The sequence below is a fragment of the Lutra lutra genome, chromosome 4 (genome assembly GCF_902655055.1).
Source record: "Lutra lutra chromosome 4, mLutLut1.2, whole genome shotgun sequence".
NCBI classification, from domain to species: Eukaryota; Metazoa; Chordata; class Mammalia; order Carnivora; family Mustelidae; genus Lutra; species Lutra lutra.
In genome coordinates, this window is record NC_062281.1 from 17553865 (window position 1) to 17841374 (window position 287510).

At 48.6% G+C, this 287510-nt stretch overlaps 2 protein-coding genes, 1 long non-coding RNA gene and 1 pseudogene across 5 annotated transcripts; 2 read left to right on the forward strand and 2 right to left on the reverse strand.

The window, feature by feature from the left end:
- The first annotated feature begins 16082 nt into the window (after positions 1–16082).
- On the forward strand, positions 16083–45072 carry DERL1 (derlin 1). Its single transcript, XM_047724064.1, has 8 exons — positions 16083–16464; positions 28316–28427; positions 34470–34534; positions 35755–35781; positions 36349–36444; positions 37486–37538; positions 39543–39653; positions 42824–45072. Exons 1-8 carry the CDS (start codon positions 16312–16314, stop codon positions 42963–42965), a joined length of 759 nt encoding a protein of 252 aa, XP_047580020.1. The 5' UTR covers positions 16083–16311; the 3' UTR covers positions 42966–45072.
- On the reverse strand, positions 23217–23779 carry LOC125097881 (rRNA-processing protein FCF1 homolog; annotated as a pseudogene).
- A 28091-nt stretch (positions 45073–73163) lies between the features above and the next one.
- On the reverse strand, positions 73164–229693 carry ZHX2 (zinc fingers and homeoboxes 2). 3 transcript variants are annotated; one of them, XR_007126452.1, is made up of 5 exons: positions 229158–229693; positions 158300–158370; positions 86463–89231; positions 84969–85455; positions 77649–84398 (listed from the first exon to the last, which is right to left on the reverse strand). XR_007126452.1 is itself a non-coding variant. In XM_047724210.1 (4 exons), the coding sequence occupies exon 3, from the start codon at positions 88995–88997 to the stop codon at positions 86466–86468; it is 2532 nt and encodes an 843-aa protein (XP_047580166.1). In that variant the 5' UTR covers positions 88998–89231; positions 158300–158370; positions 229158–229690; the 3' UTR covers positions 73164–74450; positions 86463–86465. The 3 variants fall into 3 exon arrangements, 2 of the variants coding, with proteins under 2 accessions (XP_047580166.1, XP_047580167.1); XM_047724210.1 differs by lacking the exons at positions 77649–84398; positions 84969–85455 and adding an exon at positions 73164–74450 and having other exon boundaries at positions 229158–229690; XM_047724211.1 differs by having other exon boundaries at positions 77648–85455.
- A 37268-nt stretch (positions 229694–266961) lies between these two features.
- Positions 266962–272632, forward strand: LOC125098495 (uncharacterized). The gene is made up of 2 exons (XR_007126847.1): positions 266962–267099; positions 272142–272632. It is a non-coding gene; the product is annotated as an uncharacterized LOC125098495 (long non-coding RNA).
- The last annotated feature ends 14878 nt before the right edge of the window (positions 272633–287510 follow it).

Sequence of the window (287510 nt, forward strand, 5' to 3'; positions counted from 1 at the left end):
TTGAGAGTTCTTTACATATTCTGGATCTAAGCCCTTAATCATATATGCTCTTTGCATATATTTTCTTCCCTTTTGTGTCTTGTTTTTTCATTTCTTTAACAGTATCTTTCAATGAGTAGATCTATTAATGTTGATGAAGATCAACCCAACAGTGTTTTCTTTTGTAAATTGTGTATTTGGCGTCATATCTAAGAAATCTTTACCTAATCCAAGGTCACAAAGATTTCCTCCTGGTTTCTTCTTTATATATATTTCAAATACATCCTCAGAGTGGACGGAAAATTATGTGTATCCAAGGAATTTTAGGGAGTTGTTTTGCAAAGTCCTTTCTCCTTGCCCTCTTGCTTATCCCACTTCTACCACGGCAGAATGACTTCTTTTTTGCGATGATAATCTATCATCCGGAGAGAGAAGCACTTCCACTTTGCCAACTTTGCTAGAGGGCATTTAGTGGACTTTTGTATTGCTTAACATCTGAAAACCCTTTCTGTTTGGGAAAAAAAATCCCAAGATATTTAGAAGGTAAAGGGCAGCTATCCCCTGGCACCCAGTTCTCCAACACCCCCAAACCTACGCCAGTCAAGGAGCGAGCAAGCCAATCAGACCAGTATGGTAACCAAAGACAACTGAAAATACAATTCAAATATTTCCTGCAATCTCTCAAAGAGCACCAAGTAGAAAGCAATTAATAGCCTTTAGCAGATTTCTTCAAATACCCTTTCTCCCCTCATTCAGTTCAGTTAGACGAAGTTATGCCATAATCACTAACGACTCCAAAACTCGGTGGCTTAAAACAACTCAACAGCATGTGTCGCTCCTATTAGTCTCTAGGGAAACAGGGTTGACAGAGTAGCCAACATTTCAAAAGTTTTGGGTTGCTGTCCAGGGGGAAGAGAGTTCTAAAGGGTCTCATACCAGCAATTAAATGCTCTAGAGCCCAGAAATGTCACTATAACTTTTATTCCCAATTCACCACCAGAACCATGGCTCCATCCAAACAGAAAGGGCCAGGAAGCGCAGTCCTACTGAGTCAGTTACCAGCAGCTGCAATATTGTTCTGAAAACGCAGCCACCAAAACTGTGCCATTCAACCATGAACATTTATTGCTCACGCATTCGGGATCCCCCCGCTGTTACTGCAGCATAAGGGAGACCATCCTGTCTAATAGAGTAATTTTGTTCCCATTTTACAAATGAGGAAACAAGTGTTGGCATCCTTGTTTACTTGTCTAAGGTCATGAAACTATCGAGGCCAGAGTCAAATGTTGGGGCTCAGTCAGAACAGAATGTCATTCTTGATCTCAAGGTTGTGAGTTCTAGCCTCAGACTGGGTGTAGAGATTACTAAAAATTAAATAAATAAATAACAATACAAAATAAAATAAAACAAATGTAGACCTCTCTGGCTCCGTTATCTCACTTTGCTGTTCCTGCACCAGATTGGTGTGGTTCTGAATTCTTCCAGAAGACCTATCTCCTGGACCAGAAAATAATTTATTGCGAACGTGGGTTAAAAATCTCTGGGAACTTTTGTAACAAGATTCTGTTTTATCTCCTTGGAAAAAGGGTTTATTTGCATTTGCACATTAAAAGGAGTGTTGGTAAACAAAGATGTTGAGAGCACTTAAAAAAAAAATAAAGCACTGAGTCAAGTGGGGCTGGGGGAGGGTATGGTTAAACAGTAGACAGGGATAATTTTGCCTGTCTAGCACTGTCCCTACCCTGGCCCCCTATCTCCTCAACACTTCCCTGCCCCTGCACTGTTGCACACACTTCTGGGAAATGCTTCTAGCCCACATCTCACTGGTCAAATGATTGGCTCAGGGGTGGGGTCTGACTTGGTTGAGCCAATCAGAGATTTTTGGTAATTTTTTTAAAAAAGATTTTATTTATTTATTTGACACACACAGAGAAATCACAAGTAGGCAGAGAGGCAGGCAGAGAGGCGGTGGAGGGGGAAGCAGGCTCTCCACAGAGCAGAGAGTCTGATGTGGGACTCCATCCCAGGACCCTGAGATCATGACCTGAGCCAAAGACAGAGGCTTAACCCACTGAGCCACCCAGGTGCCCCTCTTTTGGGATTTTTGAAGTTGAGACTGAGTGCTCCCAAGTCTCTGGTAGCAAAGACTGGGAGTTTTGGGAGGAGGAAAAAAAAAAAAAAGGAGAGATAGTAAAAGAACATTTTATTCCTGTAGCATTTATGTCTCTTGCTCCCAGAAGCTTTCCTGGACTCCTGTCCTTCCTATACTCTGGTTATTTGAGCTAAAACATTGCTTTCTATTTCTAAAATAGATGTAATTGGAAGGAAAAAAGAATCAGAGAAGGCTTCAAGAGGGTGATACAGGAGCTGAGTCTGGAAAGATGAATAGAGGTTTAGAGGCAGAGACGTTAGGGAGGGAAACAGCATCTGCAGAAAGACAGGGGCACTTATGAAACAACGTGGACCCTTCTAGAAACTAAAAATGCTGGATGCCTGGGTGGCTCAGTTGGTTAAGCGGCTGCCTTCAGCTCGGGTCATGATCCCAGAGTCCTGGGATTGAGTCCGGCATCCGGCTCCTTGCTCAGCAGGGAGCCTGCTTCTCCCTCTGCCTCTGCCTGCCACTCTATCTGCCTGTGCTCACTCTCTCTCTCTCTCTCTCTCTCTCTCTGACAAATAAATAAAAATAAAATCTTAAAAAAAAAAAGAAAGAAACTAAAAATGCTTAGCGTAATTAAAGCACAGGACTCACAAGGAGATATTATGCAGGTAAAGTGTTCAGCACCTAGAAAACCCTCAATAATAATAACAACAGCAAGTACTATTATTATGTGGATGAATGGTGAAGAGCGAGACACATGTCAAAGTCAGAATATAAGAGACCCAGACTGCCATTCTAAGGAGTTTGGATCTTATTCTAAAAAAGGTTCTAGGGACACTTGTGGTTTCTAGACACATCCCTCTGACCGCAGGAGAAAGATTACTTAAAAGAGTTCGAGGCTTGAGGCAGAAGGAGGGTGGGAGCTGTTGTTTCACTTGAGACAGTCACCATAAAAGGAATCCAAACAGGCAAGAGTTGTGATGACAAGGGTGCATTGATGTATCCTGCAGGAAAGCTGACATTGCAAAGGAAAGAATTGTGTGTCATCAGTGAGACAGAAATGGGTGTTAGGCTGCTAACTGATGCAAACCCAGGCCATGTTTTCCATTTCCTAGATGGCTCAGCTGTTCAGCGTGGTAGGGAAGGGGGCAGATAAGGCATGGGCCATTACAGGTGAACTGTGACACAGCGCCCCTCCCCCACTCTTTCAACACGACTCAGAAGAGAAAAAGAAAATCAAAGAGACATGCTCCAAGTTACTTAAATAACTATTCATGTCTAGGTGTTCTCATAAAACATACATGAAAGCAACCGAGGGCAGTGTTTCCTGTGTCATCAAAAGGATGTGGCGACCACAGCTGGAATGGCACAGTATCAAAGTGGCGGGGGAAATGTGATGTTGATTTTGACAGGCGACAAGATCCTCCCCACATGCAATGATCATGCCCACTGCTGACATAGACTGCGGTTTCTAAAAGGCCTCGGGCAGGCTGAAGGAAGGAGGAGACCAGAGAGTGAAGCTCCCTATTCCACTGCAGAATGGGCCGTGGCTGCAACTTTCCAATCTTTACAGCCATTTCACATGGGCGGGAGAAGAGGAGGGTGTGGAATTCTTGACCCGGATCATGTCCACAACTGTACTAAGAAAGACAGCCGGTGGCCACCCTCTGTCTTAGTCCCAACCGCATCCTATCCCCTCTTACGGATGGGGCGTAATTTTATCATCCCTCTATTGTTGGCAGTTGGGTTTTTAAAAATTATATGCAGACTTTATGCCAGAGACATTAATGTCTAAGTGTGGTAGGGTAGGCACCAGTCAAAGGCAGCATGGGAAGGTTCTATTGGAAGCTTAAACCTTTACATTGTGCTCTGCCGGTGGTAGCCTATCCCCAAGGTCTCCCTGAGCGGAGGATCGCAGGGTCAGAGTGTGGGGAGTACGTCCCACAGAGCTGAATAACTAATCTTGATTCACAAGCTCCTAATGACATTTGCGGGCTCAGAGGACAGGCTATCAATCACATGTGACAGGATGCCAGTAAACTGTGAGTAAAATACCTCGAATTGTGTAAGGGAGGGTAGGCGAACTAGACAAAGTGTTTATTGTGCATTAAAGGATTCGAGGACAGTATGGCCTTCTTCCTCCAGTGCACACTCTGGGCCTTGTGTGACAGCCCAGTGAGGGTGACCCACAAGAAATCTGTGCCTAACAGACCAGGCTCTCCAGTCTCTTCTGATTTTTATGTGGCCTTACTCAAGAGTAAAAACCATCTTTCCCAAGCAATTATTTAAAGATTTTATTTATGTATTTGAGAGAAAGAGAGAGTGCGTGCATGAGCGGGGCTGGGGGTGAGGAGAGGGGCAGAGGGAGGGGGAGAAGCAGACGCCCACTGAGCAGGGAGCCCCACTCAGGGCTCAATCCCAGGACCCTGGGATCACAACCAGAACCAAAGGCATATGCTTAACCAACTGAGCCACCCAGGCGCCTCCCCAAGTAATTTTTCTAAAAGAATTTTTTTAGAGCAGTTTTAAGTTTACAGAGACATTAAGAGAAAGGTAAACAGATTTTCCCATATATCTCCTGCCTCTACCAGAGAGGGATACCTCTGTTCTAGCTGATGAACCTACATGGACACATCATTATTTCCCAGAGCCTCTGGGGTATATGTTTCTCTCCTGGTGTTGTACATTCTATGGACGTGGACATTATAATATCATAGAGTATTTTCATTGCCCTAAAAATCCTCTGTTCTGCACTTACTCGTCCCTCCCTTCTCCCTTTTACCCAAGTACTTCTGTTGTCATTATATTGATGGCTTTGAAAAATACTGCAAGCAACTCTCTGCACGAGGAAAGGGAAAGGTAAGATAGGATATGCACGATGGGACTGCCTCTTTCACTCCTAGAACTAAAAGGGTGTTGCTCTGCCCGTAGTGGCCTAACCTATCTGGAGTCAGAGAATGATGAGGCTATGTCCCATGGGACTGAATAATCTGAATTTTGCATAAAATTAAAATCTCTAACTCATGCGCACCGTGAACACAGAGTCTTAATTTTGCATAGTCCGACCTGTTCTCCGTGTAAGTATGTTGCCTAAGTCCATTGGCTCCAACGTTTCCCAGTACACTAACCTTGGGCATAGCATTTAACTTCTCTGTGATTTCGTCATCTGTAAAATCGGAATTATGATAGGAGCAAGCCCATAGAATTGAGTAGAGTTTAGGACAGTGTTGGCACGTGGAAGTACTCAATGAATGCTAGCTGCTATCATGACTGTTATTATTTTTTATATCTTCCCTTATGAGACCACCCAGAATGTTACAGACTTTGCTGGTTATTATCCACAGACAAGAAATGGGCAACCACATTATGCTTTTCTGACAGTGTAGCACACAGCAATCATTTGGAGGGCTCCATGACCATTACTTAGCACTACAGATATACACGAAACAGTAATCCAATAAAAATTTGCGCACCCAGGATGTCTCTGGTGCTGCCTTCATCTGTATTCTCAAAGCATATTCTGCTAAGCTATGACGGGAATTCATCATCTGCGTGATGATCTCATTTATTCCCTCTCAACACACCACAAACTCCTAAATATTGCATTATTGCTATTTAAGCCTTTCTAAGGAAAGTACCAGTGATGTGCTGATAAATGGAACAACTGACCCTCTGGACAAAAAAAAAAAAAGCCCTGGTTTGTAGCATGTAAATATTCCTACAATTCAAGACCAGTTTCAAGCTAGCAATGGGATGTCATCGGAAAGAGGTCAGCAAGAGTACACTGTTACATAGTATGTTCCCTCTATCCCTCTACAGATACTATGGACACAAATAACCTCAAGACCATTGATAATTGTAAAACGTGGTACAATACTTAAGAAATGATTTTTTTTTTCAAGTCATCCAACGTTTCAGTTGTCGGTGACTGTGTAACAAATTGCCTCAGAATTTATTGGCTTAAAACAAAAATGATTTTGTAAATTCCACTCTTCTGTGAGTTGACCGTGCTCAGCTCAACAGTCCTGCAGCTCCAAGGGTTATAGCCTGGGTCACTAATGGAGCTCATCTGGCGCTTACATATCCAAGATGGCTTCTCGTCTACCAGTGTCTCTGCCCATGGGGCCTCTCCTCATTTGGCAGCCTAGTTGGAGTTTCTTTATGTGGCACTGGGCTCTAAGACAGGAACGCTCCAGTAGGACAGGCCTGCGTGAAGAAGTGTTGACCAAGCCTCTGCTGGCTTCCTCAGGCCTGCTGATGCCCCATTGGCTAAAGCAAGTCACGTGGGTCAGTCAAGACTCAATGTAGAAGGGAACTACACACCTGCATGATCCCAAGAGATGTGTTTTGTTGGAGATTCCTGATGTGATGGTTGACCACAGATGACATCAGGAAATCCCAGAGGCACATTCAGTGGGAGTACATATGGGAATACATCCTCCTTTGAAGGGGTATGGGAGGGTTGTCCTACTGTGCGTGTGTGTGTGTGTGCGTGCGTGCACACACATGCACGCACACGTGAGCGCATCTTGGGGAGGTAAGGGATGTTGCAAATGAAGGAGGAAGAGTGGACAAGCATTGTATGCAACTCAGTGATTCTTAACCAAGAGTTAAGCCCCCAGACCCCAGAGGATATTGGGCCATGTCTGCAGACATTTTTGATTGTCATAACGGAGAAGACGGGTACTACTGCCTCATGGTGCCAAAGATGCTGCTAATCACCCTACCATTCACAGGGAAGCCCCTCACCAACAAAGAACTGTTTGACCAGAGGTGTCAACAGTGCTGGGGCTGTGAGACCCCGCGTGGAACTCAACACATACACAAATCTGGCTGCTTAGTGTGCACGCTTTCTTGCCAACACATTTTTTTCCTACTGCCTTTGACAGCATGTACAAGATATAAAACGCTTTCGGAGCTCTCTAAATGCATGTCCAGTCTACTTGGACGGGCTTCAGACAAACGTGACAGATGTAGCTTTTTCGGTTCCAGTGCCTTGCCAGTCAAGCATATCCATGTTTGCACATTACATCTGCGGCATCAGCAACAACGTCCCGTGACTAAAGGAGTTTGCACAGCCAACTTCCACGAAACACCTTGAATTGCTTTTCCTCCAAGTCTTCTGGCTCACAGGTGCTCTTAACATCTCTCTTTGCTTTTGCCAGGTAAGCTATTCTGTTCCACTCCTCATGGTACTAAGACGACAGCTGCCCTCTCCCTGCAAAGGAGATCGTCATTCACTAGTTCGATAAATATCAGTGGCACTCCTGTGAGGGCAAGGGCTGTTCTGGGCGCTGGGGAAAGGCTGTGAATGAGACAAAAATGGCCCTTAGCTGGGACTTACATTCTGGTTGAGAAGACAGACAACGATTGAGAAAATAAATTATATCATGTCAGGCAATGAAAAGTGAATAATTTTTTAAAGATTTTATTTATTTGTTAGAGAGAGAGAGAGAGACAGAGACAACATGAGGGGGGAGGGGCAGAGGGAGAAACAGACTCCCCGCTAAGCAGGGAGTCCAACGCGGGTGCCGGGACTTGATCCCAGGCTCAATCCCAGGACTCTCAGCCGAGAGTCCCCCATGCACCCCAAAGTGAAGACACATTTAAGCAGGGTAAAGGGCTGAGCAGGAGGGGCAGGATGACACCTGGGTTGAGGTGTGCAAGGAAGTCACTGCTGGCCGGTATTGTCTGAGCATATAACTAAGCGCCGTGCAGGAAGGAGACACAAAGGCAGGTTTTCGACAGCGCACTCTCTGCTCTGTGGAAGACATGTATATCGGCTTCCCAGGGCTGCTGTAACCTAGGGCTGGCTTAAAACAGTGAAGTTTATTCTCTGGAGCTAGAAGTCCGGAAGCAAAGCATTGGCAGTGTTGGTTCCTTCTGGAGGCTCTGAGGGACAGTCTGGTCCATGCTTCTCTCCTAGGTCCCGGTCCTGGTGGGCAATTCTGGGCTTACACACGTGCCACTCCAATCTCTGCCCTTGTCTTCCCATAGCCTTCTCCCACTACATTTTCTCTTTTTGTAAGTATAGCAAGTCATTGCTAATCCAGTGGACAGACTCACCCTCATCTAGTATGATCTCATTTAAATGTGGTTACACCTGCAAATACTATTTTCAGATAACATCACATTCACAGGTACCAGGGTTTAGGATTTTAATATATCTATTTGGGGAACATATTTCAGCTTCTAACATGATTGTTTGGGGTTATCATAATGACTAAGGGTGCAACAGGAGTTTAGGAAAGGGGTCAGGGAGGCTAGGCAGACATCCTACAGTGTACAAAATGGTCCTGCATCCTTTTGAACGTTTCCAACGTATTCCTGTAAGTGAAAATCCTGTTAGTAATATATGAACCAGAACCTGATTCTGTTTTACATGGAAACATAAAGAATATTTACAGGGACTTAATATGCTCTAAATTCTCCCGGAATGCAGCTACTGGATTCACTGAGACGATTGTATTTGTTCTTTTTTGTTTGGTTTCGTTTTTTAAATTTTAATGTATTTGACATGTACCATTGTTTAAATTTATGGTGTATATATTTACTGTTTCCAATGTGTATGTGTGTACAATTTCCTCTGTCTTCCATAAAAAATGGCATATTATATATAAACTATTTGCAGTTTATGTTTTTTTTCACTTACTAAGTTATCCTGAAAATCACTCTGTATGTATTCATAGAGATCTTCCTTATTCTTTCAAATCATTCTGATGTGGGAATGTACAAAAGTCTGCAACCTATCCCCTATGTATGGGCACTTGGGTCCTTTCCAATATGTTGCAATTATAAAAACACAATAAATAACCTGGTATCTGACCTTTGTACAGTTTGTTTGTTTATTTGTTTGTTTTTTGGTACTCTTCCAGCTTTATATTCAGGGTAAGTTACTAAAATTGCCATTGTTTTAAAGGGTAAATGTATATGTGTTTCTATTCTTGAGTGATTATACTATTTTTTTTTTTTTTTTTGCCAACCTGGTAGGTGAAAAATAGCATCTCAGTATGGTTTAAAGTTGCATTTCTCTTATTATGAGAAAAGTTGAATATCTTTTAAAATGCTTCAGGGTAATCTATTTTCTGGTTAATTATCTGTGCATTTTGTCTAATTTTCTATTGGGTTTTGGTCTTTTTTCCTCTCATTTTTTAATAAGATTTTTTTTTAACATAATCTCTACATCCAGCATGGGGCTCGACCTCACAACCCCGAGATCAAGTGTCTCATACCTTACAGACTGAGCCAGTGAGGTACTCCTCCCTCAATTTTTTTTAACAAGTTCTTCATATATTTGGAGATAGTAGTCTCTTACCTGTAATAAATCTTGAAACTATTTTCTCCCACTTTGTCATTTACCTTTTGACTTGATGACTTTCTTGTCATGCAAATAAATTTTATTTTTACATAGCTCAATCTGGTCAGACTGCTGTTTTATTACATATGAATTTTGATGTCTTTTCTTTATTCAGAACTTTCCCAACAGTTGTCATCTTTTATGCATAATCATGTAACCAGTGCCATGCTGTGGTGATGTTTGAGTTACAAATACAACATGTGGGTATCTGTCTGCGTTTGTAGCCTTTTAGTCACATTACTCAGTCTAACTGCAAGACGAGACTATTGCATTACATCTGCTAATGTAGTTGTGCCTGGGAATTAATATATTGGAATGCATATTATAGTATAAATTATTTTCCTTTTTATCATTTATGACAATTAAGCATTAGAGTTATTCTATTGGAACTATAATTCATGACTGATGGTTTTCATTTTGGGAGCTAATATTTGTTTTAAAAGAGGGCATTTGGTCTGATAGAGTTCAGCACCACTCCTCTAGGGGAAGCATGTTTCCAGCTACGGGTCCAGCAAACATGTGTGCTGTCTTGGCTTTTCCAGGGCAGGGAACTCAAATGAGGCTGAAACCGCTGTGACAAGGGGAGATGTGGGAGGAATGAGTCACAGAAGTAACCAGGGTTCAGATCATCTAGGACCTTGAAGGTCATGGGAATAGCTTTTCATCACACTTAGAATAAAATTCAGCGGAGCTTTGAGCAGGGGAGTGGCAGGAGCTGATTTAGGCTCCTGTGTGAGAACGCAGAGGGCACCCTGGGGGGCCGGGGCATCCATCAGGAGTCCTCGAGGAAGCCCAGGTGCTAAGGGATAGGAGGTTGGGATGGAGGATAGCCCAGGGGAGATGTTGCAAAGCAGTTGGTTTGGGGATACATTTTGAAGCTGGAGAGGCCTGGATTCACTCATGAAATTTATTTAGTCTTTTTTTTTTTAAGATTTTTATTTATTTATTTTTTATTTTTAAAAGATTTTTATTTATTTATTTGACAGACAGAGATTACAAGTAGGCAGAGCGTCAGGCAGAGAGAGAGAGGAGGAAGCAGGCTCCCTGTTGAGCAGAGAGCCCGATGCAGAGCTCGATCCCAGGACACTGAGATCATGACCTGAGCTAAAGGCAGAGGCTTAACCCACCCACTTAAGCCACTCAGGTGCCCCAGATTTATTCAGTCCTGCGTGAAGAGTTATACAAGTCAGTTTTTCCACTTCAAGGAGCTTATACTCTAGAGGATGAGACCCTTACCCTACACACACACAAGCAATTATAAAACAATATGCTGAGGGCAATGATGGTGATTTGTGTGGTGTTCTAGGATATGGAGGAAGTGGGGAAGCACTAACATAGGCAGGGGGACGTTGACGGGAAGTGGGGGAGGGGGCTAGGGACAATTTCTAAAATGAATAATTGATCCCTTCAGCAAGTATTTCTTGAGCACCTACTAGGTACTAGGCACAGTTATAGGCACGGGAGATACAGAAGCGAACAAAACAAACATCTTGTCCCCGTGGAACTCACAGCTAGAAGTCACAAACTGAGATCTTCTTTTTTGGTGGAAGCAACCAATACTTGTTAGTGCGTATGGAACATAATTTATTGATGTTGTAAAACTATATATAGTCATAAGATTCTGGAAGGCCATTCCCTCGAGGCATTTGAAATGTTTTCAGATGGAAAGAAAAGGGAAGAGGAGGGAGGGTTTTGGCTGGAGTGGAAGGGAGGGCCAGTAGGGCTGGACTGACTTTTCAAAACAGACCCTAAATTCAGAACCTGCCCTTGCTGGTACCCTCATCTTGAACTTCTAGCCTTCAGAATTGTGAGGAAAAAATTTCTGTTGTTTGTAACCACCCAGACTAGAGCACTCTGTTGGCTGGCTGAATTAAAGAGTACAACCTCAGGCTCTGCGTAGACCTGGTTTTAAGTCTTACGTTTGCACTTGCTAGCAAGTGGCAAGTTACTTCACTTTTCTGAGGCTGTTTCTTCAATTACAAATAAGAATAAAAGTACCTCGAAGGGTTGAAATTTTCTTTCTTTCTTTCTTTTTTAAAAGATTTTATTTATTTATTTTAGAGAGAGAGACAGTGAGAGCGGGAAGGGCAGAAGGAGAGAAAGAGTATCTCAAGCTGACTCCATGCTGAGCGCAGAGCCTGACATGGGGCTCCATCCCAGGACCCTGAGATCTTGATCTGACTGAGCTGAAGCCAAGAGTCAGATGATTAACTGACTGTGCCACCCAGGCCCCCTAGGGTGAGATGTTCTTGTGAAGACTTATTAAGCCCATACCCATAAAGTGTCAAATTATTAATACTCAACACATATTATTAGTAAAAAGAAAAAGAAGCTAGCTATTAGTATACAAAACATACACATGAAGATGTTCAAGCTGTATTTAATATTGCAAAACAGGCATCGGAAATAGGACAACGGTCCAAGGATCATGCTACACCACTAGCAGAGTATTATTTAGTCACTACAATGATAATTATGAATATGAAAGGGATTATTTTTTCCCAAATACTTCCCAAATACTTCCTGCATAAACTCTGGTCCAGCCAGCCTGGTTTACTCGCCCACAAAACATTAAGTGCCTCCCAATTGCTGGCCCTCTGTGTTAGTTACTAGAGTAAAACTAGTATGTGTGAGATGTTTTGGAGTTTATAAAGAACTTTGACATTTGTCAGTGACATTGTCACTGAAGTCTAGCAGAGCGGTTCAAAGATGGACTCAGGTCAGACAGACCTGCATTGGAATCACCAGGCATAGTTATGAGACCTTCGATGAGTTAGATGAGGCCTCAGTTTCCGTAACAGTAATAATTCTGTACCTGCCTATGGGGTTAGTGTACCCATTAAGGGAGACAGTGCTTGGAAACCTCAAGCCTGGAGTTTGGTAAACAGCAGCCTCTCAATTCAAACAGACAAACAACAAACAACTTTGATGTAGTGGCAGATAATACTATTAAATTATTAGGGACTTGCCCATGGTCCCGTAGGATCAGTGAAGGTCATACAGTCAGCAAAGGACAGAGGCAGGACTGGAATCCAGATTCATTCTTTTATGGTTGTAGAAGCTGACTTTATTTAGTACATAAGCACATACATACATGCGCCCACCAGCACATCAAAATAACACATGTGAAATGCTTTATATGGTGCTTAGTAACTGCCTTGCCCCCCAGCCCGGTGTGCCAAAATCTCTAAAGCTTCCCAGACTTATGACTAAAAATATAGGACCGGTTCTGCCAGACATGACAGATAAATGATTATTCTTGCCAGAGCTTCACCTGTAAGATGGGGCTAATGAAATTGCCTACTAGTTCACGTAAGGATTAATTACATCTTTGCAACATGCTTTGAATTTCTCAAAGATGCCACGTAGGTGGCAGGCATCCTTTAGGATGGTGTTCTTGTGTGACTGTTGTGACAGCCCCTGTCTGTCAGCATCACTCAGTGCCAAGCTTCAGAGCTAGGCAATATTGTGCTCGTAATTGTTGGTCTCCCCCCCCCGAGCTTTTTAAAGTCCTTTTTTAAGAGAAACAATTGGAAATACACTTCAACACAGTAGGAAAGACAGAGTTATGGTCATCTTTTCTACCTCTCAATCTTTCTTAAGTTTTTGACATTGAACCTGTTCCTTTCTGAACAAACCTTTCTACATATTTTGAAAATTAATTTTAAAATACATAGTACATATAGTTGGGACATTGAAAAGGTATAAAAGGGGGCGCCTGGGTGGTTCAATGGGTTAAAGTCTCTGCCTTCAGCTCAGGTCATGATCCTGGGGTCCTGAGATGGAGCCCCGCATCAGGCTCTCTGCTCAGCAGGGAGCCTGCTTCCCCCTCTCTCTCTGCCTGCCTCTCTGCCTACTTGTGATCTCTGTCAAATAAATAAATAAAATCTTAAAAAAAAAGGTATAAAAGAATATGCAGTAAAATGTCTCTTTCCTACTCTTGTCTCCCAGCCTTTGAGTTTCCCTTCCCAGAGGTAACTGCTGTTCCAAGCAAATACCATGTGTGTATTTGTGTGTGTGCTTTCTGTACAACACAACCATGTCATGGCATAGTGTGTACATTGTACTGTAACTCGTATGTCCTTATTGCTATATTATTAGAGATCATTCCATTTTGGGGTGTAGAAGTTATTGTTTTCCAGTAAAGGTTGATAGTATTTGATCATATGGATAAACCATAGTTTAATCAGTTTCTTATTGATGGATAATCAGATATTTCCAATCTCTTGTGCACTTAAGAAAACAAAAAGTTGGGAGTCTATCTAAAGCTTAAATTCCTAGAAATGTGTTTCAATATTGCTAAAGTGCTTTCCAGAGAGGCTATACCAATGTATATTCTCATCAATAATTCATATGAGCACCTATTTCCCCCACGCTTCCACAATGTTTCCTAGAACTTACCTAATCATTACCTGCATGTTTTTAAATGATGACTTGTGTTAATGACAGTAACATAGGGACTTCCTTACAAGTTAAGCAATTAAAGTCTAGAGCAAGCTGTTTAGGAACATTGGGGAAGTCCTCTATTTAAGATAGCTAAGAATAAACCACCTTTTTATTGCCCAGAATAGTTTATCACAATATATAGAGATTTTACAGAGAGAAACAGAAAAATCCTGAATGTCCATCTAGTCTGGTGGTTCTCAAAGAATGGTCTGCAGATAACTTGGATCAGAATCACATGGTGGGAGAGGATAGGGTTTTGAAAATGCAGATTTCTATTTCTAAAAGTGATACGCTTTCATTGTAAAACATTTCGAAAAGAGAATAGTAATAATGTTGATGTTCCTTTAAGGCCTAGACATGAATGTATCTCATTTGAATCTTAACAACAATCCTATGAATGCAGTACTATTGTTCTCCCTTCTTCCATTTTACAGATGAGGAAACTAAGGCAGAGCGAGATTGTAATTTTTACAATTTCATCAGAGAAACCTTCCTTAGCTTTTCACAAAAGCTAGATAACCCATTTTCTCTTATTGTACCTTGGATACAATGGGTAGTGGGGAGGTGCAGAGAATGAATCTCAGGCAGTATCTTCAAATATTATGTTATTTATACAATGCTCTGGTTTTATTGTATACCAAAATTATGTTCTAAGGTTGTACTAATTTATATTTCTACCAGCTTTGTATAAATGAAGAGTTTTCTCATATATTCACTATGCTTGATATCCATTAGGTCCCCAAATGTTACAGGTTTTTATCAGACTGTGGAATATTTAGTGCCCTTTTATTGTGTAAAAACTTGTTTTTTGCTAATGGACATCAGGGATGTTGTGCTAAGAAATGTTTTCTAAAATAATATATTGTTCAAAAACTAACGATGTACTGTATGGGACTAACATAATAAAAAAAATAAAATAATCCATTGTTGAATACTTTGCTGTTTGAAATTTTATTGGTATAGGTGGAAAATTCCATTCTCTCCTGAGAGATCTAAACTATATGGGTCATTCTAACATATGATTTTCAATCTAGGTGCAAATCTTTCCATAAGGACCTTTCAGACCCAATAGTCCACATTTATCCTAAATTTGAGATTTCAAAGGAAAGAGGACCTCCGCTCTGCTTCTCAGCTCAGGTCTAGGCTTGATGTTAACACTTTTACACACAGCACTGCTTTGCTTTGAACCCATCAAAACACTGTTTCATTTAAATTTTACCAAAATTTTACTTCACCCACTCTTTTGATTGATGAGATGGTCCAGGTTCCTCTAGAGTGCAGTGTCCCCTTCTGCAGCAAATAAAGCTAATTCTGGACTACAGGTGTGTCCCTAGTGGTTTTTATTGGATGGCTTAGTCAATTGTGTGTGTGTGTGTGTGTGTGTGTGTGTGTGTGTGTAATCAAACTTAAACTGCAGGACCTACATCTGAAAACAACAGGAAAAGTTCTATCTTCCTATCTTTTTACAGATTCTTTAAGAATAGGACGGATTCTCATCTACTTGTAATTTAAAATCCTACTTGATAGTTAAGATCATTTCTACTTTCAGTCCCTCCAACATTCCAAGCTGGTTGGAGCGGCTGTTTTCTCGGCGTGGAAAACTCCTCAGTTCTTTGCCTGGGGCGGTAGTGGGGTAGCGGGGGTGGTTCAGCTCAAAGTCACCTCACCGAAGAAGTTCTCCCTGATCATTCTCATCTAAAGTAGCTATCTTTTCCACACTCCCCTGCTCCCACCCAGCCACTCCTATTTTATTATATTCTTTACTTTTTTCACTCGCTGAAATTACCGTATTCACTAATTTAGCAGTTGTCTATCCTCATTAGAATGTAAGCTCCAGGAGAGAAGGTACCGCGACAGCTGTGATAGTCGCAGGATCCCCGGTGCCTAGAACCCACCTCACACTTGCTAAGCCCCGCACAGACATCTGTGGAATGCAAGAACAAACGAGGAAGTGTGTGATTTTCCTCCTTCCTTTTTAAACAGCGCCCGAGAAGACCCACCTGGATTACAAACCCGGCTTGAACTAAATAGCAGGCGTTCAGCTTCGCCATTGGTTGGAGTATTTGCCGTTGCCCCTGGCAACCACTGTTTCCCACCAGTCGTGTCTTCGCCTCTTATGGCCCCGCCCCTATGGCCCCGCCCCCGGACCGCCGAGCTTTTCCGCCCAGTGGCAAAAATCCGTGCTTGCCCTTTAAGCGGCGGGACTTCTGGTCAACGTCTTCCGTGGCCGCCGGAAGGGGAAGTTTGCCTTCGAACGCTCCCTCGCTCGTCCGAATTCGGTGGCGCCACGTCCGCCCATCTCCGCCTTCTTATCCGCGGCTTGGGCGGCTTCCGCCTCGACACCTTCCACTCGCGGAGCGGGCCGGGTCCTGAGGGGCCAGGGACGGGGAGTGGGACGGCTGTGCCTGTTCTGGCCACTTAAAAGGCGAAGATGTCGGACATCGGGGACTGGTTCAGGAGCATCCCGGCCATCACGCGCTACTGGTTCGCCGCCACTGTCGCGGTGCCCTTGGTTGGCAAACTCGGTCTCATCAGCCCGGCCTACTTCTTCCTCTGGCCCGAAGCCTTCCTCTATCGCTTCCAGGTACTGACCAGCGACGAGGAGAGTGGAGACTTCAGGTCCCAGGAGGCCTGTCGGCTGCGGAGCGTACACCGGCATGTTGCGGGCGCGCGGTGCCTGGTGGGATTTGTAGTGCGACCGCTCCAGCGGTTTAGGGCGGGTCCTGTGGTCGGGGGGCGGGGTGAAGGCGAGTGGGTCCGGAGCTCTCTGGCCAGGATGGCTGGAGCAGTGGGTTTGGCCTGGTAAAAAGGGACTGATTTAGCTCCTCTAAGATTATGCTCCCCGCCCTCTGCATTCAGAGAAGGAGGCAGTGGGAAGGTAATTCTCTGATAGTTGTTAATCTTTTGGGCGCCGGTGATTAGCAGCTTGGGTCCACCCGGAGCAGGTGCCCTCTGACCTTGCTCTGCCACCCACGTGGGTGCCATGTGGTTGTCAACTTACTCAATATCCAGTTCTTCTTGTATTAATGGAGCTTCCCCTCCCCCCCCTTTGTGAGAGTAGTTTGAAATCAGATGCAAGAGTTGTTTGCATTTCATCCAGTCCGTACCTGGTATCTGGCATGTAATAGAATGTATGAAGGACTAAGTAAAGAGTAAATTGGTCCAGAAATAGAAGGCCTAGTTATTTGTTTAAGTATGAAGGAAACTGTCCAGAGTATTTCTGGCAAGAGAGTATTAGTTTCCCAGACATGATCTTTATTCACTGGAGTCTGTGATTTAGATCATTAATCAGTGGCAGGTCAGATACTAACATCTGACATTATTTTGAGCACATTAATTGACATGTGGATAACACTGTCTTGTCTTCCCTCTCTTGACTGCTGTTTCTTACTCTCTTTTCCGGGTTCCTCATCTTCCTGACCTTTAACTGTCGTGATGTGCCCCAGGGATCAGTTATAGGAACTTTTTTCTATACTCTCCCCAGCTGTAGGTGATCTCATTTAGCTCCATGGCGTTAAATACATTCTATACACTGAAGACTCACAAATACAAATATACATAATTTCAGTCCAGATCTGTCTCCTGATTTCCAGCTGTCAGTTTGGAATTTATCTCTCTGATGACTAATAGGCATCTCAAATTTAAAATGTCCCAAACTGGATACCCTTTGTCCTTTGCTCTAGAAGTATATAGCAGTTCCATTATTACAGGAGCTCAAACTAGTAGTCATAGAATCATCTTTGGCTTTTCTTCCACATCCCACAATTTGCCAGCTAATTGTTTGCTCAATTTTACATGTATATCCAGGTCCCTTTTCATTCTCCATTACAAGCCATTATCATTTCAGCCCAGTTCTTTTCTTTTCTCTAGACAGCTGGAGTGATCCTTTTAAAATATAAACCAAGTCCATCAGTCCTCTGCCCTGAACCTTCCAATGTCTTCTCAACTCAGATGTGTAAAATGCAAGTCTTTTCAGTGGCCTACAGGACCCTCTACTTCTGCTCTGACTTTGTCTCCTGCCACTCTCCACCTTCCTTACACATTAGGCTCCACAGTGGAATTCTTGTTCCTTCAGCAGCCAACTCTCTCCTCAGGTCCTTAGCGCATGTTGTTTCTCTGAGGAAGATAACCATGATTACTTCCTTGCCTTCAAGTCTCTTCCCCAGTGCCGCCTTATTGCCAAGACTTTATGGACTGCCCTACATAAAATAGTACCCCTCCTTCACGCCATCTCCCTTATCCTTAATTTTACTTGCTACGTATCACCTGTTGGCATCTGTTAGTCAGCTTCCCTTCAGAAAATAAGGCTCCATGAGAACCAGACCCCTGACTTGTTTACTGCTATCTTTGTTAAACAGAATAGTGCCTGGCACATAGCATGTGCTTTCATGTTGGTTGAATGCGTGGAAATAATTGTCACTTACTAGCGTTGGGCACTGGAGCCACAATAGTGAATAGGACAGAAAGTCCCAGCTCCCATGAAGAAAGAGAGGCGTGTGATAGAGAGTGACTTAACATCTGATGGAATGTTCCAGAAAGGCTTCAGAGATGATATCTGAACTGAAATCTGAATGCCAAGGAGCCAGCTTTGGGAGGATCTGGCTCTGGGGACAACTGTCTAAGAAGAAGAAATAGTAAGTGGAAGGCTGAGAGGCAGGGCCTAGAAACAGAAGGAAGAGTGGTTAGCTTAGTCCAGAGTCAGCTGTAGGGATGAGGATTGGTAGGTGAGGACAGAAGTAATGAGGGATCAGTACGATAAAGCACAGATGGAAGGGTAGCCTGGACCTGGATTGCTCAAGGCTTTGTGGCTTGGACTTTATTTTGAAATAAATAGGACTAATAAATAAATAAACCAGGAAGGCTTTGAAGCATTTTGTTTTTATTTTATTTTATTTTTTTAAAGATTTTATTTATTTCTTTGATAGAGATCACAAGTAGGCAGAGAGGCAGGGAGAGAGAGAGAGAGGAGGAAGCAGGCCCACCGCCGAGCAGAGAGCCCGATGTGGGGCTCGATCCCAGGATCCCGGGATCATGCCCTGAGCTGAAGGCAGAGGCTTTAACCTACTGAGCCACCCAGGCGCCCCACTTTGGAGCATTTTGAACAGAAGACTGACAACATTGCTTTGACTGCTCTGTGGGATGGACTTGATACGGGGAGAGACAGGAATCAAGTTAGAAGGCGAGAGAGATGATGCTTTGGGCCAGGGTGGCCGCGAAGATAGAAGTGGATGGATTTGGGAGTTGAGGGGCCCAAGGTTGCTGCTGAATGGATGTGAAGGGGGAAAGGCTAAAGGCAGCAGCACTCAGAGATGTCACTGTTTCCACACGGGATGGTGGAGCCCTTTACCAAGATGGGAAATGTTTAGGAAGGCGTAGGTTTGGGCGCGGGGGGTGGTGGATAAAGAGTTGTGTCTTGACCACCTTAAGTCTAGAGATGCTTCTTAGGCATCCAGATGCAGAAGTTAAGTAAGCAGTTGGATGTTAGAAAATGATTTGGGCCCGCAGTCAGAATTGCACACTGTTTTCTATTTTTTTGCTTTGGTAATTATTTGTGACCTAGTGAATGTCATGTGCTTTGTGCCTGGCGAGTGGCATGTTGGGTCATGTGTGTACAGGAGGAGCAGTGGTTGTAAATCCTTTTGTGAGAAGGATGTGGTCAGAACGGGCTCTTTGGCCCTCCTTGCAGAGTGTCGCTCACTTGTGCGGTCAGACAAGGGAAGTAGGAAAGCCTTTCTAAGAGACCAGGTAAATACTGACAGCGGTGACTTGATGATCAGAATCATCACTAGTCCCAGCTCCCATGCTTTTCCCATCTCCCGTACGTTGTCTCGTCCGGGCTCATCCCGAGACTAGGGAGAAGCTGCTGAGATCAGGGACAGCGCACTGATTGTCCACCTGTGCAAAGGCCCGTGTCTGTATCTTCTTTCTGCTCCTCTGGCTCCTACCCATCCTGGACAGATGTCGCTTTCAGACCCACCTGGAGGAACTCGTTTGCAGACGAAGCCTTTGAAGGAAGAACTGCGTCTCGGAGGCAGATGTGTGACAAACAGCGCGTGTTGTGCTTTCTGTTAGAGGCTCATCTTTTCCTTAGAAGCTGAGTCTTGAACAGCTTAAAAAAAAAAAAACCTGATTCAGAATTGTGGGTTCACGTTGGAAGGGATGAAAGTCACTTCTTCTCATCTGTAGGTCTCGTCTGAGTAGCCTATTGGTTTGGAACTGCAAAATTTCAAGTGTTCTTTTCTTAGTTTGGGTCGGAGTGTTAAGACTCACTACACTGTTGTCCCAAATTCCTAGTCCCTCACATTTCACAGTCATCCATCAAATAATTCATAATGATGAAATGTCTTTGTATGGGTCCTTGATTAACTAGGAGAGCTGGTAATTTCTTGCAGCCCTGGAGGTGTCTGAGATCGTCTCCTGGGGCTGCTGGTTGCTTTGGACGGAATCAGCTCGCCCCCTTCCGTGTGTGTTGCGTTTCCGTGTTTGCCCATTCAGCTCCCACAGGCATCCTGAGACAAGTGTCACTGCACTTGGTAGACAGCTGCGGATACGGTTTCCACTTCAGTGAGTCAAAGATAGTTCTGAGCTGTCTCGTCTAACTCCTTCGCATAGTATCTACCAAAATACACAGTTCAGTGTTTAGCAAACATTCTTGAGGGTGATTTCTTCCAAGTCAGTTATCTGCTTTCCCTTAAAATAGAATGAACATGGGATTTCAAGTAGTTGAGTCATGGTTCCCCAGGCCTGGCTCAGACCCTTACTGGTTCTCTGCCCTTAGGCAAGTTACTTATCCTTTCCGAGGCTCAATTTTGTTATCTGAAAGTGGGGATAGTTTAATACCATATGGACTCTGATCTAACTCCATTGATTATAAGGTGCTTCATCAACTAAGTACAACTTTTTGGGAGGGATGGGAGACTAGAAATTCCATATATATATATATATATATATATAGCCACATCCTAGTTTTAGAAACATAAAAACAAGTATCCTCAAATTGAGGAGGTATGTTCTCTGTTTCATGCCTCTGTTACGTAAATTCATATAGAAAAATGCAAAGTCCCCATAAATAGTCTGGTAAATAATCTATTAAAAAATAGTGCCCATTTTTATTTACTAGCCGATAATAATTCCTGCCATCACTACCTTTTCTCTGTGGGCAGGAAGATTTTAATTTTAACTTGTAACTAAACTTGAAATATAACTGCTGGATTATTATCCCATATTTTGCCCCCTTAAAAGCATCCTGACTTTAGATGAGAAGAGATGAACTCTCAGTTGCGATGATTTGTTTTTAGGAATCGTAAGAGGTGGCACCAGCCAGATCTCTGATTTGGGTCTTGTGCTTATATTTGCCAAGCTTTTGCTTATGTTAACACCTTTAACCCTGATGACAGCAACCCTAGCAGATTAGTAATATTCATATATATATATATGATATATGATATATATTCATTCTTATGTCTATATCTATATATATCATACCACATCATCTTTATCCATGTGTTGATGGACTTCTGGGCTCTTTCCAGTTTAGCTATTGTGAACATTGCTGCTATAAATGTTGGGGTGCAGGTACGCCTTCAGATCACTACATTTGTGCCTTTGGGATAAATACCTTAAGGGGGGCATGGGGTATAATGAGCCCTGGGTATTATATAAGACTGATGAATCACTGAACTCTACCTCTGAAACTGATAATACACTATATGTTAATTAATTGAATTAAATAATAAAGTTGGGGTGCCTGGGTGGCTCAGTGGGCTAAGCCTCTGCTTTCGGCTCAGGTCCTGGGATCGAGCCCTGCATTGGGCTCTCTGCTCAGCAGGGAGCCTGCTTCCCCCTCTCTCTTTCTGCCTGCCTCTCTGCCTACTTGTGATCTCTCTCTGTCAAATAAATAAATAAAATATTTTTTAAAAAAGAAAATATATTAAATAATAAAGTTTAAAAAAAAAAAGAGCATATTGGGGAAGAGAGACCTATTATGCACATAACCAGAAGGGAGATGAACTTGGTCTATGGACTGAGCATAGAAGTAGCCTCAAGGTTTGGATTAGAGCTTCAGTGGCTAGGGTTTTGGTATGTACAGCTTTAAAAGCTTTCCTTAACAGTCCTGTCCACTTCAGGCAGTTGTGCTGTGGTCTGTAGATAAGGTTGCCCATTAGATTATAGCTTTAACTTTTTATGGAATTACTAGTATACTGGTAGTAAAGTATATGTATTATATATTTATAGCTTGTCGAATTTTTAAAAACTGAATGCCTGTATATGACCAGTACCCAGATCAAGAAGGAAAACATTTCCAACACCCTCCACACTATCCTACAGCTCCCTTCTGATAACTGTCCATTCCAACGGTAACTACTATCACAGATTATTTTTGCCATTTTTTTTTTTTTACCTTACATAAATGAATCCTACAGTATATACTCTTCTGTGTCTGGTCTCTTTTTGACAGTGCGTAGGAGTCACCCATTTTGTTGCATGTGATTATAGATAGATTACCATAGATGACCATCTCTTTACCCATTCTACTGGTAATGGGCATTTTGGATAGTTTCCAGTTCGGGCCATAAAGAATAGTGTTGTCAACATTCCAGTACATGTCTTGGTGAACACAGGTATGCGTTTCTGTTGAGTACATACCTACGAGTAGAATGAATGGCTTCTTCTTCTTTTTTTAGTGCAATAATCACTGACATTTACTGAAAAATACTTAAATTGTGTCATGGACTATTTGATTTCATCCCCTCTTATCAGGCTTGTTTTGACGATTAGACAACACATTTTTAAAGAGGGAACAAGGAAGGCACCAAATGGTTATGTTCTGTGCCCAGCTCATGCAGATAGTAACTGGTGGAATCAGGATTCTGACCCCACTAAAGATTATTCCACACTGTTTGGCCTTCCAGTAAAATTTCTTTTCCCCACAGATTTGAAATACTACCTTGATAATATACCAACTTGCCATAAGTATATCGGTCTGTTTATGGACTTTCTATTCTATTTCAGTGATCTATTTGTCTATTCTTATACTACCTTGTGATCATTTAAAATATCTAATCTGATCCTGTTATGCTCCTTAACTAAAATTTTAACAAGCTCCTGTTGACCTTACAATGAAATCCAAACTCTTTAGCATATCCTATAAGGACCCCGCCCAGCCACCTCCCTCCTACCTCTGGAGCCTCAGATGTGGGTACAGATCTCTTTCCCCTATGTTCTAGTTAGAAAAACCTTCTGGTAGATGTCTGTGCAGGCCAAGCAGTCATTCCATGTAACATCTGTGTCTCCGTGCTTTTGTTCATATGCTTCCTGTGCCTCGTTTTCTCTACTTCATATACTAGGCAAGCACCCATGCTTTGAAATGTACATGGTGGGAACTCCAGGGATCTTCCCAATCCTTTGTTAAGGTCCCAGTGAACTGTGGCCACAGTGTAACACTTGTGCTGAGTTACTCTCTGTGCTCAAGCAGTCATCTGCATAGGTTCCTTTGTGTGCGCGCATGGTAGTGGTTCAAATCTTGGATCCTAGGCAATCCTTAGAGCCCCTCGGTACTTTTGTCCCAGTTTCTCAGTTGCAGCCATGACACACTCAGTTATACAAAGGGGATACACTTGGTGCACAGACAGTTCATCATTGACTGTACCCAGTTAAGTTTGGCCTGAATGGAAAAGTTGATAAGCTGGGGTGTGGTAAGGTGGGCGCAGCCGGGGTGTGGTAAGGTGGGTCCAGCTGTGTGTTATATCGGAAGAATAAGCAGGAAGGATGTTGGGGACTTCTCTTTCCTTGAGTGCACTGGGATCTTTCTTTTTAGGTTTTAGTTTAGCCTTCTCCTTAAGCTTCTGATCTCAGAGACTAAGCATTCGCTTCATGGTTGTATACTTCCTTTTTTTTTTTTTCTTTCTTTCTTTATTTGACAGAGAGAGAGATCACAAGTAGGCCGAGAGGCAGGCAGAGAGAGAGGCAGGCAGAGAGAGAGGAAGGGAAGCAGGCTCCCTGCTGAGCAGAGAGCCTGATGCGGGGCTCGATCCTAGGACCCCAAGATCATGACCTGAGCCGAAGGCAGAGGCTTAACCCACTGAGCCACCCAGGTGCCCCCTGTATACTTCCTTTTGCTTTTTTTTGCTTCCGAATGTTCACGCCCCACTCTTGTTTCTCGAATGGATGGCTTCTAATAGCTCTTTCAAAGTCCACAATTGAACCTGAGTGCCTTTCATTTGTTTTTCTTGCCTACCTAGGTTGTCCCAAAAAAAAAAAAAAGCCCACACTTAGCTAACATCAGCATTTGGCAATGAGGTACTCCCCCTCTTTCTTGTTGGTGGGTGACCTATGTAGAATTTCTTAACTCCAAGTCAACCGGTCCATACTGTTTCGGGAAAAATCTTTGTTTTGGGTACTTAAAAAACCCACTTTAGACTCTGGATAGCATCTGTAATGATTTCAGTAGCAGGTTGTTCGGGAGATTTTTAGTTCAAGGACAGCTGCCACCCACTCTCTCAACAGGAGGTTTGGGACCAGTAACTAAAGAGCACTGCCTTCTCCCTTTCATAAACCCTTATAAGCCAGTGAAGATGTGGACTTCTTGCTTTGAAGTGAGGAGCTCTGGCAAATCACCTCAACTCTCATGAGGGCCCAGCTTTCATTATAAAAAAGCTGGGATGAGGACGGGCTGCTGGGGGGTGAAAAGGAGCTGCTCCCCTCCTCTTTTCTGCCCGCAGACCCCGCCCTCTTGGTGCTGCACCTGCTCCCCATTATGGGATCCGTGAAGGCTTTCCAGGGTTGAGAAATGGGCCGCCAACCTCTCCCAGCCCTGAAAACAAAAGCCATTTTCTTATCCTAACTATTTACATATCAGAGCAAAGGAGGGGATTTAGCTGGGACGTCAGTGGGGATTTCAGAAGTATATTGTGGTTTTCTGAAGAGATAAGCTTTCTCCTGGTGTTTTTAAATTATAATTTTAAAGTAATACAAAAATAATATTAAGTCTCTTAGATCAATGAAAGCCAAGTATAACTCAAGGGTAAGCTTAATGAACGGGGAAAAGGAGTGAGATATTTTGACAGACACTGATTTCCAAAGCACAGGTGCACACAGTGGCTAAAAATAGTGTCATGTCGTCAGTGTTAGTGAAAGATGTAGTCGGAAAAAAACAGGGTTTCTTTTCCAAAATGAGGCCCTGAGTAACTTACGGGAATATGGAGGTAGCTTAAAATGGGAATTTGTAAAAACCATGTCAGTGTGTGTCTCTTAGAGATTTGTAATAATCATACACCCACACATACCTTTTTTTTTTTTTTTTTTTTTTTTAGACAAAGGACCTTTTAATCCACTTTCTTAATTCCTGCCTTTTACAAAATCTGGAAATAAGGAAGGTGGAGTCAGGGCAGACGTCACTGGGTAGATGAAGACACCAACGCAAAGGTCTAGACTTTTCCATGGCCCCAGGGCTATTTAAGGGCTAAGGCCAGGGCTTGCTTGCTTCTGGTCTTCAGTCCCATGCTCTTCATAAGCAGGGAGAATCAGGCTTATACAAGCACAGTAGTATTTAAAACGTTTCCTAATTATAATTATACCTCGTAATAATGATATCACTTGTGAGAGACATTGTAAAAAAATCAGGGTTTTGTGTCACAAACTTTGGAGTCAAGCTGTCTGGGATAAAATTCTAGCTCCGTCACTTACTAGCTATTAATTAACCTTTTCTCATTCTGTTGTTCAACTATAAAATCTATCTCCTGAGTCATTGTATATAAATGACGCGAGGACCACACTTTTATTTTATTATTATTATTTTTTTAACCACTAATCAAAGTAGGGCGAGTATTAGTAGATCATTCCCCTTTTACAGATGCCCACTGAGGCAAGTCCTAGCATCGCAAGCTGCAACTTTGCAGCTAGGCCTTCTCAAATCACTTCCGGTGTTCTTTCTCTTAAACTATGATAAGTTGTGAATGAATCAAAATGAGTCTTGACCTATTTTGCTTTGCTGGTTTAATACAGGCTTCTTGGAAAGTAGCTCTTTCGGGTATTCCAGAAAGCGTGTTTTCTTCCAGGTGGAATTGAACTTGTGAGCGTTACATTCTTGCACTTGGAGAGTGTAACTGGGCAGCTTGGTGTCTGGCCAGCCCCGCAGCTAATGTCCTCTGTCCCAGCCACACCCAAATTGCCAGCAGTACCTGTTTGTTGTGCTCTCGCAGGTCTTTCGGACTTTGTTTTTCCGAGACCAATTTTTCCCTCCGTTGGGATCAGCCTTTTGCTTCTTTGGATAACCCACTACTTGAGAACTCCTTGATGCAGGGGTCATGTCTTTCATGCTTACGTATAGCGAGGCCAAAGCCAGCATGATGCTGGTATTTCTATGGTCTGGGAAAGTCGTCTTCTTCAGTCACTGTTACTCAACATTGTTCTGCGGGTACTAGCCAGTGAATTAGACAACAATAGAATAAGATGCAAAATTTTATTCACAGATGGAGTTGTATATTTAGTCCAAGAGGCTCAGTTTTCCAATATTACAAGCAGTAAGGTAACTTGGCTAATATTACAAGCAATAAGGTAATTCAGCTTTGGTGGTTGGGTCTATCCAAAACTTACAAAAGCTGAGAAAGACTTCTTCCTGGTTGGGAGTTGTATCACACTGGTATCACAAAGATGCCGGTTCTAGTTCTTTTTCTTTTCTTTCTTTCCTTTTTTAAAAAAAAAGATTTTATTTATTTATTTGACAGAGAGATCACAAATAAGCAGAGAGGCGGTTCGGGTGGGGGGGGGGAGCAGGCTCCCTGCTGAGCAGAGAGCCCAGATGTGGGGCTCGATCCCAGGACCCTGAGATCATGACCTGAGCTGAAGGCAGAGGCTTAACCCACTGAGCCCCCCAGGCGCCCCCTGGTTCTAGTTCTTTTAGGAAAATAAAATTTTGAGACCAGCCAAGAAAATTAAGACACACGTGGAAGAAAAATGGGAGAGGGATTATTTAATCATGTAACTTTACCAGATTGTAACATACCATAAGACTAGAAATTGAAATATGTTGATATTGGTATAGGAATTAAATTCCAAACAGGATAGCACTTTAATATAATTAGAGACTTTAATACAAAAGGAAATAAATATATGCTGAAAGTAGCTTTTCAGGTCAATGGAGAAAGTACGGGTTACTCTGTAAATGGGATTGGGAGAGCTGAGTGACCATCTAGAAAAAGAAGTCGGATCACTGTGTCACAGTGAAACTGTGACACCAATATATTCTTAGAGTGGAGAAGTAGCTTGTGAGCAGGATGTGTGAGGGATGCATTTGCCTACATTAAATGAACTTCTGCATGTCAAAATACGACAAGAATACCATCAAGGCATAGACTTAATGACAGACAGAAAATATTTGCAACAGCGAGAAAGGGGAATTTCCAGAACATACAAAGAAATGCAAATCTAGCAGAAAAATGAAGAAAGGAAATGCTAAAGATTTTTAAAAAATAATTGGTAAATACAGAATACCCTAATGGTGAGGGTGTGGAGGGAAGACAGGCATTAATCTACATTGTAGGAGAAAACGTAAGTTAGTTAAATATTTTTATAGGCATTTGGCAGTGTCTAGCAAAATTAAATGCAAATGTCTGTGAATTTAGCAGATTAACTCACAGGATTTTATCCATGGACGTGTATAAAAAAGATAATCAAGAATAGGCATTGTGGCATTGTAACAGTGTAAATGAATTTTGAACATTCACATAAAAGGAATATTTTATATAAAGGCAGCAAAAATATTTCCTCAAGGGAATGAAACAGGGTATAGAGCTGTGCGATGCAAGAGAGGAAGAAAAGGGAGGAACTGTAGTAACATTATTTGTTGAAAGAAATACGAGAAACCGATTGTTGTTGCTAAAGGGAATTGGGAGATGCGGGTTAGGAGGGAGGCTCACTTCTTACTGTAGACCCTTCTGTATTTTTTTTTGGCTGGGGGTGGGGGGAGGGAAACTTAGTATCATGAAGTCATATATCCATATTGCCTAAATAGCACAAGGATTTGAATACAAACATTTCTATTTTACTTCTGCCTTTTGAGTATGACAATTTTGGGCAAGGTTTATTATCCCACGATATTCTTTTTCCTGCATAGAGATTATTATTGTCCTGTTGGAAATTGTCTTTACAGTTTAATTTTGACAGGCTTAACTGAATGCCTTATCCCAGTAAAGACTGACCATGTACTTCTATAGTATTGATTTTTTTCAACCTGGCTAGAATTATTTTTTCCAAATTGATACGATTGAAGCTGATGAGAGCCCTTCTTCAGTTTTCTTGAATTATATTGGTGGTGACCCTTTGGTAACCACCATCCCAGAGGAGAATGTTTTGCAAGGGTGCATTTTGTTTAGTTAAAAAAAAAAATTAACCAGGCTTACAGAAACTAACTGCTGTGTCTGTTTTAATCTGGACAGGTTTGGAGGCCAATCACTGCCACCTTTTATTTCCCTGTGGGCCCAGGAACTGGATTTCTTTATTTGGTCAATTTATATTTCTTATATCAGTATTCGACACGACTTGAAACAGGTATGTTATCCATAGTCGTTTTAAGATTTGTTTCTAATTTACCAGTTCGTATTTTCGTATAGGAAGAATTTTGAGGGCAGTTGGCCTTTGAGGAAATGGCGTAAAGATGGGAAATGCTCAGTAAGTCGTACCGATGCTGGGACTGTCCTAGGTGCTTAGATGACTTGATTTTTAATCCTCACAACATCATCATGAGGCATAAGTAACAGTGTCACCATTTTATCATGAAAAAGTAGAAGACCGGAGCCTTTACACATCTTGTCCACGCCTTGTCCCTAGTGGCTGAGTTGTGTGCCTCTCACTTAAATTTGACATCTCCTTTCTGTCATGTGTCATGTGGTCAAATGCACAGTTGGGCTGAAGTATATACATCTCCCAGATCGGGGCTGAAAAGTACTCCTTCATGCTATGAAAGCCTTGTTCTCTGTGATCAAATCACTCACCTGTAAAATTTATAGCGGGGATTTACTAATCCAGTAGTTTATCAGATATGAGTACCCATATGATGTTATGGGTAAGCTTTTTTACAAAAATCTTTTCCTGAAAGTTTCTTTGTGAATTGTTCCTTATTTCCTTTGTACAATACCTTGTGTGCTGCTCTGAGTTGCTTATGCTGAGAAGGAATAAATTGATACTGCTCTGTCGAAACACGAACATAATTTCATTAAGCCTAAATGATTTTGAAAAGGTTGGCTGACTCCAGAGGCTTTATAAACCTGCTAGCGGTTAGCTCAGGATAGAGAATTCCGAACCACCCTTAAATCGAAGTCAGTTTGAGAGTTGTGAATTAATCTCATAACTGCAGGGAAGTAGAAGGATGGGCATTTGGTGTCCAACATGATTTTTCCTTAAATTGGCATTTGTATGAGGTGTTTTTAAAAGGAAATCATGATGTCAGTACAGAGTGTCTGGTCATGGGCTGTTACTGCTGGAAGGGACCTTGCCCATCCCCTCATTCAGGGAAGGGTAGTGTCTGGGCTCAGCCAAAACGGACAGGTGGGATTCTCACCACCACATCATGGTTGGTCCTTAAAGCCCCCAGAATATGTGATTTTTATTCTCCCCTGTCCCAGTCGGGCCTGGTACTGATGGCTGACTTGCTTCGCATTCTACTCCTTGATAGGATTTCATTGAGGATGGGGCTGTTGGAGTAATTTTGTTTTTACATTAGTAGTAAACCCTAAGTGTGGTGACCCATGACCTGTTTTTAAATATTTGGTTATGGAACAGTTTCAAACATTCACAAATGTAGTGAGAAAGGTTGATGAACCTTTGTTTTACTTTTTATTTAGGTAAAATTCACATAACAAGAAAATGACAGTTGTGACCACTTTAAAGTGTACAGTTCTGTGGTCTTTTTTTGTTTTGTTTTGTTTTAAAGATTTTATTTATTTGAGAGAGAGAGTGAGCGTGAGCAGGGGGAGAGGCAAAGGGAGAGGGAGAAGCAGGTTCCCCGCTGAGCAGGGAGCCGATGTGGAGCTCAATCCCAGGACTCTGAGATCATAACCTGAGTCACAGGCAGACAGCTAACCTCTGAGCCACCCAGGAGTCCCGGTCCCTTCATCTTTAGTCTGTTTGCAGTGTTATGCAACCGCCACTACTGTCTAATTCAAGATGTCCTCATCAACCCCCCAAAACCCAAAGCAGTTACTCTGCATCCCCCATCCCCCTTTCTCCAAGCACTTGCCAAGCTCTGAGCTACTTTCTGTGCATATGGATTTGACTATTTGAGACATTTTAAGAGTCCTTCTGTGGCTGACTTCTCTCACTTAGTAGAATGTTTCCAAGGTTTATTCACATCGTAGTGTGTGTCTACATGTATATGTGAGCCCCTTTTAACTATTGCTCACCTTTTTTTTTTTTTAAGTATTTAAGTCATCTCTACACCCAACATGGGGCTCGAACTCATGACTTGGAGATCAAGAGTCACGCGCTCCCCGAACTCAGGCAGCCAGGTGCCCCTAACTCCTGCTGACTTTTATTTATTTATTTTTTTTTTTATTTTTTATTTTTTTTTATTTATTTGACAGAGAGAGATCACAAGTAGATGGAGAGGCAGGCAGAGAGAGAGAGAGGGAAGCAGGATCTCTGCCGAGCAGAGAACCCGATGCGGGACTCGATCCCAGGACCCTGAGATCCTGACCTGAGCCGAAGGCAGCGGCTTAACCCACTGAGCCACCCAGGCGCCCTCCTGCTGACTTTTAACAGTGGTCTCATCACTGGTCTTATTCGATCTCTGTTCGTATCTGTCTCCCTACCCCTGATTATTTGAAACAAATGCCAGACATGATATTGTTTCATCAGTAAATATTCTAATATTCACCTCTAAAACGTAAGGACTTAAAAAAATAATCATAGGGGCGCCTGGGTGGCTCAGTGGGTTAAGCCGCTGCCTTCGGCTCGGGTCATGATCTCAGGGTCCTGGGATCAAGCCCCGCATCGGGCTCTCTGCTCAGCGGGGAGCCTGCTTCCTCCTCTCTCTCTGCCTGACTCTCTGCCTGCTTGTGATCTCTCTCTGTCAAATAAATAAATAAAATCTTTAAAAAAAAATAATCATAACACTATTATAAAACGTAAGTTACAATAATTCTGTGACCACATTTTATTTGTACATTGTTTTCTCTTGGTTACTTGACGTCCTGGAACCCATTTACTTTTCCCTTCTATCTAGTCAGGTCATATAACGAATTTGTAATACCTGAATAACACTTTTTAAGATCCGTCTGCAGGATTATTAGCCCATAGATCCCTTTTGTCTGCTTGAATTCTTACACGTTTACCCCGCTTCCCTACTCTCCAGTCACAGAGCAGAGAGGCATTTTTTAAAGTTTTATTGACCTGTAATTCAAGTACTATCCAGTTCCACCCGTTTAAAGCGTACAATTTGGTGAGTGTTCACAGAGTTGTGCAGTCATTACTACAGTTAGTTTTAGAATATTTTATCACCACAGAAAGAAACCCTATACCCATCAACAGCCACTCTCCATTTCTGTCCAACCTCATCTTCCCCTTAAGCTTTTAGGCAGCCACTAATCTCCTCTCACCTTTTTGGATTTGCCTCTTTTGGACATTTCTTACAGACGGAATCATGCACCATGTGACCATCTTCTTTTGCTTAGCTTGGGGTTGTCAGGGTCCTTCCATGTACCACGTATCAGCACGTCTCTCCTTTTTGTTACCAAATAAGACTCCATTGTACGGAATTATCACGTTTTGTTTCTCCATCCATCAGCTGATGGATGTTTGACTTGTTTTCATTTTTCACTGTTATGAATAAGGCTGCTATGAACGTTTGTGTCAAGAGGAACTTTTGAGACCTGTCCTTTTTTTTTTTTTTTAAGATTTTTTTTATTTATTTGACAGAGAGAGAGAGAGATCACAAGTAGGCAGAGAGGCAGGCAGAGAGAGATTGGAGGAAGCGGGCTCTCTGTGGGGCTCGATCCCAGGACCCTGGGATCATGACCTGAGCCGAAGGCAGATGCTTTAACCCACTGAGCCACCCAGACACCCCGAGACCTGTCCTTTTAAAATAAGATTTCACAGACAAGAAAACAATGATCTGGAGAGGTGGTGACATGCCCTGCAGGTCACCAAGCTGTTCGAGGTAACACAGCTAGGACCGGAGCCCGGGTTCGCTGATCCCCGGTCTTCTCTGGGCCATACGGCCTCGTGTTCACATCCTGACAGAATGCTTGCTGCCCGCACGTTTTTCTGCCTGGCTCACTGAAGTCCACAGGAGCGCCGCCTTATGTACGAGGTTTCTGAATTGAACTGGAAGACTGCAGTTGGAGGCCAGTTGGTTTGTCAATTTCCAGTTGCAAACTCGTCAGATAATATAGTACTGTAGTGTGGTGATTGCGCTAGGTCAGGAATTCAGTCCAGAGAATCCTCAGAAATCATAAAGCCAGGGAGGTGCCTGCCTGGTCTAGGGTCAGAGCATGTGACACTTGACCTCCAGGTTGTGAGTTTAAGCCCCACCTTGGTCAGGGAGCCTGCTTAAAAAAACGTAATGAAACAAAAAACAGAAATCACTAAGCTAAAACCAAATCAGAAGAAGCACGACTATTACTGAAATTCAGAGGTTTGTTTTGAATTTCAGCTCCGATTCATCTATAGGGATCCCCTACCAGTAAGAGTCCTCAACACTGGGGCTGCAGTTTGCCTTTGAGACACCAGGGGAGAAATTTGGGAAAGTAGGAGAGACTTCTGGGGTGCCTGGGTGGCTCAGTGGGTTAAGCCTCTGCCTTCGGCTCAGGTCATGATAGCAGGGTCCTGGGATCGAGCCCCGCATCAGGCTCTCTGCTCAGCGGGGAGCCTGCTTCCTCTTCTCTCTCTGCCTGCCTCTCCGCCTACTTGTGCTCTCTGTCTGTCAAATAAATAAATAAAATCTTAAAAAAAAAAAGAGACTTCTGCTAGAAACTTGTTGTATTATATTCATTGAAAAACACCTTTTTTTTGGTTTTATTTATTTATTTGACAGCGCAAGAGAGCACAGGTGGGGAAAGGTAGAGGGAGAGTGAGAAGCAGGTTCCCTGCTGAGCAGGGAGCACGATGTGGGGCTCGATCCCAGGACCCAGAGATCATGACCCGAGCCAAAGGCAGATACCCAACCACTGAAACAACAAGGCACCCCATTTTTAATTTTTTAAAAAGATTTTAAAATTTATTTGAGAGAGAGAGAGAAAGAGCACGAGCAGGGAGAGGGTGTAGGGGAGGGGTAAAGGGAGGGGGAGAAGCAGACTCCCCACTGAGCTGGGAGCCACCCTCGATCCCGGGACCCTGGGATCATGACCTGAGCCGAAGGCAGATGCTTAACCGACTGAGCCACCCAGGCGTCCCTCTTGTTATCTCTTAGATATTCCCCCTGCCTTTCTAATACTTGTTAGAGTTTCTTTTTAATTGACTATGTATCGTGCTGTTACGATGGGGTGTCCAGAGGCGGAAGGTAGCTGCTTGAGCTCATGTGACCTTACAGTCATTTGTTTTCTATCTCTGCCTCTTTTCTGGCCTTTCAACTGAAGGCATGAGGAATCACCCTGAGAAGGGAGAGCCGGACCAGTGTTGATTATCCTGTCCAGGGCTGAGACAGAGTCTGGTGTATGGTGTAATACCAAGGGCACTAGACTAGTAATTAGAGTTTACCCCGCTTCTACCAAGCCCTGCCACTCTGGTCGTTTAACTTTCTACCCTCATCTGTGGAAAGGGGGCCTTGCCTTTCTACCTCTCAGATGTAGCGTGAAGGTGCAGAGTCAGAGGCTCTGGGAAGGGTTGTGGCCGCACTCTTCCTCTTCTCCAGCATCGTTTTCCCTTGCTAGAATATAAGCTGGGAGGAGGGGATTGAATCTTCTCAGAAAGCCCAGGGTCAGACTCAGTGGTAGTGCGTGTGTGCACATGCGTGTGTGCGCACGTGTCTAATAACAACACAGCAGTTAAGAAGCTCCCGGCAGAGTCCTGCTGGAGGAGTCACAGGGGTAGGCAAGGCAGCTGTGGTTCCTTTCGCATCAGAGCTTATGGTCCAGTGGAGGGGGAAGGGATTACCCAGGTGACCACAGATGTGTCTCCGGGAAGCAGAGGCTGGCGGGTTGTGAGGTCTTCGAGGGGTGGATCTCAGACACCCGTAGCACTGACTCTCCTCCCCATGGGTCTTTCAGCCCGTGGTGGTTGGGGAAGTGTGTTCCTTATTAGAATTCACTTAGGAGAACACAGATTAGCCTTGCTCACTTGACTGGAGTTTAGGGCTTTATTGAGGACATGGTTTTATTTATTTTTAAAGATTTTATTTTTAACTAATCTCTACACCCAACGTGGGGCTCAAACCCACAACCCTGAGATCAAGAGTCGCATGCTCTACCGACTGAGCCAGCAAGGTGCCCCAAGGGCATGGTTTTAGATGTTTTAAAAGATTTTCTTCTGCTTGAGAGGAGGAATTTAAAAATATTCTCATGTTGGCTTTCTCTATAACTTTCTGAAGTATTTCTTTACAGAGGAGTTGCTTTGTTCTGAAATTCTGAACCATGACATTTGGCTTATTTTTGTTTCTAGGAGCTTTTGATGGGAGGCCGGCAGACTATTTATTCATGCTCCTCTTTAACTGGATTTGCATCGTGGTATCCTTTAGTCTGTTATTTGGGGCCAGAAATAAACCATTATTTTCAGGTTTGGGGAAGTAGAACGGTATTCCACACAACAGTTCAAATTATAGTATTTGCATCTGTTTGCTACAGTGAATAATTACAAATAATTAAAGTTTTTTTTTTTAAGATTTTATTTATTATTTGACAGAGAGAACAAGTAGGCAGAGTGGCAGGTGGAGGGAGAGGGAGAAGCAGGGTCTCCGCTGAGCAGGGAGCCCAAAGCAGGACTCGATCCCAGGACCTTGGGATCATGACCTGAGCCGAAGGCAGCCGCTTGAACCAACTGAGCCACCCAGGCGCCTCAGTTAAAGTTTGATTTTAAAGGCTGTCGTACGTCACAGGGCCCTCAAGTGACGGTGTTCCCTTGCCATTGCCAAGTTTTCCACATTTGGTTGAATTTTATTGCTGTCCCTCCTCTTGTTCCCAGTTCTCTGTGTCTCATGTGTGACAGCTTGTTGACTGCAGCACAAAGAGATCCCGTGCCATGAGACAGCTTTTGGAATCTGTGCTCCATCTCAGAAAATAAATTGACAACCAGCATCCCTTTCTGACTTCACTGCTGTCCTTGTCCTCGGGACCTACACAGTAATTCGGTCCCTCTGGAAGGGCCCAGCGTGGCTCTCTGTGTCACAGCCCCCGCTGCCAGCAGCCTTCCAGCTGCGGACCTGTGCTGATGGCGAGGGCCGCAGAGGGGGTGCGATGGCTCAGTCTGTGCCCAGCTGGTGAGCTTAACATTGCTCTGGGGCTTAGCAGCCATTGAAACTTGGCCCCAAGCCAGGACATGTGGCACTTTGGATGCCCTTTCCCCTCCTTTAAGGGAAGAAAAAAAAAATTGTTCTGGATCTCCACCATGCTATGGAGCCCTGGATGTGAGTAGAACCCTGGTTAGTTTCAGGCCACAGGTATCTCCATCTTCCAGTTGAAGACAGATGCTAAGACGCTGGGCAAGGCAGAGAGGACACAAGGGGCCAACTGAGTCCTACGCCAGTGCAGCTCACGTCTCTAATTTCCTTGTCGTCCTATACTACAACAGAATATTCATGATGGAGATTGTTAGATACGTTTGTGTTCTGGGATGTTTTAAACAACCCGAACTCTAGAAAAGGGTTTTCTTTCTGAACACAGGAATGAAATGAACTGATGCTAGGTGCACAATGCTTTGTTTGTTCTGATCTTTAACCTTATAAACCAAGATTACTGGCTTAGCAATGGATATGCAGGTAAGTGTCCCTAGAAACTGTTTCCCTTTTATATGTTTCAGATTTACAATTAATGGCCTTTGAGAGAAGCTTAAATTGCATTTACCCTGTGGTTAATTATGTGGCATTTTGAAATTATAGAATTACAACTTTTATTTTGAAAGTTTTATATGAATTATCTAAACTGTTAGTTTCCTGGCTCATTTCTGGCTTCTTCGTTATGTTTGGGCATCAAGAGTGATGATTCTATAGTATTTTCTATGCATTATGTGGATATGTATTTTTTTAATTGCAAATATACAGTAAAGTTTTCTGCCTACTTTTTTTCAAATAATCAAGCTTGACCCTGATATTTCTGAATACATCTAAAATAATTGTATTTTAATTCTCGGATTTTATAGCATGTGTTGTATAATTGATTAACTGAGAGGATCAGTTTGTAATTCTGATGACTGAATTTCTTTTTGGCTTTTGTAAAGCCACAGGAGAATTTGTTTGTAGGGGAGAGGTTAAAAAAAAAGTAGATTCACTCTGAGCCTGTTGGAGTGCTTCTGGAGCCATGTCTTTACATGTTGACTTCTTTTGCAGTTGCTGATGATTCCTCTGATCATGTCAGTCCTTTATGTCTGGGCCCAGCTGAACAGAGACATGATTGTCTCATTTTGGTTTGGAACACGATTTAAGGTACTTTCACGTAGTTGGAAAAATTTCCTTTTTCATTTGTCCTTGCAAAAAAATCCCTCTTCGGCTCAGAGATGCACTTTCTGACTCGTCCAGAAGAGGTCACTGCAGAGCAGTGTACCGTAGGCAGCCCCCCTCTCCCCGGCTCAAGTCCCTTGCCTGTCTTTAGCCAACCTGGGATCCTTTGCTGGCTCTTCTCACTCCCTCTGTGCTTCAGGCCTCTCAGGCATGTGACCCTGAGTGATCTCATGTCTGTGTGTGTGATAGAGAGGGGGAAGGAAAGATACTCGTGGGGAGCAGCCTCTTAAAATCTGTTCTTATCATTCCCTGTTAACGTATTGTACACTTTAGCTAAAACAGATTGTTTTTGTCCCCAGACAATTCCCTTTGTCCCCAGACAATTCCCTTAGTGCCTTCTCTCAGTTTTCCACCAGTACCATCTTTTTAAATTTTCTTCCTCTTGTAAAGCCTACCTGTTCTTCATTTGAGTTGGGACTGAACATACTTCCTGGTCTCCTGCCTGGAATTAGTCTTGCCTTTGGGCCCTACGACCCGTTATATTTCTCTTAGAGTACTTAACCACATTCTGCCTTCAAATTCTTTCTATACAACCCTTTCTTCACTAGCTTGTGAAGTTCCTTGCAGCTCCCTTAGCTCTTGGTATGATGTGTTGAATCAGAGGCTCGAATGTTGAATCCCACTGGAGAGCTTTCTCATCGGGGGCGGGGGGGGGCTGTTAGTTCAAGCTGGCTCCCCATGGAGCGCGTGCAACTCAATCCCATGACCCTGAGATCATGACCTGAGCCAGAACCAAAGAATTGGGACACTTAACCGACTGAGCCACCCAGGCACCCCTGAATGAGTATAACATTAGATAGGAAGTTTTAAGTATAGTCATGCTAGATTGGTCTGAGAAATTTTTGCAGTGACTTTCCAAAAGATTTATATAAAGCTCTTGTCGGTGTATCTTTACCCATTCCAGCCGCCTAGCAGCCGTGTCCTTTTTAGTGTGGTTGTTCATGTTGGTGTGTATTTGTCTCCTAGGCCTGTTATTTACCTTGGGTTATCCTCGGATTCAACTATATCATCGGAGGCTCGTAAGTGATATTAGATTTATTTGATTGGAAGCAAATCCTTCGAAGACTTCCATTGTTCTTTAGCTAATCTTCATAAAATTTTAAAGTTTTATGAAGTTCAACATTGATGCGTCGGAACCTTATACTTAGGAAATACGATTGACTCTTGAATGATGGGGATTAGAGGTATCAAGCTCTTGCGTAGTTGGAAATTTGTGTATATTCTTTAACGCTCCCCAAACTGAACTGCTAACAGTCCCCTGTTGACCAGAGCATTACTGATAGCAGAAGCAGTCAGTTCAGACAAATGTTGTGTTGTATTTCGTGTATCATATACTGCGTTTTTATAATAAGGTGAGAGAAAAGAAAATATTATTAAGAAAACCTGAAGAAAAGAAAGTACATTTATGTAACTATACTATATTTATCAAAAAGCCCCACCTATAAGTGGACCCACATAGTTCAGCTCTGTGTTCAAGGGTCAACTGTAATTTCATTTTGACGTAATCGATTAAATTGCAGGGCTTTAAGCACATTTAGCATTGAGTGGTTGTTATTTTGTTAGCTCATCGTTAGGCACAGTGTACTTCTGGGTATGTGTTTTTGAATAAATATTTCTGGATTCATTGTCCGGATTGAGCAGACAAGGAACTAATTTAATTTGTGTCTACGCTTGACTCCTCTAAGAACTATGTGTAAAATTACCAAATTTTTTTATTCCTGAGGCATTTCCAGGATGCCTTGAAGACTGCTCACCAGTCATCAAAATGCAGATTCTCAGATGGGAAGTAGTTTTGTAAGTGGTTTGATAGTACAGAAGTTTTAGCCAAATAGGCTCAGATTTCTAGCCTGGAATTGGAGCTGAGAGGAGAAGCTTTATTGCATCCAGTCAGAAATTTAAAAGGAAGATATCAAGATGCAACTATTCTGTGAACTCCCACTTCTTATGCTACCAAATATTTTAAATGTTTTTTTTTTTTTAAGATTTTATTTATTTACTTGACACAGAGAGATCACAAGTAGACAGAGAGGCAGGCAGAGAGAGAGAGAGAGAGAGAGAGGGAAGCAGGCTCCCTGCCGAGCAGAGAGCCTGATGCGGGACTTGATCCCAGGACCCTGAGATCATGACCTGAGCTGAAGGCAGCGGCTTAACCCACTGAGCCACCCAGGCACCCCTATTTTAAATGTTTTAACAGATTTTAATAGTACCAGTTCTTACTATGTCTGACATATCTGCTCTCTGTGGTCCTAACGTCATCTTCCGCGTAGTGATAGAAATGAGTGACTTGAGCAAACAGACTCTGTTTAGAGCAGAGCAAGTTCTGAGCCTGGTACAGCCGCCCTCCCGCCCAGAAGGGCAGAGTCTGGGAGTAGTTGCCAATGTTGATTTGTCCCTGACAGGACTCCTATGGCAGGAGAAGACACAGAAGGATATGTGATAGTAGGAGTGGATCTATAAAACCTTGAAGTGGCCTGTATGTAAGCCCTGGGAAAACCTGAAGGTCAATGTTTATTTTAGAAGTACAAGGTGAAGGTCAGCTATGCTCAGTGATCTTCGTGATGTCTTACACTCAAGGATGCCGGAGGCAAGGGAGAAGTGCTGTGGCTCCAGGAATGGGGGAAACAGGCATTCCTTGCCTCCCCCTCACCCCCGTTCCCATGCTTCTCTCTTGTCAGCCTTCCGATTTGCCCCGAGGTTTGCAAATACAGTATTTACGACTGAAGCAGTCAGAAGCTTGCTTTGCAGCTTCCAATTCTGGAAGCAGGAAGTAGCAAAAACAATATTTTGAGGATGAGATGGGGCTTGAAAGAGCTGTCAGAGGGCAGCTGGACCCCCGCAGGACCGATTTCCCTTCCCCTCAGAATGCCTTTGCCACGCAGACTACAAAAGGGCTCATTGTGGAGCTGTCACAGGCACCAGGGCCCAGCAGCGGCTGCTCTCTTCCCTGGGCTACTGCTTACAACTGGCTACATCTCACTTGACCACTTGCATGTCTTGAAACTAATTTGACTCTTTGTTTGCAGGGTAATCAATGAGCTCATTGGAAATCTTGTTGGACATCTTTATTTCTTCCTAATGTTCAGATACCCTATGGACTTGGGAGGAAGAAATTTTCTCTCCACACCTCAGTTTTTGTAAGTGCTTTTTTTCTTCCTCACCAAACAACCATTTTACTGCCCTTGTCTTACCAGGCGTCCTCAGAGCTCCATGAGGGGCTGCATTTACCTCTCTGGCGGGTGGAGAAACTGGAGCCAACAGACTGGCCCTGGTCACACAGTCACAGGAAGCTAGGGATCAAAGTCACAGCTCCGTCTTCTCTGTGGAGCCCTTTCAGCTGGGGGCTGCTGCTGACTCAAACGTTGGGCGTCACCGGGAACATCGTAGCTCGGCCGGGCAGATGGGGCACTGTGCGAAGCTCCAGTGTGGGCCGCCGTGCACCAGCGTTGGTTTTACACGAGATCGGCCAGAGAAGAGGCAAAGGGGTTCAGTTAACTCATTGGTTAGCAGTTTCAAACCTTTTCTATGAGCTATTAATAGAACAGAAAATATCCGGAACTTTTCACAGTGAAAGTGAGAAACTCGAGGTTCATATAGTCCAAGCACCCAGGAAGTGCATGCTGGTTCTTTCTCTGCTTCTAGGGTTCACTCAAGTGAGGAGGCTGAGGGCACTGCTTTGGTTCTGAGGCAGATTTGGGTTGAAGTCCCCTTCCCCTTGTCTACCAGTTTTGATCATCAGGGGGAGTGACTTAATAAAACCTCCAAGCTGCACCTCGAAAATCTGTAAATCAAGGGGCGCCCTGTCTCCCACGACTGTAGGTGGTAAGGTCCGCTGTTGGCCACGCGGTGGTGGTAAATACGGTAATAAATATGGTAAATATGGCAGTAAATCCTAACGTTGGGGCTGGGGTGGGATTTTATGAGCCAGAAGAGATGCCGACACACTGAAGCGTGGAAGTTGCTGGCGTTGAAGTTGCTGGCCGTTCTGTCACGGAAGCAAAAGGCATTTGAACAAGGGACCAGTGAAATCATCATCCGAGTGTCACACCCTGCCTGACGATTGCTCCTGATCCCCGGTTGGGGACAGGCAGTCCTGGCTTCCCCTGAAAAGCTTCTAAAAAACAACCCCTGCACATCTTGCTCCTTTTAATATTTGCAGTTCGTCTCTCTTCCGAGGGGTCAATGAGAGCAGGGAAACTTGAGGAGGTTCCCCCCACCCCCCACCCCATTTGTCAGTCGGGGGTAAGTTTTTGAAAGCCGTCTGTGAAATATACAAACAGAGAAGTACACTGTTGTTGTATCATTATTATTTTTTTAAGTGCATAGGAAGAAACTTGTTTGTCTTCTGAGCCTTGAGTTGCCTTCAGGCGAAAAAAACAAATGACCAATCTGCTTTCTAATTATCAAAGGACACGATAACAGCAGGTTTGGATTTTTGATCTACGTTTATCAAGTCAGATGGCAGATGCATCAATTAAAAAAAAAAAAAAACTTGGTCATTTGGTGGCTAGCCAACAGTTTTTACTTTAAATGGCCATATTTCTGACTTACCGGCTTGGAGATATTTCTCGATTGCAGACAACAAAGTGTATGAGATTCTAGTGGCAAAATCAAGGGCACACTGGAGCCTGCCTTGCATTTGAGCGTTTTCTGTTGGCGGAAAAGCCCTTCTGTTAAATTTTGCATAAAGATCAGATGACAAAATGTAGCTCCTTGCAAAAGCAGTAACTGCTTTGAAATTACCATAAATTTTTGTTGATTATGTATAATTGGGTGTCTTTTTGTAGTAATTACTTGCATTTAATTTCACTATCCATTTAAGCAGTGGAGATGGCTTCCATATTGTCTTAGAGTATGAAGCAAAGCAAGACAGCCCTTTTAACTGTTTTATTTTATTATACACTTTGGAGGAATATTATTGTACTGGAACATCAGGGATATTGAGAAATGGACTGTGATTTACAGACAAAGCTGTGTTTGTTTAAAAGGGAAGATAGAGGAGTTCTAGAACCCTAAGATCACTGTTCTGCGTTCCATTTAGAAAAGTAGATCCTCTCCCCAGGCAGTTGTTTTTCTGTTTGAAAGGGCTTCATTGTCTGGTTTTGGCGGGAACACGAAGGCAGCAGGGATGATGTAAACAAATGAGGACTCCAGTCACGGGCAGCTGTCCCGTGAATGGTGCCTCGCTTGTCCCCTCGGCTGCGGCGCGCAGCCCGTAGTGCAGGAAGCAGTGCAGGGACCCGCTCCGGAGCCAGGCTGCCTGGGCTGGGATCCTGACCATCACTCTGGCCGTGGTTTTCTCCTTTCTAAAATGGGATGCTAAGAATAGTGCCCGCCCCGTAGGGTTGCGGGGAAGAGGAGGTGAGTGTCTGCCCAGGCAGCACCTGGTGTAAGCGAGACGCCGTCTGAGGCTCGGCGGGCTCTTCGCCGCGGCCAAGGTGGCTCTCACGGGCTTGCTCTTGGTGCCGTCAGGGCTTTGAGCGGGGGTATCTGGTGACGGTCTCTGCCTTCAAGCACGATTGTAAACGTGAGGAGCTAAGTGGAATAGTTTTTTTTTGTTTGTTTTTTGTTTAAAGATGGTGTTTTTTTGTTGTTGTTTTGTTTTAAAGATTTTTTTTATTTGACAGAGACCGTGAGAAAGAGGAAATACAAGCGGGGGAGTGGGAGAGGGGAAAGCAGGTCTCCCGCTGGGCAGAAAGCCCGATGTGGGGCTCCATCCCAGGACCCCGGGATCATGACCGGAGTCACTAAGTGGAATAGGTTTAAACACATTCTCAGTTTACTGAGGATCAAGGGAGGGCAAGACGCTGAAGAACACAGACGAGGGTGTAAGCTTTCTTAGCTGTTCTGGGATTCTTCGTTTATTAATCGGCCAGGGGGAAAGCGGGTGCCCTTCCCGGGCTTCAGCTTTCGCACCATCTCGGCTGCCGGAGGACGTTGGGCATTCCCGTGGAAAACACAGCCCAGACCCCAAGACAAAGCGGCAGCTCCAGTCCCCTTGACGGACGCCGCGGGGCCCAGGGGCGGCGTGGAGAAGCCGTTTGGGCGTCAACATGCCGGCTGCGGACTTGGCTTTCACACATGAATTTGTTGTGTGTGCTTTGATCCCGTTGGATCCGCACTTAGATCCCTCAACATGCTATATACAGGGGGTTCTTTCTGGTTGTTGGGCTTTGGAGGTAATAGTTTTGTTTCCATACTGTTCATGGGGACAGCAAGAAAGGAGGCCATGCGGAGGGTCCAGAGCGCTCTGTGAAGTGATTGTGTTGTCTTTTCTCCCTTTGTTTTCCCCCTCCCCCGACCCCAGGTACCGCTGGCTGCCCAGCAGGAGAGGAGGGGTGTCAGGATTCGGCGTGCCCCCCGCTAGCATGAGGCGAGCTGCAGACCAGAACGGCGGTGGAGGCGGGAGACACAACTGGGGACAGGGCTTTCGACTTGGGGACCAGTGAAGGAGTGGCCTCGGGCCAGCCCACCAGCCACTCATGCAGATGAAGTTTCCTCCCAGTGCTGGGTGTGCTTAACAACCGAGTTCTAGCAAACGCTGTTGGACCCGACCCACACTGAATGTAGTCTTTCAGTACAAGACACAATTTTTTAAATCCTGAAGAAAAATATAAGTGTTCCTCAAGTTTCGTGATTCTCATTCAAGTCCTTACTGCTACGAAGAACAAATATCAACTGTGCAAATTTCAGAACTGACTATATTTTTTTGGTGTCTTCTCTTCCTTTTCCGTCTGAATAATGGGTTTTGGCAGGTCCCGGTCTGTTGACACCAAGCTGGGCATGTTGGGTTGGGTCACCAAACCCTTGACAAAGGGCCTTTTACCTCTTTCTTGCACACGCCTCCCTCCTTCCTCTCCCAGCCCCCGCATTTGCAGCTAGAGGAGGTTGCCCATAAAATGGTTCTGCCAGTGACAAGCTCTCTTATTTATTGACTTCTGCCAAGGCTTGGTCCCAAAGAACTTGTCCACCACGTCCCGCCCCCACCCTTTGGTGGGAGAACTCTTAACAATAGGGGAGAAGACTGCACCAGCCGATGGAGAGCTTCGTCAGCTTTTGGAATTGCTGTGACCTGGTGTCAGGTACAACCATTTGCCACCTCTGCAGATGCTTCTTATATAAAAAAAAAAGCACCACTGTGTCAGCGAGGGCCACAGACCGGTGTCCGTGAGGCATGAGGTGGTTGCTAGGCAATTTTTTCCTTAAGTGAAGTGATGAAAACTACAGTGGAGTTGCAGGGGGGGCCAGCTGCGAACTGTGGTGGGCATAATCCCTTTGCATCTCGTGTAGGACATACTGGTTTTGTGTGGACCCACAGTAGTTTGGGTTGTGTTCTTCTAGAAAGTTCCAAATCACATTTGCCACAGGGAGTTGCTCTCTTTGAGAGACACCTGGGCATTGATCACATTTCATTTTCATTTTCCTTCTAGATATATGTTCATTCAATAGTGTGGAGAGGGGAACCCTATACCCTATTTAAATTTTCTTCCCCCCCCCTTTTAATGGCCACATGCTTTGATTAGTCGTGAGGAAGGTGCAGAGATCATATCCTAAGAGCCAATACAGGCACATCTAGGTGGATCCCATAACTTGGGGTTGTAATGGCTTTCGAATCATTTGTTTGACGTTCTTTATTTTGAGCCACGAATGTATGTCAGGAATGTACATCAGACCAGCGTCAAAACCCACAACTTCTTTTTCATAGGTGGGCTGCTTCCATCAGAGCTAGGCTTATCCCCCAATAAAGTTTTTTGAAGGCTTTGGTGTTTCAGTTTCTTATTTTACGTTTTCAGACTGAAAGCAGCCTGCCAGGAGCAGTGTTGAGTGGGTGCCGTACTTGGAGTCTGCTAGAAAGGCTTTGAACATTTTGACTGGTTTCTTCTCAGGAAACTCTGTGCTCTAACAGTATGCCCCTACTTTGCCCCCCAACCCCCAAGTGGTAGTGAAGTGTGTTCTACCAGGAACTGGGGATTTGAAAACAGCTTGTTTTTAATAAAAGTTTGTGTGTACCTCTCCATATTTAATTTATATGATCAAATAGGAGGCAGAGAGAATCTGAACCGTTAACTGTCGTATGTTTTTGTTGTTTACCTGTGGCCACAATAAAATTTACTTGTAAACTTTTAGAAGCCATTTTTCCTACGATGTCGCATGTGCTCTCATTGTACAGGGGCAGAAACTGACTATGTGTAAGAAGGTTCTCGTGGTAAGTGAGCTCGTCGCTCTTGTATGCCCTTAATGCCTCACCCAGCCTCCCAGCAGTAGTTTTGGTAAAGGTTACAAGTATTCTGTAGAGTACCTCTGTTCAAGGCCAAATGTTTATTAAATTCTTCTTCTCAAACACATTTAGGGAGCTGATAATTTTGTCTGGATGACCTGTCTTTTCGAAATAATTTTAGCTAAGTGAGTTATTTGAGATCTGATTTGGGGAGGCAAGACATGCCAGTAGATTCTCTTGCTGAGTGAAATAAAGATCCCTATTTTGTATAAAGAACTTCCCCTTTTGTAACTAAGCCTTTTTCTTGGTAAAATTGTAAATTAAAATGTACAACACGACGGTTGCCTGCCTTCAGTTTCCGTGTACCTACTGTGCTACCTCTTTTGGATTACTACGTAACTTTTGGAACCAGCCCCCTCTCGGGCATTTAGGAGCATCCCAGGTTTCTCGCTGCCCAGTGACGCAGTGTATTTTAGTACCTACTTCCGTTCACATGTTGGGAAACAGCTGTAGGATTCATTCCTGGAAGCAGAATCTCTGGGTTTCGATTTTAATAACCATTGAGTTAGGAATCCTATCCAGTTCTAGCGTGCTTTATGGCCTTTCTGTAGCCCATGGGTCTGACTCCTGGAACTCTATGGAATGTGTTTAATCCCTTGCCTTAGAAGAATCTAGACGCTGGAAGGCAGATGCCATGACCTCAGTTGAGCCTTTTTTTCTCGACAATGAACCATCCACATTTGTATGCCAGGCCTTGGGCCCTTTCATTCATCACAAGGTGGGGTGACGAGAAGGAGCGGCGCTGCACCCCTCTCCTGGTATTGGAGACATTCCAGAAAGGAAGGAATGATCCTGTTCATTTCAGGGGACAGCATATCGCCAGTATCATGTGTTCTAAGCTGCCTTTGCGTAACACTGACCGAATAGGCCATGTTGGTTGCCAGCCGCTCCATTCGTGGCAGCTGTTTCTTTTTTTTTTTTTTTTTAAAGATTTTTTATTGATTTATTTGACAGAGATCACAAGTAGGCAGAGAGGCAGGCAGAGAGAGAGAGGAGAAAGCAGGCTCCTCGCTGAGCAGAGAGCCCGATGCGGGGCTCGATCCCAGGACCCTGAGATCATGTCCTGAGCCGAAGGCAGAGGCTTTAACCCACTGAGCCACCCAGGCGCCCCTCGTGGCAGCTGTTTCTGAGGTCCTTTCTCCCTTAAAATTCTCAGCATTAACTTAATAGCAAAGGTTCACCTGGGGAAAAATCCAGTCCTCTCTGTTTGGACTTTACACTGTTAGTATCTCAGAAGGCGGGGCAGAGAAGACATGTGCTTCCTGCCAGTTGACTTGTTTGCTTTTCAGAGTGGCTGTGGCAGTTGTCACCGGGATTAGGGGAATCATGATTAGGGAATCATGATCTGCAGGGCCTTATGCATACGGTGAAAGCCCAGAATGGTTTTCCATGTGCTCGCCTTTCCCTCCCAACTCTGGTAGGTAGAATCCTGATTTCAGTAGCATACCTGGGTACTGAATGCGCCAGGTACTTTCCGCATCATGGAACGTCGGCCTCAGATCTATGCTTCCCAGGCTACCTGTCCCAGAAAGTCACTTGGGATTTTTTTTTTAAGGGTGCACATTTCTCGCATCGCTCTCATTCTGCATGTTTTGAAAGTTTGCGAGGATTCTGCTATCCAGCTGGGTTTGGGGACTGACTTGTGACCCTCATAGGTAGGGAGTGTTCTCCCCATTTTCCAGGTGAGGAGACTTCAGACTCGGAGTGGTTAAGGCACTGAAAGTCAAGCAGCTACACGGTGCCGAAGACCAGACACGAACCCAGCTCTGAGTTAAGACCTCCACGGCTGCTCTGCTTTTGTGGAGGCCAAAGGTCAGCATCTGGCATGAAATGACAACAGAAGGTGATTTTCTCGCCGGGCCAAAGGCAGGGCAGAAAGTTCGGAAACTTTAGCTGAAGGCATAAATGAGCTTTCTGTCATCCCTGGGTAATTGCCTTGTGCTTTGCAAAGGGAAAAAAAATTAAGAATATACAAATTTCAAATATAAAAATATTTTTTATGTAAATATATTTATACAAATTATATCTATGATAAAAACTCTTTGTTGAGTAGTGCTTGGGCAGATGCGATTAGGACCAGCTCTCTGTCTTCAGGGTGTGTGGTCTCTGCTGGCTGGGGTGATGGCTTGGGTAGGAATTTGGCCCGTTCAGAGAGAGAGCTGATGGTCCGGTCTCTTAGGAGTCTTAGGGGACTTGTTCATACAGCGGGAATCCTAGTTCCCTGGAAGAGGATATCAGAAGAGGCTGGAGATCCTGGGAAGACTGGATTCAAAGTTCAGATACTTTTAAAAAGTAGCTGAACAGGGACACCTGGGTGGCTCAGTTGTTAAGTGCCTGCCTTCAGCTTAGGTCATGATCCCAGGGTCCTGCTCTGTGGGAAGCCTGCTTCTCCCTCTCCCACTCCCCCTGCTTGTGTTCCCTCTCTCTCTCCCACTCCCTGCTTGTGTTCCCTCTCTCACTGTGTGTCTCTCTGTGAAATAAATAAAATTTAAAACACAATTTAAAAAAGAGTCGAACAACTTCTGTCTACAGTGGGTAACTATCAGCCAAGGAGTGTGACACTTGCGATTGTGGCAAAAGGAGACTCGGTGTAGACTGAAGGCAGGAGAGAACACGGGAAGATTAATCGAAGGTATAAATTTAGCTTTGTCTCCCCTGTGGAATTCCCCTGTGGCCTGTGCAAATGCATATGCACTTAGAAAGGAGGAGAGACCCCTGTCATGTCACCAGGGCCAGAAAGACCCACAGGGAGTGTGGGATTGAATTCAGGTGCAGGGTTTAAGGATCCCTTGGGAAATGTTTATGAAGCTCAAGTTGTCACTGGAAGCCTTCATCTGACCTTGATGGATTTGATCCTTCTCTCGTCTCTCTCACCGTGTTGGCCTTTCTCTGAGGGCTGGCACTGGTACTGTGAGTGTCCTTGTTAACTAAGGCAGTCACCGTTAGCTTAAGGGAGACTTTTTTTTAAAGATTTGTATTTATTTATTTGACAGAGAGGCAACACAAGCAGGCGGAGCGGGAGAGGGAGAGGGAGAAGCAGGCTTCCTGCTGAGCGGGGAGCCGGATGTGGACTCCATCCCAGGACCCCTTGATCATAACCTGAGCTGAAGGCAGATACTTAACGACAGAGCCACCTAGGCACCCCTAAGGGAGACTTCAGATTTTGATCAAAGCTGTCGTGATGGGGCGCCTGGGTGGCTCAGTGGGTTAAATCTTCTGCCTTCAGCCCAGGTCATGATCTCAGGGTCCTGGGATCGAGCCCCGCATCGAGCTCTCTGCTCGGCAGGGAGCCTGCTTCCCTTCCTCTCTCTCTGCCTGCCTCTCTGCCTACTTGTGATCTCTCTGTTTGTCAAATAAATAAATAAAATCTTAAAAAACAAAAAACAACCAACTGTCGGGATGCGGGAGTCACAAACCCGGCTTTAAGGATGTAAGATACAGCTGTCACCATGGCACGCCTTCAACACCTGCGTGTGCCCAGACCTCTCAGTGGATAGGAGGGATTGGGAATTTCCTCATCACTTCCATCAGGGTTCTCTAGTGACAGCTACCCCAAAACGACTCTGGTTAACTTTAGCGAAAGAGAATTGGAAGGATATATGGTAGCTGACAGATCCCAAGGGGCTGCCGAACCACCTGGCGTGGAAAGGATACCGGGGATGCAGGGAGCAGAAACTGATTTGAACTGCACCTGCCGGGCTAAATCAGCTCTATGATTCATGCTTGCAATCCTCCTTTTAGGGTTCAGTCCCCAAGTCTTATTGGCCTACCTTTGACCTTGTGACTCTCCCGTGATGGGAACTGAGGGAAAAACATTTGACTGACAGTCCCATTTAGACTCTCTGCAGCGGGGTAAGACCCTGCAGGTACTTACATTCAAAGCAAGTCAAAGTGCTCCTGCTTCATGAGAAAGGAAGCAGATGCTGGGTGCCTAAGAAGTCCCAGTTGGCCCCCTAGTACCTGTAAACCATGTGTGGCCTTCTGGAAGAGTCTCTGGCTTTGCCTTCATTCCAACCCATGAACAAGTCTCTATTTCCCCCATCTCCTCCCTCAAGTTCATCTCCAGAGCATTACCAAGCAGTGTGGATTTTGCTGAAGATTTGGGGGGTTGGGGAGAAGGTGAAGAGGGCTGGCATTGAACGTCACAGGGAGTGAGTTCTCATCTCCCATACCTAGCATGAAGGTTGGCATGCACGGCCTCCTTGAGATAAATATTTGTTGAAGGAATGGATCCATTTCATAACCCAAATTCTCTGGAGCTGTCCACTGGCTTCCGGCCTTCTCTCCATCCTTTCCCCATGTGGGTGTTTCAGTCCCCTTTGTCTTGGTCAACTTAGCTCTGACTCCAAAACTCTACACTCAGCAAAATAAAAGCTTTGCAGTTAATCAGCCCTACCCATCTTGAAAAGGCTTATTAAAGTTATTCACCAGATACAAAGCAAGACTCTGATCAGGGAACCAGGGGAGTTCTGTGGCTAAAAAAATTAAGACAATTTTGGGCACCAGTTTGGCTCATTCGGAAGAGCCTATGACTTTTGATCTCAGGACTGTGAGTTTGAACCCTACGTAGGGTATAAAGATGATTTAAATCAAGAAATAAACTTTAAAAAATTAAGGTGATTTCAGGGGCACCTGGGTGGCTCAGTGGGTTAACCCTCTGCCTTTGGCTCGGGTCATGATCTCAGGGTCCTGGGATCGAGCCCCACATCCGGCTCTCTGCTCAGCGGGGGAGCCTGCTTCCTCCTCTCTCTCTGCCTGCCTCTCTGCCTACTTGTGATCTCTCTCTGTCAAATAAATAAATAAAAATCTTTAAAAAAAATTAAGGTGATTTCATTATGTTTATTATTTCAAATTATTTCAAACATTATTTTGAATGTTTGATTATTACATACTCCTCAAAATTCTGATAATGCCCTCTGCAGTGTTCCATGGGGGCCCCCAACAGATGCGTCCACGTACTAGTTCCCAGAACCTATGAATATGACCTTCTCTGGAGAAAGGATCTTCACAAATGTGATTAAGGATCTTGAGACGAGGAGATCGTCCTGGATTATTTGGGTGGGCTCTGAATCCAATGACAAGTGTCCTATAGGAGGCACACAGGGGAGAGGCACCTGGGTGGCTCAGTCTATAAGCTTCCGACTCTTGATTTCAGCTCAGGTCATGATCTCAGGGTTGTGCGTTCAAGGCCCGTATGGGGCTCTGTTCTGGGCATGGAGCCTGCTTGAGACTCTCTCTCTCCCTCTCTCTGTCTTTGCTGGAAACTCTCAGCTCTCTCGCGGGCCTAGAAGGGGTATTGGAGACCATCTTTCCTCTCTTCGGGTGAGACGATTGAACTCTGCCCAAGACAGAAAGAAAGGTTGAGCACCACTGTCCCATCAGCTGAGATCTCCTGGATGCCCCTCTTCTTTGCTTCCAGAAGGCCTTTAATTTAGAAACTGACCATTAGACTTTTCTTTGCATTCCAGCCTCTCTCAGTCTGCATCAGCTAGAGACCCCCATCACTGGCAGACAGTTCAGAAATGGAACTTTTGAATCTAATCTAAATTGTTTAGCTGCTGGGCACCTGGGTGGCTCAGTGGGTTAAAGCCTCTGCCTTCGGCTCAGGCTGTGATCCCAGGGTGTTGGGATCGAGCCCCACATCGGGGCTCTCTGCTCAGCAGGGAGCCTGCTTCCTCCTCTCTCTCTGCCTGCCTCTCCGCCTACTTCTGATCTCTGTCTTCCAAATAAATAAATAAATAAAATCTTTAAAAAAAACAAATTGTTTAGCTGCTGATGTCACAACTTACCCCTTGTTTCAGACCCTTTTTGCCTCCCCCCCCTTTTATTCCTGCAAATCCTTTGAAATTTCCCCAACTTCTGATGTTCAAAACGATTTTTCAAAATGATCATTTTTTGGATCATTGCTACAGAGAATGGCTACTTTCCTAGTCTTTGTTGGATTTTAGAGGACCAATAAATCACTCTCTCCCTTTCCTCAGTTTGGAGCCAAGTGAGAGATACAGTTATTAGTTAGAGATAAAAATGTTAGCTTCATTCTTGAGAAAAATGGGTTGGGAGATATGTTATAAGGGTGTTGTCACATAGGTGTCCTAAAACGGAACCCCAGAATTTGAAAGATTGACCTCCCTGGTCACGGGCACGGCAAAGCAGGAACAGGAGTGTCTGCTCCTATAAGATTACCGTGGGGAAGAACCCAGAAGGTGGCTTTCCAGAGGCCTAATGAGCTTCACAAACTGAACAAGCTCAGTTCCTTCCTTGACTCACCAATCCCAAGAGTCTTCCCTTTGGGAAAAAAATTAGAGTTTCCAGTTTACTTTTCCTTCCTGGGAAATTCCTTGTCTGTGGCAATGCAAGGAGTGAGAAACCAGTATTTCTTTCCAATAATGTTCACTTCCACTCCCTTTTATAAGACAGAGAAGGTTCCACTTGGAGAGCCAGGACCCAAGGGGCTTCTTTTGAAAGGCACAGTGTATGTGAGTCAGTCAGGTTAGACTAATAGCGTAACAAGCAGTCACCAATTCTGCACATCACAACAGATCTATTTCTTTCTCTTTTTTTGGAAGATTTTATTTATTTATTTATTTATTTATTTATTTATTTATTTATTAGAGAGAGAGATAGCATAAACAGGGGGAGTGGAAAAGGGAGAAGCAGGCGCCCTGCTGAGCAGGGAGCCCGACATGGGGCTGGATCCCAGGACCCCAGGATCATGATCAGGGCCAAAGGCTGATGCTTAACCCACTGAGCCGCCCAGGTGTCCCCAGAGATCTATTTCTTGTGCAAATCACAGTCCAGTGTGGGTAGGCAGGTGGGATAGTGGGGCCAAGGAAGGGGACGGGAGAAGGAGGAGGGGGTTCTGCTCCTTGTCATCCAAGGACTCAGTATCCTTTCAATTAGTGCAAAGATTTTAAACACCTTGAGAAAGAGACAGCAAGTAGAGCATCACGGAGGAGATTTTAGGTGCCCGGCGGAAAGGGGCATACATAATTTCCGCCCACCTGCTGTTGGCCAGCACTCCATCACGTGCTCCCAACTACCCACAAGGGAAGCTCAGAAACCTAAGTCTTCCTGATGGCGTATGTGGAACATCCATGACACTGGAAGGACACAAACATAGTCTCAGGACAGCATCACATTCACACAAGCACGGCCCCGCCAACCAACACAATTTTATGGGGATTTAGATCTTTACTAAGAAGCCCAAAGAACAGATTGGCTACAATGCTGCTGTTTTTGTTTTGTTTTATTTTCTAAATAAATATTGTTGGGATGCCTGGGTGACTCAGTTGGTTAAGCATCTGACTCTTGATCTCAGCTCAGGTCTTGATCTCAGTGTCTTGAGTTCAAGACGCGCGTTGGCCTCCATGCTGGGCATGGAGCTCACTAACTAAGTAACTAACTGCGAATATATTGTATACCGTACAGGTACGAAAGTTCACACACCCTAAGTGTACAGCTTGAGTTTTTACAAGTGGAACACACCTAGGTCACCGGCGCCCTGATCAGAATATGACATCTCCATCACCCTGAAGCCTTCTTGAACCCCCTGCCAGTCACCAAGCGCCCAAGGTGAGCCATCATCTTGACTTGTCACCACGTAAGTTAGTTTTTGCCTCGAATATTCTCTAAATGGAAGCACACCCTGCCTCTTGTCTTGGGTCCAGCTGCTTTTACTTCATGGGATGCTTGTGAAAGTCGTTCCTGTTGTGTGTGATCGTGTTGCTCTCACTCTCGTGGCTGAAGATCATTCCACAGTATGAACGCACCATGATGTACTCGACTGAGCTGTTGCTGCTGGGCAGCAGGCTAGTTTCAGGCTAGAAGGAGGAGTGCAGCTGGGAACACTCTCGGGCACATCTCCTGGGGGACAGACTGACACATGTACCTGTTGGGTAAGGCAGTACTTGACCTAAGTTCCCACAAGGGAGAACTGCCAAGTCTCAGAGTGCGTGTACATCCAGCGGTAGTAGAAACTAGGAGTTTTCTAAAGTGACTGTCCCACTCTACACTCTCCCGAGGGTGGCAGCCCTCGGTTGGCCGCCTTACCCCAGCACCTCTTAAAATCCTCATTCTGCTTTCTTCCATTTTGTGTCTCACACCTGAGGGTGTGCACGGCCCCCCGAGGCCTCACCTCTGTGAAAAGTCCCCAAAGGGAAATTTTTGAATCTCAGCGTTTCCCCTTGGCTCTCTTTCTCTTCCCTCGCCTCCAGTGTGGTTGCTCTGAGCCCTTTCTTGGGATTCTGCATCCCTAAAATGTGGGTGCAAGCCCAGTGGGAAGTGAACCCAGGACAGGAGTGGGGGCGATGGGGGGAGGGGTTGGGGGGCAGAGCTGAATACCCGGAGATAGACTTTCCTTTAGAGAGAGTGGGTTGATAGTGGGTTGGAGCTGGGACCGCTCACTCATTAGGGATGTCTGTATCTGTCACACAGAGAAAGGGAATTAAAGACAAGCCTTAAAATCATTTAGATGAACTACCTGGGGGCCTGTGGGGTCTGATTAATATTCACAACCTCGTGGCATGATCGGAGGGGTGAGTGGGGCACTGAAGTGGAGAAGTGGCTCGCCTCTATGCCCCCTGCCAGCCCCTTACTGAAAGAAGGGTGGCGGGGTGAGGTGGGGCACAGGGTGCCAGGGATGGCTGCAGAGGCACCTGGACACCAAGAGTCACCCCCTGTGCTGGGGCCTCGCGTCACTCTTGCCCAAAGGTCACTGGTCACAGCTCTATGTTGTCGTCCCCCCACCCTGAGGTCGCCCTGATTAATGCGCACCCCGGGGGGGCCCTGGGGCAGGAGCCGGAGTTGAACATCCCCCACTCTCTTGAGAAATGCATAATCATTAATCAACATTACTGGGCCCCACTCAGACTAAGTGGCCTCTTGTGATTAGGAATGGGCCCTTGAAAAATAAAAATGCAGTCTTTTAGCATTTTGAGTGTGTGCATTTGACAATGGCTTTCTTGATAGCAGTGTGGGGTTGGGAGGGAGCTTGCTGTGCAGGGCCTGTGGGGTATATGTATGTGTGTTGGGGGGTACAGGCCTGGCTTCAGGGTCTGAGGAGCAAAGGCAATTAGAGAAGTTATGGGTTTGGCTTTAGTGATGGGAGATTGTCCATTTTGTGGGGTTTGTGGGGTTAATTCCAACGGGGCACCTTTCCCTGGGCAGGAGCTGGAATTCAGGAGTGATGAGGGCAGTGGGGGGCTCTCTTCCCTCTGGGATGTCTGAGTCACAATTCATGACACACCCGAATGCCCCAGCTAGAGGGAAATAATCCGGCTCCCATCTTGGAAGGCTGTTGTGAAAGTTAACTCAGGTAGTATGTGTAAATCATTTGGCTCTCCTCAGAAACGTTAGTTTCCCTTCCCTGCCCAACCATGAACTAATTTCATCCTCACAATTGCCCTCTGATGGTTTTACTGTCCCCATGCGGCAAATGAGTCCACCCGGGCTCAGAGGAAACGGATGAGTCCCCTTACCCCGGGGGGTGGGTGTGGGGGAGGCAGCTACACCTTCTGAGATGTGCAACACAGACGGTGGGGGTTGGGGGGGTCTGACGGACGTGGGCAAAGCGGACGCTGCCCTTTACCGGCCCTGTGACCGCGAGCCACGTTTAGGACCTCACACAAACCTCTGAGCTCTACTTCCCTCAACTCTGTGAAGAAAAGAGTGAGGCCCACCTCCCAAGATTATGGCGACCCCTCAGGAGCCGCTGTTGGGGAAGCAACTGGCACAGAGACTCTCCACAGCGGTGATCGTTGGCCTGCCTGCTTCCCCTTTCCTTCAGATCGGTCATCAGTTTAACCCTCACAACAGTCTGATGAGGTTGGGGTTATGGTTGTGGATAAAGGAACTGAGGCCCAGAGGTGGTGATCCTGTCTGTCTGCCATGTCACACTCCTGCGAAACAGTGATAGTGTCCCTTAGCACCAGCCTTTGGGGGGGGGATTTTTTTTTTTTTAAGATTTTATTTATTTATTTGACAGAGAGAGATCACAAATAGACAGAGGGGCCGGCAGAGAGAGAGGAGGAAGCAGGCTCCCTGCCGAGCAGAGAGCCCGATTGTGGGGCTCGATCCCAGGACCCTGAGATCATGACCTGAGCCGAAGGCAGAGGCTTAACCCACTGAGCCACCCAGGCACCCCTGGGGGGGGAATTTTTTTAGTCACATTTTTTTTCCTCTATCAAAATCTGAGCCGGCCCCAGTCCTGCTCCCCTCCTCTGACCGCCCAGCATGGCCACGCACAGGAACGCCACGTGTGAGAAGGCTGACAGCACCGTCATTGATCAGAAGCCTAACCTAGAAGCATCCCAATGTCCATCAGCAGCAGAATGGGCACACTGGGGCTTGCTTCCCTGCCGCGGAGTACTATACAGCCAGGAACACAAACAGAACACAGCCATAGAGAGCAACAGAAGGGAATCTCAGGAACGGTGTTGCACAAAAGAAGCCAGATGCAGGATGATATCTGCTTTGTGCTCCCAAGTATTTAAAATTCAAGAAGAGGCACCATGGAACGGTGCTGTTAGAAGTTAGGGTAATGATTATATTTAGAGAGGGGACACTTTCTGGGGGGCGTGGGCCCTGGGGATGCATGGGGGTCCTGGTAATATCCTATTTATTGATATGGGGGATGTTTCCCTTTATAAAAATGTCATAGCTTCATATTTACCGTCTGCATACTTTTAACCTTTTTTTTTTTTTTTTTGCAAGATTTTATTTATTTATTTCAGAGAGAGAGGAGAGAGCGTGCAAGCATGAGCAGGGGAGGGGCGGGGCAGAGGGAGAAGCAGTTTCCCCACTGAGCAGGGAGCCAGGCACCGGCTTCGATCCCAGGACCCGGGATCATGACCTGAGCGGAAGGCCGATGCCCAACCCACTGAGCCACCCAGGTGTCCCATTTGTATACTTTTTGTAAGGACATGATACTTTAGCTTTAATGTTTATATCAAAAGATTGCTGGGTGCATCAGAGAATCTTGGGAAGGCTGGGGACTCCTGGTGTGAGTAACACCCCCTCCCCACCCCGCACTGACATTCATGAGTGGATCTGGTGAGAGTGGCCTCCAGCGAGCACTAGAGCAAACAGCCCAGCCACCGGGGCCCCTGCCGCGCGGGGAATTGGGTCTGCCAGTGGGAATACAGCTCCTGAGCGAACCCCTTCCCTGACCAACCCGGCCTCACACAGATGCTGCAAAGGCCTTCTATGCTCACGTGCCTCGCTTCTGTTCCAGAAGCTCCTGCTGGCGGATTTGACTTGTGGAGCAGATGCCCCACTCTCCACTGCAGGAGAGGCTGGCTAGGTGAGAGCTTAGCTTCTGTTTGGAGGTAGGATGCAGGGAGACTGCTAACAGGTGCAGGTCAGGAAGCGCAGCCCTGTCCCCTGTGCTTAGAGACCTCACAAGGACCTTCTGGGGCCATCGCCTTGTCCAGAGGCCCTGACGGTGTGCGGATGTGGTCTGCCGGTGTTGGCGTCATACCTGCCCTCTGATCTGTTCCCCTCACTGCCAGCACAGGGCAACAACATAGTCCAGACTATCTTATCCCTGAGAGATTAGTACCTACCCCTGGGGGAGGGCTGGGGAAGCTCTTTGTAGAAAGGAGGGAGTGGTTTTTCGTGCAAAGGGAGCTCTCTCCACACCGAGCTCCCCCGGCCCCAGCCAAAGGACCCTTCAGCTGGGGAGTGACCTTGGCCTTCGAATCCTGCTAACTGGAATCAGTCCCTCAGTGGCTCCCACGAGAGAAGAGACACTCCGCTCGTGTATTCCCTTGGCCTGGCCCAGTCACAGGCCCAGCGCCGTGCTGGGGGCTGGGGCTACAAGGATGGGGAGGACTCGGTCGGTCTCTGTCCCGAAGGAGCCCTGGTGGGAGACACGGGCACACAGTGTGGCAACTACAGCTCTCCAGGACCTGGGGGTGGGATCGTGGGAAACTTCTAGAAGCAGGGATTTCTCAGCTGTGACCTGACAGAGGAACAGGGGGCTAACTAGATAAGGGAGTGGGGGTGGAGCCAGAGTGTCAGGTTGGGGGGACGGCGTTTGCTCAGGTCTGGATGCAAGAGAAATGGGGAGCTGGAGGCGAGGGTAGGCAAAGGGTGGGAGTGGGGAGCAAAGTGCGGGAAGGTGAGTGAGGCCAGGCATGTCTTGCTAAGAGCACTGGACTCGCTGGGCACATTGTCTGCCCCGGGAGAGACACAGCTGGCCCTGGGCCCAGCTGCAGGCTGATTCATAAGCTCCCAGAGCCTGGAGTGGCTGTGTCACCTGTTCCGAAATCCGAGGCGAGTCAGGCTCTGGGGTGGACGCTCTCTATGGCTTTGTCCAGTGTTACCCTGAGCTGAGAAGAGAGGCTGTTCCTGGTGACCCTGGGGACTCTGACCCTGACCCTCCACCCCGCAGCTAGCAGGACAGATCAGGCCTGGAAACTGCCCCCTGCTAGGACCTTGTCCACCCTCTTCCCGCCTTTTGCCCGCTCCTGGTCAGACGCTGACGCCCTCTCTTGGTGACGCCCGGTGAGAGCGACTACTGTGATTTCCACCTGCCTTCCAGACAGGTGACTTTCGTAAGGAGACCAGATAGGCTCACATGGATGTTTCCGTGGGACAACCGAAGGTTGTTTTCTCATCTGAGAGTGAAAAACCGGTCAGCTCTGCAAGGAGAGGCGGATGGCAGTTAAGTAGAGCTGAGAACGAGAAGAGAGGAAAAACCTAGGCCTGTATCAGATTGATTCTGCTAAACCCCGTCTCCTTCCATCTCCTGTTTGTGGGTAACTCTTACGGGGCTCAGATCTCAGCTCAGGTAGCAGCTGTTCTAGGAAGGCAACCACGCCCCTGTTTTGAATCCATGCCCCCACTCTGTTTTTCCAGTTCTCTCTGTGGATATGACTAATTGGGGCTGTTACGGACTTGTCTGCCTCCTGCGTTAGACCGAGCTCATTTCGTTTAACAAGAGCAAATTGGGCACTACGTGGGTGCTGGACTACATAATAGGTCCTGGGTGGTCAAGGGTGAACTGGTCAAGGTCTTGGAGGAACCTGTGATCAACGGAGGGTAAGGAAGGTGGGGCCCACTCGTAACAGGGCCAATATGTGTCAGTTTTGTTTCCCTAGCCATTAAAGGACGGGACACAAAGTAAGCACTCCGGAAGTGAATGTTGTATGAGTGGTGTTGACATTGTGGATGGATTTTTCGAATTTGGAGGAAGATTTGTCCCCCATTATTCCTTGAGCTCTGAAGACTGCTCATACTCCCTGCTTGCTCGAGCCGGTCAAAGGTGAGATGGCTCTGGTTCCTCATAGCTTCTATTGGGCACAATATACAAGGGATAATTAACCACTTATGGCACAGCAACTTTACGAACAAGTGCATCGATAGCTTACCAAAGACAACTCTGATGCTTGACCGCAGTAAGAATGTGTATTGTTTGAAAAAATAAAAACAAAAACTGGTTCTGGAGTCATACCATTTCACTTCTGGTCCTGGGTATGGAACTAGCTAGCAGATGATCTTTGGCAAATTACTCATGTTGGGCTGCTCTTTCCCCATCTTTGAAATAAGGGTTGGGGGTGCTGGGTTCGATGAATTCCAACACCGTGCATTTTGATGTCTCTGAACCGATGGCCTGGAGTCCTGGAATCCTGGCCAGAATCCACTTGAGTCCTTTGAACTTTTGCCTTCCTCAGGCTGGACTTTGTCAGGTGACCAGGCTATTCCATGCCCTTGCAAGCCTACTGCTTTCTGCTGGGTGTGCTGCTGAAGGCAGGCAGCCTCCCGGATGCCATGACGTTTGAAATAGAAACGTGCATCTGAGTGGGTCTGCATCCCCCAGAGTCCCTCGCCACTGGCTTCTGCTTGGTCTTGGCCCTGGTAGACAACGGCAGGAGACTGGAGGAGTGGAGGAGAGGCGATGCCACCTTTCCTCGAACCACCCAGTGCTATACCAGCCCCCAAACTCCATTATGCAGCCTTTACACCCAAAGTACAAGATTTGAATCCCCTGGTTTGAAAGTCTGGGTCCCTCCTTCCCAGTTGTGCTCACCATGTGACATTTCTGTCTCCTTCCCTGTCTCCAGGCAGAGTGGCTTCTAAATCCCTTTGTTCCTCCTCTTTGTCCTTTCTGGCGTCTTGGGACAGGACATGAGTCTATCTAGGTCCTAACTTTTATGTCTAGAAAATGTCAATGTGCCCACGTGGACAGTTAAATCATCCGTGTTGGCGATAATCGGTGTGAGTCGTTCGTTTAAGCCGGCTCTCACGCTCGGGCTGCAGTCGGCTCACAGAGGCGGGAAACAGCCTTCTATGGAGCTTAGAAGGGGTGAGGAAAAGACAACTGACAGCCTAATGCCCCTCTCTCTGACTCAGGGCTTGAATCCTTGAGATCTGGCCTTGACCTTGCCAACCCAAAGCCTCTCCCACCCCATTTATCTAAGGAAATAATCAGAGAAATGGGAGCAGCATGAACAAAGACCATAGTGGCGAAAACAACTGCAAACAACCTGCGTGTCCATGGGCAAGAAATTGATTGAGTCGATCCTAGTCTGACATGGGAAATGGATCATTTAAGAATCCACTAAATCTTAAGCTGCATTTGTTGACGTGGAAAAAGTGTCCAGAGCAAGTTGTGAAATGAGTGGAGCAGATTATGAAACAAGGTACATGGAGGGACGCCATCTTTATAGAAAATAATCTTATTGTTTTGCTGTCTATCTCTGTCGCCAACCCGGTTATCCTACAGTCTCTAGATTTCAGGCCCATTGACTCTGGGGACTGCTTCCAAACACATCCGGCAAAGCCCCTTTTCCCAGTCCTCTGGGGGACTTCCAAGCCCACCCTCAAGACCGGTCCAAATGCAACTCCTCCTCTCTTCCCATGCCTTGCCCTGGACTGCCTTGCTCACCACCATTCCAGCTCACGTGCATTGGGATGAAGTCACTCGTCTTCCCCACGAGTGAGGCCATGGTTGGATTCAGTTTGGGGACTCCAGAGCTCAGCCCCTACTACACGCTCTGTACATGGTTCTTGAATCTATGGCTGACATCTCTGACATGTCACATGGCAGAGGCCACAACATCTTACGTCTCATTCCCGCCAGAATCCCGGAGGATTCAAGAATCAAGTTGTGGACACACTTGCACAAACACGATGAAACAGTGTATCAACTTGAAAGACAAAGAAAGGCGGAGAAACTGTTTCAGATCGAAAGAGAACAAAAAAGCATGCCGAGTAACTGCAGAATGTGATTCAGGATTGGATTCTGGAAACAAAAAAATTGGTATAAAGGGCAAGATTAGCCAATTCGCAGATTTGGAGTATGAGTTGTATCTAAGGAGTTAGTATTTTAGCAAGGATAATTTCCTGAATTTGGTAAATGCACTGTGGTTATACTGGAAGACTGTTCTATTGGAATTCTGTATCACAAAAATGTCAAAGGTGCAGAAAAATGGAGAAAATGGTATAATAACCCTCTGTATACTCATTATCTAGAGTTAATAATTGTTGATTTGCCATCTTTTGTTTTCTGAAGTATTTTAGATATTTACAAGTGAATTATATATAGCTCATACCATTTTTCCTATTCATTGCACATCTCTAAACAATAAGGACATTTTCTTATGTGACTCCAACACCAGTCACATACCTAACAAAGAACGATAATTTCCTAGTATCATCTAATAACATCCATATTCACATTCCCCCATTTGCCTCTAAATATCTCCTAGAGTTTGTTCAAACCAGGATCCAATCAAGACCATGGATCTGTCATAACTGGTCGCTGTACAAGAAAAGCCTTAAATGTATGTCCTAGATGCTTATTTTCTTTATCTTATTCAATTTCCTCCCTCCTTCCCTCCCTCCCTCCTTCTCTCCCTCCCTTCCTTTCTTCCTTTCTTCCTCCACAATATTGATCAAGAGCCTTATGATGTGTTAGGCACTGGGGATGTAAAGATGAGTAAGATAAGATCCTTGCTTTAGGGATCTCGCACAGTCTCATGAAGGAGGAAGAGTCACGCGGACTGATCATTACAGAACAGTGTGCGAGAGCCCCGCCAGAGAGAGATGCTGGGTATTCCATGGTTCTTTGCGACGTGTATCAAATGATGAGAAGGAAGAGAAAGAAAAACTGGTTTAGGAGGTAGCTGGAATAAGTAATTAAATGGAGCCATTTCATAGGTCATGATGTGGATTTCAAATTCCCTTCATCTCCTGGTCCTTCATTCTTATGAGTAAACAGGAGTTGATCAGTAACTGCATTTGATACCCAGTTGTTTCAAGTCTGGTTTTATTTCTCTTCGCAGCTCCTTGAAAGGCTCTACTCAACCCTTGTCTCCATTCCCAGTCAGCCTGCCGTGACCACAAACACAAAAGCCAGACTCCCAAGAGGGCATACCATCCACTCCCCTGGTCTGGGAGCCAACGGAAGATTCCTCAGGGTCTGTAACCCTTGGGGCATTGACCCTACCAATCAGCCTGTGTGCTCTTTCCACTTCTGGAATGGGTCATGAGCCAAGACAACCAGTTGAGGAAGCTCTAGAGCCTTTTGGTTAAAAGCATGGGCTTTGGCCTCAGAGACCCTGGGTTCAAGTCCTGCCTCTGGTACTTGTTAAGTTCTGTGGCCTTGGCCACATCTCTACATGCAATCTTGAAGAAATCTCTCTGGAGTCTAAACTTTCTGGAGTCTGGTGGGGGAAATGATGCCATTTGCACATCCCCTGGAAGGTCCTTCTTCCCGGGGTCCTAGCCATTTTCCTGCCATGGGCTCATGGTCCACCCCGCCAAGGAGTCAGAAGCACCACGGACAACTTCCGGGGCACACAGGGCTTTAATGATCCCTTAAGGAGGAATTCCTCCTGCTGAGGTCAGCTCAGTCCTCAGCCTCACCAGGTGGCTGGTGCCTGGGGTTTATTCACCTCTGCGGGGCAGAGATGGCATCCGGGCACAGATGAGGGTAGCTGCCTTCCCAGAGCAGCCGAACAAAGGCTCCCTGTTTCTCCAACAGCGCCATTGTGAATGCTGCTTGGCTGGAGGAGAGATGCGGAGTGATGGGTTCTGGATTCGGAGGAATATCGCGGCGCAGCCTGCTTTTCAACTTTCCATGCTGCCCTTTGCTGCTCTTGAATGAAACACTGTTTATGGACACATAGGTTTCTTCAAAGTTCCCTAGGGGAGCGTGCTGATGGTCTTCGCTCCAACACTGCAGAACTCTTGTCCTCAAGTTTCTTGAGCTCCTTGCTGTCCTGAAAAATCTCCCCAAAGCCTTTAGTTGAGGGTAGGGATTTGGGAGCTGGAATCTGGAGACTTTTAAGAGGCGTGGCGGCCCAGGCTCCTATCATCCTAGAATCTGAGGGTTGGAATGCACGGTTAGTTAATGGTCCTCTGGTCTAAACCTCCTCATTTTTCAAATAGGGAAACTGATGCTTAAAGAGAGACCATGACCTTCTTGGGGTCAGACACCCATTAGCGGTAAAGCAGGGGCTAGGATTAAGGTGACTTGCCATGGACAGTCATGTCCGAGTGTCCTCTGCTGCTTGCCCATGTTCCCGCTCTTCCAGGACACAGACTTCTTACCAGACAGCACGAGCAAGTGTAAGACAAGCAGGAGCCATGGAAATGGGTAGTGAGTTTCATCCTATTAATAGCAGGACATGCTTTCAGTCTGTTTCCTTGTTTCATTTTGCATCCACTGCAATGACTTCCTGGAATCCTATTCCAGCTGTGACCCACATGGTCCAGGCCTAGAACCGCTCATAGAAGTACAGTCCAAAGAAGCCAAAATCTGACAAAAACATAGTTAGCTTTTTCCTGCTCATCTTTCTGAAAGACCACAAAGCAGGCTTCCAGGTATCTAACCCACTGGCATCATGCTTTCTATGCTGGTTAGCCTCTTGGCTGGTTTTCTCTTGTCCTCCAATCTGAAGATGTTCACTAACCAAACTTCGAAGAATTCTTATCTTTTCTACCAGCCCTGGTGACTTCCACTTCCCAAAATTTCTCTCCTTTCTCTCTCCATTCTTGGAGAATCTTTTTTTAAAAAAAGATTTTATTTATTTCTTTGACAGACAGAGATCACAAGTAGGCAGAGAGGCAGGCAGAGAGAGAGAGGGGGAAGCAGGCTCCCCGCTGAGCAGAGAGCCCGATGCAGGGCTCCATCCCAGGACCCTGGGATCATGACCTGAGCCGAAGGCAGAGGCTTTAACCCACTGAGCCAGGCACCTTGTTACACAGGGTGATTTAACCTCCTGGCTTCAGTCCTTCTACTCCTCTTTTGACACTTCTGCTGTCATCCTTTTTTGCTCATTCCAGACCCTGCACCAAAAAAGTCTACAAATTGGTCTCCCTAGGAGATAGGGGAAAAGGAGAATTAGGTTGTGAACTAGAGGTTCCCTTGGGCTGCTTGGGTGAAGGGAAGAAGTTTGTGGACATTCATCTCTTTGATCCCATCATGGATGTTTCCCTGCAAATTTTTATTTTCAAATATGCCATCCCTAGTCTAACTAAACTTGTGATATTGCTGGTATAGATTTATTCCAACAACACACGATTGAATGCATGCTTGCTTTGTCCCTGCGGGGCTGGACTCTGTCTGCAAGGAGACCACAGATTTATGTGGCAGACAAACACAGGGATAGTTATAATACCATGTGTCTAGAATTATACTAGAGACATGCAAAAGGGGTTTTAGGAGCACAGAGGAAGAAGCAAGTGACTTGGCTGGAAGGGGTCAAGAGAGAGGGTTCTTGGAGGACCTGATATTCATCTGGGACTTCCATGAGTCAGGGGAGTTTGCCAGGTAAAGTAGGAAGAAAAGGGAAGTTCTGGCACCAAGAACAGTAGGTGCACATGCTGGAGGCAAGAGAGAACCTGGATGGGGTGGGGGACACTAAGTGGTCAGGATGGGCTTGAACAGTGTGTGTGTGTGTGTGTGTGTGTGTGTGTGTGTATGTGTGAGAGAGAGAGAGATGGAGTGACAGAAGGACAGAGGGAGGGAGGGAGAAGTGGGATGGGGGAGGGAATACAGTAGACATGAGGATGGGAGGCACAGGCAGGGGCTGGAGCCAAGAAGAACTTGTCTGTAGAGCCCTGGAGCTTGGGCTTTGTTCTGTAGGCAGTGGGAGCCACTGACCGGCAGACAGATCAGACCTAGGTTGTAGGAAAGGTTACTGTAGCCGCAGTCCACAGAGCCAATGGGGTCAGCAGGTGAGACTGGGGAAGGGGGACAAGTTAGGAGGTTGTGCAGGGCAACGGGGAGGGTCTGGGGATGACAGTAGCCATGGGGGTGGTAGACGGGTCACTGGAGAGATATTGGGGGGTGGGAAGGAAGAAAAAACTTGCTGTTTGGTTAAAGCTCAAGGAGGAATGACAGTTGAAAACTGTCCCCCCGGATTTCTGACTTGGGCGGTTGGATGCTGCTGCCGCCGTTCAAGACAGGAAACACAGGGACGTGTTATGGGGCAAAACACGTGTGTGTTCCTTAAATTCCTGTAACTCACAATCTAACTTCATCTGTTTGGTTTCTGTTTTCTTTTTTCTTTCTTTGTTTAAAGATTTTTTTTAAAAAAAATTATTTTAAGAGGGAGAGAGAGAGAGAATGAGTGGGGGGGAGGGGCGGAGAGGGAGGAAAAGAGAGACTCGCAACCAGACTCCCTGCTGAGTGGGGAGCCTGATTCCGGGCTCCATGATTTCATTCTCTAGAGTTAACAGTCTGTTTCTTGGGTTCTCTCTCTTTTTTCCTTTGCTCATACATTTTGTTCCTTAAATTCCACATAAGAATGAAATCACAGGGGCGCCTGGGTGGCTCAGTGGGTTAAGCCGCTGCCTTCGGCTCGGGTCATGATCTCAGGGTCCTGGGATCGAGTCCCGCCTCGGGCTCTCTGCTCAGCAAGAAGCCTGCTTCCCTCTCTCTCTCTCTGCCTTCCTCTCCGTCTACTTGTGATCTCTCTCTGTCAAATAAATAAATAAAATCTTTAAAAAAAAAAAAGAATGAAATCACATAGTATCTGTCTTTCTCTGACTGACTTATTTCACTTAGCATGGTAACTGTCTGGCTACATCCCAATCCTTTGTTTACATTCCTACTCCCACCCCTTTCTGTCTCTATAGATTTGCTTACTTGGGACATCTCATATAAGTGGAGCCAGAGCCAAAACATTTTGAAATATAACCTAACCCGCCCCTGCATTTCTAGTTATCACTTCTCCAGAGGTGCGCTGGGCAGTGGGGTAACAGCATCTGTTTTAGTCAAAACCCTTTCATTTCCAAATGACAGTAACACAACTCCAACTAACTTAAGCAAGAGGGGGATCTTTGGGCTCACATAACTGGGAAAGACCAGTGAACCCTTAGCTGGATCCGAACCCTCCAATGACCTCAGATTTCTTCTTCCCCCTGCCCAGCTTAAACTTTCCTAAACCTCAACGAGATGTTGATTGGTCGGGCTGAGTCTTGTGTGTACCCCTTGGACCACTCCCTGCGGTCAGAGATGGGTGCTGTGATTGGCTAGGCCTGAGTCACATAAGTCCCTGTGGCCAGAGGGTCCGACTCTGTGCTGGTGCCACACCCACAGCCTGCAGCTGGCCCAGGGAAGGAGCAGGTGCCTGGCGGGCTCCCCCAGCGAGAAGGGTTGTGAGTGTTGCGGGAAAGGGACTGTGCAAGGGATGCTGCCAGGTAAAGGCCACCGATGCTCAGTGCACCTGCTGACCAAGAGGAGGCTGAACAGCCAAGCAGTACGTGGGCAGAACTAGATAGATCCTGCTGATGGCGCGTGCTGCTGGAGTTCAGAAGAGCAGAGCTCCCTGAGAGCCAGTGGCATAGGCGTCCTTAAACCCCACTTCCTGTCACTCAAGATTTACCTTCATGTGGTCCAGTAGGACTTCAGCATGGCTTGGAAGAATAGGGGGTTAGGCAAGAAATGGGGTGGGGGATTCTGAGAGGGGAAAGTGCATGGACAGAGGGAGTGTTGACCAGTCAGCAAGCAGACCAGTGTGGCCCCAGGAAGAGCCTGGGGAGGGAATTAGGGGGTAAAGTTGGAAGTACAGACCGGATCCCAAGTTTTGTGACCCAAATTCAGCAATGGGAAGCAAGTCTGAGGTAGAAGGCTTCCAACACACTTTGTTTCACTTTACATCTGTTTTATATCACATTTTATTTGTTCTGGGAAATCCCAAACTACTTTTTGATTTCCCAGCATATGAGCAAACAACATAATCTTGGGCTGTTTGTCAGGTTCTTTCCAAGTAGATAGTCACTTCTGTTTTCTCATGATGGGGTCTGAATGGAATTGGTTGTTCAACACTGATGGTTTCTTCTTTCGTTGCACATCATGGGCTGTTAGCTGGATTCCTTGTACTTAATACCCTGACATTGTATACACTCCTTCATTTCTGCTTCTTGTGCCTTCCTCTCATTTATCTATCTGGTGAACTCCTACCAGTTCCTCAAAATACAGATCAGGGTTCCTTGAAGAGGAAACAGACTAAGCCTACCTTGTCTCTCACATGGCAATTAACACAGGTATAAATAAATACATGTGTGAGTAAAGGGGCTCACATCTATCTAGCATAAATATGGCACAGAGATTTTGTGTCCGTCATGAGTGTATTTGCTTGCAAGTATCAGACAAATCCAATGAGTGGTGGGTTAAACAGATAGAGATTGACTTTCCTCACATATCAAGGTGCTTGGAAATGGAAGCTTCAACCTACCTGTTGGTGGGAATGTAAATTGGTACAGCTACTATGGAAAACAGTACGGGGTTTTATAAAAGGAGAAAAAATAGAATTACTCTATGAGCCAGCAATTCCACTTTGGGGCATTTTTCCAAAGAAAATAAAAACACTAATTTGAAAAGATACTCGTATCCCTATGTTCACTGCAGCATTATTTACTATAGCCAAGATATGGAAGCAGCCCTTGTCCATGGATAGATGAATTGGTAAAAAAAAAAGATGTGGTATATACATACATAATGGAATATTACTCAGCCATAAAAAAGAATGGAATCTTGCCATTTGTGAAAACATGGATAGAGCTGGAGAGTATTTTGGTAAGTGAAATAAGTCAGACAGAGAAAGACAAATACCATATGATTTCACTTACATGTGAAATCTCAAAAACAAAACAAATGAACAAACAAAGCAAAACAGAAATAGACTCACTGATACAGAGAACTGGTGATTGCCGGGGGCGGGGGGGTTGGAGACAGAAGTGAAACAGGTAAAGGGGATTAAAGAATCAAATCTACAGTTATAAAATACATGAGTCCTGAGGATGTAATGTACACATAGGGAATATAATCAACAACATTATATATAATAACTTTGTATGGGGACAGAGGGCATCCAGACCTGGCATGCAGATCATTTTGTAATGTAAAAAATATCAAATCATCATCTTGTACACCTGAAACTAATAGGCTGTTGTATGTCGATTACAACCCAATTAAAAAAGAGAAGTTTGAAACTTTCTTTTTTTTTTTTTAAAGATTTTATTTATTTATTTATTTGACAGACAGAGATCACAAGTAGACAGAGAGGCAGGCAGAGAGAGAGAGGAGGAAGCAAGGTCCCTGCAGAGCAGAGAGCCCAATGTGGGGCTCGATCCCAGGACTCTGAGATCATGACCCGAGCTGAAGGCAGAGGCTTTAACCCACTGAGCCACCCAGGTGCCCCAAAAAAGAGAAGTTTGAAACTTTCATCAGTGGCACTGGTTTGGGGGCTCAACGAAGCCATCAGAAACTTGGCCTCAAGATCACTGAAACATATGCAGTTACCATCTGTGTATGTCTCATTAGCCATTCCTAGCTGCAAGGGAAACTGAGTTTCTCACCCAGCGTTGGGGTGTGTTAGTGCCCGGGACGTATCTTGGTTCTGTTAGCGAGGAAGAACGAGGGGATCGATAGTCGCTAGGCAACCAATGCATCCTTTACATATTTCATCTCATGTTTCAAGGTTAACAGATTCGAGGTGGAGTTCTGTGTTCAATATTGTGAAAGTTTGTTGGAGCCCAGCAGGCAAAGGCACTCTGATTATTAATGTCTGTCATAGGTGTGGAGTGGGGCACACGGCACGCTTGGTGTATGTTTGCCATCTTTGGTCCAGCCAATAGATTGATCTGTGTGTGGGGCCCTCCGTTTCCTCCCTCTGTCCTTACCCCACCTGCTCTGTGTGCTGGGAGCCAAACTCTGATGGGCTGGGTCATAGATCCCCTTGCTCTTGGACTTCTGAGTGAGTTTGGCCTTTGGAAGTCAGTGGCAGGAGGGCGCAGGATGGGAGGAGAAAGATGTCAGGGTATTTATTCCCCCAACTCCACCCCTGCTGGGTCACCATGGCTATTGAATGCCACATCTCCTTTCAGTAGCCGCCTCTGTCCGTCTCTCTGCTGTGGATTCCAACAGCTGCGCTATCCCTTACCCCTTCAGGCCAAGCCCCCTACATCTTCGCTGGTTGGTTTCCCCAAGCCCTGCCACACCTTTGTAAACAATAAACTCTAAACACGTAATTTTATTTATTTATTTATTTAGAGAGACAGGGGCAGAGGGAAAGAGAGACTCTGAAGCAGGCTCCGTGCCCACTGTGGAGCCTGTCGCAGGGCTGGATCCCATGACCCTGAGATCATGACCCGAACTGAAATAAAGAGTTGGATCCTTGACCGAATGAGCCACCAGGCGCCCCTGAGCAATAAAATTCTAATAAACTCTGCCTGAATCACTCCGTTTCAGTGTTCCATCTCTTTCCTGTGAGGATCCTGCAAGGATCAGTCTGTCACGCACTGGGGGCTTGTACTGGGTGAAGGTGTTGGAGTTACTGATGGGCGCCTTTGCCTTCCCCTTCCTCAAAGTCAAGGGCAGTGTGCCTCCCACACTCCGCAGGATACCTGACTGGCCACATGCTCTCGGATGCACAAAAGTCTTCTTTTATTGATTCTTATTGATCAGCCCCTCAGGGACAACCATGGTGTCTCTGCTGTGGTTCATCAGCACATCCAGCTGCGAGGCACACCAGCCCGGAGCTTTCAGGAGTCAGTAGGAGGGAGCTGACGGGCTGTTCTCTCCAGGCTGTGCTGTGGCAGGCCAGCAAGAGCTATCATTTCCGAGAGCCGCTGGTTGGAAGTGGCTGCTCACCAGGCAGCTCAGGGCAAGGGTGCCCACACTGGGTGTACCACGCGCCCTCTGCCTTGCTCCTGCCTCTGCTTCCCAGCTCCCCAAGGCCTTGGAGTCTGCATTCAGAGAACAGAATCTGTGGTGTGCTTTAGGGTTGGGTTTCTCCCCCTCCCCGCGCCCCACCCCCAAGCCGGTGTGCCATGGGACGTGGGGCAGAGCCCTTCGACGCCTTCAAAGCAGGGTTTGTTAGACTTGAACGAAGACGTGAATCACCTGATCATCAGCTACAGGTTCTGATTCAGCAGGCCTGGGAGGGAATCAGAGATTCTGCATTTCTAACAAGCACCCTGGTGGGGCTGGGGGTGGGGGCAGGGGCTGGGGCCGCTGATCTAGGGAGTGCACTTGAGTAGCAAGGACTCTGAGGTGAGCCATCCATTCCAGGAGCCACCAGCCAATGGGGCGGCTGTGTCCCTTTAGTGTCCTTCCTCCGATTTTTATCTCATAATCTCATCAGCCCATCAGAACTGAGTTTCTAGTAACAGGTTCTTGGCTTAAATCAAAAAGAGAAGTCTGGGGGCACCTGGGTGGCTCAGTGGGTTAAAGCCTCTGCCTTCCGCTCAGGTCATGGTCCCGGTGTCCTGAGATCGAGCCCCACGTCGGGCTCTGTGCTCTGCAGGGAGCCTGCTTCCACCTCTCTCTCTCTCTGTCTGCCTCTCTGCCTACTTGTGATCTCTGTCTGTCAAATAAATAAATAAAATCTTTTTTTTTTTAAAGATTTTATTTATTTATTTGACAGAGAGATCACAAGCAGGCAGAGAGGCAGAGAGAGAGAGAGGAGGAAGCAGGCTCCCTGCTGAGCAGAGAGCCCGATGCAGGGCTCGATCCCAGGACTCTGAGATCATGACCTGAGCCGAAGGCAGCAGCTTAACCCACTGAGCCACCCAGGCGCCCCTAAAATCTTAAAAAAAAAAAAAAAAAGAGAAGTCTGTTAGTGTTTATGAAACGGGAAAGAGAGGATGCTGGCCTGGGGAATGGCGGGGTCCAGGGACCCAAATGATGTTGCCTCTGTCATTGTCACCACCAGCCACCTCTTTTTCTCATCGCTCTTCTGCTCCTTTATTTTTTTGGTCTCTTCCTCTCTACCTACCAGCTTCCTGTCTCTAGCAGGGGCTTTGGCTACAGGTGGCAACAGGCTAATCACACACTGTCATCTAAATGGGAAAAGGGAGCTCTCTCCCCCAGCCCAGAGCACTCCCGCTCGGCACTGCACCCGGCGCTGGAGTGTCCTATGGGGGGCAGGTCACGGCCCTGGGCAGTGCCCCAGAATCAGATGAGTGGAGGGGGAGCCGAGTGGGAACCCCTGGGGAGAGACTGTAGTGCAAAGACAGGGCAGACAGAAGCAGCAGCCGGTCAGACCCCGCTGCTGCTCTCTTCCACCTGTGAGAGGTCCTGTCCAGTTCTTCCAACTTACGAACCTGCGTGTTGGATTTGGGGGATATTTTTGGGAGGGGGTGTAGGGAGAGTTTGGGCATCAAAGGGAGGAAGGAGAGTATTGGCTACACATGGCAAAGTCTCCAAAGCCAGAAGCACAGGTGTCTGAAATATCTTCTCCTAGACCCGGATCCAGCTTCTTCCTGTCTGCCTTTCTCACGCACGCATCCCATCTGGACATGGAAAGACAGAGCCATCACATGGCCTGGCCTGATGTCATTCCCCAGTCATGGCAGTAAGAGGGGGACGATTTGCATAGCGCCTGTGTGCTGGGCCTCCTGAATACTTGAGCTCAGTTAATCCTCACAAAGGCCCCGTGGTAAAGATCTGCCCCTCCAGGTCTCCAATGAGGAAGCAGGGCTGCGAAAAAGGCTAAGTAAACCCCACAGGACCACCTAGCTCGCAAGCCAGAGAGCTGGGATTTGAACTTAGGTCTGACTGCAGAGCTAGAACTCCTCATCCGCCTGTCTCTCCATTCGCCCATCTGTCCATCCATTCGCCATCCATCCATCCCACAGACATCTAGGGAGCATCTCCTCTGTGTCTGGCACTGTGCTTGGGCCGGAGGACAGGGGAGAGGGGACAAGATAGACACAATGCTTGTCCTCGTGGAGCTTGCAATGCAGGGGGATGCAGAAGGCAATAAACGGGCATATGATGACACGTTGTGAAAAGCAAGATGGAGGAAAATGAAGCAGGATTGGGGGATGGCACAGCGGATTGGCAGCGCTGGGGGAGGCAAGTACAGCACCTGGGATGAGACATTTAAGGAGATGCCCTCTCTTGGGGTCCTGCACGTCCAAGTTCGGCGCTGGCATGGCCTTGGTTCCTTACATTTTGCACCCATAGGGGCTTGCTTACCCCAGTCCCATCCTGTCCCGCAGGCAGGGAGTCCTGGAGGGCAGGTGACATTGGTCCAAGACATTAGCAGGCAGGTCTCTCCAAGGCAACAGGAGTCCACAGATAAGAGCCACTGCAGGACTGCATGGTTTTTCAGCCAAAGGTCAAAACTCTATGATATTCAACATTGAGCGCATCTTCTGGAAAAGGCCAACTTATCCGGAGTCCCTGATTTTTCAGTGTTTCTTGTGTGGGAGGAAGTGGGGGGACTACCTGAAGAATATGCTTATACATGCTTTATACACATGCTTAGTTTAGATAAGGTGGCCAAAAGTCTATTAGTCCCTGGGATATTGAACTTCGAGACCAGAGATTCCCAAAGTGGGTTCCCTGGGCCAACAGTGTCAGCCTTTCCTGGAAACTTGTTAGCAATGCAGACTCTAGGCTCTTGCTCTAGACCTACTGATTCACAAATTTTAAGCAGCCCTTCCAGGTGATTCTGGGGCCTGCCCACGTTTGAAAACTACTGGGTAGATGAGTGTCACCACTGAACAGTGACGGACTCTTTATTTTTTAGTTTTTTTAGTCTAAGGTATTTTTTGTTTAAATTCAATTAATTAACATGTAGTATATTATTAGTTTCAGAGGTAGAGGTCAGAGATTCATCAGTCTTATATAACACCCAGTGCTCATTACGTCATGTGCCCTCCTTCATGCCCATCACCCAGTTACCCCATCCCCCCACCCGTCTCCCCTCCAGCAACCCTCAGTTTGTTTCCTATACTTAAGAGTCTCTTATGGCTTGTCTCTCTCTCTCTCTCTGACTCCATCTTGTTTTATCTTTCCCTCCTTTCCCCTATGAGCCTCTGTTTTGTTTCTTAAATTCCACATTGTCAGTAAGATCATATGATAATTGTCTTTCTCTGATTGACTTATTTTGCTTAACATGATACCCTCTAGTTTCATCCATATTGTTGCAAATGGCAAGATTTCATTTTTTTTTTGATGGCTGAGTAATATTCCATTGTATATATAAACCACATCTTCTTTATCCATTCATCTGTTGATGGACATGTGGGCTCTTTCCATAGTTCGGCTATTGTGGACATTGCTGCTTTAAACATTTGGGTACACGTGCCCCTTTGGATCACTACATTTGTATCTTTTTTTTTTTTTTAAGATTTTATCTATTTACTTGACAGAGAGATCACAAGTAGGCAGAGAGGCAGGCAGAGAGAGAGGAGGAAGCAGGCTCCCTCCTGAGCAGAGAGCCCGATGCGGGGCTCGATCCCAGGACTCCGAGATCATGATCCGAGCCGAAGGCAGCGGCTTAACCCACTGAGCCACCCAGGCACCCCAGGCGCCCCTACATTTGTATCTTTAGGGTAAATGCCCAGTAGTGCAATTGCTGGGTCATAGGGTAGCTCTATTTTTAGTTTCTTAAAGAACCTCCATACTGTTTTCCAGAGTGGCCGCACCAGCTTGCATTCCCACCAACAGGGTTAAGAGGGTTCCCTTTTCCCCACATAGTGAGGGACTCTTTAAACCTTACCTGGGCAGAGACACAAAAGCCAGCCTTCTCTGAGAAATGGCAGTGTCCTCATCACCAGTCCTCGGCAGTCCAGGGAGGGTAGTGACTTACCTTGGGACACCTGAGTGTGTGCAGGGATGCGGCACGTGGCCTGTGGGTCTCACTCCTACTTGGCCATAGTTTATGAATCTATTTGTGAAGGAGGAGGGAGGGCCTCCTTCCTTCTCTGTGTCGAAGAGCTAGGACAGACTTCCACATCAACATTTACGCCCTGTGTTGAAAGTCCCATTAGTGCTGTTGGACCTTCCCAAGACAGAAAATGAGAAATGTCATAGGAGCTCTGAGATTGGTGCGGGGGGAGTTGGAACCCTCGTGCCATGCCCTGGGAGCCAGACGGCAATGAAGAGCGAGGAGCAGAGGAAAAGGTTATAAAAATGTTTAGTCTTTGCTTTATTGAGTTACAACAAATGAGCAACAAATTAGAAAAAATGGTTTTTTTTTTTTTTTTTCCAAACTCCCTAGCATTTTATTTGTGCAGGGTACCCAAATGGGGGGCTGGGGGGAGGGGTGGGTTGCAAATACAACTCATATTGCGACATTTACACCAGATATCTCTCTTGGTTTTTCCTCTTTAGAAGTTAGGACTAACTGGAAAGAAAAAAAAAAGTGCACTCCAGAATCTAAAATTGGCCCAAAAACAAACACACAAACAAACAAACAAAAACTAGTTCATGGTGAGGCTTCAAGCTGAAATCTTGTCAAAAACCACACTGAGAAAAGCCAGTCAGGAACAGAAACCAAAAACTGAAGCGGTTCATCTTTGTACCATCTAGATAGGAAGACTTCTTTTTGTTTTAATTTCATGGAAGTAACGATAATGCTAAAAATGGGGGAGCCCTTTCTGCTGGTATCTGAAAAGAGGCCACCTGCCCCTGGGGTCTCTGGTGCTGGCTCGGCCCACGGTCAGCCGAAGAGGCCAGGCGGTTGAGAAACCAGATCTACCTGCTGGCAGTTCGGAAAGCCTTGTGCGTGGCTAAACAGGGACCCCGGGGGTGGCTGGGGGGAGAACTGGAAATGGGTCTGATCCAGAAGCTCCATCATCTGTAAACCCTCTCCAAGTGGAGACAGATGCCCCAATCCAAGCCCTTCCCACAGAGAAATTGCGCAAATTTCAAACTACTTAAAAAAAAAAAAAATGAACTCTCCCTACCTAAAGTCCAGTAGATATAACGGCACTAATGCTAACATCCCCCCACTGCCCAAAATTAATAAAATAAAGATTAAAAAAAAAGAAAAGGAAAAAAGAGAAAAGCACATGTGATCAGCCCTCCCACCTGGGGAAAAAAAAACCTTACAATGGTAGTGCTGGAAAAGGATGCTGCCCTTGATTAAAAAGGTAACAAAATTCCCACATTGTACAAATTGGTTCCAGTATAGCAAGAGGTGGGGGCCAGGGCAGAGGAGCAAACTATTTACAGGGACCCATTGAAAACGCAGTAGTAGGACTTTGGCACTATGAACAATTCCCACCGGTCCTCCGGGCGGCGTGAGTGAGGGCTGGGGTTCTTGTTCCCTGCAGCCACGTGCCCGCTAAGTGGTTCCACTTGGAGTCTCTGGCCAGGGTGGCCCATGGCCGGGGAGGGAGGTTCTCTTCTTTCGTCAAAGACAGAACGCCCCCTTTATCAGCAATGCAGTTCCGACAGATGTCCCTAGGAAGATGACACAAAACCAGAAACAAGATGTCAGGAGATGCTCATTCCCCCGGAGGGGGGTGGGTTTGGGGGAGAGGAGGCAGGGGTCACTCTTCCTGGGGAAGGCCCCTTCCAAAGCCATCCTGGGGCTTGGAGGAGAGATAAGTGCTCAGGTTTGGGGCCAGGTTTTTTTTTTGTTGTTGTTGTTTTAACGATTTTATTTATTTATTGGAGAGACAGAGAGAGCATGAGCAGGGAGGAGGGGCAGAGAGAGAGGAGGAAGCAGGCTCCATGCTGAGCAGGGAGCCCAATGTGGGGCTCGATCCCAGGACCCGGAGATCATGACCTGAGCGGAAGGCAGATGCTCAACCCACGGAGCCACCCAGGCGCCCTGGGGCTAGCTGTTAAAAAGGAGTGTGTGTTTCTGAGCCCAGTCTGACATCACAGGAAGTGCCTCCAGAATCAGGCCTTTGAAAACAGGAGGGTTTTCTGGGCAAGTGGAGGTGGTGGCCTGCGATTGTTTACTTCATTTCAAGGCCCTTTCCTTATTCCTGGAGAGGCGGCCAGACACAGTGGTTCCTAAGAGGTCCTGGAGTCCGGCAAACTGGATTTGGGTGCTAACTATTCTGGTTACTGATGGTGGGGCCATACACATGTGACCTAACCTCTCTAGGACTTAGTTTTTGCTTCTGTAAAACGGTTACTAATAGGGGTTGCAGAGATGATTAAGGAAGTTGACATTTGCCCCAGAATTTGGAAGAGTGTCCAGTATGCGGTTACGTAGTAAATAAGATGCTTAGGAAGTGTACTATATAGTATCATATACCTTTGTTGTTGTTGTTAGGTGCAGCCTTTTCCAAGCACAGTAGGATCATAACAAGGTGAGACATTTTAGGTGTATTATTAATTTGGCGTTCATATCAACCCAATCGTGTGACCATTAGTCCCACTTTATGGCTGAGCACAGGGAGGCTAACCTCTTTGCCCAAGACTAGACAGCTAGGACATGGCCCAGTCAGGATTCCAACCCAGGCCATCTCCAGAGTCTATGCTCATAACAAACAGTATCTAATAAGAGTCCATATGGAGAAACGCTTAATTCTTATATTCTTTGAAGTGATGAGAACAGTGCAAGGACCGTCCGATGAGCTGAACTGTGTCTCCCCAACAAGCTCTGTGGATGTCCCAATCCTCGGGATCTCAGAATGTCACCCGATGTGGATCTTCCGTTACAGAGGTAAGTAATCAAATGAACATGAGGTCATGGGGGGGGGCCCCTAATCACTCCAGTGCGACTGGTGATGCCATCAACAGGCAAGCTGGACGCAGACTCACACAGGGAGAGCGCCACGTGAAGACAAAGGCAGAGACCATGGTGATGCAGCCACAAGCCCACGGGTGCCACGGACGGCCAGCTCCCCACCAGACGCTAGGAGAGAGGCGTGGAACAGACTCTCCCCTCACAGCTCCCAGAAAGAAACCAACCCCGCCAACACCATACTTCCAGCCTCCAAAACTGAGAGAGAACACATCTCCGTTGTGTTCCACCCGCTGGAAGGTGGCCCTAGGACGTGAAGACAGACCACCATTACTACCCTATGGGCTCCTGCGGGGAGGAACCCCAGGGGAGCACGCGGGGCTGTCAAGGGGACAGCTACTATCCTGTGACAGGCTGGAAGCTTATCGAATCTGCAGGTTCCTGAAGCCACTGGCTTGTCCTCTGCCTCCCTCCTCGTCAGGTCACTCCTCTGGCTGAGAAAGGGGTAGGGAGGGCCCTGAGGAAGGCTCTGGCACAGGGGCCCGGGGGCACGCGGACTGCACTTCTCAGCCAGAGGCCCCAGCAGGTCATCTATCTTGTCATTCATTCCCAATGTCTGGAGGTCAAACGTACCCACATTTCCCAGGAACTCATGACAAGGACAACGAATGCTGACATTAAGAAGCCAACTTGTGAAAGAAAGGTCTGTGGATAAAACCGGAGTCCGGGGGTGTCCTTGGGATCTGGTACTGCCTGAGACTGGTCCAGCACAAGAGCCGCAGGGCTCCTTACACTGGTGCGGCCAACATCGCTCTGTTTGCCAGAAGAAGAGGGAAGCTTCGGGAGGAAGGGTGAGCTCCCCAAGTCAACATGATTTCTCAGCAGCACTGTCAAAACCAGGAATGACCCTGCTTGTGACAGCACGGACAGTAACTGGGATTTCTCTCATGCATACTCCGGGCCAGGCCAGATGCTAGGTGCTGATGCGAACGCCCCTCGTCCGCTCCTTCCAGAAGGCTGGGAGGTAGGTGACTGTGGCGCACACCATGCTGGGGGGAAACGGGGGCTCGGGGCAATTAAATGATGTCAGGCAAGTAGTTAGTGGTGCAGCCTGAGCGCCTTCAAGGCCAGTCCAATGGGAACTGCTCTTCCCACACTGGACCTGGGTAAACACTCCGTGTCCTACGTGTGCGTCTCCCCCTGCATAGAGCTGCCTGCGGACAGGGGTGAGCACGTCTGCTTCAAAGGCAGGGGCTGGCGGTTCTGGTCGCCCAGAGATGACTGCGTGCCTATTGCTGATCCCACGGAGAGCCAAAGGCATCCCTGGGTGGGCACACGGACCGCAGCAGTCCTCCTGCTGTGCTCCCCAAAGAACTGGGTTTTCCCCGGCAACCAGGGTCTCTCAGCAGCCTTGCAAAGAGGGCTCCTCTGGTTGGAGGTCCGCCCGAGCAGGGCTCAAGACTCCGGGAAGGAGGCCCAAGGCGGGGAGACAGCTACTGCTCTTCCCTCTCCCAGCTGGGCCGACCGTGGGTACCGGCTGTGGTGGGTCCAAGCGGGAAGAGTGGAGTAGTGGGGATCCCGGGTGTATCCCCGTGCCACTTCCTAGCTGTGTACCTGTGTCTGCCGCTTAACCTCCCGGAGACTCGCTTCCACACTTCACACCGGTGGGCCGCCACGGGGGTTACAGGTGAGGCCAGCCAAGCAAGCAGGTGCTCCCGAAATACCGCTTCAGCTTTTCCTCGAGGAAGGCCAGGTGTGTAAAATCGAGGCTTTAGGGGTCTGTGAGCTCACTCACTGGTGTGTGTGTGCGTGCATGTGTGTGCACGTGTGTGTGAGTAGACCTATTTTTTTCCTCAAAAATGGAACGGAGGGGCGCCTGGGTGGCTCAGTTGGTTAAGCGACTGCCTTCAGCTCAGGTCATGATCCTGGAGTCCTGGGATCGAGTCCCACATCAGGCTCCCAGCTCCACGGGGAGTCTGCTTCTCCCTCTGACCTTCTCCTCGCTCATGCTCTCTCTCACTGTCTCTCTCTCTCTCAAATAAATAAATAAAAATTAAAAAAAAAATGGAACGGAACCACATCTCTCCAAAGGCCCAAAGTCTCACATTTTTAGATACACCTCAGCATAAAGGTGCTTCTTCATCTGGCAATGTGTTCGGGTTCCCTGTGTCGGGTCCTGTGGACACGAACACACAATCCTCCAACCAGACGTATTAAGGAAGAAAAAACTACTGAACAAAATCCTTAAAACCTCCCCAAAACAGACTGCAAGGGCAAGAGGGTGACCCGGAGAAAAGGAGACAGAGCTGCTTCTGCAGAGACCGCGGATGTCTTTGGTTGGCTCTGGGCCCTCGGAGGCACCCTGAGAGCCGCTGGACTTCAGCTCTCCTTGACCTCTCCTAGGGTGCACAGCCGCGGGCAGGATTGTGGGAGCCGGCGGGGCTCTCAGAGAGAGGCTGGGAAGCCGCTGGAAACAGAAGGCAGGGCATGATCCCCAGGAGGGACAGAGCAATGGCCCCAGCGCCTTCCCTATAGGCAGCCTTGGCCAGCCACAGGTTGCTTCCCTGGAAAGCCTTGCTCCCTGGTGCCCTCCGGTCTCCTTGTGAGACTCTCCCGCACCTGGGCATCCCAGTACAACCGAGTCACACTGTCTTCACACTGCCTGGCTAACTGTCCATCCTGTGAGGACATGGGTGGGGCCAAGAGCGTTCACTGCAAGACCCCTGCCCCACACCCCAACCCCCCTGCCCTGGGTCTGGCCCCCAAAAGTATACTCCGAAGTTCATTAGTGAATGAAAAATGGGAAAAAGCACAGTGCTTTGGGAGGCATGGCTGGTTACCCAAGACTGGTGACAGAGCTCCCTTCTGGGTTTCTATTTTCCAGTAGTACAGTGACTTTGAGGATGTGGCCTCTTGCTAATCCCCTGGGCTTCGAGCTGCAATCTTACCACTGGTCCCTGGTCGGGGACACTCCCCCTGCAGAGAACCAGGGACCCAATGGATTACTTGATCCTAGAGCATTGGATCTCGGCTATGGGAGGAAACAGCAAGGTCGTCGGGCCCTTCGCTTATGGCCACTATTCAAACATCTCTACCAAACATCTCTACCAACATCTCTCCCTGAACCCTGCCCAGGACAGGGAACCCTCTGCCTCCCTTTCTATCTTGGGGACAGCTTGGAAGGTTAAAAAGTACTATCTAATTCTTTAGCAAAATCTGCTTCTTTATTACTTTACCCACTGGGGAAACATGAAAAAATTAGAATTCTTTTCCCATGTGATACCTTTCTGTTTCTGTGTCTCTTTAATTTTCCCTGTAGGGATTTCCCTAAGCCCTGTGGACTCAGGAGAGTGTAACACGGTACTCCGTGAGAAAAACAAGCACTGTGATAGTGATTTATTATCTTAATAATACTTGAGGCAAACTTTCTTTTCTTGTGAGGGGGCATGGTCTGATTTTAATTAGAATTGGGAAAAGGAAAACACGGTGGCAGGGAGAGTGATTAAGCAATTTCCCTGGGGGACCAGGAAGACTCCATCCCATCCTAAATCATTCCCATGCCAGGCCTCGGTCAACTCAGGCACATCTGGCCAAGACACATCTGGCCAGTGCTCTTTTTCCTGCAGCAGTTTGGGGAGCCTCTGGGCTTGGGGGAATTGCTGAGACTTAAAAGCCTGGTACATCTCCCCCAGCCTGCTTGCAAGGAGGCTGGGTGGAGGAATCAGAGGGGTCACTGGTTCTTTCTGCCCTTTTTCCAACTGAGGATATTATCCAGAGGAGTCCAAAGTATTTGAGCAAACAGAGTTGTATTTTAAATTCAGAAGGCACAGCCCTCATGTTTACGCATGTGGATTTGGGTCTGAATGCCAGCTCCCCCACTTTCCAGCTCAACGATCTTGGATGAGTTACCTTTCTGTGCCTCATTCTCCTCCACCATAAAATTTAAAAAAATGTTGACTTCAGAGCGTTGTCAACACATGCAAAGTGCCCGGCACAGTAAGGGCTCAGCTCCCACCCCGACCCCCACCCCTCTGAGATGCAATTAACACCTAAAGGCTTGAGCTTGTACAAGTGGGGCCTCAACTGAAAAGTCAACTTGGAAAGGCAGGAAGCAGTCGGCCAAGGTCTTCTCCATAGAGAAAGGACTCAATGCAGAGTGGGCAGCTGAGCATTGCTGATACTAATGCATGCCGCCCCCCCCACCCACTGCATTTAGAGAATTTCACTTGTATTATTTAATTTATTCCTGACAACAAGAGACAACTCTGTTAGTCCCATGGATTGAATTATGTCCCCTCCCCCACCATTCATCTGCAGAAGCCCAATCCCCAGTATGACTGTACCAGGAGATGGACCTTCAAGGAGGTGATTATGGTTCAATGAGGTCATAGGGGTGGGGCCCTAGTGTCCCTGTAAGAAGAGACCAGGAGTGCGCATGCGCAGAGGAAAGACCAGGAGAGCACACAGAGACAAGGTGGCCATCTGCCAACCCTGCTGGCACCTGGATCTTGACCCTCCAGCCTCCGGAATGGTGAGGAAATAAATCTATGTTGTTTAAGCACTCAGTCTGTTCTGTTCTGGCAGCCCTCATTGACTAATATCATAAGTGTTAAGGTTACAAAAACTTACTAATAAGACAGAATAAAGTAATGCGCATGTGGATGCTCTAGAATTTTCCACCATCCGTCCTCCATTTACCACGAGGGTAGGAAGGTCTGAACACCCAGCTCTCTCCAACATGACTTTCCTTTCACTCCTTCCTGGAGCATCTCAGGGTGTCTCAACCTTTCTCTACAGGATCCTACACACAGAACCATGCAGAGTCTTCTTTATGGGTGAGGTAGAAGAATATCAAGAGAAATTTGGATTATACGTGAGTCCACGTAGCACTCTGGCTTTTCACCTCTGCATGTCTATAGAGTGTGAACTCAGGCAAATCACAGCCACAATGGCCACCTTTTAGGTCCCTGATGTCTTAAGTTCCCTCTGGCCTCAGGGGCTTTGAGTACGCTCTACCTTCTGCTTGAATGTGGTCCCCTCCTCACTGCTCAGCCAACTCGTACTTGACTTTTCAGATTTCAAGTCATTTATTATCTCTCAAGAAAACTCCCCCAACCCCTGAAATCAAGTCAAATTCTCCTATTCCATATTCTCACAGACCAGGGACCTTTCCTTCAAAAAACTTGTCAGCATGGCAGTCCTTCCTTTTTGTTTGCTTAAAGCTTCATTCCTCACGAGACTGTGGGCTCCATGAGGACAGGGACACGCTGGGCACAGCAGCCCCCCTAACCCCCAGAACCTGGCATGCCACAGGCATTCCCCAGATACCTGATGCACGAAGGCGCCACATCACTTACGACAGGCGGCTCTGGCACGGTGACTTCCTTTCCTTAGGACCCACATCCTTCCTCTGACAGATGAGGGAACTCAGACGTCATGGTTCCTAAGTTGCTACAAGCTTCCCAAAGCACAGTGAGAGCTCCTGTTGTGAGAAGCTCCAGAATCAGGTAAACGGAAGTGTTGCATTTAACTTTATTAGTTTAGGGGCCGCCAGGCTAACTCGTAGTCCCCGAGAAGCATCGCCCAGTGACAGGTTCTCCAGCAGACCTTTTCCTTCAGCTGCTCGCACACATGGAGAGCAGGCTGTCCCCGGCTCCACTCCTCTGCCTGTTGTCCGCCAAGGATGCCACTGAGTGACAGAAGATGAGGAGGAGGAGCCAAGGCCTGAAACGTCGGATTCCAGACAACTGAGAGCCAACTACGTTTGCTAACTCTCAGGGTGGTTCAGTACATTGCTGTTGTGTATTTGCTTCCTATTAGGCACTGGGGATTCAGAGATGAATGGGATATGGTCCCTGTGTTCAAGGGTCTGGTGGAGGAGAGATCCGGAAACAGATAATTACATTTTCATCCACCCACCCATCTATCCATCCATCCATCCGCTCATTCAAATATCTGTATTTGGACAGCTAATCTGAACAGATCGCGGGGGGCACACATATCCCAGATCCTAAATGGTAGCCAGGATGCAACACTGGGTAGCCTTGAATTTTTGAAGCAAGCTGAACTATGGAAAATATTTTTCTGGCATTTCACAAAATTTATCTCTTCTCCAAAGCCATCCCTAATCGTGAGTTGGAAATTGTCAGAAACTGGGAGGGAGCAGAATTAGCAAATGAATACTTGTGTATTCGTTTTTTGTGTATTGTATTAAGAAGCGGCCAAGCCCTGTTGGTCCAGGCTGAGCTGTAGTGGTGCTGTCCCTGTGCCTGGGTCAGGCACTGACCCAACAGACGAGAGGTGGCCTCTAGCCTCCGCCAGCCCTGAGCTGTGGAACACAGGGCAAATCTCTCCGAGCCTCAGTTTTGCCCTCTGCAAAATGGGAAGAAAGCCACACTTATCTCACAGGGATGAAATGAAGTTTCAGCGAGTTACTGGATGTGTGCAGAAGAATCCCAAGCACATGGCACAGGCCAGTAAATAGAAACTCTCAGTAGTAGGAGTTCTGGGATATTCCATCTGGCCAAACATCGAGGCATATGTCTGGCCATGTGGGGCTCAAGTATTCTGACTCATTTTTCGGAAAGGAGGAAATTTACTGTTCAGCCTCTCACCGGGACAGGTCTCTTAATAGATGGCTTTGATAACTGGACCCGGAGGCTGAATCAAGACAACACAGTTCAAGGTCTGGAAAGGCCTCCTTACCTTTCTGTCCAACCTCACGGCCGAGGGAGCCTGGCCGAGTTGAACACTGACGTAAGCCTTCTGAAGCTTCAGTGAGGGGATGCTTAGCTCGCACCAAGGGGGAAACCCTGGCATCTGCTCTCAGCTGCCCACCCAAGTTCATCCTCCCTCTCTCGTATATACATCCCCTAACACCTTCTCCGAAGCCAAAACGGTGCATTATTTTCAGGATTATTATACGTGCGACAACTGAACTCAACAGCAGCTTCCTAAATAAATACGTGTTTAAATAAAGGCATCGCTGAATATTTATGAATTTCAAGAGACCCATGTGTTCAGTTCATAAAAGCTGTGAAGTAATTTGGAGGGATTTCTTCCAAGTTGAAAGGTTCCTTTAAGGGGTGCCTGTGTCCAGGATGCCAGCCCTAGGGCGGACCGCAGCCTGTCTCTCCATAGAGTGGCACCTTGGAAATACCAGGAAGCCAGTTAGGGACGTTGGATGTCACCAGGTGTTGAGCAGCTCTTAGCATCTTGCTTAGGAACATTTCTCAGCTCGTGCTTGTGGTGTTTACCATAAAGAAACATAAAAGGGGGCTTCTGGGTGTTCCCGGGTTTTGGAGGGGGAGAGAGGGGAAGAAAACAGCTAGTTCCTTCATCTCTGATTTAGCTAATGTTTAATGGCCCATTCTAGACACCCTAGGTATCCCCTACCTCCCAACACCGCCACGGGGGTGGTGGGTGGTCAGCCAGAAATGGGGAATTTCTGTCCAAAACAGAGAGGCAGAGACGGCGGTAGGAGCCAGGGCTCCGGGATGGAACTGAGGTGCTGGCTCAGAGAATACAGTAAGCTCCTTGGTTTCCGAGCCTCCGTTTTTGGGTTTGTAAAAAATTACAGGGGGGTGCCTGGGTGGCTCAGTAGGCTGAACATCCATCCGACTCTTGATTTGGGCTTGGGTCATGAGCTCAGGGTCAGGGGATCAAGCCCCGAGCTGGGCTCTGTGCTCAGCAGGGAGTTTGCTGAAGATTTTTTTTTTTCTCTCTATCTCCCACTGCCCCTCTCCCTGCTTTCTCTGTTTCTCTCTAAAGTGGGTAAATAAACCTTAAAAAAAAAAAAATCTGGCGTCACTAGGACCACTGAGTGAGACCATCTGTGGTCAGAGTACCTAGCTCTCTGCCTTGGATCCTCAGGAGGCCTTGTACCCCCTTCCGTCCTCCTGCCCTTCCCTCCAAAGCTGCTCTCTATGGTTTTAGCCTTGTGTCCCCCCTTCGTGTTTCTCTCGGGTCTCAGGTCAGGGGCAGGCACAGTGGCAGCCAACACAGGTGGGCATTTTTGGCTGTTGGCGGTGGTACTGCCTGGGGGAGAAGGGATGGGGACAGGTGGCCTCAGGGGGCTCCGGGAGCTGCCATCCCCAGACAACCGCCACTCGGGGATGGGGATCTGGAAGTGCCCTCCAAACTCACTCTGGGATACAGGGACACTCAGCATTCCTCTATTCAAACTCGGTCCAGAAGAGCTTTGCCTGCTGGGGAAAACCATCGTCTTTTCTTCCAGTTGTCCTTTCTCATTGTCTGCTGAACCCCCAATTCGGCTTTCTGGCTATGCCCAAACTTGGTTCCTCAGCTGTACCATTCCTTCTTTTGTCTCTGGAACTTTGCCTTGTCTACTCCTTCCACATGAACCTCTCTTCCTTGCTGGTGCACGGGCTAACTCCTTCCCCTCAGCTAGCCCCTGAGGCAGATGTCCCTTCCTCCAGGAAGCCTGCCCTGACCTCAGCCCGAGTTAGTCTCCTGGTCACACCATGGATCACCCTGGCTAGTAAAGGAAAGAGCAGTTTCCTCTCTCCTTGGCCTGACTGAGCTCCATGTGTGTGAGGACCCTCATCTGTCTTCTTCATCCCGTCGTCTTGGTGCTTAGCACAGAGCGCGGCACACAGTAGGTGTGCAGAATTGATTTGCTGAACTGAACTGACTGTCGTCCACTCCATGGCAGGAGGAAAAAGCAATCACGTAGACTCTGTCAGGCACTGGAAAAGGTCAAGAAGACAAGGCAAGCTAGGAGTTTTCAGGCAGATTTGGATTGGACCAAAAAAAAAAAAAAAAACAAAAACGCTCCCTCATTTCAACAAGGCAGATACAGGCTGGGCTGGTACGGTCTCTTAAGAAGGCAGGAAAATAGCCAGAGAGAGGAACCAAGACAGCCAGATGGTGGCGGGCCTAGGGTGCTATTTGTGGCCTCCGTAGTCTTCAGCTCCCTCTGATCACTAGCCCCTCCCTCAATGCTGCATTGTCACCTGTAACCCATTACTGCCCCCTCCTGAAAAGCTGGGGTAGCGGGGAAGGAAGACTTGATGGCATCTGCACCTGGCTGTTCCTTAAATCATTTTAACTAGCTGGCTAGTGAAATTTTCATGGAACTTGCTAAAAACAAGGTTTCCAGAAGACTTTATTTTGTGGCCAGGCACCTTATCCTACTACAAAATAAATGAACCAACGAGTGGCTCACCAGCCAAAGTTGTCCGGACTCATTACTAAAGAGGTATGGGAACTTCCAGGACTCCTTTTGGGACCTTATCAATCATTCTGGAGGTTCTTACCTTTATTTTATTACTTGAAAAGATGACATGGGGGTGTCCCCTTCTGTTGTCTTTTAAGTGACCCCTGGAGAAGCCCATGCGGGCAGATGGTAAATCGCGCGTCTTCCTCCTGGTTCCACGCTGCCCTTGGAACATTTCGGCTTTGGCCGAGGTGATCTTTGCCTCCCGCGCCCCTCGCCCTGCTGCCCCCTCTATTCTGAACCCACCACGGAGCTGGCAGTCGGGCCTTTAGGCCTTGATGTGTACAGACCTCTCCCGAAAGCACAAACATCGGGGCTTGGGTGCCGTGTCCCATCATGTGGATGACACGGCCATTAGTAACCATGACAACCTCCCTTCCCAGGCTTTTGTGGCTCCTCGGGCCTCATTTGCATCCGTCTCTTCCAGATCTGAAGGGGTTCCAGGGACCCAATCAGCGCGATTAGAAGCTGGGTGACTTGGTGACATCCATGCCTTCCTTTAGCCAGGCCAAGGCAAAGACCCAGACCTGTCAGGTTAAAAGAAACAACCCCAGATCTCTAGCCAGTAGACTTGGTTAACTATTCTAAAAAAAATCCAAAAAGGAAAGAAAATGAAGAAAAAAAAAGACGGAAAGAAAAAGGAAAAACATCCTTTGTTTCTTAGAGCAGCGAACACGAAGAAAGAGAAGGATGTATCCCCGCGACGATTGCATCTAGACTTTAGAATGGACAGGCCCCAGAGGGGGGTGTCCATAACAGGCCACAGGCAATGGCGCTGTCACCCATCAGCCTTGCAAATGAGGACAGAGAATCTGCCAGCGCTGAGTGAGACAGGGAAACTGAAGGAGTCCACAGAAGTCCGCTTTTTGCTGCCTTTCCTGTTTCCATCCTCGAGAGGACCTGCACCCCCGCCCTACACACGCCTTCATGTGTGTCCTCCTTGAGAGGGGCAAGGAATTAATGATTTCTCTGGAGGCTTCCGGCACAATAGGTAACATCCCAGGAATGACCGGGCAAGGCTGGCATGTTTCTAAGCCTATTGCAAACGACTGGCCCCAGACATGGTGACGCCAAGACCCTCTGGGATCCAGGGAATGAGTAACTTAGGAGGACGACTGGACCCTGTCCTTGTTCCTACCAGTTCACGGATGACTAGAACAAAGTCGTCAAGGAAAACCCCAGATCCCAAGCAAAGATGGGACCCATGGTCCTTTCCTTTCCGAGTCTCCCAGACCCTCTGGCTGTATCTGCTCTCTCTCTATACCTTCAGTAAACTCTGCTCTCGCTTCCTGCTGGCTCACATCTGATTTCCATCCAATGTGAAGCCAAGGACCCTCTTGGCTGGTCCTGCCCGACCCACTCTGGGTCCTCCGACCCGGCCTGATGGCATCACTATTTTCTTTCCTTTTAAAAATAAGACCCCATCATCTGTGTCAACATCTCCGTCCCCTACAGCCTATACTGACCCCGGCAATGAAAAGGAAGAAAACTAGCGCCCTCCCCTCATTCCCAGACGGGGAGCAGGTGGAGTTACCTGTTAGGCCTGGCCGGCCTCTGCCGGGATGCTGTCGGAGTCCGAGCCGGCCAGTTCGGCGGCGCCTTCGGCTGCGGTCTGACTCCAGCTGTCGGACCTGTCTGAGACGGCGTCCTCCTCTCCGACCGTGACCTCCACCCAATCCACAACGCCCGACTCCTCGTTCTCGTCGCTGCCCGGGCCGTCCCGGCTGCTGCCCTCCGACCTGTCCGAGGTGCCTTCCGAAGGCTTGGCCGGCGCACCGTCTTTTGCCTGCTCATTGCTCACTTTCCCCCTGGGTACTAACTTCTCCAAGTCCTCGTCGCAGAGCTTTTTGGGGTCCTTGTAGTGGGGCTGACCCACCTCGCTCCCATTCTTTGGGCTCTCGGCGACGACGGCTCTCGCGGTTTTCCTCGGCGCTGCGTCGTGGCCGTGGCCGTGGCCGTGGCCGGCCTCGCCGGCTAGGTGCTGGGACTGCTCCACCCACTTCAAGGTCCCGGTTTTTAGCAAGCATCTGTTCTCCTTGAACCAACGCACGATTTCAGTCCGGACCAGGCCGGTCTTGGCCGCTAACTGGTCGTACTCCTGGGGGGTGGGCCACTGGGTTCTGGCGAACGTGCTTCGCAGGAGATGGACCTGTTCTTGACTCTTTGTAATTGCTGGTGAGGGGCTGGGCAGGGAACCGGCTAACTGGGCTCCGGAGAGCTGGTCAAGCCGAGACAGAGCACCGTTGGGGGCCCCCACGTCTTGGCCTTTTTTGCCGGCCCCCATGGAATCCAAGACAGCTTGCTCCATGCTGTCCCGAAGCTTCCGTCTCTCCGAGAACCAGGATTCTATCTCCCTCCTGCTGAGTTTCGTGTCCACCCTTAGCCTGTCCAGTTCCGCTTGGGTCGGGAAGGAGCTTTTCAAAAAGCTGTCTTCCAGGATCTTAACTTGACCCTGGGTTTTTTCTTTGAATTTCTGTGGGGTGAAGTCTGGGTACGCATGGTACGTGCGGCCGTGTCGGGAGGCCGCGAGGGCCAGCTGGTCTTTGGCAAGGGATTCGCTGGTGATGTGCACGATGCCTCTTTGACACCGGTACCGGTGGTCGCTGAACCACTTCTTGATCTCGCTCCTGGCCAGGCCGGTCACCTCGATGAGCCGATAGACCTCTGCGTCGTCGGGGAACTGGCTCTGGAGAAAGCTGGCCTTGAGATGCGCGATCTGCTCCTTTGTCTTCTTGCGGTCGCTGGCCGGGGTCAGGGAAGGGGGGTTGGCTACCTTGGGTGGGGGCTCTGGCACCTGAGCGACGTGTGGACGCTTGGGCTCGGAGGCAGCCTGGGGAGTCACCAAAGGTCTCTTCTGGCCGTGGTTGGTCACTCCGGCCACGGCAAGTGTGATGGGGGAGCAAGAGACGGTCGTCGACCCGCTTGTCACCTGAGTCAGCACCAGGCTGGTCTGGCCGAGAATCTGGCATGGCAGTGCTGTCTGGAGGATGGGCTGTGACATCTTGGTGGGCGCCAACTGGGCTGGCAGCACGGTGATCGTCGGGGGTACCGACTGGATGGTGCCATTAAACATCTTTTTCCGGGCCTCCTCCACCTCCTCCGGGGACCAGCTGATGCCATGCTTTAAGCGCTGGGTGGCGAACCAGATTCTGATGTGCTCCTCCGGGTGCTTGGAGGCAGCGGTCAGCCAGGACAGTTCAGCCTGAGTTGGGTATGGGAACTTGTTGAAGGAGTTGATCATGGTGGCATTCGTGTCCAGGGCGGAGTTGTATTTGGTAGTATTCAGCGGGACGGGGACCTTGGGGACAAGGTTGATATTTGGTGGGAGCTGGACAGAAGGCATGACGTGCCCTAGCGTGTCCTGGAGGAGCTCCACGCCTCCGAGTCTCGAGAGGATCTCAGCCGCGTCAGTCACCAGGCGGGCCGTCCCCTCCACGTGGTTTTCGGGGGTGGCCTCCTCGGGCTTCTTGGGCACCTTCCTGGCATCAGCTTTTGGTTTCCCTGGCTTCATGATGGGCGTCTTACTCACGGAGATGCCGGGATCACCGTCGCTGCTGGCGGGGCCGGCGGCGGCGATGGACACGACATGGTTGGTGGCTTCGATGGACTGCTCCAGGACAGTCTGATTATTGCGCTTGATCAACTTCAGCTTGAAGTTGGTCTCCCCGGGATGGAACTTGGAGTTGTGGTCAGACAAGGAGTCGTACTTTTTGGTTGTGAAGTTACATTCGGCACACACGTAGAGGGGGTTGAGGATCACGTTGGGGTGCTGCATGTCGACGTGCTCCGTGAACTCGTTCAGGTTTTGCGTGGAGTAGGGGCAGTACTTGCATTCGTAACCACCTTGGAGTTTTTTGGATTGGTTTTCCCCTGTAGATTTCACTTCGATCACTTCATTTTCTTTGGAAGAGTTTTCGGGTTCCACTGTCCAACTGTCCTTGGCTGCTTCAGGCTGTGGCGTGCTGATTCCTTTCTCTTTGGCCCTGTCTCCCTCCTCGGGCACATCCTGTTCTACTACTTGTGGGGTCCGAACCATGCACGGCGTGGTGGATTTTCGCTTGCTCGCCATGCTGCCTGTCTGTGTGCGATAGTTTAATCTGGGGGCGGGGCAGGGGTGGGCAGGTAGGAAAGGGGCAGTGAGATTTTTGGAACAAGTAAGATAAAAGGCTTTGGGCTTGTAGTCCCCCTCCAATGGCTTTGGCTTTCCTTGAATGCTGAAGTCTAATGTTTGAGTGTTGAGAATGATCTCAGCCCAGAAAATTGTCACTGCTCCAATGGCTACACACAAGAGGCAGCATCATATCTGTGGGACAAGAACAAAGACAGGGTCAGTGTTTTTCCACAAGGCGGAAGAAACTAGCATTTCTTTTTAAGCCACCCCAACTGGCACCCAAAAGGAAACACCTAGGTAAGGACAGACGGTCAGAGCGGGGCCCATGAAAATGAAAGGTCATCTTCTTCTCTTCCTCTCTTTGGAAACGGCCGTGGGAACTGGCCCAGAGCAAGCAAAGGAGGGTGCAGGTCACTCGTTCGTGTTTAGCGGCAAACAGAGAAAAGCAACAAAGGCACTGAGTGGTGGGCGGGCTGGTGGAAGGGATGTTGAAGAAGAGATGTCACTGGGCCCTCTAGCTACTTTAATTGATGCTACATCAGAAGCAAGACCTGGGGCCGGCAAGCGGTGTTTCACGGGCATTAGAAAATGGGTATCCATGTTTGTTTCTTATTGTAAGAGTAAAATCACCAGGAGAGAAAATCCAGAAAATGCTTTGAAGTGTAAAGAAGAAAAAAAATTACCCCAAATATTGTAGTGCCTTCCTTTCACTCATTGAAAGGTTCCTCGTTTCTACAAATATTGAGCAAAATAATGATTAAAAAAATGGCTGCGTGGTATTTTCTTGTAGGGACAGACCACACATGAGGTATTTAGCCTTCCAACTTTTGCTGGATATTTATTTCCAATTTTTGGCCCTTCTCAACAAAATTATGGTCAATACCCTGAGTCCTTATTTCTGACAACTACCTTGGATGAATGCTTAGATACAGAAGCACTGGGTCAAAGAGTATATACATTTGAAGTTCTCTTGACTCACTTGGCCAGCTTTTGCATTAGCCAGACCTTCCCCAAGCAGTGAGCGAGAACGCTCGATTTACCGCTCTACTTACAGAAATACTACCATGAAAAAGCCTTGCCAATTAGGTAGGGTTAAACTGTCTTCATATGCCTTTGTGCTTTCCTTGATTGCTAATCAGGTTGAATTGTTTCCAGAGATTTTACTAGCCACGTGTGTTCTTTCTTTTTGAATTGCTTATTTATGCCATTTTTATCTTGTGATGCTCAGTGGTTTTATTATTAATGTAGGAGTTCTCTCCAGATTAAGAATATCAGTACGTTATTATATTTGTTGCAAAATTTTTCTAGTCTATCATTTATCTTTTACTCTTGTAGATGGTGTTTTTCTTGTTTTACATATAAAAATGTTAAGTTTTAGAGGCAGCACATTTACCAACCTTTTTCTTTTGTGGCTCCTTTCATTGTGATTTTATATGTAGAAAGTGATTTCCAGTTACAAGAAATAAACTGCTGGTTACCAGAGAGGGGAGGGTTCGGGGACAGGGCACATGAAATAGGTAAAGGGTAATGGTTAAGAGGTACAAATTTTCACTTATAGAAAAGTAAGTCCTGGGGATGTAAAGTGTAGCATAGGGAATATAGTCAATGATACTATAATAACTTTGTACGGTGACAGAAGGTGACTAGACTTATCGTGGGGACTACTTCCTAATGACAAGAAAACATGGAATCGCTACAAGGTGCACCTGAAACTAACAGGATATTATATGTCAATCATATTTCAACAGAAAAAATAAATAAAAATCACTTGCACATTTAAAAAAAAGGAAAGTGATTGTCTTCTTTGATAACTGGACATATTACTCTATGTTTTCTTAGAGTGTTTTAGCTTTATTTGTTACATCTGGAATTGAGCTGATCTTGGGTTAAGCTGTAAGATACATACATACATCTAACCATTTTTCTTGAAAGTTACCAATTATCTCATAGCACATATTGTGTTATCTCTTCTAGATATGGAATCATCTTTGTCATACATTAAATTTTTATATATACTAGGGCGTTTCTGAGTCATCTATTCTGTGCCTCTTATCTAGGTACTGGGACCCGTACTTATGTCTCACTTAATTTTTTTTTTTTAATAGAGTATGTTTTATGCAGTCACTGTCACAAACAGTATGGAGGCTCCTGAGAAAATAAATACAACTACCACGTGACATCAACCCCCTCCCCCTAAAAGAGTATGTTTTAATATCTGGTAGAGTGAATTCCTCCTTATCACTCTTCTTTTGCAAAACATTTCTGGGTTATTTTGATCATTTATTCACCTCAATCAATTCTCATAAATCAGAATCATCTGCAAAATAAAAATCCTATTAGAATTTTGATTGGAATTGCATTAAACAAATATTAATTGGGGAGTACAGGAACAATTTGCTTAATAGGAGTAGGATATATTAACAGAAGGCAAGCTGGGGAACGAGCCATGTTGAGCGTCTAAATGCATGGGTTGATATGGAGGGGCCCTTTCATTGTGAGGTTAAAGGAGAAGGGAGGTGGGTTTTGAAACACGTATGGCTGACATCCAGGAGGAAGGGGAATGGGAGAGATGGCATACCACCTCTCGGCCCTCCCAGTGGCTTGGGTTTGGGAGTCCCAGTGAAGAGAATGTTCAAGGGTGAAAGTGAAGACCTATTTTTATTTATTTATTTATTTGACAGACAAAGAGAGATCACAAGTAGACAGAGAGGCAGGCAGAGAGAGGGGGAAGCAGGCTCCCCGCTGAGGAGAGAGCCCGATGCGGGGCTCGATCCCAGGACCCTGAGATCACGACCCGAGCCGAAGGCAGAGGCCTAACCCACTGAGCCTCCCAGGCGCCCCGTGAAGACTTATTTTTATGAGCAACTCTGCGGGACTCTACCCATACCCATCTGCTGAGGGGCTCAGGTGCAAAGCTGAGCAGGACCCAGGGAGGGCCATTTCCCCTTGTGAACCCAGGACGCAGCCATCCTAAGGAGGAGCCCTGGAATTTCCATGCTGGGCAATGTCCGCAGTAGCGAGTGACGATCCCTTACGGCCCTGGTGAGGAGAGGACATGGGCACAGCCGAGCAGAGGGGACTGTGTCTTCTTGCTGAGTGCACCCAAATCGCCCTTGTCAGCCTCCCCGTTCGTGCTGATCAGACCCTCATTTCCCCTTCAGCCATACACTGACTCCTCCAGGGTTTCTCATCTCTGTCAGTGGTTCCACCACCGCTCATTCTGGCCCCAAACCTCCTTGTGTCGTCCCAGTGAATCTATCAGCAATCCTGCCGATGCGATCTTCAAAATAAATCTAATATCAGACCGCTTGGCACCGCTTCCCCTTCTCCCTGCCTTGTCTCAGCTACCATCCTCTCCTGCCTGGAAGCCTGCAGCAGCCTCCCGTGGGTCTCCTGCTTCCCACCTCTCCAGAGCAGAGGGATGTTTTAAGATAAGAATCAGTTCACGCTGCCTGTCTGCATGAAGCCCTTTCTCCGGGACCCTTATAACAGCCCTCAAACCCTCAAATGTTCCGGCCTGGGTTCCTGCTCCCTCTCGGGTATCACACTCCGGCTGCTGGAGCAGGGGCACCCCTTCCATCTCGGGGCCTCTGCTGGACCGTCCCACCCCAGAACTCCTCAGTGATCACATTCCCTGCCAGAGGGGCCTTTCCTGACCGCCACCCCACCGAAACAAATGCCTCCCCACATCACTCTATTTCCTTACCCTACTTCGCTTTCTTCGTAGCACTTTTCAATATTTAAGATTTACTCCTACATTTTTGGGGTGAGAGGAGGGGGGCAGTATTTACCTGCTTACTTATTTCTTCCTCTAGAACTGTGCTTTCCATCCACCAGCCACTAGCCACATGCGGTTCTTTGAATTTAAATGAATGAAAATAAAATTAAAAGCCAGTTCCTCAGTCACGCTGGCCACATTTCAAGTCCTCAGCAGCCCTGTGTGGCCCGTGGCTATTGCATTAAACAGTGCAGGCTATTTCTATCCTTGAGGTACCTTCTACTAGACGGTGCTATTTTACTGTATTTTATTTTTTAAAGATTTTATTTATTTGTCAGAGAGAGAGAGAGAGAGCAGCAGGCAGAGGGAGAAGCAGGCTCCCCGCTGAGCAGGGAGCCTGATGTGGGACTTGATCCCAGGACCCCAGGATCACGACCGGAGCCCAAGGCAGACGCTTAACTGACTGAGCCACCCAGGTGCCCTAGAAGGTGTTATTTTAGAATATAAACTCCATAAATGCAGAAACTTTTCACTGTGGTTTCCCCAGAGCCCAGAACCATACCTGGCCCATAGTACGCTTTCTATAAATGCTGGCTGAAGTTTAAGTTACTTGCAGGACGGCTGCCTCGTGGGAACTGTGGCTGATGCGGGGCAAGGAGGCACAGCACAGTCTCAGTACTATGTATGCACACGTGTGTGCACCCTTGCACCTGCGTGTGCATGTACTGGGGCTCACATGAATGAAGGAACTCTGTAAGGGGAAGAGGGTCCTAACGTTCCACAGAGGGTCCTGTTGACACAGCAGAAGGTGGCTAAATTCGCACACACTGGCCAAGAGATTTGGGCATTTGAAATACAATTTTTTAAAAAAGATTTTATTTATTTATTTGAGAGACAGAGAGAGAGAGAGAGAACTAGAGGGAGCAGACTCCCCACTGAGCAGGGAGCCTGGTGCTGGGCTCAATCCCAGGACCCCGGGATCATGACCTGGGCCGAAGGCAGAGGCTTCACCATCTGGGCCACCTAGGTGCCCCTTTCCTCACCTCTTTAAAAGCCCTATCTGCAAATCCAGTCCCACTCTCAGGGGTAGTTCTGTAACACACAAATTTGGCAGAGCGGCAGGAGGGTGGGGGGGGAGACACGACTCAGTCCTTAAGAGCCAGGCAGGGCAGTGCCAACCAAATTCCCCCCACGGTACGAAAGTGATCTGTTCATGTAGTCCGCCAATATTGAGCATGATGAGTGCAGACGCACTCAGACACGGGGGTCTCCGCTCTGGCGGAGCTCACGGTCACGGGCACAGACGGGCAGAAGCCCGACCGCTGATAAGCACCACGGAGAAAAGTTAAGCAGTGGCGAGATGCAGAGTGGGGTGGCCTGGGACCCTAAGCAGGGAGCTAACGGAACACAGAGCATGCGGTGCCTCATTCCGTAGGACAGGGTGGGAGGAAGGCAAAAGGCTTCCCAGAGGAAGTTTTCTTCTAGAAATAAGATGACCATGGCTCTGATGCATTGAAATGCTCCCACTTCGTGGATGAGTCCTCACAACAGGTCTGCGAGGCAGGTGTTATGAGCCTCCATTGACAGAGGAATGCACCCAGGCTGGGGAGGCGAGGTGCCTTGCCCGAGCTTACATGGCAAGTTCTTGGCAGAGCTGGGACTTGAACAAAGTCAGTCCAAGCTGAACCCGTGCTCCTGGCACACGATGCAGCCTCCGCTGGTTAAGCAGGGCCCCACGAGTCGGATCCTGGCGTAGAGAGAAAGGGGAGGGGGACCCCAATCAGAGGAACAGACTCCTGGACGGAGGAGACAGCAGGAGCAAGGATGAGTCTGGGGAATGATGGACTGAGGTCAAAGGGCAAAGTGAGGGTGGAAGCTGGGAAGAGGCTGGCGAGTCAGCTTGGGCCTTGACTGTGGAGGGCCTTGAATGTCATGGCAAGGTGCTGCTGTTTCATTCTGTCGGCAACAGAGTCATGGGAGCAGCAGGTCTTGGAGATACGTCTGTGGGGTGGTGGGGCGGGGGTGGCAGGAAGAGAAGGCACATCAGGGAAGGTAGGAACCCCCGAACCGAGCAGATGAACAATAATCTGAACGAATCCCAAATTAAACAGTGAGGGCACAGGCTGCTGGAGAGACTCCTCTCTCTGCCGTGACATTTGTACGCTAAGCACATGGTGAGGGCTCTTTGCTTTGCATCTGGAACTTTCTCCCATTCAGTCTGGACCTCCTTCCCCAAGGCTGGATGATTCGAGTCTGAATGTGGTAAAACCAATTCTCCCTCAATCGCTTTCCCAGTACCAACGCCAGCTAACATTCACGCAAGTCCTAGTATATGTCAAGCCTTAAGTGCTTCACTTTTCAGAGACCCTCTGCAGACTCGGAAGCTCAGAGAGGTTAAGGAGCTTGGCCAAAGTCACGTAGCCCAGAGCAGCCGAGCTGGGAAACAGCTGTACGGGGATCTTTTTAAAAATTCACTGAGTCCGGGGTGGGACCAAGATTCTGCCAGCCCCCAGAGGAGGATGGCCCGCAGAGGTGAGCCAGGCGTGGAGCAGGAAGGTTCTGGAAGCTTCCCTGAGGATGCACTTCCCCACTGGCATCCCTCCTCACCCCTCCTTCCCAGACTCAGGGTGGTAGCATTTCCTGGCCTCTCCCTACAGGTGGCCTGTGGCCCTCAAGGGAAGGAAAAGTGGGTCAGACTGTCAGACTAGCCCCTGGAGACTCAGTCACAAGGCGACTGACACACAGCCTGGCTGTCAGATTCGAGAAACGTCCAGGTTCCTGACTCCCCCAGGAAGGCATGCGGGTGGGGGGAGGTGAAGAGTCAGACTTAAGAGACCCTGGTGGTTGGGGGTTTCTGCCCAAGGGGGAGCAGAGGTCAGAGCCAGCCAGGGAGCCCACGCCCCTTGGGCCTCCCAGGCAGGCGTCGCACCTACCCGGGGAGCACGTGGGCCGCTCTCAAGAAATCGGACCTCGGGGCATCAGGGGTGGGGGGATCGCTGCTTCTCATTTCAGGGCTTTCCACTGCGTCTGTCAGAGGAAATAACAGGGCTGTCTCTGGGCTTTCAAAGGAAGCATCTTGTCAAGACATCAAAGCCAAAAAAGATGCTTTTAGCTTTGCTGGGTCTTCTGACAGAGCTCTTAACGGATTCTGCCTCAGTTCATAAGGGTAGACCTTGAGTGTGTGTGTGTGTGTGTGTGTGTGTGTGTGTGCGTGCGCGCACGCGCCTGTGTGCGTGTAAGTGTGTGATTGTTCCTTTATGGTCTGAAGTTACAACATCCCCCTAGACCACTGCAGCCTCAGAAGAAGGAATCCAGAAGGGTAGGTGCCCTGTGGCGGTGATGGGGGAGGGGGGGGGCGTTGTGGAAAGAAAGGAACCCGATGCAGGGGTCTTGGGCTTTGCTCTGGCTGCCCAGCGCGCCCCCCACCTGTCTCCATCCTTGCTCCATTTCCTCACCTGTTAAATGGGAATCACTTTTGAAATGTCACTCGTGACCCCGAGTTAGTTCCTGAGTTTTACTGATTTCTCCCCAGCCTACTTAAATCCAAACTTGAATTTTGTGGGGGGGGGGGTGGGTCTACAATGTGGCTCCCTACCCATCAGATACCACCTGGGCTGCTTTGCAGAAATCCCTTTCCTGAGCCCCCCACTGTGCAGACTTATTAAACCCAAATCTCCAGAAGCAGGCATAGGAATCTTTACTTGGCTGACATGCCACCAGGTGCAGTGGCCTGGGCAGGCACGTCACCTCGCCTCTCCTAACTCAGACATGGGTGGGCGGAGGTGAGCTCTACGGCATGAAGACTGAGACGTTTTTCTAGGTTGGGCTGGAGTAGAAGGGCTTGGCCCCCAAGTGCAATGACAATTCAAAGGACAATGCAGAAGTGAGGGAAGAACTGTATTAAAACAGCGACGCCCAAAGAGAAGGAAACAGAACGCTGGGTGCTTGGTAACAGAGCGTAAGACCGCTTTAGACACAACAGTCCACAGCAGCACAGCTGGTGGCTGGGGGTGGGGAAGGTTTTTTTTTTTTTTTTTTAAAGATTCATTTATCTTATTTTAGAAAGGGAGAGAGGGAGAGAGAGGAAGAGGGACAGTAAGGGGAGGTGCAGAGGGAGACAATCTCAAGCAGACCTCCCTCCCTCTGAGCGCAGAGCCCAAAGCAGGGCTCGATCTCACCACCCTGAGATCATGACCTGAGCTGAAATCGAGAATCGGACACTCAATGGATGGAGCCACCCAGGGGCCCCGGAGGTGAACTTTATGATGCTTTTTCTTGGGGCGGTGGCTCAATTGTTAAGCATCTGCCTTCAGCTGAGGTCTGATCCCAGGGTCCTGGGATCGAGCCCCACATGGGGCTCCCTGCTTGGCGGGAAGCCTGCTTCTCCCTCTCCCACTCCTCTTGCTTGGGTTCCCTCTCTTGCTGTGTCTCTCTCTGTCAAATAAATAAATAAAATCTTAAAAAAAAAAAGATGCTATTTCTTGTGTTTTTATGGCTCAGGTGCTCAGCTGGACTTTTTTTTTTTTTTTTTTTTTTTTTTTTAAAGAAAAGGAGTTTGCTGGTCTGGTTAAGCGCAGGCAGGATGGTGTAACCACATGGCGGTTCCATGCATAATCTCCGTGATCCCCGTGACACCAGCACCTGGCCATGATCGTCATTTCACAGATGAGGAAACAGGCCCGGAGAGGTAACGGGCTTGCTGTCGAGGGGGGTGCCCAGAGAGCTCTGGCTTGACACCCACAGCCTGGTCCCCGGGATGCACAGCTGCTCACTGTGAACCACTCCATTTCCTGACACTGAGCCCATAAATTAGATTTCTCACCAATTCTGAGTGGCTTTCTCCCTCTGGGAGTGTTCAAAGGGGGAAGATTTTAATTGAATTGAAATGTCTTTTTCCACTTGTTACTTTGAGATGCTCTCTTATTCGGTAGGAAAAAGCTTGCATGGCGTCCTCTACCCAAACCAGTTTCAGGGGATGAAGTGAACTTTGCAGCCACCTCACGGAGCCCCCCTCATTAGCGTCACTGTGCATTTAGGCAACACAGGGCTCTGAAAGGGGGTTGGTCTCCTGCTAGCAGTGGGGGAGGAGTGGTGACCGGAGGCAGGGCAGTCAAGGCAGGGGGACAAAGAAAGCCAGCAACGCCTGGCCTATGTGAGCCCAGAGCCCAGAAGGTACTCGTTTACTCCGAAACAACAGATTCCACGGAGGACCTGGCCTCCCGTGGTCTTTCTCCCTCTCAGCACTTGTCACTAGTGCCTGCTTGAATCGTGGAAAGGGACACAGGCCGGAGCCCGCTCTCCTCTAGTTTCAACGCAGGTTCTGCCACTCACTGATGGAGGTGTCCCTCCTTCTCTGGCCACAGCCAGAATGCCCACCTCACAGGCCCCAAACCCACAGGCAGCCCGGAGTACTCCAAATGCGGTGCACTCATTCACCAGGCCAGCCTCAGTTTCCACATCTATGAAATGGGGGGCTTCTCCACCTGCGGGATCAGGCTGAAGGAGAACCTTTAATGCCGGCCTGTTCTGGTTCTTCAAACAGGCGATCTGAGTTAGTGAGCTGACGTTAGTGCTCACTAAGTGAGGTTAAGCGGTACGGTTACCGTTTGTTCTGCACCCCGACTCCCCCTCCCCCCTCTCCAGTCTACCCTGTGACACCTGACCTCATTCCCCCCATCCCCTCCTCGGCTGCCAACCCCTGGGGAGGGTGCCGTGCATTCACGCTAGCTCAGCTCATCGGAGTCGTGTGGCTCAGAGATCTTCTTACTCATGTTTTGTTCATGCCCCTAGAAATTTCTATGGCAACTGTGCCAATATTTTTAATTTTCCTAACTTTGCCTGTCTATTTTAGATTTGCCTTCTATCTTATGAGACGATTAAGTCACAAGACAATGGGCACCTTCTTCCCCATCTCCACATGTATCCCTCTTCTCTCCACCTCAGGGGAGGTAGCAGGTGTCCCCACTACAAGGCTAACCCCTCCACTGGCCTGCTGCTCCTCGGGGACTCTAGCCGAGCCCTCGTCGGAAGTCTCAGCTCCTCTCCTTTCCCCGAAGCCCCTTCCCTCTGGGTTCAGACACCTCGGGTTCCCATTTCCCTAAAAAAGTAAACAAAGCAAAACAAAAGTGAAAAGCAACACCCAGTTTCCCAAAGCTGTTTCATTCTGCCCTGGTTGACACATTTTTTTTTTTTTTTAAGATTTTATTTACTTACTTGTCTGAGAAAGAGAGAGGGAGAGAGAGAGAGAAGTGTGTGTGCGCCCAAGCGCGAGAAGGGAGAGGGAGAGAATCTTGGGCTGACTCCACGCTGAATGTGAGCCTGATGCAGGGTGTGGAGCCCAACGTGGGCGTGGAGCCCAACATGGGGCTCGATCTCATGATCCTGAGATTGTGACCTGAGCCAGAATCAAGAGTCAGATGCTCAACCAACTGAGCCCCCCAGGCACCCCCGCACATTACCGTACCAACACTTGTTCTCCATGGCAGAGGTTAGGAGCTCCCGCCCCGCCCCGAGTGAGGGGACTTGCTTTCCACATCTGCTCCTGCCCTTTGTCCCTGGGGGAGCCTGGACAAGTTACGTCAACTTACTGAAGCCTCAGCCTTTCTTACTGGCTCCCCTCCTCCAGGACCGCCCTGTTTACCCCTCATCTCGGTGTGCTCTGCCCTTCCCCACTCTGCTGATGCTTTTCTCTCCAACTGCCAAATCTGTTCCCCCTCCCTGACTGCGTGGGGTAAACCACCTTCCCCCAGTTCCTCTACCCCAAAGCTCTACACTCATCCTTGCAGAGAGCTAGCCACCAAACAGCCTTTCCGGCCCCGGCCCCCTTTGCAGAGCCCCAGCCCTCCCACTCAGACTATGGGTTGTGTGCGCAAAGGCTGGAGGGGCCGTTCTCCACTGAAACTTGATTAAAAAAACAAAACAACCCAACAAGGTCAAGATGGTTCACAAAACCCAAGGAAAATAACACATAAATGAAAAAATCAGATGGGGGCACCTGGGTGGCTCAGTCAGTTCAAGTGTCTGACTTGTGATTTTAGCTCAGCTCATGAAATCAGGGTCAGGGTCATGAGACGGAGCCCCAGGTAGGGCTCTCCACTCAGCGAGGAGTCTGCTTCTTTCCCTCTGCCCCTCCCCCTGCTCTCTCTCTCTCTCTCCAAAATTAATAAATAAACCTTAAACAAAACAAAACAACCCGATGATCCTGTCCTGCTCAGTTGGAAAAGAGACTCTACTCAGTTGCCCCACCTGGAAGGTATCTGATGGGGAAATTCGGCAGAGGCTGGGATGGATGGCCTTTGAGGGTCTTCCAAATGTGTATTCTGGGCATCTATGCCCATCGCTGGGAGTCTCACAGGCGCCCCAAATGTAACACTTCTAGAACCTCGTGGATCCCTTGCCTCATACCCCATCTTTCCGTAAATCTCCTCACTCCAAATAAAAGTCCCATCATCTTCTCTGTCATTGAGACTGGAAACCCGGATTCCCTCACCCCACAGCTTACTCAGCATCCCCCCTCTTCCTGACTGCTTTTCCCATGCCTCCCAAACCCCCACTCCTCGTGCTAGGTCAAGTCCCCCCATGCCCTTCCCCAGCAGCCGCAGCCACAGCCACTCCCTGTGTCTCGGCCTGGCCTTTGGGCTTCGCCTGCCTGTGGCTGGCCCCCCGACCCCGGCCAAAGGGCTTCCCCCCCTCCTCTGGCAATGGCAGGTCAGCTCTGGGCAGAGAAATGCCCCTGCCCATGCCGGGCCCACACGGGACCTCCGGCGGTGGGCGCAGGACTTGGGTCTGAGCACTCCAGCAATGATGAGTGACTCCAGAATGGGCTCGGGACCCCCGCCAAGTGGCCAGAACCAGTGTGGTTCCCTCGGCTGGTTCTTTTGGAACCCCTGGGGGGACACGCACTCCTTTCTGGTGGAGTTGCCGAACCGACTGGATGGTAGCGCAGGGTTGCTGGTGGCCTTCTTGCCACACGTGGGGGGCCCTGCCCGAGAGCTGAGCAGCACGCTGGCCTGAGAGATGCAGACAGCGAGCCCGCTGAATGCTGCTCTGCCCGAATCCAGCACACTGATGTCACTTTGATGGGGTTTTCTGTCACCTGTAATTGCAAACATCTCGACAGACACAGTTTCAGGCCAACCTCCTCACCGCCAGCATCCCTTTCTAAAACAGCAATTCTCAGCCTTTTCCTGCCACGACAGACGTGCCAGGTGACATGCCCATTTGCAACATTGTCTCATTCTGGTTGTGACAGCCCTAATTCCACAGCATCCCCTCTCCTCAAGAAAGAATCTCCAGGTGGGAGCGGGAGGGACCCGTTAGAGGGTTAGCCTTGCGTCCTTGCTCATCCAGAGAAGTCAGTCATTGACAAACATTAATGCTGTATTTCTAGAAACACACTACTTGCACTACACACCTCACAACACAAGCCATGACTAAACGCCACGTGTCTACACGTGAATCTGACCTTGTCTCGAGCGCCTCCCGAGAAGCAGTGGGAGCTGGTTGCGAGGGGTGCTTTCCACCAACCCCCTGGGTCCATCTGGACACCCCATTCCCATCCTCCAACATTCCTGGTGTTTTAAAAGGGAAACAGAGCACAGGGCCTATTTTTAAGAAATGGAAACACGGGCCTTGGAAAGGAGATCACAACTCCTACATTCGTTTGTGTGTTCGTTCATTCCCTCCTGCCTGCTATATGCCAGACGCTGCCGGACATACTTAGGAAGTGAGACAGAAGATTCCTGCTCTCAAGGTGTCTCTGATCGAGATTGGAGGGGGAGATGGAAATAAATGGCAAACAGCTCATTGATAGTGCTGAGTGCTCTGCAGAGATTTTTTTTTTAAAGATTTTATTTATTTGACACACAGAGAGAGATCACAAGTAGGTAGAGAGGCAGGCAGAGAGCGAGAGAGAAGCAGGCTCCCCGCTGAGTGGAAAGACTGATGTGGGGCTCGATCCCAGGACCCTGAGATCATGTCCTGAGCCGAAGGCAGAGGCTTAACCCACTGAGCCACCCAGGCGCCCCTGCAGAGAGTTTTGAAAAATGGCTTGATGGTGACTGAACAACCCCATCTGTGAGAGGATCTGGGGCTGCCTCTTCGAGGACCTGAATCTGGGGCCTCCACCAAGAATGAGCCTCCTTGACACGCTCGTGCAAATCAGCGACCACAGAGGGGCAGACTCTCTGACCACATTCAGAGGTCAGACATTCTGTGTTCATTCACAGGGGACATTCTGTGTTTGCTGCAAAGGGATTTTCAAGCGATTCACTTATTATTTAAAAATTCTGTCCTTTGCAATGATGTTCTTTAGGAAAGGCTTTCAAAAGGGTCATTGAGAAGCACAACTTTTCACTCACCCGCATGAAAACAAAAACCTTCGATGGTTTTAAAATGGAAGAAAGTTCTTCTTTCCCTCACTTAGGACAACTAAGGAATAGTTGGACATGAGGGAAGTTGAGAGCTCCACACAGCTCTCAAAAAATTTTGGAGGAGGGGGGTGTCATCGGGGAGTCTAGATGAAAGATAAGAAAAAAGCTTAATCTCTAGTATAGTTTTTATAAAGTGGATTAAAAACAGAAATTTTAACATACATTTTTTTTAAATAGTTAAAATGAAGCTTTGTCTTGATGGTTTACAAATAAAGATTTTGTGCCCAAATACCATTCTGCTTTTTTTTTTTTTTTTGGAGAGAGAGAGAGAACGAGCAAGCAAGCAGTGGTGGGGAGGGGCAAAGGGAGGGAGAGAATCTTAAATAGGCTCCATGCTGAGCATGGAGACCGACGTGGGGCTTGATCTCACCACCCTGTGATCATGACCTGGGCTGAAATCAAGAGTTGGATGCTTAACCGACTGAGCCACCCAGGGGCCCCTCCCCCCATACTCTGCTTTTAATGGAAGAACCCAAAGGCTAAAGACCAGAATCAAGAAGGTCTACAGGGCATCAAAGCTGAAAGGTTCTCAGAAGTGACAAGCTTGTCCATTAGGTAAGACAAACCATGAGATGTGTGTTGGGGGCGGGCAGGACAGAATGCAAGCATGGAGAGAGGATGCAGAATCTTGTCCTTCACCATCATTATAAGACTTCAAGTGGCCTCTCTCCCAGAGCAGGTGGGTGAAGTGTCTCTCAAAGGCCATCGTGTTGGGGCGATGGGTTCTGCTGGGCGGCTGTGTGTCCTCAGTGTCACAGTAGGTCAAGGACGTTTTAGCTGAGAAGCCAATAAAGCAGAGTGAGTCAGTCCACTGGCTTTGGAATTAGAACAGACTGGTTTGAAGTGAGGCCCCGCCCAACTCTTACCAGTTGTTTGACACTGGCAAGATATTTTGCAAGACCTGGTTTCTTTATCTATAAATCTAGAGCTAATGCCTGCCTGGTAGGGTTGTTAGGTTGCTGTAAACAGTGTAATGCTTAAAAGACCCCATCGTGACACCAGGTCCCCATAAACACTCAATAAATGGTAGCAGTGTTGATGATGAGGTGATGTATTATAAACTGGAAATTATCACGGTAGCAAGAATATGTCAAAGGCCAAGTGGATGTGATCCCCTGGCGGGGCTCACGGAAGCTCCAATGCAAGCCAGGACGATTGGGAAATCTATCACACTGTAACTCTCTTATTCCATCTCTTTCTCTGAGCAAGACTCTCATAAAACAAAAAACAAAAACCAAAAGGCAACAAGATTAAGACACATGTTGAAACAAAGTTAATTCCCCACGCTATCATCCTTTCCAAGGCAAAGTGTCCTTTTTTCTGGGTAGAGAGAATCCTAACAGCCGCCACCACATATCGGCACACACCCCCACACACCGGCAAACATGGCAAAGCAGGGCTGGGAGCAGAGGGACGGGTTTCTGAAAGCAGAAAAAAAAAATCTCGCTGAGAAAGAAAGAAACAGGAATCAATTTTGGTTTTACGTGTCACATACATAAATAAATAAGGTGCTATCAAATGTTTAAGACGGGCTTGCTCTGATTTACAATCCATCAAATGCAGCTATCAAAACATTTAGAGAGGCCGTGAGACCACAGGGATTCATCATATCGACAATTCCTGGTGTAACCTTTTCATTTCCCTCCTTGTGGCGGAGGCACGAACACTCCATCTTCCCGGAGCCCGGAGAGGAGGGGGATTTCTCTGTTCCCTGGGGCATGGATCAGGGCAAGACGGGGGCTTTTCAGGAGTTGCTCAGATGCTCCCATCAGATCCCTCTCCCCATCCTGTTCCCCACTCCTGTCTCCAGCCCCTCCGCTCATCCTCTGCACCCCCAAATCCACAGCTTTCTCTTGAACCTCTTTCATCTCTTCCTCCAAGAGACTCCCCTTCATCTCAAAGCCTGGGAAAAAGGCTGAAGGTTTATTCTTCCTCTCTGATAGAACGTTCTCCACAAAGCCATTCATCCAAGCCAGTCTCATTCCGGACAAAAATCACATGGGTTTACATTGCCTCCAGGGGCAATGGGTCTGCGTCTCTTTGTACAGCATGTAGGAGGCGGGATTACGGCCCCCAAAGAGATCCAGGTCCCAATCCCGGGACCTGTGAATGGGACCCAATATGGCAAAAGGGATTTGGATGAGGGGATTTGGAGAAAGACCCTGGGATGGAGAGATGGTTCTGGCTTATCCAGGTGGGCCTTAACAGAATCAGAAGGATCTTTATAAGCAGAGGTGGGGGGCGGGTTGTGACTACAGATGGGGAGAAGGTGATCGAGGGTGCAAATGGAGAGGGGCAGACATGCTTTGGAGGCGGACAGAGGAACCACAGGCCAAGGAATGCAGATGGCCACTGGATGCAGGGGAAGGAAGGGAAGGGGATCCTCCTCCAGAGCCCCCAGGGGAAACCGGCCCTGCCCACATCGTGGCTCCAGGAATCTGATATTTGACTTCTGACCTCCAGGACTGTATGGCCATTTGTGTTGTCTTGAGTTGCTCAGTCTGCTACCGCAGCCACAGGACATTAGCACGGGGCAAGGTGACCCAGGGATGCAACCCGTGACCTTCCTCTCACCCCACACCACCGGTCAGGGGAGCTTCTCCCTGCTCCCAGGCGGAAGCCAGAGGCTCCAGTCTGCCGGGCCAGGAGAAGCTGGGCTGCCATCCCTTGGGAATGAGCAATGAGCCAGGACCCCCGCTCTGCTGGGCTCTGACTTGCAAGGCCGGCACTGGCTGCCTTCGGTGGCCGGAAGACTGCCACAGCCGGGAGAATGCCCTCTGCCTTGCATTCCGAGACAACAGCCTACAGAGGGACACATGTGAGCACGCACGGACATGCACCAGCTTGGCCTGCCCACAGCACCTCCCCAAGCAGGTTCCCGCTTCGCCTGCCTCTCTCGTTTCCCACCATCACCCCCCCAGAGCCCCCGGAATCTCTCGTGGGGTCCCTGCAATCACCTGCCCACTCCCGCCTCCCGCCTGGTCTTCAGCTTCCCATTCTTGGCCCCTCCTCCAGTCCTTTATCTTCCAGAAAGATCTTTTACAACTATAAATCACATTAGTTTAAATGTCCTGAGGCTCAGACTACACCCCAGAGGGTTTACCTCGGAATCCTGGGGTGGGGACCAGGCGTCAGCATGTTCTGAAGTGCCCAGCAATGACAACAGAACCTCCCGAAGACACCCAGGTCACAGCGAGCCACGACCGGGTGCACCCCTGTCCTTAGAACACCTGCTCTGGGAGGTGAAGATTTGCCTTGAGCCTTGTCAGAGTGGAAGTGTCTTTGAGGCAACCTGATGCACATTTTGCTTCTCGTTTCCCAGTGCTGTGGGGAGGATCAGATGAGCTGATGGGGACAAGGTGCCTGCCTGCCTTCGCCCCTTCCCTGCCCTTCCTTTTCATCTCTCCCCTTTCCTTTCTTCCTGCTTTTAAAGCTCATCCAAGGGATGAATGTCCTGGAGTAAGTCACTGAATGGTGGCAGGCTCCTCTCCCGGCCCAGGGCCCTCGGCGCGAACTCCAGCCTCTCCCACCCAGCTAGCAGCTATAGGTCCTGCACAGATCCCCAGGGATCTGCACCCAGGGGTGCAGGCACGGGACCCTTGCATGGCTGTACTCCATCATCGCTGAACGGCACTGGTCAGGCAAGGCCAAACCCAATGCTGCTGGGCAGTTACAGAGCACAGATTACAAACCTAAACCTGGTCTTGTCCAGCCCTGCTCATTCTATGAGTGAGCACACTGAGCCGGAGAGACGTGTCATGGTCTACGCCAAGGACCCCATGGCCTCTGGCTGCCCTGGATCCGAAACAGCCCTCTCTAACCGGGGAGGGTTCCTGTGATATCCCCACGGACCAGCTCTGGGCTGAAGGGCGAAGGTTCCCGTTGACCCTGCTGATGGGTTGTCTTCTTGGAGGAGAGACCAAGGCTGGAGGCTACAGGTGTGAGGACCACCCTCTCCGGCTCCCTCTTCCAACACACGCACCGGCCACATTCCCAGTCTCCCCACTGTCCACATATCTGAGAAGCAGAGGGAAAGGAGGAAGGGAAGGTCCCTTTGGGGACCACTTTTATCTTGGGGCAAAAGTCTTACCAAGTCAGTCTAGTATGGGAGGACTCTAGAAAAGTATTTTTTCTAGAAAAGTTTTTTTTTTAAAACAATTTCAACTCAGGAAAGAATGGGTAAAGTTTGCCCACTCTTCCAGAATTCCTCTTTCACATGTTCTAAGCAATTTTGCAAGCTGCCACTCTTTGGGGAAAATCACTGGTGTGCTTGCTTCTACCTGCCCGCAGCCCTCCGCACCCCGTCCACGCCGATACTGGTAACGGTGACCATACCATAGCGGAAAGCACCCCTCAGGTCTTGACTGCGCATCACAGCGCACAGAGCTCGATTACGCACATCGTCCCGTAGGAGCTCCTACCCCCGAGGAGGCAGAGCAGGAAACGCCATAGCCTCGGCTATCCCACAAGGCCATTGAGGCCGAGAACAGGTTCTCCTCGGTGAGCTGGAACCTTCCTCTCACCAGAGCTCTGCTGCTGTGCGAACGGGGGACATGGCGCCGAGTCAGCCCGCTGAACCAAAGTAAGAACCCAAGCTTGAGTCTTCCTTTGCCTTTGTGGTTTCCCTTTCTGGTGGAAAGCAAGATTGGTTCATTATAACCAACCCCGTGGCACCCACAGCTCCCTAAATAGATCGCTCCTGGCCACTGCTTACTGGATAGATCGATGTGGGAAATGGGTACAGAAGTGTGTTATGGGATTTCAGGACAGGAGACAAAAAATATTAGTGGATTTCTCTTCAGGCGGGGGAGGCCTGTCACTGTGATTGCTTTGTCCTTTTCCAGAGGACTTTCTGGCGGCCGGTCTTAATGTGTCAATGCGCTCTGATCCCAGGTACGGGAGCTTGGTCGAAATCTAAAGAAATAGATACTGAGGATATGAAGGTGCAAAATCCCATGAATAAGAAATGGGGTTCCTTCCTGGCTGACTGAATGGGTCACAATGGGGAGGCATCACGCTCTCTGCAGACACAGAGTCACTCCGGACACCCGCTCCTGTGCCATTTTTCATACGTGTGCCCAGGGTATGGTCCATTAGCTCCCGAGTGTGTCTCTCCCTCACTCTGAATCGAAGCTCTACCATTTGTTTCGAACATTCTAGATGGTTCCACATTAAAGCTATCATCACATCTTGTCTGGGTTACTGACACGGAATGACTTTCCTTCCTTCCACGGGTTAGGCCTTGCCGCCCGCTGCCAGGTAAACCTCCCTCCATCTCTGACTTCACTCCAACTCCTCTTTTAGTAATGGCCCACTGTGGCTCCCGATTATCCACTGAATCCCATTTGATGGGCTTTTGGGGTCTCCCACGACATGACTCCAAGGCTCTTGCTAAACTCTCCTTCCGGAACCTTCTTCTGCCCTAGCAGGCTCGTTGCACCCAGCCCCTGCCAAATATTTTTTAATGACTTGTCAGCCAGCCACTAGTGCAGGCACTAGGGAATGACCGAACCGTCCAGCGTCTCCCGAGAAGCCAATAGGCTCAAAAGCAAGGCTGTCTGGCTCTTAACAACTTAATAGTTTGACGTTCCTTTATTCACCTGACATGTACTTGGGCACCCACTAAGGGCCGCGTTCTACCCTTGGGGCTGGAAATCGGGGAGGGGGGGCAAGGTAAGCTCACAGCTGTCCTCTGGAGTTTAGATCTACTAGAGGAGAAAGGAAATTATAGAAGCAGCGATGATACAAGGGTAGCAGGTATAATTTTAGGGGCAGTACGGGGTGGCTGGGGTGAGAGGAGAGCAAGCTGGGAGAGTTGAGGAGGGAACAGCCTCACGGGACTCTGTCCCCAGGATAATGGAAAGCCACTGAATGGGGTGGGGAAGGGGTGTGTGCTGGGAAGTGACATGCATCTTAGGGGGCACCAAGGGCAATCCCCCTACGCCTGGCTCTTCCACCACCGCATTCAGCTCTCCTGCCGCACCCCCATGAGTCCGACTCTAACGCAATGTGATTCTGATCGGCCGGTGCCCTGGGTTTCTGCTATTCCCCTGTTCACACTGTGTCACTATGTCACTGTGTCCCAGGCACTACACTAGGTGGCGAGCCCACAGAGGCAAACAAAAGTAACATGAGCCCGAGAGGCAGGCTGAAGAAGGGCCCTCCCAGAGATATCCAGGTCCTAATCCCTGGGCCTGTGAAGGTTACCTTCCATGGCAGAAAGGACTGTTCGGATGTGATCCAGTGAAGGACCCTGAGAAGGGGCAGTAATCCTGGATTATCCGGATAGGCCCTAAATGCAGTCGTAAGGGTCTTGGTGAGGGAGGGGGAGGGAGATGTGAGCCAGCAGAGAGGACGGCCTCCTGACAGCGGCAGAGGGAAGCAGGCTCAGAGAGAAGAGGCCGGCTTTGAAAGCAGAGGACGGGGCCAGAGCCAAGGAAGGCAAGGAACATGGCTCCAGATGCTGGAGAAGAGAGGAAACGGCGGGGCATGGAATTCTCTGGTCTTCCCGGGTTCCCCACGGCCGTGAAGCATCTGTCTTGACAGAAACTTGCTCGCAGCAGCCACAGGAAACTAACACAATTCCTGTCTTCGCGGAGCTTACCGTCTCATACAAGACATAGCATTTAATGAAGAAATCCTACCAATGAATAGCTAACGACACACTGACGGCAGCTGGACGGCCTGACCCTGTACAGCAAGAGAATTCTCCGGGGCAGGGACTGTCAACGTTGGCACCGGCTGGGGAGCTCTTAAATACCCCAACCTCAGGCCACACTCCTGCCCATTGGGCCAGATTCCCTGCAGGTGGGATCCATCCAGGCATTGATATTTTTAAAAGCACCCCCCCCCCCCGAGAACACCAAAGGACAGCCCAGTCTGAGAAGCAGTGGCCTCAGGCCAGCCACTTCCTGGGAGAGCGGAGTTGGGGAGCATGGGTGTTGCTTCTACGGGGGGCTCTCCAAGATGGGGGTTCTCCCCACTCCGTTGCCCTGTTAGGTGTGGTCATATTCTGGGCTGTTCTCCCCCTTGAGCAGGCATCAGAAAGCCCTGTCTTTTCTATTTGCATTCTCCCTCCATCCCACATCTGTTCCCCCCACCCCCCCAAGCCTTCCTCCTGTGTCACCTGCGCTGTTGCGAGGGCCTCCAATTATCTTCCAGGCTCTGCCACTGGGCTTTCCCAGGGCCTTATCCCAACGGCTGCCCCTGTGATCTGCCTCAAAAACAGATCAAGGCACACCTTCCTCTAAACCTCTCTCACTCCCTACTGCTCCCCAAATAGTGTCTGAATCCCTCAGCATCGCCTTCAAAGCTCGGCTGCCATTGCCTGGGTCTCTGACCCACCCCAGCGTGCTCTCACCATTTTAGGACCTGCCCTGCCCTCACCCACCTCCAGGCCTTGCCCACACTGTTCTGTCTGGAACGGCCCGCTCTCCCAAATCCTTCTATTGAAGGCCAGCCTAGCCTGCCTTCAAAGTCTAGCTCAAACACCTCCTCCCAGAAGAATCTCTCCAGCTTCCCTCTGTCAGATTGTTTGCTCCCTCCCCTATTCTCAGATAATACAATTTGAACTTTCTACAGGGATCTCTCAGTTATCTGTCTAGGTATCTCTTTTTCCTGGTGGGTCTAGAGCTCATTTTGGGCAAGGACCTGGTCCTCTTCTTCCCTGTTTCTTCCACAGCTCTGAGCAGAGGGGCCCACTCAGTTGGGGCTCAGTGGCCATTTTCTGAACATCGATCACACACCATTACTTCATCCTCTGTCCTGCACGTTTCCTTGACGCCTGACTCAACTTGTGGAAGACAGGCCCACCAAGAACCTCCCTTGGCAATTATCTGATTTCAAGGGGGACAGCGAATTAGCACTCCGTGCTGCAACCATCCACGGACCCCGTTCTATCCAAATCAGTTTAATTCCCTCCAAAGCCCCAAATTTCAAATGCCGAGAGGTCAAGCTGAGATGGCTTCTGTGAGCTTTTCAGTGGGACTGCCCCCATTTTCCTCAATAGCAGAATAGCAGGTTGCTGACACCACTTCAAAGGAGAGCGAGAGACCTATTAATAATACTCCGGTATTGTCGGTAGCAGAAGTAACTGCAGCAAGAACTCAGAGACCCTTGACGACCTGGCCACTCAGGACCGGGACCCAGGGGGTAGGGGCATTCCCAGACCTTCTGGTCTCTCTGGGCCGCTGGCTGTTCGACCATCGGCTGACTGGTTCATGTATTCCCTCCTTCATCCCTCCCCGCTTTGCAACCTCCCTCCCTCTTTCCCTTTCATAAAGTTGATATTGAGGCCCCAATATATGCCAGCACTGTCGTGGGAAGCTGCGAACCCTGCCCTCTAGAGCTTCTATTTTGGGGGCCTGGGTTATAACCCCTCGAGACAGAGAGATTAGGCGTGGGACAGCAACAGGGTCAGGATTTGATCCTAGCGTGTCTCTGCTCACCACCTGTTAAGGGTTGAATTCTGTTTCTGCTAAAAATATGTTGAGGTCCTAACTCCCAGTACATCTCAGGATGTGAATGCATTTGGAAATAGGATCTTTACAGAAGTAATCGAGCGAAAATTAGGTCATTAGGGTGGGCCCTTCTTCACTGTGACCGGTGTCCCTATAAAAAAGGGGAGCTCTGGATGCAGGGACAGACTCGCTCAAGGGAAGACAATGGGAAGAGACATGGGGGAAAGACGGCCACCGACAAGCCAAAGAACGCCTGAGGGTACCAGAAGCCAGGAGGAAGGTCTGGGAACAGAGCTTTCCCTAAGTACCTTCTAGATGGAGCCTGGCCTTACCAATACCCTGATTCAGACTTCCGGCCTTCAGAACTGGGAGATGGTGAGTTTCTGTTGTTTTAAGCCACCTAGTTTGTAGTTCTCTGTTAGCGGCAGCCCTAAGAAACTAAATACGCCCCCCAAAGCAGGGATCTTTTCTTTCTGGGCAACCACGGCCCAGGGAACCAGCTGGTGAAGCCTGGCCTGGCTGCTTCTGCCAATGTTGAGAATCCGGACCCACCTTTCGTTAGGAAAGAGCACAGGGACTTGAAATGGAAGTGCCTCACTTCAAGCAAATCTGATGTGTGGTTTCTTTGGGCATTTACACTCAAGAGAGATGGAGGGCTGGTTGTGCTCCTGCTAGCTGTCTGTCAGAGAGCATTCCCAGGGGACGTGCACAATTCAGGGCCATTCCGAAAGTCTGCTGTGCACAGCAGCAGCCCTTTAAGGAACCAGCCCTTTAAGGAACACAGCCCTTTAAGGAACCAGCTACCCCGAAGAGTGTGCTCTTAGAACCCTGCCTTCGCCGGCGAGCAGGAATGTTGGTTCTGCTCTTTGGTTCCTCTCAGGCCCCACCAACAGCTTCCCAGACCTTCCTTCTAGGGCAAGCACGCAGACAGGTGCGGTGACTTTGGCGGATTAAAGAGGGTCGCCGATTCTCTGACATTTCTCCATTGGGGGGTCATGAACCCCCATTCCTGCACCCTTGAATTGGGGCTGCCCTGTGACTGCTTTGACCAATAGAATGTGGGAGAAATGACTCCATGACAGTTCTGGACCAAGGCCTTTAAGAGGACACACAGTTTCTGCTTCCTTCCTCTGGGAGCTCTGGGCCCGCATGTGAGCAAGCTGACCGTCCCAAGGCTGCCATGCTGTGAGGAAGCCCAAGCTAACCACACAGAGAGAGAGAGAGAGAGAGATGCTCAACCAGTCCCCAGCTGTTCTAGCCCCATCATATCAAGTGACCCCACTGAGGCCCCCAGACATCACAGAGTACCAATGAGCCCCAGCTAGTACTCTCTGTGGGACTTCACACGCACAGAATTGTGAGACGTACTAGATTCCTGTTTGACATTCCTAAGTTTTGGTGTAGTTTTTAGGCAGCAATCGTAAGAACAGAGGCAGACCCAAGACATCAATCAAGAGTGTGTGAAGAGGTTCTACAGCCCGACTTTGAGCCGGACAGGTGGTTTTAAGAAGGCATGAATGAACGACACGGAGGAAGGCCCGAAGTTGCATGGGGTTCTACTCCTGACGGGCCACCAGCCTGGCTCTGTTGTGGGATGACAGACCCCAGCTGAACCGCCCCCTGCAGCAGCGACAGACCCCAGGGCAGAGAGACTAGAAGGCAGGAGAATCGGTATTACACAGCACCCATGGGCTGGGGGTTGGGGGCTCTGGGTTGCCCACTGTGCGAGGTGTGTCCTGTGCTCTGCTCAGCTTCACGAGCCCTTGGGTGTAGATGTTTTATGAACACAGAAACTGCAGCTCATGGACCAGAGCTAGTCTATGGCAGAGCTGGGGTGCATGCTCAGGCTCCAAGGCTTGGCTTTTGGAAGGAACCCACGGGGGTCCGAGTTGGAATGATCTGGCACGTAGAGTGGGGGTGGAGAGAGGGAACAGGAGGAAGGCCTTCGAAAGAAATCAACGAAACTGAGTCCAGTTACTTCAAGCTACCCCTTGAACGGCTACTGCATCATCCATTTGGCCAACACGGAAGGTTCCAGACACCAACCTAGAAATCTCCAACAGTCTCTCAGAGTTCCGTGGGATGATGGCGTGAAAATGCTTTGCAGTCTTCCGCGGGCCTGAGAGACTGACGCTGTGTAAGCCCTCACATCTGCTGATTTTGTAAGTGGATATATTTAGTGGTGGAATACTTTTTCTTCCAGTTTCGTAACACTTAAAAAAAAAAATCCTGCTTGTCCTATTTTTTTTTCTTTTTCCCTTTTCTTCCTCTTTCTTCCTTCCTTCCTTCTTTTTCTTTTCTTTTCTTTTTTTTTCATGAACTCGAAGTGATATCGCCATTCTTTCCATAGCAACACACTAGGATACTGACTCTGCTTTGCTGGGAGAAGTCTGAGCAGGATCCAGGAGGAGGGAGAAGAGGCCGAGTGGGGTGGCAAAGAAATTGCTATAACATCAACGCCCAGAGGGCAGGCAGCCATTTTGGTAACTAAGAGTTGCAAGTGTCATCCCTGGGCTGTGTGCTGGGGGGTGGGGCAGGGCGGGGATGTCTCAGCACCTGGGTTGGGGGGCAGGTTCTAGAAGCCCCTGTGTGCTCTTTCCCAAGAGATCCTGACTCTGACAGTTGTACTCCCTTTCTTCAATTCTCTCTCCATCTTCTGATGACAGTGAGGAGGCAGCTTCAACTAGGTGACAACATATTTTCAATACTTTTCAGTAACAGCAACTTACCTCTCCTTTTTGTTTTTTAAAAAAATTTTTTAAAGATTTTATTTATTTATTTGTCAGAGAGAGAGAGCACAAACAGGCAGAGTTGCAGGCAGAGAGAGAAGCAGGCTCCCTGCTGAGCAAGGAGCCCAATGCAGGACTCAATCCCAGGACCCTGGAATCATGACCTGAGCCAAAGGCTGTGGCTTCATCGACTGAGCCACCCAGGCATCCCTGTTTTTTAAAAATTTTTTATTTAAGTTCAATGTCATTAACATAGGGCGTATTGTGAGTTTCAGGGTGGAATCGAGCGAGTCACCAGTTTACGTGCAACACCCCATGCTCAGTCCATCAGCTCATCGCTCTTTTTTCCAGAAGGTGGACCTGGGACCATTGGGGAGGGGAATGGGGGATGGGAGCACAGGAAAACCAGACCCAGTGCTTAGTCCTGGAGTCCCCACGTTCCTATACACCACCGCCTTTCCTCCTCCCAATGGGCCTGTGGGGTGAACCGCCTTCTTGCCATTTCCTTGAGGGAACTCTGGATCCGAAACTCAGAATCCGGAAGGAGCCACATCTCAGCGAGTGCTATCGAAGCACAGAGCTGCATGCCAAGGTCGGTGCCGGAGACTGTGCTTTGGTACGGCCCCGTGTGCCTCTATGGAGCTGGGCCACCTTGGCCTGGAGGCAGACGGGCCAGCACCTCCCGTCAAGGGCAACAGGCATGCAGCCGATCCCAGCTGCCCTTGCTCTTTCCAAAGTGACCTTCTACCTCTCATTTCTATTCTCCGGGAGGCTGCTGCAGTGCCCCAGAGAGCAGTAGGCTGCAGAGTGGCAGGCAGTCATTAAGAAATAATACTTTTGAAGAATATAAATGACACGGGAACATCCTCATATGATGTTAAGTGAAACACGGAGCTACAACACACTGGGCGGTCTCACTGATGTGACATCTAGAAAAGCAAAGCTACGGAGACGAAACAAGTGGACCAGGTGCACCGAGGAATGGCTGGGGTGACAGTGTCGTTCTATAGCTCGATCTGGGTGATGGTTATTCAACTACGTGCCTTTATCAAAACTCAAAGATGTGACATTAAGAAGGGGGAATTTCGGGGCGCCTGGGTGGCTCAGTGGGTTAAAGCCGCTGCCTTCGGCTCAGGTCATGATCCCAGGGTCCTGGGATCGAGCCCCACATCGGGCTCTCTGCTCAGCAGGGAACCTGCTTCCCTTCCTCTCTCTCTGCCTGCCTCTCTGCCTACTTGTGATCTCTGTCTGTCAAATAAATAAATAAAATCTTTAAAAAAAAAAAAAAGAAGGGGGAATTTCACGGGATGCAACTGGCACTTTACTTTTTAAAAGGGCCCACAAAATGCAGCTATACACAGATACACATAATCCTAATTTTTTTGCAAAAAATGCGCAAACATGGTAAAAAAAACATGCAGATGATGTTAACATTGGCTCTTTATGGCATCAGGATTATTATGATGTTTAAATTTCTGCTTTATGTATTTGCAACAATTTCCAAAATACCGTGGATTATTACCTTTAGAAGCAGAAAAGTGGTTTGGTTTTGTTTTAGGAGAGAAAACACGGCTGAAACAGTTCTGGAGTCAAGCTCCGTGTCCTGGAAGCTGTGTGACTTCCAGTAGGCCACAAGCCTCTGACTTCAGTCTTCTCATCTGTAAAATGCGAGACTACCGTTCACCTCTGAGAGTTGTCATTATGATTAAGTGAGAGAATGGATGGAGAAGTACTTTATACATTTGGAAGTTGTAGCTCAGCTAGTTCCTGCCACCCTCTAATCTTTGAGAATTTCTTTCATTTCTTAATCTAGTGGTTTTCAAGCATGGCGTCATTCCACGTTGGTGTTAGTAACTGCTTGAAGCTAGCACTGTATTAAAAAAAAAAAAAAAAAAAGGAGGGGTGCCTGGGTGGCTCAGCCGGTTAAGCATCCAACTCTTGGTTTCTGTTGGGGTTGTGATCTTGGGGTGCTGGGATCGAGCCCCGCATTGGGCTCTGAGCTCAGCATTGAATCTGTTTGTCCCCCTCTCTCCCCTTCTGCTCCTCTCTCCACCCCTGCACATGCACGTGTGCACACATACTCACTCTCTCTCAAATAAATAAAATCTTAAAAAAAAAAGGAGTACCAAGAACGTAGTGAATACTCAATAAATACATGTGGAATGAATAAATGTCACGCTATGCCCCTGGTTGTGCCAGAAAGAACAAAGAAGTGCTCCCAGCCTCCCTGGTACACAGCCATCAAGCCCATCTTCCAACGGCTGCTCATGTTCCAAGGGTGGATTATGAAACCCACACGTTGCTCCATCTAATGGCACAGTTGAAGACACTCATGATGGTGCTAGATGCAAACCGGTAAGGAGAAAAAGAACAGGAAGAGGAGGAGATGAGCCTACAGGGCCCTGAGCTGGGGGGGAAGGGGAGGAGGCTTTCCCAGCCAGGTGGGGTGACAGCTGCGTCCCGAAGGACAGGAAGGCGTAGATGTGACAAAATGAGCAGATGTTCCAGATGAGAGAATAGTTTGGGCCAGGGGGTGGCAAACTATGGCTCACCTTCTGTTTTTGTGAATAAAGTTTTATTGGTACAAGACAGACATGCCTGTGTCTGCATTCACACGTCACTGCAGAGCTGAGCAGTTGTGAAAGAGAGCTTCTGGCTCCCAAAGCCTAAAATATTCCCTCTCTGGTCCTCTGCAGAGGGGCGGGCTGACCCCTGGTCAGGGCCAAGACTCAGAGATCTGACAGACTGCTGTGGTGTCTGCCGAGGACCAGGTGAGAAGGGGCCTGGGTGTAACACAGGAAGCAGGATGGAGGCAAGGAAAAGACAGGCTGGGTAAGGGGCTCAGAAGTTCGTGTTTAAAAAGTATTGCTGGATTTGCTGGGGAAGCAGAGATCCTGGGGTCTGGACAACTGACACGAATCCTGCTGGGCCCTTCCCCTAGGACTGCGAGAGAGTCATTGGGTCCCCGGTGGTGACTCTGACCCCCTGGGCAGGGCTGCCAGAGCCGCCTCTGTTCCATGGAGCCGCCTCCGTCCAAACCGTGGGACAGGAAGGCCTGGGGAGGGGGCTGTGAAGGCCGGACCCCTCCCCCACAGCACCCACCCACAGCTGATGCCCTCAGTGAAGCTTGGGGAGGAGGGATCTTCTACAAGAACAACGCGGCTGGTTTGGGAATCAAAGACATTAGGCACCAGCTCTATTCTCTCCACTCTCATTCATTTCAAACTCCTTGAATGAGCTTACTCCTGCAGTCTCCAGTTCAGCTTCCTGCTCTGGAATTTAGCTTGCATCCCCTTTCACCTCAAAATAAAGGATTTCTTCAGGGCTGCACCCAGGCGTTGTGCTAGGTCCTACTTTTGTTCTCAGCACCTACTGCAGCGCCTGGCCCGCCTCGGGGCCTAATAAAAACGATGGCGGGATGACCGAAATGACAAAGGTAGGAAGGATGCAGTTTTTGTTTGGGGAACTGTTGTTAATTTTTGCACCTGAGTCTTCTCATCTGTAAGGGTACCTTCCTCATATGGTTGTAAGGGTTAAATGAATTTAATGAGAGGCACTCAGAACGGTGACTGAGTCAAGGTAAGAGCTCAGGAGACAGTAGTCATTAGTTGTATTATACAGTCTGGATGAGCCCAGATAAGAGTAGTGGTTCCACAAGGCAGAATCTGTACTGTGATTGATTAGTGATGTCTGCTCCGGGCCTAATGGTTCCACAAGGCAGAATCTGTGCTGTGATTGATTAGTGGTGTCTGCTCCGGGCCTAATGGTTCCACAAAGCAGAAACTGTACTGTGATTGATTAGTGATGTCTGCTCCAGGCCTAATGATTCCACAAGGCAGAATCTATACTGTGATTGATTAGTGATGTCTGCTCTGAACCTAATGGTTCCACAAGGCAGAAACTGTACTGTGATTGATTAGTGATGTCTGCTCCGGACCAGGAAAGTGAGATGGTGGTACCTACACTTCCTCAGCCTATGTTGGTTGTTTTAGGATTCAAACATGTCAGGGCATATTTGGAATTCTGGCAGGACAGGCCCGCCAATAATTTTTTGAATCCTAAGGCCTGAGGGTTATTTGGGAAATAATGTGTCTTTAGGGAGTACATGTGTCCTGTCTCAGGAACACTGCCTTAGTCATCAGAAGGACATGTAGTTCTGACTGTGGCCCGTGCCTGATCTTCATCAGATCATCCTTTGGCCCAAATCCCAAGAATCCATGTCTGATTCCAAGAGGAGGGAATAAGTAAGAACGGACAGAACTGTTTCAATAAAAGTCTCTGTGTGAGGCAGCACTGCCAGGGTGCCATCATGGATGTGACACGTGGCTTGTGTGGGGGCAGGATTCTCCTGGTCCCAGCACAGCCCACTGTGGGCTTCGGTACAGGGAGGGTGGGGGACACTATGGTAATTTGGGTGTGCTGTCAGATGCTGTGTGGCCTCCCGGGGCGAGGACAGGAAGTAGTTTCACAGTGGCCTCTTAGAGTGAAGAACCCTGTGCCATTCCTTGCAAACTCCCAGAAACAGTTAGGGGGCTGGAGATGATGAGGGCCTGGGGGTCCCATAGTGGCACATGGGGGGACAAAGCCTTATGCACAGTGACCCAAATGTGAGCTCAGGCGAGGAGCCCTGAGAAACACAGGTCATAGTTCTAATACCGCATGGGCCCCAAGTGCACAGAGGAAGTTGTTGCCAATGTCTGGTGTTGGGGGGCAGAGGTGCCGGGAAGCTTCACGGAGACAACAGTCGAGCCAGGTGAAGTTGAGGATGGGGCTCTGTGCACCCCAGATGGGCGAAGATGCCTGAGCAAAAGTGCAGAGACAGGAAAGGGAAAGGTGGCTCAGCGAAGGGCCTGTGTGTCTGGTGGGCAGAGGTCTGGGGACAAGCAGTGGGAGAGAGATCTAGAAGGGGAGGAGGGGTGGGAAAGGCACTCTGGAAGGAGCATGACTGTTAGGAGCGAGGCCTCTGCTTTATTCCCGGTCACATCCCCAGTTCCTCGGACAGCGGCCAGCACAGAGGGCAGGCTCCCTAAGAGACGCTTAAATGACAGGATGGATAGACGGAAGGAAGGCATCAGGATTTAGGACAGAATGGAAGCTCGCCTTTCTTTCATTGAGAGCAATATGGGAAGGAAAGCCCGTTTGGGCTTCTAAAGCAGGGGGACCCTGCAAAAGCAAGACGATGAGGAGATAGAGCCGCGGAGGAAGGGTGCGTGCGCGTGTCCGTGCAGACATAAAGCAAAAGCGCAAGAGATGCGCTGTGTTCTCGGCTCCGAGCCTTAAAAAAGTACCTCGAGGTTTGAAAGAAAAGAAAAAGGAAAAGAAAGGCACCGGAGCCGCTGTGCACTGGATTGAAGTGGAAGGCACAAAGCAAAGGGGATGATTAGAGCGTTCCCAGGATGCAATGCAACTTCCTCCCAGCGCCAAGGGGGAAGGACCCCTCTTAACCTGGTCCTCGGCGCTCCCTTCCCAGCCTCCACGGCTCAAAGGGACGCGGCTGGAAGATGCACAGGCCAGGTCGCCCTGCCCAGCGGGGACGCAGGCACCAATGAGCCTCCTCTCCTTGTTCTCGCCTCGATGCTTGTCTTTGGAGCCTTGCTGAGAAGGAGGAAAAACGGGGCCAAAGCTGAGATGAAAGTGCCTGTAATCTCATAAAAGAGCCAGGCGGATGCTCTAAAAGGCACAGAGGAGCCAACACCTGCCATTTGCACTTCAAGGCAGGCGGTTTGAAACCCACCAAGGCAAGGGGCCTGTCTGCCCTTCCCTGCTTGGGGACCTGCGCTTGGGGACCCGAGTCCGCTGGTCATTACATCCCCTGGGGGCTGCAGGAGGACAAGAAGGTGAATCACCAAAGCCCCCTGTGCCCGAAACCTGCGTTTAGAACAGCTGGAGACCTGAAGAGCGGTCACCCCCTCTCTTTGCCTGACACTGAATTCATCCATCCCTTTCCCTGGGGAGCAGTACCACCGCCACAAACAACCCGCGTTCCCACTGCTGTCACAAAACGAGACTCCTCCTGAATGGAGAAAAGAAGGAGCCTGCTTGCGAGGACACACGAACGTTTTTTGTTTGTTTTCCTGCTTTTATTCGTTCTCCTGAGAAACTCTGCAAGTCTGCTAGAACCCAAGGCCCAGGCAGGGTCCTAGTAATGACCCATAACTGGGAGAGCAAATGTTTTCTTGCAGCATAAAGCCAAGAAAGTGAAAGCAGAAAGACAGAGGCGATTTTCCAACTGAAATTCCCAAATGATCAGTGTAGGCCCTCTTACAAAAATTTCTTACAGTTTATTTCCTATTTTCCACAAACGATCTAGGAGGCGCACTTCGAGAAATCTCCAAGTTTGAAAAGAACGTGCTATCCTTTGGGATTACAAAACACCAAGATGGTGAGAGACCAGGGGAAGCAGAGTTAAGAGAAGAAAAGAGCGGCAGGGTCGGCTCAGAGCCTTCATCCGCCGCAATCTCGGGCTGGCGGGTGCTTGCTTGCTGGTCTGCGGGAACTCTGGCAAGGCCTCCTCGTGGAGGGAGCCATTGCAGGGGAGCCTGCCTGCTTCTCTGGGTCCTGTTCCTAACAGGTGTCATAGCATTATCCATCAGGCCTGGAGACAGGGCAGGTGGGCGCTCAGGGACTCGGATGCAGCCTGCCGGGACTTTAAGATGCTAACGGCTGTTCTCAGAAGGGAGAAGGGGAGCACAGAGAGGGCCTGCTCAGAAGAGGCCCAGATTTGGCTGCAAAGAACCCAACGTGACAGACCCAGCCGAAAGTTAAGTTCAGGGACGGCAAAGAAGAAAGGCAAGATGCTCCCCTTTGGGAATCATGGTCCAAGATTCACTGCAGCCAGAATAATCTTCGAGAGAGAGAGACGAGCCCCTGCCAAGCAGTTTCTCTGGGAATAACTGAATTACAGGCTTTGAACATCACAAAAAATCCAAGAGAGAGCTGAAAGAACTCAGATAACAAAGCAATAGGGAAAAAACGACTTCTCCAGGAGCTGACTTAAGGCTCTGAATTAACCTGTAAGACTTCTTAGTGAGCAGAGGTCCACAGTTTTAAGAAAGGAAATCAGCTGCGAGTTTTAATTAGTCGGGGTTTTGATAAGTGGCGAATCTTGGAGGCAATAAAATGCCAAAGGATGGGTCTAAAAGGGCCGGTCTCGGGAACCAGGGATGGGAGGGAGCGTTTCGCTCTGGCAGCAGCAAAATAATGAGCTTGAAACTGGGCCAGGCTGAACCAAGGTCTACAGGCGGAGCTGGGAAATAACCAGGGGGCCCCTCGTGCCTGTCACTTGAAGGCAGATGCCACCTGCTCTCGCTGCTGTGCCCTCTGCCCCATTCTCTCCCCTCTGTGCCATTTCGTGGTTATGGTGACCCTGGCTTGTGGGACTCAAGTTCCTTTAGCGCTCTTCTGTTCCTTCTGGCTTAGTTCACTCTGCCATCTTGGCCCAGGCAGCCTGGCAGAGAACCGGCTGCCAGGTTCAGGCAGCAGAATGAAAGCAGCAGCTCCTCAGTGCTGTTCTCTGGCTTTGCCTGCTTCCTTCCATGGGCACCACAGACTGTGCTAGGTGCTTGGACTATGAGTGAGCTAGCTATTCTCCCTGGGTTCAAGGAGGCAGATAAGAACACAGGCAGAAATGAAATAACAGATTGAGTTCTGTGAATTAATGGAACATAAGGTACCACAGACAATCAGAGAAGAGAGTGTGTGGGGTCTGTGGGTGGAGATCAGGAAAGGCTTGACTTAGGAGGCACATGAGCTCCTAAAGGCCATAGTTATAGGATGGATTCATCCACAGACTTGGTAGCTTGCTGGGCTCTAGGCACACAGCCCTCCTTTCTATCAACAACTGCTGGTGACACAGTCCTTCTTTGACAGTCCTTCTTTGATGGGCAAGCTGGTGATTGGCTGAGGGAAAAACCATAGGTGACTTGAACCACACGTTCTGTGGTCATTGAGCGAGTCCGATGCAGAAGAAGGTCCACTTCAAGCACCATTGCTGATCCCACCCAAACCTCTCAATTAGCCCCCGAATCCCCTGAATTCAGGGTTGCTCGGGACAGAGTGCTTCATCCTTCGCTCTCTGCCTGTTCCTGTCTTGAGGGAAGGATGAAGAGGAACATGGTTGCTGGAGAACTTCCTGGATGGTCCGGCTCCGGGGAGCTCAGAGGGAGTTTCAGACCGGCCAACAAGTCTACCAGGCTCTGCTACGGCTGTGGTCCATGACGATGAATTCTTTCCCTCAAAACATGAGACAGGAGGTTCAGGAAGGCACGGTCTTCTGGGGCACGGAAGCTGCTGAGGCGTGCAGTGACTAGGCTTTAGAGAAAGGAAGAACAGGTTTTAAATCCGGATTCCTGCCGTGCGAACCCTTGTACATGAATGTTCATAGCAGCACTATTCTTAATAGTCAAAAAGTGGAAACATCCATCAGCTGAGCTCGGATAAACAAAATATGGTCTATCCAGGCACTGCAGTCTTACTTGGCAAAAAAAAAAAAAAAAAAAGGCGGGGGGCTGACATGCTACAACTCGTACGTGCCTTGAAAGCATCACAGTAAGTGAGATAAACCAGCCACAAAAGACCACATGTTATAGGATTCCATCTGTATGAAATGTCCACAAGCAGCCAATCTGTAGAGAACAGAGAATAGATGAGTGGTTGCCCGGGGCTGGGGGAGAACGAGGGCTCGGGGCTGGATGGCACTGGAAAGTGACTGCAGACAGACACGTGGTTTCTCCTTTTTTGAGGTGATGGAAAGTAGTTTCAACTTGTAGTGATGGTTTCATGACTACAAATACACTAAAAACCATGGATGGTCCACTTCGGGGAGTGCATTGCACAGAATGTGAATTACACCTCAGTAAAACTGTCCAAAAAACATCCGGGTTCCCACTCCTTCTTGGTTCCTGCTGTGCCGTAAGGTTCACAAAGGCAACGACCCCTTTGCTCTGCCCGCCTCGGTCTTTGGAGGACCTGGTGCCCAGCAGGTGTTTTCGTATTTGCTAATGAATAAACACGTGGCTCTCTGAGCCTCCGTGGCTGCGTCTGCAAAATGGAGATAAAAACGCCTTCTGCAAGGGGCTCTTCGGGAGACAAGGCGTTTGAAGCCCTTGGCAGCCCCAGGCGCACAGCACGGGGAACAGAAGGGTCCTCCTTGGATCTGTGGCTCCACGAGGGGGATCCCTGTCCCTGGGAGGGCTGTTTGCTAGCCATCCACCACACCTCCCTTCGCATGTCCCTTCCAGGGCCCGGCGACCATGCGGTCACACAGGCCAGCTCGCCCGATGCCAGGAGGCGAGAGGCTTCTCTTAAAGGACACGTTCGTGGGCTGACCGGTGCCCAGGGCCCGGACCAGCAGGGGGCCGGTGGACACGTCAGACCATATTTTCTGTTTCTGTCTGGAGATGTGCCTGACAGCCTGTCCCAGACTGTGTCTGTCACTGCCGGTCAGAGCTGTCTGAGGCCATGCTGAGTGCTAGTGGCACACACTGAAAAGGCACAGTATTTTCAAAACAGCGAGCTATGTAAAGATCAAGGTTATGACCCCCGGAAGCCTGGCCACCATCCTTATGAAGCCATCATGAAAAACGTGAAAAGGAACCTCTAGGCCACCAAAGAGTTAGAACTCTGAGCCTGTGTCAGCCGGGAGTCCTGGTGGACAGTTCCTTACAGGGCACTTGGTCTCCTCCTGGAGAAGGCCGTCCTGTGGGAAGAGCGGGTGGAAAGGGGAAGAAGGAGGGAGCACGTGTGTCTGAGCGTGTGGGGGTGACAGCAGAGGATGGAAGAGGGTCGAGGACATGGAGAGGCTGACCTGTGGGCCCCCTCCAGCTCTGCCCAACCACACCTCTACTCTATGGCTCACCTTGGTGGTAGCCTCTTTTGTCTTCTGGGCATCCCACAGAGAGGGGACAATTCAAAGTTAGCAGTTGACAGCCGACTGTAACAGGTCAACCCACTGGTTTTCAGACCTCTTTGGCTGAGATCCACAGTAAGAAACAGATTTTATGGGGCGCCTAGGTGGCTCAGTAGGTTAAGCAGATGCCTTAGCCTCAGGTCCTGATCCCAGGTCCTGGGATCAAGCCCCACATCGGGCTCTCTGCTCGGCAGGGAACTTCCTCTCCCTCTGCCTGCTGTTCTGCCTACGGGTGCTCTCTTTCTCTCTCTCAAATAAATAAATAAAATCTTAAAAGACAGAGAAATAGATTTTATGTGGTCATCCTGTGTGTGTGTAGACCTACGTACAAAAACAAAGCAAACAGGGGCACCTGGGTGGCTCAGTGGGTTAAGCCACTGCCTTCTGCTCAGGTCATGACCTCAGGGTCCTGGGATCGAGCCCTGAATAGGGCTCTCTGCTCAGCAGGGAGCCTTCTTCCCTCTCCCTCTCTCTGCCTGCCTCTCTGCCTACTTGTGATCTCTGTCAAATAAATAAATAAAATCTTTAAAAAAACCAACCAACCAAACAAACAAAAAACAGTGAACAGAATGCTACCCTCACCATGGAGGGCATATTCTAATATCTTCTTTTGTTTTCTATTCACTTCGGAAAAAACTTCCTGCCGTGACCTGCTAACAGGGACACACAACCCCCACAGTGGACAGGGCTCACAAGGGGGCCCCCGCACGTGGGCTTTTAGGCTCTGTAGTCATTGTCCCGAAGTTCTTAATCATTTTATCTTCAGACCCGTGTGGCATAAGGGAAGCCCCGGGATGGGGGCTGCCGCCGCCCCATCCCCAGCCCCCAGCCATGCTCCGAGGGTCTGCCCCTCTCTCACGAGTCCCCCGGTGCCTGAGGGAGTGTGACATTAAGTGGGGAATAAAAAACACCAGGACAGGGGCGCCTGGGTGGCTCAGTGGGTTAAGCCGCTGCCTTCGGCTCAGGTCATGATCCCAGGTCCTGGGTTCAAGCCCCGCATCGGGCTTTCTGCTCAGCGGGGAGCCTGCTTCCTCCTCTCTCTCTGCCTGCTTGTGATTTCTCTCTGTCAAATAAATAAATAAATAATCTAAAAAAAAAAACCAAAAAACAAAAAAAAAAAACACCAGGACACCCTGAGAGACTGCAGATGAGGGGAAAAGCTTTCCCCTGGTGTTTCGAACAAGGGCCCTGTGTTTTCATTTCACTTTGGGCCCCACAAATTGTGTAGCCCGCTCTCGCTACCAGACGGATTTTACAACTCCCGCATGAATTGTGACGGGCAGCTTGAAAAACCCTGCTCTGGACGGCCGAGAGCTGCGGCTGACCAAAGACAGGCTCCCGGCAGGCACACTCGAGGTGAAACCCCAGTTGTGCCACGAACGGGCAGGCTGGGTGACTTCGGGCAGGTCCCTTAACTCCGAACTTCTGTGACGTCATCCGCAAAACCAGCATAAAGAGAGGACCTGCCTTCAGAATTGGGGCAGGGACCAAGTTAAGGCGACTACAGGAAAGTGCCCTGAGTTCAAGAAAGAAACTAGTTATATTATGCTGATTAGGTCCCACGGGTCTTGGACCCTGGCTCTGATTTTTCCCAGTTTGATTTACAGCTCTGAGGAGGGGTGGGTTTTGAGGAGCAAGTCGGAGTTTACTAGGTGACCAAGAAAGGGAAGGAGGCTGTCTGGGCAGGCAGGCTGCAGAACAGAAGCTCAGAGCTGTGGTAGGTTTAGGGGAAATGAGAGCCGATTCTTTCTGTGTGCATCTGTGGGGCACGAGGGCACAGGGTGAGTGGCTGGCGGGCAGCGTGGCTGAGGTTGGAGGCAGGACAGGCCTGATCATGGGGAGGAGAGGCCCCAGGCAACCAGGACTCTCCCAGTAGCCAATGAAGGCAGAAAGGTTTTAGGCAGGTGAAAAGCGTGATCAGACCTGTGCTTTCCGAGGTCAGCCTGGCTGCAAGGAGAAGGGGACAGGGTAAACAGGCGAAGGCTCTGCAAGAGACCAGGTGTGAGACAGGAAGCCCTGAATGAGAGACTGACGGCGGGGGACTGGAAAGCTGATGGAGGAGGATCACCCAGGAGGCTGGAGCAGAGCAGGCAGGCACCTCCCAGGCTTCTGGCGAGTGAGTGGAATCAGGAAGCAGAACTGGTCTGAGGGAAGGAGGAGGAGGACTGTGGGGCCCTGCCCCTTGAGGCAAGTGAATCAGAATGATGTGTGTTTCGTCTATTTTTAGAAACCTCCAGGGATGCAAGGTCTATAAATTAACCTTAAAGTGCAAGGAGTATTCATTTGTCCTATTTTTCACCGTATCTCCCTCCTTTTGGCGACGAAGCCCAAATCAGATAAACTTTATTTGTCACAATGCAGGTGAGTTCTAACCCCCACAGATTTCTGGAACCACGTGGAAGAAATCTTAAATTACAGAACAAGTTAGAACTAAGCGACATCTATGGAAGGGAGGAAATCACAGGAAAATTGAAAAAGTGATTAATCCGCTAACACTCCCCACCCCCTCTCCGGAGCCGGCCAGGTCCCCAGCTGCCAGCGGAGCTCAGGTCGGCCCAGGGAGTGCATTCAGATCAGACCAGGAGCCAAACATCTCCTTTTGAAAACGATGCCAAGAACTGATATCTTCTCTGAAAGATGAAAGCTCTCCCTCTGTCTTCTCACTGTGCGGTGATTACCCCAGTTATAGCCCTCCATTGGCAAGCGTCTTTGAATACCGCCCCCCCCAATTAATTTTGAAATCAGTCTCTGATACTCAAATGCTGGGTGGGCATGGGAACCAGGCACTTCTCACTTTAAGGTCAGATTAAAGAGAAGATGGTGATAACAGGGCTTAGGACTGTCACCCCCATGTCACCCATGTAGAACCTGCTGCCTCTGTGAACTGAATTATGGGGTCACGGGGCAAGTATGGAGGCAGATCTTCTGCCTTTTACCAGCGCCCCCCCCCCCCCCCACCATACTGTCACTTAAGGCGAACTCCTTATATGTATATTTGGGAAACGCAGCAGGAGGCATTACAATCCATTTGGTTTGGATTTAAAAAAACCAAAACCCTCCCACGCCCCTGTAGTGTTTGTCACCTGCCTTTTACAACAATCTATTCCAGGGCCTGGGGAGCAGGTATAAATAAAGACCCAACATTGCTACGCTCCTGAGAGCTTACGATCCAGACACTTTACACACCTGTGACCTCATGTCATCTTCACCGCACCCTTACGAGATGTGTGTCATTAGCCATTCTATACATGGGCAAACATTCTCTGACCGGACTCCTGGCCCTGGGCATCCCAAATGGGATGGGACAGGACTCGTTTCATGCTGGCTGGGCTCTTTCCAGGTAGCTTGTCCAGTCACTTTCTTCCAACACTCCTGGGAGATTTCCCAATTTGAGGAAACTTGAGGCTCAGAGGGGTTTGGGCAAGTTGACCAACCACTGGGATGAAGTGGGCTTTCATGCCCTTTGTCCCCTGTAAGTTGAAACCATTTTTAGATTTTGCATTACCCAAGCAGCACAGGATTCCTATGAAAATCTTTTCCACTCCCCATTAGTAACTGCTTTTAACAGTTTAGTGTACATCCTTTTCCTGTGCGCAAACCCACCCACGTGCAAATGGGATTGCACTAGATGCATTATTCAGTAACTTGTGTTTTCAACCAACCATGTATCTCGGTTGTCATTCCCCATCCACACATAAGGAGTCATCCGTATTCTCCTGGGCAGATTTCATTGTCTAAATGTAGCATCAACCCCATTGATGGACTCTTGGTTGTCTTCGATTTCTCATTAATTACCAAACGTAACTGTAAATGTAACAGATACTTGAGGATATAAGCTCCCAATAAACATCAGCTAACTTTTCGCCTTCTTAGATTGCTTTATTTAACTGATGGCCTCCATTCAATTCCTATTGCAAGGGCACATTTCAAAGAGCTGGAGTTAACTATATTTGTCTCCTGATCATTATGGAAACTGGTTATTTTCACGGCCCAGGTGTCACCGTTACCTAATCCAACATGGAAATTGGATTTAGATAGAAAAGTTTTGAACTGATACTACTTTTCCAAATTTTCTCACCTGTTCTCTAATTGCAGCTCAGTTTTTTTGCAGGAAATGGCATGGTGGTCTAACGTAAGGATGGTTGTGTTGTAGGTTTCTAAGAGAAACTGTAACACCAGCCTACCATGAAGAAGGGGAAAAGCTGGACAGCCTTACATTTGTGTCCTAGCTCAAGTCAATTTATTCTACTGGTTCAAAAGAGCAAGAACCTGTGTATATCAGCTGCAGATTATGTCTCCTCGTCATGTCCCCAGACCACTTCTCTGCCCTGGGCAGAAATCAAGTCATCCTCTCTTCCTTCAAAGATCCTTAAGACTTAAGACTATCTTCCTTTTTCAATACCTTCACTGCTTTGCTTTTATGGTCCTTTTCCTTCAAGATAGGCAGCAAAGTAGAAAACAGGTTTGTGCTCCTTCCTCCTTCCCAGTGTTCCAAGATTCCTTCTTCCATCATTTTCCCCATGTCTCGAGAACTTCCCTTTAGCCAATTTTTGTGGGTATGTCTGCTGATAAGAGGTTCCTTTACTTTTCTTTTATAGGAGAATGTCTTGATTTCCCTTTTATTCCGGAAGGATATGTTTTTACTGGATATAGGATTCTGGGTTGACAGTTATTTCAAAAACACTGTGACACTTCCTTTTGGTCTCCATGGCTTCTGATAAGAAATCCGCCATTCTCTCTCTCTCTCTTTTTTTTTTTAAGATTTTATTTATTTATTTGACAGACAGAGATCACAAGTAGGCAGAGAGGCAGGCCCACTGAGCCACCCAGGTGCCCTGAAATCTGTCATTCTTATTGATTCTGCCTGTAAGTAAGGTGTCATTTCTCTCTCAATGATTTCAAGAATTTCTGTCTTCAGTTTTTAGATGTTTGAGTTTGAGGTGTCTTGGAGTTGGGTTTACCTGGTTTGGGATTTACCAGGTAAACCCAACTCCTGGTTGGGAGTTTTGGGTTTACTTCTTTGGGTTTACCTGGTTTGGGATTCACTTAGTTTCTTGAATGTCTGTTCCCAAATTTGGGAGTTTCCAGCCATGACTTATTTGAATAGTTTTTGAGTCCCCTTGTCTTCCTCTTCTCTCCAGAACTCTGAAGACATGAGTATTGAATCTTTTGTTAGCGTCTCATAGACCTCTGGGACTCTGTTCCCCTTTTTTCCAAGTCTATTTTCTCTTTACTCTTGAGACTGGGTAAGTTCTACTGTTTTATCATCGAGTTCACAGATTATTTCCTCTGTCCCCTCCATTCTATTGGGGTCATCCAGTGAATTTTTAGTTTTAGTTATTGTATTTTTTAGTTCTAAAATTTCCATGTGGTTCTTTTTTCCCTCTTCTATTTCTCTGAGACTTTTTTCTTCATTTGTTTCAAGTGTGTTCATAATTGTTTACTGAAGCACTTTTGTAATGGCTGCTTTAAAATCCTTGTCAGATAATTCTAACCTCCGTGTCATCTTGGTGTTGTTGGCATCTGTGGATTGTCCTTCATTTTTTCAGTTTGAGGTCTTCTTGGTTCTTGGTAAGAGTGATTTTTAAACTGGGTAATAGGAGAGTTTGGAACTTTCTTAAATGGGTTTTAGCTGGCTTTCCCGGATACTGCTCTGACAGGGGAAGGGGGCGGTACCATCTCATTACTGCCGGCTGGGAGTCCAAGTTCTTCACTGGCCTTCACTTGGTGCTCAAGTGGGGAGCTTCCTCGTTACTGGGCAGTAATGGAAGTTCCAGGTCCCCACAGGCTTCCGTTAATTCCTCCTGAGGTGGGAAGGGTTAGGAGTACCTCCTTACTGCCTCTGTGTGGCCTGCACTGACACCAGGGTGGGTGTCATGACCCCTGGGTGGTGGTGGAAAGTGTCCTCTCCCTACCCTGCCTTCTCTGACACCACCCTGGTGGGGGCGGGGGCAAGGGCAAGGTTGGGGCCCCTTGCTACCAAGGGAGGGTAGAAGTTTAGGTTCCCCACTTACTCTTTGCTGCTGGGAGTTAGGGCTGGGCCACAGTTTTTCTGGGATGTCTGGCTGGGGTAATATGGTCATTATTCCCCGCGACTTTCCTTCTGAATCTGAAGCCCATCCCAGGACATGGATAATTAGGGCAGGTGTGGGACTTCATGTCATCAGTTGGATTTTAATTTCATTAAAGACCCAGGTCATGCTTGATATTTCTCTGTCCTGTGGCACAATTAACACCTGGCAAATACTTTTTTGGAGAGAGAGACTAAAGGCTCTTGCCTGTCAGTGTGAATCTGTTGGCAGAATTCTGCATCAGGGAGATAAGACAGATTAAGCATGGGGTGCCTGGGTGGCTCCGTCAGTGAAGCCTCTGCCTTTGGCTCAAGTCATGATCCCGGAGTCCTGGGATCGAGTCCCACATAGGGCCCTCTGCTCAGCAGGGAGTCTGCTTCTCCCTTTACCCCTCACCCTGCTCTTGTGCTCTCTCTCTCTCTCTCTCTCAAGTAAATACATAAAATCTTTACAAAAAAGATTAGTTATGGGCAAAATTATCTTAAACACAGGTAAGAAAGGTAAGAAAGAAGCAGAATAGGCAGTTTGGAGTGTCTGTACTAATCATCAAAGTTATTAATACATCTAAATCAAGAATATGCTTAGAAGAATGCTGAGAGAAGCAGTGGCCCAGCCCTGGGGGAAGCCCACAGAGCCGCTGTGGTGCAGAGGCCTGGTCTGGGGCTCTGTACGTGTGAATTCCGGAACCACTTCCCTTGAGGTGACTCTGTGCTCATCCAGGTGGCCTTTGGAACCCAGCTCCCTCTCGCCATTTCTGGACAGTGTCAGGGAACTGAAGCAATTGTCTGGGCCCTTGGCTATCTCATTTTTCACTCGAAATAAGTGGTCTCTGATCTCTTAGGAGTTTGGTAAAAATCCATTTATAATAGCAATAATTACAACAACAACAATAACAACACAAAATAACAAATTATTCACTGCTTACTGTGTGCCAAGCTGGCCTGGACATTTCACGGACCAGCTCATGTCATCTTTCCCATCATCCTGTGAGGCAGGTGTGTGATCATCCCATTTTATCGACGGAGGACTTGAGGCTCAAAGAGACTGAACTTGGCTAAGCTCAGAAGAGCTAGGATTTGAACTCAAGTCTCCCAACTCCAAGATCTGCCCTTCGCCACTGGGCTTTCTAACACAGCCCTTTCTAAGCACCTTGCGATACGAACTCATATACCCCCAGTTCTACCCGCCGGTTATATTTCTACCACCCATTTGCAACTGAGGAAACAGAGATACAGAGAGGTTATGGATCTTGCTGGAAGTCACACAGCTGGTGTAAGTGGAGTGGGATTTGAAGTCAGGCCATATGGCTAAGGACATTATGTCATGCTGCCTCAGTGGGACGCTTGCTTGACTCTGTCTAAGGGACCTAAGCCCCTTAAGGGAAAGGACCTGACCGTCTTCATTTTTGTATCCTCACTAGCTTCTGTAGTGTCCAGCACAAAGAAAGGCTGTGACACCTGTCGGTTCAGTCGACTTCCCCCTGAAGGGCAGTCTAGTAGCTGACCCGTCCCAGCTACACTCTGATTCCGTGAAGTTCCTTGAATTTATAGCCGATCTAAAGTAGGTTTACGCCAGGCTGCAAGCTACTCATTCTGCTTCATGGACTCCATAAAACATTCTTTTTTCACATACCACGGGCCTGAAGGCTCCTGAAAAAAGAGCAGAATACAAATTCCAGGGCCCGAGAGCTATGAATAATTTCTCTGGGAGCCTATTTTTCACATGCAGGGACCTGAGTTTTCAAGTAAATCAGTCCTCGTCATGGGAAGCCAGCAAAACCCTTTTCACCATCCTCTTCTGAGTCCAGTTGTGACTGGAAAGACTCATCAGGGGAGAATAAAGTTTCTGAAGGGGCCTGGTGGTTCTCAGTGGTGGCTGGTTTTGTCCCCAGAGGGGACATTTGCCAACGTCTGAAGACATTTTTGGTCATTACAACCATGGGGGTGTGGGCGGCGACATTAGTATTCAGTGGGTAGAGGCCGGGGACAGTGCTGGACATCCTACTATGGAAGGATAATCCATCACAACAAAGAACCAGCCAGCCCCAAACCGTCCCCAGTGCTGAGGGTGCGAAATCCAGACTAGCCAAGCAGCCCCCAAATCTGCATGTCCCAGTGGTTTCAAAGTGGAAGCATCGCTCAACAATTAAATTAGGCCTTAGAAGGTTTTATTCCCAGAGGGCAGGCGTGGCTCACGGGGTGGGGGCGGGGGGAGTGAACATTCTGTGGACCCATCTTTGTTTGGAAGCGTGTTCTGAGGCAATGCTTTGGGAAGTCACACCTCCAACCCACCTCGGAAGCTAATTAAAATGCAAATCCCAGGGCCTCACCTCTACTCCACTGAGCAAAGCTCTCTTGGTGAGACTATGAGGGATCCCCCACTGTGACTCAGACGCCCACTAACATTTTTCTTCCATTCTTCCAGGAGTACAAGGGGTAAACAGACCATAGGCACGGGAGTTTTTTAAAAAGTTAACTGAGGGGCTCCGGGGTGGTTCAGTCTTTGAGTGTCTGCCTTTCGCTCAGGTCATGATCCCAGGGTCCCTGCTCTGTGAGAAGCCTGCTTCCCCCTCTCCCACTCCCCCTGCTTGTCCTGCTTCCCCCTCTCCCACTCCCCCTGCTTGTCCTGCTTCCCCCTCTCCCACTCCCCCTGCTTGTCCTGCTTTCCCCTCTCCCACTCCCCCTGCTTGTGTTCCCCCTCTTGCTGTCTCTCTGTCAAATAAATAAATAAAATATTAAAAAAAAAAGTTAACTGAAAATGCTCACATTCTAGCCTCGTTCCTCCAACGTTTGTCATTTGTACCACATGTTGTGAAGTATGCCCTAGACAAATATTACCCGTGCTGTTCTTCTTCTTCTTATTTTTTTGGTAAATTCTAGCATCATTCTAAGCAATAATCCCATGGAAGTACAGGTTTGATCAGCTAGTTACATTTTTTCCTTAATACTCCTGAGAATACATGCATAACTATGAAAAGAAATAATATTTGTCCATGCCACTTAAAATAGGCACGCAATCCATGTAGGAAACGGGCCATTTTATGGCAAAGCAATTACAGTTGGCTAGAATACTAAGAATAGTACCTGTGTGGTCTGTTGAGCAGACATTTGAAATCTCAGAGCCACCTTTTCAGGGCTGCACAACAAATCCTGCGGCTTCCTGGAGGAGGAAGAGTAGAGTGGGCAAGGGCTCCCGCCTGACTAGGACGCTGTGACGTCACGGGCAGTGGCCAACTGCCATTTTGGAGCCTTTGAAAACAACCACGTGAAAGCCCGCACGAGGACAAAATGGAGGACCAGCACAATTTGAATGTCACTGAGCCTCAGAAATTGGCACTCACATGTGAGGAGAAATCATTCCAACCATAAACTGGCCTCCATGAGATCATCCTGCTCCCAGAGGGCACCCTCCCCCCCCCGCCCCCACCCCCGCCCCCCTTAGGTGAGGCAGGGGCAGAGGGAGAATGCAGGATACTTTGAAGGCTGCAAAACACTTCATGTCCCCGCTGAAGATTGGAACAAACATCTGTAGTTTGTTTTTCCATTCACATTCTTTTCCAGAAAGCCTAAAACTTGACAGAATGTTAGTTTTAACTGGGTCCTGCGAGCAGCCTGCCCGCCTCACTACGAGTGCAGTGACTGAAGCAGCGGCTCGGAATTCCGAGTGTGACTGTCCTAGCTAACACCACTTTATTTTTGTCTTTTCCCTCCCATTGCATTAAGCCGCCTGCATAATTTCCACCTCAGGTGAAATCGCTCTGTATTAGTTGTTTCCTACTTGAAATACATTGATTTTCCATGTAAGTCAGGAGACTGGGAAGTGGGGTGGGAGGTGTGATGTGGAATTGGGTTAAGGGGAGGCTAAGGCATAGCATTTTCAGAGGCAGGTAAGACAAAGGCAATAACACCCTTCCCCGCCCCAACCTCTCCCCCACCACGATGGCATTTGTCCTTACGGTCAGCATCTCAAACTCAAGCGGCTGTTCCTGAAGGATGCCATAAATGGACACCCTGTTTCTGCAGCCTTGTATGGCTACTTACTTAAGCAGTTTCTCTCTTGGTGTAGTTGTCAACCATCCCTGTGTGGATCCAACTGGAAAGACGACACCAAAAATGAGCTTTGACTACAAGGAAGCATTTACTGAACACCTACTATGAGCCAAGCAGGTTCCACGTGGTGAGGCCAAAATTCCTGCTGCCATCACACAGGAATGGGGAAGAAAAAGTGAGAATGTCGGGAAGAAGAAATGCTCTCGGTGCTGCGGGCGGGGGTCTCTGTGGGACTCTAGCTCTGGAAACCGAGGGGAATTCAAGATGTACCCTACCTTCAGGAGACTTGGAATTCCACGGATGGAAGGATGAGGACCCAGACTCAGTGCCTAGGACCCAGCAGGGGTTCAGTCCAGGTGTGCTGAATGGAGGGATGTTCCATGGCTATTAACTGAACCCCTAAGCCTGGACACCCAGGACTCTGCAAAATTGTGAGGAGATCTAGTGAGTGAGTATCAGACAAGTCGGGGTGAAACAAGGCTGCGACTGGAAGAACAAGGTCAGGAGCAGGTTCTGCTGAGCTGGGGCGGGAGCCCATGGGTGTCGCAGCTCGGGGCCAGCCTGCCTGGGCACCCATCCGGTCCCCACGGCCACTTTCTAGCTGAGTGACTTAGCGAGTGATTTAGCTTCCCCGTGCCTCAGTTTCCGTATCTCTGAAACAATCACGATGATGGTGTCTACCTCACGGGATCCTTGGGAAGCTTGAAGAAGTTAAGATAGGTAAACGCTTCCCTCGAGGCTTGGCATACAGACAGTGCTAAATAAGTATTAGCCGCTAGTATTTTTCTGTGGGCAGGACATAATGGGCCGGCATGGTCCTCACTGGACTGGAAGGAAAATCCTACGATGTAAAGCTTGTGAGGTAGGCAGGCAAGGAGGAAAGAAACCCAGAAGCAGGTCGACTGGGCTGAGTTCTGCTTCTGACACTGGGGATTCACGCTTGCCCACCTCATTCTTTCTCAAAACTGAGTCGACTATGGATCTGTTCATCCGTTTTTAGGTCCTTTTCTGAAAGGGAACAGTTTATAACATCGCCATGATGAGTGGCCATAATTTTCCGTTGATGGTTAACACTATCTCCTTGGCCCCCTATCACCTTTCTCTGAGGCTCTCCTGTTTTCTCATCCCTAATGTCTCCCCAGTGGTTCACCAGGACAATAAGAGTTCTGGAATAAAGAAGACCTTGCTGGGGCACCTGGGTGGCTCAGTGGTTTAAAGCCTCTGCCTTCAGCTCTGGTCATGATCTCGGGGTCCTGGGATCGAGCCCCGCATTGGGTTCTCTGCTCGGTGGGGAGTCTGCTTCCCCCTCTCTCTCTGCCTGCCTCTCTGCCTACTTGTGATCTCTGTCAAATAAATAAATAAAATCTTTAAAAAAAAAAAAAAAGAAGAAGAAGACCTTGCTCCCTAACCCCACAGTTGGGTCCCCTTGGGCCAGTCACTTGACCTCTCTGAGTTTCAGTTTTCTCATGGATAAGGTGGGTTTCTGGGTAAACACTAGAGCTGATGTGTACCAAGCGCTTAGGAAAGGTCTGTCCCATCCATGGAGATGCTAAATGAATGGTGGCTTATGGGCACAGCGTGGACACACCAGCAAGTATTGCTTTGCTGATTTCCCTTTGAAGGTCCTGAAATGTGCCATTCACTTCACGAGGACGGAGAGCCATGATGTCTCCTCATGAATTGGGGTTTCCAGGTTGCGCAAGACCGCTGGAGGCCTCCCATAAACCAAACTGTGGCCTTCCAGTGATCTGGGCCACCGCACCTGGCAAGAAGAACAAAGCTGTCCTTTACACACAGACAGGGACTTGTCCCTGTGTCTAGATGGCTCAATTCGCTTGGCCCACACTAACGGCTGTTTGGTTATACCGAGCTGACGTGATTTTGAGAGACGAGGCTTTACCACCGAGTCAGTTCGGGGGGGGAAAAAACAGTCTCTGAGCTCTTTGTCAGAAAATCACGAAAACCGCTCCGCGTGTGAGGTAACATCCTGGGATGAAAACCTGGTCTCCAGTTTTCCTGTTCCTCTAACAATCTACTTTGCTAAATGGAAATGAAATTGCTCCATTAAATTTCTGAACACCACATTAAAGAAACAAAACAGACCAAAACAAAACAAAACAAAACGAAAAAACCCCTCCCAGTCTGAAGGGGAGGACTCTAAAACCGAAGAGAGGGCCAAATGTTTTCCAGAAACAATTAGATTTTATTTTCGGACTGAGAAATGGAATCATCAGAGATGTCCTGGAATCGTGGGGTTTGGCTGAACTCTAAGAACGGAGCCGTGGGGCAGAAATCACGGAGTCAGAGTGGCTCCTGCTGTCGGAACACGATCATGTAATTTGTAACAACTCTGAGGTAGGTGCTATCATCATTCCCATTTCATAGGTGACAAAACTGAGGCACAATGAGTTTAATGACTTGCTGAAGGTCAGATAACCAGTAAATGGGGAGCTGGAATTTCAACCACGGTCATAACTCTTAGGCTGTACCACCTCTCACGATCTAGAAGAAACTCGGTGCCCTGTGCCAGGAGCAGATGAACAGGTTCCCAAGACACCCAAGGCCCACCACAGTGCCGAGAAACAACTCCGGGTTGAGGACATCACCGCATTTGAAGGACATTCTCATATCTTGGGCGTTTGGGAGTTTATCATAACCTGAAGTGCGGTACGTATCCCCATTTCACAGGTATGAACACTGAGGCTCAGAGAGCTTAAACAACTTCTCTGAGGTCATACACGTTATTTCCTAATTCCCAGGCACTGTTCTCTCCCTGAGACCATGTAATCAAGACTAAGCAAACAAGGTTGAGGGTGTGTGTGGGCGGGGGTGGGGGGGTGGGAAGATTGGGACACTGACAAGGCTCTGGTACCTAGCACTGTGCTCAGTCCCAGGAATGCAGCAAAGGCAGCAGAGCAGGGACTCCCCTCAGAGCTGGACAAGTGGCCGTGTGACCCTGGCCAAGTGACCATGCCTTTGAGCTTCCGTGTTTTGTTCTATAAAATGGTGTAAGAGCAGTTACTAGAACCCAGGTTCCTTGTGAGCAGGGACTGTGCTTGGGCTGAGCCCCAGCATGTTACATAATATTTGGCATGTAGTAGACGCTCGATAAAATGTTTTTACAGAGCGAATAAACATATGAATCAAAAAAAAAATCACTTCAGTGTTTCTGCAGAAATTAAAGGACATAGTGCATGCACAGTGCATAAAACGGAACTGCTGAAAAGGCCAATTACCTTATATTCCCTATCTCCCAAGAATCCTAGGAAACAGATTGGTCTCTGCCCATTTTATGCAAAAGGAAAACCAGAGAAGTGGGCAGGAATAAAAGAATTCTTAGAGGAAAGCTCATCACTTCTAATAAAAAAAAAAAAATGTGCCTTAAAAAATAAAGTCACAGTGAGGAGCTGTAGGAAGGTTCTAGAGTCAGTCCAGGGAGAAGAGAAGGGCTGTGGGTCCAGAGTGGCAGGTCAGACTGCCTCCCTCCTTAGCCCTCTGCCTCCAAGGGGCATCCGTGGACCTGGCAGGATAGAGTCCCCAGCTCTGCCTTTGCCATCGGCCCCTCCTGTCTGCAGAGAGCTCCGGCCCAGACCCAGACACCGAGTGCCCAGCTGTGCTCTTCTTGGCAATAAGAGTAATTCTAATGAACTACGAGCTGATGAATCCCTGATTGCAGGAGAGAAACAAAATTAAGACTGCGCTGATTGAAACTCTTAATAAAGCCCATTCTTTGGGAAGGGTCTGGCTTGGCAGGTGGGAAGACCAGGGATTTTTCCAGGATCCAGTGGGGGATTTTTTTTAAAAGATGGTACTAGATCCTGGTAAGAACAACAAAGAAACAGAACGAACACGCAAACAAAAATGCTCAGGGTGAGCACGTACAGATTTGCTTCTGAATTCCAACTGTAAAAGGGCTTATAGAAATTGATTGCTTGCTAAAACTTGAGCTGCGCGAAGCCAATTATGCTGGAAATAATCCCAGCGGCCACACCCTCTTCCCGGGCTGGGCAGCAGCCTCTCCCGCAGTGCCTCTGAAGAGAAGCCAGGTCCCCTGCAGCAGGCGTCACCCCCTTGCTGTCCCTTCCTCGGAAACTGAATTTCTCCACCTAATTTAATTGCAAAAGCCCTTGCCAATGCTCACACCTCCTCTATGATGCGATTACTATTGGCTCGTCAATTTGCCACCACCTGTGTGCCCCCTTTCAGGAAGGGAGGGCGAGGGAGACAAATGCCAATGTTAATTGCAGTTTCATACAGTTCAATGGTGATGACCCTGTGGAGAGGGATGGGGGTGGGGATCGATTCTGGTGATTGAAAAACAGTATGAGAATTATGAGGCCATCCTGAAATCTCCTGGAATGCGCAGGAAAATGGCTCTCTGAATATTTGGCCCGTGGTCAGTGGAGACTGTTAGTCATTCAGTGTCATGCCGTTCAGACATTTCTTGAGGTCACGTTGTACCAGGCGCCGTACAGACAGGGCAGAAGGCAGAGAAGGCCAGGACAAAATCCAGGGCCTCGAGTGGGCTTCTCCATCAGTGGTGGAGGATGGGGTTCTAGATACTAAGATGGATAAAAAGGAGACAAGACCAAAGTAGGAGAGAGAGTAGTGCCTCCTTTCCTTCAATGTATGACATCACCTTATAAAGACGTGAAAATGCCAGATGGGGCGGCAGGATCTTTGCTTCACCATTTGGTCCAGAGTGGCCTGACCAGAAGCCCTCAGGAAACGGGGTGGTGCAGGACAATCCATTCTAGCACCTTCTGAAGGAGACAAGAGGCTGTTTCTGGACTCTGAACGCAGCAGGCACTATCTGCGGGACTAGAGGTGGCCCTTTGGGATTCTGAGTTGCTTGTCCCCATTTCAGGATGGGATGGCTGCTGCCTGGTCCTCACATTCCCTTTTGAGAAGAGAACACCCCTGGGGAAGGGGGCGGGGCTCCTGCTGCTGGATGGAGCTTTTTGTACAACCTCGGGCAAGAGAAGCTCTCCAGGACCACCCAGGGCAGGAGGCTGGCTTCAGATGCAGCTCTCAGGCTGGCCAGGGCCCAAGGAAACACTGGTGAGCCTGGGTCACTGCCACGCCCCCTCCCATGATGAGCGCTGGTGGTCAGGCAGGGTAGAGGGTGGTAACACCCACAGGAAGAGACCCAGACACAAGGCAGGGGAAGGGGAGAAAATTCATTGTGTGGATGTATATTCCCACTTCTTGATGTTTTTCCTTCTCCTTTCCTTTTATCCATTCACACTCACCAATTACCCCATCCCTCACCCTTCTCTGTTGTGTGTGCATGAGCACACACACACACACTCCCATGTGTGTGCACATGAGCCTATTAATGAGATCTGCTTCAAATCCTGCCTCTGATGCTCTGTGACCCTGCGCCTGTGACTTAACTTCTCTGAGTCTCCATTTCCCTATCTATACAATGAAGATGATGATAACAGGACATTCCTTCCAGGTTAATGATGGGGACTAAATGTATAAGGCTCATCATCTTATCTGCTTGGACCTAAGTAATATTCTCTAAATGGGAGCCAGTCTTTCTACTCTGTTCTTCCATTATGTCCTCACCAATAGTGATGACAGGGACGACTTTTTATTATGTGTTTGTCTCTTTGGAAGCACTCAGTATTAGCTATTATGATAATTACAATAATTTTGTTAATTCTGTTATATTGCTTAACATCCTAAAAATTAATAGACTGATTTTTGGAGCAGTTTGAGGTTCATGGAAAAAATGTGCAGAAACTCCAGAGTTCCCATAGCATTCCTCTCCCCACTTCCATTTCTCCTCTTATCACTGTCTTGCACCGGTGAGGGACATTTGTTACCACTGATGAAACTATACTGAAACAACCAAATTGATGATTAACCAAAGTTTGTAGTTTACCTAAGGGTTCGCTCTGTCGTGTTGTACATTTAATGGGGTTTGACAAATGTGTGACATGTGCCCTCCCACTCCAGTACCCCACAGAAGATTTTCCCTGCCATAAAATTTCCTGTCTCCCCCCCCACGGACATCCCTCTCTCCCTCTCTGCTCATCTCTGGAAACCCCTCATCTTTTTACCGTCTCTCTCATTTCGTCTTTGCTAGAATGTGATCGAGCTGGAATCACACAGTATGCAGCCATTTCAATTGGCGTCTTTCACTTACCAATTTGCATTTAAGCCTCCTGCAAATCTTTTCTTGGCCTATTGGCTCATTTCTTTTTCTTTTTTAAAAAAATTATTAATTGATTTGAGAGAGAGAGAGAGCATGCATGTACGGGACGAGGGGCAGAGAGAGAGAGAGAGAATACACAAGCAGACTGTCAGCTGAGCAGGGGACCCATGTGGGGCTCCATCCCAGGACCCGGAGATCATGACCTGAGCTGAAACCAGGAGCCGGCAGCCCAAGTGACTGAACGTCCCAGCTCATTTCTTTTTATGACTGAATAACACGCCATTGCGTGGATACACCGTAGTTTGCCTACCCATTCACCTTTCACCTACCCATTCAACCTTTCACCATTCACTTCGGTTGTTTCCAATTTGGGGGGTGTACTGTTTAACTTTTAACAGCAGGTTTGTGCACTATAATTGAATTTTTCTTGAATCGGCAACCTTTCGGAAATGCTGAGCTAAATATATGTGTACTCAACTCTCCATTGTGTCTTAAATACACAGAGCAAGAAATTCCTAGATCTGGTGTGGTTACCAGCAGAGCCCACCAGGCCACACGGTCAAATGTTCGGACTATAGGATTTTGCAACAGGCCTGAAAAGGCCTTCTCCACAACTGCTGGGTGTTTCAGGATATACTCAGGGTTTCTCAGCCTTTGCACACGTGACATTGGGCGGCTAACATTTGTTGAGGGGGACTGTCGTGGGCATCGTACGACAAGGAGCAGCGCGCTAAAATCCTCGACTGCTGGAGGGCAGCAGCGATTCTGCCTCCAACTGTGATGAACCAAAAATGCCCCCAGACCTGGCCAAACGTCCGCCCGGGGGACAACACGCGCGCTGGCTCCTCCCACTGCTGCAACCACCGTTCGTATAGGAGAACTTCCAAAACCACCGAGCCTCCGATGAAAGCCCCACCCCCAGGGGCGGGGCCGGCCTTTACTGGGCAGCAGGCGGTGCCCTGGCCTCCCGAGGCTCCCTGCATTTCAGGCGTCTGGGTGTGTTTGCTTTGATCTCAGGCCAAGCGCTGCCACTATGCCCACTGGCTTCTGGATGTTCCTCCGAGACAACGAATTCAACATCTTGATGATTTAAGCTGTCAACCGACTGGCCAAATGCCACACTGACGGGCCTCGGGCCTGTCTCCGAACTACGATCCGGTGACTTTCTCACGAGGCAGGAAGGGTCTCCCTAGAGGAGTCACGACGGGCAACGGCCTGCTCCTCTGCTCCCCCCAGTTTCTCCATCAGCGAGTCTAGCGGCTCCCCCTCCAGAATACTGCCCGAAACCGCCGGCTCCCCGCGGCTTCTCTTGTCCATCCCTGGTCGCGGCTGTCCTCGCGCTCCTGCTCTGATGATCCATTTTCTGGACGGCTTCAGGGCAATCATGAACCGACTGTAACTCCCACCCCACCCACCCCCCGCTCCGGCTCCAGGGGCTTCCTGTTTTGGTTTGGGGTTCTGCCCCTCTGTCTACCGTCCCTAACTCCACCCCAAAGAGTGTCCTTAAGTGGAAACCTGAAGAACCAGGATCAGGCAAGAGCAGGTACTGGGCCCCGCGCAGGTGTCTCCCTACACGTGCTGAATCGGCTTGGCCCCCAGGCCCTGGGAGCCCGCAGCTCGCTCCTGATGCCACCTCTCTTCTCATGGGAGGGCTGGCTGCAGCGTGGCCAGCGTCATACCCTCCACGTGGGGGCTGCAGTGGATTCCAGGCCTTGGTCCCATCAGATCAGCCCTTCTAAGGACTCTCGCTTCTCCGGTGGCTGTCCCAGGGGCCAGCTCCACCCCCTGAGCAAGAAGGAGAGTCAGAACTGACAGGGACCTGGGAGGAGTGAGACAGGAGGTGAGGAGGAGCTCTCACCCGGATGGGCTTTTCTGAGACACAACCCTGTTGGGTCTGCCTTAATGTCTGTCTTGAAAATGCAAGTCTGTTCCAACAGGACTGCTGTGTTAGAGTGGAATATGGCATGGGTTTCTCATGTGCTCATGGCCAAGTCCATCCACCAGAAACGGCAGGTGGACAGACTCTATCCAACTGGACTGGACCACACAGAAATACACACACCGCACAGATGCACACACCTCCAGTGTGCGCCGGCTATCTCGGTTCACCTTGTGTGTTATGAGCCACAGCTGTCCACAGCTGGTGTTCTAGCTTTCTTAGGGTTCCACCTTCCCTCCACCACCTCACACTAACCCACAAGCTGCCACCTTCTGCTACCTGGCTCCTTAAACACACAGGTCTTGTCGCAAAGGAAAATGCCTAAACCACATGTAATGTGTAAAACTGTGCTAACTGCTTTTTTTTTTTTTTTCCAGAGAGAAAGTGAGACCATACAGGGGAGTGGGGGGGAGAGGGGAGGAGGTAGGGAAAAGCAGAGAGAGAATCTTAAGCAGGCTCCAAGCCCAGCACAGAACCTGAGGTGGGGCTTGATCTCACGATCCTGAGTTCATGACCTGAGCCAAAATCAAGAGTCGGACTTAAGCGCTTAACCTGCTCAGCGATCCGGCATTGTCTTCTCTTTCTTACTTCCCTTTCCCCTTGTTTTCACTGCTGCCTGGGACTGCACATCTGTCCCAGTCCCCTCATCAAGCATTTAGCAGCCTTGTCGCAGCCTCTGTTCTCTCGGGAACCCGTGTTAGGATACAACATTGCACATGGAGGGAGCGGCAAGTACAAAAGGTAGAAACAGGCTTGGTGTCCCCGAGGACAGGAAGAAAGCCCGCATGACTGATGCTCAGTGGAGGAGAGGGTATAGGCTGGATGGGCGGAGAAGGCAGGATCTTTTAATTAGGGTTCGGGCAGTCAGGGGACGGAGCATGGACATCGGCTGAATTGCAGTGAGAAGCTATTCGCTGCTTACGATCCTTGGGAGTGGCGTGATTTGCTTTGTATATTAAAAAGGTAATTCTAGCTGAGGTATGAAGGATGGATTGCAAGCAGCAGGGCTAGCCAGACCTGAGCGGGGAACCCCTCAGGTCCAGGTGAGACATGGGGTCTGGACCGGGCAGGCTGAAGGAGGCCTCAGAGGTCGCAGGCATCACAGTTGCCCCTGGTGGGCTTGGGAGGAAAAGGAGAAATTCCAGGGGACCCAAGGTCCGGTTTTGTGCATTTCATTATTTTGCAATTTGGGGCAGGTCACTATTCTTTATCTAAAGGAAGAAAAAAACTTTTTTTAATTAATGAAGGTTCTTGAGGGTGGAGCCAAGTTGCAAAAGTGCAAAGCTCATCTGCTGGCTTTGGAATGAAAAATAAAATGAGGAGTGTGTGGGTGCGGGTGTTTGACAAATGATGCAAGGAAAGGCGGTGGCTCCCATTCATCCCTTTCAGGGAACAATAACCACAACATGATAAGCTGTGGAGCAAAGCTCGTCTCTGTGTGAAACGTGGCCAAAGAAAGGAAAGATTAATCACACAGGGAAGGCTGATATCTCAGGGGCAGATTAAGACAACAAGCTAGCAATTTTGAGTCTGATTAGAAATAGCTAAAATCAGAACTTCCAGTTAAGGACTATACTTTTGAGGGGGGCACGGGAGTAGGAAGGGAGATTGATTTAAGTTAATTAAACCTAGTGCTTAATTAAGTGTGCTCAGAAACACACTGTATCCTTTTTGCACAGCTAATGCAAACCTGGGTTCACAGCTCCATGAAATTTGCCGGTGACAGGGAGGTTCCATTAGTGACACGGGTGTGGGTCTAGATCTGGGGGTCAGAGAAGGTGGGCTCTCCTCTCCGTGGGGCCTCTCATCAGCAGGGAGACCTTGGCACGTCACCTGTCCTCATGGACTCCTTGGTATCTTCGTCCCCCGAGATCTCTTCGCGATTCCACTCTCATCCCCAATAAGGATTCTGTCCACAAATTACACTTGCCAAGCCCTACTTTGTTTCCATTTGCGATTCATCAAAACGGCTCGGAGTAATGGCAACAGGTAGCATCTACCCTATGCTTCGTCTGTTCCTTCCAGAGACCGCTGGAAACCCGTGACAGGCATGAACTACTCGATTCTCTTACCATTTATTTTTCTTTTTATTTATTTATAATTTATTTATTTATTTTTAAAAGATTTTATTTTATTTATTTGACAGACAGAGATCACAAGTAGGCAGAGAGGCAGGCAGAGAGAGAGGAAGAGAAGCAGGCTCCCCACCGGGCAGGGAGCCCGATATGGGGCTCCATCCCAGGACCCTAGAGTCATGACCTGAGCCAAAGGCAGAGGCTTTAACCCACTGAGCCACCCAGGTGCCCCCTCTTACCATTTCTAAGAGGTAAACACTATTCACCCCACTTGCTGGAGGGGCAAACAGAGGCACAGAGAAATAAAGTAACCTCCCCAAGATCACACAGATAGTAAATGATAAAACAGAAATCTGGACCCAAGGTTCTGACTGAACACAGAGGAATGGTTTTAGTTTGTGTTGGCCTTGACCTCTTTTGCCTCCCCTAAAGGCTGGCAGCCAAACGTCACTGCTCCAGCCTTGGTTTGTTTTTTTAACTATAAAGCAGATACTCATCCCTGCTCCAACCTCCCTCCAGGAGTTAAAAGGCGCTGATGTCAAGATGCTTAGAAAGCTTTACTGAGACCTGGTGTGTGAGGAGGAGGATGGAGGAGCTCCCGTGAGCAACAATGCTAACTGGTGGTGAAAACGCATCCGAACCAGAGGAATTTGGTCATCTAGGTCGTTCAGGGTTCATCAAGTGGGAGGACTTACAGAGATGACGTCACTGCCTTCCGAGTCATCGGGCTCAGGGGACTCAAGCTTTGGTAGGATTTTTCTCCCTGTTGTTTTCGGGGGTGTGAACCCAGGGGTTCTCGAACATGGAGCTCCTATTGTCCAAAGGGACCCGATGCCTGGCCAGCATCTGTTTTCCTTGCTCGTTAGAGTGGGGGCAGGGTTTTACCTTTGCTTTTCTGGGGCACGTTCTCTCCACTGTGCTTCTCCATCTCAAGCTTCCAGAGGGACAATGGTGGCTTGTATTATCAGTGTCCTTGCTGAATCTTCATGTGGGAAGCAGAAACTCCCGGGCTCTGGGGGTGGGCAGCTTGTGTCCAAGCCCCAGCTCTGCCGTGGGGGGACTTCTGGCAGGGCACTCTGTCACTGAACCTTAGCTTCCCAGTGATAAAAATGGGGTAAGAATGGTACTTCTCTCAGAGTGGTTTTGAGGATTAAGGGAGAGCGCTAGGAGCACTTCCAACTCAAGAATCTTAGTCATTCATTGTAAACTCATTTCCCTCTCGTGACAGCCCAATCAGGGAGGTAAGATTCCTCCCCAGAGGCCCTGGGAGTCAGGGAAGTGACATATCCAAGGCCACATGTCTACAAGAGGCAGAGCCAGGATCTGAACGCCATCCCTATGGCTGAGTTGGAGATCAGTGGTGGGAGAGAGGGAGAGAGGGAGAGAGGGAGAGAGGGAGAGAGCTGCATTCCACACCTGGCTTTGCCACTCTCAGAAAATCACTTCAGCTCCCTGGGCCTCAGTTTCCTCATTTGGGAAGTGGGAATAATGCTAGTCCTTACTGTTATGAGAAGTATCAAGTATGACATAAACTCAAGGTATTGGGCTATTATTTTTTAAAAAATCATGTGGAATAAAAAATAAGTCCTTAGATAGATCTTCGTTTCATTTGACCTGTATTTCTAGACAAACTGCCTTTAGGGCAAACCTTGGGTACCAAGTTCTGCCAGGAGGCACACGGCTAACCTTGAGCTCCCAGAGGCGTACTGTCCCTGCTCCGTGGAGAAGCAGCTTAGGACAAGCTGTGTATCCTAACCAAGTGCTGCTGGGAGTATGCCAGGTCCCCCTTTCCTCTCTAGTGATGGGTCCTACTGGTCACTGCATGCACCATGGGTCAGGGATCAGGTGTCATGTTGAAGACAAAGATGCTGACTTAAATGCCATGCATCAAGGACTCCCTTTGTGGTCAAGGTGACCTTGTAGCTCCTAGACCAGAAGAAATGATAGGACTATCCCAAGTTTATCTTTGAGGATTCCCCCTCCCAGATGGCTTGATACTTTCCTCTGGTGGATTTTGGGAAATATGTTATTGGTTGCAATAACATTCCTGATTCTGGATCCCCTCCCTGTATCCACCTGTACACTTGGACCCGTAACCTTGCTAAGGCCTCCCACTGTGACACTGGCCATGTGACTTGCGTTGGCCTACTGGATGTCTGCTAGCAGATAAGATGCAAGACAAGGCTTGCAGAAGCACTGGCCCCTTCCAGCTTCTGCCCTTGCTCCTCGGCCACCACTATGAGAACATGCCTGAGCAAGAGGCAGGGCTAACCACGTGTGGCGCCTGCTCGACTCACCCCTGTCGCCCCAGCTGAGGTCATCTTAGATCAGCCAATCCCAAAGATCTGGGTAAACACAGCCAGGATCAGCAGAGCCACTTAACCTTTAGCTAAGGTATCCGACTGCTGGGTTCATGAGTGAACCCAACCCACAAAGGCTAACACCTGTAGATTACAAGCTAACTAAACGCTTGTCATTCAGTAGTGAGGCTGGTGGCTGGCTGTTATGAAGGGCTCTCATGGCGATAAGTAATGGATACACACACATCCATATGTGCATATTAAAAAGTACAGTATGCTCTGGGTTTGGTTAGAATTTGCTACACAATCTAAACTATCCTTTCTCTGTTGTTGGAGATACTGGCGCAAAATGTTTCCATTTTCCATACACACACCCGCTTAATGTCGACACTGTTGCATCATGCCAATGAAATCCCGATACAACATGGAAAATTCGAAAGGCTTTTCTCTCCCCCTTATGTCTCACCCTTCCTCTTCCAATCCACTTTTTTAAAATAAAATTCTAAAGTATATTTTAAATAGATAGGTCCTATTTATGAGAAGCACCCATTCCAGGTCAAGAATCTGCCTTTTGGCGAATCCCCCAGACTGTGGTTTTCCTCCAAATGCAGCTGCTCTAAGCCTCCCAGAGTCCTCCTCCTTAGAATTGTTCCTCTGCCTTCACATCCTGTCCTTTAACTGTGAAGAGGCAGGAGCCTTCAAGGCACCTCCTGCCGCCATCCCCAGAAGACCCTCCCAGGGGCTGCCAGCGGGATGCCTGTGCCCCCGCCCCCAGTGCCACTCCCACCTTTTGCCAGGTGACAATCACAGACCAACTACACCCCCCCTCCCTTCTCCCTAGCAGCCTCACAACTTCAGGCAAGCTCCCCAACCCCTGTGAGCCCCAGCCTCCCCGTCTGCACAGCAGCGAAGGTAAGGAGAGGCCCTAGCTCACGGGACTGCCATGAGGATTAAATGAGATAGTACAGTGCCAGCACACGCGGCATTGTGCGAGGCACGGTAAGCCCTTGATAGATGTGAGCTATTATTATAATTGTATGCATGGTGCCATGGGAACCTGAAATCCTGGCGAGCAGTTACTTAATACTTACCATGTGCCTACTGTTTTGAGTATTTTAAGAACTGTTTTCGTGCTTTTTATACGTTTATTTCATTTTTTAAACCTCATGACAACAGTTTGTCGTATAGGTAGTGTTATCTCCAGTTTCTGGATGAAAAAAAAAAAAAAAAAAAACAGAGGCACCGAGAAGTTAAGTAACCTCCCTAAGAGCACACCGCCAACAGATTGCCCTGACAGCCCTCTCCATTCTCCCTACTTTATTATAGTTCTTCGCCCATCCTTCCCACTGGGGGTCCGGGATGTGTAATTAATTTGTGCCTTCTCAGTGCTTAGCACATGTCAGACCACCGTATTAGGGGAGGCTGCCACAGAACATTCTGTGTCCCCCCAGTCTTTTCTCTTTCGGCATCGGTCCCCTTGAGGGCAGAGGACTGGGTCTCCTGATCCCTGCACCTGCTCCTTCCTGAATCGGCCGGGTGGGACCAGATGGTGCCTTGGAGAGGAAACGAGCTCCTTCTCACAGTGGCACACACATGCTCCGGGCTCTCCACACGCCGTCTCACAATCCAGCTGGATTCAAGACACAGGAAGCAAACAAGGCTTTCAGCAGCCTCGGGCGAGCAGGGGTGAAATTAGTAGATTGGTGTACAAAGAAGCGTTTAATAATGCTACCACGCTACCCGTCCTCACGGAGCCGTTGTGACATTCTGCATTAAAGAAGGGAACGACTCTCGGTTCCTGCACCGAACGGGGCCCCGGCATCACGCGGGCTCACAGCCCCCAGAACACTTGTATTTTCTGGCGACGGACGGCGCGCATAGAGGGATCAGGGGAAAGCGACGGCCTCAGACAGAAATGTCCTCGTAGACCCCTCGAAGCCCTTTGTAATGCGGTTGCTCTTCTGCTTGCCTGTCGGGAGTATCAAATTTTTTGTTAACTATTAAGGAGCTGTTTGTTGAACTAATGTCGCCATGGCAACTGGGTGGGGGAGGGGTGCTGTCATAGGCTGGTGCTGCCCAAATTATAGCATATTAATCAAGTGTGTGATGCAATTTCATGAGTTTCCCTGTGTGCCTCCCCATCACGATGAACGTAGAGGACCCGGGGACTTGGGGTTTGCCCCCGTTGTCACTGTTAAAGGCATGTTCCCTCACCAGTCCCTGGTGCTGTACTGTTTGCTGCATGGATGGATGGACGGATGGATGGACAGAAGGATGGATGGATGGATGAAAGCCGGAACCAAAATTTTCCACATACTCATTAGAGCTGTTTCTGCCCACTCTCCCATTTTACAGTGAGGAGGACTTTTGCCAGAGAGAGTTAGGGAAAGTCAGAGAGGTCAACGGGGGCAGGCACGGTCAACAGTTTCCTTGCCTGAAAGGAGGACCGATGGCAACAACAAAGAGGCAGTGCACAGGCTCAGACCGCCTGGGTTCAAATCCCAGCTCCACCTCCTCCCCCGGTGCCGCTCATGAGGGAGTGGCCGCTCTCCCAAGCTGCCTGTTTCCTCAGGTGTCAGAGGAGTCATGACCATGCGTGCTCAGAGGGCTGGTGACGGGGATTATAGTCCAGATTCCACGGCACTTGGCCAGAGTACGTGCCCGATCACACACTGACCGTCACCCCTGCCCTGCCACCACCGGGAGGAAAAGCCCCAAGAGAGGCCCCGTGGTGCTTTCATGGTCTAAAGGTCTAACTGGGCCCTGACCATCCAGGGCAGGATCCAAACCCAGGTCTGGTCAACTCTGCTGCCATGCCATGTTCCTTCCAAGGTCGGCAAACATTTTCTGGAAAGGGCCAGATAGTCAATATTTTAGGCTTGGTGGGTCACATGCAGTCTCTGTTGCATATATATATATATATATATATATATATATATATATATATATAAAATCCTTTAAAAATATAAAACCATTCTTAGCACACAGGCTGCTCAGAGATAGGCATAGTTGGCTGATCCTTGCCATGCTGTCTTAGGAGGAAACAGGAAAAAGAGGAAAGCAAAGTGAAAGGCGACGCATGCATGGCTTCTTCTCCCACTAAGAGCGGGTTGAAGCTACACACAAAAAAGAAAAACTTGGGCCTAGGAATTTGTTTGACTTTAAAAAACAAAATAAAACCAGCCCCGGTGATTCCTTGCAGTCCTCACTGCTCATTCTAGAGTTTACGAAGGGAGGCACAGAAAAGTAGAGTGACTCGGCCAAGGTCACGCTGCTAGTAAAGGACAGAGCCGGCACATAAACCCAGAGGTCTGGCGCCAGACCACCTTCCCACCACCCCAGCCATCCACCTCCACTACGTTGAAAACAATCTCTGTGCTCTATCATTTTGAGACTCCGGACTTCCTCCACCAGCTGACCTGGGAAGGAGCCAGACTCTGGGGTGTGGTTGGTCTGTGATCCTGTCCCGGCTCTACTGTTACTGAGTCTGTGACCTTGGAAATGATGAACCTTTTGGTCTTCAGGCATATTTGGTAAAGTGGGGGATATTTGCTGTACCCTCCCTCTTATGAGGGAGGTTATGAGGTTAGCAAATGGCCTTGGACATGCCCAGTGCTGGGCAGATGTCACAACAGTTATGACAATGATGGTGGCAGGAGAGAAAAACAGCCCCCAGAGAGGCTCAAGCCCTAATCCTCAGAATCTGTGAATGTATTACTTTAAATGGCAAAGAGGAATTAAGGTTGACAATCAGCTGACTTTAAAATAAAGAGTACATGGATTATCTGGGTAGGCACAATGCATTGCAAGAGTCGTTAGAGGCTGAAAAGATGGGCAGAAGAATCAGTTTCAGAGTGATGCAGTAGGAGGGAAACTCGACTGGCCATAGCTGGCTTTAAAGATGGAAGAGGCCATGAACTAAGGAATTAGGGAAGCTTCGAGAAGCTGGAAAAGGCAAGCCATGGAATTCACCCCCAGAGCCTCCAGAAAGGCATGCATCTTGCTGACACCCTGATTTTAGCTCAGTGAGACCTCTTTCAGACTTCTGACCTCTAGGACTGTAAGCTTGTGTGGTTTCAGGCACAAAGTATTTGTTATCACAGCAAAAAGAAAGAGGGAACTGACACACCATTTGTGACAGAAAGGAGAAGCCTCCTGTGTGTGCTCACCAGCGCTGCTCAACCAGCCACCCTGGGCTTCCGCTTGGTGGGACACGTGACCCGAACCTCTCCATTCCAGGACACTTGCTGGGATGACCGTCAAAGCCAAGCCCTCTTCCCATGGGGGTTGGCGAGAGAAGCTGCTGGATCTTTGGGGGGAAACTTGGCTGAGCAAAGCCCGCACAGAAGACATTGGAGTCTCGGGATAGGGAGAAGCAAAGCCTGCTGACATGGTTTAGGTCCTGCTGGGCTCAAAGCCAGGCCAGCTCAGACTTTTCAATTACATGAACTGCTTTTTTGTTTTGGACTTCCGTCAGCTTGAATTAGATCTCCAGCTTGTAACTAAAAGTCTGACTAATATCATCAAATACCCACTTAAGTACTGTTACCTACTAGTTTCAACTGTTATCATTTCCTTGGCCAGCGATGTCTGGGCTCTGAAAGACCACAGAACTGGGTTGAGGGCAGGGCTGTAGGGTGGGGTGTCAGACAGACACAGGGGAAGGCGGGACGCCATCTCTCCTGGAGCAGGAGCAAGAGGAGCTGGAGGAAGGAGCAAAGAGCCCCTCACACACTCCCGAATGGGAGCGTGATGTGAACTCACACCCGGACCTGTGGAGAAGCACAACCCCCGATGGGGTCTTCACGTCTAGTCCAGCAGGGCTGAGCACATTTCAGATCGGTGGCACCTGGGACAGGACAGTGGTAGCTTGGTTTCCCAGATGAGTACTTTTTTTTTTTTTTTTTTCTGGTCTTGCCTCTTAAATGCCGATAGCATCCCCGGGTTCTGTTTTCTGCTCTGAGCTGTCCCTGAGAGAGAATGCAATCACCCCGTGGCCTTGCCTTGCCCCTCCGTCAGCTGTCTGTCCATCTTCGCACCTCCCCAGTCGGCTGGAGGGATGTGGTACATGCCCTTTGGTGATGGTGACAGTTGCCCATGCTGATTTTTTACAGGACAGCGAGGACGGGGTGGGGTGTATGCCACCATTGGGGAGGGTGACACAGTTTGAGAAGAACCCAGATGATGGTTCTCTCTTCCTCCCCCAGGACTACCCCCATCAGGGCGACAACCACAGACCTAGATATGGATGACTCCTGAATTAGTCCATCCTGTCCTGAAATGGCCTATGCCCGTGTTGGACATTTCCAGCAGGATGGTGACGCAAATGCTGACACCGAAACTAACAGCAAGACCGCTGCTAATGGGACGCAAGCATCCTCCTATTGAGCACTTGCTCCGTGCCAGCCATAGCTCCTGATGCTCCTGCACTGACTTGTACAGCCTCTCAGGCAGCTAAGAACTGCGTAATCCCCATTACACAGATGAAGACACTGAGGCTCTGGATAAGGAAATGACCCCTCCAGGGTCACACCGCTAGTTAGTGGCTGAGTCAGGATTTGGATTCCTGCTGTTGGGACTCCCTGAGACCAGCCGCTTCACCATCGCTCTCCACTGCCTCCCAGTCTCTGGGCATCCCACAAGTGCGTCAAATACTTGTGTACCACCTGGCACGTTCTCCCTCTGTTCGCTCCCCAGCTCAGCAGGATCACTCCCAGGTTTCTAAGCCAGGCGCTGAGGGCTCCCTCTTGACTCCCCTGTCCTCACTTTCTGTGTTCCAGGCCAGTCGATGCTTTCTCTGAATGGGTACCCTGGGGCAACTCCCATCGCTCTACCCCTGCTGTGACTGCCTGCCCCCCACTCAGGGCCACGCCTTCTCTCCAGGGCCAGCTCTCTGCAGCTGCCTTCTGACCGCGTCCATCTGTCTGTGTGTCCATCCTGCCTTTGCTCTGTTCTACCTCAGCCCACCCTCTGTGCTATGACCACATCACGTTTCTAAACCGGAGACCGCATCACATCACCTGCCTGGTTTCAAACTTCCGAAAGCTGCTTGCTGCTTCCTACAGACAGTCCAGTCCTGAGCATGGTGTCTGAGATCTCTGGGCTTTGACTCATCTGACCCGGCCCATCTCAACTGCCATGGGCTCCCCCATCAGGCTCTACCTGCTCCAGCCAACACCGGACTAATGGCACCCTCCAAATGTCCCAGACTTCCTCTCCCTCTGTGCCTCTGGGCACGCTTCCCCAATTTCCCAATCCGCAGAAATCCGTCCCGTCCCTCAGGCTCTAGTCCGGAGCCTCCCAGAGAAACCCTGGGCAGAATGAAGGATTTTGTTTCTGTGGGTGGGAAGCTCACAGACTTCATGTCAATCCAGGCATCACAGGACACACTGATTTCTGCACTGATTTACTGACTGATTTTGATTTACTGACTCTGTGCCTGTCCCCGCTGCAAGCACATTCCACAAACTCAGTCGTCACAACTACCCCATAGTTGGGGCCATAAGGTCCATGGGAATCCAGAGGGGGGGGACAAGAGCCTCAGAGGAAGCTGCTGGACGTGCTCAGGGGACACCCCAGCCTGCCCGGGGCCTCCAGGTGCCAGGTCCTCAGAGGAGCCTATGCTGGCCATGCCCTCTAACCTCAAGACCCCGCTCCTCTCCCCACCGAGCCCCCACAGCACTCTAGGCCCTATCCTCAGGAGCAATGAGATGAGGCTGGACAAGGACAAGGAGAGGGAACCCTGGCAGTGTTATGACACAGGGAGTGGAGGCTCAGGAGGAAGAAGGAGAGGGAGAGTGAGGGACCCACTCATCTTTCGCGGGCCAGGCCTTCTCCTGGGGTGGGGCAAAGGAGGCTCCTCGGGCAGGGAAGCATGGCATGGGCTGCAGAACCATTCCGTTCCAGGCCTCAGGAGAGAGGACAACAGAGAAGCATGAGGTTGTCCAGGCCAGGGCCAGAGAGGATGGGGCAGACACTCCAGGAGGCCAGGAGGAAGGGTGTGCGTGCACTGCTCTGTTGCCCCCTTAGAACCTCTCCTCTCAGCCAACAAGCCAGGAGTCCTACAAACTCTCCTGGGCTTCCCAGGCCTGCCACCCCCACCATTGGCTTCTGTGACCAAGGGTCTTGTTCCTCCAGCCATGTGGGTTCCTCTCCCTGCCTCAGAGATTTAATTGGTCTTGATTTTTCTTAAGTGAGAACTTCATCTTTCTCCTGAAGATTGTCAGGGGCTAAGGCCAAAATGGGAGTTCCATTTCAAATTTCTTACCCGTTTTTAACAATAGACACCCTCCTTTGGCATGCCTACACTCCAATCACTTCGTACCTACCTGACATTTGGCCACCTTCGCTGTCCCGACTCTCCCTATACTGGGTGTGGCGTTTGGATTTTGACACTTGCTGAGTCTAAGGGAAGTTGTGGACATGGTCTGCTCACTGTGTGGCTCAGCATCCTCCGGACAGATGCGCAACGAAAGCCTTCACACACGTGCCCGTCAGGACCCCGGGAACATCTGCTACTCCACCCAGAGGACCAAGGGTAACTCAAGTTTAAGGTTTAAGGGGACCTTTCCCATTGAAAAATCATTGAGAATAAGAAGGAAGAGCCTCTGAGAAAAGCTAACAGGAGTCATTCGAAAAGTATGGTGCTATTTTAAAAAAATCTATCTGTAACAGCATTTTCTCGAACATATTGTAAGAAGAGAGCTATGCTTTCAGGGGGACTATAGATAGGAGGTGGTACGGGGGAGAAGGAATAGCAGTGTTTTGACCATCTTTTTGGGAGCGAGATCGCCTGCGAGGTCTCTTCCGCCTTTTATCTCACTTACTCTCCCGGATGGTCCTGTGGGGTGTATTATTTCCCCATTTTACAGATCAGGAAACTCAGGGAAAATCTAGTTCTGGACTGTTTTGTCTCATCTTGTGCATATAATTCTGCAAAAACAGCTTATTCCCAGCAAGTGCAGCCAAGTCTAATTCAAATTCTCTGGCAATTTGAAATAGAAGCCAAGCTGCCCATTGAATGATTTTCTACCTCAAAAACATCCCGCTTTCATTAGCGTTTCGGTCGTACCCATCGTCAGCGCCCAGAGTACGTGTCCTAGAACGGGTCAGGCACACTCAGTCGTGTGGTCAGACTTGCTAAGCATGGATCACTGTGGTCCCCTGCACTGGGGCCAGTTACCTAGTTGTTAGCTCATTTGATTCCATTCACTGAAAGGGAACAGTGCCCCTGTATCCAGGAGCCGCCCGACGATGAAGACTTCTCACTTACTTGGGTTGGCTCTAATGTGGTCCAGGTTAATGAAGCTGTGCCTAGGCTTTGCCTCTCTGATGCAAAACAAGGCTGCTGACTGGAAAGTCCAAAGTATAGGGGTAGTGAGTGACTGGTTTTAGAAATTGCTTTATGCAGGGATGCCAAGAACTAGCCCGGATGCCACAAGTCCTCTCTCCCATCACGGCTGCCTCAGCAGACATCACTAATCCATTGTGGCACACCATTTCCTGGATATTCCCCAGACTCCTTCACAACACCCTGCCCCTGCAGACATGAGCAATTGATCAGAGTCCAAAAGATGAAATCTATTTACCATCCCTGCCCTAGCCCAGTATCTCATCTAAACAGAGGCGGCACAGAAGCTGAGAGAAGCTGCAGACATGACAGAGCCAGGGACTGGGGCTTCTTTCCTCTGAATGCTTCCCCTTTGAAGCTGCCCAGGAAGGTCCTTCATCCCTGGTCCCTTCCCACTAAAGGTACCAGTGAAGTGGGGGTCACTTGCCAAAATGTCAGACATTTTTTAAGAGCCCGCAGGCACTGGGGGCAGTGCCTGGGCCCTAGATGGCTTTGGCTCACACTACAGTCCTACAATCCAGCTAGGGTCACAGCATGATGGGCAGGGACAAAAGGCAGGCCCGTGGATGAGCTCATTCTATAGTCCAGCTCTACTGCTAATGCCTGATAAATGTCTCAGGAAAATGCAATTTATTTTTGTTTTTAAAGAAAAAGAAACAGCAAAGAGTTTACTGAAAGGGAAAGTACATACTCAAGAAGGGAGTGCGAGCCGGCTCTGAGAGGGAGCCGTCCCAGGAGGCTTGGGTCTCACCTACTTGTAGTGAGGTTAAAGCGAGGGATTGAACTTTCACGAGAGGGATGGGGGGTTCCCCCAGGAGTGTGGAGCTCTGGGGAACCTTGCCCGCCCTTACTTTAGGTCACTTGACGCATGCGTCCTAGCAGCTCCTGAGCTTTGTGCTCTCTAGCGCCCCTGGTGGAGGGGTCATCCTCGGTCACTAAGACACGCACATGCTTGGGTCTCCATAAAAGGTGCCTGGCGTTTTTATTCTTGTTAGGTCCCTGACTGCCGCTTCTCTGTTGCTTACTGCCTGCCATCCTGTTTTAATTCCTGTTCCCTGATCCCTATGCTACCCCACCTGTAACACCATCACCCTGCCTCTCCACACACTTCTCTCCTTTGGGTCCTGGGCTCCCCACACCTGTGTGACGCACACCTGTGCAGCGGGCACTCCTTGACCCATGTTGGAGACGCGGGCCTCGCTCGGCTTGTTGGCACTTGGCCCACACCCGAACAGCCTGGAGCGCACCCTGGGAGACGGTACCCCGGCCCCAGAGCCCAGATAGGGTTTCAGAGGTGGCCACTTGAATGGGTTGGCAGTATGCCCCCATTTAGCCTGCCTGCCTAGTGTTATCTCCCGCTTTTCCAGCAGTCCAAGCTGCGCAGGTGTCTCTTAGTGGTGTGTACCCATACCATCCTCCAGGGGCCCCCTCTGGCAATGCCATCTAGATCCTTCTAGGTCTGCCTGCAGGGCAAATACGGGCACTTGTGGAGTGTGAGGATTGGACTTCCGCAGATGCTAGCTATACCCAGTTCAGGCAAGTGCAATTTTTATCTGAACCCGGCTACGAGTCCCAGTGTGGTGTGTGGCGCCTTTTATAAACTGAAGCATTGTTCTGAGAATCCGTCTCCCAGCTGAAGAGGCCTCACTCAGGAGGGGATGGGGGAGGGGCACTGGCTGTGAGGCTCAAGTTCATGCCACCCAAACTCAGCTCTTAAATGATTTTCCATCTGTATCAACAGAATCTTTCTTCTGTATGGTGCTTTTCAAGTTGTTAAGATCATCTGCAAAAGGAGGAGGCTCGCCCTGGTTTTCAGTTCACTGGGGGACACGGAGGTCCTGAGAAGTCAGACCACTTTCCAGGAGGGCCCCCAGCAAGTAATAAATGGCTGAGCAGCCCTTGCCTTCCGCTGGGTGCCAGGATTACAACGGCGCATCAGAGAGAGCGCTGGGACAAATGGAGCCGTCTTCTCATAGCATCTCCATTTTACAGAGTGGGCTCAGGGGTGCAATCGCTTCCCTGTCCCCACAAACCCCAGTTAAGCCCGGGCTCCTGACTCCCAGCCCAGAGCTCTGTCTTCTGCCTTACGCTGTCCCAACACTGAACCTTCATCCAGGGTCATGTCCCTCATGTAGAAGACTAGGGCTCCTGTTTATTGGGCACTTACTATGTACTGGCCCAGGGCCAAGCCGCTGGATAGGAGTTGATTCACGGACTCCTCCCAGCCACCCTCTGTGGTAGGTGTTATCACAATCCTGCTATCAGCCGAGAAGACTGAAGTATATAAGATCATCGCCCCCGACCCCACAGCTAGTGGAAGAGGCAGGATTTGAACCTGGGGCGATGGACTACAGGGGCCCTGCTCCTCTTAACTAGCCATCAACTCCCATGGCGCCTCCCCATCACTTTCCTTTCTGGTCATTTGACGATCACTTACTGAGCACCTACTATGTGCCAAGGGCTATGAATCAAAGACACAGCCCCTGCCTTCAAAGCCCCACTCCTGCTTAAAGCTTTGCCAAGAAAGCATCCAGGCATGGCTCACATGTGTTGTTCAGCCCTCCCCTCCCATCCGTTGTCTCCCACCCACTCCCCGCCAGCCCTCCACAGCGGTCAGGACTCAGCTGAATAGAGTCTACACACAATGACTGTCAAATGTCAAACTCAATTCTCATCCGTGTTGTCAGTTTCTTAAAGAAAACCTGTCTCCAGCCTCCCACGGCACCCTGTCCTCAGGGGTCCTTGATAAAAATTCACAGCTGCTGCTGACTGAGGCCCAGGGCAAGAAGACCCAGTCACAAAGCACAAAGGAAGCCTGGGGGCTCATTCCTCAGACCATCCCGTTCATAGTGTGTGTCCCTCCAGCCCAAATTCCGCACCTGGGTCTGGGGAGGGATTCTTCTCACGCTAGCTTGAGTCTGTGCTACTGGTCTTGCCAAAGAGCCCCGGCGCCCTTCGGAAGCCACCCTCACTGTCCTCCCACAGCCTAGGCTACTAGGGGAATCCTGCCACAGCGGCCCCCATGGCTTTTTCTTCTGGTCTGTGTGGCCTGGATCAAAGCTCTCGATGGGAGGACTAGCTGGTTAATCTTTTGGTGGTCTTCTTGGCAGGGGACAGGGCTCCCCAGAGCCTCTAATCAAAATGGCCACCGTGCTTGGAGAGTTGCCCATCCCATCATGCACGTGAGGCGCCGTCATATGTGTGGCTGTCTGAAGGTAGCTCGGGTACAGCAGGGGCCAACAGACAACAGGTCTTAGGAAGACGCGACGGTCATCTCATCCAGTAACTTCCAAACAGTTTTACAGCAGAACCCCACCAAACAGGCAGTGCTGAGAGAGTGTGCGCTCACAAGCCCCCCACCCCTCACCCTACTACCCCTGGGCGTTCCAGGGCATCCCGGGAATAGAGTCTGTAAGACACTGCCCCAGTCCAGACTGCTCCTTTCTTCAACATCGATGCTTCTGCAACCCACACTTGCATTCTCCCAGTGACAGGGAACTCACTACTTCCAGCTGATGCCTATTTCAACTCGGAGTACCTCTTTTGTTAGGAATTCGTCCTTAGGCTGGGCCAAAGCTGCCCATTCTTCAGCGACAGCCCTGCAAATGCGCAAAGGTGGCTTTCTCACCTCTCATTGGTCAGGTCTCCTCAGGGCCGGGGGTGACAAACCTGTGAATCAGGTTATTCCCTCTCTGTTCTAAGATTATCTCCCTAGCCCTGGTTAGAGGTTCCCTGGACACAGTTCCAAGCCCAGGCCCTCTGGATGGCCCATCTGAGCTGCTGTCATGTGAGCAGAGAACGGAAACCCAGGCACCTACAACCTCGGTTTGCTTCTAGGGAGGGACTGGCAGGGCCCCAGTGAATTCCAAGGGACTCACACCTGGGTTCTCTGCACTGTGCCATTTCTAGGTCCATCTAGAGGGAAGCAAGAGTCTGAGCTGCGAAAGCCAGCTGCCCCCACCCCAGACAGGCTCCAGGTCTGGCTGCCCCACGCCCTGTCCTCATTCCCTTTCCCTTCTTGAAATCCAGGGGAGGCCCAGACTCTGGCCAACACGTGGTGACTCACCAGTCCCGGATTGCTTACATCCTGGGAATCTCGGTACATGTTGACTCCAAGAGCTGTCGGTGTGTCAAGACCTACAAAGAAGAGAAACTCAATATTAAAAGCAGGGCAGAGCCACTGGGTATCCAACTGTCTTTCCAGGCAGCCCTGAGGCCCCAGGAGACTGGGACAGAGAGCCCGGATGGGAAAGGAGAGGAAAGGAAAGGAAATGGGAAGGACTGGGAAGGACGAAGCTGCTCATTAAACCAACCTCAAAACCTCTGGGCTTTGTGGTGATGCTGAGAAGGGTGGGGGGAGGGGAAAGACCCTCACCCTGGGTGAGTCAGCAACTCGCTGAGAAGCAGGTCTTTCAGGAGAGGGAAACCAAAAGCACGATCAGATGGGGCGGGGTGGGGAGTGTCTCCCGCACCTCACTCCGGCTCTCCTTGAGTCTCTGGGGTCTGTCCTAGCAGCAGCTGGCCGTGTGTGGTTCCATTTTGATGAAGGTGAGGAGAAAAGCCCGGTGCGCAGGCCTCAAGTCCAAAAGATACTGCAGTCCTTAAAACAAAAGCCCCAAATGCGTATTTATATCCTGGGAGACTCCTGCCAAGCGAACCCTGTGTGTGCTTTGAAAATTCCTCAGGAGAGCTGTAGCCGGAGGAATAAGGCGTGTGCCCGGCTCGGAGGCTGCGTTCCCAGCATGGCAAGTTGAGGCCTGAGCTCTAGAGGTTTCTGCAGCCGGCAGAGGCCCACCTGCAGCGCACGTGTGCGCGTGGGGCAGCGTGCTGATGAGCGTGGAGGCCGTGCTCCTCGCTCCCCACACCCAGCCTGCCTCCCAAGCAAAACCTGTTTTTTCTTGTTTCCCTAAGAATTCTGCGGTGAGCAGAGGGTTCTCTGCTCATCTATGCCTGTTTGCAAGGAAAAACCGATTGACCGGCGGTGGGGGGCTGGGGAGGAGAATCTTCACGACAATACGTCCTGTGGTCGTGTAACCACGCACCGGGCACTGTATTCACCTGCTCTGTTGTTCTTCTAAGGGACGCTCGCCCGGGAGCTTGCTGGAAGAACAGTGTCTCAGGCCCCACCCAACCCTACAGAGTCGGAACCTGCCTCTGCCACAAGCTTCTCGGGTGACTCCTGGGCACACTAAGGTCTGCAGAGTTCTCCTTGGCAATCTTGGGAGGGATAGTAATATTCATCCCTAACCACGGAAGGAAGGCAGGCAGGCAGGCAGGCAGGCAGGCATAGCCCATTCTCCAGGTGAGGGGAAACAGGTTCAAGAAGCTACGATGTGGCTATCATGGTCTTACGGCCAGTAAGTGGCAGAGCTGATCCAAGCCCATGTTTGTGCGATTCCCAAGCAAGCCAGTGTTCCCACGCCATGGTGTGATCTTGGAGGAGTGCGGAATGAGGGCATCGAAGGGATGGGTTTGGTGGGAGGGCTGAGGGAAGAGCAGTCGGCCAGGGGTGGGTAGAGGACCTCAGGCTCCACAGCAGGAGGGTCCCCGGTATCCCAGAGAGCGCTCAGGGAGGGAGGCATTGCACACAGCGGACTGATTCCTCTCCTCCCCACTTTCGTGAGGGCTCGCAAAAATTTTCCAATTAAAGGTTCTGGGCTTCCTTCCTGCAGAAGAATTCAAGCTTCTACATTAATCCCAGTGGTTGATTAATGCGGATTCCAGGGCCAGCTCTCTGGCCCCCTGTACTTAGAACTACCCATCCAGCGGAAGAGGTCCCCAGGGACCATCGAACCTTAGTATCCCAGGCACGGACGTGCAGGGAGGCCAATACTCTGTAAAGCCCTTTAGAGTTTAGAAAGAGCTTTTCATCCATTAGCTAATAGCTCCTTTAAAGAACTTGGGGAGTGTCACCAGTGCTATTTTGCAGGTGAGGAAAATGAGGCATGGAGAGGTTAAGTGATTTTCCCGAGGTCACAGAGCTTCGGGGTAGCTTGGGGTTGAGGTCCTCTGATAGCTCAGCTGCTCTTGCGGGGGGACAGCGATGACGTCACAGGCTTATGAGGCTCTCTGCTCACTGAATGCGTTTACGGAAGAGACTCATGGGTCAAGAGGAAAATGGTTCACAGCCCACACAGGGGATGTGACGGTTACCTTTCTCCATGGAAACTGGCCAGCTGGGGTGCCTGGTTTATCGGTTACTCACATATTACACGATAGATCGTTCCTTCCACTGCCTTGGCTTCCCTAAGGCAGATGAGCTCACATAAGGTAGATGGGGGGATGACGTCAGTCAAATCTGGAGGTCACAGTGGGTCATGGGCGAAATGTTCCCAGCCCATTCATGTTTTGCTCCACGTGAGGGCAGCTGGATGCAGAGCACCTGGACACAGCTGGGTGCAGCAGATGCCCACCTGTGCCGCTCTCCTCTCGGTTCAGCGTGGCCATGGGCTCTATCTTAGCAACGCCTATTGCTCAGCTCTCGAGGGTCATTGTGCAAGGGCCATGGGCTAGCCCACCCATCTCTGCTACCCTGCGGCAAAGGCTGCAGCTGCCCTTCTACCCGGAACTTCTGGGAAAGGCATCCGTCCCCTTCTGCCTTCCCAGCCTCGACCAGTCCCCAGCCCCTTCCATCAAGTCCTCCTCTTCCTTTGTAAAATACAGCCTGCAGCGATTCAGGCCCTAGATTACTGATTTTTTTTTTAAATTCAAAACTCAGCATGCCTGTTGAACCGCACTTGTATCATCACAAGGAGTGTGCTTTAGTACAGACTTGTGTAGATTGTGAGCGCTCTGATGTCCCCCCATGGTCCCCCAGAGCGCTGCGATTTTTGAATGTTTTAGAAAGCAAAGTTTTATAGGAATGCGTGTATTATTTTATAGCAGAAATTCCTTCATAAGGTCGGTTGCATTCTAGGTACTGATATCTACTTATTAAATATTGAGTGTGTTCATCCTAAATCCTGAATATATTAGACATTTGATTAACAGTCATTTATTGAGTACTCGTATATACCTGATTGTGTGCTAAGCACCGGAGAGACATAAATAAGTAAGACCCAGTCCTCACCTTTCAGAAATTCCCAGTATCAAAAAAAGAGGGAGATAAATTCTTGTCTGAGTTTGAGAAAGGACAGTGTGTGCAGAGGTGGTACGGGGGCTGAGAGTGGGGGTGCAGCTCATGGATGCCTCTTTGTCTCAGGATAGAAACCACACTCCTTACCCCAGGGCTTCCCAAGCCCTGCAGGGTCCAGCCCTTGCTCGTCTCGCCCTGCCTCACCTTGCCCCTCTGTGTTCTGGGCTCCCTGCCTGACCCCTAACCCCCATGCCTGGGGCAGCCCCACGGCTCTCCTTAATTCCTTTCCTTCAATGCTCTATCCTCCCCCTTCCCCTAATTAGCCCTAACCCACCCTGTAGGATCGAGGGAGGCAACACATGTAACATGCTTAGAAACCTGTGAGCAGGTACATTGACTAATACTATTACTAATGATATTTATTATTATCCTTCAGCCGGTGGGCTGCTGCTTCTTGAGCAGACAGAAGTAGAGTACTTTGCTTGGGGTTGCACAGGGAATTATTCTCAGAGCTGGGGGGAGTCTCAGTGAGTCGGTCCTGTTTTCCCTGTTTATCCTTGCACCCAACCGCTGAACCATCACCCACAAGACGCCGGATCCTAACCAGCATGGGGGAGAGTACCGGCCTTGGAGACGGGATGTCTGAGTCTGAGTCGCACACCCTTGTTCAGTGCCTGCACGCCTTATTACTCCTCTCCTCGGGACCTCGGCTGCCTTACCAGCCAAGTGGGGCTCTCACACTACCTCCTCCTTGGGCCTCGTGGGGGATCCAGTGCCCTGGTGCACATGGAAAATAGCAGCTTTCGTGGGGAGCACTGTAAATGGATTAAAGGACGTTTCGATGTCCTTCAAGCTTGAAATGTGCACACGTTTCCAGTCTCCCCGCTCCAGACTCCTTTCACCAGAAAGTGTCTGTCATATGGAGCAAAATCCCAATAAGGAAAAATCTGCCCGTAGGATTTCCCCTACAGCACCCCCCCTTCCTGTTGTGGCCTACTTTAAGCCTATTGGTTGCTAGACACCTGAAGGGGGGGAAAAGGAAAAGCTACTTGAACAGTTTGTAGGAGAAAAACACCCCCCCCACCGCCACGGTCACTCCCACTATCACAATTTATTCCATTCCATTTCTTCATTCAGCAAACATTTAGCAGATGAGTAAGAAACTCCAGGCCTGGTAAACAGGCCATTATGTCCTGTGGTGATGGCCTCATATTGAGGAAAGGGCAAGGAACCGTGGAATACAGGGGAGGGGGTGAGGGGTTCTGGCCAGGGCTAGTCCAGACTGGACACGAGATTAAGGTCAAGCACAAAAAAGGTGGGAAGCTACAGCCACTTCTGTGTAGCCGTCATCCTGCAAGCGGGAGGTGTGGTCTTAAGTTGCCTGTCTTTGCTCCAGATAACGCTTCACCCTGCTCACCAACGACAGCCTTTAATTCCAAAGAGCATCACTAGCGAGTGACTAACACAATGTCCACCACTTCCTGAGCGCTTGTACCGTGCCAGGCACTGAGCCGAGTCCCCCACACGCCTTCTCTCTCTCCCACGGCAAATCTGAGGAGCACATGTCCACGCCCCCATTATACAGATGGAAACCGGAATCTTTCAGTGATCAAATATACTGCCCCAAGTCACAGGAGTCAACTTCCAGCACTGGGGTTCGAACTCTGGACTCACCAGATATAGTCTTTCCAGTTCCCCCCTCCCACCCCTTAACAGGCTCTTAAACTTTGGCTCCATGGCTGGAATTGCTGGCAAACTGGGCAGTCTCTCCTCCAAGCCCAACCTACTCTTCTACTAAGATCCCCTCAAGAGCACAGAGGATGCTGAGTTCACAACCTCCCCAAGGCGTGCGGGCATGGCTTGACGCCTCAAACAAGCTGAATTCTACTCTAGAATTGATCTGTTACTCATTTCCAAATATTTCCTCTTCAAACCTGTTCAGTGTAATAGACATTCAGGGAAGAGGTGCCCGGTCCTGGGCTGGGCAGGGTCTGTTTTGCTCACCACTGTCTGGGGAGATAAGGTGAGCCTTTGCAGCCGGGTTGGAGCTGGAGACTTCGACGATATTACTGTGCCAGTCGTGGCACATGGCCATGGTGGCAAGCTCACCAGGACGGGCCCCCGGGAATATGGCAGGGGGCGCGGATCTGAAAGGCAAAGAAAAAGCTGGGTGGGGGGGTCCCTGCTGGATACAGATACCGGAAGCTAGCTGGAGTGGCCGTAGCCAAGCAGGCCAAAGAAAGAGCAAGCGCCAGATCTTTCAGGGACCTGCAGGCATTTTAAGACATCGGGTCCTTCTACCCGTGAGTGATGGGAACTCGCCAAAGAGCTGGGAGCTCCGTGTCTGCAGGACCTGGCAAATGGCAGCCCTCAAAAGTCATTGTTGAGTGGTCAGTGGAGTCCTGCTGACACCCCCCCACCCCATCCTCCAGCAGTCTGAGAGGCATCCCTGGGACCCTGCCATATTTACAAAGGCCAACCACAGGGCAATCTGATTTGTGTAGGGCACAATTGTCCCCGGGGCACCTGGCCTGAGCCTCCTTCTGTCAGACCTCAGGGGAACCCTGGCTCGGGTGGCTGCTGGCAGATGTTGGGGACGACTACACCTTTGATTACAGCTCACGTTTCAGAGGGAAAAACACAGCTCCCTGGAGATTGGGAGTCTATGAAAATGAGCCCTTGCAAAAGAGAGGAAAGTGAGCTGGAAAAACAAGCCCTCTGGGCGGGCGGTGGTTTCTTTATTTAAAATAAACAACAACAGCAAAGAGGATCAGCCTGAATGAGAAGCAGGTTCTGGATAATCCCTAAGGGGCGGGACTTAACAGCAAGTGGCAGAAGGTGGTTGAAGAGACTGGTCTGCAGGAAGGCTGTACAGGGTAACGATCGGCAGACATGGTCTCCCAGAACGGGGAGGGGATGTCTGCCTCCCCATCGTCCTGCCCCAGTGGGAAACACAGCTCCTGCGGACATTAAATTTAACCCTCATAGGGAGACTGGTAGACCCGGTTTAGATAATGCTTTCTACCATTTACGAGTCTTGTGTCCACAGACAAAATACTTTACGTCCTCTGAGCCTTAGTTTTGTCATCCATAAAATGGATACGATGGGGATTAGATGATATTATGAATGTAGGAGCTGGGGCTTGAACGCGTGTGTCTGAATACAGTTCTTCCATTTTCCCCCACACTGCCTCCTGACCTTTAAAGACAGCTTTCTTCCTCTCCTGCCTTGATTATTATTATGCACATACATGCAGTTAATAAACGCTGGTTCTGCTCCCCTTTTTTCCCCCCACCATGTTTAGCACAAATCTGGGTATTCAGGAGGTGCTTAATAAAGCCATGCAAATTAGACCCTCGTCTGTGCAACACAGTGGCTGAGAATATACAAGGAAAAGGCAGCGAGCTGTGTTTTATTTCTCCACTGCATCCTGTTTGGAGCCCTTTATTAAATTCTTAAGTATGACTTGCCTTCAGGGTCAAAATAAAATTTCCACAGATTTCCACTTTGCACTCATAAATGATTCTCACTAAACACTTTTTCGTTTTAAATTTTTTTATGTGTGTGAGAGAGCATAAATGTACTGACTCATAGCTGGAAAAACTCCCTAACACATTCCAAATTTGTCGAGTCACATGAATTGAATAAAAGCGCTTCACGTATGCTAGTCCTAGGCTGGCGAGTCGTCCCGCCGGCTCTGGGGCCCACCCGCCCCCCACCCCCCGCTCCTACTCCAGGGACCTGGGGGTACTTCTACAGTGGGCATCAATTATCCAAAGCAGGTTCAAAGGATACAAGGATTAAAAAGGATTTAGCACCTAACTCAAGCCAGACACAAATTCTGCAAGGCAGTGTCACATAGATCCCAAAACATCAAATAAAAATTTGCATATAGGATCCCTGAAATTTAACAACTTCGTTTATTGACTCAACTCTATCGAGCCCTTTCCATGCAGGACTAGTTTAATCTTCACGGTCACCCTGGTGGGTGGGGTGATTACAACAAGCCTCCTTTTACAAGAGAGGAAACTGAGGTACAGAAGCGTGAGTAACTTGCTCAAGGTCTCGCAGCGTGCAGATGGCAGAGCTAAGATTCAACCTGATCTCGCTCTAGAGCAGATGCTCTGACACGCCCAGCCATTCATTCTGAAGGGAAAGAACCCTTCTGCAATGAAGAAAGAAAGCTCCATTTATTCCACAATTGTCTACCCAACACTTAGAATACAAACACTGCACCAGATGTCGAAGGGAGGCTGTTGGTAGGCAATTTGGTTACTGATTTCACTGAGTTTGGAATTGCACAGAGGAGCTATGATGTATGCACAAATAATTACGACAGAAGTAAGTGAGAATGCCAACAGCGGGGTTGTAAAGTGGTGTGGGTGGCAAAGCCTTGGTAAGGTGGTAACTCTGGCTGGAGTGATCCGGAAAGGCTTCCTGGGGGAGGTGTTATTTGGCTGGATTGAAGGATGTGAAGATGTGTGGGATTCAGGTGGGAGGTGGCCGGACAAGGTCCCGCCCACTTACTACCAGCGAGTACACACAGGTGGCTGGATGGCCCTGGGAGATCCCATCCTGGTTCTGATTTGGGACCTACCACCCCAGGGTGGGAACATCTTTCTTGGGGTGGCTGCACCTCCCTCTGGCAGGCTGGAAGCACAGGCAGAAAGAACAGAGGGAAAGAGGCCACCAGGACGAGAAGACTGGGAAGAGAAGGCGGGACATTGGAGACAGGGTGGAGGGGTGCAGATCTGGCCAGAGCAGGAGCTCCAGACCCACCTGCGACAGGGCTGGCTCTGAGGGACCCCCTGGCTCTCGGGCTTCAGTTTCTTTTATCTACAGGGAGGGAAATGAAGAAGTGCCGGAATATTCCAGCTGGGCGGAACCTTGGAGAGCTCCCAATTTATCCCATTACTTTGCAGGCAAGAGAACTGAGGGCCAGAGACGCTGTGTTTGGAGAAGTCCCTGGATTTGAATCCAGGTTGGTGGGATGAGGACTCAGGGAGCCCCTCTCCTAGCACAGCTGCTCTTCCTGCACCCACACGCAGGGGATGCTGTGGGAGGGGAGACGGAGACCCCCCAAATGGGCCTCAGCTAGTCCACTGGCCTCGGGCTCTGACTCCCCTGGGGTGGGGGGCCCTGGAAGGCTCAGCCCTACACCCCGTGAGGCACAGCTCCAGGCCTCCAGCCTGGGCCCAGCCCCCCCAACACATCCTCCTCTCTCAGCCGTGTCTGGCACCCATCCTCGGAGCGCCCCTCCCCCGACACTCAGGAAGTTTCCAGGAAACCATGACCAGTTCTCCCCGGCCATGGTTTTCTCTGACAAGATGTGCATCTGGTTGTGACTCACAAAGCTGGATTTCCGCCCAGGGCCTCACATCTTGAGTGGGGAGCTCATTCTCTCGAGCTGACAGCCTGCCCAGCCGGCTGTGACAATGGAGGCCGCGGCTGCCCTTGTCAGCCCTCACGGAGGTCATCCACATGGCGCCTTGGGCATTTCTCTCAGACCTGGGTCTGGTCTGAGTGGTCTTCGAGGGCCCCTCGGATGTCAGGCTCTTCAACCAAAGCCCCCCTCCCCGGGAATGCGGGCCTCCCAACCTCCCCACACAACCTCCTCTGCCGCCCTCCTCCCTGCACCAGCGGGCCCTCCTGACCACACCAACCTTCGCTGAGCTTCCCTCCTCGGAAGGCCGGGCGGGGCGGGCACGGCACCCCGCAGGGCTGGGCAGAGGCTCTGCGTCCCCACAGGGGAGGTGGACCCTGGGGGTGTGGCCACACGCCAGAGTAAGCACAGCCATCAGGCGAGTGTTACCAGCTTGCGCCGTCACCGAGAGAGCCCACCTGCAGGCCTTTGTGCTTGTTTTTCCCGCCACTGCACCTCTGACCTGAGGCTCTGGGTGGCCCTGGGCTTCTTGACAAAGTTGCCCCCCCAGAGAAGGCTTCCTTCCCTGCTGCCGTTCTTCTGCTGCCTGTTTTATTTCCTTATAGCCCATGCCCCTCCGCAAGTGATCATAACCTGTGTGTCATCTGATCCCAGATTCACTGGTTCACTACCTGGCTCTTCCAGGAAGCACGAGGACAAGGGCTCTGCTCACCCTGCCGTGCACCCAGTGGAACGCCCGGAACACAGTACGTGCTCAGTTAACAGTCAGGCATGGCGGACAGGTACTAATCTCAGTTCATCCTCAAACACACACTTCGTGGTTATGTCCCCCTTTTACAGTCTGGAACTTGAGAACCTGGGTAGGCTGTCCGAAGCCACTTGGAGTGCCCGAGTGAGGTTTCAAGCTTGAACTTCTCTCTCTGATAAGAAAGCCCATGCTTTTAACCACTGGACTCTGCTGCTTGCCTTCAGGGTTTCCAGAATCCCATAGCGAGGACACAGGAAATACTTGTGGGTCAAATGATCTGGAATGCTCTGTGTTAGGGACTGAATGTTTAACCCCCTCTCCCCCCCCACATTCATATATCGAACGCCTAACCCCAGTGTGACTGTCTCTGGAGACGGGAGCTCTATAATGGAGGTGAAATGAGGTCATCACGATGGGGCCCCGACCCCATGGAATTCGCGGCCTTGCAGGAAGAGACACCAGAGAGGTTGCCGTCTCTGTCCACGTGCGTGTCTGAGGACAGGCCATGTGAGGACATGGCAGGATGCGGCTATCTGCAGGTGAAGAAGGGAGTCCTCCCAGACACAGAATTGTCTGGAACCTTGATCTTGGACTTCCAGCCTCCAGGACTGCGAGAAGAAAAGGTTTCTGTTGTCTAAGCTACCCGGTCTGGGTCACGGCAGCCTGAGAAGGTAAATTCTTCCTTCCTAACTTCCCTCCCTCCCTCATTTAAGCACTGACAATGTAGTAAAGCACAAGAATCCTGAGGGGCTCCCAAGAGTCTCCTACTGGTGACTTGGGATTCGGTTCACATAGCCACAGAGTTGTTTTGTTGGGCTGGAATGGTGTTTTAAAAAACCATGAGGAATCAGGGGCACCTGGGTGGCTCAGTCATTAAGCATCTGCCCTCGGCTCAGATCGGCTCAGGTCATGATCCCAGGGTCATGGGTTCGAGCCCCACTTGTGTTCCCCACTCAGCGGGAAGCCTGTTTCTCCCTCTCCTGTTTCCCCTGCTTGTGCTCGCTCTCTTGCTGTCTCTCTCTCTCTGTCAAATAAATGAATAAAATCTGAAACAAACAAACAGTGAGGAATCAGAATGCCCTTTGGCAAGGTACACATTCTCCACCTCTTCCATAAAAGCCACACTGTTCCCTGCTGTCCTATGTCCCTCGGATCCCTCCACAGGCTGCCTTAGGTGCCGGTGACACCCCACGAGCTGTGCCATAATGGGGAGAGGTGCAGGGTGCCCTGGATGGAGTGGTGCTTGGGTGGGGAGAGGGGTGCTGAAGACGGTGGGTCTGCACGGAGGAGGCTGTGCGAAGATGGCGGCTGTGGCCTGCTCGCTGAGGGATGGGCGGGAGGGTGTGTGAATTCCAGGGAAGGGAGCAGAGGGGAGAGGTCCAGGGGAAGGGCATGGCCTGAGCAGAGAGCAGCAGGTGGTGGAGAGTGGCTGCCAATGAAGTTAGCGGAGCTGCTGTGTGGGCCAGAGGGGCAGAGGTAGGAGTGCTGGGGCGGGGCAGGGGGGGTCTACACATCACACCAAGGAGACTGGACGTTGCCCCATCCAGGAATCATGACCAGGAGTCCTCCCAAGGCTTCCGCCAGGGTGGGGACCTCAGACACCCTCTGCTAACCCGTACAGATGCTGGGTTTACCACTTCCTTGCTCCGCGATGATGTGTCAGCTTGGGGGCTGTGTGGCCTCAGGCACCTCATCTGTAAAATGGGCACCATAATGCTCTACATCTCAAGGAGATATTGTGGGGAGTAGGGGAAACAAAATAGGCACACCCCCAGCACAGTTCCTGACCCACTGAGGGCACCGATGGAAGATGACTATTTTTGTCATGGGTATTAATTCCTAACCTAGTAGTGGCAGCAGTGTGGGAGGCAGCTGGGAACAATCAAAGGTATTTACTAAGATGATTACAGTAAAGTAGGAAAAACCCCGAGGAAGGACCCAGGAAACACTTGTAGGAGGCAGGAGGAGGGAAATGGGACCTCGAGATCAGCTTTCTCAACCTCTGTTCCTCATCTGTAAAATGGGACTCTCCCTCCCTGTCCACACAGGGTTTCTGTGTGAATAAAACAAGAAAAGAGATGCGAGGCTGCTTTGAAGTTAACACCAGGCGACCATAAGGGTTTCATTTTCCTTTTCCCATACAGAGGGTAAAGACGTCAGGGGAGGGGGGAGGGGCAGGTGGCGGCAGGGATATGCAACTGCGGGCTCTTATTTCTGCGAACTGTCAAGGCCAGAAAAGGAGCAGAGGCCAGGACCACAAGGTGCAAGCACGGAGCCTGCATGTTGGAGCCGGCCCTGTGAGCTTCTTGGCTCAGCCTTGCCTCGTGCCCATTCACCAAGCCTTTTCCACGCACATCAATGACTCTAAACTACTCCCAGAGTCTCAGCCTCAAAAACATAGATTTTTCAAGCTGGAAAGAGGACTGAATGTGCTCCAAACAATTTACAGCTGAAGCTGTGTCACGGAAGAGAGCTGCTTAAGTCTCATCCTCAGGAGAGAGACAACCTGAGTTCACATCCAGGCTCTGCCTTTTATTAGCTGTGTGACTTTGGCCAAGTTATTGGACATCTCTATGCCTCTGTGGCTAGGATTAACTGGGGTTCTTAAGAGTGCTTACTCCCAAGAGTAGTTTGAGCAATTAAGTGAGTTAGTAGGTATAAAGCTTGGCATGTGCCTAGCACCTAGGAGGAGAGTCCTATTTTTAACTGAGCCATGGAGTTGGAAATGTGCTGTTTGCACGGCCCCTCACCAAAATATTTGATTCTAATCAATACACCATGTTTACTGAAGGCAGTAAAACCGACTGACCTGTTTTGGAATAAAGGACACATTCACGTGTGCCCCGTTTCTGGAACATTCCAGGCCGCCCAAATCTGACAGTAGTGGAACAGAGCAACGGTACTGCACAGACACCCTTCTTACCACCTCACATTCTGTCATCCAGGGAGGCAGCACAAATGGTTCTCAAAGTTTGAGAAATTAAACAAGAAGGCGACCCAAAGCAATCTGGAGCCATCTGCTCAGTGAGGGCTCGGCTGTGGTCATTCTGGTACTTGCAACATAGCACACGTCAGCTCCTGAAGGTCCCTCCCCTAGTCTGGCATTTCTGCCTCATGGCAGATTGATGCAGAAAGTGGGTTCTGGAGTAAGACTAGTCAGCTCCGATCCTGCCGCCAACCCCCACCAGTTGGGTTGCTGGGGGACACTGATTTACTCCCTCTGCCCCTCCGACAAGTAAGGGTATAACCACACTGCTGTCCCGGTTGTTGGGAGATACGAGGTCATGCACGCAAAGGCAGAGCCCAGCCCATAATAATCCCCATCACCCGGGAAACGTTGATCATGCCCCTAACAGGAGCGGAGGCCGGGAATCGGCAGGGACCCCGCTACCTCCTTTGCGGAGCTGCATGTAAGGGGGGAAAGTAGGCAATTCAACAAGCAGATAAGCGGACAATGCCGAGTGTACCGTGTGCTTTGAAGACAAGCGGGGGTCAGGGATGGGGATGTACAGCAGTGCCAGCTGGGCTCTGACCCTTCGGGCATCAGCGAAGACCCTTTGAGGGAGTGTCTTTTAAGCAGAAGCTCAAGGAACCCAGGGAGAAAACCCCAGACAGCTGGGAAAGAGTGTTCTAGACTGAGCAAGCAGCAAGAGCAAACGCAAGGGCGTGTGTGTGTGTGTGTGTGTGTGTGTGTGTGTGTGTGTGTTGTGTTTCAGGCTGAGCCAGAAGGCCAGGTGGCAGAGGCCACGCGGTCACGTGGGGCCTTGCGGGTGGCTGCAAGGACTCTGGTTTCTACTCTGAATGGGACAGGGGAACGAGCGGAGGACTGGGGACAGGCGACTGGCAGAATCTGGCCTGTGGTTGTAAAAAGCGGCTGTGGGGAGAGTCAACAGGCGTGGGGTGTGTGCAGGAAGTGGCAGAAGGGCAGTGGTCCTGAGACGACACAGGGAGGACAGCCAACAGGATGGCAGTGGTCCACTAGAGAGGTGATGGGGGCTTGAACCGGGGGACGGTGGTGGAGGTGGCCAGAAGCAGCACCACCCAAACGGCTGTCCCGCGCCGTTCACGCTCACCGCAACAGGAAGGGCGCCCCTGAAGGCCACGGTGGCTCAGCGAGGATGACGACAGGAGCAAACTGGGAGTGTCTGTGCGTGCTGGGCCCCGCCTGAAGGAAGTCATTCACGGTGGGTTGAATCGTGCCCCTCCAAACAATACATCCGTGTCCTCGTGCCCAGAATCTGTGAATGTGGCCTTATTTGGAAAGAGTCTTTGCAGCCGTCATTAAGGGTCTCAGAATGAGATTATCCTGGATAATCCCCAGACAGGCCCTAATCCACTGACAAGCATCTTCACGAGACACCCAGAAGAGAGACACATAGAAGAGAAGATGATGGAGAGACGGAGCCAGGGCTTGGAGTGATGCAGCCACAAGGAATGCCAGTGGCCTCTAGAAGCTGGAGGAAGCAAGGAAAAAATTTCTCCTAGAGCCTCCAGAGGGAGCATGGCCTTGCTGACATTGGCTTCATGAACTCCGGGACTGTGAGAGGTGAAGTTCCTGTTTGTGAAACCGCCAAATTTGTGGTCATTTGTTACAGCAACTACAGGAAACTAATACACCAAGGAAAACCAGGCACAGAGAGGCCAAGTAACTTGCCCAGAGTCACACAGCGAGTGAGCAGCAGAGCTGGAAATGTCGGCTCCAGAGCTACTCACTCGGTAGGTAGGTACGGTTAACCCCTGTGTCTCTAGGGAGCAAGTGGAACTCAGAGCCACAAGGACAAGCCGAGGAGTGGAGCTGCGGAAAGGCGGCACCGGGTTCCCTGGGGGCCCCCTAGCAGGGAGGCCAGATGCCTTTCCCATTCATGATCCCCACCTCTGCATTTCGAAAACCTCAGAAAGGCCCCATCCAGCTACTCCACGACTTCCTGGCAGCCACCACTCATACCAGGGGCTTTGCTGGGAATTCTGTCCAAGCTGGTGATTTCAGTTCACAGCTGCTGGGGGCCCCCTGGGAGCGGCCACGATGGGACCCTGGTGGGGCAGCTGCCTCAGTAAACACGCTTCCGTGGTGCCTCAGGATTCCGAACCATCGCTCGGGAACTGTGGCCATTCTGGGCTTCTCAACGGCCTCCTCTCTCCGTGATACTGGAAATTGCTTGGCTCCAGCCCCACCCCGGCTGCGAGGACAAGGATGGAGAGAGGAGAGGGCTAGGGGCAGGGTGCACAGCCAGCTGATGTCGGTCTCTGAAGAAACAGAGATTGTCCATTTCCTCTCCCTCTGATGCCCGGGAAAATGTTTTACTGAACAAAAAACAAATATCGGGGATCCAGGGAAAACATCCTCCCCAGCCTCCACCACCCCCCTCACCTTGCCTTGTCAAATTTTCATCATTTTAACAGAGATCAGGCAGTGGGGCCTGCGAACAGAGTCCACATCTCTTCCCACACAAAACCGTGTTGTTAGGACACTTAATGAGGAGAGGTCAGTTAATTTTGGGGGTGGGGTGGGAATCGGGGCAGGGGGAGGTGTTCTCTTTATGAAGAATAAAATAATTAAATTCAGGTCAGTGGAGGGAGTCACTGGGTTGAAACAAATTTGGGGGCTAGGGAAAGACAGCAAAAGGCAAAGGCATGAGCGTTATGTCTGCTGCAAAGCAGGACTGTCTATTTTGGGGGGACTGGTTGTGCAGCCCTCACCCCTGCACGGAAGGCACACATGTACACAAATATAATGACACACAGTTTGGCTGGGAGATAATGAGCTTTTACCCAAGGGTTCACTCACTTCTTCATTCCTCTTTGCGGACAAATTTTAACCACACTTGCTGAACTGACTCAGCCCAAAGTGAACCTTTGTTTCAACAAGGTCCCCGTGGCAAACCTTTTTATATTTAGCTCAGTGATGTGACCCTTGCTTGAGCCACATTTGGAAGCCCTTTTCTGGAGCTGTCTTCACGGGCAGGTTATTAGGCAAAAAGGAAACCGGGCACATTATTAGATCATTGGCCCTTATTCTCAACACCCGTTTCCCCCCGCCCCACCCCACCCCGCCCCCACCCTGTAACTGCGTTTCTGGGGGAAGTCATGTTTCTGGTTCCAGAGATGGGACAGGTGGAACCACCTTCAAAGGACACTGCTTGGCCAACAAGCAGTGGGGGGGAACTTCGGGAGGCCTGGGAATCTGAGCCATGGCACCCCTTTTGGAACAAGCTTCCCCAAGGGGCCAACTTGGATGAGCACAGCACCCAGTTGCAAAGCTGGGTTCTAGGGATGATTATGGTGATTATTTTTTAGAAATCAGTTACAGGATGTCATGGCACCTACTCTGGGCCTGGCACGGGGCCAGGAACACGGAGCAAGGAGAGTCACAAGGTACAAGACAAAGCCTCTGTGTCCATCTACCCAACAGGGGGAGCCAAAACATACAGGTGACGAGTCACCTGGGGTGAGGAGGTCATGTGCCTCTGCATGGTGCCCATGACGGCTTCCTTGCAGAAGCGCACTGGAGAAGAGTGCCAGGCAGGTGGGGGGTGGGGCTTGAGCTATACTTCAGAGAATGGGGAGGAGTGAAGGATGATGGGCAGAGGGGAGGGCTCCGGGGGCAAAGGTAGTGGGAAGAGGACAGGATCTGAGCTGTCCAGGGGGGTGTGCTCCCCACCTCAGATAGAAGGCGGACTTGCAAGGGAGGGCTGTGGCAACTGCTGGCTGATGGGAAAGAATTTCATGGGGACCCAGTCCTGGCACCAGCCCCTCAATCCAACCGAGTATCACTTTGGAACACAGATTCCTTTAGAGAGTGGCATCCGGCGTACACACGAGGGAGCCCGCTCTGCTACTGAGTGTATATGTCACAACCTCACAGTGCCTCAGTCTCTCCATCTAGAAACTAATCATAAAAACAACAGCTCATGTTCATGCATCAGGCCCTGTTCTGAATGCCTCAACTCCATTTTTAAAAAAAAGATTTTATTTATTTATTTGAGAGAGAGAGAATGAGCAAGGACAACGGCAGAGGAAGATTGAGAGGGAGAAGCAGGCTTCCCACTGAGCAGGGAGTCTGACGCAGGGCTCGATCCTAGGACCTCAAGATCGTGACCTGAGCCGAAGGTAGACGCTTAACCGACTGAGCCACCAGGCATTCCTGCCTTAACTCTTAACTTACTACTACTACTATTACTACAATTGTCCATGCTTTTGGGTACCGCATTCCCCGGCCTCTCACACAGAGCTGAACACACCACGTGTCTTACCTCAGAGATTTTCTCAAGACTAACATAAAATAGCAAGGTCTTTTAATTAAATGGATGGCTACAAAAGATTGTTATCGTTGTTGATGTTATTATAATTTTACCAGGTTTCCTCTATTCAATGAGCCACCACAGGGTAAAGGTTATTTAAGGCCTGAGTGCAACATTAAAAGAAAAATAAAAAAAAGAATCACTTTCAAATGTTAGCTGAGGAAAGATCCCATGGAGATTGGCAAAAGAAAAAGTTACCGAAAGCCTGAAACATTAGAAGGTAGGACATTGGGGTTTTTTGTTTGTTTCTTGTATCAGGCCCAATGTTCTGAGAAGGGGTCATGAATGGTTCCCTGGTTCCCTGGCGGCAGAAGGAACACAGAGCCTTGCCAGGGGCAGCATTCTTTACAGACAGGCTGCTGGGGATGGGCCCGAGCTCACCCTGCTCACTGAAAGCATTTATTCAACACCCAGGAGCAAGTGAATACGACCGACCAGCTCTTTGCCATCAGAGGACCGAGTGTTTGGGGAAATAGATCCTCCTTCCCAAAATAAATGCAAATGGATCTCTGGGCTCCCTGCCCCCTCCAGCTCCGAAACCTGTTCCCGTGGATGTCCCATCATCAACCGCCCGCCAACCCACCAGGGAGTTGGGCGCCATCTTTGGTTCTCCCCTCCCACCAGCGTCCTCACCTAGTCTACTGTCAGCATGGCTGGTGACCTCCATGTCTCCAACCTATCCCCTTCTCTTTCTCTCTGTGAACACCTCCTCTCTCACCTGACTTTCCACAGCCACCTTCCGAGTGACCGTCCTCTTTCCACACTTCCTCTTTCTCCCCACACCGAGAGATCTAGAAGGGTACAGATTGCAACGCTCTCCGGCTTCCACCTTTGAAGGACTTCCTCTGAACTCAGGACAGTCCACATTCCTTTACCAGGTCCCACAAGGCCCAGGGGGATGTGGCTGCTGTCTGTCTGTCTGTCATTCTCACACGGTGGCTCTCCTCCTGAGACCCCATTTCCTTGCCTGCGGAATGGGCGATGGACGTGACACTGACCTTCCAGGCTGGCTGGGAGTCCACCAGGCGTCAGGATTATAAAAACGTGTTTTGTAAACTAGAAAGTAGAGCATCACGGAACCTCTCTCCCACTGACAGTTGGGCTTTTGTGTTTTTACTCCTGTTTTCATGGTTTCCAGTTCCATTGTATCAGTATCTTTTCATTGTTTGGAATTTTATATCCTTTTCGGGCAGAGGGGAATTTATGCACATAAGGCAGTACTGAAAGCTACCACGAGAGCATCTCAGTGTTCAAAGATAACAGCTCGGCTACGGAGTGCTTAACACTTGGATGATATTTGTTCTTCCCTGGGTGGAAAATTAGACTTTTAACTATGCAGCCAGATTGCTGGAGGCCTAGTGAGATCTCATTGAAATGATAAACCAGTCAATTCCCTTATGAAAATGATACAGCCATCACATGACCTTCAATGTCCCTCTAACATGTTTCACAGTGGCTGATAACGTTTACCGAGCTGTTACTTGGTGTCCATTCCCGGATGAAGCCCTTTCCATGCTTCTTCGTTGCAAAGGTAAAGCTTCATGTCTATGTTACGGGCTCTTATTATCATCCAGATGGGGAAGCCTGACGCTCAGGCAGGGTAAGTAACTTGCCCAAGGTCACACTGATGAGTGAGAAACAGAGTTCTGATCCTCTGGCTGTTTTTTTTTTCTTTGGTTTTTTTTTTTTTTTTTTTTTTTTTGGAGGGGGGAGAGTGTGCGAGCGGTGGGGGGAAGGGCAGAGGGAGAGAGAATTTCAAGCAGACTCCGAGCCAAGCATGGAGCCCAACACAGGGCTCCATCCCACGACTGCTAGCTCATGACCTGAGCCCAAATCCAAAGCCTGTTGCTCAACCAACTTGCTCATCCAGGTGCTCCCCTCTGGCTGTTTCAATAGCCTGTGGTCTTTGGTTCCACTCTCTGTGTGTTTGGGGGTGACAGGACCAAGAGTGTGTATATTTGTGGGAGGGGAACAGGGATAATAGGGGACTGGGGCTTTGGGCAAGTTCAAGGCCACAAGCCCACAGACACAAAGGAGTTTGGGCAGAAGTTCTCCTTAACTTGAAGCGTCACTCCTTCGTGTCTTATGAAATAATTTGCCAAGTTAGATAATGTTAGGTTTCCCCAGGATCCGTGAAAAAGAGTGTCATTCTCTCCTGTGAAGAGCATCATTGCCTTTTTGCTAGACATGTCTGTGTGAGAGAGAGACAGACAGAAACGAGAGAGACGCTCACACACACAAAGAAAACCAGACTAGTCCGTCACCAAGCCTTGTCTCGAAAGCTCATGAAGGTGCTCTGGCCAGAGGCTCCTAGTGTCCTCCTCCCGCTTCTCTTCTTACTTCACTCACCAGCAGCAAAGCAGCCATACAAAAGGAGACAGCAAGCACGGCCAGCGCCTGCTTCCCCTCCCAGGCCTTCTCTTCCACCCAGAAAGTGCTCTACAACCTCTGGGCCTTGTGTGCTCGTTGGTAAAGTAAAACATCTAGATTTCTAGAATCCCTTCCAGCTCCCAAATGGGAGGGATGCTCTTACATCCTCCAACTCTTTTCTTTCACCCGACTGGGCAGGTCACACCGGCCGCGTGGAGCTTGGAGAAGGTGGCGTGGTTCCGCGGCAGATCTGGGACTAGAGCTGTTACTTTCAATGCCAAGTCCACTGTCAGCTGACTGCACCAACCTGGCTTCAAGGGTGCCTGTCTATCCTCCTAAAACAGAAAGGATAACTGAATGACTCCGTGGCGTCGGATCTCTGGCCCACCCTGAGGGGTCAGCGTCTGAGAGCTGTTCCTTCTTTCCTGCCCTCCTTCCTTTCTTTTCTTCACAGAGAGAAGAGCACAGGTAGGAGAAGTAGGAGATATTGTGGGAAAGGCATTAATGGCTTGGGTAACTTCCTGAGATCCCTGCCAGATATAAAAATAACTTCGGGGGCGGGGGCGGGGGCGGGGAGGGGAATCCAACAAACCACACACACAAGCATGAACTCTGTGTGTGTGTGTGTGTGTGTGTGTGTTTGTGTGGTGTCTTGATAACTGGTGAGAACAGAGACCTAAGTCTGGAAAAAGCCCTATGGTCACTGTATTTCCTCTCTAATTACTCCATCTTGTATTTCTTCCCAAATCGGGGAGCTTTCTATTAAACAGTGGACAAACTGTCACACATTAGGGGGAAAGAAAGTCCCAGACGCACCAGAGTTTAAGTCATGACACAACTTTGTCCATTGTATCTGATGAACGTTTCCTGGGATCCCGCACCAACTGTTCTTTTCCAAGACCCTTACAGGCAAACAGAACACCGGCCAGATGAGAAACCAGGCAGAGAACCCCACCAGGTTGGGGTTCGTCCAAGATCCCAGAGCAGACCCCCATTTTTAACCCAGGGAGCCCCAAGAGCTACTGATGCAACATTCCCCGGGGACACAAGGGGTCCTCTAGAAGTGGGCTTCATGATGAGAGGAGGGGCAGCTGTGCTGTCCCGCGGTGTGGGCCCTAGGCCAGCAGCAGAAGTAATGAAAGGCTCCTCCAGCCAGAAGTACCACCCCCAGCCTGCCTGGTGAACCTCCCTGAACCTGGCTCGAGATGCCCATAATAGAATCACTCAAGGCTGAGCCAGTACAGAGAGGCCCCATGGGGTAAGGAAAGCAGCTGGAACGTTGCTCTAGAAAGCCCTGATTGCATTGGTGGTACGTGCAGTCTTAGAGGAGCCATCTAATGGATCTTCGAATCCTGAATCCACAAATCCTATACGATAACGAGAAACCGAGTGTAGACATCTAGCAGCGGGCCGGGCCGATAGCGTTCATCAGAGCAAACTGCGGCTGTTACTATAATTATCTAAATCATTCTGAAGGTCTCTGTTAAAAAAAAAAAAAAAAAGTCCGGATCTCAGGAACAAACGAGGGCAGTGGTTCTCAAAGTGTGGCCCGCATCACCTGGGAATTTATTCAAAAATGCAAATTGGTGGGTCCAACTTGTCAACTACTAAATCAGAAATTCTGGGGGTGGGGCTCAGTCATTGTATGACTGCCCCCTCCCCCCAGCTGAAGGTTGAGGACCACGGAGCTTGGGCACAAATTGCGAAGTCTGGCTGGTGATCAGAATTTCCTGGGGTTGGTTAGGGGAGAAATGCAGGTTCCCAGGCCCATGTTCCAGGGATCATCAGTTTCTGGGATGGAGCCCGGTGTTCAGCATTTTAACATGCTCCCCGGGGTAATTCCACTGAGCTGGGAGTTAGGGACAGGAAAGCACAGGGGCTGGAGGAAACTCCAGATTGGGGGTGGGCAGGGGAGGGGCTGGGGACGGGGACAGAAGAAAGTGCTGAACACCAAGGTTCTGATCCCAGCTCTACACATTTCTGAGATGGGATCTCCTGCCATCTCCTCACTTTCCAGCCAGGGATACTGAGTCTCAAAGAGAAGTAACTATTCTAAATCCTTGCAACTCATACTTGACAGAGCAGAGACCCACGCCAGGAGCCTCCTCTCGGAAGCCAGTGTCCTGTCTCCCGAGCCCCAGGACTCATGCTCCTGGGGTCCCTCCCAGGGAGTGTCTCCCTCTCAGTCAAGCACTGAATCCCGGCCCCTTTCCCGAGTGTTGGCCGGAAGGGTGCGCTTCACAGCGGAGTTGGAATCAGACCTCAAATCTGAGCCCAAATTTAGGCTCAATCACTAAGTAGCTGGGCCACCAAGTCACCCTCCCAAGGCCTCAGTTTCCACATCTCTGAAATGGGAGAAGCTCTGACCTCGCCAAGTTACTGAGCAAGTTAAATAAAACCATACACCTGAAGGTGCGTTCCAAGCAGTCAGTGGCCCCCACAAACACAGAGGCTAAGAAGACAGAGACTCACTGTGATTTCTTGCCTAGAAGGGCTTACAGTCTAGCAAACATGCTCAGAGCGACCAGACCACACTGATGTGCAGAGCTCCGTGCTAAGTGCCAGGTGACACCTTAGTGTCTTTGCTCAGACCCTTCCTCCGCCTGGAATGCTCTTCCCCAAACCCATATGGACACACATGCCGCTGGGATTCGGTTCACAGTCTGTGCCTGACCTTCCCCACCGGTGAGCCCGGGGAAAGGCAGAAGTGACGCTCACGCTCGTTCAGTTCTGTGGCCCCAGGATGTCTGATATCTCAGAAAGCAGCTGATTCAGGTAAGGAGGCTTCCTCATGCCTGTTGTCCACCCACTGCCTGGGGTTCTCAGGCTCCTGCGGAGCGCGGTCAGGGGAAGGCAGGAAGGGTGGAGAGTGGGACAGGAACCTTCGGCCCCCTACCCCGTGGCGGCTTCTAAAGCCACTAAAAGAAAGGAAGCAGAAGGCCAGCAGCAAATGCTCAGGGACCCAAGCAAGGGTTTCTGGGGACCTGGTTCTTTCGTTCTCTGGTTTCTCCCTATTTTCCCAGTCTGGAGGATGACAGCAGCCCTGCAGAGGGAACAGGGCACTGTGGAGTGAAAAGCTCTAGATTTAGCACTTTTCTTCTGCCCCAGTGAGCTGTGTGACCTTGTGTAAGTCACATATGTCATCCCGGCCTTGCTTTGCTGCCTTTGAAATGGGAACTGGGTGAACAAGGAGCTACTGGGTTGTTTTCCCCTGAAGGATACAGCAAACAATACAGCCAGTGGGGTAACGGCCACTAGTCTGGTGAAGCAAAATGGGTTCAAAGCTGGCACAGTGTCCGAACGGTGGTCCTCCCACGGAATACTGACAATAACAATGACACAAGAGACTCATCTTTATGAAGTCTGTGCTGGCGGCCAGGCACCGGACTGGCACTTTTCAATCATTCATTACATTGTTCAGTCCTCACAAAGGCCCTTTCACACAGATCCTTAGTCCTATTTTATAGGTGGGAAAATTGATGCTCGGGGAAGTTAAAGCTGGGATCCTGGACTGGTGAGAGAGGGAGGCAGGCTCTGAACCTAGGCTGTCGGGAGTCCAGAGCCTACCTTCATTCCCGCCATACCCCACTGACCCCGGACACCTGTTTCCACAGTTAGGAGAGACTGAAAGAGCTAGGAGGGCCATCAAAATGACCCATCGTTTTGATGATCACTGTTGGAGCATGCACGAATGCAGTCTCTTTAGGATTCCCGGTACAGGAAACACATCTCAGGGGCTGGCTTGCAACAGAGAGGCAGATGAGGTGCCCTGGAGGCAGCCCAGGCCTCAGAGCAGGACGGCCTGACTGCAGTCCCGGGCTCGGCGCCCTGGCCTCCTCAGCTGGGGTCAGCAGGCTGCTCTGCAGCCCACCTCTGCATCTGTCAGGCATGCTGGAACATTCCTGCCTGCTCCACCTCACAGGTCTGGCCCAGATCAGCAGAATCCCATCAATGTCTAACTTCTGCATAGGCCACATTTTTAAAAGATTCTGTCTCTCCTACATTAATTAGTTTCTCCATGAACAAAATAACAAAGCACTTGTATAACTGCTGGGATTTCTGACCAAACAAAGTGACCATTGTTATTCAATTCTAGCCCAGAGGAAAAAAAAAATAATACCTCCCCTGCACGCACGTGTGTGCGCGCGCGCACACACACGCACATACACACACGCACTCGCGAGCACACACACACATACACACACGGGCCCCATGATATTTTTAGGCAGCCAGTGCCACCGTATCCTGGGTACCGTACAATTTCCACTGGTTTCTGGAAATAGTGACTCTCATTACATGAACTTTTCAGAAAACACTGGCCTAAACAATTTCTGAGGTCTTTTTCAACCCCAAGTTTGTCGGTTCTACCGAATCGATTCTGTCTGTAGGTGTGCTTTGCTAAGAAGTGTGCATGTGTCACCACCGTCCTTATTTTGCTGGGCCCATGCTGGATGTGCAGAAGAGGGGGAGGACCCCTCGGAGCCTGAGGGAGGTCAGCTGGGGATACCCGATGGGCAGGCCTCTGCCACCTCACATGGAGGGCGGAAAACACATGGAACTGGTCGGGCACGAGAGGCCGTACCAGCTAAAAATATAAACAAGTTCAAGGAGGGTTTAGATGAACTCGGGGAGGAGTGACTTGACAGGTGAGGGGGATCAGGTACATGCCTGCATCCTGTGTCTTGGGAGCAACCCAGTGCTTGGAGGGGCAGAACCTGGATGGTCCCAATGACAGCAAAGCTTATGTTCTCATGCCAGGAGGTAAAAAAGGAAAGCAAACAAGCAAAGAGGGCACAGGATAGTATCCTGCTTTGACATTTAACTTCTATGGTCAGGAAAAAAAAAAAAAATCCCTTGTGAACAAAGCCTGACCAGTTTTCAGGGGACTGAGTTTGCTCCTCCCTGTGTTGGCTGGAGGTGCCGGGACTGTGGGGTTTCGGAGGGATTTCCTACAGTGCGGTTCCTCCCCCCAGGGTGGGAGGTGAAAACCACCATCCCAGGAATTCTCAATAAAAATATTCTCAATAAATCTCAATAAATTCTCAATATTTACTACTTAAAAAAAAAAGAAAAAAAATCCATTGTAGGAAATATAGAAATCAGGGAAGAAATATGATAATTGTCTCTGATACCATGTCTAAGGTTTAACTGTTAACATTTGCTCTATTTCCATCTACATGGGTGGTTGTTTTTTTTTTAAAACGATATACACAGCATTATCCTGCATTTTCATTTAACATTTAACACTTGGAAAAAAAATCACACTGCTAAATAGACTTGTGTAGGTTTCTACTCCTTATTTAACCATTAATTTATTTAACTGTTGAATTAGTTTACCCTTCACCTCTTGTTGGATATCGCTTTCCTTTTCCCACTTTTCTGTCCTGTAGCTAATGCTGGGACGGACATGCCTGGTTACTTCCTTTCAGACAAATGACAATAAATCTCAAAATCTCAAGAGTGCAACACTTAATAAGTTTCTTGGGGTGCTTGGTGGCTCTGTCGGTGGAGCGTGCAACTCTTGATCTTGGGGTTGTGAGTTCGAGCCCCACGCTGGGTGTAGAGACTCCTTTAAAAATAAAATCTTAAAAAAATAAATAAATAAAAGGTTCTCCTAAGTGGAACAAGGGCATGGGAGGGATAGCCATAGAATATTCGCCAGGGCTGCTCTGGGGAAGCCCCCTCCCCACCCAGAGTGCTTTCCTCGCCTCCCACACAGCTATTTATTTATGATCAAGACTCTTTCCTGGGTCCCAGCAAGCTAAATACGAACAGAGCTCAAGAGACAGCACAGCCGGCCACTGGGCTGAAGCCCGCCAGGACAGCGCTGTGAGTAGAAATGCAAATCTCTCCGCGGACAAACCCCACACGCCAGCGCAAGTCAGAGCCCCCCACTGCCCGCCCCTCAGCTGGGTGGCTTCTGTCTTCCATTTTACCTGAAAGAGCTGAAAAGGAGTTGGCTGGGCTGTGGCTTGGTAATCTGAGAAGGAAAGGATCTGTCTGAAAAGAAATGGTCTCCCTGGTGTTTCAGTCTTACCCAATAAGAGAAAGTCAGTCCCTTGCTTCCCAGCCTTAACTCCACTAAAAGCCATTAAGCACCGCCAGAGACAGGAGACATTTATCTGCTGGCAAGTGTGAATGCTGCCTTCTGTACCTCCAACAGGGATGGAAATTAAGCTGTTTACTTTGTGGCCACCCCAAGGGGCTGAAAGGACGCTCTAATGTGATGGCATTTCTGAATCGCGTTTTTTAAAATCTCAGATTCTCGTCCTTCACTCCTCACCTGGAAGCCTGTTAGGAATTTGCAAAATTAATTTATCTGAATTACACCCTGACCAGCACTGACCACCAAATGCAAATGAGGTGGCCAGTGGGTGACACAGTAAACTGGGTCTCATTTTGGAAGGGAGGGTGGGCCTCTGAAGGATGCCGGGGTGCAGGGGTGGCGTGGCTTTCTTATTGGATGTGACCAGAAGAGAGGTCGGGTGCCCTTCTTTTGGATGTTCAGTTGTGTTCAAAACTGAACGTGATCGAGTCCCTCCACGTGGCGTGTTCATAGTCTCCCTGCCTGGAGCGGCACCAACAGAGTCCCCTTTACAATCTGTCCATGCCAATCCTCCTTCCAAACTTACCTTCTATATGCAGAAAACCCGTCAAGATGAATGCCATCTGGGGGTCCTTTATTTTGCATCCTTTTGTCATTTTTAAAATTCAGAGCCTTCCATTCCTGGAGCTATTGCCTTGTGATGGCTGACCCATGACTCTGCTTGTATGTTCAGTTTCTGTCCCTATGTTCCTTAGCACTTGAAGGTGGAACCACTCTTTGATGTTTGGTTCCTGCTCTACCGAAAGTCTGTGTTCCCCTAAAATCTCTATGTTCAATCCTAACACCCAATGTGATGGCATTTGGGGGTGGGAACATGGGAGATGATTAGGTCATGAGGCTGGAGCTCTTATGGATGGGATTCGTGTCCTTCTGAAAGAGCAAGACCTCTCTTTAGAGAGACCAGCCACTCGAGAGACCTCTCACCCCATCTGCCACGTTGGAGACAGCAAGAGGACGGCCATCTGTGAACCAGGAAGTGTGCTCTCGCCAGATGCCGAATCCACCAGAGCCTTGATCTTGGATTTCCCGCCTCCAGAACGGTGAGAAATACATTCCTGTGGTTTACAAGCCACCTGGTCTAGAGCGTTTTTGCTGTAGCAGCCCCAATGGACTAAGAGTCCCCAAGAAAGCTCAAGTAGGGAGACTTTCTTGCCCAGCTCCTAGAATGAAGTGGGAGAGTTTTCATATTCTTTTTCTTGTTTTCTAATGTATATGGACATGGGTACATGTACATCCTTTTAAAGGGGCTATCAACCCCTTAAGTAAATGTTCAAAAGTACAAAATTTGGGGCACCTGGGTAGCTCAGTGGGTTAAGCATCTGCCTTCTGCTCAGGTCATGATCTCAGGGTCCTGGAATCGAGCCCTGCATCGGGCTCTCTGCTCAGCGGGGAGCCTGCTTCCCCCTCTCCCTCTCCGTCTACGTTCTCTCTCTCTCTCAAATAAATAAATACAATCTTAAAAAAAAGTACAGAAATTCTAACCACTGTTGTGAGTTCTTGAGGCCCTTTAATCAGAGAAAAAGGTAATAGGCCTTGTTTTAGTGTAAATTTTACAGAGTCACTCCAATTACTTTGGATTTGCAGATGTGGAGCTAAAACGTATTATGAGGTACACTGTGCAGTGTAGTATAGGGGTGACTAAGGGGACAAATTCTGGGGGGAATCCTGGCTCAGCCACTTACCAGCCGTGTGACTTCGGGCACTCTAGTTAACCTTTCTGCCATTGGGACTGTCTGGATTCCTTAAAAAACGTTAGCCTCCTACACACACACTCTCTATATTCCTTGTTTTACCTAATGCACCCTACAAGCCCCTAACCTTATTATTATACCATTAGAATAGCGTGTCACGTTCTCTCCGCTCTCTGGCTCAGAGTTCAGTAAATGTTTTCTAACTTTTGGGCTGAAATGCAGTGTTTTCATGACTTTAAAAAAGATCAATACGCTCAATTTGTAGGCTCTATGAATGGTCATCTGTTGTTTCTGGATACTCCGTGTAGAATAAAAGCAGCCCACAAGTGCAGTACAGCCTGGACCCATCATGTGCTGGCATTCCCGAGGAGAAAATTCTGTATTTAGTCATCCAGGAGCCCATTCACATATACGACCCGTCAGCCCTGGCAAAGGGAGGGAAGAGTACACAAGACGAGATGACCCATTCCCCCGTTCAGGACAGCCCCCCCTTCTTTGGTCCTGTAGCCCACCTCAGCCCACGGGGCCGGCTCAGGACACTGCCTACGGTTACACCTCGCATAGTTATCTCCCCACAGTGTGGGGGGCTCTCTGCTCAGACAAGGAGGGTTACAGGATGACACATCCCGAGATCCCTTTAGCCACACCAGTGGACCCAAGTGTGGGTCACGGCCATCCCTGTCTTCCCTGGTTCTGGGTTCGCGGCTGATCAGACATCTCCCCTTTTCTACATAATGAGCCCGGCTGAGCCAGTTGGAGGACACACTCTCCCTTCCAAGTCACTCCTGGGGGATGTGTGTGTGTTTGAGTGTGTGTGTGTGCGCGCGTGCAGGAGGACACACACACACACACACACACACACACACACACTACCCAGGCACTCTCTCTCTCCTTTCCTGAAACACCGGCAACCTCTCTTCCCTTCCTCTCCTGAGCTCCAGGTCTGTGTTTCCACGCCCGGGTCATAGCTGCTCCTGCACAGACGTGGGAATCCGGGTCACCGAACGAACCCCTGTTCTCCCCACCCAGCATCGCACTCTGCTCTCTTGGCCAGCAGCCTCTGGGCGCCCCTGGGGCTCTCCTGTGTCCCCACTCCTTTGTCTCTCATCCTGTGTCTATTCTCAAGACTGTCTGGGAGCTGGGGGCTTGACACTACCATTTCTGGGTCCTTGACTTATGGATTCTCTCCTTTTCTGCTAAAGATTCTGCTGCTGCAGGCAAGTCTGGGTAACCTTGGTCTGGCTACTTGATCCCCGAGACTCAGTTTCCTCATCTGTAAAACAGGGATATGTAGTACTAACTCGCTTCACAGAGCTGTTGGGAGGATTAAACAAGGTCACACAGGCATGGCACTTGGCCCAGTGCTTGGGACAAAAAGAGCACACAGATGTTAGCAACTAGTATCATTATCATGATTAATTATAATGTTAATAACAACTGTTATTCCTAAAGGCCTAAGGCTGTCCCACAGCTTGTCATTTCTATGTCCCTCCATCTCAGACTTCCTCATCTCCCCCTTCCAAACCTAGCCAACTCCACACCCCTATTTTCCGATTAATTTTTTTCTTTTCTTTTTTTTTTTTTTAAAGATTTTATTTTTAAGTAATCTTTATACCCAACATGGGGCTCCAGTCCACAACCCCGAGATCAAGAGTCTCATGTTCTACCAACAGACAGCCAGGCATCCTGCCTTACTGTTTCTTCTCTACGGACCTGTAAACATAACAAACCTGGATTTAGAGTCAGGGGATCTGACTCCCACTTTTTAAGGAAGAGTAAAAATGGCCTGGGACCTTTAGCAAGTAAGAGTCTTTCTGGGGTCTCATCTCCCTCACATGAAAAATGAAGAGGCTGGACCACAGCAGCGTTTCCTGAAGCACATTCCAGAAGCTTCCACCACACTCATGCCCCTACACAGAGCCTCCATGGCCAGAGCAGGGCCATAAGGGACCAACTAAGTCCCTTCCCCCAGGATCCACCTCTGTTAGCTTGTTGTCTAGATCTGGATACTGTCTACATTGCCTGGCACCTCAGCAGACTGTTCCTGGGCTGACCCAGACCCTCTCATAAAAGGAGATTTTGAACTGGCGTAAATCTCAGCTCTGTAAGGAAGGAGAATGAACTACCAGCTCCACTGGAAAACTAGGACAGGGTTCTCTTTAGCAAGTCTCCAGGTACTGTTCAGGCAATCACTGGGTATCATGAGCCTTAAAATACGCCCTGCCTGGTACAATGTTTCCTGATTAAGCCGGCTGCCAGGCCCAGGGCACTGCAGGCAGGAATGGTGAATTTGAAAACCACACAATTACTAGTAGTTTGGAAAACCCTTTTGAAACACCATGCCAATCATTTAATTCATTTTCCAAGTCCCTTTTTAATGCAAAATATGCTAATATGTTCTTGGAGTGTCCAGCAGCGAAACCTGCTAAAAAGTGGGGCCTCTCAACTTGGGGGTTAAGCGGGGAGCTGGTGGGAATAGGGCACAGGGAGAATAATGGCTCATTTTCCCTCCAGTGAAGAAAAGCAGGCCGATGCCACTGGGTTCAAGTGCTTCTTTGTACTCCCTTCAGCTGCAACAAGGTGCGATCCCCCTTACGGTCACAGATTTGGGGTATAATGGGCTTCTTTTCTGCCCAAAGCCCAATCCCGCCCCTGGTAAGTGAGATAGGTCTGTCCTTCAGTTGGTTGTCATCTCCTCCTGGTAAGCAGGGGACAGTGGAGGAGGGAATGAGGAAAGGGTGAGAGAGACGTTCAAGGCTTGAAGGAATACATTAATTTGGGCCCCAGGGCCTGCAGGGGAGTGGGGGTTCTCTAGACAAATGTCCTAACCCACCAGGACTCCATTTCTCTTACCTGCACAAACTAGACTAGGGGCCTCCCCTACAGGCTGTAGGTCAGTCTACTTCCTAACCGATGTCATAGTATCATTGAAGGTGACCATCCTTGCTAACCGAGTAAGCAGGGACTGCTGGGTACTCCTTTGCCTACCAGCGCCATGCGAGTCCTGGCGTGTGGGGCACACAGGAGTATAACACACAGATCCAGTCCTTCACGGCTATCGGTATCCAGCACCATCGATCTCCCAGGGACAATATGTGGCTGGACTGCGACAAAAGAAACACACATCCAGGCACAAAGAAATTATGTGTGGCAGCCTCCCTTCGCATCGGTGTGGGAGATCTGCAGTGTAATCTACCAATCTCTGGTCCATGGCTTGCAAACGGGTGGCTGAGGCGGAATTCGGCCCTCAGACATGCTTTCTTTGACCTATATGATGCTTTAAGCATTTTGGAAATGTCTTATAAAAATCAAGATTTCCAACTTCCCTGGAAAAAACCCTGGCACCACTGGCCCATATTCCTACATGGGACCAGTAAGCTGGAGCTCAGTGGCAGGTGTCCCTTTTAGACGGGGCATGGACTCTCTTATTTTGTCCAAGTTGCTACTGCTCCCTCTTCCTTACCCTGGCTAGCCTCGCCCATTCCTGCTACCTGCCTGACTTCTGTCTGCGTTTGGGTCTGCAAGCCTAACATAGGACAGGCCCCTTACTTTGCCAACGATGATGTCCGGGTCTCTGCTGGACATCAAGGTCTGGGCTGCTTTTACCATAGCACACTGTGTGTCTTTAAAGGCAACCAGGGTACACAGCGCATTCAATACAGGAGGACCATCATAACGGCGTGATGGGTGCACAAGCAAATGGATGGATGGATGGATGGATGGTCGGATGGATGGATGGACCAGCCCAAGCCATGGGTGCTATGGGGTAAGGCAGGGCCATGGTGAGCAGAAGGGCTGGAGGGAGGGGGCCGGAGGGGGGATGGAACAAGAACCATCTGAAGGAGCTCAGAAACAAAGTAGCCAAGAGGGTTCTTGGCTACTTTGCAGAACTGAAACCCCTTTTATTCAGTTTGGTGACTTTTAAAATGTGTTTTTATTGTAAAACAACACAGATACAGAAAAGCATGTAACACATAAACATGCAAATTGTTTTCGATTGTTTATGATTTGGGGGGGTCCTCTTATCTTTCTAAAAGCATCCAAGATGCTTCAAAATCAGGGTTTCCATGCCTTTTCCAAATGCACTTACTGCAAAGAACACACCTCCCTAGGTCTTCCAGCCTGATAGGGCATTGCAGAAATATCAGGGGTAGATAGTTAGGGAAGCCGGTGTTCAAGTCCCAACCTGAACACCTGGGGAAGGCAGTTCACTCTCTCTGCACCTCAGTTGGGGAGACGGGACAGGATCTCTCCGGTGTGCCAGCATCCAGCGCTCTAGGACTCTGCCAGGCTAAGAATACTGTGGCGAGCAGAAGGAACATGCAAGGACATCTGCGAAAAGGAAGGACAGCGTAGCAATCACTTACTGGCTCAGGCCAGAAGCAAAGCTGCTATCACGGCTACGTTAGAACCAGAAGCCAGGTGCCGGCATCGATCACAGATCCCTCAGGTAACAGGATGTTGGCAAATAGGGAACCTCGAAGTCATGGGCTCCAAGGCCCTCGCTGACAGCTAAGGACACAACAGTTTGGGTGAAGACTGGGACTTGCCCAAGGTCTCATCCTGAGTACTAAACTGCATCCTAGAAGTGTTTCCTTCAGCCTTTGTTCCGAGTATAACCTCTCACCGGGTCTGGAGGCCTGGGGGTATGAATGGGAAGGTTCCTCGGACTGGGCCTCTCCCCGCCAGAAAAGGGCATAAATGGAAACTTTTGACAGGACTGTATGTGGCAGTCCAATACCCTGAATTAAAGTATTTTTAGTATAAACCTTTGCAAAACTCATAATTCTATAGCAGGGCATTATAGATGCCAAAAGAGTTAAGCTGCTGGTTAAAATATTTTACATTATTTCTGTAATCAGTTGGCATATTTTTTCATATTTGAATATGCCAGAAGACTTAAAACCTGGCTGTGGCGGGGGTCTCTCTTGATCTCGAGGACTGACTGCACAGCAAAATCGAACATCGGAACCTGGGGGAGGCCCCATGAGGTCACTGAAAGCAAGCAGGGGGTTGGTGTAGTAAATGGGGGAGGAGCAGGTGCACCCCAGCCGAGCACCAGGAGGGTGCTAATGGCCAGGTACAGAGCTGACCGCCCTGCCCATGAGGAAGTCACGGCCTAGCCTGACCACCAGACATAGCACGAGCTCTCAAGTGATGTGAGAAGCAGTGGCAGAAAGTGCTGGGGCAGGACGCTGGAGTGGCTCAGTCCCCTAAACATCTGCCTTCAGCTCAGATCATGATCCCAGAGTCCGCAGATTGAGTCCCACATCGGGCTCCCTGCTCTGAGGGGAGTCTGCTTCTCCCTCTGCCTGCCACTCCCCCTGCTTGTGCTCTTTCTCTTTCTGACAAATTTTTAAGAAGGGGGGAAAAAAAAGAAAGAAAGTGCTGGGATAACAAGGAGGGGAAGAGAATGTAAGTTTGCCTGAGGGTGTCCCAAGAGGAAGATGGTGTGACGGGAGGCGTGGCAGAGAGAATGACGCCCCCTCCAAAGATGCCCACGTCCTAATCCCTGGGACCTGTGAATATGTTAACTTACACGGCAAAGGGGACTTTGCAGAAGTGATGAGGTTATGGACGCAATGGTGGGGAGATTATTCTGGCTGATCTGGATGGGTCCAATGTAATCACAAAAGTCCTTAGAAGTGAAAGAGGGAGGTGGGAGGTCCAGAGCCAGAGTGATGTGATTCAAGAAAGACTCAGTGGGCCATGGCTGGCTTTCAAGAGGAAGGAAGGGGCCATAAGGCAAGGAATACAGGCAGCTTCTAGAAGCTGGAAAACTCAGGGACACAGACTCCCCAGAAGGAGAGAGCCTCCAGAAGGAACAGTCCCATCAAACCCCTGATGTTAGCCCAGTGAGACCCATTTCAGACGACTGACTTATGTGGTCGTTTTTTGTTTTTGTTTTTTTTTTAAATTTTTATTTTTTCGGCATAACAATATTCATTATTTTTGCACCACACCCAGTGCTCTATGCAATCCGTGCCCTCTACAATACCCACCACCTGGTGCCCCCAACCTCCCACCCCCCACCCCTTCAAAATTCTCAGATCGTTTTTCAGAGTCCATAGTCTCTCATGGTTCACCTCCCCTTCCAATTTCCCTCAACTCCCTTCTCCTCTCCATCTCCCCTTGTCCTCCATGCTATTTATGTGGTCGTTTTTAACAGCAGCCCTAGAAAATGAACACAGGAGGAAAACTTGAATAAGACACAGGAGCCCATTTGCTTTCTCAAAGCCTCCATTTCTCCCTCTAAAAGACAAGAGCATGGCGGGGGTGGGAGGGATGGCTGGCTCAGCTGGTACAGCACGTGACTCTTGATCCCCAGGTTGTGAGTTCAAGCCCTGTATTGGGCTTGAAGCTTACTTTAAACAAAAACAAAACAAAACAACAAAACCAAGAGCACTGGGTGCGGATGCTCTCTGATGTCCCTTCTGGTTCTGACACTTGGCAATTTTACAGAGGAGTAGAGTAGTCACCGTACTGTAATGGGTGGTGAGAGTTTGTGAGGGTTGACAGGAAACAGCCTGTCCCGAAGCGTGTTTGGTGGAATTTCGGTTCCATGGGCTGTGTATAAGGGTCAGTTGGCAAAGAGGGCCGTTCGTGCAGCAAATCACTATCCAGCACTGACCTGGGCCTATGTGATGAGAGGAGCTGGGCATTTAAAGAAAAGGGGAAATTAACATGAAAAAATATTGGGTTAAATAAAATTAAACAGGATTCTATATGGAGAAGTCCTGAGGGTGTGAAAATATTAATGGGTTCACGGGGTCAGTGTCCAATGACACGTTGTTTAATTGAACCAGGCAGCGTTCTGGACACAAAGGATATGGCACGGAACAAAACAGGCAAAGTCCCTTGTGTGTGGAGCCCCGTTAGTGTGGGGAGACAGACAATACGAAACTCAACAGATAAATATAAAATCAGGATATGAAAGGACTGTGAGGAGCAGAGCAGGTAAGGGGACAGGTGTTGATGGTGGTGGCGATGGCGGTCTGGGAAGAAATCTGCGGTAGATATGTGAGCCGAGAACTAATGTGCAGGGTGCATCGGTACGCAGCATTTCCCAAACCACCATGACCACGGAACCCCTTTGTCACTGAGCATTGTGCAGGACTCCTGCTCCTTGGAACACACTTTGAGAAATCCTGGTCCAGAGACAGCTGAAGCATGAAGGGAGCTTCTGCGGGCTCTCACAGGAGCGAGGCTAGCATGTCAGCATGGAGACTAGGAATCTCACGAATGCAAAGGAAGACATTTTGCATAGAAGTCCCTCCTCCAAATGCATCTCAGAGTGTAGGAGAGGGGGTGCCTGGAGGGCTTCGTTGGTAGAGCACGTGACTCTTGATCTCAGGGTCATGGGCCCATGAGTTCAAGCCCCATGTTGGGCATGGAGCCCTCTTTAAAGAAAAAAAAAAAAAAAAGGAAAGTGGGAGTGACTGGGGGGCTCTGCTTGGCTTCTGGGTTTAAGCCCTGCATTCTCTCTTGGGCTGTCCTGGACTCACCCTCAGTTCTGCGGGATTCACAAAGCTTGAGAATATAGTAAGCCCATGATTACACTAGATGGCCTGAACACTGGTTTTCCCCAGAGAGCAGAGTATAAGAACAGGAATCCTTTTGCTAGGATGTTATGTTGCAAAGAACATGTATTTATTTTGAAAAGTGTAGCTGGGTGACCACAATCAATGTCCACCTTTCCGGGGATCTTTACCCAAGTCCCCTCCCAGTTCTGATAAAGGAATGAATGGTACACCCCAGGCCCAGAAGCACGATCTGGGCCCTGAATCAGGGCCTATACTCATGCAAAGTACACAGCCTGAGAAAGAGACGAATATTCTCTCCCAGAGGCCACAGGGAGTTTCCCGGCGAATGGAGCCCACCGTCCCTGCGATGTCCTTTCCCGTCTAGAGAAGGCTGTCTGGACTTTCTCAGCGCTCACATCAGATGAGGCCCATTATGTATTCCAGCCGCAGAGAAGCCTTCCAGCCTGCCCTTCTGCCCGGGCTTCGCAGAAACGCCTCTCTCAGGAGCAGGCTCTGCTCTTGAGAAGCTGGGCTCCAGGTTGGCGGGAGGACCGCTCCGAGAGCCCGCAGAACCGGGTCCCCCCCGGCCGGTGGTAATGCCACTCACCTTCACCGTGCCCTAGACGAGAGGTCAACACAGACAGATGGGAGGTCTTCCCATGGGAGCGGCCGCCTTCCCCAAGCCTCTGCTGCCCAAGAGTGGTAGGGATCACCTGACCAGGCACCCCTGGGGCTCCTTGCTCCAACGCTCTCCCTGCCCCTCACCGCCTCCTTGTCACCTGCCATTGTTTTCATCGCAGCTCAGTGTCACTTCCTCTGCGAAGCTGTCTTGACCAGATCAAACACCACCATTTGGGGTTCTGATAGCACATCATGACTTTTTTGTGAGCACCTGCAGTGGCTTAAAGTCCCAGATCTGCCACTCATTGTCCCTTGAACAAATCCCCTCCCCTCCCTGGGGAGGTTACCAAAGGTCTCAGTTACCAAAGGAAGGGAGTTGATAAGATGCTCCCGTTGGTCCCCCTGTCCCAATGCTCTGGGATCTCCCTTCCCAAGAGGAGAGTTGCAATCACAGAGCAAGCTAGCCCGGAGCAGAGAGGAGGTCTGGACCTTGGGCTGTGACCTTGGGAAAAACCCTGCCCTTTCATTTACACAGCACTAAAATGACACAGTGAGCCACAATAGTGGTTTCCAATCTTTTTCAGACCTGACATCCCCTTTCCAAATGATGCAGTCGGATACCTAACACAGGTAACAGCGGACCTGCTTTGTCTGAAATGGCGGCAAGGGCCCGTCGGCCTCCGAGGCACCTCCCCCACTGGGGCTCCTGAAGCACCGTTTTCAAGCCCCTCCCTGAGACTGGCTTTCCAAATCTAACATGAGGCCAAGTTCCAACGTCCACCTACTTGGACCTCATGCTGACCAGTTGCCCGAATCTGGTGAGGTCCGCAGATCTCCTGTTGACAAGTGTCCAAAAGATACAAAGGTTTGTCTGTTCCTCTTTAATTTCTCTTCTAATGTTTGATTGCACATGAAGTTCCAGGCACACACGAGACTGCTCATTTGCTACGAAATGAGGATTATAAAGGGAGGAGAGGAGAAACCAATCGATTAGCCCACTTCCAAATCTCTGAGATTTGCCAGGGCGACAAGCTCTGGAACAAAGAACACAAGTGATCGCAGGCTAGCTCTGCCTGCTCTCTTGCAGAGGAGGTCCTGACCCCCATGGAGGGTGTCCTGGCCCCCAACACATCCCGGGTGTCTGTGTCCCATTGTGCCCAGCAGTGCTCTCCGAGTTCCAGCCATGAAGTTCTGATCACAGAGGGCTGGGCAGTGTATCAGGAAACCTGGCCCCTGGCCCCAGGAGCACCCAGTACAACCAAAGCCAAGGGCACAAATGAGAACTTCAGGTCCCTGCGGTAGCAGCCCCCGCCGTCCAGAACTCAGAAATTGCTGGAACATCTACTGATCACTCTTCCCCAAGTAAAAACGGCTGGGTGGCTTTCCATAGCCAGAGCTGTACACTCCTTTATTTCTTTTTTTTCCAACGCCTTCTAAATTCATAACCCTCCTTGTGGTGAGCAAAACAGGCAAACATTTGTGGAGAAGGTGTGCGTGCCCCTGGCTCCTTCCATGTCAGGGAGACACAAAACCCATGGAGAAATCTTCTGGGAGAAGACACCATGGAGTGGCCTTTGTGGGCAGAAGCTGCAACAGCTGAAAGGTTTCATATTCTTAGGCAGCTGATTTTTATATTATTTTTTAAAGGCTCTAAGACCATCTCCTTAGAGGTTCCCTTCATTCCCCCCCCCGCCACCGCCAATATTTATTTGGCTTATAATAATGCATTCAATCAGCAGTCACTCTCCTCCAAATGTGTCCCACTCTCAGCCCCATGGTCTGGTGACAGTTCTCTATCAATTTCAAGACAGCAGCTCAAACTACTGGGCTCCCCCCGCCCTCACTCGCTGCCCCCCGGTCCTGTTTGGTCCTCTCCAACTTAAACTGTGAACCCTCAGTGACAGACGCGGCAAGCTGGAACGGGAGGGAGGCGGTGCTATTTATAATTCGGCGGAGTTGGCCCTCAGAACACGGCCATTTTTTCCAGGCGGCCTGCCAGAGCCCACATTCCCCAGGCTCCATATATGGGCCGCCCACAGGCCCCTGTGGCCATAGGCTCGCCTCGAAGGGAACGGAGGCCGCCTGGCCAGTCAGGAGGGAGAGGCCCAGTCTGTTCCTCCAGGGCCTGCACGAGGGGCCACAGACGGCCCCAGCAGCCTGGTCTCCCCTTGCTTCCCCCCCGGCGAGGGGCGGTCAGGGACAGGGGAGAAGGCAATAAGGATCCCCAAAGTCCCAGCCTGACGGAATTGGAGAGCAGCCGGCTTTCCCCCCAGAGCTTGAATAAGAATGGCGAGGAAAAAATGTATTCTTGCTACGAAACATGAGGTCACCCCTTCTTTTTTGCCAAGTGGTTTTCAATTGTTTCCATCGAGATGTGACTGAGGTCCATGGCAGCCTTGCCAGCCCCTGAGGGCTCCGAAAGCTGGATTTATGGACGCCCTTGGATGGGCAGATGGGCGGGGAAGCCCTGGGAGGGTGGGCAAGCCAAGGCAAGGGAGCGGGGCTTTGCCAAGCAGGTATTTTCTGCAGGCTCTCAGCTTTGATTAGCATATGTTCAGGACACAGAGAGAGAAAGGTGTCTAGCCTCCCGTGGGCATGGGGACATAAACGCCCCACTACCCTCTGGAAGCCAAGCACTGAAGCAAGAGGAAGGGTCTTACCGGTCGGGTGGTCACCCCAGGCGTTTCTTATCTCTGTCCCTTCTTTGGGGATGTCTGTCAGGCCAGGCTGGGGCCACACTTGGGTGGTGGCCGGGGCGGGGGTGCTGTGGAACAGGGGGCCTGGAAACCCCCTCCCCTCCACGTTCATGTGGGAGATTTTACTTCCATTTCTTGGACACTGTTTCCAAAACCTCCTCAGGAATCGGCTGCAGTGGACACAGCTGTGTCAAATCTAGTTCAAGTCCTTTCTCTAAATAGCCTTCCGTGGCCATCTGGTTATCTCTTCCTTAGGATGGAGAGCATCTGGTATTATTATGACTTGTTATTTTTAATATTTGTAATAATAGCTGGGCTTTACTGAGGGCCTACTATGCCAACCACATAACGAATAGCATCTGAGTTAATCCCCATAAGCCCGAGAGATGGGTGTTCTTTCGCACAGGAGGAGAGTGGGGCGCAGAGAGGTTAGGCAGCGTGTCCATGCAGACACGCTGGGTAAGGAGCAGACCCTGAGTCTGCCCAACTCCTCACCTCCCTCCTCTCTGCTACACGTACCGGCTTCTACGTCATCTTTGTTACTCTCTATCCTTGCAGGTGGAGGCCATGTCCTAAGATATTGCCGCTTCTCTTCTCCCCCGAACATCTAGAACAAACGACTCGTGGAAAATCTTCACTCATGAGGCGGTTCTTCGGCCAAGGGCACCGCTCACCTGCAAGCTCTTTTCAGCCTTGGATGGATCCCGGATTCCCTTTGGACTCTGTGGCCTCTGCAGCCCTCCCTGTAGGGCCAGGATCCCTTATCTGTGGAGGCCCCAGCTGTCCCTACCGTCACTTGCTTGCCTGTGACAAATATGGGGCTGGCACTTTAGCAGAGAAAAGCAGCAGCAGGAGTTGATCAATTCCTAAGCAACAAAGATCCTGTTTTCATGCAAACGTCCTCGGCATTAAAACAAAAACAAATTCTTCCCAGGGCGAGTCCTGGATGCCAAGTCTCGAAGCAAGACACATTTTTAAGCAGGGTTTCGCGCCTGCGTGAGAGACTAACAGGGGATGGGAGGAGAGCTGTGCCAACTGCCAAGTGTTACGAGGCAATGCAGGACCTTAAGGTGGAATGGCAACCAGTGCCTTGAGTTCTGAACAGGTAGGGACCACTGACGGCTTCCTGGAGGAGGGAGCTATTCTGACTAGACGCAGGGGTCTCCTAACAGATGGTGTTGGCCTGATTCTGCAGGACCTGGGTGCCCACCAACACCAGCCCTGCTAGAACATTGCCAGGGTCACTGAGCTTGCCCAGCAGTTAAGGAAACATCCAGAGGGCATCTGGCCTCCAGCTGGCTCCAGCAGTTTTGTCCTTTAGCATCATGAGGGTTCAGAGGCAACACATCAGTTAACAGATTAAGGGCAGGCCACATGATTCATTTTGGTAAATAACCAGCAGTACCAGGATTGCAGCATTTGAGGGCTGAGATCCCGGGGTACCACCCCCTTTACTGCTGAGGCCTGGCCCAGGGCTCATGGTCTAGCCAAGACTCCAAGATCAAACCTCTTTTCTCCTGCTCCCTGGAACCTTCTATGCAGCCTTCTAGTCTCACACCGAGGAGGTGTTCCCTGGCTTTAGCACGTGCCCAGAAGCACCCAGTGGGCTCAGGACCGGGAGACACAGAGAACGTAGCCCCGGGCTACAGCCTTCTCAAGCTCCCCTGAGCGCGGTTCCAGGGTAAGAGGAGCTCCTTCCAGAGGCATTTCTCTTCCCAGCACCCACCACGGCAGCAGGGACCGAGCAGGTAAAAGTCCGGTACTGGGCACAGTAAGTGGGCAAGTCTAGCAGGAGAAAAGGGCCCATAAAGGAGCTTGTGACAAGAATCAGCTAAATAGAGTGGAAAGAACATGGGCTTTGTGTACAAAAGATGTGGGCTGGCATCCAACACCGTCACTGTGTCAGGGACTGGGAGTGCTCCCCAGTATCCATGTTCTTCTTTTCCTGCCAGGCATGCGGCTGGACTCCATTTCCCAGGCATCCCTGCAGTAAGGCGTGGTCACATGACCACATGCTGGCCAGTGGACTGCAAGCAGAAGTGCCCTGGGCCAATTCCAGGTGTGGCCCCAAAAAACATCCCAGAAAAACCTCCCACTTGTGGTTCTTTCTCTACCAACTGAATGGGGAGCACTTCTAGGAGTGCAAGGAGACAAAGCCACGGAGGGAAGGAGCCTGGGTCCCTGAATCACTGTGTGGAAGGCGGTCTGCCAAACAGATACACTGTATTGTGTTCTCAGGAAATGAACCCTCAAGTGTTAAGCTATTAAAATTTGGGAATTGTTATAGCTATTAGCCCAACCTGATTAACACAGCCTCTTGCTGGCCATGCGACTTTGGGTAAATTTCTTAACCTCCTGCAGCTTCAGTTTCCTCATCTGTAAAGTGAGAATTTTAAAAAAGCCTTCCTGAGAATGACAGAGCTAACATCTATAAAGATCCTACAACTAAAGGTGCATTACGACTTTTGTGAGCCCTAGACATTTTTGCCTTTGTGGGTCCCCTCCAGCATTAAAAAAAGCAAAAACAAAACAAAACAAGAAAAACCCACCAAAAAGAAAAAAACACACTAAAAAAGCCCCCCCCCAAAATACAGAAAAAATTAGGTTTTACTATTGCATTGGTATAAAGAAGCATATAATCTAGGCCAGATAAATCATTGTGCTTATGATTGCTTATTATTTTTTTTAAAGATTTTATTTATTTATTTGACAGACAGAGATCACAATTAGGCAGAGAGGCAGGCAGAGAGAGAAGGAAAAGCAGGCTCCCCAGTGAGCATAGAGCCCGACAAGGGGCTCGATCCCAGGACCCTGGGATCATGACCTGAGCCAAAGGCAGAGGCTTTAACCCACTGAGCCACCCAGGCGCCCCTGCTTATTATTTTTATATTTGATTTTATATTCATTATTTTTTAAAAGATTTTATTTAATTGACAGAGAGAAACACAGTGAGAGAGGCAACACAGGCAGGGGCAGTGGGAGAGGGAAGAGAAGGCTTCCCGCGTAGCAGGGAGCCCGATGTGGGGCTTGATCCCAGGACGCTGGGATCATGACTCCAGCCAAAGGCAGACGCTTAACGACTGAGCCACCCAGGCGTCCCTATATTCATTCTCATTATATTCACTTTTTTTCTTTTGATTTTAAGGGAAATTAAAACCAAACATTCTCTAGGGCCCTAAAAGTATTGTGAGCTGTAGGCACTCTGCCTGTGTACCTACCAGAGAAGCCGACCCTGCTTACCATCATGCCTGGCCCATGGCGCACGCAATAAATCAAAACTACTATGGATTAAAAAAATAATAATAATAGGAAGATGGAAGCATGAAATAGCAACAAAAGGTTATGAGGCCCTTTTCACAGACTTCATTTCCTTCAACCCTCACACCCATTGTATGAGATGGTTTTTCACTTATATTTTCCAATGAAAAAGGTTAGGCTCAAGGAGATGGAGGGTTGTGCTCAAGATGGGTAAGAACTTTGTGCAGGATGCCTTCTATCAGGCACAACGCTAGACACCTGTCTTACTTTATCACTTTTAATTTTCTCAACACTATGATGAGATAGGGCTTCTTTTTTTATCCCCATTGTATGACTAAAAAAAAAAAAGATATTGATGTAAGGACAAGTGGCTGAGCCGAGAACTGAAACCACTTCTGGTGCCAAATTCAATGCTCACTCTACCACCTCGCCTTTCTATCTATCAATAGCTCTGTCATGAGAATTGATAAATGGCAGTGTCTGCGGAGGGTGTCAGACACCCCAACACCTTCTTTCACAGAGCAGAGAAGAACCTGTTCAGGGCTCAAATCCAAACACCGCACGCCAGATTAGACTGTGCCTTCTCATTCTCCACCCAAATGTACTCCTTAGAAGGTCTAATTATAGTGACTTCTATTTTCTTGTAAATAATCACATCTGTCATAACTGATTTCACTGATCCAAGGCTCCAAGTTGGCAGTCTTGGAGGCCTGAGCCAATGTGTCAATTATGCCAAGGAGTCTGTAAGCAAAAGTTGCGTGCAATGGAAAAGAGAGGAAAGAAAAAAAAACGCGAGTCACAGGCATATAGATGATGGGGACCAATATGTGCTTTTTCACAACAGTAATATCAACACAAACTCCTCAACGTGGCCAATGGGTGTCAATCCATCAGCAACCTAATTTGGTACAACAGACCCAGCAAGCCAGATCCTGGGGAAAAACACCCATCTTTTTTAGTGGAAACCTGGTCCTAGAAACCGGTGTCTCCAACAGCTTTTGAGTTTAAGTAAATACCCAGGAATTTGCCACGGCTTCTTTATGCTTGTTTTCAGCGGAAAAGAGATGGGTTGAAGGGCTTACATCTAGAATAATAATAATATAATAAATAAATAAAATAATAAATAATAGAATAAATAGAATAATAATAATAAAAGACGGTTGAAGGGCTCACATCTAGAATACAGAGGTATTCCCTTTGTGAAAGTGTGTGTTAGGCCATCTGGCATTCTGGAATGACCTACGTTAGTACCTGGTTTTGCTAGTGGAAAGAAATCCATTTTGTTTTTATGGAAAAAAGGCAAAAAGCAAAGATGGCATTCAGTGCTGGTTTTGCCACGGTCATCAGAGAGGCAGCCCGAGCCCGAGGAGGGAGAGGGGCCGCACCCAGCTCCTTCCCCGGGAACCTATGTTCAGTCCCTGATGCCACCAGAGCTCTGACATGTGTCTGTGAGCATCTGTGCTCTTGACTTAGTTTGTGCATCTGTGAGCAAGATGTGTCCTAAGATACCTGAAAAGTCTGAGAGAGGTGATTTTGGGGGTCTGGGAGTGCTAAAAAATTTCCCATAGAAGTTAACGGTAATCACTTCTCTGCTTTACGCCATTTCAGCTTACTCACGAAAGGTCTCATAGGAACGCCCTGCTCAGGGATAGCAGGGGAAACCCGAAGTCTTAGTGGCTACAAATAGAGTTAATCAACTGAGTATGGCCGCTCCGCCAGCATACAGTGGCAGCTAGAACTTTGGGTATGGACTTGGACGTGGACTTGGGTACAAGTCTTTCTCCACTCACCACTGGTGTGACTAAACAAATCATGTAACCTTCCCCCCATTCATCTCAGCTTCCTCATCTATAAAATGGTGACAGCCCAGATCCCTCGTGGGACTGGTTGACACAATGACTGAGTGTGACAGCCTGCTGGAAAGTGTCAGCACCACAGAGATGCTCATCATCATTATTATGATGCCATCAGCATATACTGAGACCGGTTTTCTACCCACAGGGATGGCTTCTTTCTCTCCTAACAGAACTCCAAGCACAGGCAATCATGCTTTCAGTCACAGAGGGGATGAGAGATTGGAGCTACTTGGGACTTCTTTCATAGGCAGGTGAATTATTTCAGAGCCAGTTAATTCCCCTGTGTCTGATGGGGAAGCTTCAAGAAAGGAGCATCTTTCAGGTAAGAATGTGGGAAAGTGAAAGGTGGCTCTCATCTACTCCCCAGCTGCCCACGGGAAATGGACACAGGCTTTTGGCGACCCATATCCTGCAGCTGGTGAAACCTCCTTTGGGTCTGGTCCATCTGGGTGAACAGAGCAGCTAAAAGCACAGACTCTGAAGTCGGACTGCCTGAACTCTGAGTCTAGCTCAGCTCGTCACTTGGCGCTGGGACCGTGAGCAATTTATCTTTCTGTGCCTCAGTTCCTCAACTATAACACGAGGGTAAGAACAGTACTTTTCCCTCAGGGTGATCGTGAGGAATAAATGAATGAATACATAGCAGAAGTTCACAATAGAGTCCTATTGTACATAGGAAGCAATCAGCACATACCAGAATTTACTAGAATGGCTACAATGGTCATATTACAGCCAATGGACTTTGACTCATCTGGTGTTTATTCTCTCTCTCTCTTTTTTAAAGATTTATTTATTTATTTGAGGTGGGGAGCGACATAGGGAGAGGGAGAGAGAGAATCTCAAGCAGATCCCCCACTGAGCGTGGAGCCCCGGACTTCGCTATCCTGAGATCATGACCAGCTGAAATCAAGAGTCAGATGCCTACGCAGCTGAGCCACCCAGGTGCCCCTCCTCCAGTCTTTATTAACATGCGTGCTTCCCAGCTTTTCCATGCCAAGCCCCTTAATAGAAAGAAGATTCTGATCTACATCTGCATCTGCCAGAGAGACTCAGAGTCCCCTCCTTCAAAGGAAGTTAATTTCTGGGGCAAAAATGTGGGAGAAAGGGCTGTGGGCTGAGAATCAGTGGGCCCAAGTCCTAGCCCAGTGCCATTTTGCCCACTCTGTGGCCTTCAGAAAGTCACTCCTCTCTGGGTAATAATTTTCTCAGTTGTAAAATACAGAGAGTTTGGTTGTGAACCTCAGTTTATTCATCTATAAAAAGGGATAATAGGAAGAACTATCATATCACACCCCATCATGGGCTGTGAAGCAAACAATGCATCCCACACAAAGACAGACAAGGGTCCTGAGTGGGGCCTAGGCCATCCAGTGCCCGTGCCTCCTGGCCCACGACCCTCCCTTCACTTCTGTTCTACACGTCAGTCTCCTAGCTTTTCTCCCACCCCTCAGGCATGCTCCTGCCACAGGGCCTTTGCCCCAGCTTTGTCCCTCTGCCTAGAATGCTCTTTCCTCAAATAGCCCCATGGCTCACTCCCTCACCATTTTCAAATACTGGATTACTGTTTTTTCCACAGCAACTATCACTTTCTAGCGTAGTACCTGAATTTCTTACTTATGACAATTATCACTTATTGTCTGTCTCCTCCCAGGCCAAGTTCCATAAGGGCAGGTAAGTTCCATAAGGACAGGATTCTCTTTTGGTTCTGTTCCCCGAGAGCCTAGAAGACTGCCTGGCACATTACAGGTGATCAGTAAATACTGCAGATTCACTGAATGAGTGAATGGATGGATGGATGGATGGATGGACGGATGAAGAAGGGAGTACTCTGTACACCAAGAAGGTGCTTACTGAATTTTGAGCAGCCTTCCTAAATGTGAAAGGGGGATTCTTACTCCTGACTTGTCTTCCTTCCATGAGGAGGGATCCTCACCCAGACACCTGGACAGTTTCCACCCCCCTCGCCCATGCTGCCCTGTAAGAAGAGTAAAGCATCTGGTTGCCAGATGAGTCACTCACTGGCCCATTTCTCGACTCAGTGAGGCTAAGCTGCAAACACCACAGCTGTAGTCGGCCTGTTCTGGCTTCCCCGTCAGACAGCAGCAACGGCCTAAGTTAAGTGTGTCTGCTCCACAAGCTCTCAGCTCCTTCGTTGGGTTCTTTATGGTGTGGAGCACAGGACGGGGAGTGCTAGAGAGACCTTCTAGCCAACAGATGGATGGAAGTCATGCTCACTAGCCTGGTTCTGTAGGGAACAGAGTGGATATTCTGATCTCCACCTGTCTGACTCTCGCGTCTCTCTTGATGGGTCCTGAACCCGGTCAGGTAACAGGGTTGGGCCATTTCTAACCCCTAAAACTCCAACCCAATTTTCCAAATTTAAACAAGTGAAGCCTTAATGTTGCCTGATTCCAGACTGCCTATAATCCTAGTTACTCTCTTTGGACTTACTAGTTTGTGGGTGTCCCACACAGCAGATAACACTCCAAACTGAGCACAATTCTGCAATGAGGCTTGTGTCCCAGAAGAGGTGCTATTCCCAGCGCTGCACTCTGGACACACTCTGCTACCAAGGCTGTTCAAGGATATCTATCCATCCGTCTCCCCATTGCCAGCACCCCCCACCCCCGCCCCCGACATGGACCTGCAGTCCCTAGAGCCTTTCCCACCCAGGATCTGGGTGCCTCAGGCCTCTGTGTCTCGCTCACGTGGAACTTGATGCTGTTCTAGGAGTCACTAGATAGAGCCCATTCTTCCTGAGATCTTCCGGGAGGCTGTGCCCCTCAGCCAACAGACTTACCATGGCTCCCAGCTTCATGTTCTCCCTGACCACAGAGAAATGCAAGTGACCAGGGGCTGAAGGTCTGCAAGGTGTCAGGCACAGTATGACCAAGTTTTCTCCTTGCCTTGTCCCTCCAACAAGCCAATGAGGCAGGGGTTTAATCCTCAGAACAAAACTGGGGAGGCAAGCGTTAGCATTCCCCATTTTACAGATGAGAAAACTAAGGTTTCGAGAGGAGAAGGGTCTTCATATACCATCGCAGCTCATAAGAACACTGGATGGCTTCTAGGACTAGCACTTAGGTTGGAATAGGAGTGTGAGCCCAGAGATCCAGGCTCGCCACCAGGAACCTCAGTCCGGACAATTTTACTCTGATCTGTCGACGCCCTTTGGCGCGAAGCCATTTAACCTGCATTTATCTGGTGGCGTCATTCGACATTTCTCCATCATGTTCTCCGGGAGCTCACGAGTGACTTTCTCAAACAGCCTGATGAAAACCAGAGAGGCTTGACTTGCTGTGTTTTCCTCATCTACCAGCCTCAAAGCCATTTCAGAAAAAACAAAGCACATCTGGTTCAGTCTGATCTTGGTGAGCCCATGACTGCTTCTACTGACCATCAGTCTTCCCTCTCACAGCCCTGGTCAAACAGCCTTAGACACAGTCCGGGGAACCTGGAGATTTAAAACACCTAAGACCATCACTAGCTAGTCCAGGGGCCAGGCAAGACCTTTAGTGAAGCCCTGCCTGCCAGGAGTTGGGGGCGGGGGCTTGGCATAAGGATAAGGAAGCAAGTCGATTCATCTGGCAAGAAGAGATCTGCCCGAACCACACCTGTTCCCCTTGCCCACTGTAATTCTGGAGCGCTCCGCTGCTCTCAGCAGAAACTGCAAGCCCGGACCGCCTTCCTGGAGCATTCGGGAACTAGTGACAGCAAGTCATCCAGGGACCCAGAAATGAAAAGCCTGCATTTATTAAACTCTTACTATTTGCCAAGCACTGGGCACGGTGCTGGGTTTACATGATCTTGTAAAATGCCTTAAAACTATTTTTAGCAAAGAAGTAAATGCTCATAATTAAGACATGAAATACTACAGAGGTTCATCATGAAAACCACCTGCTTGTGATAAAAACTAATTCCCACCAACATACCCCTCCTAGGCTACCTTTTCTAGCCCTGGTTCTTTTGGTGGTCACTTCTTGAAGTATGGGATTTCCCATCATCTGCAAAAATCTTGGCTGATATAGATAGAATGACTGCCTCTCTTTACAGATGAAGAAACGGGAGCGTCCTGTGGCCTCAGGTCACACAGCTGGAAAAGGGTGGAGTGTGGATTCAAACTCAGGTCGGCTTCACTCCTGGTCCTGCTCTTAAACTTTACACTCCACAGCCAACCTGTCTGGGGCTTCGTAAAGGATGTGGCTCAGGTCACATCAGGCACATAGGCCCACAAGGGCTTCTGAGGTCACCTGTTATCCAAAATCATTCACAGAGGACATAACTAAGAAACACCACAGGATTACACCTAAGCGAGCTTTCTTAGTCCCTGGGAGGTTTGTTTCCAGCACTTCTTTCTAGATTCTTTGGGTTTTTTTCCTCTTCCAGCCACTTCAGCCATCTCTGTACCCTCTGATACCACTGCCAACGTGACTTCCAAGGGTAGGTCTCTGAGGCCCACAGCCTCTCGCAGCTTCCTCACTCTCATCCTGGAAGACGCTACAAAGAGCATTATCCTCATCTCTGCTAGGATATTGCAAAAAAGACCAGTCCCTTCCAGATCCAGGTTTTCTAAAGAAAAGCTTTTCCTTTATTTCGTGGTTATAGCTAGAGCTTGAGAGGATGGGCGCTGTGCAAAGTGTAACATTGCCAACTTTTAATAACAGCTCCTCGTTAGGAGCTCCTACCCAGACTGGCCAGGTTCAAATCTTTGTGCCCTTGCTGGCTTTGATGCTCTGGCAAGCTACTCCCTGCGCTGTAACTGGGAATTCAGCTGTAGATCGGGAAGGAGTGTGTTGAGGATGACGGATTAGGAACGACGAATTGTGTGGGTTAATCTGTGTGCTCTGAACTCTGCTGACCAGGCCCACTGCTTTACACGTGCTCTTATTATCTATCAGAACCCTGTTCTAGCCCCTGCAGTTTACCCGAGGCGTCCCTGTACATTGTACATGGTCTTTGCATCTAAAAGGAGTCAGGGCAGACATGATTAGTCATCTCTTCAAAGTATTCAAAGGTATAATTATTAGCCCCGTTTTGCAGAGGAGTAAGTAGACTGAAAAAACGTAAGTGAGTTGCCCAAGGCGACAGGATGGTTCAGAGCCAGAAGCAGTCCCTAAGACCCGTTCGGACTCTCCTGCCAACAAGGCTGGGTGACTTTAGACAAGTCACTATCCCTCTCGGAATCTCACTTGTCAAGTAAGAGGGCCTTATGTGACGGAGAGACAATAACACCGCAGTTAAGAGATGCAGATCTGAGTCAGACTCTGGACTTGAATTAGGGGTCTTCTACTTAGCACCTGGCGGACTTCGGGCAAATTACTTAGTTTCCCGGTGCCTCAGTTTCCTCATTTCCAAAATGGGGCTATGAACAGAACCCACCCTAGAAGGCAGTTATGGGCACTGAATGAGTAAACCTGTGTTACCGTCTTGGGTTGGGACAAGATGTGAATTGCACAGCCAATGTCAGATATTACTGAGCCTTCCATGGCCAGCCCAGCCTCCTCCACCCTGGTCTGCGCCAAGCCCTGTGTGGTCCATACCGTGAGCTCTCTCTTGACTGTGGGGTACCGCCCCCCCTCACAGGACATCACCTGTCGCGTCCAGGTTGGGTGGTCTCAGACAGGAGGGCTAAACTCTCCCTCTAAATTCACAAGCCACCTGCAAATGCCTAACATTTCAATCCGAATGGAAAACCAGATTTTTCTATCTGCACCTATAACCTTGACGACGGTGTTTTGTTTTCCTTCCCATGCAGTCTGGAAATCCTGAATAAATGTCAGAAAGAACTCACCGAGTCAACAAATATGTAATAGTATTAAAACTCTTAGGAGCGAACCATCTCTTATATTACCAGAAGCTTAAAGGGATGATAGTTTCAATTTCGTTACTCAGTAAAGATGCCCCTTTAGGGCCTAGGTAATATGGCTACAACTCATGGTTCATCAGCCAGTGTTTCATCCAGTCAGCTGGGACATATCTGTGCCTGCCCACCTGCCAGCCTTGCCCCATACTCTGGTGGTCCAGCCACAGGGAGCACAGGGACAGCAGAAGCCACAGAAGCTCCCACTCGCCAACTGCCTTCTGGGCTGCACTGCCTCCCCTCGCCCCACAGAACCCCTCTCCACCCTTCTCGACTCTGCTCTGTGGCCCCTGTGGGCCATTTCAGCAGGTGTCCTCCCCCCAGAGCTCCCAGGTGTGTTCTACCAGTGGGAGGAACCAGCATAGAGCAGAGAGTCAAAGGACAGTGAGGTCTCACCCCCAACTTGGGGACCCAGACCAAATGAATCTTTCTGTGCCTCAGCTTTCCCATCTGCCAAATGGGACAAACAGGAATACCTCTGCCCCCATAAATGCAGCTTAAATGATTTAGAACAGTGACTGGCCGTCGTAGGCACACAATGAATGTTGGTTCTTACCTCCTATTATCACATACGACAGACTCTCTTTAAGCTCCAGTGGCCACCCCCCCTTGCCCCTTCATGCCTGGGCTGGGGGGGTGGGGTGGGGGTGTAGGCCCTTCAGCTGCTGCTCGCCCACAGTTTTCCCATTTCTTACTGACTCTGCTTACCCCGTGCCCAGCTACCTGGAGACGGTCCCTTCTTTAACTCCCCTCACTACTCCATCTCCTGCTGGGACTCTTACTTGGATACCTGTATCTACTGTGTTCTTGGCAATTTTCCTAAGTTTCTCTAATGTTTACAACACCCCTGTCAGGGAAGCATTATTGTGCCCATTTCTCAGGATAGGAAAATTGAGGCTTAAAGTCTGACCCAAGCCCCACAATTAGGAAGCTGTGAAGCTGAGCTGCTTCAGGTCTAGCTTTCATACCCAGGCTGAGTCTAATGCCCACTGGAAAGGACACAGGCATCCATGGGTTTCCCAAAGCGTACAGATAAGACGTGATGACTATCTCATGTGCCGACTGCTCTGATAGGAAGAAGAATAAAGACCTTGACGACAGCCAAGGGCACCTGGATTGGTGTGTTAGTCAGGGATGGCTTCCTGGAAGAGGTGATATTAACCTGATTCATTCATGGTGGGGAGCTATTCTAGGAACAAGGAAGAGGCGCTGAAATGTGTAAAGGTCCAGAGGGAGAAGAGAAAGAGACAAAGCTTTTTCAGGAGCTATAAGCAGTTTAACACTCCAGGAGCAGAGAGCTCCAGGCGGAGATAATGACGAGAGGGGGCTGGGTCCTGCCACAGAGCGCCATGAGTGCTGAGCTCAGGAGCTGGGGCCTGCATGCTTTCTTGCTGGTGGGTGTCTGCAGAGGGGAGGTTTGTGCAAAGAGCACTCTGGTCCCCTGTCTGTGACTGCCAGCTCCTTCAGGGCAGAATGCCTACTTCGGACCTTCGAACCCAGCTTGGAGCTCCGTATACAACAGGTGCTCAAAAATGAGACTGACAACTAAAAACACAAGAACGATAGCTGGGAGGCGCTCCTCTGGGTGGGAGCAGATGCTGCCGTGGCTGGCCAGGCGCCCCCTTGCCTTTCCTCCCTCGGGGCCCTTCGGCCTCTCTTCTAACTGCCGACACCTGGGTTTTCTTGCTTGGGGACTCTCTCTGGTTTCCGGGCCCTCTTTGCCTCTGGAGTGGCAGCCCTGAGGTGCAGGGCAATGACAGCCCCCTACGGAGCAGCCCAGAGCGGGGACTGCTGGGTGCTGGTGAGTCCCGCGCCTGCCTCCCCACTCAGGTAGGATGGGCTGAGGGCCCTGCAGCCTCCAACATGCCCACGTACTCCGGTAACTCGCTTGAACGTGCTCTCTGCACACAGGGAACCCAGGATCCCGGGCTCTAGTTTTGGCTCCCAATGCGGCAGCAGATGCTGGAAGGAACCTGGGCCTTCGAGGGAGCCACATCTGGGTTTGAGTCCAGACGGGGCCACAGGTAGGGAGGTGACCCCTCTCGGAAGTCATGTGGCCTCCCAGTACCTCAGTCTGCTCGGCTACTGTGATAGTCAAATGTCAACGTGTACGGGCACCACCTCACTAAGAGAAACAAGGTGCCTTTCTACTGTCTTTTGAGGAATTCCTTAGTCTACATTCTAGCCCCTTTCTACACACCACCAGTCTAGCAGTGATCTCATTCTACAGGCGACCTCGAGTTTTGCATATTTGCCTCCTAGGAGACTGGAAGCGCAGAGAAGACGGGGTCAAGTTTTACTCCGCCTGGCATCCCCTCCTGTCTGGCACCGCCCTTGGCACACAGCAGGCATTCAGCGAGTGTTTGTTGAATGAATGCCTGACAGCAATGAAAGAACAAAGAACACCGACTGCGGAGCATGGGTTCTCGGAGCCTTTGCTCATTCACGGCATCTCAGTGCCAAGTCCTACTACGTGCCAGGCATCCCCCTTGGTGCTTACAGCTGCGGTCAAGGCCACCGGGCTCCTCCCTCTCGAGGTGAGTGTTAGAGGGAGAGAGCAGCGATTCCTCCTGTCCCAGGGCTGCCCAGCAACTAACCCCCACCTCCCCACCCAGGGAAGCTTTTATAGAGTCTCTCCCAAGATTCTCACCAAATTACCCGGGGTGGGGCCTGGCTGGGGATTTCTTTTCAGCTGCTCAGGTGAGTATAAGGAGCTGCTGGGCATCAAGAGAGGAAACAAGGTCAGAGAGTGAAGAGGCCTGAAGACAGTTGTGAAGAAAACAGAATGGAGAGCGTGGTTCGGGCTCATGGTTGGCAGAGGGAGGGGCCGGCCTTGTCCCTCCCCCCTCCCCCCCCACCCCGCCGGAAACATCTGGCAGCATCTGGAGGCACTCTGGACCGTCCCAACTGGAGGGAAGGTGCATCGGTCCAGCGGAGGAGGACCGGGGACGCTGCTGCGCCCTCCCGGGGTACAAGACAGCCCCCACGACCAAGAACAAGCTGGCCCCAAAGTTCGACAGTGCCGAGAGCGAGCGGTGGGGGTCTCGAGGGGCTGAGAGCGGACACCCCTCCGGGGAAGGCCTCCGGTGGACGGAGCAGTAGAGCTGGGACGCGAGTCCCGGGAGACGTGAGGAGGAGTGACTGTGAGGTGGGCCCGGAGCCACCATCCCAGCCTTGAATAGAAAGACGCCAGATGGTGAAACCACCGAGTCTGGCTCACACCACCTACTAACCTAAGAGCCCTCGCACCCCTGCTCCTGCCGTCATCCTGGGGTTGTCTGCTCGGGCGGGGTGGGGGCAGGGAGAGGGAAATCCGCTTCTGCTTGGCCGCTTTCACTTTTCAGTCCCCAGCCTCCTTCTGGGCTCGGAACCGGAAAGGGGGGAGGAGAGGGGGCTCGGCCAGGCTCCCCGCGCACCGAACCCAGCACCACCTGCGGGCCCACTTCCTCCTCTTCTAGAGCTTCTCCCGCTGCCACCCCCTGGTCTCCCGAGAGCGCTAGCTGCGGGGGAAGGGAGCCTTCTTTGGAGACATCCTGCCAGCTTCCCCCAGCCCTGGGAGAAGTGATTTCCCAAGAGAAACAGGGATCCACAGAGCCGTAAATAAACACGGCATTCCAGAGGAGGCGGGCTGGGAGGGCGGCCGGCCAGCTCTGCCCCGCTCACGGAGATGGCCCATTAACTTTTCCAGCCAGGCACCGGGACCTGAGAACCTGCCAGTCCTCTCTCCAGCCACCGCCTCCCCTCTGCTCCCCCAGTCCGCCACCTCCGGCCGCCCCTTCTCGATGCTTCCCTGTAAATCAGTTGCAGAGCGGCTGCCTTGGGAGTTTGGACTATCGGCAGCTGCGTGGAGCAGACTGCTTGCTCAACACCACGTGGGTTTTCCAAGGAAACGTCACCATAGTTCCATGAGCAATTTCAGTGGAAAGTCGAGTTCTTTTGTACAAGGCTTCCAGAAAGGTCTGAGTCAACAGGCCGCTCTGAGGGAGCCAGGGTGGCCGAGGGCCTCTGACAGGCAGCCCTACCTGCAGGAATCTTGCCAGCCTGGAGTGTAGACAGAGAAGAACCTACCGACTTCGGAGAGGGAAAGTGACTCCAAGGCTGTAAGGCCACCCGGACTTTACAAGCAGGTACAAGCAGGGAAACTGAGGCTCTAGAGGGAATGAATGACCTGCTCTTAAGTCAGCGGGTAGTCGGTGGCTGCGCTGGGTGCGCCCAGGCCTCCTGACCTGCCTCTGGGCCTGGAATTTCTTTCAGGCCACATACTCATTCCAGAGCAGTGGAGAAGTTCCACGTAGACCCATCTGAACAGAAAGGCAACCACTGCCCGGAGCTGATAGCTATTCTCCTCCAAATGTGCATTTGCGGGGTGGGAGGACACTACCAACATCTCCGCTTCCTTAATTTCTCGAGTTCTCTTCTGAAAGGAAAGTGTCCCCCTGTGTTCCCAGAGTCCCCAGATGTAAGCTCCCTGTCACAATGCTGCCCGTGAGGAAAGACGTCAAGTCCTAACCTATGAAACTCACCTCACAAAAAAAGGGGCATTAGGGGAAATTTGTAGGAGTATGTGTACTCGAGTAATTATTTTATTAAAAATGATACTTTGCCCCGTATCCCCCTGAGAATGTTGTGATAGGTGCCCCCAATGAAAGAGGTAATTAGCAATAAATAGAGCCTCTCTGCAAACCCAGGGTTAAGAATTTTCTCATGGGCTGTTATTTTAAACAAACACTACACAGTATGGTCTCTTCATTCATTGAAAGCCTTGATCTGCAGAGCTGAGTCTCTCTAACTCGGAACTTATGACACAAACCGTTAGTTCAATGTGTATTTTCTGCTATTAAAGTTGTACACAATACAAAGGATTCAAAAACATGAAACTTTTTAGCTGTACTGTGTTTTGGATGTGTGTGTGCACGAGCACCTGTGGACACATGAGAGAAACTCCAGCTGCAGGTTTTTCTTCTGCTTTCAGAAGTCCTTCCAGCAAGCCTCTCACCTGGTTTTCACCTGGGGGAAGGAAACCTAGGTTCTTTGTTCGTTTGCTCTGCAGTTTCATGTGATTTCCATCCTCTGTCCCTCCCAGCCTGCCTCCCCACCCGCCGCTGCTCTCTCCTCCCTTGGGAGATGACCTGGCTCAGGAGGGACCACCAGCTTTGCTCCTGACCAAGGCAAGCCTCTGCTGGTCACCTGCACTCGGGGTTACACACAGCACACGGGGCCAAGATGTTTCATTCGTTGCCAGAACAAATGGCCCGTGTGCCCAATCTCCAACAGCTTGTGTCCCGGATCTGGGTCATGGGGGGCTGCCTGCTTCAGAGATTCCACAAATATTTACTGAGCAACTACTCTGCACAACGGGTGGCCGCTGCAGCTCGGGGCTCTGCTGTGCTGTCCAGCACCCCTCCCAGAAGGCACTGTAGACCTGCCACCAGCTTCCCTGCAGGGTGCCTGGCAGAGCAGAAAAGCTAGGGGCCCATGTGAACCCAGGAGGGGGAGGAGGGCAGGATAGGAGGGAGCCGGGATGAGGCATAATGATGGCCGGTGTCTTCCGCGGTCAAGTTCATCTGACCTGCAAGACACATGGATTCCAGCTGTTCCAGATGAGTGAGAGGAGTCAAAAGCATTTTGTTCTTCTCATCAGTAAATTCAAATGCCTGTTATTCATGCAAAGCAGAGGCCGGTAGGCGGCAGGAGGACAGGACTCCTCCAGAATCCCAGAATGAGGGAGGCTGCCCACACCCCGGGATCCAGCCCAGACACCTACACAGAAAGCTGCTCACGGTCAGGGAGATGGAACCCTGCAGGTTCCCTCATTGGATTACCAGCATCATGAAAACCAAGTCCTCCCCTCCCAGGAGATAACCAAGTCACACTATTACTTTCTGGGGGCCCAAATGCCACACTTTAAACCCCGAGCGAAAAAATGTGAAATTCTCCAAAACCATTTCATAGACATACTTCTCTGTGTGTATCTCCCCCTGCCACCACTTCCTGACCCTGGAAGTCTAAAATGATTAGTTTTGGCAGAGAACTTCATATAAAAATTGAATACTGAGGGGCGTCTGGGTGGCTCAGTGGGTTAAGCCTCTGCCTTCGGCTCAGGTCATGATCTCGGGGTCCTGGGATCGAGCCCCGCATCGGGGTCTCTGCTCAGCAGGGAGCCTGCTTCCGCCTCTCTCTCTCTCTGCCTGCTGCTCTGTATACTTGTGATCTCTCTCTCTCTCTCTGTGTCAAATAAATAAATAAAATCTTTTAAAAAAATTGAATACTGAACATAAAAGCAAGAAAATCACACACACACACACATACACACACACACACACACACACAGTGAGGCACAAGCAAAAAGCACAGGGTTCTAGCCCAGGTTCCACTGCTAATAATCTGATGTTGTACATGTATGTGTCCTTTACCTTCTCTGTGATGAAGGGAAGAATGGGGGCTCCCTTAACCACACCTCAAGTCTGGGGTGAGGTGGGAGATGAGGCTGTCAGCTTTCCTGCCCTGGGCACTAGGTTAGTGAAAAGGCCTAAGATCAAAGGTGTCAAGTGCCTATGAGAGGCAAAACACTGTATCCTTAACGTTCAGGAATGGAAGTGCAGAAGAGGGAGAAACACTTTTTGTATCATTGGTAAAATCTGTTATTCTGGAGGAGCTTTGATATTGAAACATTTTAAAGAAGAAGGGCCTTGAGCATTTCACATCCTAGAGTCTTGGTTACCTCTACTAAAAACCTCAGAGAGGGCGCCTGGGGGGCTCAGTTGGTTAAAGCAACTGCCTTCAGCTTGGGTCTCATGATCCCAGGGTCCTGGGATCAAGTCCCTCATCAGGCTCCCCCTGCTCTATGGTTCTCTATGCTTCTCCCTTTCCCTCTTCCTGCTACTCCCCATGCTTGTGCTCTCTCTCTGTCAAATAAATAAATTTAACTTAAAAAAAAAAGACAAAACCTCAGAGGGGTCGGACTAGGTAATCTCAAATGTTGGCTTTATTATTGGTTGGCTGACTGAGACACAAACTAGTGCACAGTCGGTAACCAGCAGAGGCTGGGCTGGTTAATCGAAGGACCGACTGGTTGAAGAGGGTCCGACTTTCTAAGCAGAGCCCAGCAGCTGCATGCCATGTCTTTGAAGCCAAAACTCAAATACATGATCTGGAGGTTATATTTTTATATTTCTATTATATATATATATATATATATATATATATATATATATATATTTATATATTTATATTAAATTTTATTATATATATTTTTTTAAATCTAGAAAGTTCCATAGAGGAATATATCAAACCCAGATTGAAAGTAGTATCTCGTCCACCACTGTAGAATCCCTAGTATTTAGCAAGGCGTCTGATGCAAAGTAGGGGCTTGACTGTTTCCTGTACGGATAGACAAAGTGGCCAGCTTCCAGAACACTTTCCGCACACGTTGGAAAGGAGAGGCATGCCTGCATACCCCCAAAGCATTCCACAACTCACGTGAATAGCACGGCTACTTAATCCTTGGCCTTTCCTGCATCCCTCGACATACTCCCAACCTCACAAATCGAGTGCTGGGTTGAGGATCAGCCAGAGCTGCTGTGAAGTTGGGCTTCACAGTCATGTCACCTCCCAGAGCCTCTGACGCTCCTTGTTTGTTACATGCAGATAAGCAGGCCTCTCTCAGGAGGAGAGTGAGAGTCAGGACCCCCTCGGGAAGTGGGGCAGAGCACATAAATGAATCCACATAGAGCTGAGACTCTGCCTGGAACATTGCAAGCTCGACATAAACGCTGGCTCTCAGAGTTACCCTTGCATTGGCATCTTGGGTGCTTGGGGGTACGTATGGGCTCGTTCAAGTTCAATTTCTTTAGGCCACACTGGACATTCAATGTCAAACCAAATTGTAATGGTCTTCCATGTAATACAGGAAAGGTAAATATGTTGCAAACATTTCTTATCTTTAATGTTTGTGGGGGGCCTTCTGAGCATCAGGACCCCCCCTCCAGAACCCACTGGGCGGGACAATTGAGCACTGTCCTTAGAAGCCAAAATGGCGCTGGACTAAGTGTTAGGAAGCTGTGTTCAACTCTGGGCTTTGCCACCGATCCTCTTTACTCCCCGATACTTGGCAAGGCTGAGAGGAACAATGACTTGCTGAAGTATCACAGCCCCAACCCTGGGCCTCACGGGATAGAAATAACTCACCAAACATTCACATACCACCCGCTACCCCCTGGTTTTCCAGCATCCTACAGTTAGACAGGGTCCTGTGAGGAGAGGTGATACCTTTAAAGAGTGTGTAGGGGACCCTTTAATTTTCTTCTCCTATGCTCCAGCAGCCTGAAAGCCAATGTTTCAAATGATGTGGATCCGGGCCACCTGGATCCCTAAGTCCCAGCTTGGAAAAGAGCTACTTTTACGAGCTGCCGACCTTCAGCACGCTTCCCAAGGGCAAGAGATAAGCCTTGCTCTCTTATGGCAGTGGGATCTGGGGGTTTCCTTGTCATGGCATCATCGGTTAGTCTAACTTGACTGTTCCTGTATCTTTAATCAGCACCATTCCAGAGGGTTTATGCAGGTTTGTCCCTGAATGGCCAGTCCTTCTGCACCAGACTGAAATCTCAGGGAGACCATTTTCCCATTGCATAAGATGGCCCAGCAAGATTGCTGAGATATACTAACTGTGGCCATCTCTCTCGTGACAGGTATTTTTTCCTTCCCTCCCCAGAGTGGGGGCAAAATTGGTGACAAAACTGTAAGAGGACACGTATCTTGGGAATGAGAAGCTATATGAGTGCCAAGAGGCACCTTGTAAAGGAAAGGAAGAAGATGCTCCGGTAGTAAGGCTACCTTGCAGCTTTTCCATAAGCAAAATCTTAAACTCCAGAAGGAAATATACAACTAGTGTCCCTGGTATCCCATCTGCTCAGGAATTTAACACAGATTTGTTGTTGTTGTTGTTTTGGCAATCTCTACACCCAACATGGGGCTCAGACCCATGACCCTGAGATCAAGAGTTGCACGCTCTTCCAACAGAACCAGCCAGGCATCCCCACACAGACTCTTAATACTCTTTACCTAACAATCCAGCATCATGCTATGGCAAGTCCCTGGGGCCCAATGTCACTGAGACCCGGCTCGAAATCCCAGCTCCACCATTTCCTGTATAACTCAGCCAAGTTAATTTCTTGTCGCTTCAATTTCCTCATCCGTAATATAGGTATAAAAAGTCTACCAAGTGGGGTTGTTGGGAGAATTAAATAATTTAAAACAACGTAGAGTATACAATATGCTTGGTTCAGTGGTTGGCATGTAGCGGGCATTCAATCACTTTGTTTCCTTCCTCTCTATTACCTTGACAGTAGAGTCTGGTCTCAAGTTTAGACTTGGGTAATAAAATAAAGTAAAAAGTAGCATACTATTGGAAGTAGTAGAAAGACCGTGCACCACGACCCGTGAAATTGCTGTAGGTGCCATATGGGAAGGTGAAGGCCGTGTTCCCAAGAGGATACAGAGGGGACGGACAAGTCAGATGGAGGAAGTGGGCCCAGGCCGCACACAGAGGCCAGAGGTCCAGACGAAGCAGTGGGAAGGAGCCAGTGAGGCAGGGAGTTTGGCAGAGTTTGGCCAAAGATCCTGAATCTGGGACAAAACCAGCTTCCTCCACTGTTTCCTGTTACGAAATGGTCCAGTGACTGTCCTAGACCCGCCACCGGGGGCAGCAGTGAGCAGCAGCGCATTCTGCTAACTCGAGCTGACCCAGAGCACAGGCTCCCACACAGGCTCCAGTGAAAAGGTCCTTTACTCATCCTTGTAACAGTTCAATTACACGAGACACATTCATTTTGAATCTACTAAATGGGTGAGCCTCGAGCCGGCGCTGCAAACATGGAGACAAACAGGAAACCCTCCCTTGGGGTGGTGGGGTGGCTCACAGTTTTTCAAGGAGACAGACATACAGACAGACAAAAATCAACGTGCTAAGGTCTCTAAGGGGTTATTTCTATGGCACACTTGCTTCTCGAGGAGGGAGCAAGCTCTCCCTCTAGCAGGAATGAGTAGGTCTTGCTGAGTTTGGGGAGGAGTCTTTCTGGGGGAAAGGAAAAGGAGAGAGGATGGCACATGAGTTTAGGGGCCAGTCTTGTCGGGCTGGAGTGCGGGGCACAGGGCAAGGGGCCCACTGGTTATAGCAGAACGTGCCTGGTGGGCAGAGCTCAGCCCTTAGACAGCTGCCATGTGCAAGTCAGGGATTTGTGGACTTGATCCTATGGGCTAGAAATGACTAAGGGGAGGTCCTCATTAAAATGGATAGAAAAGCACATTGGAAAAAAAATGGATTTTGGACACCTTTAGACTGGGTTTAGGCTTTTCACTTTGACCCATTTCTCATCACTTGCCACCGCCTTCTACACCCCTTCACTCTCGTATACGACCTGCAAAGCCCCTGAAAGCATTTGGGCTTGTGACTCCTGGACAACCCTAGACACTGGGAGGTTTTTAGAAGGATAATGAAACATGATCAGATTGGGTGTTTTAGAACCACACATTTCTATCATTTTTGTAAGTGGCACGTATCTTTTCTATATCCAGAAATCTTGAGGTTGATTTCATGAATCCCCTCACAAGGTCACTCCTCCCGGCCCTCAACAAGCAGCAGGCTGATCTGGTTATAACCAAGGCCACGGACAGGGCCTTTCTCCCAGCTGGGGGAAAATCAGGGGACTGCCAATTCCTCAGAAAGGCCCCGAAGCACCCTTCCCTGGCTCACCTAGGCCCCACGAACGATCTATCGGGTCCTTTCTAACACCTGGAAGCACAGGAATCACACTCTAGCTTGGGAGGTAGCAGAGCCAGACACAGAGCATTGACAGCCCAGCCAGGGACTGCCAGACGCCAAGGAGAGCCTGCGCTGGGCTCCACGGATGGGACCCACCACTCCCAGGACCGGCTCAGCAGGTCCGAGGAGAGCCTGGATGGCCCATTCCTTCACCCCGGCCACTTCCTGCTCACTGGGTGATGGCTGCTTCAGTGGAGTGGGGTGTGGCCCCTGGTCATGGATCCAAGGCAGAAGGATAGCTCACATGACTCAAGTTAGACCTTCGCCGTACAGAAGGTCCGAGATAGGTCAGTGATAACACACCAGTCTGAGCCACCACTTCTGGGGCACTGCCTAGGTGCTAGATGCTGGGCTAAGTACTTCAGAGGTGCTGCCCCTTGGGACTCACACAGCGACCCTGGTTGCAGGGGCTCCACCATCTCGAGTCCCGCTAGGCCAGCTGTGTGGCGCAGCAAATGCATACAACTGCCCAGCCTGTGAGCTCCTTCAGGGCAGGGGCTGTGGCTTGGTCATCTTTGTGTCCCACACCCTGCTCCCAAGACTGAGCATAGTCCCCTACATGCAGGGAGCAGGCTACTGGCAGGGCAAGGACAGGGGTGAGGCAGGCGGCCAACTAGCCACCCAAGGACATGAAACTGAAGAGGGCACTTCCTCTCCAGTGCAGGCCCTGCGCTTGGAAGAGCCAGGCCGCCCTGCTTCACCCTAGTCCGGGCCCGGGGTAGTCTCCTGGTCAGACTGGTCTGTGATCCCGAACCTCTGCCCTAGAGCCACGCGACTGACTCTCCCTACGCCGTGCTCAGTTTCTTTACCTGTAAAATGGGGCTTAGGGCAATGTCAAGGGTTGGCAGAGACTCAGAGAAACCAGAACCCTCCTGCCCCGCTGCGGAGAATGTGGGATGGTGCTGCCGCTGTGGAGAATGGTTTGGTAATTTTTCAAAAAGTTAAACATAGGGGTGCCTGGGGGGCTCAGTCGTTGAAACGTCTGCCTTTGGTTCAGGTCATGATCTCAGGGTCCTGGGATGAGTCCCATGTCAGGCTTCCACTCAGCAGGGAGTCTGCCTCTCTCTCTCTCTGCCCCTCCCCACTGCTCATTCTTTCTCTCTGTCTCTCTCAAATAAATAAATAAAATCTTAAAAAAAAAATAAACATAAAGGGACCACCTAACCTAACAATTCCACTCCTAGGTTCTTCCTGCTGGAAGTAAAAACACACCCCTGTACAGATCGCACACAAGTGTTCCCAGCAGCATTGTTCCAAAGCCCTAAATATAGAAACCCAATTATTGGCAGGTGGATGGACAAACAAAAAAGGGGCTGACCTGTATCCCCCCACTCAATTCACAAGTTGAAGCTCTATTCCCAGTACCCCCGATTATGACTATATTTGGAGACAGGTCCTTTAAAGAGGGAATTAAGTTAAAATGAAGCCAGGAGTGTGGGCCCGAATCCAGTCTGACTGGTGTCCTTCGAAGGGGAAATGTGGACACACAGAGGGACCCCAGGGATGCACCGAGGAAAGGCCACATGAGGCCACGGGAGAAGACGGCCATCTGCGAGCCGAGGAGAGAGGTCGCAGAAGAAATCGAATGTGCTGACACCTTGATCTTAAACGTCCAGCCGCCAGAACCATGGGAAAATAAATGTCTGTTGTTGAAGCCACTGGGTCTGCTGTATTTTTTATGGCGGCCCTCGCAAACACGGGCACACATTGGAATACTATGGATCTGTGAAAACAATGAGGTCCTGATGCGTCCTGTAACACGGATGAGCCTCAAGACCCCTATCCTAAGTGAAAGAAGTTAAACATGAAAGACCGGGCATTTATACAGTTTTTCCTGTATGGAATGCTCAGCAAGGGCATGGTCTGTAGAGACAGAGAGCGGATTCAGTTGCTAAGGCTTGGGGACGGGCGGCTGCAGAGGGGGCTGGGCAGTGAGGGCTAATGGGCACAGGATCTCCTTCTGAGATGATGGAGATGCTCTAAGATGAGATTGTTGTGATGATTGTACAGCTGTAAACACACTAGTCATCACCTAGTTGTACACTTTATAAATGGGTGAGTTTTAAGGGATGTACGTTATACTTTAAGTTCTTTTAAAATATGGGCTAATGCTAACACCTGTGTACACAGCTGCACAGGGCCTGGCACACAGCACCCCATATATTGTAACTGGTAGCTTTTTCTAAAGATTTTATTCACTTATTTGAGAGAGAGAGAGAGAGAGGGAGTGAGAAAGAGCGTGCACAAGATGGGGGAGAGACACAGGGAGAGAGAGAATCAGGCTCCCCGAGAGCAGGAAGCCCTGAGGCAGGGCTTGATCCCAGGACCCCAGGATCATGACCTGAGCCGAAGGCAGACACTTAACCAACTGAGCCACCCAGGCATGCCTATAATTGGTACTTCTTTTTTTTTTTTTTTAAACACATAATGTAGTATTTGCCCCAGGGGTACAGGTCTCTGAATCATCAGGCTTACACACTTCATGGCACTCACCATAGCACATACCCTCCCCAATGTCCATGCCCCCGCCACCCTATCCCTATCCCTACCCCCTTGCCCCCAGCAACCCTCGGTTTGTTTCGTGAGATAACTGGTACTTCTTAATATGCTCAAATAAGTATCTAATGCTCAGTTGAAAGTTGCCTCGAGTGCCCCAGTTCCTTTAATTTTAGGGGGACTTTTAGGGTGATTCGGTGTCCCTAAGTGACCTGTCCCTGCCCACAGAGGACCCCCCCACCCATCAGCACGTTATGGCTGCAGCATGGCTGATGGGGCTGAAACTGTTTCAGGCTTGGACTCCACGGCCTGTGCTGGAGTCCCAGCTCCGCCCTCACACGCCCTGCTCGGCTGGGTCGCTGGACTAACGACTTGGGCTGTGGGGTGACAGCATGAGGAGCCTACACACGGTGGCACTCAATAAACGGGGGCTTGGGGGAAACTATGTGTGAGGAAGCCCCGTGTCAAGCCCCAAATGCACACTCATCCTTGTGTCACCCTCAGCACGGGCTGGCGGCTCGGCCACAAGTTCTAATCGGGGACAGCAGAGCCCCGGGTGCACAGAGGGCAGGAGAGGCTGCACGTGGCCGTGCCGGAGGAGCCCCAGGTGCGGGCGAAGGCTGCCTGGCTCCTAGAAACCTTGGACAAAGGGCTTCTCGATATGCTCTTCCTCACCTGTTAAACGGAGATAAGAGAGTTCTTCTATCTCTTAGGACGTTCATGAGCTGACACACAAAGGGTGCTCAGCATTGCGCCTACCACGTCAGTACAAGGACAACTGTGGTTGCTAGTGGCCCCATGACCGAGACCTTCCTGCGGGCCGGAACGCCCTTAGAGAAGGCGCAAGGGTACAAGAGCTGAAAGCTCAACTGTAGAGGCGAGGACGAGTGATCTACTGCCAGGTGATCATGTCATCTTGGGTGAATGGGTTAACCTCTCTGGGCCTCAGTTTCCCTCAGATGGACTCGGTGTGCCCTGAAGTTTCTTCCAGCTGGAACATTCCCCAATCCTACCAGTGCACCATGTGGCTATGAGACTCGTCTCCCGCTCCCCAATATCCTCCTCCAGAGATCCCAGAGGACATTAGACTTTGTACCGGAAGACCCATAAATCCCATTTCTGAAAGTGCTGAAGTCAGGCCACGTTCAATGTCACAGTGCTGAATACAGCCCTCCACCTTCGCAATGTCTACTATTAACCCTCGGAATGAGCCCAACGGTTTCCACTCTGTGGCCCCGTGGGCCCGAGCGCCCTTGCTCTTGGAAACAATGTGAAGTCTCCCAGCTCCTCCTGAACGGCCTGGCTCTGGCAGAAGTTCATGGCAGGCTCGTCACTAATTCTGTAACACAAAGTTCCCCAGAAGAAAGTAGCAGGCCTTTCTACAGGATAATGAACACTCAGCACTCTCTTAGGGAGGGGAGGGGAGGGAAGGGGAGGGTCTCTGGTTCTCTCTGCTCCTGCCGGGAGCCACTGGGAGAGTCCCTTCCCCTAAATTTCTTGGCCAGGGGGCAATCTCTTTTTCCAGCTTCTAGCTGTCAGTCCAAATCTCTCCATTTCCCACTGCCCCCCACGAAAGACACAGACACACCCCATCCCTACCAGCACCGGCACACTGGCCTCTCTCTGCCCCTTCTGGGCCAGCCCCCACCCCCAAATAACTTGGCTGTGACATCTCGCTCTCACCAGACTGTGTGCAAATATCTTAAAGGAGCTGTTTCCAAAAAGGCAAGGGTGCAGTACAAATGAAAAGAATTTCTAAATGTCCTCCTTCGGAGGCCAGGGAGATTCCGTGGGGGCTCTGGGTACACTCAGGGGCTGGGGGAGCCTGAGATGGCTTTGTCGTTACCGCAGTTCAGCTCAGTCTTGTATTTTAAGAACAGCGGGAAAGTAATACCGGCTGAAAGGAGGTTTCTGTGTGCTATTTAACTAAATGGCTCTGCAGCTGGAGAGAGCCATAGGCAGACGTGTTATGATTCAAGGGCTCCCAATTACAATGATCCTCTTTTATTGTATAAAAACAGCAACACAGCCATTTCCACCCTCCCAACGCCTGCTCTCTCCATCTCCTTCCCCCACTGGCTGGCGAGGGTGTTCAGCATCTCCAAAGTAGCGCCCAGAGTCTCCTCAGTCCCCAAGTGCAGCTTGCAGCCCCCTGGGATTCCTTCTCCCTAACACGCAGGGAGGGGGTGGAGAGGGTGCAGTGCCCCCTGAAGAATGTTCTGTCACAGACCCTGATGGAGATTTTAGAGTGGTCTTTCTTGGAGCAGGGGTGGGGGCGGGGGGGTGTTGGGGGACTAAGGATAACGAGCGCAGTTTTGGAAATCTCTTCTGTTGTGACTAAACTTACACATACACACACAGTCCTACTCACGCATGCACACCCACACCCCTATGCCCCTTCAGCAGAAAAGCAATCAGACTGCCCAGAAGCGCATTCTGAAACCGTCCCTTCTCCCCATACTTCCTCCCAGCCTCCAGAAGCCAGCGGAAAGCATCCACCGGCTTTGGGATCAGACCGATTGGAGTTGGAATCCGGGCTTGGCCACCTTCTCTCTGTGACCTTCGGCAAGAACCTGACCTTTCTGAGCTCTAGTTTCCTGTCTTTGCAATGGGGCAACACTCCTGCTCTCGAAGCGCTCCTCATGGTCACAACTGAATGAACGCCACAGTGAGAGGAAAGTGTTCAGCACAGTGCCTGGTACATAGGAGGCGTTCCAGCTGGGGGCGTGTTGCTGTTCTCCAGGCGGCAACACCATGTGTTTGCAGTGCGGCTGGGTGTATAGGGAACTTTGTCATCGTTCCATCTCACCAGTCGGAGCAGACAAGGCAGGGAGGTGAGGGCCAAGACAGCTGGGGGCGGGCACGAAAGTCAGCCCCGCTGAGGAGTGTTCTTCTGGAGCCAACACTGATTCCAACCCTCGTGTTTGCACAGCCCATGCGTGTGTGCAGGCGTTCTCCCCCTCAGGTTAGACTCCTGGGCCTTCCTCGGTTTTCCGCGGATGTTCTGGAGTCTAGAAGCTGCAGTGGCAGCCTCCCCGCCAGGCCAACGAGAACTTGTAGCCCAAGAACTCTTACTCACGTCTGGCCTCCTCCCTTCTCAATGGCAGGCTCCTTCTCTCTCCCACAGAGTCTGTCCTGGGCCCCCAACAGGGAGGATTCCCTCCCAAAGAAGGAGCAAACTCAATTTGGCTTCTCTCTGAGGCCCTGAGGATGCATGAATCCACTCCCCACGCTGAACTTGACAGCAAATGGTTCCCAGGATTTTGCTGTTTCCCCCTGCAGGGCAAACCCAGCATGGCTTTAAATCCAGAAGTAAACCCAACACATGCTTCTCACTTTTCTATCCCAAACCAAGCCTGTGTGCCCCCAAAACATACCACAGATCTCTTACACCAAAGCGACTGCCCGGATCACACTCCTTAACATCGCTCCCCCATGGACCAGTAGTACAAGCCTTCATTCACTGCGGACTCGCAGTGGTAACTACTATCGCAGTGAAACATTGTGTAGTAAGATTTAATCTTAAGTGTTTCTTATACCAGAGGGTTGCACGGGGGGCAGAAGAAGGAAGAAAGTGCGTGAACTGTGCCTTTTAACAGATGAATTGTTCACCAGGGAGGTAAAGCGATGTGTCAGCCAGAAAACTGGTTCTGGCTCTGGCCTTTTTTAATTCCATTTTAAAGTTTGGGTGGAAACTGATGTACTGTTGTCAGGACCGTTTCTCTCCTTGGGAGTCAACATGTGCGTGAGTGTACACACACACACAATCTCACACTCACACCATTGCCAACTAACCCCTCTTAAATGCATGACTCTAAGCCTAGGAACAGGAAACAGATTGTGGGTGGATGTTCTTAAAATCACAACCTGTTTGATGGAGGGTGGGGGGACTTACAGAAGGGTGGGGCAGGGGAAGCAGGAAGGATTTTTTTTTTCCAGTTAAAAACAAAACTACCTTGTCAATACTAAAAGCAATGTCTACTTTACTGTCTACCACAGGGGACGTGAGCAGCCGAGCATCCTCTCAGAACCGCGCTGTCTGGATTTGACCATGACACAGCACATTACAGACCCTGAGCGCTGCCCCAGGGTCTCCCTGCGATATTCCAGGAAGGCTGTCCATTTCCGTGGGGGAGGAGGGAGGACCGTTCGATGAGATAGGAACAGCGGGGTTCTTGGAATCAATGATAAACATCCCCTGTGTTAATCACTTGGCACTTCAGGGAGACCAGGGAGTACATGCCTGAAGCATGAGGCAGTGGCCGTGATGATGCTGGGCGTGATGACGGTGACAACAGCAGACGTGTCCTGAACACGGTGTTAGGTGCTATGCTAAGCCCTCTCGTAAGTTTCTTCTCAAGCTGCACAACAACCCGTAACGCGGCTACTGGAACAATCTCCATGTTCGGGATGTGGAAGCTGAGGTTCAGTGAGGTAAGTAACAGCCCAAAGTCATAAAGCTAACCACATGAGCAGAGAATCAGGGACGTGAGTCTTGCTGGAGGAATCCAGAGTAGGGAACCTGACAGAAGGCCCTCTGATGCCCTTTGGTCACATCCCCCTGATTCAATGCAAAGGTGAAGCAGGGCGCCTGGTGGCTCAGTCAGTGAGGGGTCTGACTCTTGATTTTGGCTCAGGTCATGATCTCAGGGGCATGAGATCAAGCCCTGCTTTGGGCTCCATGCTCACTGGGGAGTCTGCTCAGGATTCTGACCCTCTCCACCCCCTCTTCCTGCTTATGCGCACATGCACATGCTCTCTCTCGCGCGCGTGCACGCGCTCTCTCTCCCTCTCTCTTGCTCTCTTTAAAATAAATAAATAAATCCTAAAAAAATAAAGCAAGGGTGAAGGGTCATGACCAAAGTTATTCTGATGCAGGTAGGACCCAGGTGTCTGAGGGTCAGGAGGGAGGCCAAGTGTAGTGTTTGGGGAGTAACCGTACCTACCTCCACGGTTTTCAGCTCCACTAACTGAGATATGATAAGGCAGAGCTACTTACCTCCTGGTAAAAGCTGACTAACATCGGGTTAATTTTGGATTCCTATTGGCAGGACCTAAAAGACATCTCCCCATTATTCCTTCCTTTCTTACTGCACTGTCTTCTTTCCGCCCTAAGGCTAAACTGGTCCCTTGGTCCAAAACTTTCCAGAACTCATTTTATTTTAAATAAGAACCAAGCTGATTTGTCTGCACAAGGCACATCGCTGTCAGTCTTACCTTCCTAAACACATGACATCCCTCAGAAACCTGCCGTAGCTCCCTGGTACCTATGCATTAAAAGCCAACCTCCTCCACGTCCACCCCCAAGCCTGGGCATCATCTCTTTGCACAACCTTCCCTGCATCCCCCTCTCCACCCCCTCAGAATAGGCACAGCGACGTGGTTTTTACCTTCACCGGGAAAACCTTTCTTCCTCTCCTCTTAGGCCATACACACTGTATCTGCCAACTCAACAACCATTTGCACCATCCACCCCAATTTGTTCACGGCAGCAATGTGCCTACCCCAAAACACAGGACTGTCCCTCCCTGGGTGGCCAGGTGGAACAATTCTGGCCAACGAGCTAAGGACAAAAAGTCCCTGAGAGGCATCTCTTCCCACATTAACAGTAAAGCCACACTAGATAAATGCTCTAAGCCTCACTCATCCTGCTTTCTCTTTCCTGGAAGGCGTATGTGAAGCCTGGAGCCACAGCAACCACATTCCCACCTCAAGAACATAGACCTCGGGCCAAAGGCCTGTACCTAAGAATGGCAAAGCAGAAAGACAGAGCCTGGGTCCCCAGTGGCACATCGTCCCACCCACCCTTCTCGTTGACTGACACAAGTATGCCCCCTCTGGTTAAGTGGCCAGCGGTCAGGATTTCTGCTGCTAACAGCTGAATGCAGTCATACCCGACGCACCTCCAGACACTGTCCCTCCTCATCCCATGGGTCAGTTCAGACGCTACCCCCTTTAGGAAATCCTCCACGATTCCCTCAGAGCACAGTAATTACGCCCTTCATTGTGCTTTTCTCAATTACAGCACTTAGTTAATCCTGCTTGATTTGGCCAGCCCGCTACTCAGATTCCTAGGGGGTAGGGGGCGTCTGGATCCTGCCAGCCTCTCCTAGGGCCTGGGGCAGTGCTGCGCATTGAGGTTAGGGGGCTCTACGTCCCCAGCATCTCTATGATGTCTAGAGCAGCGCGCTGGAGCCTGAAGCGAGCGTGTTCCAGGGTCTAGCACTTCACTTACTAACTGTTGGGCCTTGGGCAAGTTGGAGAATCTCTCCGTGCCTCTGCTTCCTCATCTATAAAAGGGACAGAACAGCAGTACTTACCCCACAGGATTGTCATGAAGACAAAGTAACCAGAAGCACTTATAAGAGTTCTTGGCTTATAAAAATGGTTAATGACCGCACTCTTCCCGGGATCATTATTATAGCTACTAAATGAACAAATAGATCAACACACAGTTGCTAAATAAATGAATAAAGGACTGAAGCCCAGGAAAATTCTGGAGTTCAGACTCCAGGGTAGGGGTCACTGTTCCTCCTTTTTCACCTACACCTGTCCCTTTACTTTTCCATACTAATGAGGACTCGCCCTATCCCAGAGCTGCCATAACGGGAGTGTTGAAGGCAAAGAACCAAGGCCCGGCTTCGCATACTGGCTTCCCTTTTTGCTCTGCAGCTTTGGGCAAATTTCTTCACCTCTCTGAGCCTCAGTTTCCTCAGCTGCAAACTGGAGATAATAACAGTCCTTATCTCACAGGGTTTTGGCGAGAATTAAATGAGAAAGCACCCGGAATAGAAAGCATTGTGCCTGGCCCACTAAAACAGTAAATGTTAGCAACCGTGATCGAACACTGTCATTATTCTCTTTGTCAAGTGCCTGGCGTCCCACTCAATCACATGGCCCTGATGGAGATGAGACACCTGGGGTGGGGGTCACCTCTCCGCAGGTCAAGATACCCTGCATTTCATCAGAATACCCTTGAGTACCAACAAACACTTGTCATTCTAGCTTTTCCTTTCCATGGGGCTTGGTTAATATATCAGATTTCCCCTAAATCCCTGGCCTCTGATTTTCCCCCTAAGAGCTATTAACTTCAGGTGCGTCCCCACTGACATCAAACCGAGCCAGAAGGGGCACGTGCACACAGGAACAATCACAGCCTGGCTTTTCAGCACCCACAAAATTCCCACAGATCCCAGGTCCGGTTACTGTCAGCAATGCATTTCAGTCTTACTTGTAGATTCCCTCGGCGCCCTGCCTTAAAAGAAGATGTGTATACAGCTTTATATAATTTTCCCTTTAAACTTGAATCAAACCTTTATGTTAGTTCCATTCAAGCACTTGAGGGCTCCATTAATCTATTTTTACTTTTAAACATGCCATTTTACAAGATATTTATTCCACTTGGTTGTCATCCAAATGCTTTTTGACATTACTGCCCTGGGACTGAACTGCTTCAACTCAGGGCCCTCATAAATAGAAAATCACCTTTTGACTGAAGTCTTGAAGAGCTCTCAGAAGCTCACCCCCTTCACTACAACAGGCATTAATTTCTGCTCTACATAAAGGAGTGTGAGTGAGTGTGTGTGTGTGTGTGTGTGGTGTTTTAAGAGGGTAAGTGTGGGAGGTCTGAGCTATCCAAGGGATGAAGGGGAGGGATTCCTGCCCCTTGAAAACCTGCCCAAGGGGGCCTGCCTCAGACCCGGAGAGCTGCTGACTTGGACAGACGGCGATCGATCGTCAGGGACCAGGTAGGGGAAGAACTCGAGGGCCTGACAAGACTCAGTGGACCACCCCCCCGGGCCGGCGGGATAATGCGTCTTTCAGAGGAGATGGGTCCAGGGAAAGTCATTATTCCCCACCCCCCGCCCCCAACTCCGGACAAACAAAAGGCCGTCCCCGAACAGCGGAACGCAGAGACCCCACTGGCTTTGAAGCCGATCAATCAGGTGGAAGCCCGAGCAAATCACAACTTGGCTTCCCCAAGTTTTCTCCCCAGCCTCACCAGCCACCCTCCTCCTCCGCCTCCGAGTTCCGCACAGCTACGGGGCCAAGGGGACCGTCCTGGGATGCTCACTGGTTCCCAACTTTCCGCTCCTCTCCGTCTCCGCAGCCTCCTGCACAGCGGCCGGGGAAAGGGCAAGTTGGCAGAGGCGAGGATACCAAGTCCTGCGGAAGCCACAAAGACGCCGCAACACCAACAAAGATGAACCTCTCTCTCGTGGGGCGGACGCCAGCGCCAGCTGCCGCTCCGGGGGCGAGCGTGGGCTCGGCTGGCAGAGGCGGCCGCGGGCGTGGGCCGGCCGGCGGCGGACAGCGGGGCCACCACCCCCAGCCCCCCCGGCCGCCCCCCCCGCCGGTCCCCTGCGCGGGCGCCCCGCCACCTGAGCCGGGCGTGGGGGCCGGCGCCGCGCTCGGGCCCTGCCCCCGGCAGGTAGCTCCGGCGGCCGCCCGCAGCCACCGGCGGCGACGAGAGGAGAGGCAGCCTCAACCCACGGCGTCATGCTTCCTGCCACCACAGTACGGCGAATCGTCACCGGGAGAGGGGAGAAGAGGGGAGCGCGGGGAGGGAGGGCAGCTCGCACACGCAGCCCCCCTGCCTGCCAAACCCGCCGGGCCGGGCCACGTCCCGCCGGAGTCCCCGCGGGACCTGCCCCGTTTGCACAAAGCGCCGCGGCCGGGCCACGGAGGGAGGGAGACAGCCACGAAATAAATAAATAAAAACAGAGTCGGGTCTACGTAACGCCCTGTCGAAAGCGGACGCCATATTTTTTTGTGGCTTATGTCGACATAGGGAAACGTAGACATGTTTTTCCTCCTCCTCCTCCTCCTCGGTCTGGCTCCCATTTATCCAAACTTGTAATCAAAACTCTTAAAAAAAATCGCCCCCCTCCGGGTCCTCTTATTTCCTCCCACCCGCAAAAAGGGCCCGCACCGCCCCCCCTTCCGCACCCCCCCTTCCAATCACAAACCCGGCCAAGTCCCATTAACAACACATTTTCGGGAGCCGCGGCGGCGGCGGCGGCGGTGGGAAAGTTGGGCTGGAGTGGCCGGCGCCCGGCGTGCGGGGCTCGGGGCTGGCGGCGCCGGGAGGGGGGTGCCGGGCGCCGAGGCGAAGTTTCTTACCTGCGCCGGGGCTGGGGACGCGGGGACCCGGGCTGGGAGCGCGGAGACGCGGCACGGGCGTTCCAAAATGGAACTCTGCTGGCTCCCCCCACCCACTCCCCACTCCCCACCGGGCGCGGGGCTCGGGCTCCGTGGGAAAGAGGGGCACGGCCAGCCTGCCAGACAGACGGACAGGAAAAGCCCCCGTACGGGGAACAGTGGCCAAAATTTTAAAAAGAAAAAAAAAAAAAAAAAAGAAGGGGGGAAAAAAAAAAGGGGAAAAAAAATGTCTCGATCAGTGGGGAATCTACGCCAAAACCCACATGATCTGTAACGTCAGCATGCGTATTTGCATACGATACCACCACCCGAGCTGCCACCCGGGCTCGGGTTCCGCAGAAAGTTACAAAGTGAAATTCAGCCCCCTCCGGAGACGCCGGCGAAATGTCATTTTCAGGCGGGAGCTGGGTGGGGGGAGGCTGGCCCTAAAGGCGCTGGTTACTAGCAGAGGTTGGGGGGGGGGGGGGGCAGTAAATTAACTTAAAAGTCTGAGCCCAGTAACGGACTCGGAGGAATTTCTGCGAGGGGAGGAGGGGGAGGCGCGAGCGAGATCATTGAATATTAAGCACGACCCAGCCCGGCGGCCGCGGCCAAACCCTCCCGGTGCAATACCCATTTTCTTTATGAAAAGTTCAAGGTGTCACTGATGAGCTCAACAAACTGTTGATCCTGACCACGTGGAGTGGCAGACGGAGGGACTGCGGGGCGCGGCTGCTGGCCCTGAGCCGACGGCACCCCCAGACCCCGAGTCCCTCTCTCGGCTCTAGAGGCCGCGCGCGTGGGTGGGGCCGCCACGCGCCCAGGGCGCTGTCTGCCCTTTCTCCGCGTCTTTGGGCTCAGGGAAATAATAACTTAAAAAAATTATTTTTAAGCGAGTTACGTTTTGCTCCTGGAATAGTAATAAGAGGGCTTGGGGTAGGGAGGGTGAGAAAGAGCCCCCACTTATATAACGACTTGAAATTAGATGGCTTTTGCTGGGAAGATTCGGAGATTTGCGCTTGCGCCAGGTCTGAGGTTGGTTAAAGATCCTCAAACTTTTTCCCTTAAGAGCCAATAAACAAACAGACGCCCCGGGAGCTGACTTAAACTCTAGTCGGGCCGGCGTTCGCTGGGATTCTCAGACTCGGAGAAATGCACACCCCTGCGGCGCTCGCAGGGAAGTCCCTCGGAAGCAGGGCGGGTCACTTTCGGAACTGGGACTCCGGCGTTCCCGGCGGGAAGGGATCCCTAACCGCCGCCCCCTGGCTCCCCTCGAGCGTTTTAGAGTAAAAACCGGCCGGGATCTCGCCGCCCTTCGCCGGCGGCCTCGGTGCGGTGAGCTTGCGTTCTGGGCGCGGCGTTCCTGCAGCTCTGCTATGCTAAGGAGCCCTGAGGAATTCGGGATCCAGGGGACGCTTCGGAATCTCACGGGCAACCTGTCTGCGCCTCGCATTCCTGCCCGGACGGACCCATTTCCCCTCCAAGGGCATCTCGACGCTTCAGCCTTTCCCGGTGTGAGTTGGGCGCAAGCGCGCACGAGCGGAGCCGGGGCCAAGGGACGCTGTCTGGGGTCTACTTCTGACAGTCTGAGCGCAGCGAGAAAACAAAGGGAGCCTGGGGCTGGGAGGCTCTGCGGAGTCCCCGCCCGCCGGGAGGATTAGCAGGCTCGGAGCGTCGGGGCTTCCCAGCCAGTCTCTGCTCCGGGGAATTAGAACGAACTCTAGCGGCGGTTTGCGACTCAGCTCTGGGCGCCAGGGCAGCAACAGGTGGCCGTGCGCGGCGCAGTGGCCAGAGGCGAGGACGGGGACTGGGCTGGGGACGGCTGGCCTTGGGGGAGGACCGCGTGGCCAAAGCACTGGGTGACCTTTTGACATTTTAGTTTGTTAGGCTGGGGAGAAGAAACTGGGCAAAAGGTTTTTCTAGGTTCTCCCCTAGGGGCTCCAATTTCTCTAACGTAGCCCCACTGGGGCTCCAGAAATTTTGACAATAAAAATAGCTCATATGCAAAATTTTCTTACTGGTCTGCACCTGTTTGTTCGGTTATTGCTCATGTAGGGGCTGTCTATTCGTTTTCTTAACGGCGGATAAAACAAGGTCCTGGCCTGGGAGGGGTCTCTTGGGTGATGTTTACAGACCCGAGAGGCGAATGACGCAGCTCTCAACGGACTCATTAAATAACGGCTTCCTTGATGACCAAGACCCAGGTCGCGTCGCATCTTTCTCAATCTCATTTGATAACTTCTAAGATCCTAATGTATTTGCCATCAACATGAGAATCTAGGCATATTGTTTTATTTTTCTTCCCTCGAGGGTGTGCCCGAAGCCTACAAGAAAAAAGTAAAAAAAAAAAAAAGGATCCCCCACCAACTTTAATAATTTTATACTGCTTACTCTCTCCACTCTTCTAAGTCTTGATCACTCTTAGCCTTCACTCTTCAAGGTCATTCCACTGTCTCCATACCTTAAAAGTGACTATAGATAGTTCTGTTCGGTTCCATGGAAATTATGGAAACCTTTAGGAAACTATTCCCATTTTGGGTCTTCACCTCCTTTTGATGGTCCATCACTTAGGATGGTTTTCTATAAGCCAAGGTTCCTGTGCCTCCACCTTGTTACCCTCGGCCTCTGGCTGGGTGAGAGATTAATGGGGTGGGAAGGGTCAGATTTGAGCCAAGCAGGCTAGCCCTCGGCAGGGTCCTCTGAGTTCCCGTGTCTTCAGGGCACTTAGGTATCACGGAAACCGTGAGGTTTCTGGTGGGCTGCAGTGTCTGCAAATTGCTCAACGTTTAGCATGGACTGGGCTTGTGCTACATAAACAGCAGTGAACAAAACAAGGGCGCCTTTGCATTGAGTGCCATGATTTCAGTTTGCTTTATGTGCCGGTGGAATAGACGGACCCTTATGCGATTCAGGAGCTTTGGAATCAGTAATTATAAGGGTGCTGTTTATTGGGTACTTTGTATGCATATGACAGTTGCTACTTAATCTTTACAACAACCGTACCAGGTGGTGATTCCCAAAATGTTTTATTTCAGGTCCCTTTAAATTCTCATAATTATTGATGACCCCAAAAAGCTTTTGCCTGTGTGAGTTATATACATACTGACATTTACCATATTAGAAATTAAACTGAAAAAAATTAAAACACAGAAGTTTACAGACACACTCTCTGTTAGCCGTCAGAACAATGACACCATTTTAGGTCATTTAGCCTCAGGAAAACTGCTGTATACTTGTGAGAGCATGAGAGAGAAAAGGGGAAGTAATCTGCCCTATTCTGAAAATGACACTGACTTAGAGGGCCCCCAAAAGGGTCTTGGGGACCTCCAGGGTCCTTGGATCACATTTTGAGAGCTGCTGTTAAGGGAAGTTATATTATTATGCCCATTTTACAGATGAGGAAGTTGAGGCTCAGAGAAATGTCCAAGCTTACCTGAGGCAAATGGAGAGAACAAAGATTTAAATTGGGTTAACTACAGGTCTGACCCAGAGTTTGTAATGATTGCACGATTCCACCTTTTAGTAACAACCTGAGTTCTCCTTCCATGCATGCTCTCCAAGCCTAGAACAGCCTCTAGTGCTTCCCAAGATCCCTTTTGTTAACAGCAATTACATTTTGAGGCTGTGCTAGGTGCAAGCCCTTTGTATGTATCATCTCGTCAAATCCTTACCTACCCTGTGAAGTAATCTTTGTCATCTTATAAATGACAAAACTGCCGTTCAGAGAGGTTAAGAAACTTCTCCAACTCACCCAGGCAGTAAGTCGTAGAACCTGGATTCAAATCGTTATCTAGTGGCTTTGAAACCAAGGAAGGACAAGAATCTATTGTGGTATTTTATAGATGCCTAGCAGGGAGAAAGCAGCTTCTGTTTCTAATTGGGTGAAAACCAGGCCTGGCTAGGAAGTCTTGCAAATTTAGCAATTGCAGGAGGAGAAGAAATTAAAAAACAAACAAACAAACAAACACCCAGCATTATCCCTGCGGAACCCCTAATCGAAAGACAACAAAATCCAAACTGGTTTATAAACCCAAAAGAAAAGTGGCAGAGCAGAAAGATTTGGAACCAAGATGTGAATTGCAGGATCGCCCCTTCCAGCTGTCTGATCCCTAGATAAATATTTTTTAAACGAATGAGAAAAGAAAGCACAACATACAGAGAAGCAAGCAAGAGAAAGGAAGTGATTATCAGCTGTCCAAGGAGGTACTGCTTTTAATTTTGGTATATATCCTTCCATATGTTACATTTCTTTAATTTTTCCATTATGAGACTGATAGGAGAAATGAAAACTATTAAATATCAATTTACCAACGGTAGCATAGAACAGCCACTATTGGCAAAACTTAGAAAAAAGCAAGCAGAGTGTGACCTTTTGGAACATTCAGATTGCTTTGCCAAATACCTGTAAGTGGGAAGAAAACCAGGAGCTTGCTAGACAGATGCTGTTTCCCTTCATGCCTGCAGCCCCTCCCCCCATGGCTTGATACAAAATGTCTTGTGCCTTGAGATGGAATCCCATGCCAGTGGCAGGATCAAAGGTGGGGGGGAGGGGGACTTGATGTTTTCAAATCTATAGCAGGAGCTTGACTTCGCAGAAATCTGAACCTGTTTGGAGTGTAGAACAGAAAGTTTAGAGTGGGGAAAACTCAGAGCTTTTTACTTATTTGATTTTGTAGTCTGGTTTGATCCTTGCCTCATTCCTGTAGGGTAAGCCCATTTTATAGGGCAGACTACTGAGGCTTTTACAAGTTGCAGTTATTGTATACAGCGTGCAGTGGTTTTCAAGTTCTCAGACTACATCCAGGACCATGCTTTAACTCTGGGTCTTGTAACCGCAAGGCCAATGCTATTTCTGTGCCCTTCTTCAGCATTTGCTGTGGTACCCAAAGGGGACCAAAGCGTGGCCCTATCAGACTTTGTCCCCCTCTCTTGCAATATCCTGGAAGAGAATTATCACCTGACAAGGTTTTTGTTACCATATGCTTTTTTATGTGCTTATCCATTTATATGTTGTCTCTCCGCTATAATGTAAGATTCCTGTAAGCACGCACTTTGTTTCCTTCGTTACTGTTTTCATGTTCTTAAACCTGCCTGGTGTATTATGTGTAGGTGCACAGTGAGTGACTGATGAGTGGATGGATGGATGAATGAATGAATGAATGAATGAAGTGCACTCTTGTCAGGGCTCATCCAGTAATAGGGAGCCAATGCTATTTAAGATGCACACATTTACTGTTTACCTAGAACGATCTTCTCTGAGACCTTCATTTCCTGCGCTCCAGGCTTCTACTTCTCCCGTGCACGGGCTTTGGTCTGGTGAGGAAGAGCATCGCTGGTCACTCCTCATTTGCATTCCCAGCATGAAAAGCTTTCACTCTGCATTGGTCCTTGGGGATCTGTTTCTCCAACCAACTCATTCTACAGGTGGGAAAACTGAGGCTATCTGTTGGTGGCAGTGCCCAGACCACACCCCAAGTCTCCTAACTTCTGACTTATATGAATTCCCATACAGATTTGCTTATAAGCAACAAAGCCTCAGGCCTGCCACGGAGAAACAGAGCTGTGTCTTCAGTCGGTGTGCCAAGGAAAGATGTACATAGCCAAGTATCGTGGGGGGAAAGGCTTATGAGTTGGGGAGAGGAAACACCTGTTGCAAAGATGCGGTAGGAGGCAGATGACAAGGTGCAGTCATATGGGCCCAAGACTTGGTCTTTGAAGTGGGGATAATAACGCCCGATGGCTTACCTTGTAAGGTTTTCGTGAACCTCCCATGAGCCAACATGTGTGATTGTGCCTATTTACTCTTTACAATGAGCTTATGTTTACATCCTGATGTATACATTGGTTAGTTATTTGGCTATAGCATAGAGATCTGGGGTTTGAATTCCAGCCCCAGTGCTCATTTAACTTCTCTAAATGTTAGTACCCTTATCTATGAATACTAAATGGGGATAATGATTAGACCTATCTCCCAGGGAGGTGGAGATAATTCATGTAAAGTACTGAGCTTTAGTGCTTGACCCACGGTGAGTGTTCAGTAAATGTTACCTATTATTATCATTTCTCATGTGAAAATAATACATAATAATCATTGAAAATGAAAATGCACATAAATAAAACATATTTGTTGGAAGAGTGCCTAAGCAAAAATAAATATATTCCATAAATAGGTAGCACTCAATTTTACCACCCTGAAGAAAGCACAATGCACATTTTGCTATATAGGTATGCCTGCATTAAATTAAAAAAAAATGTCTACTCTGTTTCATACATGGTTCCTGGGATAAATAGCTTATTTTAGAACTAGATAATAAGTAACTATGTAATATATCAGGTAGTGATAAATTGCATGAATGTGGATAAAACTTAGTAAAAGGTTAGAAAGAAATGGTTTCTTTGTTGAGCTAATATTTGGGTGAGTAATGAAAGGAATCTGGTGGGAAGTACAAACATATTGTAAGTGGCCCTGTGACTGGTGAGCCCTCCATAGTGAAGGCAGCCCTTATATTATGACTATTTTTTCTTGTCATTGAGAATTTAAATATGTCACCTTTAATGGGACCACAATAATATTGTTCATTGCAAGATTGAACAACAACCAAAATAGCATTGCCCTAGAGTGAATGGGCTCAAATACACCACAGTAACAAAACAAAACAAAAAACCCCTGATCTCAGTAATTTAAAACCACTTTATTTCTTGCTTTTGCTACATGTCCATGAAGAGTTAGCAAGGACAATTCTGACCATCGCAGTCACTTAGGGACTCAGGCTAACAAAATAGTCAACACATGCATCAGACTTTGTCAATTGTTGAGCAAGAGAAAAAAAGATCTTGTACAGACAATTAAATGTTCATCCAGGAAGTAATGTATCACTTTTGCTTACTACTTATTGGTCAGAACTGGTCACAAAGTTACTCACATGGAGCCATGAAAGTGTTATGTGCCTGGAGATGGGGAGATTAGAAATATTTGTACTAAAACCATAGCACTAATGACTGCAAATAATAATGGCAATTCCCAGTTAGTGATCATTCACTATGTGCTAAACTCTTTCCATGGATCATCACAGCAACCCACATTTTATCTCGTACAAATATAGAAGCTGAGACTTATAGAGCTTAATCAAGTAATTCGCTTAACATCATCCAAATATTAAGTGGCGGATTTGGGATTTAAGCTTAACTCTGTCTTGTTCCAGGCCATCAACACTCAAAACACATCCTCAACCACCATTGGATTGAACTGGTCTAGTACTATCAAATAGCAGGTACTTTCATTTTCTTTTCCCAAAGGACAGCCCGTGTTGAATCATCCATGATTACTTCCTTAGGATAAATTCCTAGATAAATATTTGCTGGGTTGAAATACACACATAATTTTAGAGTGACAACCCTCTGCAAAAAGGGAAAGTTTTAGGGGGTGTGGTACATCGTCTCCTAAGATGGCTGCCGTCAATCATTTTCCTCCCTGTATGAAAATTATGTCACCATTAGGAGGTGGTGTTTATGTCCCCTCCCCTTGACTCTGAACTACTCCTGAGATTGCTTGGATGCAATGGACGTGATATACTGGGAATCTGAGCCAGGCCTTAAGAGACTGGTAGTTTCTGTTTCCTTCCTCTTAGAATCCTGCTGCCATTCTATGAGAACCCCAGACTTCATGGAGAGGCATCATGGAAGAAAATCATGCTAGGGACAATAGCTCCTGTGATTTCTGGCTAACACCCGGTTAGACTATAGCCACATGAGTGCGCCATCTTGGATGCTGGTAGACTAACTGACCTTCCAGGTGACGACAGCTCTAGTTGACATCACATAGAGCAGAACCACCCGGTGTAACCCGGTCAGCCCACAGAATTGTGAAAAATGATAACAAAATGGTAGTTGTTAAGCACTACGAAGTTTGGGGGTGGTTTATTACACAGCAATAGATAACTAAAGTGGGAGGTATTTTCTATGTATCTTCATTTGCATACATATCTGAATGTCCCAGATCCACTTCCAACGGATCTCTGTAGGATGTAGCATCCTGAGATCTTAGAGAAAGCCAAGACAAGGCCCTGGGGGCCTGGCTGTGATGCCAGGGCTGGCCACTCTGAGTTAAATGCTTTTCCTAAATAAACTGTTTCTCACAAAACATCTGTACTCAGCCAAAGGACCATTGGGGTCCACAGGTCTCAGATGTTGAGCAGATGAATGCTCTTATGTAATATTTACCAAGCATAGATACTTAGTGGGTGCTGGAGTTAAGTCTCTGTTTGGTGTTGCTAAAAACAGAGGTTTCCCTCTTCAACCGAATACGTATGCGCTGTGAAATCCAGGTGCCCACTGTGTATGAGGCACCCAGAAACTTCTTTCATTTTGTTTCATTTAATCATCACCACCTTCTGAGGAGGTGTAAAATCTCCTTCATTTGTAGGGGGAAACTGAGGCCCAGCAAGGTTTATGAATTATTCATGGAACGTTGAGCTAATGAGTTAGAAGTGGGATTTACACCCAAGTTAGACCGACTGCGAATCCTGCCAGCCTCCCATTCCACCTGTGTGTCCCAAATTGACTCGTTTATAACCCACCTTCACGACTTCTGCCCCAGCAGCATATGGACCATCTGCAGAATTCTTGAACATTTTTAAGTTATATTGATTCACATTTGAAAATGCAAATATACTTATATAATAATAATAATAATAATAATAATAATAGCTTTTATCATCATGGAAAAAATCCAATACTAATTGAAACAAATGAAAGGAACAAAAAATAATCTACAGAAATTAATAGTGCTATTAATCTAGCCAGATACTGTTATTTGCAGAAGGTGGAACTTGGGAAAACGGTTTTAGAAAGGTGTTAAAGACAGATTACCTCCAAACTGAGAACTTTTCCTTGAGCTAATTAAAAGGATGGAAAGAGAATTGGAAAGGAGCAACTTTTTCTCTGAGTCAGAGCTATTTACTGCTGTGTCCATGCATCATTTAAAACCATCTCGTGTCACACACATGTTACCAGCGACAGCACGTGTCTCTTACCGCCAACATCTGTCTGCCTCTCACGGATCCATCAGTTATAATATTGTTCCCTCTGGAAGCATAGGGTTAGTTTGAGGAACCCGAAATGCTATAGATACCAACTAACTAATTTTCCTGGCTCCAATTTCTACCCTCATTATCCCTGCTATCACCAAAAACACACATCTTGCTGGGTCATTTCCCTGCTTTGAATCTTTGGTTGCTTCTCTGGAATGGCATGGGTTCTCCGGCACAAATGGGTCCAACCAACTTTTCCAGCCCAGTCTTCTGCCTCTTTTAGCCTTGTCCTCTGAAGACTCAGCATCATTGGGTTCCTTGTCACTCCCCAGATTTGTTACGGTCTTTTCCATCTTTGTACATGCAGCACTCTCTACCTGGAATGCCTTCCCTCTTCCTATGCGTCAAGTCTCAAATCGATTGTCCCTACCTTTGGAAAAACCACTCTTCCTGAGAGCGTGACACCAGCCTCTTCTGAAGTCCTACAGAATATTATCTTTTCCTTGAATTCGAATTATTCCTTTGTAATCAGGTCCCTTCTTTGTACTTGCCATGCTCTCTTGACTGTAAGTCCCTCGTGGATGTGTATTTTACTAGGCATTTCTGTCCTACTGTCTTGCCTAACGTAGGTTTGTGGTAGGTAGAACTCTGAGATGGCCCCAAGATCCCCAGCGCCTGGCTGTTCGAACTCTAAGCTAGGTCCCGCTGTGAAAGGATATTGCAAATGTAATTAAAGTCACAAATCAGTTGACCTTAAAAATCTGGAGATTAGGAAGATTATCTGGATAGGTTTGATATAATCATATAAGCCATTTATTTATTTATTTATTTATTTATTTATTTATTTATTTATTAAAAGATTTATTTATTTGTCAGAGAGAGAGTACAAGCAGGGGGAGCAGCACACAGAAGAGACAGAGAGAGAAGCCGGCTTCTTGCTGAGCAGGGAGCCCAATGTGGGACTCAGTCCCAGGACCCTGGGATCATGACCTGAACCAAAGGTAGCCACTACCCAGGCATCTCATATGAGCCCTTCAGAAACAGACAGGTTTTTCTTGGTGGATGAAGAAGGAGACATCAGAGACATTAAAACAGGAGGGGGATTTTATACAAGGGAGGTTCTCTGTGGCTGAATGGAAGGTTCCGTGTGGCAAAGACCTGAGAGCCCCCTCTGGGAGCTGAGAGCAGTCCCTGGCTGGCTGATTGTGAGACAACAGAGACCTCTCAGTCCTACAACCACAAGGAAATGAATTCTGTCAGTAACCACAGAGGTTATTAGAAGAACAGCCTGAGATTCCAGACCAGAAGTACAGCTCTGGCCCCCACCTCGTTTGCACCCAGTGAGACGCTGAGCAGAAAAGCCAAGGGTACCACGTCTAGACTTCTGACATACAAGTTGTGTGATTGTGAATTTGTGTTGTTTTATGCTGCTCAGTTTGTTAGTAGTTTCTTACACAGCAGTAGAAGACTGATAAAAGAGAGATGCAGGGTAAATGCTGAATGAATACATGAATGGGAACATGTACTTTGGGTGGTCACAAAGGCCTCTCCTCATGCCCCTCCACGAGGAAGGGTTTTCGGTGGAACCTTCTGCCTTCTGCTTCTGTCTCTCAGTTTCCGGACATGTATAGCCCAGCTTCACACTTCCTCTCAAGTGAGCTGCACCAGAAGGCCCACATCTCTTTAGTTCTGGATTTAGCATGGGTAGGGGCACCCCTCACAACACTGCCTTCGTCTTTGTGAATACGTCAGCCTCCTGCTGGGTTCTGGATAGACACCTCACACAACCCACAGACTACCTTAGTCTCTTCCGGCTGCCATTACTAAACACCACAGACTGGGGGTTTTAGACAATATTCATTCATTTGTCCCTATTCTGGAGACGAGGGGTCTAAGACCAAAGTGCCAGCGACGTGGATTTCGTTCTGAGGCCTCTTTCCTCAGCTTGTGGGAAGCTGCCATCTCATGGTGTGCTCACGTGACCTCTTCTTTGTGCGTGTATGTTGGGGTGGGCCTAACGTCATCGCGAGGGTCTTTGTAAGAGGGAGGCAAAGGGTTGGGGTCAGAGGCGATGTGACAATGGAAGCTAAAGGTCAGGGTCTTTCAGCTACAGCTAAGGAATGTAGGCAGCCTGTAGAAGGAAGAAGCATGAAAAAGGATTCTCCCTGGAGCCTCCACATGGGAACGGAGCCTGCCAACACCTCGATTTTAGCTCCACAACCCCCTTTCCAGACTCCTGACCTCCACACCCATTACATAATACTTCTGTGTCGTTTTGAGCCACTAAGTTTGTAGTGATCTGTGACAGCAGCTGTAGGAGAAAAAGACTGTGGTATCAATGGCGCTGTTGGGGGCAAGAAGCCTTGTAGATGGAACCCAAGGGTTCTGGACCTGTGTGGACCAATAACTCGGGGGTGATGGATGGTGGATCCCCAGAAGATGGCAGTGTGGACTGAAGACACCAAAGGTAAGAAGGTGTTTCTCCCCTACCCCCACCCCCACCGCCTCACCCCAAATTGATATCAGACTTCATGCACGCTTCCCAAAACATAGGCCATCTCCCCAGGAGCTGAATTACTCTAGATGATTTCTGCCACATTGGCTGAATGGAAGCTTTACAAATGAAATCGGATTATAGACATGAAAGACGCTTGAGTCTTGTGTGCGTGAGTTGAGATTTCTGATTCATACCTGATGTGCACGTCACAGAATATGTCCTTTCCAGGGCCCTGGGAGTATCTATGGAGTGGGACCTGTATGGGTCTGTGGTCCTTTAAGAATTAACTGGAGGTAAGAAAATCATAATGTTCAGTGGTTTTTAAAAAATTATAATTTTTAAATTTTGAAACAGTTTAAGATTCCTAAGAAGTTGCAAACATAATACAGGAAGATCTCATGTCCTCCTTCCCCAGCTTCTCCCAATGATCCTGGTACATTTTTCAAAATGAAGAAGCTGGTGTTGGTACAATAATAGCACAGGCCTTATTACTATTATTTATTACTGGCTTTTACTAGTTTTTCTCCTGCAGTCTTTAAAAAAATTTTTTTTTTTGTGCTCGCTTCGGCAGCACATATTAAAAAAAAAATTTTTTTTTGTCCTATGAAATTTGAGGTGTAGTTTTTCACTTTGTAGTTATTTCTTTAATTAAGATTTTTATTTTGAGATAACTATAGATTCACAGGCCGAGGATCCCTTATGTTGCCCTTGTACATCCATACCCCCTTCTCTTCCTTGGCAAACATCTTTGTGTTCATCTAACCTATAATTTTTTCATTTCAGGGTCTTCCATCAATGGAAGCTTACTGTATGTGACCTGTTAGGCCTGGGGTTCTTCTACTCCAAATAATTCTCTGAAGATTCCAGCAGGTTGTTGCCTGTATCAATAATTGGTTTTTATTCTGGAGCCGTATTCTTTGTTATGGATGTGTTATAGTTTATTTAACTATTTCCATGTTAAGGGACATCTGGGGCTTTTCTAGTTTCTGGCTCTTCTGAATAAAGATGCTGCAAACATTTGGTGTAAATCTAAGACTTCATTCATCTGGGACAAATGCCCAGGAGTGAGATTGGTAGGTCCTATGATCTTTGAGTTTGACTTTGGGTTTTATAACAAACTGCCAAACTGTTTTCTCCAGTGGTTGTACCATTTTATAATTCCACCAGCAATGTCTGAGTGAGTGACCCAGTTTCTCTGCCTCTTCACCAGCATTTGGGGTTGTAAACACTTTTTAGCGCAAACACTAAAAATATTTTAGATTTCTGATAGGTGTGTAGTGCTATCTCATTGTGGCTTTAATCTGCATTTCCCTAATGGCTAAGGATAGTGAATATCCTTTGATGTGCTTATTTGCCATCTGTATCTTTTCTTCGGTGAAATATCTCATTGTGTCTCTTGCCCTTTTCTAATTAGATTGTTTGTTTTGATACTGTTGCATTTTAGGAAGTCTTCATATCCCCTGACTAGCACTCCTGTGTTGGGTGTATGGTTTGCAAATATTTTCTCTGACTCTGTAGCTCTTTTTTTTCATACTTTTGACATGGTCTTTCACAGAACACAATTTTTAATTTTGTTGAAGTTCTATATTTAGTTTATTATTATTATTATTATTATTATTTAGTTTTCAAGTATTTTGGAGATTTTTCTGTTATTTCACTGTAATTAATTTCCAGTTTGGTCCCATTGTGGTTGGAATCTTTTGCTTCCCACCTTCCCTGTGGTGGTGGTAGTGGTGGTGGTTTTTTTTTTTAATTGAAAATAGTTGACACACAATGTTACATTAATTTCAGGCATACCGCAGAGGGATTCAACAACTCTTTACCTTATGCTGTGCTTACCAGATCGACAGAGTTGCTCTTCAATGAAACAGGACTCTCTAAAGGAAAGTGGATCAAAACTCATCATCTCTGGAACACTTGTGAGGAGAATTCCTGAAGCTGCTCTGATAACTGGAGAGCTCCAGGGACTCCGCACAACTGGGGATGAAGCAGCTGGTCCTTCTCTGACCTGCTCCTGGGACGTGGCTCTGGTAAGTGCCAGGGTGGGTGACTGAGCCCTCAGCAGGCCAGACTTCGCTCTGACAGCTGGATGACTCCCGGGAGGACCCTGAAGGCCCACCCCAACTGGGGCCAAGTGTAGGACTCTCATTTCCCTTCCAGCTTATCACCTGCCTGTGAAAAATACTCAATTACATTGTTTTGAAACAACCTCACATTATAGGGACAGTATCACTGCCTTTTTTGCCCACTGCTGCATCTTTGAACACTTGGAATTGGGTCTGGGTCTGGCATATAGACTCTCAATAGATGTTTGTTGAATGAATAAACTACATAGTTGTATTCATTGAACTCTAAATGTTGCAAGGCAGGGACCATTTCTGTGGTACTGCATCTCTAAGGCTTCCTCCAGAACCAGGCACATAGTATGTGATCGATAAAATCTATCGAACTGAGTTGCTCCTGGGATATCCCTTAATTCCTTAGAGGAGTTGCTGTGACCCTGTGGTGAGGAGCAGAGTTCAGAGTCAGGCAGTCCTGAGTGTGAATACTATCTCTGATGTTTTCTCTCTGAGGTTCGTGCGGCAAGGGAAGGTCCTTGACCCTCTGTATTCTTGGTGAAAGATAGGACTAAGGATACTCACTGAGTTACTTCAGTCCACTGGTTGCTGAAAGCGTTAATTTGAAGGCCCATAGCATTTAATAAATGGCAGTTGTAAGTACTGTTGTTGATGGGATGTCCAATTTCAGTTTCTTATGCAGATAATCATGCCCATGCCACTCAGCTGGGTTTCACACAACGCTATGCCAGGCAGAGCTGGACAGGGCTTGAGCTGTGTACCTAGACAGTCATCCTTTGTCTAGAGCCTATGGATGGTGACGTGGGTACTTTGAGACTTACCTGCAGGTTGTAGAAAAGCCCACTGGAAATCCTAATCCATCCTTGATGAGACTATGTTGTGTGTGTGTGTGTGTGTGTGTGCACGCATGTGTGTGAGTGTGTGTTTTGGGGTTGGGGGTTGGCATTACACGCTGATGAATGAGGATTGATAGTCACACACGACTTCCAGAGAGCAATGAAGTGATCATTATATAATACATGCTATCTGGTAGACAAAGAATTTCAATCCCTAGGCGTTGTGAAGGGAAATAAACCTAAGGGGCCTAAGTGTTGCTCCTAAATGACTCGTGGTCTTTCCCCGATGGCCAGAGCCGAGAGATAATGAAGCATAGTGGTTAAGGACAGGGGCTCCTGACCCAGATCTCTGGGAATGACATCCCGACACCTCCATTTACTAGCTGTGCTGCCTCGGGCAAGTTACCCTTCTGTCTCTTTGTCCTCATCTGTGACATGGAGATATGGTGGTAGTGACCATGTAATTAAGGGTGATCATGAGGACTTAATGAACCAACCCATGTAAAGAGGCCTGGTGGATGCTAAGACGTGGGATCTACCATTATCGGACAATCCTAGTTGCTTTACCTTTCTCAAGAGTGTTGTCCCCCAGCCAAGGTCCTGGCTCCCCGTCTCAATGCCGCTCAATGTCGCCATGTTCTCCTGACTCAAGCTGGTTGTGGGGCAGAGGTATGGACTCAGCCCTCTCCTGGAGTCGGCCATGAGAGTGTAAAGGGAGGATGACCTCAGCCCCAGGAATACTTCCTGATGAACACTGGCTTCTATTTATACAACCCAGCCCTGGGGTTGCTCAGAGGATGCCTGCATTATGTATCTGGTCATCAGCTTGTCAGTCTCCTGAGTCTGGAATCATCCTCTGCTGTCATCAAGGGGCCTGGGATTGCAGTGTGTTGGAGCTGAGGACCGAACCTCAAAACCTCTCAAACGTACAGACAGATGCAGTAGCAACCATGACCCAGGTAGGAAAGATGGGAAAGCCCAGTATTGGGGAGCCCTTGCCAGTTTCCAAAAACGTCTACAGACTCTGCCTCCATCTCTCCCCTTTCACTGTGGTCTCTTGCTCAGACTCTATAAGGACCTCCTGATCAGTCCTGCTTCTTGTATCTTCGGGCATCTCCAATCTATTCTCTAGAGCGGGAGTTGGCACAATTTCTCTGTAGAGGCCAGATAGAAAATATCTTAGCCTTCACAGGCCGCAAGTCTCTGTTTCAACTGCTGAATTCTCCTATTACAGCAGAGACATGGCCTTAGAGGATGCGTAAATGAATCCGGGCCACTGTGTCTCGATAAAACTTTACGTGTGGCTGCTGAAATGTAAATTTCACAAAATTTTCATGCATCAGGAAATATTCACCTTTCTCCTCTTTTGTTTTTTTTAAGGCAACTTAAAAATATTAAAACCATTCTTTTCTCTCTCTTTTTTTAAGTTTACTTATTTATTTATTTAACTCATCTCTACACCCAACATGAGGCTCAGACTCATGACCCCCAAGATCAAGGATCACATGCTCTTTGGACTGAGCCAGCCGGGCATCCCTAAAAATGTTCAAACTATTCTTAGCTTGTGCACTGTCCCTAAATAGGAGGTGGGCTGGATTTGATCCATGGGCCATTGTTTGCCTAGGCTCGCTCTAGAAGGATTTTTCACAAATGCATTACAACTGCTATGATGGCTGCCGCCGCCGCATGGCCATCTGCTGAGTGTGTATAAGGCACCAGGCACCAAGCTAAGACCCCCCCCAGGGATCACTTGAACCTCACACACAGTACCAGAGGCACTATTTGCCTCCTTATTGAGAGCATAGGGCTGCCCCCCGGCTCCCAGCCAGAAAGTGGGAGAGCCAGGACTTGAAGCTGGTGTCTGAGTCCATGCCCTGCTCTGCCCTGCTGTCACACCATCTTGGGTAGGACCGCAGTGGCTTCCCCCTGCTTCTGGAACTTACCCCATGGCCCTTCCCATGGTTCCGGGAGGCTCAGGATGTTTTCATCCCCCTTATGCCTCCAGCTCTCCCCTCCAGCTCGCTGCTCCCTGTCATTTTTATTGTCTTTTGGTTCCTTGAACTCTCCAAGTTTATTTCTGCTCAGACCTCTCACCTGCAATGCCCCTCCCTCCTCTGTTGGCTAAGCCGATGCCTGTAGGTCTGAGCTTAAGTGTCCCTGTCTCGGGAAGGCCTTCTGTAACTCCAGTGGGATTCTGCCTCGCAGAGTCAGTTCTCTGCCTCTGCAGGATTTATGACAACAGGCGACTGCCTCGGTCTGTAGTGATTTCATGTCCTTCTCCCCGGCTAGACTGGAACCCCATGATACACAATGGTGGGGGCGGGGGCTCGTGGCTGGACACACCTCATTCATATGTATTGTGAGCTCACGACAGACCCAGAGTAAGTGCTCTACGATTATCGGGAGAGTGAATAATAACCAAATGCACTTTGCCTCTTAACCCTCTCCGTCATCCCTGGGAAGTGGTTATCACTACCCCCACCCTCAGCCTTATTACAGTCGGAGAAATCTGGATTCAGAACCATCAAGTTGCTTTTCCAAGGTGACAAAAACAATAGTCAAATTCAAGGTCTCCGATGCCGTGTCCAGTGACATTATTAATGTGCTACGAACATTCCTTTACGGTTATTCATACATGTGTGTATATTTATATAGATAATTTTTTTTAAGTAGGCTCCACATCCAATGTGGGGCTTGAACCCATGACCCTGAGATCAAGAGTCACATGCTCTACCAACTGAACCAGCCAGGCACTCTATATAGATAAATTAATTTGGGGGAAGGTGCCAAAATTCAGAAGGTCTGTAATGGGATGGGGCACTTCTCTGTCCCACTCCTGTCTCCCAGCCACCAAGATCCCTTTCTAAAAGCAACTGATGGTGCCCGTTTCTTCTCCATCCTTTTAGAGACCACCTCTGCATATCTAGGAAAACATCTGTATTGATCCTCTTCCTTCCCATATTTGACATAATGGCAGCATAACATACATGCCATAACTACTTTTTTTTTCCTTAGCAATATGTTGTAGAGATTCCTATCCTACGTATTCTGACATATCCCTGCAGCTAGAACTTTATTCTTAACTTTTTTTTATGGCAGCGAAGTATTTCATCATATGCACATTCCACAATTTCTTTAACCATTCCCCCATGACAGACATTTGGGTTGCTTCCAATTTTTTTGCTGTTACAAACAATGAGTAACTTTGTAAATATGTCAATTCACACATGTGCCAGTATGTCTGAAGGATAACATTCTAGAAGTGGAACTGGTGAGATAAAGGGCATGCCACGATTTTTCCCCCCTCTAATGTCTGTCTTTTCAGAGAGCATGACGCATCATTTCTAAGATTCACACTGACCATGACAATTGGACCACGGTTATGTCGGGTCAGTGTCTAGAGAGAAGCTGGTGGAGGGGGGGCTCCCTTCCTAGGGGGATCTGAGAATCGGCCAAGTGCATTCTCCCTCCCCCGCCCCCCAACACACACCACCCCTCCATCCTGGCTCTTCAATTAACTCTCACTCCTGCGGACTCAGTCTTTGAAAGGCAGGCAGCATCGTCTGGTAGAATCAGCCTGGGATCCAAGATCAAACAAGCCTCAAATAAGGGACCTGCTCTGCAATTTAGAAGCTGTGTGACCTAGGAAAAGTGACTTCGCCTTTTGAGTCTCAGTCTCCTCACCTATGAAATGGGGCAAATGATTCTACCAGCCCATAGGGTGGTTGTGACGTGGAAATAAACCAATCCACGTGTCCCAGCCAGCCCACAACACAGGCAAGCAATTTGTTGTTGTTAATTATTATTATTATTACCATTAATTTGGATGTCTTAGAATCTCAAATGACAGATGTCGGCTAGATAGGGAAGGGTTAAAGCAGCGAGGATGGGGGGAGTTGGGAGGGGGAAGGAAATGGGGCAAGGCAGCTGCAGTCCCAGCAGACGAGGGGTCAGTCTCAGGCCACGAGGTGCCAGAGCCAGGGGTGAGAAGGTGATGTAACAGCTCCAGAGAGAACCTTCGTTTGTTTCCCAGCTTAGCTCGAGCCAGCTGGGTTAATGGTTAAGTGAGTGGCGCCTGCATTGTGGGTGAGTGTGGTAGGCCTTCCTGCCTACTTGGGGACTGAACATTGAACGTGGCCAAATTAAAAACATCCTCTTGAAGTGAAGGCTCCTGAGTTTGTCTCAGCTGGAAGTGCTGCGGAGACTGTAACCAGGAGCCGGCTCCCCCTCCGCTGGAGAGAAGCTCTTGATATCTGCTAGGATAACTTCCCCATTGCTGCTGCTCTTGGGGTCCCTCTGTCCTCTGTAGCAGCCACTGTGCATCAAGGGCCAGGGACAGTGCTAACAAACAGACATTCATGTTTCTCTTCTCGATAACACCTTGTGGGGGATACTATTCCCATTTTGCAGATGAGGAAAACTGAGGCTCATTGACGCTCATTGCCTCAGATCATACCATGAGTAAGCGGGGAGCTGGAATTTGCACCTAGGTCTCTGTGACACTCTCAATCCGTATCTTTGCCAACTGCTCTATAACTCGAGTACCCTCACCACCTGGAACCCCGCCTCTCCGTCAGCATCACCTCCCGGTGCCACCACCATCACCGCCATGATTACAAGCATATTACTGTCAGTTTCACATGTATCATCTTGATAATATTCCTAACGTGCGATGAGTATCGTAAGTCTGTTATCTTCATTTACTGGATGTATTAAGTGAGTTACTGTATGTGTGTAAGAACAGTAGAGCTGGGCAACCCTGGGGTCTAGTTCTGCTCCCTCCCCCAGCACCCCCCACTATCATCCGTGTGGGAGAGAGAATACAAGCCATGGAAAGTGTGGGCTCAGGAATTGGTTTGCCTGGTTTCAAATCCTGGCTCTATGCTGATTGTCAGTGGGATAAACTGGTTGGTGTCTCTGAGCCTCAGTTTACTCACCTGTAAAACGGGGACATCATTACCCTGATCAGTGCAGCTGTCGTGAGGTTGCAATGAGATGCATGTGAACTGGGTGCTATCCCAGGTCAGTGGGGACATGTGGAGAAATGGCAGTGGCTAGCTTCTTAGTATATTTTATTAGGCCGCTAACTGTTCCAAGCCCTTCTCTTTCTTCTGTGACCATGTCTGAGGAAAAAGGCTGAGAGATCTCAGAGCTGCTTAACCTCACCCTGACCCTCTCCTGGTCTGACCCGGAGATGGGATTTGCCCATCGGAGTCACGTGAACAGGAGACAAAATCCTTGGTGGTGTTTGCAGAGCCAAATGGTCAACATGTCTGCTGTCTCGGCTGCTTTCTCTCTTTTCTTGGCTTCAGAATTTCCAATCCAATGACTTGGCTGGGTATCCTCAGATTTCGCTGTGAGAGTAGATTTTGCAGGCTTTTCCCAGTGGAGCCCTTGCTGGAGATGTTCTCAGGCCAGGAAAATTCTCCCCTTCCCTTTCCTCCCTTCTCCTCTCTCCTTCCCTTCCCTCATGTGCCAATGCCATTTACATAAAGGACACAGTGAAAGAGACACCATGGTTGAGCTTCCCAGATTCTGTTCTGTATTCAAAGGTGCCAAGGACGTCTGGCTGTCCCATGAGGGTCTAGTTTAATGTCTCACACCCAAAGTACCCACAGTCCAGGGTCCGGAAGACAGAATGGGTGAGTCTGCGCAGAGCCCGTGGGCTCTCTGAGCAAAGAGCTTATCCGCACATGGCTCCTGGTGTAAGTGGAGGGTTCTCCCCTTCACCCAGACCTCCAGGGAAAAAGGGAAGGATGGAAAGAACCGAGCAGTCCTTGCTACTCCTGACTCTGGGGGAAATGGAGGGTAGACGGAGCACAGGGCAGGCTCGGGTACTGTTCTCCAAGGGGTGCATTTCCTGGTCTATCCACCACAGCAATGAGATTGTGACTGATGGCATTTAGCTCAGTGACCCTGTAACTCTCGCTACCCCTGACTCGCTCCTCCCAGGAGAGGTGGTGTAGCAAGGTGGGGATGGAGTTGAAGTGACCTGGTCTTGAATCCTGGCCCTTCCCCTTATTATCCGTGTGATATTAGGAAAGTTACTTAACCTTTTGGGGTCTCGGTTTTCTCAAACACAAAGTGGGGGGGAATCACAATATCCACTTGGTAAGTGTATGGGGATATTGAAATGATATGGGAATGGTGTAGACATATGACATTCAGTAATGTGGAAGTGGAAGTGATTTATATTCAGTAAGTGGAAGTGATTTATATTAAAAACGAAACAAAACTAAACAAACCAAAGGTCTCATGGGATTCCTTTCCCTTGTGGTCCTGAAAAGGAAAACTGAGAAGCTGAGAACAACAGAAGTCCAGATATGGAGTAAACTAAAATCGGTTTACCCCACTGTATTTACAGCTATCCTATGAAGCAGGCCTGGGCTGAACTATTAATTCTCTGCTTCCTGAACAACGATGAAGCTCATGGCCAGGGGCTACCAAAAGAAGTGCTGTTCTCCTGGGTCCTCCTGATCTCTTTTGCTGTCTTTGAGCTGGTTCTGGGTCTTCCACTGATCCATTTCCACACTTATATCTGTCTCTGCCCATTCATGCCAGAACAGTTACTTTCTTGTGACAGTTAATGAAGGAGTTACAGAGAATTCTCGGTCTCCCCGTCTTGTAATTCCCAGCTTCAAAGAACGGAGTCTCCCCCAGCACCATGCCTGGAGCAGCTGAGATTTATGTACCTATTAGCAACTATAAGGATCCAAGCAAGTGCTGGCCGCCCAGATCTCAGTTTTGCACAGTGTCTGCTCTATCACTTGGTGTATGCGGTTAGAGCATTTTTTTCAAAAACCCCTTTAATTTTGAAATAATTATAGACTCACAGGAAGTTTGAAAAGATACTACAGTGAGGACTCTTGTACCCTTTACCCAGTTTTCACCAATGATTGCATCTTATGTAAGTATAGCCACCAGGAACTTGACATTGATACAATGTGTTTCTATCATTCTGTGTCATTGATCACAGGTGCAGGTTTGTGTAACCACTGCCACAATCAAGATGTGGAACTAGTCCATCACCACAGTGATCTCTCTCTTGCTTCCCTTTCATAGTCATGCCTACTCCCTGTCCCCACCGTCCCTAACCCTTGCTACCACTAATCTGTTTTCCAAACTGGCATACACTGGGGACTCCATCAATTGTTATGCTAAGACAGCAGGTGTAAGCTGTGGTGTTTGGTCCGCTAATTAAATGTTTTATTTCTAGGTGGTGGTGTTGGTGGAGGTATGGGTGTGTGGCTGGGAGTGTGGGAGGGACTGAAGGTCTTAATGAAGCTCTTTAGCCGTCCGAGGGCAAATTACCTTCCCAGGGCTGTCTGAGAGAGTCTCCTTTGGTCTTTGGAGTGTCCTGCTATGCAGATCAAATCCCATTTCTGCTTGCAGTACGATACAGCAATCTGGAGTACAGGTTTTTTGTCTGTTTTGTTGTTGTTGTTTTTACATTTTATTTATTTGAGAGAGAGAGTGAGAGAGCAGAAGCAGGGAGAGCGGGAGAGTGGGAGAGGGAGAGGGAGAAGCAGACTCTCAGGGAGCCCTGATGATGCAGGGCTTGAGCGCAGGACCCTGGGATCATCACCTGAGCTCAAGGCAGATGCTTAAGGGGCTGAGTGATCCAGGCGCCCCTAGAGGACAAGTTTAAGAACAATTCCTTGTTTTGCGTCTACCGCAAACCACAGAGCTGCCCTCTACTGCCACCACAGCAGAAACTTGCAGCCAGACAAGTCACCACTGACTCTTCCTTGCTACATCCTGCCCTTGAGAGTTTTCCAGATCCCCAGGGCACCTCTCATCCTGCACTCACCCTCACTCTTGCTGGGTCATCTCACCCCAACCATGGGGCTTCAATAATCACTCAAGGTGACGACATCATGCTTTTTAACTTCTCAGATCATTATTCCCCATGCTGACCTGGTCCCCCTCCCCCTCAAGGCAGGACTTTGTGTCCCCACACTCACGGTGGCATTTCAACCACCCGTCATTTGGGAATTTAGTTAAAAATTGTTTTTCTGGGGTCGCCTGGGTGGCTCAGTTGGTTAAGCAGCTGCCTTCGGCTCAGGTCATGATCCCAGCGTCCTGGGATCGAGTCCCACATCGGGCTCCTTGCTCATCAGGGAGCCTGCTTCTCCCTCTGCCTCTGCCTGCCATTCTGTCTGCCTGTGCTTGCTCTCTCTCCCTCTCTCTCTCTGACAAATAAATAAATAAAATCTTAAAAAGAAATTGTTTTTCTGTCCATTTTTCCCCTCTTAGCTGGTCTCCCTTGCCTGACCTCAAGTTAAGCAGGCATCTCTCCTAGAGCGTATACACAGGATGTCAATGCACCATAATCATGTTTATTAATCTTGCAGAATTGTTTTTACCTTTTTAACATGACCAGAAAATACTTACTCTCTGATTTGCTTTTAGGTTTTAAAATTGAAGCAATATCCCAGCAGGTGCTCTGTGTTTTTTCTCCTATCCCCTGCAGACTTCATTCCGCTCGTCCTTTCCCAGGCCGCGCTTCTTCTCAGTTTCCCTTCGTGCCTTATTATCGTTATTTTTTTTTATTGGCTCGTATTTTGATGTTGTTTTCCAAAATGGATGCCTCAGACAGCAGGTGACACCATAAATAGATCAGTGTGGGTCCTATGTGTCCTGGATCCTTCTGTCTTTGATGTCCTCCTCAGATGTCACGTTCTCCATAAAACCCTTTCTAATTTCCCAATCAGGAATTCTTTTCAGTTCTTTCAGTATTCTTAAACACTTCTTTTTGGTCTTGATTCACTCTGCCTTGTGTTAGAGGACATTTAATGCCCCTCCATTAGTCTGTCACCTCCTTGAGTATGGAGCTCACACTTTATTCATCTTGGAACCACCTCAAGGATAGAATAAAGTCTTGCTTATGGGAGATGCTCCGGAAAGGCTTGACAAAATTCTGTCACCTTAGGCAAGTCAGTCTCTCTCTCTGGTCATCCTCCATGTCCTTATCTCTGAAGTGCAGAGGTGCACAGGATTGGATAAGGTGAACTTCAAGACTCCGTCCACCTCAAGAATGCCTCAAAGAAAACAGTCGTCTCCCTTGCCAGCTCTGCCCCTTCTGGAATTGTCTTTCTAGCATAACCCCAGAGAGCTGTGCAGCAGCCTTCTATAAAAAGGATAGTTTCTTATATTTTAATACCACATATATGTATGACTCTGTCAAAAATAAAATTAAACACCCCCATCCCACTCAGTCAGTTAAGCATCCGACTCTCGATTCAGCTCAGGTCATGATCTCAGGGTCCTGGGATCGAGGCCCGAGGCAGGCTCCACGCTCAGTGGAGAGTCTGCTTGAGGTTCTCTCTCTTTCTCCCTCTGCCCTTCCCCGCTTCCTAAAATCAATCAATCAATCAATCAATCAATCTTTAAAAAAAATTCCACCACCCCAGGAAAACAACCAAGCTAAAAAAGACTGGGAAAAAGTACGCCCATACCAACACTCACATACATACACACATGGACACGTACGATGCAGGTGTGAGCACACCCTGCACCTTGTTAGTGAGAAAGAAAAGGGTTGGTTTACACAGAGGGAGGGCCACCAAACACATCTCTGACCGTATATGTCCTCTGCCGGCTTTGGAGCGTCACCCAGTGACGTTCCAGTTGTAACCATGCATTGTCCTTTCCTTGCTCACGTCAGTTAGTCCTTCCCCTGGGTTATTATTTACGATTTAAACATACCCATCTTGTTCAGGTGCAATATATTTTCTAGTCCAGTTTGCTTGGAAGAACCTTAGCAAGATAAGGGCATTTGCATATTGTTTCCTAAAAGAAGAAAAGGAAGAAAAGACATACCATCTCTCCAACATCCCACAGTCTTTCTAAAATAAACCTTACTTCTTAATTATCCTGAATGGACAACTCGATCTGTTTCATATGAATGTAAAAGTGTTGATACTAATTAAGGAAAAAGAAAAGCACAAATAACTAGTAAGAACTTAAAATTCCTCCTTATATTTGTATAGGGCTTCGCAGTTAAGGAAAGTATGCTTTTCCAGGTTTTATTTTATTTAATGACTAAAACAACCCGTTGGAGGAAGTGGGTGGAGTATTATGCAGTAGCGCCCTCCCTTATCCAAAGGGGATATGTTCCAAGACCCCCAGGAGATGCCTGAAACCGTTGATAGTACTGAGAACCCTATTATATACACAATAAAAGTGTTATCTTCTTTAGTCATTCATCTGTTGACAGACACTTAGGTTGTTTCCATGAATTGGCTATTGTGAATAATGCTGCAATCTTCCCTTTTTAAAATCTGTCAGGGAAGGTTTCAGGAGAGTTCATTCTGTGCCAGGTGCTGGGCGTGAGGGAGTGAATAACACAGACCCAGTCCTTGCCCTCATGGAAATCACAGTCTAGCGGACAAGTGGGCACTGAGCAAACATGAACAGGTCTGGAATCACAGACTGTGACGGCAGAGGGAAGGAAGCCGGTGCTGCCTGGGAGAGAGAATGACAGGGGGCTGAATTGAGAGTGAGAATCTTGAGATCAGAGCACAGAGCAGGAAATCTATTCAGTGAGGTTGACCTGCATTAAAAAAAATGAAGTGACGGGCGCCCGGGTGGCTCAGTGGATTAAGACTCTGCCTTTGGCTCAGGTCATGATCTCGGGGTTCTGGGATCGAGCTCTGCAGGGCTCTCTGCTCAGCGGGGAGCCTGCTTACCCCACCTCCCCGCCTGCCTCTCTCCCTACTTGTGATCTCTCTCTTTCTGTCAAATAAATAAATAAATAAATAAATAAATAAATAGTATTTAAAAAAATAAAAATAAATTAAAAAAATTAAAAAATGAAGTGAAATGAAAAGTCTTAACGCACGATTGATGTAGCGAAGGTAAGCTGTGCAATTTGTAGGGGGAGAGAAATTTCATTCTGATGACACCCACACACTCATACACGGGTGTGGACTGCAGAGTTTGCTCTAAATTCAGAATAATTTAGGGGCAGCTCTGTAGTCTAGGCTCATGGAAGGTCTTCGGGCCTGAAGCTGCAGCATCTAGAACATTCAGCCTCTTTGTAGCTATGCCAGGAGAAGAGGACTCTGGAGGGGCTCCAAGGGGCAATGAAATGCTTGGGGGTTGGATTGACACCCTTCATCTTGCTCACTCTGTTGGTCAGAATAGGTCATGTGGCTCCACTCCAGGGTAACAGGACTGAGAATCTCTCGCCTTAGGGATTAAACAAGACTCCAAGGTGAGATCCATCCTCTCTGGTCCTCGTCATGTGTGCAGTATGAAAACAAAGCCGTGGCTTCTGTTGTAGTCATGAAACCTCTGAGCCATGGGAGAAGAGTAAAGGGATATTATTACTGAACACAGGGAGAGCCCACCTGGGGCCGGATGGCATGATTTGATTTGATAACGTGATTTATGATGTATGCTGGGTAACTCAGAGCTAGAGACCATGGGTTAAGAAGTCTCTGAAGCTGGGAGATAAGCAGAGTAGGACTGTGGACAAGGCACACAGTTTAAGGCAGCTGGGAGGATATTAATAACAACTGGCCCTAGAGCCTCGGATCATAGGAAGGAGGGAGACTGGGACAAATTTGAGGGACTGGGGTCCACAGAATATGACATATAAATAGGCAGGAGGTCATCAACCTTCCCAATGACTTTGTAAGATTGGTACTATTATTATGCCTAATAAACAGATGGGGAAACTGAGGATTAGAGTGGTTTTATGATCTGCTCCAGCTCATAAAGAGGTAGCTTGTAAGAAGTAGCTGCTGGACTAGGACCCCAGTTGATTTAACACTAACAACAGTGTCCTCTCCACCTTCCCAGCCCAGCCTAGGGGAGCCCAGCCTTCTCTGTCCAAAGGCTCTGGAGAATGACATCTGGACGTATAATGATGTCTTCTTGCATGTGGTTCTGTGTGCGAGCCTGACAGGTAAAGGTCACGGCTGCAGTGAGGGAGTTCTCATCTGTTGATACTCAAATTTTTCAGCCAGCCACTCCAAAATTGAAATGCATATTTAATAGCCGACTCTCAGCAACAAAGCAATTTAACTCACTGATAATTATGCAGGTCCATCCCTCACTCTCAGGATGCTGGCTTCACTCACGGTATCCTCAATTTGGCATATTGAAAACCCTTACATATGTCTTGGGCATTAAAATTCCCAGAGATGTGATCATTATTTTGGAAATGTCAAGAATTCAGAGTCCTGCAGAAAGTACCACCTTTCCACGGGGGTTGGCAGGTAAAATACAGGATGCCCAGTTAGATTTGAATTTCAGGCAAACAATGAAGCATATTTCAATAGAAGAAGGTCCCAGATATCACATGGGGCATACTCATATTTTTGTTAAATATTCAGATTTTATTGGGCACCTTTCATTTTTCTTTGCCAAATCTGACAACTCTAGTTTCCACACTGAATTAAGACTTCTAATTGTTCATAGGTTTCAGCTGAATCTTTAACTTTAAACAGAAGGAATCTTGAGCATATGAAAGGACCTTGAATTTGGGGACTGTAGTTCAGCTTGCACTGACTGTCTGTTGTTGTTGTTTAAGGAAACCCTGTGTCCAATGTGGGGCTCAAACTCATGACCCCAAGATCAAGGGTGACATGCTCCACCCAGGAGCCAGCTAGGCCACTCAAGGCTGACTGCCTTTTTGAGAGTTGCTCAAGGTAGCCATATTTATCCTGTGGGATCTAGACTCTCAGCAAGAGTTGATTGGCTGAATCTGATCACGTGAGACAAGTTGGGCGAATCAGATCTGTTTCTGAGAGTTGGGATTCAGAGAACTCCAGTTAGTTTTGTGATGAGGTGATAGCCTGTGAGATGCCCCACTCTCTATTGCTTTCACAAATTTTCCCCCTTTTCACTGAGCTACACTGACTTGATTTTAGTTACTTGAAACCAAAGAGGACTGACCTAAGAAAGGATGGTCACACTTGACCAAGTTTAGTAGAAGCACGAAGAAATCCTTTCCTGGAATTCCTATGCCAATCTCTCCCCCGTTGTCTTAGTCCATTTGGGCTGCTGTAACAAGGTGTTAAGGTGTTAAGGACTAGTTAGCTTATAAACAACAGACATTTATATGCCACAGCTCTGGAGGCTGGGAGTCCAGGGTCAGGGTCCTAGCACGGTTGGCCAAGGGTCCTCTTTCGAGTTGCACACTTCTCGTTGTATCCTCACACGGTGGAAGGAGCAAGGGAGCTCTCTGGAGCCCCTTTTATTAGGCACCAATCCCATTTAGGAGGGCTATACCCTCAGGAACTAAGCACTTCCCAAAAGCCTCCCCTACTAACACCATCATCTTTGGATTACAACATAGAATTTTGGGAAAACACAAATATTCAGACCATGGCACCCACCCACTCAAATCTTATTCCATACCAGATTAAGATCCATCTTCCTCCTGAAGCCCTTGTTAATGGCCCCAGCACATTGCAACATTTTAAAAAACCGGCTCTGATTCCTGGTTACCAAGGGCTTCCTCTGTTGAAATGGGAGTTCATGGAATTCCATCAGAAGACTAGGACTTTAGTGGAAGCTGTAAAGAAGATATTTCTTTTCAATTTCCCCCTACTTTTCCTTTTAAAAGCTCCATAGGCATCCTTTCATTACCTGAGACCCTTCTCGGCTGTACTACCCAAGAAGAACAACAAAGAACACTCCATTAGAATGCAGTGTATTAACCTTCTGATTTTACTCGCACGTTTGTCATATACTGAAGGGTTATTCTGGACAGCCCACTCGGGATGCTTTCTTTTTGCATCTCACCCTTAACTCTGCATTGCTTTTAAGTAGACAAACAAGTTCCCAACTAATGCCTTATCTTCAGCTTTTCCCCACGATAACCTACTCCATACACTGTGACAGATTATATCTCTAATTTACAGCATAACTAGACAAGGGAATGTTCGCCTTAATTTACAAAGAACTTCTACAAACGAATAGGAAAATCATTATGACCCTAAATGTCTATGCCTTACCACACCTGGTAGTGACACTGCTTTCTTTTCACACATACCGTTCCCTCAGCCCAGAATTTCCTTCCTTTGCTTTTCTCACTCTTCAAGGCACAGCTTAAATGCCACTTCCTCTGAGGAGACTTCCGGTCTCCTTCCCATCCCCTCTAGCACAGCTGAATGTGCTCCCTCTTCTCTGTGCTCCCCTGCACTTTGTACATTCTTGCCTTAAATTACTTATCACCAGGGATTGTACTTACTATTACACGTATTTGCTTACATATCCGCCTCCTCCCCCAGGCTAAGAGCCCCTTGGGGGCAATGAAGGGGTCTTCTGTGTATGTTCAGGACCTGACACAGTACCTGGAACATATCTGGTTCACAGTTCAGCTCTTAGGATGAGAATAATCCTCCCACTCATCCCAGCTGCCCCATGGGTTCTTGGCCAAGTCATATATAAGGAACGGTAGTCAGATGTGGAACAAAGTACGAGCTTGCTTAATGATCTGCAAGAACCATAAAACCCCCCAAAAGAAGGCCTCTTTTGATAAAAGCTGGAGGAGACTGGGGCCTTGGGGCAGAAAAAAAAATGGTACTTCCTTCTCCCTGTTCTCTCCAATCTAGAATGGCTGGGTCTAGAGAGCCAGCTCTAAGCCTGTTTACCAGACCAGCTGTGTGGGCCAGGATGGCCAGCTTGCACCATTTGCTCAGGGATGGGCACCAAGCCCAGCACAGAGGGTGAACTGGGTCCAGCAGGTCCTGCCCTGTGACACAGGAATTAGGAAGAGGGCTGCATTCATGGATGCAGGATGTGAAGGGCGTAGTAGGTCCACCGCTCATAAAACATGATCCAGAGATCACCCCAGGCTCTGATCAGTGACAGGAGCTTGTCCCTCTCTTTGGGGAAAGCTATTACAGGCGGGAGTAGGCTGAGGCACTTTAAGTGATAAAAGGGATGACAATTCCTCTAATCCTATTGTGAGAGAGAAAAACCAGAGAAAAGGCAGAAGGCTTTCCTCCTCCTCTAAAAATCAGAAAATATACTTTGAGTGACTGTAAAGATTCTCCATACAGTCTCCTCCTTTCCCTACTTATATCCTGAATCCCACCTCAAAGGAGCCTCGGAGAACATGAAATGATATCAAAAGGACCTCAAGATCAGAGATTAGAAAGCCCAGTGTAAATAAATACTGACTTTCTCTCCCCACCCCTGCCCCCACCGTTCAAAATCTACCAGTAACTTCATAAAATCAACCTATGTTAATCAGTCCCCAAGCAACATAAACCAGCAGATAGCCCTATTTCAATGATAGAAATTTGGAGATGGAGAAATTTACTGGGAAAAGCATTTAATTTCCTTTCTTGGCTGTGGGCTGTATCTTCTCATTGCAAAAGCCCGTGTGTTTTCAGACATGCACACGTCTCAGACGGACTACTCGGGGACTGGAGGCAAGCCTGTCTTCCAAGGTGCCTGATCTCAGGACAGTTCCTATGAGGGAAAAATACAAGCCTATTTGGACAGGCAGCGAGTGGAGCGGTGCTGCACCTTCTTGCAGCTTTCCTGTGTCGGCAGCCGGGTGCTGGCAGAGCGGCCCTATCCCACGGGAACGCAGGAGAACATTTAAAAAATACAGATGGGGAGGGGAAAGGAAATTAAAATACAAATCAACCACTCAGGTATTATCACTGTCAACATTTTGAGATATCACCTTTCCGGGTTTCGCGCGTGTGTGTGTCTGCGCGTGCGTGTGTATGTGCCTGTGCGCATGCGTGTGTGTATGTGTGCGTGCATGTGTGTGTGAGCGCATGCGCAAACGTGTGTTCTTAGCGCATCGCGCTCTTTTCAGGTCTTATCCTAAATGCTAGCTTATGAGCGTATCGATCTGCTTTAAAAAAAGACGATTGAACTATATCATGGTCAGTTTTCTGTGACATGAAATATTTTTGTATAAAATCATTTTCAGTGGCTGCCGGGATTTCAAGGTGAGGTTAAGCCATGGTTTCATTACCCACTCTCCTGGTGGACATTTGGATTGTGTCCAGTTTTTCACTATTATGAACAATTCTGGAAGCGAAAATGATTTTAGCTGCATTTTTGTGTACATCTCTGATTAGTCACCCCGATAAATTCTTTGAAGTGGAATTGCTGCATCGAAGAGTTCGCGAACCTTTGAGGTTTTTTGGACAGATACTGGACATCACGTTGTACTCGTGTCCTGCAGCGATGGTCCAGTCTCTCAGGAACATTCCATGACTGGGCAGTGTTGGGTCTTAAGCATGCCATTCGTTGTCGGATCCATGGGTGCGACACTTTCTTACGGGCTCTCCCACAAGGCTGAGCTTCACTGCCCACAAAAGTAAGTCTCGTTCACACATCTCTATTGGCTCTTTGCCTTCCGTGTGTCATTGTCCTTTCTCCTTTGTCTTCCCTGGGATCACTTCCCAAATAAACTCCTTGAACCCCAATCCTTATCTTTGAGAGAACCAGTACCAAGAGGGTAGGAACACACCGGAGGAAGTGTCCATTCTGCCTCACTTAGTCCTTTGGGCTACTGTTAACAGAATACCACATACTGGGTGCCTTATAAGCAACAGGAATTTATTTCTTCCAGTTGTAGGCTAGAAGTCCAAGAGCAAGGTATTGGCAGATTTGAAGTCTGGTGAGGGCCGATTTCCTCAGAGATGGTGCTTTCTAGCTGTGTCCTAATATGGCGGAAGGGACTAGTGAGCTCTCTACAGCCCCTTTGGTAAGGGTGCTAATCCTACTCATGAGGGCTCCATCCCCATGATCTAATAATCTCCCCCAAGGCCCTGCCTCCTAATACCATCCTTTAGGATTCAATGTATGAATTTTGGGGAGCACGAACATTCAGGCCATAGCAATAATGAGCGTGGGTAGTAGCAATAGTTGTTGATAAGTGATAATAATATTAAGACATGGTAATTGAGTCAAGGATTCTTGTGTGCTTAGTGTGTGCCAGGCACTGTGATAAGCTCTTCATGGGCATTAGGTCCCTAAATCCTCCAAGTCCACAAGCGTGCTATTTATAATCGTCCCATGTGACATCGAGGAAACCAAAACTTTGGTTGGTCAGGAAACTTGCTCTGGACACCTGGTAGGAAGCAGCAGAGCTGGGATTCAAGCTTGACCCCAGGACTTGTGTCCTCAGAGAAGGGGACACCTGAGAAGGGAATACCTGAGCTGGATCCACCAGCGGGGCAAGGGAGGAGCCAGAGCAAAGGCAGGCTGGGGCATGTCGAGTCTTACAGAGGGGTTAGCAGGGAGAGTGGGGTGTGTTGGGAAGGGTCGCCATAGAAAAAATGGAAGCATCTGGTTGGGCCAGGCTGGGGCAGGCTTCTTGCACCCGACTAAGTTCTCTGGGCATAGAGTGGTTGCGCAGGGACACTTTTTAACCGCGCTATGCCATGCTCAGACCTGTGCAGCAGAGCAGAGTGAGGGATAGGGATGGGAGAGGTGGCAGGAAACCAACAGGGAACAACTGTGATTTGATTTGCTTTGATCCTGCCCTTCTCCCAACTCCCTTTGTGGGGACAGGTCTGGGAAGACAAAGGAGCTGAGCAGGTCCCCTGGGATGACCGTTTCAGCAACTGGCTGCTCTTCCTAGAGAGGAGCCAGCTTTACAGAACAGCCCACAAAACTGTCCTGACCCGTAAATAAGCCTTTTCTGTCTCCATTCAGCCCCTCCCACAATGTTCCTGGCAAAGCCTTTTCTAGAATTCAGACAAGCAGAGAGATCCAACCTCTACTTGGGGGGGGTGGGGTGGGGGTAGGCAGGTAGTTTTGAGGGATGGAGTCGGTGGAGTTGTGCATGTTTGAGCCAAACAGGACCTTGAAAGAAGGGTAACTGAGGCCCCAGAATGAGAGCCTGGGTCTCCTAACTCCCATTCAGTTATATGGCTCCACCGTAAACCCTTTGCTTTAACTATTTTTGTTGCCTACAAATGTTCTTATTTATTTTATAATTGGAAATTTGCAATTATTGACCCCTTTCCCTCATTTTGTCCATCCTCCAGCCCATCTCTCTTTTGGCAACCATCAGTTTTTTCTCTGTATTTATGAATTTTGTTTTGTTTGTTCATTTGCTTTTGGCTTTGTCTCCTAGATTCCATTATATAAGTGAAATGATACAGTATCTGTCTTTCTCTAGTTGATTTGTTTTACTTAGGATCATGCAGTCAAGGTCCATCCATGTTGTTGTGAATGGCAAGATGTCATTCTTTTTTATGGCTGAGTAATATTCCATTGAGTATACATACACTGCCTCGTCTTTATCCATTCATCCACTGATAGACACTTAGGTTCTTTCCATATCTTGGTAATTGTAAATAATGCTGCAGTGAACATTTGGGTGCACAGATCTTTTCAAATTCGTGCTTTTGTCTTCTTTGAGTAAATACCCAGAAGTGGAATTTCTGGATCCTATTATAGTTCTATTTTTAACTTTTTGAGGACCCTCATACTGTTTTCCGCAGTGACTGCACCAATTTACCATCCCACCAATAGTGCCAGAGGGTTCCCTTTTCTCTATATCCTCAGGGACTCTTGTCATTTCTTGTCTTTTTAATTTTGGCCAATCTAACAGATGTGAGGTGATAATCTCATTGTGGTTCTGCTTGCATTTCCCTGATAGCTAGTGATGTTGAGCATCTTTTCATGTGTCTGTTAGCCATTGTATGTCTTCTCTGGAAAAATGTCTATTCAGATCCCGTGCCTATTTTTTAAGTGATTTTTTTTGTTTTTGTTTTTGCTATTGAGAGTTACAGGAGTTCTTTATATGTTTTTGCATAGTGACCCCCTATCAGATATATGATTTGCAAATTTTTTTTCCATTCAGTGGGTTGTCTTTTCTTTTGTTGATGGTTTTCTTTGCTGTGCAAAAGTTTTTATTTTGATGTAGCTCCACTGTTGCCTTTGATTTTGGAGTCAGATCCAAAAAATCATCATCAAGACTAATGTCAAAGAGCCTACTGCCTGTGTTTTCTTCTAGGAGTTTTATGGTTTCAGGTCTTACATTCAAGTCTTTAATCCATTTTGAGTGAATTTTTGTGTGTGGTGGAAGATAGTGGTCTAGTTTCATTCTTTTGCATATTACTGTCCTGTTTTCCCAACACCATTTATTGAAGAGACTATCTTTTCCCCATTGTATAGTCTTGCCTCCTTTATCATAAGTTAGTTGAACCATGTATGTACGGGTTTATTTCTCAGCTTTCTATTCTCTTCTACTGATTAATGTGTCCGTTTTTTTGCCAACACCATACAGTTTTGATTACTACAGCTTTGCAATATAGATTGAAATCTGGGAGTCTAATGCCTCCAGGTTTGTTCTTTCTTAAGAAAACTTTGGCTCTCTAGAGTCTTTTGTGGTTCCGTACAATTTTTTTCTCTGTGAGAAGTACTATTGGAATTTTGATAGGGGTTGTACTGAACCTATAGATTGCTTTGGGCAATATGGACATTTAAACAGGATTAATCCGTCCAATCCGTGAGCTTGGACTATGTTTCCATTTATTTGTATCATTTTCAATTTCTTTCATTAATGTTGTGTAATTTTCAGTATACGGATCTTTTACCTACCTTGGTTTAGTTTATTGCCAGGTTTAGTTTCTTTTTTTGGCGGGGGGAGGTGCAATTGTAATGGGATTGTTTACTCAATTTCTCTTTCTGATAATTTGTTGTTAGTGCATAGAAATGCAACTGATTTTTGTATATTGATTTTGTACCCTTCAACTTTATTGACCTCGTTTATCAGTTCTAACAGGTTTTTGTTGTTGTTGTTGTTAGATTTTTTTTTAATTGCACGTGTGTAGTTCCTTAGGGTTTCCTGTATATAAAATCATATCATCTGCAAATTAGTGGCAATTTTATTTCTTCCTTCCCAATTTGGATATCTTCTATTTCTTTTTCTTTCCTAAATGTTCTGAGTAGGACTTCCGATATTATTCTGCATAAAAGTGGTGAGATTAAGCCTCCTTGTCTTATTCCTCTTCTTAGAGAAAAGATTTTAGCTTTTCACTGTTAAGCATGATGTTAGCTGCGGGCTTGTCATGTATGACCTTTATTATGTTGAGATCCGTTCCCTTTATATTCACTTTGTTGGGAGTTTTTATCATAAATGGATACTGACTTTTGTCAAATGCTTTTTCTGTATCTATTGAGATGCTCATGACTTTTATCCTTCATTTTGTTAATGTGGTATATCACATTGATTGATTTGTAGATGTTGAGACATTCTTGCATCCTTGACATAAATCCCACTTGATCGTGGTTATGGTTCTTTTAAAGTATTAAGTATGGTTTGCTAATGTTTTGTTGAAGATTTTTGCACCTATGTTCATCAGGGATATTGGTCTGTATTTGTATTTATTTGTGTATTCATTTATATACCGACTGATTGATTATTGTGTTCCTGTTGGTTTTGGTATCAGGATGATGCTGGCTTCATAAAATGGGTTTGGAAGCATTTAAAGATGCTTTATTAATACCAAAATACTTGAAAATGAAGGCAAATTAGAGAAAAATTCCAATAAAATATTTAAATAAAAGTATTTAGATATGGATCTCTATCTCACAGTTCCTGATGACAAGGGAGCTGTGATATGTAGGCAAATCTGAGAAAGGTGGAGAGGAGAATCAAGGAGATGGGTCAGGGGATGACACCTTGGAGTGTGACCTCCCTGGAGGCAGGTGTGACATCCTCTATACCATGGGGTCCTCTGCACTGCCTGGTCCACAGGAGGCTTTCAGTGGAGAATTACATTCGAGCTTTCTAATAGTGATGGAGGGGTGGCAGGTAGGAGTCATTATTTTTATTTTACAGATGAGGAGCTGATGCCTAGAAAAGTGTGAATTGCCCAAAGTTTCCAGCAGTGAACAGCCAGGTGGGGCCAGACCTCACACCTCCCAACCTGCAGATGAGTGCCTTTCTAATCCCCATGGGGCTGCTCCATCATCACCACTGATGGGAAGTGAACCAACCCCTCTCCATTCATCCAGGTTCCACCTCATATCTGCAGCAGTGGGTGTCACAGGAAGGATACATGGCCCAGTCTCCAGAATTCATGAGTCAGTAAGATCACATGGCAAATGTATATGGAATTAAGGCTGCTGATCGGTTTACCTTGAGACAGGCTTCTTAGCCTGGATCATCCAGCTGGTCCAGTGCCGAAACACGAGTCCTTTAGGTGGAAGAGGGAGGCAAGAGAGAACTCGAGAGGTCAGCATGAGAAACACACAGCCCAGTGCTGCTAATTTTAAAGACGGAGGAAGGACTATGAGCCAGGGAATGCTCTAGAAGCTGAAAAAGGCAAGGAAGTGGATTCTCCCCCAGAACCTCTAGAAAGAATGCAGCCCTGCCAACACTTTGAGCTTTAGTTCACTGAGACTCAACTGGGACCTGTGACTGCTAGAACTGTAAGATGATAAACTCGTGTTGTTTTGAGGAATTTAGTTTTTTGGAAATATGTTAGAGCAGCAGTGGGAAACTAAGACAAGAGATATTCCTAGATTCCTGGCTGGGCATCTCTGAAAAGATCCCTCAGTGAGGGGAGAGGTGTGGACAAAGCCTACCTGTTTATAATTAGCATGCCTAGTTTTACTGTTTACTGATCCAATTAGTAATTTATCCATCAGCTGAGATTAAATCACTTTTAGGCCAAAATCAGGTAAAATTTCTAGTGAAGTGTTGGAAGAAAAAAATACCCCAAAGGGAGGCTTATGTGAACTCTTCTGACAAGCCTCCGAAGTGGGCATTGTTGTACCCATTTCATGGATGAGGAAACCAAGGCTCAAGAGGGAATTGGTACATGGTCCAAAGTCCATCAGGGAATGGCAAAGTCAGGCCTTGAATCCAGGCTGGCCTGGACTTGCCCTTCTCCATACCATACTCTCCAGCCTTAACTGCCTTCTTGCTGAATATGTTATAGAGGAATTTCAGATTCTCTCTGGGGAGACTCATTCTCTGTTACCCACTATTTCCTATGCTAAGTTACCACACGTGCTCTCCGTGTTGCAGGGACATTATCCTTTCTTCTCCCCACAGAGGTCTTGGCCCCTTAATTAGATCACATACTTGGAGAGGCCGCATTGCTCCTTCTGAATTCCTCTCAGTGCTTGGAGCCTGCTTTAGGGGCTCACCAAATTCCTCCTGGAAGAAAGAATGAAATCTGCCAGGAGAGCAGGAGAAACCCCTTCATCTGTATTCTTTTTCTTTCGAAAGATTTATTTGTTTATTCCAGAGAGAGAGGGAAAGAGCATGAACAGGGAGGGGCAGAAGGACAGAGAGAATCCCAAGCAGGTTTCACACACAGCACAGAGCCCAAGGCCGGGCTCGATCTCACAACCCTGAGATCAGGTCTTGAGCCAAAACCAAGAGACAAAACCCGGGTGCCCCACCCCTTCTTCTATTTTTCAGTCTGTGGGGAATTCCCACCCCCTTTCCCTGAAATCCTAAACCCACTTTTACAGTTAGTTGCCAGTAGATATTATAGCAAAGGTGTGTATTAGCCTAGAAATTCCTTTAGTAGAAGTTTTTTTATAAAAAGATTTTATGTTTTTGTCAGAGAGAGAGAGAGAGAGAGAGCACAAGCAGGGGGAGGTGCAGGCAGAGGGAGAAGCCGACTCCCTGCTGAGCGGGGGACCCCCCCCCCGCCCACGTGGGACTCAATCCCAGGACCCTGGGATCATGACCTGAGCCGAAGACAGATGCTTAACCGGCTGAGCCACCCAGGAGCCCTATTAGTAGAAGTTTTACAAATTCACACTGAAGGTGGGAAATGCTTGGCAGTCTTTGATGTGCATGAAGGAAGTCCGCTAGAGTTTTGTCAGAGGTTCTCTCTCTCTCTCTCTCACACACACATACACACACACACACACACACACACACCCTTCTCTTTACCATATATGAAAGATTCTGCTTCCTTCATCTGCGAATAACAGTCGGTTTTAATTCCTGGGAGCCTTTCTGTTGCTGTTCTGGGGAGATGGGGAGGTCTTTTGCTTTACTTTGTTCAGTAAAATCCTTTGAGTAGGATTCCTGCATCCCTTCATTGCGCAGCACTACAAAAAGGGCCAGGGAGTTTGGACGGTAATGTGGGTCAGGAGAAAATACACTGGGTCTGAAGCCAGAGGACTAGGATTTCTCCAAGGTCAGGCACCTCAGTCTGGGGCCCTGAATACTCCTTCCCTGTGTTTCTGTGAAAGTTACACATGTGAGTCCTCAAAAGCTACTTAATTGGCAAATTGATGTGTGTCTCCGGGATTGTTTGTGCAACTGACTGCATGTGAATCTGGGAGAGGCGAGGGCGTCAGAAGGGCGAGCTGGGATATTTTAATATTCAGTATTTCCAGACTCAGCAGGCAGCAGGCTAAATCTGTCCGCTGATGGGCAGACATGAATTATGAAACCACTCACGTAGGTTGAGAGGTTGCCTGGAGCTGGGGAAGGATGGCCACCAGTGTCTCCGCAGGCTGGCTGGGGGTGGGCTCGCTCCCCCGTCAGCACGGAGGGTCCGCGGACAGGTGCGTGATCACAGTGCGGGTGTGGCCCGCATGCAGCGTGACCCGCAGGAGCCCCGAGACAACATGGGCAGCGGGATCCGAAAACCGGCCGGGACCCACGGGATGACCCCAGCTTTCTGTGTGGCTGGAGGGTGAGGCTGCCCCCTAGTGGCAAAGGTCGACATGGGGGCTGAAGTTCAAGGGGTCCCAGGGACTCTGACCTGCTTCTTCCCCTGGTTCTGATGCCTCCTCCCGTGGCGGCGAGGGGGTGGGGTGGGGGTGCTTTGCGGGCTGGGGGTAGCACAAGGTCCAGGGAAGAGAAGAAACGAGCCAGTCCTCTGCAATAATATTTAACAAGTCAGTAATAACCATTTATTGCTGATGGGTGTGTGCAACGCGCTGAGGGCTTCGCACATACTTTCTCGATTCTTCACGGCAGCCCTATTCCTTAAATATCATTGTTTCCCCATTTGCAGACAAGAGGCAAATGAACCCAATCTCATCAGCCCATGTCTGTGGTAGTTACCAGTTGGGTAATACTTAATGTAACATAGACACTTTACAAGCATGATCTCATGTAATCTTTATGCTTATTTTAGGACATAGATTTTATTATTCCTTATTTCCATGATATCATTGAGGAAGCAGAGGCTTAGAGAAGGCGCGTATCAGTTAGCATTTACAATGTAGCAAACCACCCCCAGATTGAGTGGCTTGAGACGCAATCCCTCATTTTGTTTTTGATGCAGTGAGCAGAGAGTTTGGGCCTGGTTCCCCTGGGCGGGTCTCCTAGTCTCTGTCGGTTCAGGGAGAGCATCAGGAATCTGTGGTCAGAGACTGCTCAGCGAGGCAGCTCTGCTTCAGGGGCCTGGTTGGTGGTGGGCTGGGGTAACGGTAGAGACTGGCGCCCGTGGTCTCATCCCCCCGCCGGCTAGCCTCGCCCTGTGGCTGGGCAGGGGTCTGAGAGGGAGCTTGGAAACATGCAAGGTCTCTTGAGGCCCCTGGCTCAAAACTGGTGCAAGGTCACTTCTACTGAACTCTGTGGGCCAAAGCAAGCCTGGATCAAGGGACAGGGAATATAGACTCCTGAGGGGGAAGGGCTGTGCAATCACAGAGCAAAGCGTGAGTGTGGATACAAGGAGGCCTGGAGAACCGGGGCCATTTTTGCAATCTCTCTCTAGGTGGGTGTGGGGAACAGGTGTGGGAAGAGATCTGGGCGGAGCGGGATTCCTGAGTGGAGAGGACAGTGTGTGCAAAGGCCCCTTAAGTGTTCGAGGCAGGAAAGAGCTTGTGTTTCTGGAAAGTAGGCTGGGGTGCCTGGAATACAGGAAGAGACATTTGGAGAAATTAGGGATGAGGTGTTATTCTGAGCACTTCGTCTGGGCTAACTCCATCCTCACAACAATCCCGAGCTAAGTGCTGTGGTTACCTCCCCTTTCTAGATGGGGAAACTGAGGGAGAGGTCAAGCAGTAGTCTAGGTCACACTGCTAGAAGCAGCAGTGTCAGGGGCCCAGCTCAGGGCATCCAGCTATAAAGCCCCACCCTGAACCACTTGCCACACTGCTGGTGCCCCAACAGGTAGGAGAAAGGATGTGTGAAAAAGGGGTTCTGCTGTTATGGTAGGAGGGTGGATGTCAGAACTACTTTCCTGAGAGGTCTGGAGACGCTAAGGAAGGGACTCTGTCACCTCCTATTTGCTCAAGACTAAGACGGCTTATTTCTGTTTCGATGTGGAAAGGAGCTGGTCTTTCTGACTCTGTGACCCTACAAATAAAGACGTGCACGAGAATGCCAAGTGTATGCACTGTTACTTTTTCTTTAAGCAACAGAAACAGATTCCATTTAGCTCAAGTTTAAAAGGAAATATTTCTTTCTTTTAAAAAAATTTTCATTTTATTTATTATTAAGTATGCACCACACCCACCGTGGGGCTCAAACTCATGACCCCGAGATCAAGAGTCCCATGCTCCACTGACAGAGACAGCCAGGCGTCCCTAAAATAAAGCATTTTTTAAAGATTTATTTATTTATTTGATACAGAGAGCACAAGTAATGGGAATAGAGGGAGAGGGAGAAGGAGGTTCCCCGCTGAGAAAGGAGCCCGATGCGGGACTCATCCCAGGACCCTGGGATTATGACCTGAGCCAAAGGCAGACACTTAACCAACTGAGTCCCCCAGGCGCCTCTAAAATGAAGTATTTCTTAGGAAAGTGCTGGGAGAGCTCACAGAATCAGACCATCCCAGGAAGGGCAAGAACTAGACAAGCCCCTGGGGCCTCAGGGTTAGGAGTCAGTGGGCTCACTTTCTCATTTGCTGCCAGCCCCATAATTTGGGTCTAAAACTTCCCATCACTATGACTTGCTGTCTACATCTTGACCTCCTATGAGAGATAACCTGACACAAATTGGGCAGTGTGTATTTACGCTGGACCACCTGGATCTGTCCAGGGAAACAGGGACATGTGTACAGCCAACACCACTGGGCAGGGGGGATCACTATGAAGCCCTCCTTCTTGGTGGCCATGCTTGGAAGCAGAATTAGTTCCAAGTGCCACTGCCTACATCCATCTGGACAGTTCTAAGGATGTACCTTTTCCCAAGGAAAAGAAGAGGTTTTCCTCTCCCAGGGATCCAAAATTCCAGAACTCCTGACCAAACGCACACCCTGCAGCTTTACTGCAGTTAGAACTTCTCAGCAAGAGCATTTGAATATGATTTTATCAATTGCATTTTTTCATGGTTAGCAAATAGTTTTCTTGAAGTTATAACAATCCAGGGCGGATGATACCCTTAAGCTCAATTTTGCCATGCAATGATCATATTTATATTTGAGTGCTTTGCAATCCTGACTTCCTAAGTGATCGGGTCATAAAATATTTATTAGTGGTTCAAAAGAGTTGCTTTTGCAAATTCAGTATCTTCTCTAGGACAGATTTTAGGGCAGACAGTGCTTTTTGGTTGAGTTCGTGGTGTGATGTGCAAAGGGGCTTCCTTGCCTAAACCTAGGGGTGAAGCTGGGCTCTGTGGGTGGTCAGCTTCTCCTCCAAGCTTCATGTATGATTTGCCCCAAGACTGAAAAGGCCACTTGCACAGATTGAATGAAATTCATGGTTTTCAAAAATAAGTTTGGCTACTTAAATTTCTAGATGGGAGTTTCTTATAGATGGGCATAACTGCTTCCGCATAAATATTTTATGACTGCTCCTTCTGATTCTTGACATAAATATGATTTTCATGGGCATGAACTCTATTAAAAGAGTATTTGGGGTGGGAACTTAAGACTCAAGATACTCATCAGGCCTGGATTCCCCACCCATCAGTTCACGACATGACCTTGAGCAAGCAAGCTCGCGTCTCTAGATTTTGTTTATTTCAATATATCAGACTGGAATTGGTAAATATCCGTTAGGCATGTGTTTAGCTACAAATAATGAAAAACCTGAAAGGGGTTTATTTTTCTAATGTGACAGATCAAGAGGCAGGGACTCAAGCATTGGGAGATTATTGAGGACCGAGGCTCCTTTTCTGTTTCTGTGATCAGCCTGTGGTTTTTGTCCCCATGGTGGAAACTTGGCTGCTGCACTTTCAGAAGGAAGAAGAGGGAAGGGCAGAGGGAAAGGCTAACTGAGCTTGTCCCCCTGTTTTTTGGGGCATAACTAAGGTCCTGGAAGCCCCCTTTCCTCCAAACAGTCTTCTCACATCTCATTCGCCGGAACTAAAGGCTGCCTCTACTCACAAAGGAACGTGGGAAGGCCATCCTTTTATTGGGGCACATTAAAGCCCTGAATCAAAACAGGGGTCTGTCGGTAGAGAAAAATAATGATTATGGGGTAGGAAATTACCTGTGTCCTTTTTATCCCAAAAGGGCAGAAGGACACTATCACGTATCTGTTCACTGGGTCTTCTGGCCAGCAGTAAGCACTGTGTTAGCCCTTCCACTGGTCAGCTCAAGTTCCTTAATGTATGCGTGCAGGCAGGGACTCCAGAAACTGAGTCTCGGAAGCATCGAGGAAATTGCTCCAGGCAGCAGAGAGGAAAGAATGAAAAAGCATCTCCTCTCTCTGTTGACTTCGGAAGGGCTGGGCGTACTCTGAATCCTTTCTGTTGGCCTCCACGGGAGGGGCTGAAGCATTTTCTCCCTTCTTTTCATTCCTCACCCTGAGGAAGCTTGGGCTTGGGGGTAAGGGAGGGAGACTCTCATGCCAATATTTGTGGGTGCTGGGACTCCTGTCCAGACCTGTGCTTCCCTGAGGACATCCTCATTCCTTCCCAGATTTCCTGAGCACAGCGCTGGCAGGCTCCTCCCTGGAACGGGGAGCAGGATAGCGCTCAGCACCTGGCACCTGCGGGGACTGAAGCGAAATAGGGCAGGAAGCAGTCGTCCCCAGCTCTCCGTAGCAGGTCACAGTGATTAGCTGTCCCTACAAAGGGGCGATGTCCTCAACAGTCATGCACACAGTGTGTGTGTGTGTGTGTGGCGGTGGGGTGCTTTGAATCACAGCTGGACGCTTCCTGGCTATGTGACTTGCAAACATCTCAGTTTCCCCATCTGCGAAATGGGAGAGGATATCAGTAGCTACGTCGTAGGGTTGTTGTGAGACTCTGTATACCCAAAGCACAAGAACAATGCCCCCCAGAGCCACCGTGTGTGTGTGCACTTATGTCGGCGCCTTCTGAATGGCCCTCCTTTGGACCTCTTTATGAAGAGCTCACTTTTTATAGATTCATTCTCTGGACTCTTGAAAGCCAAGTCTCCTGGGGTTGTTCTTAAGTTACTATTTGTTTTTAATGAATCTTGTCGTTATCAATTCCTCAGTTCCTGCTGTTAATGCAGAACAAGAAAAATAATGGCTGATATCTCAGCTCCTGCTCTTCTGCCTTTGGAAAACACAGATTAACCGTAGGGTGTGCGTTACGCCCCCTGGAGTGGTGTCCTCTGGTGGCGCTCCGCTCCGTCGACGGGAGGGACGGGTTGGTCAATAGCGGAGATCACTTTGTTTTCTTCACAGTTGGGGCCGAGCCTGCATGGTTTTCATCCAGTATTTTCCTTCTTCCTATACAGGCATTTCAGTCCTGGAGTGTATGTATGCTCGCGTGTTGGTGAATTAGATTTCTCAGCACGGATCATGGTGGGCTCACGGGAGACCATCTCCAGAGTGCTGCTTTTCTGTGGGTCCTCAGTCGCTGCCAGTACAATGCTGCCTGGGGACAAGGGACAAAGCCCCGGTCCCAGGCCCTGATCTGCTCTCTCCTCACTCGGGCCATGATACAGGGCAAATGACTCTCTCTCCTGTGTGGGCCTTCGGCTTCCCCTTCTACCGGATGATCTGTGGGGCCCTTCCAGCTCTGCTGTTTTTCAGGATTTTCTGAAAGATGCTTCTGGACTTTGGATGTGCAGCGTGCTAGGGAGCTCTTGGTTTTGAAGTTTCCCTTCTGAGGATTACCTTCATTTATTGGGCCTCTGGTTGCTGAAACTTACCATCAAGAAAGAGCAGACTGAAGTTCTTTTTCTTCCCACAGATGTGATGCTTAAATAAAATTCAGTTTCCTGGAGCAGACACAGAGGAGCAGGAATGGATAGGGTTTCTCCTGTCTTTGAGCGGTCCCAGAGGAGACTGTAAACAGCAGGCTATCCCTTCAAGCAGATGGGCCTCTCTGAGCCCAGAGAGCCAGGCCTCCACAGAGAAGAGAGGAATCAGAGAGAGAAATGAGGAAAAGCTGTCTGCTGTGATGTTGGTTTATTCCTACAGCCGAACATAGCCTGGAGGAGGGGGAGGAGAGGGGGGATTAACCCCGGGCTGGCTGGCTGTGACGTTCCAAGTCACAATTCCGATCTGATGAGAAAAGTGCCCAGTGAGCTAACTTTGGATGCAACACCTTTTTTTTTTTTTTTTAAAGATTTTATTTATTTATTTGACAGAGATCACAAGTAGGCAGAGAGGCAGGCAGAGAGAGAGGGAGGGGAAGCAGGCTCCCCGCTGAGCAGAGAGCCTGATGTGGGACTTGATCCCAGGACCCTGAGATCATGACCTGAGCCAAAGGCAGAGGCTTTAACCCACTGAGCCACCCAGGCGCCCATGGATGCAACACCTTTTTGAGAGCAAAGCCAGGTTCAGAGGACATTGGGATTAGTGGGCAAGATTAGGGGGCACTCAACTCCCTGTCCCCTCTTTGGTGGCTTTGCCTCATTTTTGCTATGAATGGCTTTGGGTACCCAGGCTTCTTGCTGCCCCCAGAGCCCTTCCCACCTGCCTCACCTAGGCCCGTCTTGATTTATCCAGTGACACTCTTGATCTCAAATGTTTTCCTTCTCCCTTCTTCTTACCATGAATTGTATTAAAATTTTACTGGGGGGACAGCATGGTGAGGTAGAAGGAGTTACAGCCTTTGGACTCAGTCTTGAATGGTGCACAATCAAGGTACTTTCGCTCATAACACTGGGGACTTGGGTAAGTTACTTGATTTCCCTCAGCCTCAGTGTTCTCTCCTTTGAGATGGGCACAGTCCTGCATAAAGAGTAGTTTCCCCTCATTCTTGGTTTTGTTTTCTGCAGTTTCAGTTACCTGCAGCAACTCCTGGAAGCAGGAGATCTCCCGACAAATTAACAGGAAGTCAAAGATAGTCTACCACTAGGTCGAGATGGCCATGTCATTCGCCTCACTTCGTCTCATCACACAGGCATTTTGCACATCATCGAAAGAAAAGTGAATATAGGACAATAAGATATTTTGAGAGAGAGAGAGACCACATTCACATAACTTTTATTATGGTGTATTGATAGAGTTGTTCTGTTACATTATTGTTGTTAATCTCTTGCTGTGATTAACTTATTTATTTTTTTTTCTATTTTTAATTTTTTTTTAATTTTTTTTATTTTTTTCAGCAAAACAGTATTCATTATTTTTGCACCACACCCCGTGCTCCATGCAATCCGTGCCCTCTACAATACCCACCACCTGGTGCCCCCAACCTCCCACCCCCCACCCCTTCAAAATTCTCAGATCGTTTTTCAGAGTCCATAGTCTCTCATGGTTCACCTCCCCTTCCAATTTCCCTCAACTCCCTTCTCCTCTCCATCTCCCCTTGTCCTCCATGCTATTTGTTATGCTCCACAAATAAGTGAAACCATATGATAATTGACTCTCTCTGCTTGACTTATTTCACTCAGCATAATCTCTTCCAGTCCCGTCCATGTTGCTACAAAACTTGGGTATTCATCCTTTCTTTTTTTTTTTTTTTTTTTTAACAGCTTTATAAACATATATTTTTATCCCCAGGGGTACAGGTCTGCGAATCGCCAGGTTTACACACTTCACAGCACTCACCATAGCACATACCCTCCCCAATATCCATAACCCCACCCCCCTCTCCCAACCCCCTCCCCCCATCAACCCTCAGTTTGTTTTGTGAGATTAAGAGTCACTTATGGTTTGTCTCCCTCCCAATCCCATCTTGTTTCATTTACTCTTCTCCTACCCCCTCAACCCCCCATGTTGCATCTCCTCTCCCTCATATCAGGGAGATCATATGATAGTTGTCTTTCTCCGATTGACTTATTTCGCTAAGCATGATACCCTCTAGTTCCATCCACGTCGTCGCAAATGGCAAGATTTCATTTCTTTTGATGGCTGCATAGTATTCCATTGTGTATATATACCACATCTTCTTTATCCATTCGTCTGTAGATGGACATCTAGGTTCTTTCCATAGTTTGGCTATTGTAGACATTGCTGCTATAAACATTCGGGTGCACATGCCCCTTCGGATCACTACGTTTGTATCTTTAGGGTAAATACCCAGCAGTGCAATTGCTGGGTCATAGGGTAGTTCTATTTTCAACATTTTGAGGAACCTCCATGCTGTTTTCCAGAGTGGTTGCACCAGCTTGCATTCCCACCAACAGTGTAGGAGGGTTCCCCTTTCTCCGCATCCTCGCCAGCATCTGTCACTTCCTGACTTGTTAATTTTAGCCATTCTGACTGGTGTGAGGTGATATCTCATGGTGGTTTTGATTTGTATTTCCCTGATGCCGAGTGATATGGAGCACTTTTTCATGTGTCTGTTGGCCATCTGGATGTCTTCTTTGCAGAAATGTCTGTTCATGTCCTCTGCCCATTTCTTGATTGGATTATTTGTTCTTTGGGTGTTGAGTTTGCTAAGTTCTTTATAGATTTTGGACACTAGCCCTTTATCTGATATGTCATTTGCAAATATCTTCTCCCATTCTGTCAGTTGTCTTTTGGTTTTGTTAACTGTTTCCTTTGCTGTGCAAAAGCTTTTGATCTTGATAAAATCCCAAAAGTTCATTTTTGCCCTTGCTTCCCTTGCCTTTGGTGATGTTCCTAGGAAGATGTTGCTGCGGCTGAGGTCGAAGAGGTTGCTGCCTGTGTTCTCCTTGAGGATTTTGATGGATTCCTTTCTCACATTGAGATCCCTCATCCATTTTGAGTCTATTTTCATGTGTGGTGTAAGGAAATGATCCAATTTCATTTTTCTGCATGTGGCTGTGCAATTTTCCCAACACCATTTATTGAAGAGGCTGTCTTTTTTCCATTGGACATTCTTTCCTGCTTTGTCGAAGATGAGTTGACCATAGAGTTGAGGGTCCATTTCTGGGCTCTCTATTCTGTTCCATTGATCTATGTGTCTGTTTTTGTGCCAGTACCATGCTGTCTTGATGATGACAGCTTTGTAATAGAGCTTGAAGTCCGGAATTGTGATGCCACCAACTTTGGCTTTCTTTTTCAATATTCCTTTGGCTATTCGAGGTCTTTTCTGGTTCCATATAAATTTTAGGATTATTTGTTCCATTTCTTTGAAAAAAATGGATGGTACTTTGATAGGAATTGCATTAAATGTGTAGATTGCTTTAGGTAGCATAGACATTTTCACAATATTTATTCTTCCAATCCAGGAGCATGGAACATTTTTCCATTTCTTTGTGTCTTCCTCAATTTCTTTCACGAGTACTTTATAGTTTTCTGTGTATAGATTCTTAGTCTCTTTGGTTAGGTTTATTCCTAGGTATCTTATAGTTTTGGGTGCAATTGTAAATGGGATGGACTCCTTAATTTCTCTTTCTTCTGTCTTGTTGTTGGTGTAGAGAAATGCAACTGATTTCTGTGCATTGATTTTATATCCTGACACTTTACTGAATTCCTGTACAAGTTCTAGCAGTTTTGGACTGGAGTCTTTTGGGTTTTCCACATATAGTATCATATCATCTGCAAAGAGTGATAGTTTGACTTCTTCTTTGCCGATTTGGATGCCTTTAATTTCCTTTTGTTGTCTGATTGCTGAGGCTAGGACTTCTAGTACTATGTTGAATAGCAGTGGTGATAACGGACATCCCTGCCGTGTTCCTGACCTTAGCGGAAAAGCTTTCAGTTTTTCTCCATTGAGAATGATATTTGCGGTGGGTTTTTCATAGATGGCTTTGATAATATTGAGGTATGTGCCGTCTATCCCTACACTTTGAAGAGTTTTGATCAGGAAGGGATGCTGTACTTTGTCAAATGCTTTTTCAGCATCTATGGAGAGTATCATATGGTTCTTGTTCTTTCTTTTATTAATGTGTTGTATCACATTGATTGATTTGCGGATGTTGAACCAACCTTGCAGCCCTGGAATAAATCCCACTTGGTCGTGGTGAATAATCCTTTTAATGTACTGTTGAATCCTATTGGCTAGTATTTTGGCGAGAATTTTTGCATCTATGTTCATCAAGGATATTGGTCTGTAGTTCTCTTTTTTGATGGGATCCTTGTCTGGTTTTGGGATCAAGGTGATGCTGGCCTCATAAAATGAGTTTGGAATTTTCCTTCTATTTCTATTTTTTGGAACAGTTTCAGGAGAATAGGAATTAGTTCTTCTTTAAATGTTTGGTAGAATTCCCCCGGGAAGCCGTCTGGCCCTGGGCTTTTGTTTGTTTGGAGATTTTTGATGACTGTTTCAATCTCCTTACTGGTTATGGGTCTGTTCAGGCTTTCTATTTCTTCCTGGTTCAGTTGTGGTAGTTTATATGTCTCTAGGAATGCATCCATTTCTTCCAGATTGTCAAATTTGTGGGCGTAGAGTTGCTCATAGTATGTTCTTTTTTTTTTTTTTTTTTGGTCAGAGAGAGAGAGAGGGAGAAAGCAAGCACAGGTAGACAGAGTGGTAGGCAGAGGGAGAAGCAGGCTTCCTGCCGAGCAAGGAGCCTGATGTGGGACTCGATCCCAGGACCCCGGGATCATGACCTGAGCTGAAGGCAGCCGCTCAACCAACTGAGCCACCCAGGCGTCCCTCATAGTATGTTCTTATAATTGTCTGTATTTCTTTGGTGTTCGTTGTGATCTCTCCTCTTTCATTCATGATTTTATTTATTTGGGTCCTTTCTCTTTTCTTTTTGATAAGTCTGGCCAGGGGTTTATCAATCTTATTAATTCTTTCAAAGAACCAGCTCCTAGTTTCGTTGATTTGTTCTCTTGTTTTTTTGGTTTCTATTTCATTGATTTCTGCTCTGATCTTTATGATTTCTCTTCTCCTGCTGGGTTTAGGGTTTCTTTCTTGTTCTTTCTCCAGCTCCTTTAGGTGTAGGGTTAGGTTGTGTACCTGAGACCTTTCTTGTTTCTTGAGAAAGGCTTGTACTGCTATATATTTTCCTCTCAGGACTGCCTTTGTTGTGTCCCACAGATTCTGAACCGTTGTGTTTTCATTATCATTTGTTTCCATAAATTTTTTCAATTCTTCTTTAATTTCCTGGTTGACCCATTCATTCTTTAGAAGGATGCTGTTTAGTCTCCATGTATTTGGGTTCTTTCCAAATTTCCTCTTGTTATTGAGTTCTAGCTTTAGAGCATTGTGGTCTGAAAATATGCAGGGAATGATCCCAATCTTTTGATACCGGTTGAGACTTGATTTAGGACCAAGAATGTGATCTATTCTGGAGAATGTTCCATGTGCACTAGAGAAGAATGTGTATTCTGTTGCTTTGGGATGAAAAGTTCTGAATATATCTGTGATGTCCATCTGGTCCAGTGTGTCATTTAAGGCCTTGATTTCCTTGTTGATCTTTTGCTTGGATGATCTGTCCATTTCAGTGAGGGGAGTGTTAAAATCCCCTACTATGATTGTATGATTGTCAATGTGTTTCTTTGATTTTGTTATTAACTGGTTTATATAGTTGGCTGCTCCCACGTTAGGGGCATAGATATTTAAAATTGTTAGATCTTCTTGTTGGACAGTTCCTTTGAGTATGATATAGTGTCCTTCCTCATCTCTTATTATAGTCTTTGGCTTAAAATCTAATTGATCTGATATAAGGATTGCCACTCCTGCTTTCTTCTGATGTCCATTAGCATGGTAAATTCTTTTCCACCCCCTCACTTTAAATCTGGAGGTGTCTTCGGGTTCAAGATGAGTTTCTTGTAGGCAACATATAGATGGGTTTTGTTTTTTTATCCATTCTGATACCCTGTGTCTTTTGATTGGGGCATTTAGCCCATTAACATTCAGGGTAAGTATTGAGAGATATGAATTTAGTGCCATTGAATTGCCTGTAAGGTGACTGTTATTGTATATTGTCTCTGTTTCTTTCTGATCTACTACTTTTAGGGTCTCTCTTTGCTTAGAGGACCCCTTTCAATATTTCCTGTAGAGCTGGTTTGGTATTTGCAAATTCTTTCAGTTTTTGTTTGTCCTGGAAGCTTTTAATCTCTCCTATTTTCAATGATAACCTAGCTGGATATAGTATTCTTGGCTGCATGTTTTTCTCATTTAGTACTCTGAATATATCATGCCAGCTCTTTCTGGCCTGCCAGGTCTCTGTGGATAAGTCTGCTGCCAATCTAATATTTTTACCATTGTACGTTACAGACTTCTTTTCCCGGGCTGCTTTCAGGATCTTTTCTTTGTCACTAAGACTTGTAAATTTTACTATTAGGTGACGGGGTGTGGACCTATTCTTATTGATCTTGAGGGGGGTTCTCTGAACCTCCTGGATTTTGATGCTTGTTCCCTTTGCCATATTGGGGAAATTCTCTCCAATAATTCTCTCCAATATACCTTCTGCTCCCCTCTCTGTTTCCTCTTCTTCTGGAATCCCAATTATTCTAATGTTGTTTCGTCTTATGGTGTCACTTATCTCTCGAATTCTCCCCTCGTGGTCCAGTAGCTGTTTGTCCCTCTTTTGCTCAGCTTCTTTATTCTCTGTCATTTGGTCTTCTATATCGCTAATTCTTTCTTCTGCCTCATTTATCCTAGCAGTGAGAGCCTCCATTTTTGATTTAACCTCATTAATAGCTTTTTTGATTTCAACTTGGTTAGATTTTAGTTCTTTTATTTCTCCAGAAAGGGCTTTTATATCTCCCATGCCTTTTTCAAGCCCGGCTAGAACCTTGAGAATCGTCATTCTGAACTCTAGATCTGACATATTACCAATGTCTGTATTGATTAGGTCCCTAGCCTTTGGTACTGCCTCTTGTTCTTTTTTTTGTTGTGAATTTTTCCGCCTTGTCATTTTGTCCAGATAAGAGTTTATGAAGGAGCAAGTAAAATACTAAAAGGGTGGCAACAACCCCAGGAAAATATGCTTTAGCCAAATCAGAAGAGATCCCAAATTGTGAGGGGGGAGAAAGGGGATAAAAAGGTGTTCAGAAAGAAAAAAAAAAAAGAAACTATTAAAAAAAAGAAAGCCGATAAAGAAAAAATATAAAAAGAGGAAAAAAATATATATATATTAGATAAACTATTTAAAAAACGTTAAAAAAGAAAACGGTAAAAGTTAAAAAAATTTAGCAGAAGAAGAGAAAAAGAAATAAAAATAAAAAATTGAAAAAGAAAAAAAAATTAAATTAACTGCAAGGCTAAAAAATCATGGGGAGAAAGCCATGAGTTCCGTGCTTTGCTTTCTTCTCCTCTGGAATTCCGCCGCTCTCCTTGGTAGGTGAACTTGGTCCTGGCTGGGTTTCCCGTAGATCTTCTGGGGGAGGGGCCCGTTGTAGTGATTCTCAAGCGTCTTTGCCCCAGGCGGAGTTGCACCGCCCTTACCCGGGGCCGCGCTGAGTCATCCGCTCGGGTTCGCTTTCGGGAGCTTTTGTTCCCTGAGCGCTTTCCGTAGAGTTCCGGAGGACGGGAATGAAGATGGCGGCCTCCCGGTCTCCGGCCCGGAGGAGCCGAGAGCCCGGGGCCCCACTCCTCAGTGCGCCCTCAGAGAACAGCGCCCAATGACTCCCGCCACCCTGGCCTCAGGCCGCGCTCCGAGCTGACCGAGCCCGCGACCGGTTCAAGGCAACCCCGAGCTGAGAGTCACTCCTTGGCTCTGTCTCTGTAGCCGGCTTCCCCGTTCCAATACCGGTAAGCTCTGCGACACTCAGACACCCCTGATCCTTCTGTGACCCTGCGGGACCTGAGGCCGGGCTGACCCCGCCTGGGCTTCACCCCGGTTAAGCCTCTGGAGCGATGTCCCTCAGCGGAACAGACTTTAAAAGTCCCGATTTTGTGCTCCGTTGCTCCGCCGCTCGCCGGGAGCTGGCCCCTCCCCCCGCGGTCTATCTTCCCATCGCTTTGGATTCACTTCTCCGCCAGTCCTACCTTTCAGATAGTGGTTGATTTTCTGTTTCTAGAATTGCTGTTCTTCTTCTCTTCAATCTCCCGTTGGATTTGTAGGTGTTTGCAATCTTTAGATAAGCTATTTAGCTGATCTCCCGCTACCCGAAGTAGTCTCAGCTGCTACTTCTCCGCCATCTTGACTCCTCCCTCATTATTTTTTAAGATTTATTTATTTGAGGGGCGCCTGGGTGGCTCAGTCATTAGGCATCTGCCTTCAGCTTAGGTCATGATCCCAGGGTCCTAGGATGGAGCCCCGCATCGGGCTCCTTGCTCGGCTGGAAGCCTGCTTCTCCCTTTCCCACTCCCTCTGCTTGTGTTCCCTCTCTCACGGCATCTCTCTCTGTCAAATGAATAAATAAAATATTTTTTAAAAGAAGATTTATTTATTTGAGAGAGAGAGAGAGAAAGTGAGAGCATGAATCCTGGTGAAGGGACAGAAGGAGAGGGAGAGAGAGAATCTCAAAGCAGACTCCCTGCTGAGCCCAAAGCAGGGCTCAGTCTCATCACGTTGATATCATCACCTGAGCTGAAATCAAGAGTCGGACGTTTAACTTACTGAGTCACCCAGGCACCCCTACTGTGCCTAATTTATAAATAAAGTTTTATTATGGCTATGTATGTATAGAAAAAACATAGTATATATAGAGTTTGGTGCTAACTGTGGTTTCAGGCGCCTGCTGGGCAGGGGGGGTCTTGGAACGTATCCTTTGCAGATAAGGGGGGGCTACTGTGGCATTCTTGAGAGAATTAGATGGATATAAAGGTGACCTCAAAAAGAAAGCCACTACAAGAAATGTTATTTCTTCCTTCTTGTCCCATCTTACACCTCCTTTGTGTTAGAATCTGGGGAATTTTTTTTTTTTTTAAGAATCTGGGGAATTTAAAAAATATTCGGATGCCTCAGACTCACCCCACCTCCCGGTGGGAATCAAAGCTCCTCAGGTGACTGTTGAGACCCAAGTTAAGACCCACCGCCCTCAGGCTTTGCTGATTGAAGGTTTGCTGCTCTGTGCCCCGTGTGGCTTCTATTTCCATCCCGTCGGACCTGACTTCCAATGTCAGTTTATCATCTATGTTTTAATCTGACAAATGGCAGGTGCTTAATCAAGGTTTGTGCGCTGGATCTTTCCCTGAGTCCTGGATATTTGTTTTCACTGGTGCCTTGACAGGAGTAGGGCCACAGTCTCTTCTGTCACTAAGGGGAAGGCAGAGATGGATAGAGATTTACTGAAATGCTATGGCAGAGATGGTAGGCTGAAATGAGGCATTCTCTGGGATGTTGCCTGAGAATCAGAGGGGCGAGGTAGGACTGGCAAACCAGACTTCCTATCTTCCTTCAGCAAAGCTGAAGCAGGAAAGCAGCCAGCCAGCCCAGGACACACCTGGTGAATTTAGAAATCTGGGGGTTGGGTCGGATGGGCTTGACAGTGTGGTGTGGCCTGGAAAGGGAGGCAGGTGTTTATGACTGACAATGGATTTCCGAGTTAGTCCTTCTTCCTCCGAGTTACGTCTTGTAGGAGGACTTCAACCAGTACACTCTTGCCCACCCAGAGGTCATCTAAAGATAATTTCCATATAGCCCAAAGCTTCCTGCATCTCTCTGCTTGGGGCGGGTTCTCTGGCCATCAGAGCTCAGCCTTCACTTGGTGGCAGTCTGAAAGTATTGGGAAATTAATGGCTTGGTGCCACCTTCACATGAAGGGATGTCAGTGGACAGATGAACATCCCAGCTTCCCTGCCCTTTGGTGGGACAATCTTGAGGTATGTTCTGCACAGTTTTTCAGAGGGTCTCCTGTGGGACAGGGCCACGGATGTCACAGGGACAGCACCCTCGTCATGAATGCTTTGCCGGCTCTCCTCCCTTCCCTGTCTCACTTCCCTTCTGGAGTCTTCATGGATAGAGAGAAGGAGGAAATCATGGTAATGTGGTGCTTCCAATCTGCAGGTTGTGACCCATGAGGGAGTTGTGGCATTGATTTCTACACGTTGAGTGTGCTTCACATTGTAAGGGGACATAATGTTATGTGAAAATTTCACTTCAGTTGTGTGAATATATCCACGTTCTGGTGAAATAGATTTCTCAACATGGATCATGATCAAAAATTTTGAAAGCATTGCCAGCATGGGCCCCTGTGGTTTTTATCTTCCCAGGATCCATCTTCCTTTTTCCTGCAGTAATAGCACTACTATTAATGTAACCACCTCTCAACAAGGAAAGGGGACTGTGCGCCTAATTGGACATAGTCTTGGTGGGACCATCAATCAAGGTGTTGCATCATTCCCTGGGCAAATGGTGATCTCATGACCCAGGACAGGTCAGTCAGATGATTGTTCCAGGGAATTTGGATCTAGAGAGGATACATGAAAGGGCTAAAAGTAGTTAAAGATGCTTCATTCAAAGGGGTGGATGTCTGGATGTTAACATCTATATGTTTCCTGCTACCTAGATCTTTGTATTTCCTTAATTTTTTTCCCTTCTAAGATTTGGTGTTGAGCCCTTGGGTTGGTTCTGTGAAATACCTGTGAATCAATCTATGTTTGTTTGTTTGTTTCTTTCTTTCTCTCCTTCCATCCTTCCTTCCTTCCTTTCGTCCCTTCCTTTTCCTTCCCTTTCTTTCTTCTTCCTTTCCTTTCCTTTCCCTTCCTTTCCTCTTTTCCTTTCCTTTCCTTTCTCTTTCCTTTCTCTTTCCTTCTTTCCCCTTAGGTAGGTAGAGCTGTCTTCTGTTGCTAGAAATTAAAGAACCCTCTCACACCTGAGGACTTTGGAATTAGCTGAGCCTAACTCTACTATCACTTGGCTGTGTGGCTGGAAAAATTACTTCTCTAAGATTCAGGTTCCTCTCTTGTAAAATGAGGATAATAATGCCAGATTGGAGGATGTAGAGGATGTTTATATGCCCACTGGCCCTAGACCTTCAATTAATGGCATCCACTATTGTGAACCAAATCTTAATTATCTCTCCTTTACTAGTCATGACTTTTCACTCATTAAAATCATGCAGAGTGGATGAATGAATTCATATGACAAGGTAGATTTTCACAACTAAAACCCATAGCTGAATTTCTTTAAGGAGTTACAACCCCTTAGATATTAAACATGTGATGTATTTTTCAAAAACTTAATATGAGAAAATATCTGAGACCTGGGGTTAGGCAAAAGAGTTCTTACTAAGGACAACAAAAGCAAAGTCCATAAAATAAAAAATTGGTAAAATAGAACATTATCAAAATGGAAAACTTCAGCTCTGTGAAAGACAATGTTAAGAGAGTAAAAAGAAAGCTTAGAGAATAGGAGAAAATATTATACAAATCACATGTCCATCAAAGAACTCATATTTAGGATATATAAGACCTTAAAAACACACAGCCTAACTTAAAAGTGGGCAAACGAGTTGAACAGACATATCACCAAAGAGGACATATGGAGGACAGAGAGGCACATTAAAAGATGTTCAGCATTATTAGGCATTAGGAAAAAGCAAATTAAAGCCATAATGAGATACAATTATATACCTATCATAATGGCTAAAATAAAAATACTGACAGTATCGAGTACTGAAAAGAATACGGAGCAACTAAAACTTTACCATGGGAGTAAAACATGGTTCAACTACTTTGGAAGGCAATTTGGTGGTTTCTTATAAAGTTAAACATACACTTACCACATGACCCAGCAATTCCACTCCTGAGAAATGAAATGAAAAGTTATGTTCACATAAAACCTGTCTGCATATTTACAGCAGCTCTGATCGGAATCATCCCCACCTGGAAGCAATTCCAATGTCGTTCAGCAGCTACATGGGTATACAAACTGGGGTCTATCTGTACCGTGTGCTAAAACTCAGTAAGAAAAAGGAAGACTCTCACAGGGATCATGCCGAGTGAAAGAACCCAGTCTCCAAAGGTTACCTACTGTAGGATTCCATTTGTTTAGGGATTAGGGGAGGGGGAAAGTTTGGCAGTAAAGAAGAAGCACCAAGGAGTTTTTTGGGGGTGACGGAACTGCTCCATACCTGATTATTGGGATGGTTACCTGTGGTTACATGAATCTATACATGTGTTAAGATGTATAGAACTGTAAATCAAAAAAATCAACCTTCTGGTATGATCGTTAAAAAGCCCTTTTCATCACGTAGAGTGAGATTGTGTTCATTTGGATATTTTCCTACTCTGTAGACCTACCCCATCCAATATAGTAGCCACTAGTCACATATGCTAGTTCCAGTTGAGGCGTGGGTAGGGATCAAGTGTACACCAGATTGTGATTACTTAGTACCAAAAAAAAAAAAAAAAAAGGACATGCATAGGGGCGCCTGGGTGGCTCAGGGTGTTAAAGCCTCTGCCTTCGGCTCAGGTCATGATCCCAGAGTCCTGGGATCGAGCCCCACATCGAGCTCTCTGCTCATCGGGGAACCTGCTTCTTCCCTTCTCTCTCTGCCTGCCTCTCTGCCTACTTGTGATCTCCGCCTGTCAAATAAATAAAATCATAAAAAAAGGACATGCATAAGAAATAAAATTTTTTATGTTGGTTACATCTGGAAGTAGTACTATTTTGGATAGATTTGGTTAAATAAAACATTATTAATTAATTTCACCTCTTTTTACTTTTGAAAAATGTGGTTACTCGAAAGTTCTAATTACAATATGTAGCTGGGATTGGTGATATTTTTGTCAGATAGTGCTGCTCCAGATGACACAATCAGGGAGGAATGGGGACACCTGGATTTTTCTCTTTTCATCTGATTCGGCAGGTGCAGGATTGCCCCATTCAGGGCTGAACAAGACGCACCCACGTTCCTGCATTTGGGGTCCTACTCACCCTCCCCAGTCTGTCTGAGAGGGAAATGACTCTCTCCACATCAGCTTCATTTCCTGCCTGTCTGGCTTCTGCTAAGCTCTAGAGGAGAAGCAGGTGGGGCCAGGGTGAGACGGGGTTTATCAGAGGTGGGCGTCAAGTGAGGGGTCAGGCGCAGGAGAACATTGGGTTTTTGTTAGACTTGAGTTTGAATTCCATTTTAGCCACTAGTTAGCCGTGTAGCCCTTGATCTTTCTTATTCCCAGTTTCTTCATGTGCAGTAGAGAAAAACCGTTCCTGGAGGGGTTTCCCTGCCCGCGCGGGCTGGGGTGAGGGTAAACAGGAGAGCGTGGAATGCACCCAGAGGGCCTTTCGGGTGGTGGTCCTTTTGCTCTGGTCCTGCTGCTATCCCATGTTGGGCTCTGGTCTCCCTCCCTCCCTCTCCCCCTTTCTCTCCCCCTCAGTGGAACCCCGCAGCTCTCTGCCCAACTTTTCTCCCTGATTCAGCACTGAGAAATGCCAAGGCAAGCGTTCCCATGAAGCTGCTTGTCAGCAAACACCCACTCCTGCCTCCGCCCTCCCCCATGTGTCAGCGACGGGTTTGGACTCCATGCGAGGCCCAGGGCCCTGCCAGCTCCACGGCTGACTCACACCCACCCTGCTGCACAGAGACCTCAGGGCTGAGCTCCCGACCTGTGAGATTAGAAATTGGAGACTCCTGAACACTGCAACAGTCCAAGGGGGGGAGAAGCCCTCCAACTATCTACAGGGGTTCCTGCCGTATCCCTGGCTTCAGTTTCAAAGACACAAAAGCCTTGGGTTCAAACATTTGTGCATGCTCTGTCTTTCTCACGTTTTCTCCTTTGCCTTTAGTTTCAATGGCGCTGCTGCTAGTTCATCTCATTGCCTGCCTCCTAGGGCTCAGTGTTGGCGTTGGATGGTAGGTAGGTACGGTGGAGTCTTATCGGCCACATAGCTTTTGATCAGAGGAGCTTTATGAAGTACCTGTTTGGACCAGTCACTGTAAGGGGCTCTGCAGAAGGGAAATCAGGGGGATAGGAGGTCTCTTGGGGCTTACACACACGGTGGTCATCGTTGCTACCTGGTAGGGCTAACCTGATCACCAGGACTTTGAGAGCTGCAAGGTTCTGTAGGATCCCAAGATCAGAGGGCTGTGTGGCTTGAGGACCTCAGAATTAGGCCTGGCGGGGGGGACATCAGGCCATCAAAACAGGCCCTGTTTGGTGATGGGGGAGTGTGGTCTGGTGGTCTAACCCACGGGTTTGGACATTGGGGAGCCATGGGTTTGCATCTCTTCCCTTGCACCGAGGAGTCCCCTGGCTGCAGACCTGATCTGTGTAGGCCTCAGTGTCTCGGCTGACCCCTGGAGTCACAATACCAGCCTCATGGCTCGGCTCGTGGTGAGAATGCGACACCTGCCCTTTACTGAGTGGCTGCCGTGTGCTGTGTACCGAGCTGAGTACCGGGCTGAGTACTTTCCAGGTGTTTTCAAATGGAATTCTCTAACAACCCCGTGAAACAGGTATCGGTTTTAGTCTGCATTTTGCAGGTGAGGAAATTGAGGCTGAACAGATTAAATAATATGCCCAGATATAAATTCTAGTACCCTGCCCCCCCGTGCCACCTGGCCCAGCCTCCTCCATGTGGATGCTTGGGTGGGGGCAGGGCAGGGGGCTCCTGGAGCATGTTGGGTAGGGGCATGGGCGGCTGAGAGCCCTCCCCTGGGAAGCTGAGACCTGGCAGGAGCTGGGACTGCATGTGAGCGAACGCTCTAGGCTCTAAGCGTGCTCCACTCTTCCATCCAGCTTCACTTGCAAAACACACACTCAAGGTAGAATCGGGGAACTTCAAGATGGTGACTACCAAGCATCAGACACCAAGCGCAGCGGGGGCCCCTGAGGGCTGGGCCTGCGGAACTGCACTGGGCAAATGGTCACCAAGCTGACGCTATTTTAAATGCTTCTGATGGCATAAACTTTTCTAAGCGAGAATCAAATGTCTTTGCATGTATGTGTGTGTGTGTGT

Coding starts and splice junctions, on each gene's coding strand:
- DERL1 (XM_047724064.1), top strand. CDS start 16,312: ATGTCGGACATCGGGGACTGGTTCAGGAGCATCCCGGCCATCACGCGC. Junction 37,539..39,542: donor AACTATATCATCGGAGGCTC/GTAAGTGATATT, acceptor CTTTGTTTGCAG/GGTAATCAATGAGCTCATTG. Junction 39,654..42,823: donor CTCTCCACACCTCAGTTTTT/GTAAGTGCTTTT, acceptor CCCCGACCCCAG/GTACCGCTGGCTGCCCAGCA.
- ZHX2 (XM_047724210.1), bottom strand. CDS start 88,997: ATGGCGAGCAAGCGAAAATCCACCACGCCGTGCATGGTTCGGACCCCA.